The sequence below is a fragment of the Urocampus carinirostris genome, chromosome 4, assembly GCF_059441175.1.
Source record: "Urocampus carinirostris isolate Australia breed hairy pipefish chromosome 4, RoL_Ucar_1.0, whole genome shotgun sequence".
Taxonomy (NCBI): domain Eukaryota; kingdom Metazoa; phylum Chordata; class Actinopteri; order Syngnathiformes; family Syngnathidae; genus Urocampus; species Urocampus carinirostris.
In genome coordinates, this window is record NC_142352.1 from 35832158 (window position 1) to 36090896 (window position 258739).

The 258739-nt window shown below is 39.4% G+C and overlaps 5 protein-coding genes, 1 long non-coding RNA gene and 6 pseudogenes across 10 annotated transcripts; 7 read left to right on the forward strand and 5 right to left on the reverse strand.

Moving 5' to 3' along the window:
• Positions 1 to 480: 480 nt before the first annotated feature.
• Positions 481 to 14466, forward strand: copb1 (COPI coat complex subunit beta 1). 2 transcript variants are annotated; one of them, XM_088334375.1, is made up of 22 exons: positions 481 to 632; positions 1783 to 1928; positions 2059 to 2288; positions 2668 to 2837; positions 6550 to 6664; positions 6757 to 6849; positions 6931 to 7068; positions 7165 to 7284; positions 7732 to 7839; positions 7913 to 8059; positions 8173 to 8318; positions 9321 to 9417; positions 9490 to 9650; positions 9721 to 9841; positions 9909 to 10136; positions 10563 to 10742; positions 10843 to 10987; positions 11053 to 11172; positions 12055 to 12200; positions 12372 to 12461; positions 13991 to 14146; positions 14272 to 14466. In XM_088334375.1, the coding sequence occupies exons 2-22, from the start codon at positions 1838 to 1840 to the stop codon at positions 14329 to 14331; spliced, it is 2862 nt and encodes a 953-aa protein (XP_088190501.1). In that variant the 5' UTR covers positions 481 to 632; positions 1783 to 1837; the 3' UTR covers positions 14332 to 14466. The 2 variants fall into 2 exon arrangements, with proteins under 2 accessions (XP_088190501.1, XP_088190503.1); XM_088334377.1 differs by having other exon boundaries at positions 485 to 632; positions 1831 to 1928.
• On the forward strand, positions 4214 to 4340 carry LOC148367439 (U2 spliceosomal RNA; annotated as a pseudogene).
• A 7960-nt stretch (positions 14467 to 22426) lies between the features above and the next one.
• On the forward strand, positions 22427 to 78076 carry rras2 (RAS related 2). The gene is made up of 6 exons (XM_088334378.1): positions 22427 to 22809; positions 60517 to 60604; positions 60718 to 60820; positions 64161 to 64269; positions 68965 to 69083; positions 76036 to 78076. Exons 1-6 carry the CDS (start codon positions 22708 to 22710, stop codon positions 76121 to 76123), a joined length of 609 nt encoding a protein of 202 aa, XP_088190504.1. The 5' UTR covers positions 22427 to 22707; the 3' UTR covers positions 76124 to 78076.
• Positions 78077 to 84203: 6127 nt separating this feature from the next.
• On the forward strand, positions 84204 to 84349 carry LOC148367441 (U2 spliceosomal RNA; annotated as a pseudogene).
• Positions 84350 to 86185: 1836 nt separating this feature from the next.
• tub (TUB bipartite transcription factor) lies at positions 86186 to 196521 on the forward strand. 4 transcript variants are annotated; one of them, XM_088334380.1, is made up of 12 exons: positions 86186 to 86457; positions 164976 to 165027; positions 170539 to 170701; positions 172666 to 172803; positions 174462 to 174617; positions 175263 to 175384; positions 178640 to 178831; positions 178947 to 179059; positions 188303 to 188417; positions 188814 to 188912; positions 189010 to 189181; positions 194540 to 196521. In XM_088334380.1, the coding sequence occupies exons 1-12, from the start codon at positions 86402 to 86404 to the stop codon at positions 194671 to 194673; spliced, it is 1512 nt and encodes a 503-aa protein (XP_088190506.1). In that variant the 5' UTR covers positions 86186 to 86401; the 3' UTR covers positions 194674 to 196521. The 4 variants fall into 4 exon arrangements, with proteins under 4 accessions (XP_088190506.1, XP_088190507.1, XP_088190508.1 ...); XM_088334381.1 differs by having other exon boundaries at positions 174465 to 174617; XM_088334382.1 differs by lacking the exon at positions 86186 to 86457 and adding an exon at positions 143910 to 144260.
• LOC148367443 (uncharacterized) lies at positions 125626 to 142650 on the forward strand. Its single transcript, XR_015850311.1, has 2 exons — positions 125626 to 125751; positions 142253 to 142650. It is a non-coding gene; the product is annotated as an uncharacterized LOC148367443 (long non-coding RNA).
• Positions 176801 to 176923, reverse strand: LOC148367444 (U2 spliceosomal RNA; annotated as a pseudogene).
• LOC148367445 (U2 spliceosomal RNA) lies at positions 180688 to 180777 on the reverse strand (annotated as a pseudogene).
• On the reverse strand, positions 185137 to 188042 carry LOC148367446 (uncharacterized). The gene is made up of 3 exons (XM_088334384.1): positions 187803 to 188042; positions 187441 to 187493; positions 185137 to 187363 (listed from the first exon to the last, which is right to left on the reverse strand). Exons 2-3 carry the CDS (start codon positions 187478 to 187480, stop codon positions 186405 to 186407), a joined length of 999 nt encoding a protein of 332 aa, XP_088190510.1. The 5' UTR covers positions 187481 to 187493; positions 187803 to 188042; the 3' UTR covers positions 185137 to 186404.
• An 838-nt stretch (positions 196522 to 197359) lies between the features above and the next one.
• Positions 197360 to 197601, reverse strand: LOC148367447 (U2 spliceosomal RNA; annotated as a pseudogene).
• A 3990-nt stretch (positions 197602 to 201591) lies between these two features.
• On the reverse strand, positions 201592 to 212166 carry ric3a (RIC3 acetylcholine receptor chaperone a). Its single transcript, XM_088334379.1, has 6 exons — positions 211933 to 212166; positions 208493 to 208707; positions 208327 to 208396; positions 206867 to 206960; positions 206587 to 206744; positions 201592 to 204820 (listed from the first exon to the last, which is right to left on the reverse strand). The coding sequence occupies exons 1-6, from the start codon at positions 212048 to 212050 to the stop codon at positions 204027 to 204029; spliced, it is 1449 nt and encodes a 482-aa protein (XP_088190505.1). The 5' UTR covers positions 212051 to 212166; the 3' UTR covers positions 201592 to 204026.
• A 42621-nt stretch (positions 212167 to 254787) lies between these two features.
• Positions 254788 to 254903, forward strand: LOC148367449 (U2 spliceosomal RNA; annotated as a pseudogene).
• Positions 254904 to 258739: the final 3836 nt, after the last annotated feature.

Here is a 258739-nt window from a genome sequence, read left to right on the forward strand (position 1 = left end):
CTTGCAACTTAACTACTGTATACCGTTTATTCTGTTGATTTATTTTTTTTATTTCAAGATACATACTATTCCAAAGGGGGGCAGTGCATCGATAACTTTTCGAGGAACGGTACACATGATGTACCGTACATACAACACCCACTACAGCCAAGTCAAGTCACATTTATTTGTCCAGCCCTTAATCTGAAAGAGTGTCAATGGACTATATGGACCACAATTACAAGTTTTAGTCTATCAAATATTGTTTACCGGTTTTTGAAGATAAAATCTTTAAGTAATAGCACTGGTGATTTGCAGTTATGAGAGAAAATAGCCTTTTTGTCCAAATTCAGTGGAAAGCTAAAAATATTAATACACGATTGTAAAGCAAATTCCTTGTAGTTTTTTGTTATCCATTGTAATATTTCTCAAGAATTTTTGTATTTTCTTGATGCGCTTTGTTTACTGTGATTTGACACTCCTGAGACACCGTAGCATTGATGTGGCCCTGTGCCTCTGCAGGCTCCACGTCACGAGGAAGTAGTGGCGACCCGAAAGACATCCATCCAAACGGGCGGACTGGCTTTTTTCAAATGTAAATAAAACACTTTCTCTACGAAGGACGTTTTTCCTGCTGTCGGTGTGAATTTGAGGTACATGCTACACACATTGTTCGTTGATATTGCTAACCGTGTCGGTTCGGATTTTTGGCGTCAAATAGCTTGTTAGCCTTAGCCCTAATGTCCTCCATTTCAATGCATGGCCCAGTAAAAGATGCTACTAGCGAGTGGTTTTAGCCTGGATGCTCTTACTTTCTTAAGCTTATATATGGATTAAGTTACTAGGTGTTGTTAGCGTTTATTGATTAAATATTACGTTGGTGTGGAAATGCGCGAACGGTAGTGCGACTTGACTACGTGTCACTTCCATTTAGTTATGGCAGTAGGTTGCATGTGTGCATTTAAAATCATGTATGTGAAGCGAATGGAATTTAACCATGGATTTTAAACACAAGCAAAATTACACAAATACGACATACAGTATTGCTTTTTGGTTTGCTCATTTCTCAGACGTCAGGTGTTACACGTAAGTATTAACGATGTATTTTTTATTCATTTATTGATTTCCTTTTGCCAATTTTATCTACATACATTACTCACCAGTGTGAACAAAAGCGGTGCATTCTATGTTTGATTATTGCACGTTGTCCACGTTTTGGTTAAGCTCTTTCTCCTCCATCTGGTGCAGACGTAAGCAATGGCTAATTCATTTTCGAGTAAGATTTACTCGGACTTGAAATGGCCAAAGTCACACTGTTCTTCACATGCCCACAATTGATAGATGGTAACAAACTCCCGAAATTTTAACTTAGAAAAACAATAGAATGAACTAGTAATTAAGTAACAATAACGGAATGAAGGGGGAACTTAGATGCACTAGATGTAGGCATAAAATCGATGGACAACAAATGCAAACATTTAATTGAGCTAACATCTAACATATTGTCAACAATCCTTTCAGAAAAGTGATTAACAATCCACCCGATGAACAGATTGTTAATTGAAAATTAACAGTGAACTATTTATCGTTCAGATTTGTTGTATATTAAAGAGGTGTCTTAGTTATTATTATTCGTCTCTTACCTATGGAAGTGAATAATACTATTTGTGTGTAGCCATTAAAGTAGGAACAATGGACATTTCATAGTAATCAACAGATATTATAATTTTCAGTGCTAATCTGTTTACTAAATGTATTCACTTGAGTTTACTGATTTTTGTTTTTGTTTTTTGCTCACTGCAGTTGACAAAGTATTTTTTTTTGGTTTCTTCAACACCATTCCACATCTAGCAGCAAAATGACAGCTGCGGAAAATGTGTGCTACACTCTCATCAATGTCACATCTGACTCCGAGCCGCCCTCTGAAGTCAGCCTCAAGACTGATCTGGGTAACTTATTCTTAGAGCTGTTTCTGATGTCTTATTGGATGTAAACGTATAATTTTTGCTTTTTGCTTATTTGGATCTTTTGTTGATCAGTGAACAATGTTAAGTGTTTATTTGTCCTTCACTTTTGCAGAAAAGGGGGATATCAAAGCTAAAACTGAGGCTTTGAAGAAAGTGATTATCATGATCCTCAATGGGGAGAAGTTGCCTGGTCTGCTGATGACAATAATTCGTTTTGTACTGCCTCTTCAAGACCACACAATTAAAAAACTTTTGCTTGTGTTTTGGGAGATTGTTCCCAAAACCACTCCGGACGGCAAGCTACTTCAGGAGATGATCCTCGTATGCGATGCTTATAGGAAGGTAAATGAAATGATCTGCATTTATATAGCGCTTTTCAAGTCAAGACTTCCCAAAGCGCTTTACAGTGTGCTTCACATTTCCCAATAGCGGCCGTGCAGCCTTGTAAGGCGCTAACTTGCTTATTGGGGGTATTAGGGGTTCAGTGTCTTACCCAAGGACACTTCGACATGTAACACGGAGGAGCGGGATTCAAACTGCGATCTCTTGATCTCAAGACGAGCGCTCCACCTCCTGAGCCACTGCCGCCCATGCTTATTAGTCAGACTAAAGTTGATATGAATTATTAACTCATGTTGGAATGATGTAGAGTATGCACCCATATAACAATTATGTTAAAGTGTTGTGAAAATGTATCTGTCATCTCATCTTTTAATTGTAGGACCTTCAGCATCCCAATGAGTTCATCCGAGGTTCCACGCTACGTTTCCTGTGTAAGTTGAAGGAATCTGAGTTGCTTGAGCCTTTGATGCCTGCAATCCGAGCTTGTTTGGAGCACAGACACAGCTATGTTCGCCGAAATGCTGTCCTGGCAATTTACACAATCTACAGGTAAAACTTCAAACCAATTCATTACTATTGTATTAAAAAAACAACTTTTTTTGTTTTAGTGCCCACCAGGGCTGCTGCAACCAACTACTATTTTAAGAGTTGACTTGTCACAGACCATTGAAACGATTAGTCAAATATAAATGGATAACTGTTTTTGTCTTCTTATATTTGGCAGGAAGTTGGTTTAGTTATTTGACAGATGATAATGACAAAATGGGCACACATCTTTTATTGAACACAGAATTTGGTCAAAAAATAAATACAAATGTTCTATTTAACATCAATTAGGTACAGTGCTCAGTCAGTAGAAACATAAATCCATAGATAAAGATCTTTTTTTTTTTTTAGACACAGGCAAAATAATGGTTCCCAAGTATTTTCCTTTGGAAAGAACTCCTCTTGCACCCCCCTAAAAAGCAGGCATCGCCAATAAATTTGTCTTATGCATCCGCGCTGGCCGATTTACCTTTTTTAAGTGATCACATAATTGGTGGGGACAACACAATCATAGCTCGATATCCATGTCACCTCCGTTCATGCCAAATCGTGGAGCATTTTTCGGCACGCTGAAAAATGTTAATAGCCTGATTGGGGTGTAATGTCTTTTAAGGGACAGCTTCATTTATTTTGCTTCATGCTCTCCGCACCATCATGGTCGCAGGGAAGCTAAGCGCAACATCCCTTTCTTCAACATCCTTGTCTTACTTTTTTTGTTAAGGCTTATTGTTCTATCTTCTTTATTCATTATCCATTATCGATCAGTTCATAATACGCTACAAAGCTTAGGAGCCGGGACTCTTACTCTCGGCCAAAAGGCCAAGCTAAGGTCCTAGCATTAAAGCCTTGCTGCGTCCATTGAGAATGCACCGAAAGATTTAGAGAAACTACGCTGACGGTGATCCATGTTCACCCCCTTGACGTCTCGAGCACAACTGACGTGTGCTCGGCATTCGCGCTGTTTATACGCGGAGAAAGGCGTTTGACCGTCACACGCGTAACACGCTAATTTCACGTAATAACACCGCGATACAGGCGCAGAACATGCTATTACCATGCTCCACCCACGATTACCCGCTGAAATTTCCCGTCCTACCCATGTGTAACCACGCCCTGGCCGCGGCCAGAGCACGTCGTTCCGCGTCATTTCTGCGTCATTACCTCGTGTTGACCACGTGTGCGGCACGCGGTTTAACACGTGCCCAAACTTTTGAGCAGCTCAAAAGTTTTGAGCGCGGCCAACCACGTGAAAATTTCCGACTGAGAGCAGTGCTTTACTCGATCTCGTCTATATGGCGGTCTCAAAACGTCCAACAGCGCCCAACAGCATCTGCTTCGCGGCCAGAAATTTCTGTCCGTGGTTCAGCCTCAATACTTGTTTCTCTTCATTTCGAATAAATCTTTCGCCTTTTGATTTTTGCAATCCGGAGATGGAATAAGAGCTTGCTCTGTCCACTCCACGCATCGGCCCGGTATTGCAGTATCTCCGGGAACGGTGCATTCGCAATGATCGCAGCAAGGCTTTAGGGCTAGGACCTTAGCTTGGCCTTTTGGCTGAGAGTAAGTGTCCCGGCTCCTAGGCTTTGTAGCGTATTATGAACTGACCGATAACGGATAATGGATAATGAATAACGAAGATAGAACAATAACCCTTAACAACCCCAAAACCCCTCAATACGCTCGTGAGAGGCTCGCGAGAGGCTGAGTACCCGCGCTCTGAAGATTTGAGCAGCGCAAAATTTATTCGCGCTGCCACCCGCGCGCGAATTTCCGACCTTGTGTGAAGCACCGCTGTATCTCGTCTGAATGGCGATCTCAATGCGTCCAATAGCGTCCGCCTCAAAGGCAGAAATTTCTGGCCGTGATTCAGCCGCAAATGTCTGTGTGACCGGCCCCTAATATTTCACTGTACTACCTCATAAGCAGATAATTAGTATATATAAAGAAGAATATAATACTTCAAATAAAAAAGAATGATGAGCTTTGTTTTTATTTTTTACAGTGCTATTTTAAGTTAAGTGTACTGTGCTACCTCGAGAGCAGATGATTAGCACATAAAAAGTATATAGAAGTTTACTGCCACCTACTAATATGGATGACTATTACAGTTCTTTGTCTGAAGATAGCAGAAATAATGGCTTGATTTTTTGGAAAGATAAAATTGGGCAAATTCCAGCGGCACACTAGACAAGGTTTCACGGCACTCTAGTGTGCTCCGGCAAACTGGTTGAAAAACACTGGTATAACGGACCAATTTATCTTCCACTATTCTTGTTCATCAATCAACTAAAAAAGGAATGTGAATAACAAGTGGAAAGGCCTGTAGCCATCCATGACTTCAACTTTTTGCCACAAGAATTAACCAGAATCAACCATTCTTCATTAACAATGAACTACAATCAAAAAACAAGTGCTATGGACAGCTACCATACCATTCATCAATGATATCTTGTTGCAGAAAATATCATAACTTGAAATAACAGCAGCAAAGCAGAAGGCATGTGCGCAACTTGAAATAACAGCAGCAAAGCAGAAGGCATGTGCACGCGCATGTGCACACAAGCACACACACACACACATATGCGCCTACACGCGCTTCTTTGCTATGCAGTAAACAATGTGATAGCTTGCTTCAGTGGTGGTGTTATTAGCTGTGACAAAGGTTTTCAGGGTCTGTGTTTGTTTGCCGTATCTGGACACGGCGCATTTTAATGTCTCCGCCTTGATATAATGTTCATGTTTCGTCTTGTTATGACGTTTAACACTTGATGCGCAAGCTACAACGCTCTCGGGGCATAATGCACAAAACAGCACGGTCATTTTTTGCTCAAAGACCAAGTCATCTGTCCACGCTGGCTGGAAAGAACGCGATGTTATCGCGCGCATATGTTTCGTTGGCTGCGTTAAAACGCGGAGCTCTCTTTTGCGAGGCGCGGCGCAGACACACAAAACAGACAAGGACAGGCGCTATCGTAAACGCTGCGCGCAACTGAAAATGTCTAAATTTCTGGTAAAAATGTGCATTTTTAAAGTATAATCATTATTATTTTGCCTGCGCTCGAGTGCCACTGGTTAACCCCTCGCGTGCCACTGCTGGCACGCGTGTTATAGGTTGCCGACCCCTGGTCTACACTATTCACTGCTTAGAGGTGGCTTGTAAACAAAACACTGGGACAAATTATTGAGAGGGCCGCTGCCCCCTAGTGTAGTGCAGGTGCAATTGCATATAACTCTGGGAAAGTAAAAATAAAAAAGTTCCCTTAGGTCAATCTGTGCATGTAGTCATTTTATTGGCCATATGCAGGCTAGAATGCCCTCAAACTTAAGAAGTTTTGGTACGCGCATTTGATGTTGACGCCGTCATTTCCATATGTTATACCTCGAGACACACGCTCTTGCACATGAGGCGCTCTGCAAAGATTATTTTCATGTAGTAAAGGCTCACTCTGTTGGAAAAAACGTATCTGGCGATTATAGTCGACAGTGAAATTCATTTTTGATTTCTATTGTTGATTTTTGCTGACAACGTCGACAATCGTTGCATTCCTACTGCCTGCCTGTAGTTGCTCATATGCATAAGGAAAAAAACAGCTCTGTCTTGAGAAGCTGAAATGCTGGATGGAATTTTTTGAGCGAGTGACACGAATTTGAACAGTTTACATTTGTAGAAAACAGTTTTCTGTGACTTTACTCATTGGGTAATAATTTGGTCCAGGAACTTTGAACATCTTATCCCGGACGCTCCCGAGCTGATCCATGATTTTCTTGTGAATGAAAAAGATGCAAGCTGCAAAAGGAATGCTTTTATGATGCTGATTCATGCAGACCAGGTTGGTGTTACATCTCTATCCTACACAGTTGTTCCAAGTATCTTGACACAACTGGTCACGACAACCCATCTCATTCCAATCATTTCTCCCAGGATCGAGCTCTCGATTACCTCAGCACATGTATTGATCAAGTTCATACGTTTGGAGATATTCTCCAGCTTGTCATTGTGGAGCTTATTTACAAAGTAAGGATTTTTTCCCTCTTTGGTGATAATAAACAAATATGCCACCAAGTACTGTAAAATAATACACCCTCATTTTTTAAGGTGTGTCATGCAAATCCTTCTGAGCGTGCCCGCTTTATCCGTTGCATCTACAACCTTCTTCAATCCTCTAGCTCGGCTGTAAAGTATGAGGCAGCTGGCACACTTGTGACGCTCTCAAGTGCTCCCACAGCTATTAAGGTACACGGTCAAGATTTATGACGAACTTTGGATTTATCTGTAAATTAAAGCGAACTGGCATTTAACAGTTGTAATCGTTATCTTCCTATGGTAAAGGCCGCTGCCCAGTGCTACATCGATCTGATTATAAAGGAGAGTGACAACAATGTTAAGCTCATCGTCCTTGATCGTCTGGTTGAACTAAAGGAGCATCCCTCTCATGAGCGTGTACTACAGGTATTTTGAATTATTAGATGGTTTAAGTCAAATGCTTCTTACTTAATTTTTTCCAGATTCACTCTGTCTATGGGCTCATAACTGGAATAGATTTTACTCTATCGTACTTATATCCACTGTACCATATAGTTGCTTCACTAATCACCTTTTAGCAAACTGTTATGACCTCATTCTTTCATTACCGCGTTCAATAATGATGCAACCAAACATTAAAAAAATATCTTGTGCATGAAAAACACAGTAGCTTTGGTAGCCTACTAGCCAAAAGTACAAACTTACTCGCCATTTCACACAAGTATAACCAAATTCATTTTGTGGCATTGACACACAACCTCAATTATAATAAATTGTAGGAAAAAACAGTTGCTCATTGGTTTGAAACATGCATTGATTGAATGTACAAATGCGTGACCTGTTAATTGACTCAGCCATGCTTGCGATACACAGGACCTTGTGATGGACGTCCTTCGTGTTCTCAGTACTCCTGACCTGGAAGTGAGAAAGAAAACTCTTCAATTGGCCTTGGACCTTGTGTCATCGCGAAATGTGGAAGAGGTTGTTCAGTCAGATGTGTTATGTTTTCATGTCTCTTTCACTTTACTTATATTCGGTTGTTTTTCTTTACTAGTTGGTGATTGTTTTGAAAAAAGAAGTAATAAAGACAAACAATGTGTCTGAACATGAAGACACAGACAAATACAGGCAGCTCCTGGTGCGCACTCTCCACTCTTGTAGTGTACGCTTCCCTGACATGGCAGCCAATGTAATTCCAGTGGTAAGATTTCTTTCAATTTTTCAATCATTCCAATGCTACAATATAATGCCAAGCAAAACAGATTTTTTTTAAAATAAGTGTGACATTTTCAGTTATATTTGATATATTTTCAGCTGATGGAATTCTTAAGTGACAGTAACGAGGAATCTGCCATGGATGTGCTGGAGTTTGTGCAAGAAGCCATTCAACGATTTGACTTATTGAGACCACTGATCATAGAAAAGATGCTGGAAGTCTTTCATTCCATTAAAATAAACACGTAAGTTATTACTTTGTTGAATAAAAAGTCAAATATTATTTTACAAAAATGTAAATGAAAAGTCAACACAGATTAAACTAGCAATTGCGTTTATTCAAATTGTCAATACATTGAGGGGCAGCACGGCAGCGCAGTGGGTAACGTGTGTGCGCCACAGTTCTGAGGGCATGGGATCAAACCTTTCTGTGTGGAGTTTGCATGTTCTTCCCGTGCTTTGGTGGGTTTCCTTCAGGTGCTCCAGTTTCCTCCCACATTCCAAAAACATGTTAACTAGCCGGTCCAAATTGTTCCTCGGTGTGAATGAGCGAGCGAATTGTCTGTCCCTGTGTCTGGCTGGCAAACAGTTCAGGGTTTCCCCTGCCCACTGCCCGAAGATATCTGGGATGGGCTCCAGCACCCCTGCGACCCTACTGAGGATAAGCGGTGCAGATAATGGATGGATGAATACATTGAGCACTCTTATTTTCAACCAGATGAACCAGATGACGTAACGCTACAGTTGCCACTTTAATCTTTTCTCAAAGTCCTTAATATTAGATGGCACTAACTTGATTGCAATGGTGACGTTTCATAAATATTTTTTATGAGTCTCATAATTATGTCATTGAATGTGAGCTACATTTTTAGGAACCGCACTGACGTTACGTTTGACTATGTAAATGGGATTATGTCTTATAATTCACTGGACGCTACCGTGACAGATTCTGGCAGAGGGTTCCCTCTTCTTTTCTACTTGTGTTAACTGTTTCAGCAAGACACATGGAAGACACATGGCAATGCATTATTTTGTTTTCCATCCAAACACGCTTTAGCTTCTATTGTTTAAATGTGTCCCTTTCAAAGTTTAACTGGGTGTGGCAAGTTTAAGAGATTTGTACATTCTCTTTTTAACTACACACACTACTAAAAATAAAAATTAAGCAAGAGTTGACATCAAATGGAATTTTATTTGGAGGTATGTCAGACTAATTTTTGAGACTCTTTACCTACATCACTCCACAGAATTTTCAGAGGGGCGCTTTGGATTCTGGGTGAATACTGCAGCACAAAAGAAGACATCCAAAGTGTGATGACAGAAGTCCGTAGATCGCTGGGAGAGGTGGCTCATAATATTTTGTAACTGTCAGAAAGAAGGTCACAGGTGTCTGACATTTTTATCATAATGGCTCAGATCCCCATCGTAGAAAATGAGATAAAGAAAGAGACCGGGGAGTTGAAGCCAGAGGACGATGTGAGTGCCGCTCCAGCGCAAAAACTGGTGACTGAGATGGGCACTTATGTGACACAGAGCGCCCTCAGCTCCGCCAAGCCTTCCAAAAAAAATGAGGACAGGTAAGAAACATCTCTGAATAACGATCCCCATTATTTATTCCACCCACTTATATGTTTGTTTGTTTTTTAGGCCTCCATTGAGGGGTTTCCTGATGGATGGTAACTTTTATGTGGCGGCTTCGCTATCAACTACCCTGACCAAAGTGGCTTTACACTATGTTTCTCTTGTCCAAGACAAAAAGAAACAAAATGTAATTTTTTTGTCTTCGGTTTTGTTGAGAAAGGGACACATCTGAAAAGCATGCCTTTCCCTTTTAGGCATTTGTTGCAGAGGTCATGTTGATCATGGTCACCATGCTGCACCTGGGCAAGTCTTCACTGCCCAAGAAGCCTATTACAGATGACGACGTGGACCGAATCTCCCTGTGCCTCAAGGTCCTGTCAGAGTGCTCTCCATTGATGAACGACATCTTCACCAAGGAGTGCCGCAAATCCCTTTCGTATATGCTCACTGTCAAACTGGAGGAGGAGAAGCTCTCACAGAAGGTAATGGATGTAGACTTTACCTAATGACATTAAATGAGATGGGTTCCAATAATGTGTCAGGGCTGAACAGTTATTGAAAATATTTAGCTCAAAATTACCATAAGTTATTGTAATCATAGATGTAAACTTTATGTACTTCATTGATTAAAAAAACTAAACTGATTTCCATATTCTAATTTTCAAACATACTATTTTGTTGTTTTTTTCTTCTGCAATTTCCCCTATTTTGTTCAAATAGGCAAAAAAAAATCACGCAAAGGGTTGGCATTTAATTTCAAATCTACTTAAACCACAATGTGTTATGAATGGTTTATTTTTTTACAGTTCTATAATTCTTGATAATGCCCTGTAGTACTCTGAATACCTGTTAATTGGAATACAGTTCAAACACTGAACTAGCTGTTTTTTTTCTTTCCCTAAAATTAGAAAGAGTCTGAGAAGCGCAGTGTGACAGTGCAGGCCGACGATCCGATCTCATTCATGCAACTCACAGCCAAAAATGAGACAACATCTAAGGAGGACCAATTCCAGCTCAGTCTCTTAGCTGCTATGGGCAACACTCAAAGGAAAGAGGCGGCAGATCCCTTGGCTTCAAAGCTAAACAAGGTGCACTTTTTTGCTTTACTGGTATAAAATAGGCATTAACATAATAAGAAACAGCTTTCATAACCAATCGGCAAATAATTTTTTTGCTTGTGCGGTTTAGGTGACCCAGCTGACAGGTTTTTCCGACCCAGTGTACGCTGAAGCCTATGTCCATGTCAACCAGTACGATATTGTGCTGGATGTGCTGGTGGTCAACCAAACTAGCGATACTCTGCAGAACTGCACCCTTGAGCTCGCTACATTAGGTATTTTCAGCTGTCAATCATCTTGTTCTTTGTGGCGATTCTAAGGTAAAAACATGCATCCACAGGTGACCTGAAGCTGGTTGAAAAGCCTTCCCCGCTTACTCTGGCCCCTCATGACTTTGCTAACATCAAGGCCAATGTCAAAGTTGCTTCCACTGAAAATGGAATCATATTTGGTAACATAGGTGAGAAAAGTATACATTTTCCAAAGGAATTGTCGATAAAAATGGTTCTTAAACAATACTCCCATGGAAGGTCAATATATTTTGTGGATATCACGTATTTGCCTCATTTATCTATAGCCTGGTTCACAGTGTGAGATTATAGCATTGTTGGATGACTTCTAAACTTCTAGTGTCTCCACATGAGGTTAAAAAAAAAAGGGTAAATAGTTTTGAATGGAGAATGTGTGCATTGCAGCTACACCACGATCAACACGCCGCACACAAGCAATGATTTTCATGAGTAATTCTTTGTGAGTGACTTGTTAAAGTTTAGTAGACACTCAAAATGAAGAAAGAAGACAGTTAGGGATTTTGAACTTGCAAGGAGAACAGGAAGAGGAGCCAATCTTTGGATAAGAGATTCCAACCTGTTCTAAAGGACCTCTCCTGAGCCCTTTTTAAAAATAAATACATTTACTAGGTTATAAAGGTAGAGCTGCCCTGATTGGTGTGGGATTCAAAGAACAGCAACATGAGTGGCTGATCGTGACAATGATGGAAACCGATCATAATAGTCAAAAGCATCAAACCATGGTGAGGTCAAAATAACAAACTGGGATCATCTGAAATCTTAATTTGCAGGCGTTGTAAATGAAACGGAGCAAACTTATTTTTTAAAAAAAAAGGAAACTGGCTTGTCCGCTCTATACTAAACATGAATTCAATGAATTCAGGGCTATACAATTGGGACGCCAGTGTAGTATTTTTAGCAAGAAAAAAAAACACTTTTAAATGTCAGTGTATCTTGCGTACATCACTTGAGGTAGTTCAAATTCAACTAAAGATACTTTATATATTTATACAAATATAGTTTGATATAAACTTCTTATGTTTTGTTTCCAGTGTATGATGTGTCTGGAGCCGCGAGCGACAGGAACTGTGTTGTTCTCAGTGACATTCACATTGACATCATGGACTATATTCAGCCGGCATCTTGTGCAAACACTGATTTCAGACAGATGTGGACTGAGTTTGAATGGGAAAACAAGGTACAAACATAAACATGCTTGATGGATCGGCCAGGACTATTAGTCCAGTTTTATACTGTTTGGCAATAAGGAAGATTTTTTAAAGATGGGATTCTATTGCAGGACCCAACTTTTACGAAACAAGATTTGCTAATTTATTGATTCAAGCAATTATGTGTGACTCCCGTTTAGGTGACTGTGAACACAAACATCACCGATCTGGATGAGTACCTCGAGCATATCCTCAAGTCGACAAACATGAAATGCCTGACTCCAAAGAGGGTTTGTTATCTTTCAAATAGAATCAAATTTAAAAATGTTGTTTTCTGCTACATTTAGAATATATCCTGATGCCTGTATTTTTGTAGGGCCCATTCAATTTATTAATGTAGATGCCTATTTCTAAATCAGCCTTCGCTTAACAGAAAAAAAGCAATAACATTTGACTGTTTTAGAATACTTAATTTTAGAACACTTAACAAGTGGGAAAAATAAAACACCTAGAAATGGTTACCTACATTAAATATGAATACATTTTTAATTTACCTCTAGATTGTTTTTTTTGTTGATTTGGTCTTAAATTAGATTTCAAAAGGCATTAAAAAGTCTTTACAAGTCACAAATTTAACCTGCCTTAAGCTTTAGGAACCCTGGTGAATAGAAATAGTGTGATGATGAGATCAAATCAAATGCCTTTTCCCATTTTATCTAGATCCCTCGTAGTCTAATGGTAATCGTGACCTATGCCTATTGTTATTATTACTAATATTATTGAGAGAATATTGTCAGACGTTAAACCGGTCAGAGGTACAGAAAAGGTCACCGACCACTGCTCTAGCTTATCCTTTTTTAATTTTTAAATTCTGCTGTAAACTAGGTGTGGGCGATACTGGGGTTTTTGTAACCGATATGTTTGCTTGAAAATCTTATGATCTTATGATCATTGAATAATTGAACCCAGGCCCCTTTGAGTTAGTTTATTATGACTAAAAAGTAGCCTAAAATTGTCTTTTTTTTTAAATTAAATTACTACAATGCAGACTTGAACAGTGTATGTTATAGATAATATTTCCATTACAACCGTTTCAGAACAAAAGCCCAGAGAGTCAAACTATATTAAGCAGCAATGTTACAAAAATACAAATATAGAAAAGACATTTATAATACCTTCCATTGCACAATATTTTGAAAATGAAGTCACTTTGCAAATGGTGTAGACCAAAATGTGCAAACCTATAACAGTATAAAAAAATACTTCAGGACAACAAAAATACTGTATTTTCTGATATAACATAGTACGATGTTCCTTATACATGAAAGAAAATCTATAAAAATGGGATATTTTAGAAGGTCCGTCTTATAATCAGGTACCCTTTGCAGTCCAGAAAAAATGAGTTCTTTCATGGCACAATATTTTTAAATACAATCAGTTGTGCAAATTTCGAGAAATCATAATTTGAAAGTTACGACTCAACATTATCATTGTATTAGTTAGAATGGGAGGAGAATATTGATTTTGAGACAATAATATAGATCTGATCCAAGTACTTGTTCAGTATCGATAATATCGTTATTTGGGTCGATATACCCACCCTCAATGTAAACCTGTTTGCTGCTACGTTCACAGTTGGACTGATGTTGCATCTGTTTAAAGAGTGCTATGAGGGGATTATTATACTCATTAGACAATTTATCGGGCAGGCCCCAATGTTTTTTTTTCTCCTCATTTGTTATTTCAAAAATAACTATTGTGTAAGAACATTGTGAAATTGATTTTTGTAAAATATTTTCCTTTCTCCCCGGTCATCCAGGCATTGTTGGGTTACTGTGGTTTTCTGGCCGCCAACCTTTACGCCCGTTCTATCTTTGGTGAAGATGCCCTGGCAAACGTAAGCATCGAGAAGCCCATCCACCTGGGTCCTGATGCGCCTGTCAACGGACACATACGCATCAGGGCTAAAAGTCAGGTGGGTCATTCGTTATTGCAAGAAAAAATGAATTGGAAACTTATGACAGGTCAAGGCACCGTTCTTATTGAAAATTTAGTTTAGTGAGTATTTTCAAATAATGATCCTTCTCTGTTATTTTTTAGGGGATGGCTTTGAGCCTGGGTGACAAGATCAATCTCTCCCAAAAGAAACCAGGTGTCTGAAAGAATTTAGCACAGGTTGACCCATCAGAATTTAGAAAGGTTAGCCAGTTTTCTATGTATCGTCCCATATTATGCTCCCTTGCATCTACGTTTTTTCATCAACTGTCACCAATAAAAAAATCCACATCACTTTTATTTATTTGTTCTTTCTTTGAAATATTTCCTTAATGATTGTCTAACCCTTTCCTGCTTTTTCACAAGTTAGTTATTTGAAATAACAAACATAGGAGATGTAATATAGTAGCTTAGTCATTTATTCCTCATTCCATGAGGCTCTTTAACTCCACCCGGGTGAGTAAAAGCCCACATTAAACCCCACCCCCACATTTGCATATTAACTATTTTTATTAGTGTGTATTTTCCGTAGCACTATTTAAATCCTCTATCAACACGTTATATTGGGTATTTTTTTATTCTATATCTTTTTATTTTTCAACACAAGGATACTGCTGGAAGTGTGAATTTCCCTACGGGGATGAATAAAGTATCTATCTACCTAATGAATGTTTAAAACTTAGCGAAGGCTTTATTTAAACATTGTTGTTTTTTTTAAGGGCATATGTATTTTCCTCACTATTTTACATTGAGTAAAGTAAGAGCAGTTGAATTTAACGTGACAAATGATAGTGAATACTACTGCTTCTGCCCTAAACTGAAGGAAATGTCTATTCAAATTATTGTTGAAATAGTTTGCCAATTTTCCTTTCAAACAACAGTGGGCAAGTACTACTCATGAAACTCATGAATTGCAGTGGATACACCAATGAAGGAGCAAACTTTTTTGAACTTTATGGTTGCTGTGCTGTGGTGTAGGGTTTGGATTTTATTATTCTTGCTATTGATTAATTAGGGTATTAAAAGCATTTAGAACATTTTTTACATCTTACAACGGATAAACACATCTGTCTTGCTCATCAGAGGTCCTGGGTTCAATTCCAGCGACTAGCCTCCCCGTGCAAATTTTGTATCTTCCCACAATTTCCCCCCAAAAACATGCATGGCAAGTTGATCGTTATTCTAAATTGTCCTTACATGTGGATGTGTGTGTGATTGACTGGCACTGTGTTCACTGCCGATGTCAGCTGGAATGGGTTCCAGCGCCCATTAGTTAGAGTAAACAATTTGGAAAATGAATGAATGGTACATATTTGGAGCCCGGTTTCAAACCACTGTTTGAGACTAAATTCTCTATCTTTATCCAACTATTCCTGGAGAAGACCGTGACTGAATCCCTGGACCAACATAAAGGTATAGTCATTATCTGGGGCAACAATGTCACTAACCTCCATTTTACTTATGATATTGCTGTACTGGCAGGAAAAGAACTGGATTTCAGATCAGGTCAATTGCCTGGAAAAAGCATCAACCCATTATGGGATTAAAATCAGCAGAAACATCACCATCAACCACCAAGAGCTTGAATCTGTCACCAAATTAAAATATCATGGAGCTGTCATATCAGAAAACTGGTCAGAACCAGAAATCATGGCCAGTATAGATAAAACCGTACTTGCCAGGGGCGGCAGTAGCTCAGGAAGTAGAGCGCTGGTCTTGGGATGAAGAGATCGCAGTTCGAATCCCGGCTCCTCCGTGTTACATGTCGAAGTGTCCTTGGGTAAGACACTGAACCCTTAATGCCCCCAATAAGCAGGTTAGCGCCTTACATGGCTGCATGGCCGCTATTGGTAAATGTGAAGAACATTGGGAAGTCTTCATTGACTTGAAAAGCGCTATATAAATGCAGATCATTTCATTTCACTTAAACCTATCTGGAGGGACAATAAGAGAAGTGAAATCTAACATCAGACTCATTCAAGTTATGATTATTTCTATCTTCCTCTGCTTTCGAGACATGGACTCCCACAGCAAAGCTGGAAAGAAAAATTCAGGCCATGGAGATGCGATGCTAGAGGAATATTGGCATCAGCTACATTGCCCAAGTGACAAACGAAATGGTATGCAACACCATCTGGGGGACATAGAGCCCTACGAAGAACTGTTGTCAACTGTGCACGGCTGAAAACAGCAGTGGTACGGTTATGTCACAAGATCATCAGGACTGGTCAAGATCATTCTCCAGAGCACAGTCCAAGGGGGCAGTAGGAGAGGAAGTCAGAAAAGGAACTAAGCCGACAACATCAAGGGATGGACTGGTGCCAACTTTACCGTGACGCAGGCCAGGAACCGTCCACAGTGGGGAAAACTGTCCAAAGTTCCATCCTCAGCGGTGACCCAGACTGTTAAGGGATCTGTGAATTGTGAAGACATTTTGAAACAACAAGAAAACATGCATGTCATAAGACCTAATCTAAGACTTTCAACCAAAGCAAAGTAACTCAAGGGAATGTAGCAAATTTTTTTTCAGGTTCTACGTCCACTGATCACACATAGTTTTAGTGCCTTGTTTATATTTTCTCTTAGTGATGCGTAGGCACAAGATATTGAATTTAAGAATGTTTTTGGTTCTCCATCGACTCCTTACATGTTGCACTTTAAAGTTTAAAGACAGCATGTTGGGTCAATGATCTAAGAGGTCACTTGTTTCATGGTTTGACAGATTTGAGGTTAACTGCCACTGATGACATTCCTGGGGTCACAGGTTCTTCACGTTGGTGTCAATGCTGTCAAAGTTTACTTAGCCTTTACCCAAAGCATGGAGTGTTTATTTTCTCATATGTTTATGTAACTTTTTGTTGTCGCCTCAGTAGCAAACCACTTTATCACACATATTACACCTAGTTGGTCCTTTTCTGTAGTTGAAAAATATCCACAACCCATTGTGCTTCCGGTTTACCTCTGTCATTCATTTCAAGCTCCTGATAAGGTGGGCATATAGATTTGGCACTCTTCTACCTGACAGGCAGGATGCAGGCCTGGTATGGAAAGTTGCTAAATGCGTGCCTGTCAGTCATAACAGCCATAACCTTAGAGAGTGGCAGAGGACGCTGAGTGAAGGAGAGAAGGACTGCGCTATATACATAGAGAAGCGGTGCTTTGAGGAAATTGGTAGAGGAGTTAAGTATCCATCCTAGGACAATAGTACAGTATTGATCTGATCCAATTACTTACTTAGTATCAATATCGATTTTGTCAATACTTAGCGGGTACTTCATTGGATCAATATTATTATCTTAAGATGGGAAGACAGTATCTATTTTAAATACTACTATAATAGTTTTGAAATTGCGTTGAAAGATCATATATACATTATAACTTTCAAATGGGATCCAATTATCGTTTTTATTTCCACTACAAATTTTATTTTCTAAAAAATCTGCATTCAAAGAGACTGTATTTTCTGGACAATAAGGTGCACCGGGTTATGAGATGCACCTTCAAAAACCCCTACTTGTAAATGATTTTTCTCTGTATATAACTATGAGGCACAACAAATGAAAAAAGTTGATGAACAAAAATATTCCATAGAACATAAATATGAGGATATCTGGTTTCACAACCAAAATGAATCGATTCATTTATAAATGGTTACTGTATGTATTAGCATTTTATTGCAGTTATGCATTTCAGAATGTGTTTTCTGGCTCTTTCAAGCCACACTAGATTATTGTCATGGTCGCCTTGGCGACCGGTCTGCCCCGCCCCCTGGGCACCAGCTGAAGCAGTTGAACTAATCGCGTGTCTCCTATTTAAGGCTGGATTGTGGGCTTTGCGGGGGCTGGCTCATTATATACACATTGTCCGTTCTGTTATGCCTTGTCCTGTTTTGTTGAGTTGGAAGAAGCCTGTGTTAGCACGTTTTGTTAAAACCTGTTTGTTCTGTCTTGTCCCTGAGTTATGGACAACTTTTATTTTGGTAAATAAAAGTTTTGGATCGTCACGCAATTGAGTTCTCCCTTCCTGCCTCTGTTCCGGTCCGGTCACCCCTTCCATTCTGTGACAGAATGAGCCAGCCAATATTTGAACTCAGCGAACGATCCCGGCGCGATTTGGGGAGAGCTGGAGGACGCCGTTTGGCAAGCACCCATTGAGGTATCCTTCCCTCCCCGTTCGAACCACGGCCCCGCCCGTCGTGTCCTATGCTGTGCCTCGAATGGGGTCCCGGGAGGATTTGACGCCTGCCAGTCCGACTCCCCTTCCTGCCAGTCCGACTCCCCGTCCTGCCAGTCCGACTCCGCCGCCTGCCAGTCCGACTCCGACGCCTGCCAGTCCGACTCCGACTCCGCCGCCTGCCAGTCCGACTCCGACTCCGCCGCCTGCCACTCCGACTCCGCGGCCTGCCACTCCGACTCCGCGGCCTGCCACTCCGACCCCGACTCCGCGGCCTGCCACTCCGACCCCGACACTGCTGCCTGCCAGTCCGACTCCGACACTGCTGCCTGCCAGTCCGACTCCGACACTGCTGCCTGCCAGTCCGACTCCGACTCTGCTGCCTGCCAGTCCGACTCCGACTCTGCTGCCTGCCGGTCCGACTCCGACTCTGCTGCCTGCCGGTCCGACTCCGCCTGCCTGCCTGTTCGACTCTCCGGCCTGCCTGCCTGTTCGACTCTCCGGCCTGCCTGCCTGTTCGACTCTCCGGCCTGCCTGCAGTCTGCCTGTACTGATGTTGTCCAGTCTTGCCTGTTCTGATACCGCCTGTCCTGTCTTGCCTGTTCTGATTCCGCCTGTCCTGTCTTGCCTGTTCTGATTCCGCCTGTCCTGTCTTGCCTGTCCTGATTCCGCCTGTCCTGTCTTGCCTGTCCTGATTCCGCCTGTCCGGTCTTGCCTGTCCTGATTCCGCCTGTCCGGTCTTGCCTGTCCTGATTCCGCCTGTCCTGTCTTGCCTGTCCTGATTCCGCCTGTCCTGTCTGAATCGCCGCTCCTGATTCTGCCTGTCCTGTCTGAATCGCCGCTCCTGATTCTGCCTGTCCTGAGTCCGACTCTACTGAATCTGCCTGTCCTGAGTCCGACTCTACTGAATCTGCCTGTCTTGAGTCCGACTCTACTGAATCTGCCTGTCCTGAGTCCGACTCCCCTAATTCTGCCTGTCCGACTACCTTGTTTACCTGTCCTGTTCTCGCCGGTTCTGCCTGTCTGTTTTCGCCTGTCCAGTTTGCCCGCCGGACCCCCCCTGCCGAGCGCCGATTCCGATCCGCCCGACGCAGATGGCGCCTGCCTCTCCCCGTTCCTGCGTGTTCGGAGGAGGGAGCGGGGTTGCCCCAATCGTGAGCGTCGAACCATTCCGGGGCGTGAGGTAGTAATTTTTTCTTTTTGGGACCTCGGGAGCTGTCCCTTAAAGGGGGGGCTCTGTCATGGTCGCCTTGGCGACCGGTCTGCCCCGCCCCCTGGGCACCAGCTGAAGCAGTTCAACTAATCGCGTGTCTGCTATTTAAGGCTGGATTGTGGGCTTTGCAGGGGCTGGCTCATTATATACACATTGTCCGTTCTGTTATGCCTTGTCCTGTTTTGTTGAGTTGGAAGAAGCCTGTGTTTGCACGTTTTGTTAAAACCTGTTTGTTCTGTCTTGTCCCTGAGTTATGGACAACTTTTATTTTGGTAAATAAAAGTTTTGGATTGTCACGCAATTGAGTTCTCCCTTCCTGCCTCCTGCCTCCGTTCCGGTCCGGTCACCCCTTCCATTCCGTGACAGATTATAATGTGCACTTTCAAATCTCTGGTAAATTTGAGGTTTTTGGGTGTGCCTTATACTCGGGAAAATACGGTATTTTGGGTTTTTTTGACATTGTTATATCCCGCGACCCTACTGACGATAAGCTTTGCAGATAATAGATGGATAGATAATGTTATACAGCATTTGTATTCTTGGTATATTGCCGCTTTTTTGGTTGGACTCACTTAAAATTGGTTTTGGAGATTTTGTCGTCAGAGTACTTTACTTTTCATTCATTTAAAGGTTTATACATTGTATTGTTTATACTATTTACACTATGACTTCATTTTCGAATAATTGTGAAATGGAAGGAATTACAGTCGTCATGTTAACCTTCAGATACTGATATTTTTGTTACCTTGCTTTTTCTCGTGACCAGGGCTCAGGGTCACCAATGATTCTGATTTCTGAGAGGGGCATAAGGTGAAAAATGAGCCGCTTCAAGTCAAACAGTGACCTGCAGTTTCTAATGTGTCCACTAGTTGTCACCAAAGCATGCAATAAAATAGTTCTGATGTTGCCCTATTGCATTGAGTTTTTCATTGTAAATAATCCAATTTAATGCTTTAAAAAAGGAGATAACACTTTGATATTAATCTTAACGTTTTTATTTTTAAGAATATTCTCCTTTTTGGTATAGTTTGTGTGTTTTCAAAACCAAGTGGATGAAATAGTCCCTTTAAATAAAAAATGAACAACTTGTTCAGGTGAATGCAAACGATAAAAAAATTGAATAGTTTGTTACCTATTTCCCTGGCAGAGTGAATCAAGGAAGCAAGGTTTTGGGTGCTCTGAGGAGAGTGATGAGCAACAAGAGTATGAGTATGGATGTTAAGAGGGGACTGTATGAGAGTGTGATTGTGCCGACTGTGTTGTATGGTGCAAAGACTTGGAGCCTGAATGCAGATTTGAGAAGAAAATTAAATGTTTTTGAGATGAAGTGTTTGAGGAGCATCTCAGGAGTGACAAGATTGGATGGATTGAGAAACGAAATTGTGAGAGACAGAACTAGAGTAGTTGTGGAACTAAGCAAACGTGTGGATAAGAGAGTAGATAGATAGATACTTTATTCATCCCCGCAGGAAAATTCACACTTCCAGCAGCATCCCTGCGCTGAAGAACAAAACAATAATAAAGCAAAAAGAATACAATACACAAATACCCAATGTGACGTGTTAATACCCAATGTAGCGTGTTATATAGAGTATCTAGATAGTGCTACACAGAATACACACTGCAATAAAAATACGGTAATATGCAATGTGGGGGGTGTGGTTTAATGTGGGCTTTTACTGCCCCAGGTGGAGTTAAAGAGCCTCAGGGCACGAGGAAGAAAAGATCTCCTCAGTCTGTCCGTGGTACAAGGCTGTGACAGCAGTCTGTCGCTGAAGCTGCTCTTCTGTATGGAGATACTCTCTTGGTTTGGACACATGGAGAGGATGGATGAGGAGCGAATGATGAAGAGGATTTACAGAGCAGAAGTAAATGGAAGGAGACCAAGAGGAAGGCCGTGATTGACGTGGATGGATGGTGTTATGAATGCACTGCAGGAAAGAGGTCTAAATATAGTGGAAGCTAGAGCCCTTGTTGGTGATAGGAATGAGTGGAGAGGTGTTGTAAAAGGATAGTGGGATGTTTGGACGGGATGAGCAAGGCACCTGTATGATGCGTCAGGGATAAACCAGTGAAAGCTGTCAGGCCCTGCTGTTGAACAAGAGTGTGTTGTGCCACCCTGACCCGAGTGACTTGGCCGCTTTCTTGTGTCCCGTTTTCATCTGGAGGGACGAAAGCATGACCAACTTGGGTGCCGAGGTGCCTAACTTGTTTGGGTGTTTGGGCATTTGGGTTGGCCGTGGTCCAAAAAATTTGGTGTGTGTTTTTTGCTAATTTTTCCCCTTTTTATTTTCTTTGTTTTTGTATGTGTTTGTCTTGCTGTCGGTCACCCCTCTTGAGGGATATGACCAAGGTAGATAGATAGATTTCCCTGATGCATTGCCGAGGAATCGAATTCAAGACTTTCTATTGGCATATACAGAAAATTAAATACATCATTATATAGACTGGAAGGTCGGTGGTTCGCGCCCCGGCCGAGTCATTCCTAAGACTTAAAAAGTGGTCGGCGGCGCCCTCTGTTGGCTGCGGCTGCATCGGCTCGCTACAACGGGTCAGGTGCAATCGACATTTCGTTCTGTGTACATTGTTACACAGAATGACAATACAAGGAAATTATTATTATATTATATTATTATATGTATATTCAGTTAAAGTTTCCATTGTATTAATTTAAGTTTTTTAAAAGAATATTTTAGGCTGTTTTTTCGTCATTGTAAAGTAATTCAAGGGAAAGAGTCGAATTATTTAATGATCATGATATTCCGGAGCAAAAAGTAACAGCAGCGAATCGATTTCACCCGATACTATCGTGTACATACTTACTTGGATCGGATCGATACCAAAATTACTCGTATCGCCCACCCCCTACGAGCGACCACTTCTCCGGTATCTTGTTGAACGTCGGGAGCTAAAAGCGTCGCAGTCGAGTTCGACAGGCGAGCGAGCAGTGTGGTCGATCTTCAATCACGATCACTCACAGACGTATGGAGCGGCGCCCGTAAATATCTCCGGGACTCCTGCGCGCTCCTCCTCGCCACTGACGAGCCCGTTTTGGCGTTCAGCGACAGGCTCTCCTCCCTCTCCTTCTCCAGACTGCGTCAAATCTCCCCGCTGTAAGATTCGAAAGTGGGGCTTGGTTTGGCCAAGTGTCCTCGATGGCAGGCTGGAAGGACGGATCGGTGCAGGAGAAGTACCGCTTGGTCGTGGTCGGAGGCGGCGGCGTGGGCAAATCGGCCCTGACAATCCAGTTTATTCAGGTCAGTGAGGCTGCGCTCCCCCCTTCTTTGGCTGCCCAAAACACGGCGAGAGGCTGGACGTAGCCCGCTAAAGCGGGTATGGGGTGGTGGCGGTGCCGGTGACGGTGAGCGGGTTTGTTTTCTTAGCTCGTACTTTGCAGAGGCCTGTAGCAACTTAGCGAGGACTTGTTTGTTTGGACCCATTTGAAATCTTTTTTTTTAGATCTTAAAAGAGATTTTATGGAAAATCCCGAGACACCTCTGACTAGTTATCACAAAAGGGGAAGTTGAGAACTCCCATACTCTAGCAGTGTTCCCATACTTAAGCAGTGTTGGGCGCATTACATAAGAAAAATAATTAGAGTTATAGTTACTTTATTTGAAAAAGTAATTGCGTTGCCCCCCAGATTACTGACACAAAAAAAGTAGCACGTTTCTTAGAAAGTAACTTACTAGTTAGAAATTACCATACACATATCATACCTGTCATCCTCCACGGCTCCATGACCTTACAAACTGTCTTATTTTCCCATACAAAATAATCTTACACCATTTTTTTTAAACTTTTTTAATGTAGTTTCATATGTTATATTGTACATGTGTTTCGTTATATCATATATATTGTTAAGTAACATTTTGTTGTGAGATATTGAGTTGCTCGACATGAATGAGATATATTATAAAAAAACTTTAAAAAATTAAGTAGCTTGGACATTCACTGTAGAAGGGAAACAATACATGCAAATATAATTAAGTAGAATAATACATTTTCTTATTCAAATTATTAATTCATTTTCTGGATTACATTATTGTTGGTAATATACTGATTAAAGGGATCAGCACAAACTTGTCTTTTTTCATTTTCTCCTTTTATACTTCTTTTAAAAAAAAAAAAACTTCTTTATACAACATAATAATTTGTAATATAATGCATCAAAGCAAGTGAGCCGTTTGAGAGCCGGCTCTCTTTCATGAGTTTAGCTGAAAAAGACGGTTCTCTAAAAAGAGACGGACTTCCTTTCGCTACACAACTCGAACTCGTTTGACTTGATTGATTTGCCGTTTCGTGATAGTCGGCATACACCGGATGGTACCCATAATTGCCAAATTTGCGTTTTTCCGTACAGATTTTCTAGTACGTCGTACACGTTTTGAAATGCATAATAAACGTATTTTGTACGGCAAAAACGTACAGGTTGACAGGTATGACATATTGAAACCGATCACCTAAAACTGTATAAATACAGTCGCATAATATCCTCGAATGGTTGTGCACCATTACACCCATCACCCACCCGTGTTGAGACGTGAAACATTTTTGGTGGTATTTCCCTTTTTGGCAGGGTCATGGGCAAATGAGAATGGAAAACCTAAAGAGTAAGACTGAATCCCTAAGGACACTAACATCCTGAAATAGGTGTATGATAAAAGTGCTGAGTCAGCTTTTGGGAATTTTTTTTTATATCTAGGGCATGGGTGGTGAACAAGTTTGACACAAAGCCGAAATTTTTAACTGCGAGAGTCAAAGAGCCACACCACGCACTGACCTGCCATGACAGACAGACACACACAAACACACCCAATTAAAAACATAGCATTTCCCATAACACACTCCTCTTCTTACAATACAACAAGTATTGTTGTGTTAATTTCAAGGAAAGCGTCCACCCTCAATACACACAAAATAAACCTAAACATGAAACAAGGCAAAGAGCCACACTATATAGAAAATACGATGAAGCAAAGAGCCGCATTCTTATTGGCCAAGAGCCGCATAAGGCTCTAGAGCTGCGTGTTCGCCTGATCTAGGGTAACCTACCTGCCAGTTAGTGAAATATGGTGGTCATATCTTAACTCCTTCCCTCTTGGGTGGACAGACAGACACACACACAGAAAAACAGATGTGTATATACATGCATACTTAGATCCCAAATGAAAACATCACTACCTTTGCTTTACACTCAAATAATAAGTAAATTGATGGGAATGTGTACACCAATCTGTGGAAATGGTGAACCCTTTATTTCTTGGTTTATGCGAACAAACACAGCTCAGACACTCTATATCCATTTTGTCTTTTGTCTTCAAACCACTTGAATTTTTCCTTCTCAATTTTTGGGTAATGTCCAAGATAGTGTATTGCAAAACAATTTTACAAATAAGAATTCCTAACATTCAGCTACTTTTATAAATTATGTGCCCACATTAGCCCCATTGATTCAGTTGTTCCAGAGCCACGCCCCCTCCACACGCGCCGCATACTATTCGCTACTAATGCGAGTGTATGTAAATATAAACTGACCCCCTGATTTCATTATTTTATTTTACAGTTCTAAATAAAGCTTGGATGTGAGTGTATACATTAGAGGGAATATCTAAATACAGGTAGGGAGAAATTTCAAGTCCTCGTATTTTGTACGTACAAATAAACACGCCTTCAAATGTGATCAACATAGTGCTGCTGGCACATTGAGAGGTCGTATTAGATTTCTGTATTTTATTTTACAGTTATAAATAAAGCTTGGATGTGAGCGTATACATTAGAGGGAATATCAAAATACAGGTAGGGAGAAATTTCAAGTCCTCATATTTTGTACGTAAAAATAAACACGCCTTCAAATGTGATCAACATAGTGCTGCTGGCACATTGAGGGGTCACATTTGATTTCTGTATTTTATTTTACAGTTATAAATAAAGCTTGGATGTGAGCGTATACATAAGAGGGAATATCAAAATACAGGTAGGGAGAAATTTCAAGTCCTCGTATTTTGTACGTAAAAATAAACATGCCTTCAAATGTGATCAACATAGTGCTGCTGGCACATTGAGGGGTCGTATTTGATTTCTGTATTTTATTTTACAGTTATAAATAAAGCTTGGATGTGAGCGTATACATTAGAGGGAATATCAAAATACAGGTAGGGAGAAATTTCAAGTCCTCGTATTTTGTACGTAAAAATAAACACGCCTTCAAATGTGATCAACGTAGTGCTGCTGGCACATTGAGGGGTCGTATGCTACTTGCTATAAGACAGGACAAAGGTTGCTACTACGTTGCCTTTTCTATGCAGCTAAATCACATGAGGAATATGCTCATGTGCATTGGAGGAGCATATTTGCCTTGCTTGATTGATTGCAAGTGAGCAGAAAGGAGAAAAAAATCTCAGAAAAAGTTGATGAATTCAGCCACATGCAAGATTGTATGTACCTTAGAAATTTCCACTCACCTCTTCTGTGCAAAATCATATAAAACCTCATGAACTATGTAAAATTTGAACAGTATTGGGAGCGTAACTGAAAAAAAGTAATTAATTACAAGTTACTCCATTTAAAAAATAATTCCGTTACCCTCCCCCCGCACAACTCAAAAATATTCTGAAAGTAACTATTTAGTTCCGAATTACTGTTTAGACTTGGATGGAAGCCATCCCCGTAGATTGCTTAAAAATAGCCACATAACAAATGGAAGAAAACGTGTACCCTAACCTATAGCAGCGATGAAGCCTTCACATTTCTTGTGTAATTTTAAGAACTTGAAATGAACTCTTACCTGAGACATCCATATTCATTTTGTTTCTGGGGTTCAAACCACTTGAACGTTTCCTCCTCCGTTACTGAGTATCGTCTAACGCGTTATCTTCTTCTTCTTTTTTTTTTTTTACAGGCAGGGTGAATTGCAAACATAATTGTACAAATAAAACAACCAAAATTCGGAAGACTTTTGCAGTTAATGTTGTGCTTACATTTGCCCCATTGATAATGATTTCTGGTTGGATGAAATCTTCATGCATAGGCCACATCCCCCTCCCCATGGGCTGCCAATCATTGTGACAGTCAACCAAACTTGTGCATTTAAACTGAGCCCTGATTTCAGTATTTTATCTTATAGTTGTAAATACAGCTCAGATCTGAGTATTAATGGTAAGGAGAATATCAGTCGGGAGAAGTTTTTTCACTCTGTGTTTGAGACGGTTTCACCGTAACTGTATTGAGTTGTACTTTGTAGGGCCATATATACATGCAGACTCCACCTGAATGACGGGAGTAGCAGTGCGATGCTAGTGGACTAAGGGTTCGTTAATTCGTCCTTAGTGAGGGTGAAACAGGTACTGATTTGATGGTGTTGAAATTTGTGAACTCTTTTTAAATAAGTAGCAGAGTTGTTCCATTATGTTGTAGAACCTTTGAGTTCTAATATTTTATCGATAATGCATTACAGTACTTGTTACCGAGAAAAGTAATTGCATCCCAGGAACACATTACTTTGTACCGTTTTACTCGCAACCCTGCATTTGATGCATCGTGATAGTTGCATTCTGATGTTTTTCAGGCCTAAGTGGTCTTGCGTCGACGTTCCTGTCCGTCATCATGGCCGCTTGGTTAGCCCCACTTCCCTCAAAAATATGCACTCAGTAACTAACTTTGCCTTTTGCAGTGTGAAATGTATGTCTTGAGATTGCACTCTACTGCCTTTGCTCATGTTTCCGAGGGAATAGACTGCAGGCAGCTGCATGTCTCCACACACCGTCACACAATGGGGGGCTGGCACACGTTTCAGAGCGGGGGTGAAAGGCTTCTGGTGAATGTGTGTTAGTGTGAAGGGGGAGTTTGTCTAACAAGGGTTCAAAAAGCTCATTAACTGCATACCAAGTAAAAAGGGATCAGATAGCTGTGGCCCAGATTCTTGCCGTAGCCCACTGACACTGCCACCCCTCACATGGGGAGCTTTAAAAAAACAATGCATAAGTTAGCACCGGCTAATTGTAACCACCCAGACTTGTGGTTTATTGCCGGATGCATCGTTTTGGAAACATAATGGGTATATTGACTGAGTGGTGTCCGTCACCTACTTCAACTAGGAGTGGGCAGATCGATTCTGATATCAACATTATTGATACTAAACAAGTATGTGGATCTGATCAATACTATTGTCCTGGAACAATACTTCACTCCTTCACCAATTTCCTCGAAGTACCTGTTGTCTTTGTAAATAGCACTGGCCTTCTTTCCCTCTGCAATTTTATAAGTCTATACCTGAGTGTGTGACTTACGGGCACAATTGGGCACCTTTTGCTATCTGTCCTTATATTGCCCTCAGCCTGCCAGGCAAAACATCAAGCGAAATCTACCACCACTATCATAAGCTAAAAATTACAGAGGCAAATAGGAAGTTCAGCACGGTGTTGACTTTTTTTTTTTTTTAACTAAAGAAAAGGACAATGCCAGGTTTAACTTGTGTAGTAGAGTGGTCTGCAACTGTGGTCACACTGCACATTTACATAAACGCATGAAAAAAAGCTCACCCTGCAGAGAGCAATGACCCTGCAACCAAAAATATGACCATTTTACTGTTCCTGAACAAAAACCTGTAATCCTTTGTCACTGTGGCAAAACTGTGTGCAATGTGATTTACTGTTAAAGTTACAATGCAGTTTTAATTAAAAAAGAAACGTGTTTAGTGCCTGATCTAAAACCTACATGAAGGCAAGGATAAAATCTATAAAATAACAATGATGCCAGAGCCTGTATCCGATATAAATATACCACTTAAAAATGGTCTCCCTCCCGCAGTAACTTAAGAGTGTTGAGGCTCATTTTGATATTTTATCATTTTTGTTTTAAATCATCTTTTCAAAACAAGGTGCAAGCAAAGTTATTTTGTGAAAATGTCACAAATTATTGCAATCAACGATACCAACGTATTTACCTGCAGTGTAGACGGCGCTGGGCAAAGGAGAACGGGTGTGCGTGAGCCACAGCTTTTATAGCCCCCTCAGCGGCATGCAGCTTAGTGGTTACTGCGTCCGCGGCACAGTTGTGAGGTCATCAGTTAAAATCCAGCTATCAACCTTCAAGTGCAGGATTTGCATGTTTTCCCCGTGCTTACGTGGGTTTCCTTCGGACACTCTAGTTTCCCCCCAAATTCCAAAAACATGCTTTTGAGGTTAATTGGCCGTTCTAAGTTGTCCCTGGGCGTGAATGAGCGAATGAGTTGTCTGTCTCTGTGTGCCATGCGACTGGCTGGCAATCAGTTCAGGGTCCCCTGCCCACTGCCCGAAGATAGCTGGGATGCGTTCCAGCACCCCATAACCATACTGAGGATAAGCGGTGCGAATAATGGATGGATATGTTTTGCAGTTTTAAAATCAAATAACTTGGGACTGATATTATTATCCAAAATTTCCCTCATTTTATAGTTTACAAAGTAAACACAGTGAATGGGCCATGAGGTTTGGTGTTTTTTGATCAGTTCATCCGCCCTTGTGCTCTCGTGGCGTAAACGAGGCTGTAAAAGTGAGCGATGAAGAGATGTTGACAGCATGAGGAAGCCTCTTCTGAGCTCTCCAGCCGGGGGAGAAGCCCTAACAGCTGCTTGTGAAAGTCCAGGCTTTCCCCGAGAACTGCAGAGACCGTTTGGGTGGGGAGGTGGGAGGGGTCCGGGGCACTCTGGGTGGGAGGATGTTAATGGTCATGGACCATGTGGAATTTGGCCCTTTGGCAAAGGAAGTCACTCAACTGTTGCTGCACGTACACGTCGGATCTCCTAGATTTGGATGAGACATTATGCCTGCTTCCTGGAACAGAAGAACGTTTGTGTGTTCGGGTTTGCGAATGTGTGTCTAAGTGTTTTTATCGTTTTGTTAAAGATACCGAGTACATAACTGACATTCAGGTTTCATTTGTATGACGTGCAAAAGATAACATGCCTTGTTTTCAGAATTATTATCTAACAAAGAACATGAGAAATATTTTTAAAAATGAGCAAAACTATGAACCATGTGCTATATAAGACAATTTTGCTTTTTTAAAGGAGCTGGACAGAGTTTGGAACTTATTTACTCGTGGCCTTGTTTGTGTCATCATTGTAGCCTATGTCAGCTCATTCATGATGCGCTTGCAAGTACATGCATTTCTTAGACATGCTCGAATAAACTTTTTTTTTCCTCTTTCTTGGGGTTTGGGTTAGCGTTAGGACTGTTCTTGAACCAGTCTTCTTACTTTCACCATTTTTATGCTACTCTAACAAAAAGTTACCCAAAAAACTATAATGACTGTGCGTAGAGCATCACCCGCGTTGAGACACAAAATACTTTTTGGGGTGGCAATTCCTTATTTAGTGGGGTTATTCACAACTAAAGTGACCTGCCTGATTTCTTGTAAAAACTTGGGTCCTGGCCAAACTTGTTATGTCCTGGGAGAGTAGAATGTCTTTCTGGAAAAGTTGCTCAATCAGCAAAATAAAAAATGTCAAATCAGCTTTTTTTGGGTTCACATCTGGCGTAACCTACCTGACTTCTTGTAAAATATGGTTTTGAGATATAATGTCATTCTGGAATATCTTTCTGTAAACTGCCGAGTCAACAAACCCAAAGTGCTGAGCTAGCAGCCCCGAACTATGAAAAAACTGCTACGTATATGGAAATACGTTATATACTTACTTATATACTTAGATCCCAAACAAAAATATGATCAGTATATGAAGATGCGGTTGGGAGAAGATTTTCATATCAGTAGGGAGAAATTACTTGCTGTTGCACTCTGTGCATAAGACAGCGCCACCGTAACTGTATATAGTTGTCTTTTGTAGGTAATTTAAATTCGTACACCCTTCCTAAGAGTTGTGTTCAGTGTTGGTTTTGGTGGCGGATTTAGGGTTGAAGGTTATCGTCAAAGAACAGATGACATTGTGATTCTAAATCTGCTTCTAAAAAGTAGCAAAGTAAAGTACCATGTTGTAACGGCAGTCGAGTTACAAAATTGTATTAACGTGTTACTGGACTCGTTATTGAGAAAAGTAATTGTGTTCCAGGAGCGCGTTCCTTTGTAACGCCTTACTCCCAAACACTTGGTGCTGAGGCAGCGATGTGGCCAAGTCAGTCCATAAAAGATGATGTCGCTGGAAGCTGAAGAATGATGGGTTGGTCCTGTTGGTCACTCAGATGCCAATCAGTCGTTTCAAGCTGAGATGGTAACAAAATGAGTCTCTGGTGAGTCATCTGACAAATGTGGAACACAATGCTGTTTAATGTGATGTCTTAGAGGGAGGAAGCTTCTTTGTACGGGAAAGTGTGACTCATGTTAAAGACGCATGGCGATGTGTGTGTGAGACTGGGTCAGTGTCCCTTCGTTTCTTTTACCCAATAAATGTTTATGGATGTTCTTTGGTTTGGTTCGGGGTTCAGCAACCTGCGGCTCAGGTGCCCCATGTGGCTTTTTGATGCTTCCGAGTGGCTCCCTGGCGCTTTTCCATAAATAAGTGTTTAAAAACTATAAAAGTTGGGAGAGGGAAGTACATTTTTGTTTGAATATAGTTTCTGTGTGAGGACAATAATGACACAAATGCTCAAAGGCTGTAAAAATGTGTAGAATAAATTGTGCATTTCAAATATGAGTGTAGCCATGTAACTATGAGATGAAAGGGAAGATCAGATGGTACGAGTTCACAGGTGGGAAGTAATGGGTTCGACTGCCTCGAATGCGGCAAAGTCGTGTATTGTGACGTGAAGTGGTGACTCTCAGGCTTGAACTACTGCCTTGAGAACTTATCTGCAATGCAAAACTCAGAAGGATTTTTTTCTCCGATTGTTTTTCTCTCTCTATCCCCTGTTACCTTAGTTGAAGCGTTTTGCACGTTGCACTTGTTGTTGTTTTTCTTTTTAATCTTCAAACAAAACTCTTACATCAAAAATGCCTTTCTTCATTGCATTTCTTTAAATCTATTAAAGCAATATATTTACGGTGTTAAACTTGAGACTGTTTACATTAACAGAGTTGTCACATGGTGCATCATTTTCCACATGCTCTGCATTCTACTTAGTAATTTTAATAGAAGGCTTATATAGATACATACATCATGTGTTGTGTTCATTGTAAGGCTTATAGAAGGCTTTTAATCTTTTGCGGCCCAAGACCATTTTTTTTGGTCCAATATGGTGGCTCTTTCAGCATTTTGGGTTGCCAACACCTGGTCTGGTCCATGCACATTTGTTTTCTGCAGTGCCGAGGTGGATATAACCCACATTGACTTTTCTTTCCACAAAATTGTAATAGTTCCAGGTTGTCTGCAATCCCCAGGCTCCTTGCAGAACATCGAAAAATCTCAAACTGTTAATCTTTTGTTTATTTACTAACCACTACATTGTTTGCAAATCACAGTCCAAATAGCAATTCACTAATATTTATTTATGCAGCTTTAAGTGGGGACAAACTTGCAGGTGTCATTAATGCTATACAGAGTTTGCTAGCAACCTGGCTAGCTCCGCTAACATTGTTACTGCTGAACGACTTCTCAGGCTGCTACCTAGCCTTTGCTTCCCTTTTCCCCTAGCTGACTCTAAAACAGGGATGATGGTCCGTTTTGAGTCGAGGGCCGCATTGAGTTAAAACCTTTGGCATGGCAACCAGACCAGGAGAAAAAAATCTTAATCCAGTGCATGAAGAAAAATATCCAATTTTTCTAATTGAAATTTATGATAAAAATTAATGCACACTTCGTATGTATATATGTTTTACTATATTTTATATTTGTCCATCAATATATAATTTCATTAAATTGGGTTTAAAACACCCATAACAAAAGAAAAGTAATATATTAATTGCTAAGTTTTACAATATGCATTCTTTTGCATGATATTCGATAAATATCTTGATTAATAAAACTAATACATGCTAAAACTAGAATGGCTGTGTGCCATTAGAGCTTCACCCACGCTTAAAAGCGAAAGCATTCTTGTGTGGCATTTCCTTTTTAGCCAAGGTCATTTGCACATCAGAATGGAAAAGCAAAACAATAAGACTGAGTCCAAACTGGTTCTGGCCTGGGAGAGTAGAGTGTCTTTCTGTGAAAACTGCCAAGTCAGCAAAACCTAAAATGCCACGATAGCTTTTGTTTTTGGCAGTTTTCACACATAGCGTAACCTACCTAACTGCTTGTGAAAGATGGTGTTGACATTCAATGTCGTTTTGGCTCAGGAGAATGGAATGTCTTTCTGGGAAAACTGCTGAGTCGGCAAAACCCAAAATGAAAACATTATCACCGCCTTTGCTTTGCATGTGACCGATAACTAATTGTAAATACATAAAAATGCACAGTAAAAAATTATAAAAATGACATTTACATGATTTGAATGTACACAATGCAGTAGTCTGCTGCAACCGTTTTTTTTTTATTATCCGACATTTGTTTTGTTAAGGATTATGTTTTTCTTATTTTTTATCACCAGTGACACCTCTGCAGTCACAGTTTAGATAAAGACAGAAATGAAAAGGGGGGGAAAAAACATATCTGATCTGCGGTGAAGTGAGATATCAGAAACTTGTGTAAATGTCACACTAAAATACTTGACTTTTGAGGCCTATATGTCAGCAACTATTTGAAGAAACTCTTAAAGGTGGTCTACCTTCAAAACTATTCTATTTGGTGATGCATCTTCTGGCTGAAATCATTGCAGCCTCTGTCAACCTGCCTTTGAGCCGCATGGACGTTCGTGTCCTTCTCAGACCCACTCGACAAAACACTTCTTTTTCCATCTTTTTTAGGGGTTTGGGCTGGCATGGACTTTATTTGAAACAGTCATTTTCCTTTTTCACACTTTTCATCCTTGATTAAATGAAAACAACCAGAGCACTTGTGAAATCACGCTCCACCAAACCTCTTGCCCTGCCTCCTATCGGTCAGCCTAATGCGCTTCGTGGGCGGAACACTGATGATAAAAGTCAAATTAAAGCAAATAGGCACAGTAAAAAAAAAAAATATAAAGGCTCTTTGAACTTAGTCAGGTAATGTTAACACATACTTAATAGAGAAAGAATTTAAGTATTAACTTGTTAAGGACACCTCAAATTACGCACCTCACTTTTAAATTGAACAGCAAAATAATTTGAATTTTGGAAATCACACTGAATAATATTATGTTTCTTTGGATCCATAAAAATAGCATTTAGGTCCCAGTTAACTCAGTGAACTTGCATTTATTTTTAGAGAAATGACACCTTAGTACGTTGAAGAAGTTCAATAAGAAGCACAGTCCTTTTGGGGCATGTAGAGACAAGGTGAAAGTATGATCCAAACCAAACATTGCATGTAAAAAGCTCCACAGTGGCCCCTTTCAGGAAGAGAGCTTTGTAACCTTTTCTTCTTGCCTAGTGATACTGTCACATGCCATACTGCTGAGTGCTAGAAAGTCCCCTTCTATTAGTAATACGTTCCTCATTCACTGTAAGGTAGTAACATTTCTTTGTTCAAAAAGAGTGTACTAGGACAATACATTTATTGGTGGGAGTGCAGTCTATACCTCTATTATTTTTCCGTACGCTGTTGAAATAAGTGTTGAATTCTGAGTAAGACCCATTATTGATATCTTGGGGCAGGACCGTAAATTCAAATAAGTGGAAATGTTATCTCCCAAAATATAGTGTGATTTCACGTGGCAATAAAAAATACTGTAATTGTGCTTGAAAATGGACCAGGCTTTGGAAAGTTTAACTACAATCTATATTTATTAAGGCCAAGTGTTTATTTTTGTGTTTCCTGCATTTCCAAGATATGGTGATTTGGCCCGTAGTCATGTGTGCGAACAGTACATTAAAAGGGACAAATTATATAATCAACACTTGACTAATGGCTATTGAAAAACTAAGAAAATAGGCAGTCTAAATAAATCAGCCTCTTATTGAGCCGTTTCAAACAACGGACACCATAGTTCATGTTCAATAACCTCAGTTATTTTTGCCATATTGACTGCAAAAGAGTATTTTGCAAAACTGATCGGCGTGCTTTAGGTCTAGTTTATGCATAAAGTTTAAGAACTACTGCTAGAAAGTTCTATGTGCTTCATCTTATGCACAGAGCATTTTCATCAATTACTTTTTTTAGTGCCTGCCAGCCCCAACCCAGTTTGATAGATTATTTACCAAAAATTGTCAGTGTCTTGAATGTTTTAATGCATACTCTTGAATTCTGAAAAGTGATTGGTGACACCTTAGGAGTCCAGCAATACACAAAACATTCTTTTTACTGAGGTAATATGTTAGAACCTGGAAACATGCCATGCAATATACCAAAGGAATGTACTCACTGAAGGGAGTTCAGGATCTGTAAAGACACTCCCACCCATCTGGTAACACTCAAGAGACTAGCTGGTCGCTCTTTTTACTGCAAGATAATGAGAAACTAATGAGTATCCAGGGAGGAATGTTAGTCTGCTCATGCTACAATACAAACACTTGTATTATTCAACATAGAGTTAGCAACAACCACAAGGTACACTTGTACAGTCAAATCAAAAGGGATTGTGTTGTCCTGATTGTGCCAACACCACGCCCTGTTAAGCATTTTCTTTCCTCTAATTGGATGATGGTACTTGTAGGGTTTCACTTGTGCATTACAGAATTTTCAATCATTAGGTATGTTTGAGGCTTAAACTTATGGAGTTTGATTATGTGTTTGTTGTAAAATTTCACAATAGTAGTTTATGAACTTATCAAGCCCTTATTCTAACAAGGACTAGACTATAAGATCCAAACATCTTTATATTTTCTTAGTCTTATTATCTTATCTATTTTAAACAATAAACCTCACCCAACAAACCATTATATAAATAAAGTTTTGATTCAAAAGATACGACCATTCTGAAATTTCAGACAAGAATACCTGATTTTGAATCCGTTTTAACACAAAGTAAGCATTGTCACACCCCGCTGCTCGTCAATGCAGAGGTTAGGCTCATCTCTAAAGAGTAGGATGACTCTTTACACCGAAAAACAACAGACAATATGAAGAAGGCTTCTCCTGTTACTGATAACCATGGCAACCAGTAGTATCTGTTTGATTTGAGGGAGCAAACCCCTATCCCAGATAACGGCCTGTCTGTACTTGCCCAAGACACACCACAGGAAGTTGTGCTCTCATGTCCTGGTAGTTAAGGAATTTGTGAACCGTGAACCACTCATAGCTAATGTGAAAAAGTCTCCAAATAGCTAGTGACTAACTTTCTTTAAAGCCACAAACTTTTAACTATTGAACTAACTGTAACTAACGGTAACTGTTGTTTTTTAATCAGCATCATCTTTTAGTAATACACATTTTATATTTCTAACCTCAATTATACAACTAATAACACATTTAAAAGTTTTAAAAAAAATTCAAAGTGACAAATTAATAGAAATAAGCTGGTTAATTCCACGTGTATGAATTGTCAATAAAAGGTTTTTACAATCATATACTTCCTAATATCAATGCATAGCTTTGCTAACTCTTTAGTTGCTGAGCCTCACTATGCAAGCAGACAGATGAGGCAAAGAGCTACTATGTGTTGTTTTGGCAATTGTTCCCTGTTCACACATCTGCTTGTTTTAGAATAACTGGCAACAGTTTCAGGTCTCACGTCTCTGTCTTTTCACATTGGCAACAACTCTGTCTATGGTAAAATGACATGTTGCTTAATTGAGCTTCTCACCCTAATTTTAAAGTATTTGCACAGTCTTCGCATATGGAAAACCTACTGCATAGTTTATCTGTATTCATATTCAAAGGGGTCTTTCACACCTATGCTTTCTTTCATTATGTAGTCCAGATACATTTCTATTTGGTATGGGTTTTCACACAGCTCAATTCTATTATTTTGGGTATAGTCGGCATACGGGCCAAAGCGAGATCGCAACAATACACCATATACAACACAATTTAGGAATCACATTCACTGTTCACCAATCCCTTAAACTCCTGGTTCGTAGGGGCACCACTTCTTGTGGTTAATCTTGGGCAAGTACAGCCTGGCAACGCCCCTCCATCTCCAGGCTATTTTTTGGGTCTGGGTTTTCTCCCCTACATGAAACATGGTTACCTTCATCATCTGGTCACTTTTTGTTTTTCGGTGTAAAGTTTTACCTTGCTCTTCAGAGATGAGCCGGATCTTGGCATTGACGAGCAGCGGTCTTTGTGTGACAATACTGATAAGTAATGTTAATGTATCTATTTTTACAAATATAACTAGCATTAAATATCATAGTATGGACTGTTTAATGAATTAATTGTACATTTTTAGCAGCACAGCAGATGAGAGATTAGCATGTCCGCAGACCAGTCCTGAGGTCATGGGTTCAAATCCCGCTACCAGCCTTCCAGTGCAGAGCTTGCATGTTCTGCCCGTGCGTGCGTGGGTTTTCTCTGTCACTCCGGTTACCTCCCACATTCCACAAACATGCATGTCAGGTTAATTGGCCGGTCCAAATTGTCCCTAGGTGTGAATGAGCGAGTGAGTTGTCTGACTCTGTGCCATGCGACTGGTTGGCAACCAGTTCAGGGTGTCCCCTGCCCACTGCCTAAAGATTCCTGGGATGGGCTCCAGCACCCTCGCGACCCTACTGAGGATAAGTGGTGCAGATAATGGATGGATGAATTGTGGTGGTATATATGATGAAAAACTGATGGGAAAGTGACTGCATGGATTTTACTCTTTGAATGTGGTCTAACTAAACAAACAAAACTTTTTCTAGTCTTCCTTTCTTTGCACCTCTAGCAACATGAACTTGTGCAGTTGTTGTCCCACTCGAATAGGAACTGTACACTGTATACAGAACTGTCTTTAAGAATTGCAACATTCTTTATTTTCTGTAATGTAAAAAAACAACATACATTCTGGATTTATTACAAATAAGTAGAAATGTTGCAAACCCTTTATTGTTTTAATATTACTGACACAAACTCAACCATTCCATCTCAAAATATTTAAATATCATAAAAAAATGTTAGTTTGCTGTAAGCTATAATCAGCAACGTCATAATAATAAAGGGCCTGCAATTTTGGAATTAATCAAAAATTAAGGACTATTTTCTTTTGAAAATTGGATTACATAAAATATCTTTATCACAATATTCAAATTTTCCGAGACAGGCTTGTATATTTGTTTGACAAAATAACAATATGACAACCACTGTGTCTGTAGGTCCGGGGATAAAAAATGTTACTGGACCGCATCCTTTGTCATAAAATTAATAATATGCGGCCTGCCATTAATGTTGTCCGCAGTATAAAATACATTTTGACCCCCTCCCTCCCCCAAAAACTTATATAACAATTTGACCAGATGATGGCAGTAGGCCTTTGCCCTCCCTGCCCTTGGCTTTCTGTGAGAATTTTAGCCCAACCCGTTTTCGACATGGCGACTGTAATAAAAAAAGGAAAATTGACCGTTTCCAGGACAAGTGGGAATTGGAGGATTTTTTTCACTGAAATCTGAAACAACTGCGTCTGCTTAATTTGACAAAAGACAGTGGCTGTTTACAAATAATATAATATTGAGAGGCACTGCCAGACGAAATATTCCGACTAAAAAGCTAGAAACTAACGCTTTGAAAAAGTGAGGCAACTGGAAGCTGTTTTACCGGCACAGCAGCGCTTTTTCACGAGACCCTGCAGGTAAAATGAAAATGCGACAAAGGTGATCTATAAGGTCGCGATGCTGATCGCCAAGCACAACAAATCTCTCACTGAGGGGGAATTTATTAAAGCCTGCTCAAAGAACGCCAGGCTGAATAGTCGGCCCTCAAACATTTTCAGTGTATCAAATCTGGACATCCCTCTGCTGTAGGTTATGTTTGAAATGGAATATAAATATATATATTTGAAACAAAATCAAAATTCAGGTCACGGGCAAAAATAGAATGATGTCATTGCTTTACCAGAAGTTTACACTTACTAAGCATTCTTCTTCTGTCATTTTCAATACTGCCAGCCTGCTCTGGCCGTTTTGGTATGCATATTTATTAAGCATTGTATGATTGCATGTTAAATAAGGACAGGCCTAATGAGATAGAATCATAAATGAGTTAATTTTGCCTTTGTGCAAATCAAGAAAAGTGGATTGTAATTTAATATTAATATTCTTTTATAAATGATTGAGAATTGCTTCAAATTATTCAGTTCTGAATGACTTTTGGATGTGCCCTTTTATTGGCAAGTAAGCAGTCCAGGGTATCCACTCCGGTTACTTGACTTTAGCTGTTCACCTGTAAGCTGCTACCTTATTATAGACAATAATGAAAAAAAAATCTAATGTCCAAGGAAATATAATCTAACAATACCCTGTTGATTGTTAATGGCAATAATTGTTACCAGTTTAGTTCAATAGTTATTTGTTTGAATGTTATTCGAGCATTATGGTCTCTCCATGGTAGATGGAAACAATAGAATCATTTCAGTTTTGAATGGTTGTTGTTTAGCTTTTCATTTTCATTTTGCGGTGTTAGCTGTCTGCAAGACATGGTGGACATTTGGTGTTGTCTCATGCACAGTGACGAAAGACTAAGGCAGTGGTCCTTTACCATTGGGCCGGGGGTCATTTGGTACCGGGCCACACAGAAAAAAAAAAGTTCCCTTATTTTTGCGTGTACTGAAAATATTCTGGTAAAACACACATATTTTTAATGCACAAAAAGAGCTCTAAGTTTTGGGTGTGTTGTTATTCTAGGTTTTATTGTAGTTTAAATGTGATTATGATTCCTGTAATTTAGCAATTGATTGATCAGTCGAAATCTAGCGCTGACCACGTTTGCATAACTTTGGATGCAACGGGAATCAAACCTACATCGTGGTGTTGAGAAGTCTGAATTTTAGCCACTAGATTACTAGGGATGTGAATGACATCGGAAAAGGCTTTAGATTTTATCTCATCATTACACTATTTTTACTCATGGTACCTTGTTCTTAAATATGATGTGCCATAATTAAAATAATTTATTGACACTGGAAACTCATACCAAAAATAAAATTTACAATGTATCTATTTGTCCTTTAAAGTCCGATTCATCATCAGATACACTATGTGTTTTCTCACGTGCTAATTTACGTTTATATCTTTTAACGACAGTAAACTGAGTATTAAAACAATATAAAACCTAATGCCTTTTCCTTTGTCATCTAAATCCCTAGCAGTCTAGTGATTACACAGTGGATGTAGGCCCTGTTAGAGCTAGTTTACCACACCAGTTTCATATGTTAAGTCACTGAACCCTACTATATGTATCATGAAATATTCTTTTTTTGTGTGTCCTTATATTCCCCATCCTAACCCACTTCTCAAATTGTTCTTTCACTTTTTCTGGTCAGAGGCCAGAGTTGCTTAACTGGGCAAAATCATGCAGATTGGACACTTTTTGCTCAACATAGTATGGATTGAAATATGAAGAAAGTAATTACAATACGTACTGTACTACCATGACATTCGCACGTTGGATCACTCCCGATGTGCAACATTTCACGCAGCACTGATTGGCCAAGCAATGTCACATGATCATTGACCCTCGTGGCAAAAGCTCCAACAAACCCCCGAGACTAACTCACCGAACCCCTAGAGCAGGGGTCGGGAACCTATGGCTCGTGAGCCATATATGGCTCTTTCTATAAGTATCTGTGGCTCAGAGACAAATTTGATTGCATGCAAATTTTCTCCATCTCGTCCAAAACATAAGATACTAATCCTTTTCAGATACACGCAGAGCCAAACCAAAGCTAACAATAGAGCAGTACTTCGCAGTATATATAGGGCACGTTTTTCACTACAATTTACAGTCAAGGTGTCACACAAAAAAAGGGGGAAAAAAAAACTCGTTTTGGCTGTAAAATGCTAAATAATCCTTTATATAAAAGTTCACTATATAATCTGTGTTCAGTGTTCAGATACCTTATGATGAATCCACAGAACTGTAAATATGCCAAAACACCGGAAGAGAACGTAGTCATTTGATTGGGTGAGTGGGAGGGATGGGTGGAGCTATGCAAAAAGTGCAAGCACTCCCTCCCATCTCTCGCCCTACGCCGTCCGCGGCAAAAGTGAGCTCATCAGGCTCCCTGTTTGCAGAATGTTGTGACGTTTTTACACAATAACTGCTTGCATCTGGTTTTGAAACCAATATGTATGAAAAAAAGGGTCAAAAGGAGTTTAACCGATAATGAGTAATTGCAAGAAAGAGAAAAGTTTAAAGTGGTATGTTTGTTGATTTTGGGACAGGGGCTCTGGCATTATTCTCTTTTCATAATTTTTATCAAATCATCAAAAATAAATGTGCTGAAGACTAAGCTTTTGTCTGGGGCGCGGGTTTAGCAATTTAGTAAATTTGTCTCATAATAAATGGTGTGGCTCTTTCCCAAAATAAAATTAATATTTTTTGCTTTTATGGCTCTTAGAGTCAAAAAGGTTCCCGACCCCTGCCCTAGAGGGTGATCAAACCTAGGTGAGGAGACACTGATACAGGCGTGTTATCATTGTTATTATCACTAGTTATTGGGCCAGGCGACAAGTAAATTGTCAGACATTAAACTGGTCTGTGGTACGAAAAAGTTAAGAGACCACTCGGCTGTCCGTCAGAGCGACATGAAGCCAGGCAGCAGGCAGCCCCTCACCAAATCAGCCTGTACAGCATGACTCAATGTCTCAATGTGCAGTTGACTACAACTGTAAGTAAACCACATTATTAAGGAAAGTACAGTAATCCCTTGGTTATCACGGTTAATGGGGACCAAAACCACCCACGAAAAGTGAAAATCCGCGAAGTAGCGACGCCCCTTCAAAAATGCTTTAAATGTTTTTTTTAAAAATTATTATTTTATTTTATTATTTTTTTTTTTTAGACCCGTTTAATGGAGACAAAAACCACCCGCGAAAAGTGAAAATCAGCGAAGTAGCCATGCCCCTTCAAAAAATGCTTAAAAAAATATACAGTGCATCCGGAAAGTATTCACAGCGCTTCACTTTTTCCACATTTTGTTATGTTACAGCCTCATTCCAAATTGTATTAATTTAATCTCATCTCAAAATTCTACACAAAATACTCCATTATGACAATGTGAAAGTTTTTTTTTAACTTTTTTTGAATTTATTAAAAATAGAAAACTAAGAAATCACATTTACATAAGTATTCACAGCCTTTGCTTAATACTTTGTTGATCCACCTTTGGCAGCAAATACAGGCTCAAGTCTTTTTGAATATGATCCCACAAGTTTGTCTGGACTCTGACTGGGCCACTCCAGGACATCCACGGAGTGGTTCTGAAGCCAATCTTTTGAGAACTTGGCTGTGTGCTTTGGGTCGTTGTCCTGCTGAAAAATGAACCTTCGCCCAACCTGAGGTCAAGAGCGCTCTGGAGCAGGTTTTCATCCAGGATATCTCTATATATTGCTGCATTCATTTTTCCTTCTATCCTGACTAGTCTGCCAGTTCCTGCTGCTGAAAAACATCCCCACAGCATGATGCTGCCACCACCATGCTTCACTGTAGGGATGGTATTGGCCTGGTGATGAGCGGTGCCTGGTTTCCTCCAACCAGGCGCCTGGCATTCTCACCAAAGAGTTCAATCTTTGTCTCATCAGACCAGAGAATTTTGTTTCTCATGGTCTGAGAGTCATTCAGGTGCTTTTTGGCAAATTCCAGACGAGCTTCCATGTTCCTTTTACTAAGGAGTGGCTTTCGCCTGGCCGCTCTACCATACAGGCCTGATTGGTGGATTGCTGCAGAGATGGTTGTCCTCCCGGAAGGCTCTCCTCTCTCCACAGATGAACGCTGGAGCTCTGACAGAGTGACCATCGGGTTCTTGGTCACCTCCCTGACTAAGGCCCTTCTTCCTCGATCGCTCAGTTTAGAAGGCCGGCCAGCTCTAGGAAGAGTCTTGGTGGTTCCAAATGTCTTCCGTTTACGAATAATGGAGGCCACTTTGCTCATTGGGACCTTCAAAGCAGCAGAAATTTTTCTGTATCCTTCCCCAGATCTGTGCCTCAAGACAATCCTGTCTCGCAGGTCTACAGACAGTTCTTTTGAATTCATGCTTGGTGTTTGTGCTCTGACATGCACACTCAACTGTGGGACCTTATATAGACAGGTGTGTGCCTTTCTAAATCATGTCCAATCAACTGAATTTACTGCAGGTGGACTCCAATTAAGCTGTAGAAAGATCTCAAGGATGATCAGTGGAAAAAGATGCACCTGAGCTCAATTTTGAGCTTAATGGCAAAGTCTGTGAATACTTATGTAAACGTGATTTTTTTTAGTTTTCTATTTTTAATAAATTCAAAAAAGTAAAAAAAATGTTTTCACATTGTCATAATGGAGTATTTTGAGATAAGAGATTAAATTAATACAATTTGGAATGAGGCTGTAACATAACAAAATGTGGAAAAAGTGAAGCGCTGTGAATACTTTCCGGATGCACTGTATATATATATATTTTTTTTTTTTTTTTTAGACCCGCGAACGTGGAACCGCGAAGTAGCGAGGTCCCACTGTAATCGGAAAACCTTTCAACAAACCAAAACAAAAGAACTGGACACTGCTGGAATTATCTTTCATAGTCACCGTAACCTGTTTTATCCCGCTGACAGGCAACTGCGGGGCACGACTGCAAACTTAAATATTTGAGTTGGCTTGAGTCACTAGATCAGCTGTTACTCTGATCTAAAAGGTGCAGTAACTGTAACACGTGTGTCCCCAGCAACAGCTGGCACCGGAAAACACAAGGTAAAACTGTCGATTGGCATTTGCCACGGCATGGTAACTAAACAGCCGGTTGACTATTTTTCTGGCATGCATAGCCTTCTTCCGGCAGCCAGTTGCTGGGCTCATGGAGACAAACACGCACAGTAATACCTACATACAAAATGGACCTGCAATGCATATGTTTTGGGGGAAAACCAAAGTGCCCAGAGTAAAACCAACTCTAGGACGTGGAGAACATGCAAACTCCACACAGGGAAGCTGGGATTCAACCAGGGACCTCTGAACAGTGGCGCAGACGTGCTAACCAGTCATCTACCGTTCTGCCCTATATGCTTACATTCTGAATGTGGACTTACTCTGATAAATTGTTATGAATAAAAGGATGAATTTCTGGCCTTTAAAATTATATTTAAAGGAAAAATTTGAGATTTTTCTGGCGCGTGCCATGAAGTCCACAACAGGAAGAGCTTGTTTGTGGCTCTTGTGGTTCTAGACTTTTTAATGTTGGAACTTTTCAGAACTCTTACTTTAGTCTGTCGGAAATAACCCAATTTGTGCCTAAGAGGTCTGACCTCATAACATTTTTTGCAAATTCCAAAGGTGGATAACAACCAGAATCAACTCATGTATTTTTGACATCAATGTATCCATACTTGGGGTACTCATTGTGTGTAAAAAAAGAAACCCAAATACCAATTTAAAGAACAGAGTCTATAATCTTCTTCTTTATTTTCTTTGTGTAATTATTTCATTAGATAACATGTTTTGTTTGTATGATATCAATCCATCCATCCATTATCTGCACCACGTATCCTCAGTAGGGTCGCGGGGGTGCTGGAGCCCATCCGAGCTATTTTCGGGCAGGGGACACCCTGAACTGGTTGCCAGCCAGTCCAGGGCACACAGAGACAGATAACTCACTTGCTCATTCACACCTAGGGACAATTTGGACCGGCAAATTAACCTGGCATGCATGTTTTTGGAATGTGGGAGGACACTGGAGTGCCTGGAGAAAAACCCACGCAAGCACGGAGAGAACATGCAAACTCCACACATGCTAACCACTGCGCAGTTACCTACTTCACACAAACCTGATCAAAATGATTATCTGAAGTTTACTGTGCCAAACTCAAAAGACTGGCTTTGGGCGTCTGTTGACTCATTACCTTTTTTTTTTTTTTTTTTAAATCAACAACTAAGAGGCATACTGTAAAGGGACAAAGATCAAAAATGTCCATTAATCGTAAACAATCAGGTGGACAGCAGATAGAGTGAATGAGTATTTTTGTTGTAGGGATCTGAATTAGAAAATCGGAGTATGTTCCAATTGTACCTTGTTTATCATAACCGTTCTTACTAGATTGTTCAAAGAAGACCCACTTTCTTGCGGAGTGGAAATCAAACTGAAGTATTTCCCGAGAAATATTTGTTGCATGGGCCGCCACAAGTCTAAGCGCACCATTTTGCTAATTTTGTGTATGTAGAATATGAGTTAAGAAGCGTAATCTACATGTTTTTACCTTTTTTTCTGGGATGTTTGTGTCAAGTGAAGATGGTATAAAAGTTTCTCACCTGATTTTCTAAGCAAAGCTATGCTTGTTCTTTTATGGAAGCCAGAGCAACATTGATATCATGTTGAGATCGACCGATTATTGGACAAGCCAATTCTATTCGTGAATTTAATGGATATCAGTAGCGGCCTTTTTTTTGCTGATTATCAGTGGCTCAGGAGGTAGAGCGCTCGTCTTGGGATCAAGAGATCGCAGGTTCGAATCCCGGCTCCTCCGTGTTACATGTCGAAGTGTCCTTGGGTAAGACACTGAACCCCTATTACCCCCAACAAGCAGGTTAGCGCCTTACATGGCTGCACGGCCGCTATTGGGAAATGTGAAGCACACTGTAAAGCGCTTTGGGAAGTCTTGACTTGAAAAGCGCTTTATAAATGCAGATCATTTCATTTCATTTATTCACGGATGCAGCCACTTGACTCTTATCTCTTTTGCACCCACAAACCCGCTACCCACCCCGAGCGTTCTGATTGGATCAGCGTCCGGGGCCGGGGACACTAAAGCAGGAACATTAGAGAAATAGTTCTCCTAACGCCCTTACATGCCTGTGTCAGTGATATAAAAGCATGTTTGAGATTAAGTCATGTTAACCCCTTTCAGAGAGAAAACATTTAGGTGGAGACTGATATATTAGCTCTATTTACAACATTAGTTCATTGATCAGGCATATGTGTTTGTGATTGAGAGAGAGCAGGAAAAGCTTGCTAAAGTGAAAGTGATTAGCTCTCTAACCGAAAAATCATTCTAGTCAATATGTGTCTAAAACGGGAGTGCCCACACTTTTCCATTCGCCAGCTTTGTTGAAATTTCCATGGACTTTTAGTTTTAAGTTCATTTAAGTCATGTTGGTTGTATTGACATTATTTATTTATTAAATGTAAAAAATAATAATGAAGGGGCTATTTTAGTTTTTATGTACCTTTTATACACGTTGCTGCTAAGCCTATTACCTGCACTGTTTCTTTTTGATTACAGTGAAAGATTACTAATGTTAGTTGTGTTCAAATTGTGTACTGTACAGTTTCATGGAGCTATTTAAGTTTTATGTACCGCTTATATAAGTTGTTGCTGAAGCTAATTTTAATTGCTGCATGGTTAGTTTTTCGTTGATGTGAAAGATTAGTCATGTTAGCTTGGTTTAAATTCTAAATTATTTATTGTAAAATGTTTCAGAGAGCTATTAAAGTTTTGTTTAAATTTGTAAAAAAACAAGCTTTGCGTCTTTTCCATTGTTAAAAGGCATTTACGCTATTATTTTAGCTTTTACAGCAAACGAATATCGGCTCCAGATATCGATTATCGGCGTCTTCTCTATAGTAATAATTAGTATCTGCCCTGAAAAACCCATATCGGTCGATCACTAATGTTATCACTCGGCAACAATTTTTAAAATGCCTGCCCCCCGAAATGGAAAAACTGGTGAATATTGCCTTTGAACTCATGTTTTACAAACACAAAAAATGCAGTTTATAACACAAGAGCACCATGTATCGATATGTATCGCCAACTTGGTCCTTCAGACCAGGTACCCCCTAAGGACAGCTGAGTAGCCTGCGTAGTAGTTCTGAAAAAATTGCTAGTGCTTGGTCATTGTGATTTTGTAGTAACATGATTTTTGTTTAGTGGTTGACGGGGTCTATTTAACCCTATTTCCAATAAGTAACCTAGTAATCACAAACTAAAAACAGTAATAACATAAGTTGGTATCTCTTTGCGCTTATTAGTAACAAAAAGTAAGTCTTAGCTTAAATAAGGTTGGAAACCTCAATTTTTAGGGAATCTTGTGGGTTGACTTCCTTTTGAAGAGAATATAGAATTGTGTCGGCCATATGGTGTGGTTGATTTTGTACACTCTTGCCTTTTGAAAGAAGATCGATTCCCTATGCTGCTTGGCTGCTAGGATAAAACCAGCCTACATTACGGAAAATGTACATTTGTTTAAAGTACACGGGTGGGCAAAAATCATCAAGAAATGAGCTGGTTGATTGCAGAACAGGGGAACGTCAGTCACTTCACGCGATCACAAGAACAACAGATGTTGCTCAGATACTTTTAGGTCTTTGTGTCATTTTTTTCTAATCAGTCACTAACCCTTTTCTGTATCAACTTTTACTCACATGTAATTCTCCCAAATGTTCCTATGAACTTTAGTTGAATATTTTCATTCATTTATTTACAACGACCAGGAAGCCTGCTGATTTAAGAACAACAACCTGATAGAAAAAGCCTTTAAATGCCACTACTTTGATTTTGCACGTTTGAGGACGTTCAAAAGTCTTTGGAAGGCAGCACAGGCTGATATTTAGCCGAACGATTGAAGTCTTAATGCCAGGGGTCAAAGAGAGTGGGGGGTCAACTTAACCATGGGCTAGCTTACTCAGTGGGATGTTTATCCCGTGCTTTCTTCTCTTCTCTCAAACATCGCATTGACTTCATAGTTTGCATTGTCTCTTTTTACAGTGCATCGACGTAGTAAGATGCGCAAGGTGTCTGAAGAGGTATGTATGTACAGTGCTGTAAGCCCTCATTTTTGCAGGGTTTTGCTTTCTAAAAATGTCCCGCGATAGTCAAAACCGATAAAGTACAAACATTTATTTATTAGATGTCAGTAACATATAATATACACGACTAACAAAATAACAACTGTAGATCTATAAATAAAAACAGAACACAGAATTGTAGATGAATGAATGAATTGTCTTTATCATTATACAATCGTACAACTAAATTGGAGGGCTTGTTCTTTCAGTGTAACAAAGCGATGTATTAAGCAGCCGGCTAACTGCATGCTAGCATCGAGTATCTTCAGGTTGAGCCAGGTCTCCGTGATGATTGAAATAGAAACGTCATGAATGTAGCAGTAGCCTATGAGTCATAGTTCCTGGTCACCCGTTTCATGAGGAATGGATCTGATGTTGGTGAGAAACGGGCTCTACAGAGGTGGCTTGAGTTGTTAGATAGTTTAGCTGGAGAAATTGTCCGGCCCTGCAGCACCGCCTGTGCTTTACCTTCCCACAGGGCCTCTGTCTCTTCCTGGAGCTGTTACATACACGGTGCACCCACTGGTGATCAACATTTCTTTGCGCTCTCCTGACTTTATTCAGAGTCCCACATCGTTGATGATTTTTTTACATTGTAATGAGCCAGTAAAATACTAGCTGTAGCCGTTCCTCGCATATTATTTTGGGTGGGTGGACACATTAATTTGTACACACACACACATACACACACAGCCCTCGGCCCCAGTTATAGCATTTGCTTTGCTGCTTTGCATTGTCTGTTGTAGAACAAATGCAAAGTGAAAATCTGTGAAGTAGCAAAACCGCAATAAGTAAACTGCAATACAGCAAGGAATTACTGTATTGCCAATTTATTTGCCTGTATGGTGTTTGAATGTATGTTAGCAATAATCTGGCATAAGCTTTTATGAATACTTAACTAATGCACAGTTGGCTGGAAAACCTAAAAAAGTCCCATGTGTATTATTTGGGTTTGCTTTTACTCAATGACTTGAGACGAACTGGATCACTTGAGGCATTGCTATTGCTGTGTCTGAGCAAGTATTGCCTTGCCGTCATCAAAGGACAAAACTACGTACAAAGCGAGTGATTGATCTGCACATTAGACGCATGAGAGCCTGTCAGTTAGTTGCTAGAGTTCATAAAGTTGTGCAAAGAGTCAAGGATTAGCATTTCTCCACAGACCTTCTGGATATAGCCAATGAAGTTGGTGTGATGGGCGACCTGCCTCATTACCAGGCCCTCTGAGAGTAGGGGTGTCATTGTGCAGATTTGGCTACTTTGGACTTAAAAAAAGAGTTTTAAGCACACAATCCCCACCATGGCTGACTTTAATACTACCAATTTGATTTGTCTTCTTAAACATGGTTTATACTGACATTTGAGTAATTTTCATAAATAGACGCAAGTCAAGAAATGTGTTTCTTTTACATAGACGACTTCATACCTTGTAGGAGCCTCCATGATTTTTAAGCATCTTGCTGCAACGCTGTGCTCATTTGGCATCATTAGACAATACAGTGTCTAGTGGTCAAATAACACACGATGTACTTTTAAAAAAAGTTAGTGAAGTAAGGAATTGGTTTAACTTAACCAACTTTTCAGCTTATCCTACATGACTTGACTTGACTTGATTTTGTTTTCATGTTGAAGTTTTGAAGCGCTTTTAATGGTGCTAAAAAATGTTTTCTCTAAATTTTGTTTGTGTCATTGCCCACCCTCCCAGTATAAAAGTGATTGTCGACATGTTGAGTGTGCACTTGTGAATCAAACAGCTTTGTTCTGTACCTCATTTGTGCCCAGACTATACTGTAATAAAAACCTCAACGAAACTACTTATCTCAGCGTTATTCCACCTCAGGAGCATTATTTGGCGTTAAACAGATGCAGAACAGGGTCTATAGCTTTCTTTCTGTGTGTTACATAGTAACCTACGAGCAAAGATTTTTGTGAATGGCATTAGTTTGCTAATTGCTACATTTTTGGGTGCCACCAAGGTTTTGTGTGCACCCTTGCTTAGGATTGTTCATCCAGCTTTAGGCACTTTATTTTCTCCTGCAGTGCGAGTTGTCTCCCCTTCTCCTTCCTTGATAACGGAATGTTCCCCAGTGGCCCCTTGAGCCGGCAGACACATTGTGTGCTCCCTTTTTCTCCATGTGTATTAAATAAGTGACCTTTCTATTTAGTATGAGCTCATGGGAAAATGGGCCTTTCCAGCGGAAGTAAAAGCCGATCCCCTCCCCTTCTTGTTCTCTCGCTCTCCCTTTCTTTGTTGGGAATAGCTGTCGACGTCCCAAGTTCCTCTTTTCTCATTCACCAGCAATTTCCAAATCAAGCACTCTAAAAACAACAAATGCTCACACAAATTCATTATTTAGTGGCGTGAAACTCTGAACTTCTTTTAGTTATTTCCTGGTGCAAGCAGCATGTAAATGTTTATTGCTGAAAAATCCAACCCATTTTATCATTAATAGAGTGAAATTATGCATGCATTTCGCTGGGGTTATATTCTGAAAAGAATCAATGGTGGGTATAGTAACCTTTATTTATTTATTTTACAATAATTGTACGATGGAATACTCAACAATATATTGAAACCATATTACAGACCCAATCGTTTGTTTAAAAAAAATAAAACAAGTGAAGTTTTTATGAGATATCAACTTTCTTTAAGCCTGTTTGGCCAATCAAAATGCAAAAGAAAATTCACATTGCAAATTTGTGAATCAGCGAGACAATGCCACCTGACGTGAATGATATTAAGGAAGTACTGTATTGCTATTTGAAATTGTAAGTTTCTATGGGCCACTTTGCAGTGGTAGTTTGAAACTAGAACTGGAATTAGTAGATTTGCTTCTATTACTATTTTAAAGTTGACAGACTTTTTAGATTCCAGCCATGTTTTAGAAACCGGGATCCATCCAGCCATTATCTGCACCGCTTATCCTCAGTAGGGTCGCGGGGGTGCTGGAGCCTATCACAGCAGTCTTCGGGCAGCGGTCAGGGGACACCCTGAACTGGTTGACAGCCAGTCGCACGACACACAGGGACAGACAATTCGCTCGCTCATTCACACCTAGGGACATTTTGGACCGGCCAATAAACCTGAAACGCATGTTTTTGCAATATCAAACACAAATATTTGCCCATCATAGTCATCACATAATGTTTGAGGTCAAAAGCCTCATGTTTTACTAAAGCTATGACTTAAACTGAGTTTTGCTCTCAAAGGGGGTTAGTCCAATGAGTGACATGGGTGTCACCTAATGAGACAGCAAAGTTTTCTGAACGGTTTATTGTGATTGGTAGGCATTAAGGAAAATACACAGTGCAATTAATATTTTTCTTTGTCTGGACGGTGAAATTATTATAACCTTTGGGACTTTGGAGAAGTTGTAATCTCTTGCTATGTACAACTGAATAAAATAATGGTTTTGCCTTTTGCCAAGTTTGTAACCTATAACTATTAGCTGCCACTGGAAATTTTAAATGTGTTGGATGAAAGACGATTTATCAGCCCAAAAAATAAATTGTGACCTTTTCTGTAAAACCTAGCTGTTGCCTGGTGACATTTCCCTTAAAACGATTTTGCAAAAAGCTCAAAACACCCGTAGAGTTGTTTTCTGCTCCCAGCCCCTTTTAGATGGTTTTTGTGCATCTTTTGTATTGCCTCCTTGTTCTCACCATGCACAAAGCAAGTCACATAAATGACCTGCAGGCATGGAGGTCGAGTGATGATGTGCAGGACTTGTGAGCTTCAGAAAGTGGCAATCTGAGAACATCCTTGTTAAGTGCTCACTGCTGACTTACAGTTGCAAGATGTTCTAGCACGTTCTATATTGGGGAGAGAAACTTGTGATGCGTCTTTGGGCATGAATAAATATATTTACACTAGATCATGCTCAGACCATTTTTTAAACTACTTTGTTCTTTACAACTACTAGTTTTAAGGGTTATATCCTTTCTCGCCTCACCTCGCCTTCTTTGGTTTTCCATTATGAAAAAGTACCTGGTTCTCGGTCCCTGGTACGTCCAATTTTTGGAACCACCTCTGTTGAGTTTCCAAAACATGGCCACGGTGACTAAAACGTCACATGGGTGACTGACGACCACTAAATGGTCTCGACATCAATCACTGCCAACCCCTGGTTTGTCAGAAAGGTTCTTCCCCAAGACTTCCACAAAAAATTTGGCGCCATTGTGTTTCCAGGTATTACCTTTACAAAAATACACATTTTTCGACTTGTAGCTACCTTTATTCTGCAGTTGGCGAGGTGTAGTCAATGAACAAATGCAGCAGGAGGTCAACAGAACAAAATTGAAGTGGTTTCAACTGCTGGATATTAAGCCATGGGATAAGCTAACAGCCGTAACTTTATTTGCATATGTAGTTATTCATTATAAACCAATTAAAAAACACATAGCTTGGTATTTCTTTAAGTCTTGAAGTCCCTCTTTGAATGTTTGCCAGATGTTTCATTGATATTTTTAAATGTGTATGTGTTGCGATGCAGTGTTAACTATTTTTCGTGGCCAATAGCAGATTACTGGTCTAACTTCACACATGAAATATATCGATTTAAAATCAGTCCTTTGAATAAAAAAAAAAGGTAGTGTTTGTGATTGCTTATTATAGGATACCATTTGCTAGTGTAACGTGACAATATAGCAGGGTTCTTTAAACTTTTTGAGCCGAAGCATCCTTCTTTGGTAACATTTACAGAGCATTCTGAAAATATTTAAAAGTTCATTCCCGGCACAGCTTTTTTAAACCTTAAATTATATGTTCACTAAAATTAAGCTGTAAAAAATATTATATTTTGAAATGTGCACGCCATATATGTACCACCTTAAAATATTTATGGTCACAAGTTTGGATGGAAAATAAGCCAATTTGATGTAGTGTAGGTTGCGAATTTAACCACAAGAGGGAGTATGTCACCCATGCATGGTGATGACGTCAAGGCACAGTACTATGCTGTACGACAGTAATGGAAAAGGAAACTCAGAAAAGTACTAAACACCCGGGGCGAGTCGAGGCAGGGAAAGCTGGTACCTTATAGTGGAAAACGGGGCTACATTTTGTTACGAATAATACTTCAAACGGACTGCCATTTATTTTTCTGCACATTCTCATCCTATGGCCAGTTGCAATTTTGCTCATTGTTGAAAACTCACCTTTTCACTGTCATGTTCTTCATTATTTGGTGTGGAATTGTTAGTTTTAGCTGCTGGGCTGCACAATATTATGAAGTTATACTTCTAGACCCAACAAGACAAGAAGAAATCGGGATACGTAACAAGATGGAAAAAGATCTATATATAGTGTCTGTAAAGCTGTTTTGATGGCGAGGAAGTGGGTATGTAGTGCAAGCATGATGGTGATTACACGCCTACACATATCACCCAGTCTTGCATTCCCTGAGGCTGGAAACCAACAGTTTGAACAGAGAGGATTTATAACTTCATGGTGTGCAGTCTGTACAAACAAACCCAACCAGCAACAAACAGATCCTGTACATTTGAAAACGCTGCAAGATATTATACGGTTTTGTGGATGTCTTCAACTTTGTAGCTGTCACTAATATTGAGAATGGGAAGCAAATGAGTAGTTTATTATATGTACTATATTTAAATACAGATGCCTAGTTTGTATTTATGTATTTTTGATGAAAACATTTTACTATTATTCACAATACGCATTGCATCGTCTTTGGGTTTTGTTGAATAACAAACTTTGTGGCTGATGTTACGTCCTTTGCTTTTAGACACATTAAAGGATCTTTGTCCAGTGTAGATCTTTGCGTTTCATGTATATTTGTATTTATAGTGGAATACAGAATAACGCTTTACACCGGATGATGAAGGTGCCCTATCTGAGTCAGATGAGGAGGCTCCTCCTGCTACTGGAAACCAGCACTATCAGTTTCATGTGGGAGATCAAACCCAAACCCCCAAAAGTGGCCTGGAGAGGTATGGGCACCACCGGGCTGAACTTGCCCAAGACATAACACAGGAAGTGGTTCCCTGACAACCCCGGTGGTCAAGAGATCTGTGAACCGTGAAGTACACTGGTAAAATTTTTGTTGCTGGGTACCAAGAGTTCGATTTCTAAAGTTTTCATAGTGAATAGAGGCCTATATTGTTTTCCCGGTGAGAGCAGGCATGGCTGTATGTGTGTGTGTGCGGGAGGTGCTGGAGTGCTACAGAAGGAACTGAGTGACAGGATTGGACTTTGGATGGTGGGCGGAGTCCCAGAACATGTCGTCTGTGACATCATCGCCACCCGGCCTGCTGCGGAGGTGGAGTTTCCTTCCTGCAAAGCTGCCACCTTGCAAGTTACTAACGTTGAAACTGCACTGCTGGTTACTGTTCTTCTTGCATCGTTGCCTGACCAGTATGCAAGGGGATATCAATATACATCTGAGGTCTCATGCTGATTCCTGGTCCCAGTACCCCATACTAATAAATACATATATGGATTTTAAATGAACCATTCTTGAGTACTCCTATCACAAAATAACCACACGTGTTGAGATTGATACACTACATACATGCATGGTTGACACCGGTGCAGGAATTCCTTGAAAATGCTTCCATTTTAAGGTTATGTTTTGGGATCGAAAAGTGCTTGCAAATGCCTGAAATTGTTGCCATGTTTCATAATAAGTCTGCTTTAAGATGACTCTGTCGCTGCTCTGTGTTGGCCTGGCATTGTCATTGCATTTCTTCCCTTGTGATTAACTGCAGTTGGCATTAGTTTGTATGGCATTTTCCTATGAAGCATCTTATCCGCCCCCATATAGGTATTGTCAAAGAAGACAAGTGCATGGTACACCTAAACAGATACTATGAAATGTGTAAAAGGGCAAGGATTACATATCAGTTATGGACATTTATATTATGGGCAATGCAAAAAAATATAGTAGGGTTTCCCAGTGGTGAATTGTAATCGGATGAACAACTGAAAATGTGAGCTACATGTTAACGTCATTTCACCCAACACCTATATGGAGATGAATTTGTCGGAAACCTATTTACCCTAAATTCCGGACTACAGAGCGCACCTGATTATAGGCCGCACCCGTAACATTTTAAAAGGCACTTATATAAGCCACACCTAGCTATAAGCCACATGTGACCACATTGAAACATGAGGAGGTATTTACAAAGAAAGATGGTACTCAGAAAGAGTTTTAAAAATGTATGGTACCTTAAGCCCTTAACATCCTGACGGTCTGCTAGTGGGCTTCCATACTTTTTGTAAGCAAATACATGTCTGTACGATTTTCCAGTTACTAAAATAATTCATGCATAATATCATTTGAAGGTTGTGTAGAATATTTACTCCAAAACACATGATAATGCTGACAGATGAATGGGAATCGGCCTAAAACATTTCTGTTTCGTTTGACTTGTAATCTGTTCATTTAACCACATTATTTACAATAAACAGAATTGTAAAATTATTCCTAATATGTTAGTTAGCCTTCCCCTTTCGATTGACACCTTCTCCATGATGAGGGTCTGTCCATGCTAATTTTATTCATGCACAACGTTATATTAAACTTGCGTCTTCCTCGACACATATATTAAACCTGTACTACTCTTACATTTAATGCTCTGGTGTCCCTGGCGGCTGTTAGATGATGGTAAATGATCTGCATTTATATAGCACTTTTCAAGTCAATGAAGACCTCCCAAATCGCTTTACAATGTGCTTCACACTTACCCATTCACACACACACACTCACACACCAATAGCGGCCATGAACACATGGTTATTGGGGGCATTAGGGATTCAGTGTCTTTCCCAAGGACACTTCGACATACAACACGGAGGAGCCAGGAATCAAAGCTGCATCATTGCATAAGCTGCCGGGTTGAAAACTTGTGAAAAAAGTCGTTGCTTATAGTCCGGAAATTACGGTATAAAGGTAAGGTTAAGATCCACAAATATATTTGCGATTTACTTAAGATCTAAAAAGCATATGTCTTGATAAATGTACCAGCAAGTTTTAAAATTGCATATGTAAATCACAAATGTGAAAATTGTTTTTTAAAGTCCTTAAAAGTGCTTGAACTTGGCTATGAAAAAGGTGTACGAACCCTGTATATGAAACAGTGTTTTACAGGCTCTATTGAAGGTAAAGGTTTACAGTTTTAAGACTCACCCACTCTAATCATAATGTAACTTTGGGTGTTTAACATGTATCAACATGCAACAGGACCTTTGCCTATCCTTTCCTATAATGTCCTTGCTGTTACTCTATTATGCTTCCTGCTCCAGGGAGGGCAACCATCCATTGCTATCTGTGTATGTGATTTGCTCTCATGACAACTGTTCAGTGTTTCTATGGAAATCAGAATTCTTGGAATGTATCAGCATCCTTGTGTTTTTATTAACTTTGAAAAATGTCAAGGGGACTTGACTTTAGGAAGTTGTTTGAGGTTCAGTCAAGTTGGTTACATTACAATTAAGTACTTAGAGCATGTGACATTTAACAAATGCTTTCTGGTAATCCATTTTCCTCCACTTCACATATTGGGTGTCACGGATGACTTTAGTAACTTAACATTCAAGCTCACAATGTCAACTTCACAGGCTTGTTTTTTAGATTTAAAATACAAAAAAACTACATAGATATCAAGGCAAAGATTTTAACAAAAAACATTTTGACCAGGACTGTTCCAAACAACATCCAGGTTTTTATTGCAACTAAAAATAATACTACATTCTGGGCTTGTGAGTACAGAACAGAAGCTGCATTGGTTTCACAAGTGAGCTTTCAAAATGTCTGACAATCATTTATATACCAAAGGGCCGGAACACGGCGGTCGATCTATATTTTCTAAAAAATGTATGAATTTCATGTGTTGTAATGATGACATCGTTTTTGTCATGTGACAAGTGTGGCCTGAGGATTAGTGTGGGTTGTGCAATATTAAGCAGGTCACCAGTTCATTTTGCGGCTCTCTCCAAGTCGTTTTACCTTTTTTTTCTTTGGATGTTTCAAAGTATTAATTATCTTTCTTAAGACATCGTAATACTTATATAAGAGTCTGATAGCCACATTACTGTGTTATTTAAGTATGAAAAATAGGCACAATTCCATAGATGTTGATTTTTGATCCATAGGTGTCTTTAGTCCCTAAGGGAGAGCAAGCATGGCTGCTTAGTTTAGGGTAATGGCGATATGGTTGTGTCTCTCAGTCCAGGCAGGGTGTGTCTGGGATGTTTTATTTCTGCTGTATCTGAATGGAAACAAATAAAAGCAAGGTTACAGCTATGCTGAGAGCTTTGTCCTAAATACACACTCTAGGGTGGGCAAGTTTTTGAGTTGCGGACTGCATTGGGTTAGAATATTTTGAAGGAGGAACAAAATGTCTGATTTATTCTTCATAGATCGTCTGACCTCGGCAGTACATGAGAAAGAAAGAAAGATAGATAGATAGATAGATAGATAGATACTTTATTCATCCCCTAAGGGAAATTCACATTTCCAGCAGCAGAAACGTAGCGTACGCAGTTTTCCTTGTTTGTATTTACATGCACATATCATCGTTCATTTTATATCTGTTTATAAATGTACAATCCATTGGGTTCTTAAATAATCGTAATAAAAGCAAAGTAATATAATGTATCCGTTTTTGTAGGCAATAAATTAAAAAATGTTTAAAAATTTTAAAAGGCAATCAGGCTATTCTGATGCGTTTTTTTTTTTTTTTTTTGCTTTTTATCATTATATTTTTACCAATTTTGTTTGGCAGTGTGGGTTAAAATGTCTGATGGGTCAAATGTGGCTCCTGGGCCATAGTATACCCACCCCTGATCTAAACTAACATAAGGTATGTTCTATACATTCCTCATAATTAAATTTGTACTCTCATTCTCTTCTCTCCTTATTCTAATTCATGTACCGGTTATTAATATACAATGGTTGCTATAAATCTTGTTTCTTTTTTTCCGATGTGGAAATGAAATGATCTGCATTTATATAGCGCTTTTCAAGTCAATGACTTCCCAAAGCGCTTTACAGTGTGCTTCACATTTCCCAATAGCGGTCGTGATCTGTGCAGCCATGTAAGGCGCTAACCTGCTTATTGGGGGTAATTGGGGGTTCAATGTCTTACCCAAGGACACTTCGACATGTAACACGGACAAGCCGGGATTCGAACTGGGATCCCTTAATCCTAAGACGATCGCTCTACCTCCTGAGCTACTGCCGCCCCAGCAAAGAGTTTTGTAATATGAACAAGAAATAGTTAAATAATGGCATCCTCGTCTGAATGAGAAGACTGGGACTGGGACGTCGCTGGTTCAAGCCTCGGCCGAGTCATACCTAAGACTTACAAAATTGGTACTCATTGCCTCCCTGCTTGGCGCTCGGCATTAAGGGTTGGAATTGGGGGGGTTTGGTCACCTAATGACCAAAATGGCTGCGCCCTGTTTGGCTGCGGCTGCATCGGCTCGCTACAGTTTAACTGTACGGGTCAGGTGTATCGACATTTCGTTCTGTGTGCATGGTTACAAAGAATGACAATAAAAGTAAATTCTTCTTCTTCTACAGTAATCCCTAGCGGTATCATGGTTTATTTATTGCGTTTTTTCTACTTGATGCATTTTTATTGTGCATAATGTTCTGCATTTTGATATGTTTAACAGTTACCACGCCCCTTTTCTGTTTGTCTGCCTGTGCGTCAATTACGTTGTGGCCTGAGTTGTACATGTACATAAAACAGCTTGACAGACCTACATTACCTACAAAAGCAGCAAAAGGCAGATGGAGATGCTTTCTATCTCCAAAAGGTTGGACTTCTCGACCCGCTAAACTTGCCCTGAAACCACATGTAGGTCTTTGGCGCTCCCTAGTGGCTGTCTGCTGTTTTAAAAAAAAAGTTTGATAATGGAAAAATATATTCTTTGGGACAGAAGCGGAAGGTGTATGTAAATTTCCATAATGTCCAAATGATGGCGGCAAATTATCATATAAAGTGTATCGTGTCCTTAATTTAAACAGTTCTGCAATAAAACGGAAAGATTATTTTAAAAATGTAATTTGACAATGTAGAGGTTATCTGTAAAAAAAAAAGTTTATTAAGTACGTAAGTAGTTTTGTCAAACAAATACTTGAGCCTGTAAATTTTGTTTGTTCATGAATGATAAATGAATCAATAATTTAAAAAAGTTTTACTTAGCAGGACAATTTTGGAACACAACCCTAGCAAAAAAACGAGTTATTACAGTACAACGGTCTGATGAATTTATTTGTACACTAATGTTGGTCTTATTGATAGTGAAAGTTGGCACCGATATACAACACAGAACCTGACATAGCCATTGCTGTCATTATGGGAAGTCTTTCCTGGTTTCATACTTGAATTAGATACTGGTTGCTCCTGATGTCATCTATGAAGGTATTTTTACTGGACATGAGTCAGACCCTGTGTTAGTCAGCAGTTGTTGGTTGATCTTCTGAGTCATGTGGCAGCCACTTCTTGGATTTTACTTTAGAAATCAACTCATGCAAACGGAGTACCTTGGTGTTCCCTGCAGCGTTCTAAGGGTGACAGAACAAGGAATAGGATGTTGATTGTAAGCTGTCGGGGACTCGGGAAGAACAAAACACACATTTTTTTTCTTTGTTTCCCCTCTCTCTCACTGTGGCATTCAGTCAGTTTGAATTCAGACATCTGAAGGCATGCGAGGAGCGCAGGGCAATGAAGCACAGTGTTGGACACAGTAATGCTAATAAATTATTGAAGAACGGTGAATAGACGGAACTCGGGATTTCATACTCTCATGCAGCAGACGGACAAGAAAGTGAGAAAGAGGTGTTGCTTCTTCCGCAAAATCCAAACATGACGACTGAGAAAATTACAGTACATAGATGTAACGTTGAGCTCAACAAAAACAGGATATTATCTACATAAAGTTAACTATGATGATACAATGACTCCAATTTTGACAAGCTCTGTATATGTGTTTGAAAAAGAGAAACATGAGTTTTCCTGCTAATGGCATTTTGATGATAACAGATTCTGTGTTTTAAGGAAAACCAAAAAGCATACCAAGGAATTAGGATTATTCCTGTCTTGATTGGCTGTTTGAAGGACTAGTTGTTCTCTAATTTTAATGAGTACACTGCACATTATAAAGCACTAAAATTGATCATTTGCATTGGAAGACCTAATGCAAGTGGGGCTACTCCATACATTTTTTTTATTGCATGAAATGTACTATTTTGACAGGTACAGCGGCGCAGTGGTTAGCGCGTGTGCGGCACAGTTCTAAGGTCATGAGATCGAACCCCCTGTGTGGAGTTTGCATGTTCTCCCCGTGCTTGTGTGGGTTTCCTCCGGGCACTCACACACTTTCCTCACACATTCTAAAAACATGCATGGCAGGTTAATTGTTCCTAGGTGTGAATGAGCGCGTGAGTTGTCTGTCCCTGTGTGCCCTGCGACTGGCTGGCAACCAGTTCAAGGTGTCTCCTGCCCACTGCCTGAAGATAGCTGGGATGGGCTCCAGCTCCCCCGCAACCCCACTGAGGACAAGGGGTGCAGATAATGGATGGATGGATGGATGGATGTATAATTTTGATAAAATTGATAAAATAAAATAAAAAAGCAAGTACAGAATAATTTAGCAAGCTATTCGAATGTTGACCGTGAGCGCATTGACAAACATAGTTTTTGTGGGGGTACACAAAGGACGCAGACTAAGAAATGCAGGTAATTTTAATCGTGTTGGCTTAAACGGCTCGTCCGTTACTTCTATTTTGAGTCAACAACATTGTGATGGTTAGTTTATTAGTTTATTTACTGTTTATTTTGTAAGTAGCACTTAGCTTTGGGGACATCTAGTGGACATATTCAAACTACAGTTCACTGTCTGACGTGATGCGGCTTTTTTTTCTCTTGTACTTCTCTCAGCTTTGTTTTGGTGGCCCACAGGCCATAGTTTGCCTACCCCTTCCTTTACGTAATTCCCACCACCCCAACCCTATCAGAGATGTTATTCCGAGGGGAAGAGATTAGGAGGCACAAGCAGGGAAAAATGCACAGGGGGTTTTGACTAAATAATGAGTTTTTTTTTTCCTACTTGAGGTTCATGCCTTATATATATTTACTCTCTTTCTTGTTTTGCAGTCTTACTTTGTCACGGATTATGACCCTACAATTGAAGACTCTTACACCAAGCAGTGTGTGATTGACGAGAGGGCAGCCAGGCTAGACAGTAAGTACACCTTTTTACTTTACTTATCTGGATTTACTTGGTGCAATAAACTATTGTTGAGTCTATTGGGATCACATTTTTTGAGTTTTATTTTGATTTTTTTTTCTTTGTAGTTCTAGACACGGCTGGGCAGGAAGAGTTCGGAGCCATGAGAGAACAATACATGAGGACAGGGGAGGGCTTCCTGCTCGTCTTCTCAGTCACTGACAGGGGAAGGTGAGTGGCTGTTCTGTTCACCAACAAGCATGTGCTTGCCTCTTTAAGTTCTTTCCGTGCACACGTCCGTCTACTCCCAACATAGTTATACCTTCTTACCAGCTGAACAGTCTTGTTTAGTTTGTTTGTATTCCCCCCTATAGTTTGTGTATGGGTAATACGGAAGCTAGAAGAAATCAACCACTGCGTAGCATCACTGTAGTGTTTAAACACAGTGAACAGGTACAGTAATCCCTTGCTGTTTTCTGGTTTAGTTTTCTTGGTTTCGATATTTTACGGAATTTCATTGTGCAATGTATTGTGTTCTGGAGCAGACAACACACAGCAAATGGTATCACAGGGGCAGATTGTGGAGGGAGTGTGTGTTGGGTGGCAGTGATTGTGCGCAACTGTAATATACTGGTGTATGCTGTCAGTCAATGAGTAGGGCCTGTGCACAGGTCAATTTGTCCACCAAAGCAAACTGGCAAAGCACAGCGTTACCTTTAAATAAAAACTAATTCATTAAATTGGACTATTGGGAAAGTCAGAAGAGCACAAAGAAATGCTTATCAACAACAGGTGCTCTGTGGATTGTTTTCGGGTGGAGCTACTACTCATGGGAAACCGATACATTCGTGTCCCTTGTAATCTAATCATCACGTAGACCTTCCCCTATGCGTGAATCCACGATACTAGTGTGCGGCTGCGCTCTAAATTGATTTCTTTTACTGAAAAACGAAGTTATTGATTTTGGTTGTCGAGTGTATAATGACAATAAAGACAATCCATTAAACTACAATTCTGTGTTCTGTGTTTCTATTTGTAAATCTATCGTTGTTATTTTGTTACAGTCATAAATATTATATGTGACTGATACAGACGCTCCCCGACTTACAAACGAGATTCGTTCCGGAGGCTTGTTCGTAAGTTGAATTTGTTTGTAAGTCACACAAGTGCTATATTTTGCATGGAATTTATTTTTGAGGCTTATAAAATTATGTTTAAGGTTTATATAAGTATGTTTAAGGCTTGTATAAATATCTGTATGGCTTGTATAAGTACATGTAAGGCTTGTATAAGTAAAAATAAACAAACATACAGTATAACAGTTAATAAAATAATAAAAATTAACTTACTTTTGGAAGATGGGCTTTAATAGTTTCCTTCTCCAAAACGAGAAGATGAGGGTTGCTCTTTATCTCCCTCGGAGGGTGTGGTGGAAGGTGGCCATGGTGAGAAGTTTCTCCATCTGTTCTAAGATCTGCAAGATCTTCTCTTGCAAATAATGGTCGATTGCATCAGCACTGCACCTTTCACGTGCTGCATTATGCGATCTCTGTTTTTGTAGATGGTACCAATGGTCGAACGATTCATAATGAAATCAGGTGCAACGTCCACCATTTTCACTCCCGCATCAATCTTCTTCATTATCGCCACTTTTGTTTCAAACGAAATTGCTTTCCTCTTTTTTCCATTTCTAACCTTACTATCTGAAGGACTCTATCCACTTTACAGTTCAGAGTTCACACTTTAACGCTGTTATGTGTGGTTCTATCATACCGAAACAATCCATTATCAAACATTTTTGAAAAAGCACCACAGAGCCACAAGAGAATGCCGAAGACCGGCATATGGCTGATGAGCAAGTTTAGTGAGTAGATAGGTCTAACTTTGTTGGCGATAGAAAGTATCTTATTGTTTAGCCAACAATCCACGAAGTAGCCTGTCTCAATTTTTTTTACTTTGTATTTTTTTGCGCTGTAGACGGTGCAAAGAGAATACAATATTGATACAAGCCACTAACTGTGTTCTACTCCACAAAGCTGAATACTACCCTCACCCCTTTGTTTATGTTGTAAACAGTCTTGCCCTCCTCCGCTTATACTAGTCAAGTCTTTCCAGATTTGCTAGGTGTGACTTTATGTGGTTTTCTGTGTAGAATGTCACACTTGGTTTTTGGGCTTTTTATGCAGTTATCTTTTTTTTTAATATCAGTGTAAGTATACAATTAAGAGTCATTAACATCAAGAGCTACAGTTCAGACCCAGTACATCATTCACGATGTGGACTTTAAAACACGTTCGCAAACCTACCCGATTATTTTGAGCACCTCAAAAAAAAATTTTGTGCCTACTCACTCTAGCTGTGAACATTTTGGGAAAAGACCTCATCTCCCAGTTCTGAAACTGAGAGGCACAGCATGTAAAAAAAGGTCTGCTGACTATATGCTAACATACTCATTATAACAGGGGCTAGGAAGCTTTTTGACCTGTATAACCATAAAAGCAACACAAAAAACCCAACACATTTTATATATATTTCAAGAAAGAATTCAACAAAGCCGCCAAACCCGCTCTCCAGACAAAAGCTAATTCTTCAGCACATGTTTTCTTTCACTGTATGATGTTTGATGATTTGATAGACTATGAAATGATACAAAGCAAAAGCATGTGGTCCATATCAACGTCCCCCTCGCAGTTGACTGTAATTTTTTTCCCTAAATAATTGTTTAAAACAAGGTGCGAACAAAGGTTTTTTGTAAACATGTCACAAAATACTTCAAACAAATATTTACCTTCACTGCAGACAGCGCTGGGCTAAGGGGTGAACGGGTGCGCGCCCTGTTTTGTAGCTCGACCCATTCCTACTGCTTACCCAGTCAAACGGCTCCGGGTGCTTTGCTAGAGTTTTCGGGTGTTTACAGCTTGTTCATCAAAAAGTGTTTCAACAATGAACATAGATTGTTTAATAAGCTTCCATATATAAAGGATACTTTTGCAATTTACAGCCAAAACGGGGTCTGTTGTTATGACACCTTGACTGTAAACTGTAGTTGACTGTGCCCTAGATTTAATGAACTAAAATCGGTGATTTCTCAGTTTTGCATATGCTTCAATTGGCAATGCATGTAACAGTACAGTAAATAATTGCGCTAGTCATTAAAAGAGTTATACATGGCTCGCGAGCCATAGGTTCCTGACCCAATCTGTTTTGATCGGCGTAAAAGTCTTCTCGGGTCAAATATTTCTCTTATTCTGCAATATTATTAATTACCTGCCGGTAGAACAAGATAATTTTACCAAATAATTTTCTGATAGACAGACAGATAACATAGCTCCTCTCAAGTATTTTTCTTTAATATGTGTATAACTTTATTTCGAATTGAATTGAATTTCCATCATTGTCTTAAAAATAAAATAAAATATTGACAAGGTAGTTCTTGGAGACTGACCAAAGTTTTAACAATAACGCAATGAAAAAATACTGCATTGTAACGCATCGTTATCGTAAAAATACAGTTTTGTGGAATGGCAATGCAGCCTACTGCCTCACTTAACACATGTTGTGTGCTTCACAGCTTTGAAGAAATCTACAAATTCCAAAGACAAATTCTGCGAGTCAAAGACCGAGACGAGTTCCCCATGATCCTTGTTGGGAACAAAGCTGATCTGGAGCTCCAGAGACAAGTAAATCCAACAGATTATTTAGATCTCCTGTGTGATCATTTGACGAGATAATAGGAAGCAATCAGCATCATTCACATGTGCATATTTGAGGTGGGAGCCAACGTCACAGCTGTGACTAGTTGCTAAAAGACAGGATGTGAGCACAAAAAAGCAGCTGGAGAATCCATGATGTAAGGCAGGGGTTTCAAACTCATTTACACCAAGGGCCACATCAGCGTAATGGCTGACAGCAGAGGTCCTGATGTGACTTACAAATGTAACTAAAACTAATTGGTATGTAAAATAAATGTAACAACTCCTTCAAATAAAGTAACTCTGAATGTATCAAATATTCAAGTCTTTAACCATTACAGTTGCATTGTAAAAAATGTCAAAACGCATACATGTTATAAATAAAATACAGTGATACCTCTACATGTGAGCTACTTGAGCTATGAGAAATTTGACATGTGAGATGTCTTTCGAGCAAAAATGTTGCCTGACATGCCAAAGAAAATCCAGGTTAGGAGAAGTTCCAGGCGTTGCCACGAGAGACCGAGGCTTTAAAGTAATTTTTTATCATGTTACAGAGGTACCTTTACTTACAAATGTCTCTACATATGAAAATTTCAGGTTATGAGGCACCTGAACAGGAAAATATTGCCTCTACTTACAAATGTGTTTCGGGATATGAAGTAAAAAATACAGTACAGTACGTGCTGCTATTTTCTGCTCCCAGAGTTTCCTGAATCTAATCAAACTGGCTATTGCTCCAAATCAGCCTGGAAACCCTGTGCACACACACGTGCTCCCAGCATGCTCTTTAACTCACTGTCACATTTCAGAGTTCAGAGGCAAGGAGGAGGGGTTCCGGCAAGATAGTAGGGAGGAGGATGCAGCCATCACCCAAATCAGTCCGCATTAAAGACATTTTAGCATGAACTCAAAAGTCTCAGAATTTGTGCAAAGGAATCACCCGGAAAAAGGGTTGACAAGCTAGGCTATCGCTGCGTCTGCCTCGAGCATTTCCGATGGATTGTCAAAAGCCGGCTAAAGCAGACGTCACTTGATCAGTTTTTCCAGAAACGTGAGGCAAAAAGGGGAAATTAATATTTTCATCATTAACTTTATTTCCTAGTTTATTTAACATTATTTGCCTCTCATTTTATGTGTAATGTGCGGTAATATTATTTTAACATATAGTTGTTCCATGTTCTGATGCTTGTGATTAATTACAAAAAATATCATCCAGTCCTTTTGCCAGGCTTGGCACTGATTAGTGCATTTATATTCAAATTGCGTCTCTACTTAAAAATGTTTCAGGTTACAAAGCTACTCCCAGAACGAAATTAATTCATAAGTAGAGGTACCACTGTATTTATATTACTACTGTATATTTGTGTTCAATTACTATTTGAATATGTTTTAATGCTCCGGATTATGTGTTTTGTACCTATTTAGGGTTAACTTGGATTCTAGGCAGGAGGACTAATTGTTTGGTGGACATTTATTTTGTATTGAAAAATTGATACGAGCAATTCTAGGTATGAGGATGATCCGGAAACAAACTAATGTCGCATGTAGAGGTATCTCTGTACAGGATGTTCCAAAATTATTGGGCACATTGTGACATTGAATATTTCAGAGAAACTATTCAGGATATTAAAACGCATCTCCAAAATTTAGAAAGCTTGTAATCTCAGCTTTTAAATGGAATCTTTAAAGTTGTTCAATGTGAGGACCATTTGTAATATGATACAAATTAAGCCGATAGTCAAATTCTTGCCAAACGCATCCCAGCATTGCATTGTCAATTGTTGCAACCGCTTCTGTTCTCTGTGCCTACAGCTCATCCACCTCTCCCGGAATAGGAGAAATAGTCGCATTATCGCTAAAAACAAGCCTGTTCTCAAATCAAGTATCTTCAATCTTCTGTGGCATTGCAATGAAAAAGTCATGACGTGCTTTTCTACCAGTGTCCTTCAACTGTTGAACTATCTGTAATGAAGGCATTATGTGCAGTTGTCTTCATGAGACACGCCCGTTGTTGTAGGCCATTGAAGTTCCCTACTGGCTTTTCTGATCGATTTATGGTGGCTCCACTGGAAAGCAGTACCGACATGTTCAATCACTTCTTCTACAGTTGAGGGGCATAACATTGTTTTAGCTGGGCATAAGCACCCATTATAATGGACTTCTTCTCTCGTGGCTCATTTGTGAATTTTCTGCAAAATGCTCGTTGGACAATAGTCTATAATTTAGTTTTCGCAAATTCAAGCACATAGAACGCCTTTGCTGTTGAGAGAAGGCCATTAATGGGCTTGAAAATAATTTAAAAAAATCAATAGCCTTAAACTTTAAACTTCTATCTTATTACCAATCATAGATGATGAGACATAAGGACTTCAAATGTGCCAAAAACACCCTTTTTGGAACACCCGGTATAACAAACTAACAAAATCATTTTGGACATTTTTAGGATTATTTATTTTCAATATGGAATGTAGTTGCACTATGAGAATGTTGTATGCGACCATGATTTGGGGAAATGTAGTTTTTTGGTTAAAGCACATTTTTCTCAGACATTTTAAGCTGTCACGGGCCACATAACATCATGTGGTGGTGCATGAGTTCGACACAGTTTTACATTGTAAGCGAAGGGGATCAAAAGTTGCTTGAATCAAGAATTGTCTGGCAATCGCGCTATAACCCCATTGTTTAGTCTACAGCTCCCTCGTATGGTGAAAATGAGCCATACATGTGGCATCCATTTTTGAGGGTTTTTGTTTTTCAAGTTGAAAAAACTGAACTTCAGTCTAAATTCATAATGTATTGTTGAGTGCAGCAAGAAATTTCCCATTTTTTATTGGCGCAAGATTTTCCTTACTAGAAAAAATAAAAAGTGTTATATAGGCTATAGGAGAAAAAACAAGACAAAACAATGGAAAAAAGGATAAACTAATACTGAAGAATAAAAAAAAAACGAGTTACCTCCTGAGACATGCCCATCACAAATTAACTATATTCAAGACATTTTTATTTGAACAATTTCAAATTAGGCAACATTATAACATGCATTGGCAATTGAAACCTTAAATTTTAAACTTGAACCAGGAATACATTTTTTGACACTGTATATGGCTGTTGTATAAAAGGATTTTGAGAAGCAATGGTAATGAAGATAATGGAAGATACTGTAAGGCTAACAAATATATTTTAGTGAGATCAGAAAAATAAAGCAATATTTTCTAATAGCTCTTTTAGAAATCTTTATATTTCAACAGGATGAAAATCCTCAAAATATAAAACACTCATTACTTCAATTGATAAAAAAATAGTGAACATTGTTTGCAAAGAGATAAGACATGAGACTCCAGGATAAATACACAATAAAGACATAAAAGATAAAATGAGGTAATCATATTGTCAGGACAAATATTTACAAGGTAGTACTTGGGGGTTAGTCTTTAAATGCTACAAATGGTGCAATGCAATCCAGCAACAACCCCCCCCCCCAAAAAAAAAAAAAAAAAAAATCGATAAATAACATTGAAATAACCATTTTTTAAATACAATAGACATTATTCTAAACAACTGCCGAGATATACAGGGCAGTTATATAAAAAGAAAAAAAAGCAATCTGCGATAGACTATTACCCAAGATTATGCTTCAGCGTGTTTGAAAGGAGCTGGATTACATACTTGACATATGCCGTGTATCAGGCGGTGCACAGTTTAAATTTTGTGAAATTGTTCACATAATCCACATGCTTTTGAATTTCTCAATCAGATTTGGAAGAATCGATCTTATAATCCTCAACATTGATACTTTTTAATTTATTTTGCCTCAATCATTACTTTATGTGATATTTACATTTCAAAGCTCGGTGGCCTTGGGGTAGGGCGCCCGCCACGAGACTGGAAGGTTGCAGGTTCAAGCCTCGGCCGAGTCATACCCAAGACTTAAAACATTGGAACTCATTGCCTCCCTGCTTGGCGCTCGGCATTAGGGGATGGAATTGGGGGGGTTTGGTCACCTAATGACTCCTAACTCATCAGTTGGGTTGAGCGAGGGGGCTGGGAATCCCCTCCTCTGTATCAATCTCCCAGAAAGAGTCAGAAATGTGAATGTGTTCTTGACTCTAGCCACCTCCCAGTAGGGGGATATGGCTCCGGTATACAATAATATAGTAACATTTCAAAGGATTTTGAATATTCTGAAACACCTTGTATATTTAACATGAACATTGAATGAAATAATATGCTATGATTCGGGCCCCATCAGTAGCCTTAGCGTTTTATTTTAGCAAAAAAGGGCTTTACTTCAAAGAAAAATCAATAGCAATTTGCTGTAATTTACCCAAATGCAATATTTAAAAAGACATAAATTAAATTGAAATACAATCAAATAAGGTGCAAAAATCTACTGACCAAAAAAACCACTTTCTTCAAAGTGAAGAAACATACAGTTCAATGAATACTCAATAATTCCTTTTACAGTATTGAATTAAGATCATCTCAGGGGCCGTAGAAAATCTTCTCCGGGCCTAATCTTGCTCATAGGCTCTAACTTTAAATTATGTGTTTTAAGGTATTAGTCATAAGTATCCTTTGACTTTATACAGACAGCAGAATCATGGTTTGTTTTATTTTGACAATTTCAGATGGTTTGCGTTTTGAGCATGTTGGTTGTTTACGTGTGTCTATCTTCCTCAGGTAACCCAAGAAGAAGGCCAGCAGCTGGCCAGGCAGTTGAAAGTCACTTACATGGAAGCTTCGGCCAAAATACGTATGAACGTCGACCAGGCTTTCCATGAACTGGTCAGGGTAATTAGGTAGGTGCAATTATGAGTAGGTCATATTTTCAAATCATTTTCACAACTCACTCAAAACAGAGTTAGGGCTAATGAGCAATAAGTGATCATGTTATAAACGGTGTGGGTAAAATTGAGGACAAATGTGTGTAAGAATCAATTTATTTGGTAATAGTAATAATGTGAACATACTGACTAATAGTCATTCTGGAATGTTTATATGGGTGAACTTGCTTAGTGTATAGTATAAAAACTAATTTGCAGGGTGTAATTGATTTGCCATCAGTAATCTACCTAAGTGTTAGAAACTATGCTACCAAAGAAATTAAATCGTCAACTATGCTCCAACTACAGTACCATCAGTCTCATCAGCCATGTAATGTTATGCTATGCGTCCTACTGAACAGACTGAAACCACAGGCTTAAAACATCCTTAAATCACGTCTTTGTGGATTTCAAGAAGGTATTTGACAGAGTATGGCAAGCTGCCTTGTGGGCCACTATGGGAAATGCACACTGGGCAGACAATGGAGCAGCTGTAAGTCTATACCAACAGTGTGGTACTAATGTACCGATCAATGGTACCATTTGATCGTGCTTTCAAACCACAGTCTGTGTGAGACAAGGCGACATCTCTCTCCAACCTTATTCAACATCTTTCTGGAGAGGATCAGGACCAAAGCCCTGGAACAACATTAAGGTACAGTCAGGATTGGGGACTTAACATCACTAACCTCTGTTTAACTGATAATATTGCGGTATTTCCAAGAGAAGTCCAGGAACTCAGTGATTTGGTCAATTGCTTGCACAAAGCATCAATCCAGTTTGAGATGAAAATCAGCACAGGAAAAAAAATTACGACCAAAAACCCCCAACAGCTCGAGGCTGTCACCAAATTTAAATATCTTTGAGCTGTCATATCAGAAGAGGGGTCAGAACCAGAAATCATGGCCAGGATAGCTCAAACCACAGACAGACTTAAAGCCATATGGAGGGACAAGAATATTGCAGTGAAATCAAATATGAGATTCATGCAAGCGTTGCTTTCTTCCAACTTCCTTTACACTTTAGAGACATGGACTCTCGCCACAAACCTGCCAATGAAAATCTACGATGTACATGAAACTTCAAGGCATTAGCTACACATCCCATGTGACACACAAAACGGTGTGCAACACTATTCAAGGGCACATTGCACCATACGAAAAACTCCTGTCAACTGTGTGCAGGCGAAAACTGTAGTGGTATGGTCACATCTCAAGATCATCAGGACTCGCCAAGATTATTTTCCAGACCTCAGTCATAGGAGGCAGCAGGAGAGGAAGACCGAAAAAGAACTGGGTTGACAACATTAAGGAACGAACTGGTGAAAATTTAGACATGACCCAAAAAGATAGATAGATAGATAGATAGATAGATACTTTGTTCATCCCCGAAGGGAAATTCACATTTCCAGCAGCATCCCTGAGCTGAGAACAATCGAGAACAATCGAAAATAACACGGGAGCTGCTGGAGTGGCTGCCATTCGTGACGGCGCCGGAAGAAAAGATTCAATTTGAATCATTTACAAACAAACAAACAATTGAATCATGTACAAACAAACAAACAAAATATTCATGTTTCAATAAGTGGAGTGTTAATAAAATATTTCTGATACTGATATAACCAGATAAAACTAATTTTAAGTTACCTGTCCAAATGAATGTTGTGCCATCTCACCTTTCCCACTCTCTCTCCTGCAGTTGACTTGCTGCTGCTCGCTCCTGAAACTAATACTTACCTCTTTGTGTATTGCCTGCATATGGCGACACCCTCTTTCAGCTAGGCCAGGAACCCACAATTAGTGGAGAAAACGATCCAGGGTTGCGTCCGCATAGGTGCCCCGACGACCCAGGCGGTTAAAAATAGGGGTAGTAACTCATGAATCCTAATGGTATCATTCCACTCCGAGTACCTAGAGTTACTTTTCATTTATTAGTAATTTGTTTAAAAAAAGGTGACTGTCCAGTAAAATGTGTTAGCGATAGAATATTATATTTTATAGATTGAGACAGATTCAGTTATAGCACATACCATCACAGAAATTTTACAAATCCATAAACAAAATATACTGTCCCAAAAAATGTTTTGCAAGTTCTTGTTGATGCCACATGATGGCGACAAAGCATCTAAAACAAGACTGACGTGCCATTTCGCTTTCTGCTATACATGACTAAAGTTTGATGCAGAACTAGAGTAAACCGCATAAACTTGACACATCAACACTATCGTGAACCTGGAGCACATAGATTATCCATTATTTAGTTTTATTCTTTTCAACATAATGATCTCATCAATAGTATTAGTAGTAGCCTATTTTTATCCACTATTTATATTTCATATCATTTAATATAAAGTGTGTATTATATACGTTGTGCTCCAGCGTGTAGGAGCTTGAAGATAAAATGTTCCTTATTTTCAACCATTTTAAAACCGTTGTATCCCAATTATGTTGCATTAGACAATACATCCTAGGCTGCTTCTGCTGTTAAAGGGTGAACGTTGTGCCTAAAAGCCAATTTACTGCATTATATTATGTTAGAATCATAAATGTAAAAATTAATAACGTAATAATACTGAATCAAATTATATTACCAATGCTAAGTTCCATTTTACAATGGATCTAAATCCTAGAGCATGATATGTAATTCATGGAGCAAAAAAAATTTTGAAAATTAGAACTATTAATGAATATGCGTATAGATTACTTGTAAAAAGAGTTTTGCACTTAAAATATTTTTTTATACAATTCAGGAGTCCTTATTCATTCATTTACGGCGCTGTACGGAATCTGGAACTTTTTTACTCACTGCCGACCTCTGCTGGTTTTTGTCATCATTGCAGCCTCTGTCAGCTCTTTCGTGATGCGTGTGCATGTACGTGCATTTCTTAGACACATTCGCATGAAATCTTTTTTCAACTTTCTTGGAGTTTGGCTTGGCATTTTAACTTTACTTGAAGCTGGCCTTTTCTTTCACCATTCTAATGCTACAATAAAAAACACAAACAAAGTAAACGACCACTGGGGAGAGCATCCTGTCACTCTCCAGCACTCCCCACCCCCGATTCATCCTAACTAATATGTTCAGCTCCGAACAGCTTTGGTAAAATTAAGATGATAGCAGATAGATGCCGTGGAAAATAAATGAAAAAGGCTCTTTGAACTCAGTTGAGTCAAGTCATGTTTATTTGTAAAGCCCTTAAATCAAAATAAGTCTCAAAGGGCTTCACAGACCAAAAACTATTACAGACCGCAGACTATTATTTTATCATCCCCTGATCTAAAACCTACAGGAGGGCAAGGAAGCATTATGAAAACAAAGAAACCTTACAATACAGTAACTCAGATTAAGCATTGTTAACGCATACTAAATTGAGAAAATATATAACTCCCTACTTTTTTAAGGACACCTCAAATGGTAAATGGTCTGCATTTATATAGCACACCCAAGTCAATGAAGACCTCCCAAAGCGCTTTACAATGTGCTTCACACTTCAAACGACAGCAAATTTAAAGTATTATATTTCTGATATTCTTTGTACTAAAATTCACCCGTAAAACCATGCCTGACCTCGTGTGGAATACTGTGAGAGTCACCATGGCGACAACAAATATTCAACACAGTGCATTTAACACAGCCATGGGCAAACTGCTCATGCTGCATACGTCCCGGCAAAAGAGAATGGTAAGAAAATGATGTTAAAAAAGTACCACTTTTTTTTTTCCTTTATATGCAATGTCTATATTCTCACAATAGGGGGTGCACTCAAACTACATTGAACGTTGTTGGAATTACACCATTCCCAGCTCCACCATTGGTGACCAATAGTACAGTTAGGCTTCTGAGCATTCGAACAGATAGTTTCATAAAAACTTCTCTTTTAAGTTTCAAATTCAATCTTCTTCAAGTTGACACTTGAGCTCTTTCATTGAAAATTAGCATTCAATAGAAAAAGACAAATTCAGAGTTCAGCGACAGTAATTAGCAGCTGCTTTGCATGTAGCTGGAAAAAAAAGTGCTAATTGTTTAATGGCATAAAAGCGCAGTCCTCATCGGTGCGATTCAACAACTCATGAATAAGTTGTGCAAATGTTGAGGAAAAAAACAACACTCTTGATCTCTAGCTTCTTGACTTTTTCACACATTCAATCAAAGAACAGAACAGGTGGAGGACCCAGATGCGTAACATTTCTCAAACAAGCTTTATTTTACGGGAATGGGGCAGTCATGCACGTTAACCCAAACGCCAGTGATTTAGCAATTGCTGGGTGGAAGAAGTAAGGCAGAAGTCTGGCGTGGAACAAAAGGAAGCCAGAGGCCGACGAGATCGATACCACTTACACGAGCAGATACCGGACAGATGGTGTCGATACAGCACAGGTCGGGACAGACAGGATTGATATCAGATGCAGGAGACTGGAGACAGATATCAGACAGGATGAGGCAGACTGGATCGATACCAGACACTGGAGACTGGAGTTCGATATCAAACAGGACGAGATAGATGGGGACGATACCCGATACATGAGATTTTAGCAAGGTATCAGACAGGACGAGATAGATGGGATCGATACCGGACAGGATACACAAGCATGTTACCAGATAGAGTCAAAAACACATGTCTAGCGGGTGCAGAGGTTCGTAGACGGACTGACAAAGGGTCAGTGAGAGCACTGAGCTTAAATAGGAGGGAAGTCAATAAGTCAATGAGCCGCAGATGGCGTGAAACGGGCAGGGCCAATTGGTAACCGTTACATTTAGTGCTCAAAAAAGGGAAATACAGTGGGACCTCGCTGCTTCGCGGTTCCACGTTCGCGGGTTCAGAGCTTCGCGGGTCTAAAAAATAATAATAACAAAATAAAATGATTTCATTTTTTTTCATTTATTTATTTTTTTAAGCATTTTTGAAGGGGCATCGCTATTTCGCGGATTTTCACTTTTCGCGGGTGGTTTTGGTCCCCATTAACCGCGATAACCAAGGGATTACTGTATGTCTTTTTGCTTTTATACTTATTGTTTCAAAACCAGCTTTACTACATGTATTGGATACAGATACTGTATCAGCATATACATCAAATCAAATGAATAGATCATTATTTTTTCCTTGTGAAAAAATGTAGAACCCAATGCAGTTTGGGATTAGACAAGTTTGCCCTGATCTATCATGTACACAATCATGAACTCATGTTACATAAACATGAACAATCTATAAGTTAACATCATCACCTAATGTTCATCAACACACTACTGTGTATTGACGGCAATAGTCCAAACCTGCTATGTAGAAACCTTAATTTATTCTTTTATTGATCAAGTACCTTATTATCCATGTAATTAAAGAACAAACCCAAGTTACATGCTCATTCATTTGTTTAACAAATAAAGGTACCGTATTTTATAACATTTTTTCTTCTTACAGAGTTAAATTCTGTATTGTCTAATTATAACTTTAAATATACTTTTGCTGCTACATTGCACTACTGTATGTTTCAGGACACGATTCATTTTACTTCAGATGATACGTTGTGGCTAACATGAGGATGTGTTGGAATGTCGCAAAACAAAAATGTGGCGTGAAAAGAACATTCCAAACAACAAATAAGTGCTGTAACCCAATTGCGATTTTTCAGATCAGTTTTGCAATTTCGATGCGATTTTCGATATTAAAAGAAAAGTGCATTTTCTGTGCAATTTTTGTTTTGGGGATTACTTAACCCCTTAGATGTACGACCTACCAGCACATACACGCCTCCTCGAGCTGGGTCGAAAATTAGTGGGCAAATAAATACTAGTATTAGAGTATGAAAATGCAAATGGAATCATGTCATAAACATATTTTAAGAGGAATACCTGGAATATGACAATATTACAACTTTTTTATTTTTAAAGATTTTGAAGAATAACAACCCATGGGGTGGATTTTGACCCCACTTAAGCGTCCGAGAGTTAAAAGTAGTGACATGCTTTGTACTTAAGTACTCAATGCCCTTTTCTGGGGAAATTTGTTAGGGTTGCTGTCTGGTCAAACGAGGTTCACATTTAGGGTTGTGGCGTGCAACTTGCAAACTTTGTCCCACCTTTATTGACTAGTGTCTTTGAAACTTGCCTCTTATAGGCTGGTGCTAAAAACTCGTGTTAAACCTGTGTTAAAATCCTAACTGCGGCAATTCTGCTTGGCCAAACACTCCATCAATCAAACAACACATTATACATCTTTGAAAAAACTGCAGTGTTTTGCAATTACACAATCACACTACGTCACATTGCAACATCGATTAGATTTTCGTTAACCGTGCTACCCTAGTAAAGTCAAAAAAATAACTTTTGAACTATACTTCACTATTGATTGGCTGCATGAAATAAGACGACTTTGGCACTTGTGCAGTTAAAGCACCTTTCTATGGGAACCTGGTTTAAACAAAAATCTCAATATTGCCAAAAACATTAAATATGTACTTATAGTATAAGTGTGACAATACATTTTGCCAGTTTTGTTTGGCAGGTTGCATTGAAAATTAAAATTCTGAAATTTGGCGTAAAAATGCTTTTACATTCCTTTACCATGTGAAGAAGTCCAACCTTGTTGGCGATATAAAATATCTTCCTCTGCCTTATGGTGCTTTTGTGTCCAGAGTCGTTTGTTGACATGATGGCTTTTAGGAAAATTTGACATTGAAAAATATTTCCACGAAGGTTGGTCCTGTTTTAGGCACGTGTACAACTTGGATGGCAACATTATTGATGCACAGAAGGAAAAGGGGCGGTGCAACTGTTTCATCATGTATGCCAATCGGAATGAAAAACACAAAGTATAGAAACAGTTAAGAGTATACCGCGATACAGTGAGGGACTTACTGTGTTATAACATGTTCAGTGCAGTGTTCAAGATATAAAATAAACACCTTTGTTTCTGCTATCTCCAAATTCTCAGGAAGTTCCAGGAACAGGAATGTCCACCTTCGCCAGAACCGACGAGAAAAGAGAAAGACAAGAGCGGCTGCCACTGTGTGATCGTCTGAGTCGGCATAATCACTGTTTGATCATGCAGCTACGATTGGGTGGTCCTTATTTTCTAACTGCTGGATTTTTTTGTCAGCAAAGGCCTGAATATGGTGTGAAACCATGAGAAAACGCTTCAAGTAAGGATTCACATCCATCAGAGATATTTAAAAGGTGCCCCCCCCAAACCGTTTAGCTGCAGTAGTCTAATAGGGTGTTTCCTTATATAGGGAGACTTACCAAAATTAATATTTCAACAAGTGAAGGTCTGAAGATAGTGTGACACCACGAGAAAACATGTTTTTTGAAGTTTTAGATGGATCGGACATGTTTAAGAGGTGCCCCAAGGCCAATTTAGCCTGTTAATATAGGAAATCAATTTTTTTAAGTGCATTGGATATTTGGGTTCAAAACACTCACATAGGGTGTAAAACATCGAAAAAATTATGAATGTCACGATTGTGTGGTAAACTGTATTTTAGTATCACATTTTATGTATGGCTAATTTTGTCTATCATGGTTAGCGTTCATAGATCCCTTACCCGCCAGGGTTGTTGGGGTGCCACTTCTTGTGGTGTGTCTTGGGCAAGTACAGCCTGGCGAGGACCGCCGCTCACCGGGCTGTTTTTTAGATAGGTGCTTACTCACCCACATGAGAGAGATAGTACTGTTTTCCATCGTTACCAGTAGCAGGAGAACCTCCTGATATGACTCTGATACAACACCTTCATCATCTGGTCACCGTTGTTTTTCGGTATATAGCTTCATTTTGCTCGTGAGAGATTAGCCAGATTTCAGTATTGACTTACTGCGGCGTTCGACAATACTGATACTAGATCTTTATTCACTGGGAAAAAAACAATTTTATTCCAATCACCTGTGGCTTTTGTGTTTTTGTTGAAAAACAAACTTTATGGTGATGACGTTACGTCCTTTGCTTTTATGACATATTAAAGACTCAGGCTATTTGTCCGGCAAAGGACTTGTTTGTTTCGGATATTTTTTATATTTCTGTGCTTAAGTGAATAAATGACTATATGGATAAAACCTAAAATATTTTCAAAGGTAAAAATAATAAATACATAAAGAGACTTAAAGCTAAGGACATTTCGTATAAAACAATAGTGCTGACACCAAAAGTATCAATCTGGTTACAAAAATGTTAAACATTTGCATGGATGACGACCCCCTAAAACTGCTTAAAAATTGCAACGTAATAAAATAAATAAAAGAACATGCATACACCAACCTGTGTACGCAGTGAGGCCTACGTATTTCTTGGCTTGTGCAATCTTTAGAGCTTGCGATCTAACACAGCTGAGACACTTCATATCCATTTTGTCTTTGTCTTCAAACTACTCAAAAATGTCCTCCCCTATTTCTGAGTAATGTTAAAGATGTTTTCTTTTTTCTGCAGGCATTTTACAAATAAAAAGACCAATACGCCCTCTCTTTACCGTACTTTTTGTGCTTTTGTTTGCCCCGTTGGTTTCATTGTTCCTTTATAAGCCACGCATTTTTCAGAGAGTTTCAGGTGGAATTTGCACCGAGCCAAGAATTGGAGTGAAAAGTATGATGGCTGCAAATGCAACGAAGAAAGGGACGGAGGTCCGGCTCATCGGCAAGCCGAACCCCCAGCCTATAATGGGAAAGCACCTTACCTCCTTGAGAGAAGTGCTGAGTTGGTTATTTAACTTTCACAATCAAGATGAGAAGAATGTCAATGAAGCAGCAAAGTTATTGATGGAGGAGGTGTTTTTTCCTGGGAGAGGGCCAAGATCTCCACGAAGGCCGAAGAGCTAGACATCTGTCACTTTCCTTTTCACTCCAAGGCTTGGCTCTGCTCAAATAACATCCTTAACTGAGTTTAAACAAATATAGTGATAGAGTATGATACTAAATTACTGTTTTTACCACACAATAGTGACATGCATGTTTTTTTTTTTTGCAATGTTTTACACCCTGTGTCAGACCTGGGCACTCCGGTCCTGGAGGGCCGTACGTTCTGCATGATTTTTGAGGTTTCTCTGATCCAATACAGGTGATTCCAATCACCAGTATCGTTAACGAGCACTTGCTAGCTTGCTAACGAGGTTATAATTTGTATCACCTGAGTTAAAGAAGAGCAAACTTCAAAATCTGGCAGGACGTATGGCCCTCCAGGACCAGAGTGCCCAGGTCTGCCCTATGTGATACTTGAACTCAAATTTCAAATGCACTTTTAAAAAAAAAAGTCTTTTTGATTGCATACATTGGTTTGTTGGCTGGATCACCTTAACCACTAGGGTTGTAGGGGCACCATTTCCTGTGGTGTGTCTTGGAGGTGGCACCCAACCCTCTCCAGGCCAGCATATTTTTCCCCCCCGGTCTTGAACTTAGAACCTTTCGCGTGTTAAGTAAATGTGCCAACCACTGGCGAAATTGGCCTTGGGTTTCCTCTGAAATACAGTATGTCTGAACTATCTGTAACTTTACAAGATATGTTAATCATCCGAGGCAAGGCGAGGGTGGTGATGTTTTCGTTTGAGTTCTAACTATCTACTGTATGTATATGTGTATATATATCCATTCATCCATCGATCCATTATCTGCACCGCTTATCCTCAGTAGGGTCGGGGGGGTTGCTGGAGCCCATCCCAGCTAGCGGCGAGCAGTGGGCAGGGGACACCCTGAACTGTTTGCCAGCCAGTAGCAGGGCACACAGGGACAGTCAATTCGCTCGCTCATTCACACCTAGGGGCAATTTGCACCGGCTAATTAACCTAACATGCATGTTTTTGGAATATGGGAGGAAACCCACACAAGCATGGGGAGAACATGCAAACTCCACACAGAAGGTTCGATCTACTGACTTCAGAACTGTGCGGGGGGTTTTTGGGGTTTTTAAGGGTTATTGATCTATCTTCGTTATTCATTATCCATTATCCGTTATCGGTCAGTTCATAATACGCTACAAAGTCTAGGAGCCGGGACACTTACTCTCAGCCAAAAGGCCAAGCTAAGGTCCTAGCCCTAAAGCCTTGCTGCGATTGCGAATGCACCGTTCCCGGAAGTACTGCAATACCGGGCCGATGCGTGGAGTGGACAGAGCAAGCTCATATTCAATCTCCCGTGACATTCACTCTCAGCCAAAAGTAATTTCATAGATAGTATATGAGTGCAGCACACGCGTTAACCAGTGCACCGCCGTGCTGCCCGTACATATATATACACATCCATTATCTGCACTGCTTAACCCCAGTAGGGTCGTGGGAGTGCTGGAGCCCATACCAGCAATCCTCAGGAAAAGGGCAGAGGAAACCCTGAACTAGTTGCCAGCCAGTCGCATATATATATATATATATATATATATATATATATATATATATATATATATATATAAAAAAAATGATATTTGTATATATGTGTGTGTGTATAGCTGGTTGATTGTCTATCTGTGTGTCTTTCCACCCAAGAGAAGGGAGGAGTTTAGATATGACCACTATATTTCACAGGCAGGTTACTTAATTTGTGAAAGATGCCCAAAAGATATTCCACTCTCCAAGGCCAAAACTGTCAGGTTAAAAACAATGTCCGGAGGAAATGAGAAACTCATTTATTAAAGAAAAGCAAGCACATTGAAACAAGACGAGGTCTTTAATTAAAATGAAATACTTCCACAGACTGACGTGTGCCCCTCCTTTTTATACGTCTTGTGGATTCTGATTGGAGGACACAATAAGGTTTCTGATTGGTTCAGAAAGGAATCACATATTTAATGCAGTGTATAACAGTGGTCGCTAGATAGTGTGCGAGTACAATAAATGAGCTGTGAGGAGAAAAGCAAGCTCGAATTTGGGAGTCAGACTCACCCAGAACAGAACATACCCAGTGGCTTTCAAGTTGGCCAGAACGACATTGAATATCAACACCATCTTTTCCAGGCAGTCAAGTAAGTAGGTTAACCCATATATGTAAACTGCCTTAAAACAAGACTCAGCAGCTTTCCTAGAAAGACATTCTACTCTCCCAGGCCGGAACAAATTTGGACTCAGTCTTACTCTTTGGGTTTTCTATTCTCATGTGCCGATGACCCTGCCAAAGAGGAAAATGCCACCCAAAAATGGTTTCGGGTCTCAACGCATGTGAGGGTCTTATGGCGCACAGCTTTCTAGTTCCTCATGGTGTCACACCATATTCAGGCCTCCGCTCAACATAATATTTACCAGTATTTGGGAATTTCTGCCTATGTCTGAGGACCACCCTAAGCTACTCTCTGTTGCCCCGCAAACTTCGCTTAACATCACATCCTATTTGTGGGTGACTAACCGCTGCCTTTTCCACACCACACGCTTGACTCCAGACAGCCCCGAAAACTTCAATATTCTAGAACTCTCCGTCGCAGTGAGGACTTCACTGAATGGACGAGTGGCGATGCCAAAATTGAAAAACGACTCGGTCAGCAATGGCCAGAGACACGTAACTTAATATTGCCTTGGAAATCAGCCTGACCAATTCATATTTTGTACTCTGAAGAACACTTCTTGCCTTGATTGGATTTGTATTTGCTGCCGAGATTGAATGAAACAAAACCGAAATCTATATATCCTGAATGTTCCTTTCAAGTGTCTGACAGAGCAGAGATTATTTTATGAAGTTTTGTGTATGGTGTGCCATCTTTTCTCCCATGTGCTAATCTGCTACTGTACAGAAGTGAGATTTGTCGTGATTTTTAAAGTGTATTTCTAATGATTATGAAATCACCAACGTGCAGTGCGTCAGGTTAGTTTTGCATATATGAAAATTATGAAATAATGATGTATATAAATGATGCCTGGACAAGCCCTTAGTTACATGACACATTTACATTTGTTTTTAGTTTTGTGTGTGAACGTGTGTGTATTGTGTGTCTTTTTCATTCATCTCAATTGCCAAATGTATAATGTTGGAAGTGTGTTGGCTTTTTTTTTTTTTTTAAAATCTTTTAGAATGTGAGGTCCTGCCACAATGTTCTTATTTAGGTTATTAAATTTAAATGAAAGGCTATGTGTTGTTTTTGGAATCAGAAACCAATAATTAATATGAACACACTTTTTGGAAGGGACGCTGTGTATTTTTTAGCGCCTCCTAATTGTATTAGCATTGTCACACACCGCTGGCTGCCAATGCTGAGGTTCGATTCATCTCGGAAGAGCGGAATGATGCCTTACACTGAAAAACAACAGCGACCAGATGATGGCGATGTATCTGAGTGAGATAAGGAGGCTTTTCCTAGTACAGGTAACCATGGAAATCTGTTTAAACATGGAACCCCGTACTGTTTCATGTGGTGTAGCAAACCTGGAAAACATGCAGTAAGCAGCCAGGCTACCCGGGAATCAAACAGCAATAGGCACAGCAGGCTAGCCAACTGCTAACAGGGCTAACCTAGACCAACCAAAACTGGAAGCCTAGATGCTAACGGGGAGCTATCTGCACAATATTATACCGATTGCAAGACACGTGGCGAAAAACTTAAAGGAAAGGTCAGAATCACCTACCTAAACGGTGGCTAAGGGAAGAAAAGGAACAGACACTGAAACGGCAGCAGGTAAACTTAACTCACGCAGCTTTTGATGATGGAAGCACACAGCTCTGACAAAACAATCACAAGTCACCCCAATGACATGGTAAGCAAAGTTCCAATTTCTCGAAGCAGAAGTGAGCACTATGCAATCGCTGTTTACTACAATCGCTGTTTTTTAATGGGATCAGCCATTCTTATGAGTCTTTGTTTTCATCCAGTTACAACACAGCTCTGGAGGATGTAAGCCTAATCAGTCAACATTTAGACTGCATTCCTCGAGTGCCCTGACACGTGGAACATTTTGCAACAAATTGTTGGGGGAAAAAACTATCACAAAGGTACCGTTTACCAAATTGTTCGAATGAGTTATCTGACCTGGGCATGCTGACTCCTCCCCTGAGGCGGGTAAGGTGCCAGCTTCACCTCCTCCTCGCCGAAAGGCGCCGTCATGTCTAAGAAACCCACAACAAGAAAACGTATCAGAACACTTGTCTCCTTTTCCCGCGTCAGCCCTTGTCCCTGTTCTTGTTGTTTTTCTGTAAACATCATTCTTGTCTAGGCCACACTTACCCCAAGCCTTCCCTGAGGAAAATCCCCACTGCATTCAACAAATGTAATTTGTATTATATTAAATCCCTTATAGTCAAATAAATAAAATAAAAAATCCTTCAATATCTGCACGATTGTGGGGAGGAAATTTACACGTTTTGTGCCTTATTGAAAAAAAAGTCGTTTTATAATTCCTTTGGGGGTTCTGGGAATTGTGAGTGGTAAAAAAGAAAAAAACTTCCCTCAATAAAGAAAAAAAGTGGTTAAATAATCCACAAAAAAAGAATAACTATCATATTAGCAGGCATTTTTCAAAAACTAAAGAAATTGTAATTTATTTTGCATTATATGAAGCTCGATAATTTAATTGTCTGCCATCTTGCTGCTACGAGTAACTAAATGCCCCCAAAAGACTGGGCAAAAAAGTTAAATGAAGCCTTTTGGTCACTCTGCATCTCTGTACTTTGTATTTTTCCTTGTGCTCTTTAGCTCTCATTTTCAGTTCGACTACACATTACAGCTATATCTAGTGCTCAAATAGTACTCACTGTCCCGTTAAAGTGAAAATGCTTACTTAAAATCAGGAAACTTATAAAATAAAGTTTGTGGCTCATGAATTCGGCAAAAGCATCCTCAGCTTACAATTATGTAGCATTCTTCTAATACCTCTACATAACTTCATTTGCAGGGTTGGGTAGGGTTACTTTAACTGGATTACTTTCAATTACTTTTGGATTACTCCAATACCAAATATGCTACTAAAAGACAAAATAAACTAAATATGAATACAATTACTAAATTTTGTGCAGGCTTGGGGAGTAACGGAATACATGGAACGGCAAAAATGATGTTGGCAAGCTGTTTGGATTTATTTTCATTTTGTTTCTGTCGCATTTTATGTTAGTTTTGCCGGAGATCAAAGAGATCAAAGCCAGGAGAGAAAGCTTACCACGCGTTGTGAGTCATAATTTTATTCATATTTAGTTTCTTTTGTCTTTTATTAGCATATTTGTTATTGGAGTAATCCAAAAGTAATTGAAAGTAATCCAGTTAAAGTAACCCTACCCAACCCTGTTCATTTGAGACAAAAATTCACCTACCACAAGTGTTTGGCACCTAAACTTTTTCTTTGTTGTGACAATGAGGCACTCTAAAGCTCATACAGTACCTGCATTCACTTACAGCTGAAACCAAGCAGTTTCACATAACTGATATTTATTTAAAGACAAATTTCTGATTCCACTCCACAGGCCCTTTGTGTTTTCCATTTTTATCTGAAATGACATCGAATCAACTTTTGGTCAACAATACGGATGATTCATTCCAGTAAGGTGGCTGATTGCTTTTATAACCTCGGGTAAACACACAGATTTATAATTGTTTTGCCTCTCGTCACCTTCCATAGGAAAAAAAACAGGACTAATGTGTTCCTGCAGTGGCACATGAACTCAATGGACCTGCCAGCTCTGGCGTCATGTTCAGAACACACTCACAATGAAACGTTCTTACCTTCTCTACAGTTCTCGTATCATCTTGTATTTGCAGATGAAGAACATTTAATGAGCTTATCATGCAAGAAACTTGATTGTTGTGTGTGTGTGTTACTTAAAATATCATGTTCAAAGATCTTTTTTCTTCAGTTTCAGACAGATTAGATTTTTTGTCAACACATTTGATCTTCTGTTCTTCTTTCATGTTAGAGAATGAATGTCAGGTACATTGGCTGCTAGATGGGCTACCACATCTTTTTTATTATCTTTCTGTAGGGACCCGTCAAAAAACAATTGCTATTTACTTTGCAGTCATGCAGACTTTTGATTTTGATTTTTTAGCGGTACCTTGCCGTGTAATGAGCTTTTTCCCGCTAGAAATAAAGTTTGTCCCATTCGAGCCAGAAGGAGTATGTTTGTTTAAATGTAGCCAATTATGAGAAATTGAGATGGCATGAAAACAACAGTCTAGTACATAGGATGTGGTGCTCCTCGGCATCTGCTTCACGGCCAGAAATTTCTGGCCTTGCTTGGCCTTTTGATGCTAGGTCCTTAGCTTGGCCTCTTTGATTTTTGCATTTCGGAGATGGAATATGAGCTTGCTCTGTCCACTCCACGCATCGGCCCGGTATTGCAGTACCTCCGGGAACGGTGCATTCGCAATGATCGCAGCAAGGCTATAGGGCTAGGACCTTAGCTTGGCCTTTTGGCTGAGAGTAAGTGTCCCGGCTCCTAGGCTTTGTAGCGTATTATGAACTGACCGATAACGGATAATGGATAATGAATAACGAAGATAGATCAATAACCCTTAAAAACCCCCCCTTTTTTCAATGATCGTAGCAAGGCTTTAGGGCTAGGACCTTAGCTTGGTCTTTTGGCTGAGAGTAAGTGTCCCGGCTCCTAGGCTTTGTTGCGTATTATGAACTGACCGATAACGGATAATGGCTAATGAATAACGAAGATAGAACAATAACCCTTAAAACTTGGCTTAAAACACTCAAAACCTTTTCAACTAGTTAAAATATAAACCAATAGGTTGACTGGCATGCTGGGGTGCTTGTGTGCTTCATTTGACGTCATAGTTCAGGAAGTAAAAGACGAGACGGACTGTCTTTGAAATGCATTCTTGGAAAATAAGTGGAATATACCAAAGACATATATAGAGATATTGTGCAAAAAAAACAGTTACTATTTTCTCACATTTTGTATGTTTTTTAATTTGGTTATTCTTTTAAAGATAAAGTTTGTAAAAAAAAAATTGAATAATAAATCATTTAGTATTGTGTAAGATTTACAGATAAGTGTATTTTCATTTATAGCAGAACAAACTAACAAAGTACATACTGTGGTTTAGCCTATTTGTTTTAAAAATATTTTTTGATATAAAATGAGTATTATAAAATTCATCTAGGAGTACGTAAAATCTATGTAACTATTGTAGCATTTTTTTTTTATTAACAGAACCTTAAAGTCAAATCTTAAACTGACAGGGAGCCAGTGCAGGTCAGCTAAGATTGGGGTAATGTAAACTCTCTTGTCCTAATCAAAAGCCTTCTCGCAGCATTGCAGTAGAATGCCTTTCTGGGAAAGCTGCTGAGTCAGCAAAATCCAAAAATGCCAAGGAAGCTTTTCGGGTAGTTTTCACCTCCCTGACAGCCTACTTGACAGTCAGTAAAATACGGTGTTGTTTTTTATTTTTGTTCTTACCTGGGAGGATGTCATTGTGGGGAAAAATGCTGAGTAAAAAAAAAAAAAAAAACACAAGTGCCGAGACAGTTTTATGGCACTTCTCACATCTAGGGTAACCTACCTGACAGCCTGAAAGATGGTGGTCGGAGCTAAACTACTCCCCCCTTTTCTTGGGTCGTCAGATGCACACAACACAAACAAACAGTACTTAGATCCCAAACGAAAACATCGTCACCACCCTTGCTTTGACACCGACCAAAGGTAAGCAGAGATGAAATTAAAATAAATGTGATTTTATTCACTTTTTTGTTTTTCCCACGTATGCGTTTTTGTTTGAACTATTTTTATTGCCTGGATAAGGGGCATGTTATGTACCTTTCATTTTATTGTTGTATTTCTGAATCCTCAAAATAAAAATTACATTCAAAATTGGATTTATTTCATTTCATAAAACAAATGGAACCCACTGTAATTTGATAAGATTGTAAAAAAGTTAAACTTGAGGCGGTATCCTATAACAGAGTCGTCACGTGGTGCATTGTCCTCCACAAGATGCGCTGGATCCACTTTAGTCATTTTGATAGTGGTCAATACAGTAGACGGTAAATACATACAGCCATCTGTTGCATTCAATGGAGGGTTTATTTAGGGCTTTATTTGCAACTCCAGACAAATGTCTTGTTTTTTTGGTCCAATATGGCCCTTTCAACATTTTGGCGTGCCGACACTAAAACTAAAGAATACACATTGTCCCTTTAAGCGCCTCCCCTTTAATCAGGAGGGAGCAAACGCGTGTTGACAAATCATCATCGATCCGCGTGGAGCCCAAGAAAACGCGCATGCACGCCGACTGACAGTCAGGTCGCGCTCCTTCGCCTTCCGCTCCAAGCACAGGAGACGCTGCCGGACGCGTACCGTCTGTGATCGCACCATTTCCGGGCTGCCTGGAGCTACACTCGGGCGAATTCCACCCAACGACCACCACCGACCGCGGCGTCTCCCATTGCACTACTTCAGCCGCAGCCATGGAGGCAGTTAGCAGCAACAGGACCATGTCGTACAGTCGATGGAGCTATGACAGGTACAGTTGTTGGAGATATTACCAGTGTTTTTCAACCTTTATTGAGCCAGGGCAAGATTTCTACATTGGACAATTTTGCGGCACACCACTAACCAAATTTGTTATAAAATGACACTGAACCATATTTCGTTTTTGCCGTACAAAGTACGTTTATTACGCATTTTAAGACGTGTATGACGTACAAGAAAATATATTCGGAAAAACGCAAGATTAACAATTATGGGTACCATCCGGTATACACCGACTATCACGAAACGGCAAATCAATCAAGTCAAACGAGTTCGCCGCGGTAGCCTATATCTCGGTATCGGTTTTTTTTCGTTGCAAACGAAGAGAGCGGTTTGATGCTACTGTGCGCATGAGTCTGCCGCCTGGGGATTTCCCATCAGGCATCATTCTGTGGTAGTTGTATAGTGAAAGGAAGTCCGTCTCTTTTTAGAGAACCGGCTTTTTCGGCTCAACTCACTAAAGAGAGCCGGCTCTCAAACGGCTCACTTGCTTTGAGGCATTATATTACGAATTATTATGTTGTATAAAGAAGTTAAGAAAAGTATAAAAGGAGAACATGAAAAAAGACAGGATTGTGATTATCCCTTTCATCAGTATATTACCAACAATAATTTAATGCAGAAAATGAATTAATAATTTGAATAAGAAAATTATTCTTAATTATATTTGCATGTATTTTTTCCTTCTACAGTGAATGTCCAAGCTACTTAATTTTTGAACTTTTTTATAATAAACTTTATTCATGTCGAGCAACTCAGTATCTCACACCAAAATGTTAATTAACAGTATATATGATACAACAAAGCACATGTACAATATAACATATTAAACTACATGAATAAACCCGTTTGAAAAAAAAATATGGTGTAAGATTATTTTGTATTTTGTAAGGGAAAATACGACAGTTTGTAAGGGCATGGAGCCGTGGAGGTTGACAAGTATGCTGAACAGCATGTTTAATTATGATATAATTTATAATACACACAGTGTTTACAGCACAGACACTTCACAATGACATATTTGCAGAAAATGATTCATAAAGGTTTTTTTTACATTTTAAGATTTAAAAAGTGACATTGGATAATTTCTCACGGCACACCTGACGATCTCTCACGGCACACTAGTGTGTCGTGGCACAGTGGTTGAAAATCACTGATCTAGAAATCCAGACATCTATCTATCCAGACATCTATAAATCTTTCTATACATTCATCTATACATCTATTGAGCCATCTATCTAGACATCCATACATATTTCTAGACATCAATCTAGACATCTATACATCTATCTAGACATCTAAACATCTAACTATCTCATTCTTAATGCAAACAAGGCTTTTTATTTCCTGTCTGAAATATAACATGATAACGAAACCAGAATGTTAGGAATAATAAACACACCACTTCAACAAACAGAAAACGCGGGATAAAAGCAAGTATACTATCTGTTCCACTGAATATGACATGTAATGTAATAGAATATTTATATTTTATTAACGTTACAAACAAACCAACATAATACACACAAAACAACACTAAAAAGAGACACAAATAAATAAGAAAACAAAACAGAAAAGCTACAGCTCTTTGACAAACCCATAAAGAGCAAGAAAGCAAATAGAGTCAATTGACCTGCTGCAGTGGGTCGGTCCGTCTGTCCGTCTGTTTGTATCCATCTATTTATCATGTCTATGAGGTTATCTAATCTATCTGTCTAAAGTACTTTATAAATCCCGATTAGTGTGTGTGTGTGTTTGTATGTGACTTGTTGGCTTCAAAGCGACTGAACCAATTTTTGTGAACTCTACACAGTAGTACTTCAGGCCTCAGCAAGTGTCTTTAGCTAGGTTTCGTGCCAAGGCACCCCCTTTAAATTCTAACAAAATCGATAAACATCTGCTTTTGTATATAATCGGTTCTAGAACGGCATGTGGCGCTCCCTAGTGGCTCCCTGGTGCCTTTTCAACAAACCACGGCCCTAACAATCTTACCGGATGCCCGGCAACCCTATTATGCTTGATCAAAATGAATAGAAGTTATCTTATTCTATTACAACCTCCTTCAACAACTATTCATGAACAGGACCTTAAACTTTAGTTCACTATGTCGTCCTACCTAAACTAAGATTTTGTTTTCTTTGTTTTTCTGCTTCTTTATATAAGTGCTATTTTACAAAGCCACATAGTTTTAATTTGAATACCGTTCAAAAAAAAAAAAAACAACTTTCATTTTAAGACTGGCATGTATTGTACACACTGTGCCAGGACCCGTCTTAAAAATAAAGGTACCTTTTAAGAGTGAATATGTCATGAAAATACTACATCAGTGATTAAAAAAACTATACAGCAAAAAACTGTATAGTCTGCCTGTCTAGCTATCGAGCTAAAAGAGCTGGCTAATATAGATAACATCCATCCATCCACTATCTGCACCGCTCATCCTCAGTAGGGTTGCGGGGGTGCTGGAGCCCATCCCAGCTATCTTCGGGCAGTGGGCAGGGGACACCCTGAACTGGTTGCCAGCCAGTCACAGGGCACACAGAGACAACTCACTCGCTCATTCACACCGAGGGAAAATTTGGACCGGCCAATTAACTTGACATGCATGTTTTTTGGAATGTGGGAGGAAACCGGAGTGCCTGGAGGAAACCCACACAAAGCACAGGGAGAAAATGCAAACTCCTCACAGGAAAGTTCGTATAGATAACATATCTTTGGTAATTATCTTGGTGGCTACCAATTTGTACATACCGATGTAAAAATTGCACAACAGTTCAGAATGAGTGTTGTCAAATTTTGGAAATCATGAATCTCTGAAAAGACATGTGTTAGGTGACATTAACTTTTTCAATGGCAGACATTTTTTCTTAAATTGGGAGAGCCAGTGCCAGACATTGTCTTTACCGTTTTGGCTCATTTTTGAAGGACCGATAATTGAGTTTTGAAGCTTTAGGACGTTGGACATATCAAAAGAAAGATTCATCCCTCATCTTTAAAAAATATATGTTTCTAGCATTTACCATCCTTTAGTAAACAACCGTTGAAAAAAGTCTTTTGAAAATGAGTTTCCAAAACTTGTGAGAAGAACAGCTCTTTATGAAATAATTTATTTCAAGCAGAACTTTCACTACAGTGCATTTTTTTTGCATTTTCGGTAACTCCAATATCTAAACAATGCTTTCTATAAACACAAGGGTGATTTGTTTGCAAAATAAAAGTTCATTGCAAGAACACTGAACTGATGCATGAACTTTGCAAAAACATTTCAGCGTCCGATGTTTTATCTTACGATTTCTGCCACCATAACAATCGCGGTCCTGCAGACATGCATGAAACGTAGTCCCCCTCTGACAGGACAATGACAATTGGCCATCTTTTTTTGAAAGGAATAAGCTTTGTTGAAGAGTTACCTGCCTATTACTATTTGTCTATATCTCGTGACTCTCACCACACTGCTTCACTGCGCCTACTCGTCATATGATGTCGCCTACACACACTCTTGCCTCGGATACAGGAAGCAACACTAGGAAGTTGGGCTTCCTCTGTGTGTGGACAAAGATCTAATCAAAGCCACTCCTGCCATTTAATAGTGATTTATCATACTTAAATCATTCCCAGAGGCTCAATACCAATGAGCAGCCCAAACCCTTTATGATATTTATTTTGAAATAAAACATGGTTAACGTATTCTTACGTTTTGGGAAACCGGGAAAATGCTTCTGAAAAGGCATTTATACGTTATGGCATTCAATGAGTTAAAGGTATATTCCCAAATAATCTCTCATGTACAAGTTTGTACTAGCTAACAGTCCAAATTTTGTTTTTTGTTTTGTTTTCATCTGTGAACTTGTCAGACCGCAGAACACCATTTCACTATGTGTCAGTAAAATTCAGAGTAGCTTAGCTGTTTGCCAAGTGTTGCTGTCTGTAAACCGATCCTCATTTCAATCGAGACAATAACTTGGGTTTTTAACCAATTATGACACTTGCTTTCTTCAAATGACCTTGCTTTCCTGTTCAATGTTCTAAAATTGCTTATTGAATATTCTTCACCTTTTTTAGTCTATTGCTTCATAGCAATCAAATTCGAAATGCGAATGCAGTTTGAAGAGTGAATGTATTTTAATTATACAATTGTTGTCTTTTACATTTCACATCTCCCAAATAACATGAATCTTTGTTGTATACAAATGTATTCCAAGCTTAACTAAATAACCTCTTACGATGGCAGCATCCAGTGTGACCCGAGCAGTCTAGTGAACATCCTTCATTTTATGATAAAACCACATCAGTAACACACAGTCAGGGTTGGATAGGGTTACTTTAACTGGATTACTTTCAATTACTTTTGAATTACTCCAATACCAAATATGCTAATAAAAGACAAAATAAACTAAATATGAATAAAATTACTTAATTTTGTGCAGGCTTGGGGAGTAACGGAATACATGGAACGGCAAAAATGATGTTGACAAGCTGTTTGGATTTATTTTCATTTTGTTTCTGTCGCATTTTATGTTAGTTTTGCCGGAGATCAAATAGATCAAAGCCAGGAGAGAAAGCTTAACACGTGTTGTGAGTCATAATTGTATTCATATTTAGTTTCTTTTGTCTTTTATTAGCATATTTGGTATTGGAGTAATCCAAAAGTAATTGAAAGTTATCCAATTAAAGTAACCCTACCCAGCCCTGCACACAGTATATATGTCATGGAAGTTTTTCCCACCATAGTCATCATGATGATGACCCATTCTTAATGTAAAGAATAGCCAAACCTTATGGCACTTCCTCCTTCTTGCATTGATTTTTTTTTTTTCGGTTTGGCGAACAAATAATTGGTATTCCAAATCTGTTCTTGGGTATCCCTGGAGACTGCAGGTGGAGCTGTTGATCTCTTGCCCTACATTTTTCATAAAGTGAGCAGCAAACCGTATGCGGACCCTTGTACACTGTAGGAGGATCAATAGCAATAAAGGGCTGTTTTTTTTTTGGTCACTGGTAACAAAACAAATAAGGTAGTAATTCCCCACAAAAGAGGTGATTCATGTGATTAAGTGAAAGCAAATCAGAGTGGTTACACAAAAACAATCACGGTGGGTAGTAATACATATTCAAATTAATGATTTTAAAAGCCCATTTCCTTTAAATGCATCAATAATGAATTAGTGATTTTGTAAAAATTATTTATATGAAGACATTAGCAGCAGCATTTTTGGGAGGTCTACTTTTCAGATGACTATTTGGTCGTAAGTAAAAACGGCAAACAATGCACCCTACAATGGAGTCTTGACGGTTCAAATACTGCACACCTGGGAAATTTGGAGCTGCTTTTAGTAGCTTTATTCAATTATCGACCTTTTCTAGGCATACTGCTGCTAGGTTTGCTCCCGACGGCACACTCACGTCTTCAAGATAAGTTGTACTCTATTATATTGGGCTGCATTTTACCAGTGGCAGCACGGTGGATGACTGGTTAGCACATCCGCCTAATCGTTCGGTGTTGTTCATTGTTTCGACCATTGCAGCATTATCGCTATCAGCCAATCGTGTTGCTGTTCTTTGAATTCAACAACCCTTAGGACTGATATGTTATTTGTAACCTTGTAGATTGAATACAAAGAGGGGAATCGGAGAAGGGCTTGAATTTGGGATGGCATTCTCTTATCTGAAAGCTTCTCTCTCAGTCCTCTTTGCAAGCTCAAAATCCATTGATGTCTTCTCGCCTTATTTTAAGTGTCTACTAAAATTTAAACCTAACAATAAGCATGCCTTTAAAACAGGGGTCGGGAACCTTTTTGACTCAAAGAGCCATAAAAGCAAAATATATTAATTTTATTTTGGGAAAGAGCCACACCATATATTATGAGACAAATTTACTACATTGCTAAACCCGCACCCCAGACAAAAGCTTAGTCTTCAGCACATTTATTTTTGATCATTTGATAAAAATTATGAAAATGGAATAATGCCCAAAATCAGCAAACATACCACTTTAAACTTGTCTCTTTTTTGCAATTACTCAAGATCGGTTAAACTCATTTTAACCCTTTTTTTAAGATGCAAGCAGTTATTTTGTAAAAACGTCACAACATTCTGCAAACAGGGAGCCTGATGTGCTTACCTGTGGCGCAGATGGCGTTGGGCGAGAGATGGGAGGGAGTGCTTGCACTTTTTGCATAGCTCCACCCATCCCTCCCACTCACCCAATCAAATAACTTTAAGTTCTCTTTCCGGTGTTTTGGCGTATTTAATAATAATAATAATAATTTCCTTTGTATTGTCATTCTTTGTAACAATGTACACAGAACACAGTTTGTTCTGTGGATTCATCATAAGGTATCTGAGAACACTGAACACAGATTATATAGTGAGCTTTTATATAAAGGGTTCTTTAGCGTTGTTTTCAATTTGAACCACTTTGCTGCAAAGAGCCGGTATAAGCCGGTATCGAGGTATAAAGATCGGACGAGTCAACATTACCTTGAGTAAAGGTTAGAAATGCAATATATTTTAAGATTCTCCAACTAAAAATGAACATAAGGTTTGAGCGTTTGGAAAAGATGATCAGCAGCAGGGCTAGCGATGAGTTACGATGCTGTTGACGTGTATCTCCGTTTACAAGCTCCTGTGCTCTGGCCCATTGTAATTCATAGCGTATCTGCCAGTGCTTAGACATACAGTGCGTGGAGTCTAACAATGTTTTGGCACCCACTTGGCAAACACTGCAGCCTGGAGATGGAGGCACAAGGTGGGCTAACAAGATAATATCCACAAAGCTCTGCAGTTGCATGTTCATGCTTTTATACTTTAAGGTGGGAGTGAGTATTTGATTGTTTGGGTTTTTGGATTGTTTCTGTTTGTTTTCAAGCAAGGTTTTGTTACTTGCTCTTCTAACCCAGTTTACCAATCATTTGGAACTATATTTTAGAAATTTTGGGAATACACAGTAAACATCAATACAATTGCAATGAGCTCAAGGAGAGAACTGCTGAACTGTAAAGCAGACAGTGTTAGCCTACTGTACCCTTCAAATATCCATCTTGATAATAAGGGAAACTGTGTCATATTTGACTACTAGATGTCTCTTTATTGTGTAGTGAAACCAAAAACGGGTGGTACAAAGTCTCAAAGTGACAAAAATTCCCCAGTTTTATAATCATTTTTATGCTCAGCCTTTAACAAAGTTTTTGGCTTTTGGGTGTACCTTTAAGGCCGACACTTGGCGCCGTGCAAATCCGAAGGCGTTTTCAACTGCACCCTGTTAAGATCAACTCCTGGCTGTTTACGTCGCATGTTTTTGGATCATGTGACTTTCAAAATGGCGACCACCATAGAGGTGTCAGATTGCCCATTGCCCTCACATGTGCCAGCTCGTTTGGCGCCAGCTGCTTCTCGTTGATTGGCTCTACTATTTAAACTCAGTGCAGTCATTCACTCCTGGTCTGTCCGTCAACGAACCTCTACACTTGCGAGGCAAGCATTTTGACTCTGTCGGTATACTGCTCGTATATCCGGTATCGATCCCGTCTGTCCCGTCCTGCCCGGTATCTTCCTCGTGCATCCTGTATCCGGTATTGATCCTGTCTGTCCTTTCCTGTCCGGTATCCTGCTCGTGTATTCAGTCTCCAGCATCGATCCCATCTGTCCCGTCCTTTTCCGGTATCTTGCTCGTGCATCGAGTATCCGGTATTGGTCCCGTCCTGTCCGGTATCCCTGCCCGTGTATCCTGTATCCGGTCTCGACCCCATCTGTCCTGTCCTGTTCGGTATCTTGCTTGAGTTTCCTGTATCTGGTATCTGTCCCGTCCTGTCCCGTATCCTGCTCGTGTATCCTGTATCTGGTATCGATCTCGTCTGCCCCTGGTTTCCTGTTTTCCCGCGCCTGGCTTCTCTGCCCAGCGATCGCTGAATAGCTCGCGTTTATGTTCCTGCGCATGACTGCCCCGTTTCCGTAAAATAAAGCTTCCTGCGAAAACGTTCCGCATTAGGGTCCACTGTCTGTTCAGGTTCTGACATAGAGCTTGATTACAAAGACAAGTGAAGAAAACGTGAATGAGGGCAACGTTGCGCAAAACGTGAGCCTTATATTTCTAGATGACAGCGTGAGGGCTATCATACTGTGGAGAATAGTGCAAAATTGCAACACAAACGTGAGAAGTCCTATTTTTATGTTGTTGTCATTGGGTTTTGCCATAGTAATGGAGAAAATTGCATTCACTTGTCCTTGTTCCTTGAGGATCAGAGCAAACTCTAGCGACCTGACAATGACTCTGATGTTACGGAAAGAGAACTGTTTTTGAAATATGACTTCCACTGCTGTTCAATTCAGATGTATAAAGTGAAGACTTGATTTATGGTTGAAAAAGTTGAAATATTGTGAGTACGTTGTAAAACTGAATAAAATATTGCAAACTTCCATTTTACTCCTGTTACCTATTGTATGAATAATGTTGGCAAAACGTTGACAAATCTTTCCTCTAGACGGGCATCTTAAAACTTTTCAGATGGCACAGACGGTGTTTTGTATTTAGACCTCATGCCCTGTGGAAAATAGCAGCTCGCTGTTTTTCTCTGTGCCCCTAACACTTTTTTGTGAAATGGCCAAAATAATCGAACTTATTTAATACTTGACGCCATTAGCGCCATGCTGTTGTTCTCCAAAAAGCGGGGCTTTAGCAGCAAGATGGCAGACAATCATGTCAGCCCCATATAAGTGAGCCTCATGAGTAAAATAAAAACAAATATCTTGGCCTAGGATTATTTTAAAAATGCCTGTTGAAATGATAGTTCATGCATTTTCAAATCGATAATGTTATTTTATTTGAACAAATTGTATTTACCACTAGGAGGCGCTCAATAATCCACAATTTCTTTTTAAATAGGAACACATTTAGTGAGTCAGCTCATCTGCATGAGGACAGTTGCTTTATTGGCTCTTGGCCTTAACTGAGATAGATGCCGCAAAAGTAAAGTACCTTGTGCTATCTTGACAAGCGGCCAGTATCTTTTTGCCCATGTCAGTCCCAAGGAAAACTCCTTCTCATCAAGAAAAGTGTTCTTTGGTCTTCTTTTAATAATGTACCTTTGATCAGCCCTGATAAGACTACTACTAATGTCTTCAGGAGACATTTACAAGACATTAAAACTGCCAGTAGTTGCCACCTGAATGTAAATCAAAGACAATTTGAGAAAGATCCTTCGTAATTGTACTTTTCCTTTTGTTTAAAAGAACCAGAATTGGTCTGTCTTTATCAGAGTTGGGTAGAGTAGCCAAAAATGTTACTCAAGTAAAAGTACTGTTACTCTAAAACAATATGACTCAAGTAGTAGCAAAAAGTAGTCATCCAAATGATTACTTGAGTAAAAGTAAAAAAGCTCTTGGTGAAAAAACTACTCAAGTATTGAGTAACTGTAGCAACATCATTGATTTTTCTGTTTAAATGATTCAATCTGAACATCAAATCTTGAAAATGTATCCAATAAACAATAAATTACATTTAATTAAAAAAAGTTGATCAAAGTGTGGTTAAACCCAAGTACTTATACAAACAATACAATTAGTATAAAAAAGCACAAGTAGCACATTCAACGCCTGAGTCCTTTTTAAATTTTGTACCTAAGCAATGTTTAAAATGTAGTACAAAGACACCTCCCTACTTACGAACAAGATTTTGTTCTGTTTAAGGCTTGTATAAGTAACCTGTGTTGTTTTGTACTAAAAAAATAATCATTTCATGAAATAATATGCTTCATAAAGATAAATAAAGTTAAGTTTAACTTACTTTTGGAAGATGAGCTCCAAGAGTTAGGCGACTCCCTCCTCTGTGGTAAAAAGTGGCCGAAAAAAAGGGATCCACCCATTTTCTCAACCGCATCAAGCTTTCTTATTTCACTTTCATTTCAAAGTAAACGGCTCACCTCTTCTTTACACTTTGAACCAACCATATTGAATGGATGCATGAGATATTAAACAATAAAAATGTCAAAGTTCTTAGCGCACTGGAGATACAGTACAGTATGTTTACACATGAACTCGGAAGAGGAAGTGTATTTCTTCTTTGGGTTGGATGCTAGGTGAGCTCTCACAGCGCCACACGCCGTTAGCGACGGAAAGACGCACTACAGTAATGTCCTTTACTCGGAAAAAGGTGCACACAATACAAAATCTAACTTGCAGCGCTGTCCGGATATTTTTCGACATCCCGGATAAAATGTTTGCAACTACCGTTTATTGTAACTCAAATGTTCGTTAGTAGGGGAGCGTCTGTGTATATAAAAAATTTAACATACAGTGCATCCGGAAAGTATTCACAGCGCTTCACTTTTTCCACATTTTGTTATGTTACAGCCTCATTCCAAATTGTATTGATTTAATCTCTTAGCTCAAAATTTTACACAAAATACTCCATTATGACAATGTGAAAAAGTTTTTTTTTTTTTTTTTTTTTTTTTTTAAACTTTTTTTGAATTCATTAAAAATAGAAAATTAAGAAATCACATTTACATAAGTATTCACAGCCTTTGCCATGAAGCTCAAAATTGAGCTCAGGTGCACCTCTTTTCCCCTGATCATCCTTGAGATCTTTCTACAGCTTAATTGGAGTCCACCTGCAGTAAATTCAGTGAATTGGACATGATTTGGAAAGGCACACACCTGTCCATATAAGGTCCCACAGTTGAGTGTGCATGTCAGAGCACAAACGCCAGGCATGAAGTCAAAAGTACTGTCTGTAAACCTGCGAGACAGGATTGTCTTGAGGCACAAATCTGGGGAAGGATACAGAAAAAATTCTGCTGCTTTGAAGGTCCCAATGAGCACAGTGGCCTCCATTATTCATAAATGGAAGACAATTGGAACCACCAGGACTCTTCCTAGAGCTGGCCGGCCTTCTAAACTGAGTGATCGGGGAAGAAAGGCCTTAGTCAGGGAGGTGACCAAGAACCCGATGGTCACTCTGTCAGAGCTCCAGCGTTCATCTGTGGAGAGAGGAGAGCCTTCCGGAAGGACAACCATCTCTGCAGCAATCCACCAATCAGGCCTGTATGGTAGAGTGGCCAGGCGAAAGCCACTCCTTAGTAAAAGGAACATGGAAGCTCGTCTGGAATTTGCCAAAAAGCACCTGAATGACTCTCAGACCAATGAGAAACAAAATTCTTTGGTCTGATGAGACAAAGATTGAACTCTTTGGTGTGAATGCCAGGCGCCATGTTTGGAGGAAACCAGGCACCGCTCATCACCAGGCCAATACCATCCCTACAGTGAAGCATGGTGGTGGCAGCATCACGCTGTGGGGATGTTTTTCAGCTGCAGGAACTGGCAGACTAGTCAGGATAGAAGGAAAAATGAATGCAGCAATATATAGAGATATCCTGGATGAAAACCTGCTTCAGAGCGCTCTTGAGCTCAGGCTGGGGCGAAGGTTCATTTTTCAGCAGGACAACGACCCAAAGCACACAGCCAAGATCTCAAAAGATTGGCTTCAGAACCACTCCGTAAATGTCCTGGAGTGGCCCAGCCAGAGTCCAGACTTGAATCCGATCGAACATCTCTGAAAATGGCTGTGCACAAACGACTCCCATCCAACCTGATTGAGCTTGAGACTTATTGCAAAGAAGAATGGGCAAAACTGCCTAAAGATTAGGTGTGCTAAACTTGTGGGATCATATCCAAAAAGACTTGAGGCTGTATTTGCTGCCAAAGGTGGATCAACAAAGTATTAAGCAAAGGCTGTGAATACTTATGTAAATGTGATTTCTTAGTTTTCTATTTTTGATAAATTAAAAAAAGTAAAAACAAAACTTTTTCACATTGTCATAATGGAGTATTTTGTGTAGAATTTTGAGATAAAAGATTAAATTAATACAATTTGGAATGAGGCTGTAACATAACAAAATGTGGAAAAAGTGAAGCGCTGTGAATACTTTCCGGATGCACTGTAGCTCTTTTATAAAAACTGTCTTGGTGCCCTCTCCTGGACCAAAGCAGTACTACATTGGGGCGGCAGTAGCTCAGGAGGTAAAGCGCTCGTCTTGGGATCAAAAGGTGGCAGGTGCGATTCCCAACTCCTCGTGTTGTATGTCGAAGTGTCCTTGGGCAAGGCACTAAATCCCTAATGCCCCCGATAGGCAAGTAGTTGCCTGGAATGGCTGATGCTGCTATCAGTGGTGTGTGAGTGTGTGTGAAGCACATTGTAAAGCGCTTTGGGAGGTCTTCATTGACTTGAAAAGCGCTATATGAATGCAGACCATTTACATTTAAAAGGCAGAAACACAAGCTAGCTTAGGGGTTTGTCAACCCAAAATGTTGAAGGAGTCATAATGGACCAAAAAACAAATTTGTCAGGAGCTGCAAATAATTAAAAGCCTTATATAAGCCTTATAATGAACGCAGCACGTGCTTTACGTATCAATATTAGCCTACTACCAAAATAACTAAGTTGGATGCAGCACATCCTATGGAAAATGACTTGACCACTCTGTTGAAACATAACACCTTAAATGTAATCATGGTTAAATGCTTTGACAAAATGAAAAAAAAAATCAATTAAGAAATCCAATTTTAGATTTCATTTATATTTTGAGAAATGAAAAACCAACATATTTTGCCCTTTTATCTGGCCAACAATAAGTTGCAATAGAACATCGCATGCATTTATAGAAATGATGTAGCAATCTTTTGAAAAGGTACAGTAGATCAAATTACGGTAATACAGTTTAAGTTTGATCTCTGTGGAGTTATTATTATTATTTTTTTTACCTTTGAACGTCATGGCCAAGCGCATCCACCCACCAGTTTGCTTTCAAACAGCCACCTTAGTAGAGTATGTGACTCTGCCCCTTGAAAAGGGGCAAGGCTTTGGCAGCACAATGGCTCTTGCTTGAATGTGTGTACTGCATTTACGTGAAGGGAATTTAGGTTACTTAGTAAAAGGTTCAATATAGGCTAATGTAGCAGAGTAAGGTTTCTTCACAAATTTACTCAAGTAAAAGTCAAAAGTGTAGTGATTTAAAAAATACTCCCAAAAAGTACAAAATCTCTCAAAATTTGCTAAGACAAATGTAATTGAGTAAATGTAACACGTTACTGCCCACCTCTAGTCCTCTATACATTTTTTTGCAGCACAGGATGCGAGTACCATATGTGTTTGAAGTCTCTTAACTTTGAGGCTCCAATGGCCCGAGACAGGTTCTTGGGTTTCCTTTGCATCAAAGTGTTACATGACCCTTTCAGTGGCAGGTGTGGCCCCAGAAATGCATAAGGGAGCAGGTTGAAAAAACTGCAGTGGCCTTGTCTCAAACATTGAAAGAAATGAAATAATGTCCTACCTCATTGGCACAAAGTGTGGCCTCTATTCAGTATGCAGTATTTGTTTTATTTGATTGCATTTTATAAACGTTTTTCTCGTAAAATTTAAATTGTTTCCCAAAATGTCGTATAATATAGTATTATCGTAACATTTTTGATGGATTAACAGTGTTCATTTTATCTCTGAAAAGTGATGGGTCCCAGGGACTCGCATGCTCAAAAATCTATGGGTCCCAACAGAGATCTATGGGTCCCCAAAATTTAGTGTTATCGAGGTTGAAATGGTAAATCTGCGACAAATATATAATATAAATCTATATATTCATTCAGTTTTAATAATCACAATTATTGGGAACACAAATCAGTTATCACTTCAAGATTTTTCAGTTCACAACAATATTTTACATTATACAAATTAATATTGCTGAAATAAGTATATTAATCTATATTTTCATTCAGTTTTAATCATCACAGTTAATTGGTAATACAAAGCAGTTATATCTTCAGATTTTTTAGTTCACAAAAATATTGTACATTATACAAAATAATATTGCTGAAATATTAGTCTATATATTCATAGACTTTTAATCATCACAGTTAAATGGTAATACAAAGCAGTTATCATATTCTTCGTGGTTTGCTGTCCCGCCACAGTTGTAATGCCTTCTCAAGGTCCATTCCATTATTATCCTCCTCATAGCGTCACCAAGATTATAATTTAGTCCATTTTGGCTGAAAAGTCCTTTTCTTGCTAGGAGTATTCTTTTGTTTATTATCTTTCGTCGAATCGTTCGCTTCAACACAAGTGTTTTCCTTGCCTCCGCGATCTTCCGAAGAAATTCTCCGCCGTTTTTTCGGGCTGGAATTATTGTTGTCGTTATCACTTTCTGCATTATGTTTCGACTTATTAATGACACTGAAGAAATGACCAATTTTGTGTTGATTTTCACCTAATGCTAACTGTCTTGCTCGACGTGAATGAGGTTTATTTTAAAAAAAAGTTAAAAAATTAAGTAGCTTGCACGTTCACTGTAGAAGGAAAAAATACACGCAAATATAATTAAGTAGAATAATACATTTTCTTATTCAAATTATGAATTCATTTTGTGCATTAAATTGTTTTGGTAATATACTGATTAAAGGGATAACCACAAACCTGTCTTTTTTTCATTTTCTCCTTTTATACTTTTTTTTAACTTCTCTATACAACATAATAATACGTAATATAATGCATCAAAGCAAGTGAGCCGTTTGAGAGCCGGCTCTCTTTAATGAGTTGAGCCGAAAAAGACGGTTCTCTAAAAAGAGACGGACTTTCACTACACAACTCGAACTCGTATGACTTGATTGATTTGCCGTTTCGTGATAGTCGGTGTATACCGGATGGTAGCCATAATTGACAAATTTGCGTTTTTCCGTACAGATTTTCTTGTAAGGTCGTACACGTCTTAAAATGCATAATAAATGTACTTTGTACGGCAAAAACGTATCGAGTGCTTCGAGGTCCTAAGATTACCCACAATGCATTGCTGGCAGGCATTTTGGAAGTCCACAAAGCTTTTCACTTCATTGTTATTGTTCAGCGAACCAGTTAGATTCTACATTGTAATGCCAAATACGTGCGTTAATGTTGGCTGTTGTAGCCGAGGGGAAAAGGGTGGGAAGGGCTTCTTTGGACTTCCGAAGTGTGTTTACGATCAGGGGATTGAAGCTCAGGAGAAAAGTGACTGGCGAAGACGAATGTGGCTGGCAGCTATCAACCGGTCGAATTTGCCAAAGCTTGACTGTGTTCGTGTTTGTTCTGACCACTTTCTGACAGGTAAATTGAATTATTTATGATGTAGAAATAAATTTTAAAAAGGTTATGGGACACGTGTACTTCATGTACATCTGTCGACACCATTCAAGTATGGCTAGGTTAAATACTGTAGGTGTTGCTTCTTGAGTAACATTTCTGAAAAAATATTCTTAAAAGATCTAGATGTTGAACAAGTATATACCAAGAATACATAGTAAATGTGCATTTCATCCACTTTGATGAGATATTTCTTCTCTCTCAGTGGATAACATTATTAAATAACTACTTCACCATACACATGTATCAAACAAACATGAAGTATGCGCTGTTTGCAATTGTATTTATTTTCAATCTTTGTTTGGATGAAAGGCTCATAATTAACACCTTTAATTTACAATGGCTGAGGGGGGCGGGATAGCGTTTTGAGTTTCAGTGTAGTATCATCCAATGTTCGCATGTTTTCGCCACATCACAAACCTTGACAAACACAGTAAGAGGATTCCTCAACAAATCAGTCGTAGGCTTCCATACTCTCAGTAGCCTAGATGGTAAGGCGCCCGCTTTGAGACTGGGAGGTCGGTGGTTCGCGCCCCGGCCGAGTCATTCCTAAGACTTAAAAGTGGTCGGCGGCGCCCTCTGTTGGCTGCGGCTGCATCGGCTCGCTACAACGGGTCAGGTGCAATCGACATTTCGTTCTGTGTACATTGTTACACAGAATGACAATACAAGGAAATTATTATTATTATTATTATTATTTTGTAATTTTGAAAATCCTTCAGTTCACAAAAGGGACTTGGGTGGAAAATAAGATAGTTAACAAGTTCGATGTAAGTCACACACGGCAACAAATCGGGATCAGACTTCCAGTCCTTGTTTTTAATTTTGTAGGGATCCAATTTTCCAATAAAATGCAACTTCGCAGCGTACCGCTCGAGTGCTTGCTTGTCTAAACTCTCCACGTAGTTTTCCATAGTGTTGATGGACAAAATCCGTACACAAACGAAGCTAGTTGAGTAAATAAATAGACAAACTGAGTAAATATTTGCTCCTCTCGCTATCACCGCTTGTAATCGACAGACTTCCAAGATGGCGGCACGAAGCCGTGTTACTATTTTTAGCACAAAGCGCGGAGCCCTCTATAGGTTGACAGGTATGCATACTTAACCTTCACTCAACGACAACCACCACAACAATGACGTAATCTTGAAGCAACGAGATCTCGTTTGCCGAGATGCGGTAAATCTTTGTTTAAAAAAATGTAATTGGGTAATAATGACAATCTTGTGTCAAAAAAAGTTGCGTCCCGGGACGCACGTTGATTTGACACGATGCGTCCCCAGCAAAAATGATGCGTCTCGGACGCAGGGACGCGGGCAAACGAGAACACTGGATTAAAGCAGAAGCCAACCCATTATTTTTCTATGTATTCTAAACTGCAACTAGACAGTAATCCCTTGTTTTTTGCAGAGGTTGCGTTCCAAAATGTCCCCCGATAGTCAAAACCCACAAAGAGACAATAGATATCGGCAACATGTAATACAAACGACTGTAACAAAATAACAACTATAGATATACAAGTAAAAAAAAAACTGAACACAAAATTTTAGCTGACTAAATGGTCTTTATTGTTATTATATTATAGCTAAAAAAATGTAGGGCTTCTCCTTTCGGTGTAAGAAAGCACAATAGTGAGATACAAGCTGGGCAGGGATGGCCTGTGACAGTTGTTACATACTCTAGCTGTCGTAGTAGGCCGGACCTGAAGCCTCGCTATTACTTTCTCTCCCGACGCCGTCTCAGTCCCTTCCCGGACCCGCTAACAATCCACAGAGGAATGAAATGGATACTACTAAATAAACACATACATATCTAAAGTAATGGATGTGAAATGAAGGCATACTCAACAAGCGACTGGACCATAAAAAGTGCTTCTCTGATCCTAAATCACTGGGGGAAAAACACATTTTGTTCTCACATTTTATAACGATTGTAATATAAATGTCTCAATAATGAAGCAAATTTGGGACAATATTGTTTCATATCTCTCTCACATTATTCTTGACAAACAGGTCATTTATAATTAAAATAAAAATCAATTATTAATTTAGTATTATTCTCTGAGAGATGGGTCAGGAATGTTTTTGACTCAAAAGGCCATAAAAGCAAAATACAGTATGTCGATTTTATTTTGGGAAAGAGCCACACAATGTATTTTGAAATAAAATTCATAAAAACTACTAAACCTGCTCTCCAGACACAAGCTTATTTAACAGCACGTTTTATTTCACTCTGTGACATTTGATGATTTGATAGAATAAGAAATATGCCAGAGCCTGTGTCCCAAATGTCAACACATATGACTTTAAACTTGTCTCTCTCCCACAATTACCGTTTTTTCACGACTAAAAGGAGCATTGGGTTATAAGGCGCACCCCAAAAAAACATTTTTTTTGTCATATATTCTGCATACATAAGGCGCACCAGACTATTAGGTGCTAACGTGGCAATGTCAACAAAACAGTCAGATAGTTTAGTCAAACTTATTAACCCATGAACATTCCAACAGCTCGCAAAGAAGCAAATACGTGTCCCAGACACGTAAGGACACGGTGTTTGCACGACGTAACCAATCACTCGAATGCGTCATTCCACATATCATTAGGAAGGTTAAACTCTTGGGATTCAAGAAATGCAAAACCATTTCTTAGTTTCCATTTTCTTTTTCGCTGACATCTGTATGGACAGCAAAGTAAAACTTTCATTTTGCAGAAAACGTGGTTCTTTACTGTGCATAATAATAATAATAATAATAATTTCCTTTGTATTGTCATTCTTTGTAACAATGTACACAGAACGAAATGTCGATACACCTGACCCGTTGTAGCGAGTCGGTGCAGCCGCAGCCAGAGGGCGCCGCCATTATACCAATTAGGTATGTGTCGGTCGAGGCGCGAACCAGCGACCTCCCAGTCTCAAAGCCGGCACACTACCATCTAGGCTACTGAGCTGGTATGATAATAAACACTTTGAATTGAATCGAAATGAATTTAAAAATAGACTCATAACAGAAACATTAAGATCAATCTGAAACAAGATACTTGGAAAATATAAAGCCGGGGTAGATCACCAAAGTCATCTTGCAGCCATCACGTTCAATAATAATACGCAACTGTGGTCCTCTTACATTCGTGAGTGTAGTAAATCCAACCTTGTAAAATATTCACATACTCCAAAACATGCAATAATGCCGACAAATTCCAAACAAAAATTCTGCAGAGAACCATCTGCATCGATTGACGTTGCTTGTTGCCAGTTGTCTGTTTAGCCCCATAATTCCTGTTAACAAATACAGATTCAGATTCAGATATACTTTATTGTCATTCTAGTACACATGTATACAGAACGATATGTTGATACATCTGACCCGCACAGTTTCCTTGAATGTACAGATATAAATAAAATGTTGTATTGAGTTGGAGTATTGAAGTACTAATAATATACTAAATAAGTATGGCTATGTAGAGTATTATACAGTAGTGCAAAGAGTGCAAGATTAGCAGCTAACCAGATGTGCAAAATGGGCAGTCAGGTAAACAAGTCACTGTACAGTAACAATAACACTGTAGTACGATAGTGCAGAGGAGAACAGATGTGCAAAGGAGTGGCTAGGTATAAAGAACTCCTAGTAGTGCAAAAAAACAAAACAGACAAACAGATGTACAGATTAGCAGCAGTGTAGACGTACTATGTGTGTGATTGACCATTTAACAGTCTAATGGCCAGGGGGACAAAACTATTGCAGAACCTGGTGGTCCTGCACCGCACACTGCAGTACCTCTTCCCAGAGGCTAACAGAGTGAACAGTCCATGATGGGGGTGAGAGGGGTCCCTAATGATGTTCTTGGCTCGGGATAGGCAGCGCTTCTGGCCAATGTCCTGAATGGAGGGGAGAGAAGTCCCGATGATTTTCTCTGCTGTCCTCATCACCCTCCTCACACTACCTCAGTCCGAGGCACTGCAGCCTCCACACCACACAGAGATACAGCTGGTCAGGATGCTCTCTATGGTGCCCCTGTAGAATGTGATGAGGGTGGATGGGGGCAGGCGGGCTCTCCTCATCCTCCGCAGGAAGTACAGGCGCTGCTGTGCCCTCTTCACCAGTGATGCAGTGTTCACGGTCCAGGTGAGTTTGTTTGTGATGTGCACCCCTAGGAACTTAGTGCTGCTGACAACCTCCACAGCCTTGTTGTTGATGAGAAGTCGGGCATGGTTGGGCTGGTTTTTCCTGAAGTCGATAATGATCTCTTTAGTTTTGTCAACATTCAGGACCAGGCTGTTGTCTCTGCACCAGCCCACCAACTGCTCCACCTCCTCTCTGTAGGCCAGGTCGTTGTCGTCCCTGATGTGGCTCACAACTGTTGTGTCGTCCGCAAACTTCACAATGTGGTTTGTGGCTGACCTAGGGACGCAGTCGTGTGTCATCAGGGTGAACAGCAGGGGGCTCAGGACACAGCCTTGGGGGTAGCCCGTGCTGAGGGTGATGACATCGGAGATGTTCTGACCAATCCGCACTGACTGGGGTCTCTCAGTGAGGAAGTCCAGCAGCCAATTCCACAGGGGGGTGTTGAAGCCCAGGAGTCTCAGTTTGTCTACCAGGTGTTGTGGAATGATGGTGTTGAATGCTGAACTGAAGTCCAGGAACAGCATTCGCACATGGGTGTTCTTCTCCTCTAGGTGTGTCAGGCTCAGGTGAAGCGCAGAGGAGATGGCATCCCCGGAGGAGCGGTTTGTCCGGTAGGCAAACTGAAAGGGGTCGAGTGAGGAGGGGAGACTGGAGGTGATATGCTCTTTAACCAGTCTCTCAAAGCACTTCATTATGATGGGAGTCAGTGCAACGGGCCGGTAATCGTTCAATAATGAGATCTGGGGATTCTTTGGCACTGGGATGATGGTGGCAATCTTGAAGCATGATGGTACCGTGGCTTGGTCTAGCGAGGTGTTGAAAATGTCTGTTAGGACACAAGCCAGCTGATCGGCGCACTCCCTAAGGACCCGCCCTGGAATGTTGTCAGGGCCTGGAGCCATCCGTGTGTTGACCCTTCTCAGGGTCTTCCTCACGTCAGTTGAGTCCAGAAGGAGTGCTCTTTCGTCCTGATGTGGAACCGCTTTCGCTGCAGGGGTGCCATTTTGTGCCTCGAACCTCCCAGAGAAGTTTTTGAGGTCATTCAGGAAGTCCATGCTAGTGTCCCCCACTGGGGCAGTTGTTGGCTTGTATCTGGTGATGGCCTGAATGCCTTTCCACATATCCCTGGTGTTGGTTGTGCTGAAGAAAAGGTCCTGGATTTTTTGACTGTGCGATCGCTTTGCTAATCTGATAGCACGGTTCAGGTTGGCCCTCGCTGATCTCAGTGCCTCCTCATCACCAAATTTAAAGGCAAGGTTCCGTGCCTTTAGCAATTTGCGTATCTCAGCAGTCATCCAGAGCTTCTGATTGGCACGGGTGCAGATGGTTTTGATGTTGCTGACGTCCTCTGCGCATTTACTAATGTAGGCTGACACAGACTCATCCATGTTTATTTTGTTGTTGTAAGTGGCAGCCGATTTAAACATGTCCCAATCTGTGCATTCAGACTACAGTAGTAAAAACATGTTTTCTCCAGGCCATAGAGCAACCTAAAAGTGATTCACCTCTTTTTTGGCCAATTGCAGGCTTTGTTTAGCCCCGCTTAAGCCCATGCAAGACTGTAAATCCTAAAAAGGACACGCGTCCTTTACCCCCGAATAACTTTAGCCAATAGTGACCGATTCAAATGATGATCGACGCATTGGTTAGGAAATGAAACACCGGTATATAAATCTAGTCTGCATCTGCTTTCCTTAGACCTTGCGACTGAATATTGATCCATATATAAGGCGCACCCTATTATAAGGCGAATGGTCAGCTTTTGGAAAAAATAAAGGCTTTTAGGTGCGCCTTATAGTCGTGAAAATACGGTACTTAAGATCGATGAGGCTAATCTTGACCTCCATTTTTTTCATACTTAGTGGTTTCAACACAAAGTGCAAGCAGTTATTTCATATAAAAACGTCACACAATTCTGCAAATGAGGATCCTGACGTATTTACATTCAGCGCAGATGTCGCAGGGCGAGAGACAGGAGGGAGTGCTTGCGCTCTTTTCATAACTCCAACCATCCCTACAACTCTCTAAATTACTTTGGGTGCTCTTCTGGTGTTTTGGTGTATTTACAGTTTGTGGATTTCCATCATAAGGTGTCCAATCAGTGAACAAGGATTAAACAATGAGCTTTCATACAAAGGATTCCTTAGTAAGGTACACTCAAAACAAGTTTTTTTTGGTCCAATACCTTGACTGTAAACTGTGGATAGTACCATTAAGTATTTCAGCTTTGATTGGGCTTCTTGTGCATTACTGGAGCAACACGGACAACATTTGCATAGAATCAATTTTGTCTCCAGGGCATGCATACTTATGAAAAGAGCCGTAAATCCCTTGCGAGCCACGGGTTCCTGACCCCTGCTCGAAGATTACTTTTCTTCAAACACCCAATGTGTTATATTTGACCACTGGATGGCACTCTGTTTTGTGATATGAGCGAGGGCCGGTGATACACGGAACAGCGTGAAGGCATGGTGGCCTACTTAGGTGGGGAATCCACGGTGTAAAAGAAAAAGAAATGTTTCGACAGTTGATTTTTTTTTAAGTTAACTTTTTATTGTACCTCTAGGAGGCACTAAATATTACACACTATCCCTTTAGATCTTTTTGAAGTGGTTCGTATTCTAACATATAGGGCATTGCCTTACCTCATGTTTTGTTCAGTGCTATGTGGTTTGTGTTCCAAGACTTATTAGCTAAACAGTAAATATCATGATTTATAGATTAAGCATTGCTTAAAGGTGGTGTCCTTAACTTCAAAATATTCTACATGCTGACAGAGTTTTCTGGCAGAAATCATCATTGCAGTCTTTGTCAAGCTGCTTGTATGGCCGGTGCATGTACGTGTCCCTCTTAGATGCACTCGAATAAACATTGTTTGGGGATTTGGGTTGGCAATTGGACTCTATTTGAAACAGTCCTTTTCTTACTTTTACCATTTTCATCCTTAGATTAAACATTGAGCACACGTGTAAATCACTAACTAATCACTAACGAATCACTTTTGCAGAGCAATGCAATACCAGCCTCATTGGGGCAGCAGTCAGTGGTTTGTTGGCAAAATTATTACCATCAGTATTATTATAATTATATTTGGACTATGACGCCACTCAACAAAATATTTTACTCTGGATAAAATGGACTCAATGGCACTAAAGAGAAAAATACAAAAATACGGGGGAAGTCATTGAAATACACCAGGTTAATGATAAATCAAAGATGATCAATTTTAATTGTCTGTATCTCCAAATAATGTACATAGCATGCTTTGTGTACATTATATGGTTGGCTCTTAAATGCAATTACATAAATCATAGCACAATGCCATTTTTAACATCCCCATGTTCTCACAACCTGTGTTTCCTTTTCAATGTTCTCTCTTTGATTGGAAATACAAAAAGCATGGAAATGTATATTGTATGTACCTGCATCCAAAGAGGATTTACATAAACTTAATCAAGAAAATATTTTTTATGAAACTTTCTAAGGACACCTCAAACTTCTTTAAATAATGAACGCTAATACAAAGTGTTACCCTGACAGTGTACGAGATGACCAATATTAGTTGTGCGTCACGTTCTTCTCTACATGAGTTTTCATTCACTCAAGGAGCCGGTTGACGTGCGTCCATGACAACAGAAGCACCTTTCGATGAAGTGGTGCATAAGTCGTTCCTACACTCCATCTGTCACATGCATTCTATCTATCTACCTATCCACCCTGGTCATATCCATCGAGAGGGCTGACCAACAGCAGGACAAACGCATACAAAAAAAAAGAAAACAAAAAAAGGGAAAAAGTAGCAAAAAACACACACAAAATCTTTTGGGGACCATGGCCAACCCAAATGCCAAAACACCCCAAACAAGTTAATCACCTCGGCGCCCAAGTTGGTCATGCTTTTGTCCCTCCAGATAAAATGGGACACAAGAAAGTGGCCATGTCACTCGGGTCAGTGTGACACGACACACTCTTCTGGTCAACAGCAGGGCCCGACAGCTTTACCTGGTTTACCCCTGCCGCATCATACGGGTGCCCTGCCCATCCCTTAGAACACGTCTAGACATCCCACTATATGCATTCTGATTCGAGAAAAAAAAAAAAAAAAGAATCCACTCCCTCGAGAGACACTTAAAAATGTGAACTTTGTGACAGGAGGTTTGCACGAGAGCACATGTTCAAAAACACGATCTTGGAGAGAACAAGCTCTGTACACCCGGATGTTTTGCTGCTCTCCCTTCTTGACGATATTTAATTGAATTGAATTGTCTTTTTTGTCATTGATATCAACATTGTGAACATTGTATGCAATGAGATTAGACACAGCACCCTATGGTAAACATGTAATAAAGACTTTAAGTCGGAAAACTGAAATAAGAATGTCAGGATAAATAGGCAAGAGATATCAACAACGCATTGCTTGGACTGGTCTAAGTAATAAAAATTTTGCAATGTTTGTCAGTAAAAAAAAATAGTGCATTGTAACAATATTCCAATGAAAAGACGTGCAAAACATCTAGCAGCAACAAAAAAAAAGAAACACAAATAAGTCGCAAGATATGTTTTCATGTTTGCCTGCTCGTTTAGGGTGGTCATGGCCCTGCGGAAGAAGCTTTCTCCGAGTCTGTTTGTCCTTGATTTGAGGGACCTGTAGCACCTGCCAGAAGGCAAAGGGTGAAAAAGGTAGTGGCTGGGGTGGCAAGAGCCCTTATAATATTGATGCTTCTGTTGCGGTATCGCAAGCTTGCAAATATACATGAATGTCTTTAGAATAGAATTAGAATATTGTGATGAATCTTAAGTATCTGAAAATTTAGTTAAAAAACAAACAAACATGTCATACATTCTAGATTAAAAATCCGTCGAAATGTATTTATCGTTGTAACATTGCTGATTATGGTGAAAACCAGGGCAGCACGGCGGCTGAGTGGCCAGCGCGTCCGCGGCACAGTTCTGAGGTCATGAGATTTGCATGTTCTCCCCGTGCTTGTGTGTGTTCACATCGGGCTCCTCGTTTTTAAAACATGCCTGTCAGGTGAATTTGCCGGTCCAAATTGTCCCTTTGTGTGAATGAGCAAGTGAGTTGTCTGTCCCTGCGTGCCCTGCGACTGGCTAGCAACCAGTTCAGGGAGTCCCCTGCCTACTGCCCGAAGATGGCTGGGATTCGCTCCAGCACCCCCATGACCCTACTGAGGATAAGTGGTGCAGATAATGGAGGGATGGATGGTGAAAACCCAAATATCCCATCTCAAAATATTAGAATATGAGGAAAACATAACCTGTTCAAGTATCTTGACACACACAAACTAATGCATGCAGGGTGGCATTAACTCAGGAGGTAGATCAAGAGATCACAGGTTCGATTCCCGGCTCCTCCGTGTTATATGTCCTTGGGCAAGACACTGAATCCCTAATGCCCGATCGCATGTAGTTGCCTTCCATGGCTGACGCTATCGGTTAGTAAGGGTGTAAAAGCGAAAGGCACATTGTAAAGCGCTTTGGGAGGTCTTCATTGACTTGAAAAGCGCTATAAAAATGCAGACCATAATGCATGATCCCAGAGTACACCAGAATAGGAGAAACATGCCCAGACCATGATACTTGCACCACCATGCTTCAATGTGTACTGAGGTTTGAATTCAGAGTTTGGGGCTCGTTTCACACACGTTCTGTGGCCCCTGGACCTCAAAAGGACAATTTTACTTTAATCAGTCCACAAAATGTTCCTCCATTTTTCCTTAGGTCAATTGAAATTCTATTTGTATTTGTGTTCAATTGGAACCTCTTCTGCAGATGCCTTTTTTTTAACAGAGGGACTTTGCGTGAGATTCTTGGAAATAAATTTGCTTCACACGGTCATCTTCTAACAGCACTTACCGGTAACTGCAGACTGTGTTTGACTGTCCTTGAGCTGATTATTGACAGAGATTTTGCCATTCTATTTAATCTCCGGTCCATTTTAATACAGTGGAACCTCGGTTCTCGACAATAATCCGTTCCAGAACCCTGTTGGAAAACCGATTTGTTCGATCACCGAAATCATTTTTCCTATTAAAAATAATTTAAATCGTTTCAATCCGTTCCAACACCCTGAATGTTTACCTTGAATGTTTAACGTAAAGCTAACCCAGGCTAATCGTACGTTCGCATTATTGTAATCTTCCGTACGAAAGATTACGCTAACATGAATGTGTAAAAATAGAAAAAAGGATAAAGAAAATAATTATGAATAGGATTTCTTACCTTTGTGGTGGTCAGCAGAAGGCGCAGGTGGACGGTGGGGAGAGGAAAATCCTCAAAAGTTTTTCAACCTCTTCCAAAACTTTCGGGCCTTGCTTGCTTATAGCACTCACTCCCTTAGCCACATCACTAGATTTCACAGCCTCCTTATTCTTTAGTATCGTACTGATCGTAGATTTAGCCATGCTGTATTGCCTAGCAAGATCAGACACTCGCACACCTCCTTCATATTTTGCTATAATTTATTTCTTAAATGCAATAGTTGTACGCACTACTTTTCTTTTTTCACCTGTAGCTTTGCTGCTTGCACTGACTTTCTTCGGAGGCATAATAAGGGGCTAAAACACCCGTACGCCGCTCAGCATCGCACCTTAGCGTACGCACTCATGCATTACCGGCGTTTGAACTCCGATTTTTTGACCGACCAGCGAAGCAAGAATTTCTCTAAATTTTTGGTCGGACTCCGATTTGTTCGAACTGAGAGGCGTTCGAAAACCGAGGTTCCACTGTAGTTGTCTACTATTTCCTTCCACGTGTCTCTGGTTTTTCTACCCGAATTAAGGCATTTGAGATCATTTTAGCTGAGCAGCCAACTATTTTTGCACCTCTTTATAGATTCTTACCTCTCCAATCAACTTTTAAATAAAAGAATGCCGTTCTTCAGAGCAGTGTCTTGACCGACCCATTATTCTAAATTGCATGTTCAACCTGTGCTGGCATCATCACCCTAAATAGGTGCCTCTTGATTCACACCTGTTTTTGTTTTTTTTCTTTCCCCAAAATTGAGAAACTCAGAGATGGGTTACCACATAGCTATTTTTTAACACACCCTTTTGAGCTATTTGCCCAATTGCACAGCCTTCAGAGCATTATAAATGCTGGGTCTTGTTGGTTTTCTAAGAATATACTGCACCTACTGGTAACGTGTTTTTGCATGTAAAAATATAAATATCCTAAAATCCAGGGATATTCTGGTTAGTCACATTACACTGCTATTATTTTTTTAACATCACTTATATATATATATATATCCATCCATCCATTATCTGTACCGCTTATCCTCAGTAGGGTCGTGGGGGTGCTGTAGCCTATCCCAGCCATCTCCGGGCAGTGGGCAGGGGACACCCTGAACTGGTTGCCAGCCAGTCGCAGATATATACAGTATATGCAGTGCAGCTGCTCAGTGGTTAGCACATCTGCGGCACAGTTCTGAGGTCATGGGTTCAAAACCAGCTACCAGCCTTCCTGTGCGGGGTTTGCATGTTCTCCCCGTGCTTGCGTGGGTTTCCTTCGGGCACTCCAGTTTGCTCCCACATTCCAAAAACATACATTTCAGGTTAATTGGGCAGTAGTAAAAGTAACCTTCCAGTTGAGGAGCAAATCTATAAACTAGAGGATTAGCAAGATGTAAGCAGATTCACAAGGCCCCATAGAGCTTATTTTTACCTTTTTGATTTTTACTCTTAACAGTTCCTAACTATAGAATTAAATAGCGTAACATTTAAAAATAGTTTGCAAAAGAAACTACTCATTTAAGCATTTTAGTAAAAGAGACTGCAATGACAATTACAATTTGTTGGCCTTTGATATTGTGCTCTTATCGTGTGTGTTCGCTTTGCCTCCTCAAGTAAGTATTGTACACAAAAAAAGTTGCACGTAGAGGTGACTCTGTAAACTGAATCAGTGTTTGTTTTTAGAGAGGATAACATGTATAGGATATGTACATTCTCTTGTTCATTCTCTTGAAAGCTTTGTGAGTTATCCAGTGACCCTTTGTGTTAACATTCCAGTCGGCATTGTTATGTATTTTTTTTAATGTTGTGGCTTAAACCAGAGGCTAACTTAAAATGCTACACTATGTTTTTACCCCAACTGGTCTTAATACAGCATTTTGGTGTTCTAATGAAATGCGAGTAAAATAAGCAATAACCTGTTGAATGAAAATGTTGTTTATGGATGCATTAATTTCCTCATGCCAATGTTATAAGCTCTCCAGCGGGTACTTCGAGACTTTATATTCAGCAATTTAACATCGTTTGACAAGTGAGTGTGACCTCCAGGCCTGTATGCCCTGCTTTCAATAGATCTGATTTCATGTGGGATACACATTCTTGCCCCTTGTCCCTATTGGACATCCAGGATTCCTTCTGTCTTTGATTTGTATGATAATTTTCTTGTCTCGACTATTCTTTGAATACGCTCTGCTCCAGAGCTCTGCAGCAGCGTTGAGCTTGAGATATTCCTCTGGAGCTGGTTGCTATGGTGAACGATGGCAGTGTAAAACCTAGAGGTGGCACTACATGATTTTTAGAAATAGGATAGTGAGTCTGGAGAGTGCAATTATCAGAAAGATGACGTCAATGTAGGGAAATTCTGCTTCTTAAATTCAACCTTTGAGAACGCATAAGACTATTCACTCATCTATAGGGTGAGGGAAATATCAAGCAGAAATCCATTCATCAATTATGTTGTAACATGTCACATGTATTGAGGGGGTGGGGGTGGGGGTGGGTGTCCTAACCTCAGATAGGAAAGGCCAACCTATTCTAAAGGCCGTACCTTTAATTCTTACTTTACATATTCTAGGTTGCAAAAGCAGATCCACCCATGAGGTTAAATCAAAGCAACAAGATTGGCCAATAGTGCCATTGGTGTGAACAGTTTATAAATATTATTGATAAACAAACATAAGAACAATGCGCAAAAATTGTCATAATAAAGAACTGGCATCCTAAGCAATCTCCTTTGCAGTTGTGCAGTTGTGGGCCGTCAGGGCATGCAAGGGCTTCTCTAATGGCCTAGTATCACAGTCTTATGAGGTTAATTAGATTTTGTCCATCAATGCTTGTTAAATAATTCCAAATTGTCTGTCAGCTTCCTCTTATTGTTTTTCCCTGGTTGTGCTGCTTCCAGTTCTGGGCTTTCATATTTCAGCATTTAACCTATCCCATTTCAGCCAGTAGTAACTGCATGGCTCAGAAATCTACCCAGAGGCCTTCACAAAAAATTCTGAAGGCCGTTTACCGTAAAATCAGTCTTTGAGATAGGCGTTGGTTTAGGCAATCAGATTCTAAGTTGGCGTCTAAGCGCCTAGAAGCGGGTATTTAGCAATGTCACTGGTTTCATTAACTATGATTGGCTAGAGAACGGTAATTGACCATAGCGATAGTGCCAATCAAAGTTAAGCTTGAAGAGACCGAGCTGCTCAAAGAAAGCAACCACAATATGCCCTCTTTAGGTTGCTTTAATTGTGTTGATTTAATTGTGAAAGGTCGTAGACCTCTGAAGCAAGCAAGCCTTTCGCAGGCAGCTTCACTCTTGCTGCCTTTTTAAAAAAAAGAAAATTATCCACCCGTCATTCTTCTTCTTTGACTCTGTTTATACAGCCTTGTGTAACTTAGATTTCTTTACAAAAACCAGGCTTTAAGTGTTGCACGGCACGGGGCCCCCTTCTCTCTTGCCTATCCCGCGTTGCTAGCACACTAAGCACACCGCGGTCGATGGCGGCGTCTTGTGGCATCTGGCGCCATCAAACCCAAAAATCCTGGTGTGCAAATCACCTTTCCTTCACCCGAGTCCTCACAAATAAAATAGGAAATTTCCCTCCCAAGAGCCGCTCATAGAGCCGGTTCCTTCACCAACGTCTCATCACTAAGTCAGACTGGAGCTCAAGGTCTAAGTTTAAAAGGCACGGCGTGGCAGACAATATTAAAACAGAATAAACGTATCAGGTATCTAGCCGACATGTTTATTAGTGTGTTTAAATGATGATGTACCACTTGAAACACTGTTATTGCATTACTTATTATTCAACTCTTTTCTGTGACATTCTCTAAGGCAGGGTTTTTCAACCAGTGTTCTGGGGCACACTTGCCATGAATCCTAGTGTTCCGCAGGAAATTGCCACTTTTTAGCTTTGAAAAAAGTATGTTTATTGTTCATTGTTCAGTAGGTTTTCTTTTTTATAGTGATTAATGGAGTAACTATAAGATTCGTCCATATCAGTAAGTGGCAGCAGATTATATATTTTTTTCTTTTTATACACGAATTATCCGTTCAGGTAGTACAGGGAAATATTTATACTTTTTGGCTTGATGAAGCTGTTTGAGATTGCATTTCAAACATAATTAAATACATTGAATCCGGTAAAACACTTGCCAATAATTTTGCTGAATTATTATTTTCTGTCTCTGTGTGCCCTGCGACTGGCTGGCAACCAGTTCAGGGTTTCCCCTGCCCACTGCCCGAGGATAGCTGGGATGGGCTCCAGCACCCCTGCGACCCTACTGAGGATAAGCGGTGCGGATAATGGATGGATGGATATTATTTTCTTATTATTTTAAAAATAATGAATATTAAAAAAAAACAAAAATGAAAATAAATTAGACTATAGCAAACATATTTTTTCACGAGCAGATAATCTTTACTTATTCTGAGTATTATTTTTGCTATTCTTCTAGAAAAACAAGATAGAATTATAGTACATTTTGGAAAGTATAGGAAAAACTGAAATTGCATCAAAACTTATTAACCTAAATGATTAACATGTATTACCCCAGTGACTACAAGCAGCCTTGCATGGCTGTCGCTGCTATCGGTGTGTGTGGGTGTAGGTGTGTGTATGGGTAAGTGTGAAGCACACTGTAAAGCGCTTTGGGAGGTCTAAGCAGTATACAAATGTTGACCATTTACCAAATGATCAGAAATACTTTATTCTGTGAATGTAGGCAACCTGATAGTTAATGTCAAACAAAACAGACTCGTGTCTGGAATTGTTTGTTAATCACTTTGGACGGACAGTGTAGCTCGAGATTTTTATTGAAAAAAAAAAATCAGCATTTTACTGAGAGGCCGTCCCCATGTAGATCTCGCTCTTTGTTTTATACTGCCCTCTGCTGGCTAAAACACGGTAAGTCATAGTCCATTGATTGGAGGAAAAATCATACACATTAATGCGTTTGTTCTTTTAAATATCTTGCTGACCCCAATTTTGAAGGAATCAAATCAATCATTTTGCTGCCACCCCCGGAGCCAGGCACACTAAAACGTCTTGCCGAATATAGTGCGTTATTCGCCGGCGGAAACGAGTCTCAGAGATTACCTTATTTCAACCCTAACCTCTACAGTGTAGACCAGGGGTGTCAAAGTCATTTTAACTCGGGGGCCACACGATAGAACAAACATTCCGTCGGGGGCCGGACTAGTAGATTCAAGAGAAAGAAAAAGAGAGATAAAGAAATGAGAGAAAGAAGGAGGGAAAAGGAGAGAGGGCAGGACAAAGAAAGAAAAAGAGAGAGAGGGAGAGAGCATGAGAAACCAAGGATAAAAAGGCGTGAGAGAGGGGGAAAAGAAAGGGAGAGGAAGAAAGAAATCCAAAGAGAAATAGAAAGACAGAAGGAGAGAAACGAGAAAAGAAAGCGTGAAGGGTATGAAGAGAGAAAGAGAAAAGAGAAAAAAGGAAAAAAGGAAGTCAGAGCAAATGAAGTTAAAAAGACACAAAGAGAGAAAGAGACCAAGAGCAACAAAGGAAGAGAAAAAGAGAGACACAGAGAGTGAAAGAAAAGGGTGGAAGAGAGAGAGAGAGAGAGAGAGAGAGATCGAGAGAGAGAGAGAGAGAGAGAGAGAGAGAGAGAGAGAGAGAGAGAGAGAGAGAGAGAGAGAGAGAGAGAGAATACAAGTACAGTGTCTTTGTTCGAGGCAGCTGGCTTTGGCAACATCAAGTGGACATATTTCAACCTGCAGCTCGTTTTTCTCTTGCGCTTCTCTAACTGTTGACTGGCGGGCCGGATTCAATCCCTTAGTGGGCCTGATTTGGCCTGCGGGCCGCCTGTTTGACACCTGTGGTGTAGACTGTAGAGTCTACACTCTGCGCTCTCCTCTTGCACATATTGGTCTTGTTTGAACATAAGTGAACATTTGCTGTCGGAGCTTGGAACGTTTAATGACAGCTAAACTAGAGCTTTGATGTACATATTTTGAATACCAATCACAATAATATGAGTTAAATTTACACCCATCCATGACGGCCGCCTTACTCGAGTTGCTCTTTTATAGATTACGTAATAGGAACTATTAATGCTACATAGCCTGTCTCTATGAGTAAACAGGTGCCACATTGTTTTGTAAGGTTTATTATTGTGTAAACAACAATCCTGTAAAATTTGCCTGGAATCCCAATCCAAGGCCGGTCCTTGAACCTTTGGAGAATATCTAAGGTTTTGGTCTCTTATGAAAGGCAACACTGAAAATTTGTCCCAAACTGAAAGAATCACTGCAAGTACTACTACCATTAAGTAATCTATTGTAACATTGTAACACATAGAAATAGGGTTTTATTCTCGCCTGATTATTTTTCTTCTTTTTTTTTTTTTTTTTTTTTTTTTTCAATCTCATGCCTGCAGAAGACTGGCAGGGGCTTCTTGGCTGGAAAACATCTCGCACAGTAGCATGAAGCATTACCTGGTCCTAAATCAACATTGTAATTTACCCATTTTCCTAAAAGTGGACAATTAGTGGTGACCAGTTTACAGCTCTAAAACCTCTGCAACAGTTCATTTTACTTTGGCCGATTTGTAGACATTGTGAAAGAGTTGCAAATGTTTGACTTCTCTTTCCAAAAGTCAATCACTGATTGTGCACACTTGCACCTGTATCCTGGATCTTGAGTTCCGTTACGTATTATTTTATTATTATTATTATTGTTTGTCATTTAAAAAAAACATCAGAAAAACATTTTAAACAACATATATATTGGTAAATCATGGTTTTGCAACAAAAAAAAAAGATTAATAATAAATGGTTACCGTTGAAGCAATTAATAAAGGGAATTGCAAAAACAAATCAAGCAATTGGCTGAGGTTAACATGTATGATACTTTCATAAAAGAGTTGATGCTGCTATTTTGGTGTACAGTAATCCCTGGTTTTTCGCTGCTGTTGCATCCCAAAAAGTCCCGCGTTAGTCATAACCCGCAAAGTAGAAACATTTGGTTTATTAAGAGATATCAATAACATATAAGATATAACTGTAACAAAATAACAGTTCTAGATCTACAAATGAAAACAGAGCAAATGACTGAATTAATGATATTTATTCTAGCTATGCAAAGGTGCAATGTAATCGGAGTGTTGGCCTTTCAGTATAAGAAAGTGATGTTAGAGAGCAGCAGGCAAAGCTGCACCCTAGTTGGAGTAACTGGGCGGTTTCCTATGAGTTGAAGCTCCAGGCCATCAGGTTCATGGGTGATGGATCTGGTGTTGGTGAGATACAAGCTCGGCACGGGTGACTTGATATGTAGCCGGGGCAGGCCGGACCTGCAGTCTCACTATTGCTTTCTCCCCGTACGCCGCCTCCATCTCTTGGGAGTGAGACTTAAACTGTTCAACAGCGCCGCTTTGTGGCTTTCGGTCGCCCTAACAACATCCAAATGCTGCTGTTGAGCTTTTAGTTGCCCTCGTACCAATACTACCAATAGAATTACGACTCTTGGCTGTTGCCATGGTTACAAAGAGCAGTGTGCTCTCATCGGACTCTACATGAAAGGGATGAGAGTTAGGCTTGCAAGCGATGCACTCAAATTTCGTGATGGACGTGCCCTTGTGGCAACATTTTGCTGGCCTTAAATGAACATTGTCTAATATTTGACAAATAGATGTCGCTGTATTGTGTAATGCAGTGATCCCTCATTTTTTTGTAAGGTTTGTGCGGTGGTAGTCTAAACCCGCAAAGTATAAACCTTTATTTGTTTATTTCATTTTTTTACTCAAGAACAACCCTAAATCACAGGCTCAAGTATTTAGTCAACCATAAAAGTGCTGGAATAATAATAGTCTTTACAGCCCTTTGTGACTTCTTGTGATTAAAGGCTATACAAATGACTTGACTGTACCCTATAACCTTTTAAAAAAAAAACGCACGGTGGCGCAGTGGTTAGCGGCACAGTTCTAAGGTCTTGGGAATCTCCTGTGTGGGTTCAAATCCAGCTACCGGACTTCTTGTGCGGAGTTTGTTTGTTCTCCCCGGGCACTCCGGTTTCCTCCCACATTCCAAAGACATGCATTTCAGGTGGATTGGCCGGTCCAAATTGTCCCTAGGTGTGAATGAGCGAGCGAGTTGTCTGTCCCTGTGTGCCCTGCGATTGGCTGGCAACCAGTTCAGGGTGTCCCCTGCCCACTGCCCGATGATTGCTGGGATGGGCTCCGGCACCCCCGCAACCCTACTGAGGATAAGCGGTGCAGCTAATGAGATGAGATGAGAATTTACAGGCTAAAATACTTGACAAATAAAAGAACTTAACTTTATAATATTTCTTACAAATATTTTTTGTGCCGTCAAATTATGACTGTAAATATAATCTAGTCGTTTAATTGCACAACTGGATGGATTAAGGACACAATCGAAGTTGCATGATATTTTGCTGTCCTCATGTGGACATTATGGAAAACTGCCTCAACCTTCCGGTTCCTCCTACAGAAACCATATATTTTTCCATTGTCAATCATTTTTGAAAAAGAGAGCCACTAGGGAATGCCAAAGACCCGCATGTGGCTCCAGAGCAAGTTTAGTGGGTTGAGAGGTTTAACTTTATTGCCAATAAGAGAGATGGTACTTTTATGGCGTTTTGTTGACATGATGACTTTTACCGAAACTTGAAAATGAAAAAGATTTGCGCTTACAAAATGTAGGTTCGTCGAGCTGTTTTACGTATGCGAACGACTCAGACCACCATATCATTGGCGCGCAGGCTGACAAGCAGAAAAGGGGCGGGCCACTTTTTAGCAAATCAGAATGCAGAACACAATGCACAATAAAAATCCATGAAGTCGGTAAACCGGGATAAGTAAACCGCAAAACAGCAAATGTTTACCCTACTAAAAAGCACAAGGAAGATTACAAGCTCCGGAGACTCAGGTGACCAACCTGCATCATTTTTCTTCCTTTCCCTACCCTCTCAAAAGTTGTTTTCTTCGAGTACCCTTAGAAGCAAGATGGTCGACAATCATCTAAGCTCCCTGTAGGTTAGCCTCATGTCCTGTAAAATTAATTAAAAGTACTTGACCAATGCATATTTAAAAATGCTCGTGTAGTAATGGAGTTTTCTTTTTAGCCAGTAGGTTCAAATAATCACCCCTACCCCAACTCCCACTCATAGCACATTTGAGCATTTTGACAACAGACCTTCTAACTGATTTGCTGCAGATGTGCTCTGCGTTAAAGGAGAGAACACAGCCCACCACGTGGCTCCTTTAAAGCGGTTGACATTTTCCTGTTATTGATTAGATAAGTGTTAAACAAATCAGACACAGAGAAGACAAGAAAGCTACCGATGGAGTGCCAGTCATGTGAATCCTTTGTGTATACAGACAAAACAGTCAGTCAGTTATTTTTTCCATTACTTGAGAATTGGATTTTTAAAAACATGTTATTCAAATATTGAAGTTTTGGATACATAGAACATCCAATCATTGTCTGCACCACTTATCCTCAGTACGTGGGATGAAACCGGAGTGCCCGGAGGAAACCCACGCAAGCACGGGGAGAACATGCAAACTCCACACAGGAGGTTTGATCTTACGACCTCAGAACTGTGTTGCACACGCGCTAACCACTGCCCCGCTGTGCTGCCCCGTAGATAGAACAACTAAAGGAAATCATATAATCTAAAACAATAACAAAACCCAAATGTTTGTCAAATAGCGTAACAATAAACACTAATACATACAAATGTATACCATACTCCTGCAAATATGTAACATACTCTTTTTATAAAGTGCGAAAAAAGAGATGTCTGAGGAGAATGCAAGTGATGTATCAATCATGAGGACCTCGTGCATCAATACACGGTCTCGAGGCGCACTCTGCCGGACCAAAGTGCTACTACAAGTTTGTCACCGAATCAAGTCAGGTAGGAGCTCAGGAGGTAGAGCGCTCGTCTTGGGATCAAGAGATCGCAGTTCGAATCCCGGCTCCTCCGTGTTACATGTCGAAGTGTCCTTGGGTAAGACACTGAACCCCTAATGCCCCAGGTTTGCGCCTTACATGGCTGCACTGCCGCTATTGGGAAATGTGAAGCACACGTTTTGGGAAGTCTTCATTGACTGTCTCTTCACTATTTCACCAACAAATGTTAAAGAATGGAAAAAAACAGGAAGTTTTGCAATAAAATACTATATAAGCTCTTTTACGCACGCAATTCATGTCAAACATAGATGTGGAGAAACTTTTTAACATAGGCATGTCAAACATACCGCCCGCAGGCCGGATCCGGCCCATTGGGCATATAAGCCAGCCACCCATACATTTCTGAGTATGTCAAAGCAAGAAGCGAGTCTATAGGTCCAAAGTTTTGATTTTTGCAATAAATGTAAACTAAATGCTCTCTCTGGCTGCGGTAGGGCAATGTTGTGTTTATATAGCATAGTAAGTTGGTTCAGGTGTAAAATGGCATTCACTAGACAGTTAAAGTAAAGTAAACCAGTTTCATATTTATTCGTATAGCCCTTAATCTCAAAGGGCTGCACTGAACAAAGACTATTGCAAACTACAGACTTTTATTACACGATCCAGGGGATGTTGTGCAACAAAATTATAAAAGATTCTTCTCACTCTTCGCCACCACCTCTTTGACCTGTTCTTGTCTGGTAGACACTACAGGTCACTTAAAACTTACGACTAACAGGCTCAGAGACAGTTTCTTCCCGAAGGCATTCACCACCGTGAACAAGCGTGCAAAACTGTGAAAATATTTTTCTTTTGACTTATTTGAATTTTTTTGTTGTTGCTGCTAAATGTTATTGTGCTACTTTTCATTGCAGTATTGTTAAGATGCACTATTCTCTTCGTTGCACTATGATTATAGCTTAGCGCTACTTTTTAATTATTTTTTGTTATTTATCCTGACCCTCTTATTTTCTCTTTAAAGTCTTTATCACTTATTTACCCTCGAATTCCATGTAATACTTTCATACACTGTTTCATAACGTTGATATCAAATGACAAGACAATTAAATTTAATTCAATTCAAAATGTGGTCTTGAGTTGCCCTCAGCTGGATCAAAGGGGTACTGCAATCATGTCCTCATGACGAAATTCAATCCCCATTGATTTAACATGCTAAGTGGAGTATAAATCTTGCGACACATGGAATCGAGGATGAAATCCGTTGCCAAAGCTTGTAATTATAAATTTTAATCAATTTCATCGATTCCTTGTTGCAGCCCGTACATTTTTTTTTTAACATTTCACATTAAGACCACTCATGGTAAGTCGGTCAATTTGACTCATCCACTGAGTCACCACTTATAATACTCTACCGTCTGTTGCCTATGGATACGAGCAATGTCCTAATAGAAAATGAAGGAATATTTGTGTCCACATTGCATCATCTTTTTTTCTTATGGAATACAGCAAGTTATTAAAAAAAAGATGAATGTCCTTTTTATGTTTACCATGTTTTAAAATTTATTGAATCACATAAAAAAAAAAAAAAATATGTTTTAGCACTAATTTGAAATTTGTGAAATTGGAAGATTACACTAATTAAATGCAATGTTTTCTAATCCAGACAATTACAAGCAATACACTGGATAATTGTTCAAACCCCAAGGCAACAATTTTTGTTTTAGCTGAATTTTTCAAACAGGGACTGGTCATAGTTCCTTGTTTAAAGACACTGTTCGGAATTTGCAAATATGTTGCCTTCTGGCGCCATCCCTTGGCTCAAACTCATAAATGCAGCTTCAGCTTCAGTCAGTTCATGCATATTTTAGATCCGCTCAAATAAACTCTCTTTTGCGGAGTTTGTCTTGGCGTTTGGACTGTATTTGAAACACGCCTTTTCTTACTTTTACCATTTTCTTGCTACTCTAAAAAAATTTGGTGACAATCATAAAGTCATTCTACAACCTCCCCCCTTGTCCTCCTCTTTCCTCCAACCTAATATGTTGCGAGTCCCGGAACAGCATTGGTAAAAGTAACATAAAAGCCAATAGGCGCTGTGGACTTTTTTTTTTATGAAGGCTGTTTGAACTCAGTTGGGCATTGTTAACACATACTTAATCCAGAAAATATTCTACTTTCCACTTTTGAGGAAAACATCAAATGACGTAAACTACCATGTAGCAATAATTGGGAGGTAAATAAATTATTTGAACAAATAATGGATTGATCTATTAAAATAAGGAGAGATTTTATTATTTTCAAAACTCGTCTCACCTTTTTGGAGCACCATATTTGTTTTGCAGATAGTTGTAACAGTGAAACAGTCACACAATTTGAAGGATTGGCTACATAGCAATTTTAAGTGAATTTCTTTTACTGTTCTTGATAGTTCAATACACTTTAATGAAGACACACACCTTGGATTTATGGAGTTTTATTTTACCAATCTACAGAAGAAACTTAAACAACACACAAACAAAGAGAACACAATGAAAAAATTACTCCAAAACATTGATTTGCAGTCAATGATGATTATCGTTTGATCAGTCGAAAGGAAAAATTTATAGGCAACAAATGAATCAAAAACTCAGTGTTAAAACAATCAACTTGATTGGAAAACCGGTAATTCTTTAATAGCATGTCAAAAGTTAAATGTTTTTTGCCCCTGCACCAAAAACAGTTTGTTGTGAAATCTTTGCTTGGTTTACCTTTGAGGACATTTGGCGTGCCCTGGAATTTGGCCGCATGGAGTCTCGGCCTTCTCTGATTCTTCTTTCCGCAAAGAAAACATATACCACCCCATAAAGCCCTTGTATGAATTGCTGAAAATATGTATGTAAAAAGAAATTGCCTTATGGGCAACATCGTTATTGTTATTATTATTATTTTTTTTTACACGTTTCACAATTTGGATGTCACAACCTGGATGTTAAAAGAACACCCTGAGGTAGAAAAGTCATCCCTTGTTCGATTATTTACTCTTCATTAACTCAACTCAGACAACTCACATTGTATATTCAATGTAGGGCTCATGTATAAAGATTTCTGACACGTGATGGACAAAAAAAAAAAATCCAAGTTTTAAGATGCAGAGGAGGCAGCAATCTGATAAGGAGCACACAGTAGAATTCTGTTCTATTCAGGGAGTCAATCTCAAAGCTTGAGTGGGACTCTGGGACATTGGAACAATGTTTCAGCCAGTGTGACATTTGCTTATCCGAATCATGTTTTATGGATGATCTCTATTGGACTGACACTTGGACTTATATTATTTCATAGCATATTGTGTAAGTGTGTGTGAGTGTGTGTGTGAGAGAAACTATATCAATGGTGGGCCGTCGAGCCCAGCAATTCCTTCTCTGCTGGCCTAAAATAACCAGCCATCATTATCATAGTTGTAACAAATGTCAATTCCATTTTAAATAATAATAATAATAATAATAATTTCCTTTGTATTGTCATTCTGTGTAACAATGTACACAGAACGAAATGTCGATACACCTGACCCGTTGTAGCGAGCCGATGCAGCCGCAGCCAACAGAGGGCGCCGCCATTTTACCAATGTTATAAGTCTTAGGTATGACTCGGCCGAGGCGCGTCTTTTCCTACGTGTATACATGTTTACATTTATTCTCCATATGTCGTACTTTTCATGATATATTTTATCTATTTGTTTACACTCCTACCAGTGTTTTTAGGTCAGAGTTTGAATCCAAACAGAATTTAGCTAGCCTGTGGGGTCAGCCTGTATGAAATCTGCCCAAGGACTTCATAATGAACAGCAATTTGATTGGGTGAGCGTTAGGATGGGCAGAGCTATGCAAGTAAGTGCACGCACTTCCTTTTCTCTATATTGATATCCTTGTTTGCAGTATTTTCTGTCATTTTTACAAAAGAACTTAGCTCGCACCTTACTTATTTATGACAAAAACGTTGGTCAAAATGACTTGTACCTGGAGGCAAATGCAGTTTTCCCTAACGCCTACATGTTGGCGTCAAAGTACCATAAAAAAAGTAAAGTGGGTAGTACACCAGTGTTTATGAGTGAAGGTTCTAAACAGGCCCATACAAAATCACAGCCTAAATACTACAAACATACCACAGCTATACTACAAAAAATCTTCTGTGGAAATACACAAAAAATACTACAAAAATCATATGAAGATCCTACAAAAATACTACAAAATACTGAAATATAAAACTACAGTAATACTGTTGGGTTGGTTGGTTGGGTCTGAACTCTTAACTACTTGGGTCATAGGGGCACCATTTCCTGTGTTGTGTCCTGGGACAGTACAGCCTGGTGGCGCCCATTCTTCTCCAGGCCAACATATGTCTCCACCCGGTCTCGACTTAAAAATCTAAATGTCAAATACAGTGATTAAAACAGGGACCTAATTCATTATTTTGCTTTGATTGTGAGAATTTAAAAACAAATCTATTCAACACATCTATTTAAAAACAAATATAAAGAAATATAACTGCATGTATATTTATTCCTAAATGAAAAATTGGATAGGTCTCCTGGATCGGCCCCTTGGTCTAATTTGTTGACCCAATGCATCCCTCAACTCCAAATAGTTGCCAAACGCTGCTCTCAATATTTGTTAAAGGCAAATGTGAGCAATTGCTCTCGTGCGATCCTAACTGGAACTATTGTAGTCATAAATGAAAGGATAAAGACATGTACAGTGGTTTGATTTGTATGATTAAACAAGTGAACATTTATAGCGCTTTTTAAATTCATCATCTCAAGATAATGCCATAGGGGCTTAATTAGCTTTCATCTGTGTGTTGCCTACATCAACTCGCCTCCAGTCTCTTGTGTAAATTGCGACATCACCAAGCAATTTTGTATTGACCGTGGCGCTGCAGGAATACATTTCATCTCCTGTTGTTGGGCAGAGAGCAAACATGTGGAAAAGTCTTAGATTTTCCTTTCAAGGCTCCCACTCTCAATCACAATGGTTTTGGTGCTGTGGTAATACAACATTTGTCCTTACAGCCAGTTTTCAATCATGAAGCTAGAGTACAATGACAAAAAGAGAGAATAGCAACGTCATTTGGTAAATATTTGAGCAAATGGGATTTTTCCCATGATGCAATGAAGTAACGACACAATCACACAAATGCAAGTCAGTAAACGTCCCTTACATATGAGGAAATTGGAAATTAGGGATAGGTGACTACAGATACCAGACTTTTTTAAGGTATTGGGTACCGGTATTTGTGATAGTGGCCAATATATACTGGCATCTGCTGCCTTTTATTTGAATGATCTGGAAAATATTTTGTTGTAATTTGAAGGTATTTCTGTAAAAAAAAAATTAAAAAAAAAAAAAATTGGTGTAATAATGTTATCAGCGTCTGACATAGGTATTGATTAAACTCAAGATTTAGGTAAAATGTGATGTCAAATGTCCTTTGTATTATTTATATATATATATATACACGAATAAATAAATGAATAAATCAATATATCCATCCATCCATTATCTGCACCACTTATCCTCAGTAGGGTCGCTGGGGTGCTGGAGCCCATCCCAGCTATTTTCGGGCAGTGGGCAGGGGACACCCAGAACTGGTTGCCAGCCAGTCACAGGGCACACAGAGACAGACAACTCACTCGCTCATTCACACCTAGGGACAATTTGGACCGACCAATTAACCTAACATGCATGTTTTTGGAATGTCATCTCATGACCTCAGAACTGTGCCGCACACGCACTAACCACTGCACCGCCGTGCTGCCCTGAATAAATATATATATATATATTTATATATTCATAAAGGTTCAAAAGACACAGTGTAAACAAAAATTTCATTGTCTGTCGTCTGTCTGTCTGACAGATTAGTTTTTGTCTATGGAAATTTTAATAAATATTTGTAAACAAAATACTTGCTGTAGAACAGCATTGAAGGTGCTGCAAGTTCCATTATGTAAAATAGTCTTTCAAGGACTGCAAGGCGCTTTTACTCTTCCTGCCATTTCAATAAATTTACTCCATTTCTCAAGATACTTGTTTTACAATTAGCAGACCTACTATTTTTCTTTTTTTTTTAGTCTGTGATTCTGCAATATTTACACTGCGTCCAAATCTAGGCCTAAACTAATCTCGGGTACAAACCAATGCGTATGAGCGATATTTTGTTAACAATGGCAGATAAAATTATGTTTAATTGAATTAAATTATTTTTATATAAGGTAGGCAAAAAGTTGTTTATTAATTGAACATTGTATTTTTTTGATTCATATGATCATATTGAAGTATTTTAGCAAAATATTGTATAAAGTACGATAAAATCGTACACGTTGACAACTGTGTGTACTGTAGTTCGTAACTTGCAGTATGTCACAAAAGTGAGTACAAACCTTACATTACTGCAGAGATTTTAATAGAATGCTTAATGTAACATCACTGAAGAAACATCACTTTGACACAGTGAAAAGAGTATGTCAACAAAGACCATGCCTCACTGGAAAGACTGTATATATCTGGTCTGATGATTATTTTTTCCTGGCTCAGATGGTGTAAAACATGTGTGGCGGAAACCAGGCGAGAAGTACAAACATGTTTTTGTCGTGCTTTAAGTCAAGCATGGTGTTGGGAATGTCATGGTTTGGGGTTGCATGAGTGCAACTGGAATTGGGGAGTGTCATTGCACTAAGGGAAACACAAACTCAATAATCTACTATGGAATCCTGGAGCAGATAATGACACCCTTCCTCCAGAAACTGTGTGGCAGGGCAATGTTCCTGCCTGACAATCACTTCAAATACACTTTTTTAGATGACCGAGGCTTTTCAAAAGGGGCTAAGGGTAAACCGTATGAACCGGGCAAGTATGTCTCCAGATCTAAATCCACGGGACATTGTCAAGCGGAAAATGGGGAAGCACAGGATCTTGAATATCCCCCAGCTAAGTCATGTTGTCATGGAGGGGTGGAAGAGCATCCCAGTGGCAATTTGTGAGGCTCTGGTGAAATCAATGGCCAGGAGGTTTAAGGTGGTTTTACAATATCATATTGGACACACAACATATTGAACATCAAGAACATTTACTTTAGGGTGTAATCACTTTTGTTACCAGGGTTTAGCTACTAATGGCTATATTATGAGTTTTTTAAGGGGGGAAATACATTTACACTGTCATTGCTTCAAACAGACTACCTTTCATTGCATCAAAGGGATATCTCTTCAGTGTTGTTCAATTAAACATTATGATTAAATATCGGCAGAAATGTGATGGTGTAATCAGTTTTGTGGAATACTGTATATCTTAGGTAGTTGTATTTGTTTTCTACTGGTGTGAAAAGGATACAAAAATAATTTGGATAGATATTTAAGTCAGTCAAGCATCACAATCAAATTCTGGGAATTGAGGCCACCATAAAAAACATTACAGAATGTTCTGCTCTAATTATAGTTTAAAAATGATTGCTAAAAACATTAAATTTGCATGCATTACATGTTGTAAGGTTAATAATCATTTGGTAATGTACTGCTGATTTCTTTTGTGTTTTCTTTAGCAACTTTTAGATGGGTTGAGACAGGCAGACAAAAGCCAGAGATCCATTTTCACATTGCATGCATACAGTGAATGGATCATTTTTACAGATACCATCGCTCTGTTGTTACTAACAATACAAGCGCCTGAGGGTACCTAATATAAGAATTCTGGACTGGATACATGTAATTGATCATAAAAGATCGTATAATTGCCTGTTAGTGGCTACACTTAATGTAAGGCCAATGGGCCAAGTACTGTTCAATGAAAAGGGAGTACAGTAGGAAGGAAGCAAGGAACAAAATATCTTATTGCTTAAGTCCCTCCTGACTAAAACATGGCCCTCAAAGTCAAACTTCAAAGTCTGCTCTTAAGCATTAAATATTCAGCGGGGTTCTTTTACTCATGAGTATTCCAGAACCCATGTGGCTTGTTCCATTTAGCTCCACTTTCATCCTAGCACGTCGTACCAAAAATGCAAAATCCCCCCTTTTGGATTTGGTCATTTTAGGACTCTTGCAGATCTGTCCTAAAAGTTTGCACATCTGTTGAGGATGTAAAAAGCAATTTTGTTTAGTAAAATCTGAACAAGTGTCTTGTGATGTTTAATTGCTTTTTTCTTTCCTTTTTCTACTTTTCACTGAGAGCAGAGCTGTGTAAGATGAGCATCCCACTCTGCTAACCAGTATCTATTCAAGTACATAACGTTTGTATTACTGCAGTATAAACTGCATGACTCAGACATCTTGGCATGGCAATTGTATTCTAGTGCGGGTTACAATATAGACTCACTCAAGGGTCTAGATTTGTCATGGAATGAGTTGACGTGTACCCACCAATATCGAACAATCATTGTTTTGTCTTCATCAATATTATGTGATAAATTGATCAACTTCTCGTTCATATAGTAGTGCAGAAAGGATTAAACCACGCTCACTGCTGAAGCGCTGATGCATAGGACCAACATGTTTGCCTCTGCCTTTCCCCTATTTTTCAAAAGATTTATGTGTGTTTGGTTGTGATTTGGTTTCAAACTAATGACAAAACCAAACCTACATCTCAAGATACTCTCACTGCGATCTCTTGATCCCAAGACGAGCGCTCTACCTCTTGAGCTACTGCCGCCCCATGAAACAATAAAAATTCATTCATGTAATTTTCTTTACTCTTCTAGGTAGATGTAAGATTCAGGGTTAATGCAGTTGCTTGAAATCTTTGAAATGCTGGAATTTTATTGTTGTGTTTTTGAAGTTTGGAAAGTGCTTGAATTTTGGGTGACGTGCTTGTAAATGCTCGAAATTGTCTGCATTTTTCTCAGCAGTCTGACTCAATATACCTTGCATTAAATGAATAAAAATAAAACAAGTCTGCCTAAAAATGACACCAACATAGCTCTCTGGCTTCACTTTGTCATTGTGTTTTCCCTCGTGATTATCGGCAGCTGGTATTAGGTTTTATGGCGTTGTTCTATGACGCGCCATTGCACCATACAGGTCACGCCCAAGAGGACAGGTGCATACTACACCTTAAGAGCATTATGGAATGTGTATCTGTGCAATGATTACGTATCAATTATGGACATTCATTGTAGTCCATGCAAAAAATCGTAGCGTTTCTAAGTTTTAAATTGCATGTGTTAAAAGCTTCCTGCAGATGAAAATGCAAACTAAATAATTTCCAACACCTTCTGTATGTGGGGAGAGATTCATCTAAAAAAATTGCAGACATGTTGTCCAGATCCACAAATGTATTTGCGATTTACTCAAGATCTAAAAATGTTGATAAATGCACATGTAAAATTAAAAAATGCATATGTAAATTACAAACATATTTGTGAATCTGCATAATACATCATTCGCACCGGTTTTCTACTTCTTAGGGTCCTGGAGAAATTGGAGGTTTGTCTTTCAACGTCCTTAAAAAGTGCTTGAATTTGGCCAGTTCAACTAACAAATTGCATTAATGTGGCAGTGATATGTGAAAAGGATATTTCCGCACAAATGTTTCATCTTCAGTGTTTGTGAAACTAAAATGATAGTATTATATCCTTCTGGTGTACCTAACAATGTGGATTTTGTAAAGACGAATACACTTACAGTATGGTTAGCCTGCAAATTGTAATTTCATGCCCAAGTTTATCCTTAAATCCTTGCTGCCATGTGTGCCAAATCCGCTCATCTTCTTCCTTTGCCTCTTTGACCTTTCTCTTAAAGCACCAAATTCCAATCTGTTTATCCTCAAACCCTAGTGGATTTTGTGTACCAAATCTAAAAAGAATTACGAGAAATTGCTTTTTAACTGTATATTTGTTTTTGATTTTTAAAGTTTTAAAAGGACAAAACCCTATTTCAGAGAAATTTGGGAAATTTTGTTCAACTTAATATAACAGAATAGACCTATTTGTACAAAATCGAAAATGAATCACGAGAATTTGCTTTTTAACTGTAGATTTGTTTAAAAAAACAGGTTAAAATTTAGAAACCTATTTAAAATAAAGTTTGGAATTTCTGTTCAAACGAGTATAACAAAATGGATTTATTTGCAAGTCAAGTCGCGTTTATTTATATAGCCCTTTGTCACAAGGAGTTTCAAAGGGCTGTTTTTTTTTTTAATTTACATTGACAAATATGTATAATTTTATGACTTCACTCTATACTAAAGAAAACAGAGAAAGTAGATAATTGCCCGTTAACACCTCTTTGAAAATAATTTCTTGAGGGAGGGGTAGCTGCCATTATTATTCATAGAGAATCATTGGTGTGAAGTTCTATGGATAAGACTTTTTTTCGTGCCAATGTTGTTCAGCCAAACCAATCCAATTGTAAGGATTATTTGCTTAAAAACAAGTTGTGTGTTTTTTAGGTTAAACATGGTCTGCAAATCTTTTAGTTCTTAATTTCTATTATTATTATTTTTTATTTGTTTTCAGGTCAACATGCCTACTTTATTGGTGTTACTTTTGCATTGCAAATACAGTCTAGCCCAGGGTTGTCAAACTCATTTTAACTCGGGGGCCACACGGTAGAACAAACATTCTGTCGGGGGCCGGACTAGTAGATTAAAGAGGAAGAAAAAGAGAGATAAAGAAATAAGAGAAAGAGGGAGGGAAAAGGAGAGAGGGCGAGACAAAGAAAGAGAAAGAGGGAGGGAAAAGGAGAGAGGGCGAGACAAAGAAAGAGAAAGAGAGAGAGAGAGAGAGAGAGAGAGCGTGAGAAACAAAAGAGATAAAAAGAGAAGTCATGAGAGAGGGGGAAAGAAAGGGAGAGGAAGAAAGAAATCCAAAGAGAAATAGAAAAAAAGAAGAAGAGAAGAGAAAAGAAAGCGCAGAGGGTGGGAAGAGAGAAAGAGAAAAGAGAGAAAAGGAATAAAAGGAAATTAGAGCAAAATACGTTAAAAAGACACAGAGAGAGAAAGAGACAAAGAGCAACAAAGGAAGAGAAAAAGAGAGACATGGAGAGTGAAAGAGACAGAGACAGAGAGTGGAAGAATAGGGGTGGAAGAGAGAGAGAGAGAGAGAGCGTGAGAGAGAGAGAGAGAGAGAGAGAGAGAGAGAGAGAGAGAGAGAGAGAGAGAGAGAGAGAGAGAGAGAGAGAGAGAGAGAGAGAGAGATAACTACAAGAACAGTGTCTTTGTTTGAGGCACCTGGCTTTGGCAACATCAAGTGCAGCTTGTTTTTTTCTTGCGCTTCTCTGGTTGTTATCTCGCGGGCCGGATTCAATCCCTTAGCGGGCCTGATTTGGCCCGCGGGCCGCCTGTTTGACACCTGTGGTCTAGCCCCAGGGGTTGGGAACCTTTTTGACCCAAAGAGCCATAAAAGCAAAAATATTTTTGAAAAAAATCAACAAAACCACCAAACCTGCTCTCCAGACAAAAGCTAGGGTTTCAGCACTTTATTTTTCACTGTGTGACGTTTTAATATTTGATCGAATCTATGAAATAATAATAATAATGCCAGAACCTGTGTCCCATATGTGTCATGATTACTCATGCACTCACCTGTGCCCATTAGTTTGGCGCCAGCTGCTGCTGGTTGGCTGATTGATCCCCCTCCTATTCATACACAGTACTCCAGTCACTCCTGGTCAGTCCGTCAGCGAACCTCTGCATATGCAAGGCAAGCACTTAGACTCTTTGGCTTCCGTCGGTCCCGTTTTCATCTGTATCTTACTCGTCTGTTCCTGATTTCCCGTTTGTCTCCGGCTATTTACCCGTTTTTGACCACCGACCATGTTATAATCTCCCGCTCCGGCTATCGACCCGTTTTGCCCGTTCGACCATGCTCCGATCTCACGCCCCAGCAAATCCACTTCCGCATTCCGATCACGCTCCGATCCCTTGAGCTGCTTGTTTCCCCTGTCCAGCGAGCACCAGATCGCTGGTGTTTGTTTCCACGATATCCCAATAAACCTTTGTGTGAAACGTTATGCGATTGGGTCTACCATTTGTTCTGGTTCTAGCTCTAATTCCTTCTGCTCACCCAATTGAATTGCTCTTGGTGCTCTGCTGATGTTTCAGGGTGTTTACAGTTTGTTGTGTGGGTTTTCATCATAAAGTGTATCAACAGGTTGCTTTGGGGGTTTTGATCATCTAAGTAAAAATCAGGGAACCTTCCCCCCCCAAAAAAAAACATACGATCGTGAATTTGTTTTTAAGTTGCCTCAGTTCTATATGTTGTATGAAATGTATGTTTAAGGTTTATATAAGTATGTTTAAGGCTTGTATAAATAACCTGTATTGTTTTGAAACAGAAAAATGTTTAATAAAATGTCCTTTATATCGTTACATAGCAGACTTAATGATAAAGCATAGTACTGAAAAACAAAGATACACATTAGGCATTGACATTCTGTGGTCTGTGAAGCCCTTTGAGACTCCTTGTGATTAAGGGTGTCACAAATAAACATAACTTGACTTGACTGTAAAGATAAATAAAGTTAAGTTTTACTTACTTTTGGAAGATTTAAGCGACACCCTCTTCTGTGGTAAAAAGTGGACGAAAAAAGCGATACAACCATTTTCGCAACTGCATCAAGCTTCCATATTGTGGATTCTGGGTGACCTCTCACAGTGCCACACAGCGGAAGGAAGCACTACAGTACTGTCCTCTACTCGGAAAAGGTGCACACAATACAAAATCTAACTTACAGCAATGTCTGGATACTTTGCGACATCCCGAAAAATGTTCATACGTACCGTTGTTCGTAACTCCAATGATTGTAAGTAGGGCAGCGTCTGTAATATAAGTTGTTACTCAAGTAAAAGTTCTGTTACTTCAGAAAAATATTACTGAAGTAGAAGTAAAAATAAGTCATTTAAATAATGGCTTGAGTAAAAGTAAATCCATGGTGTGCAGATCATCTACAAAGAAAACAAACAAACCACCAAAAAGCAGTGAGATAGAATTCCGGCCCACCCCAACTTAATGCTTGACATTTTAGCCCGAATCCAGGTCCGGTTTGGGACTGCGCCCAAAATCTTACCTCTAATGCAGAACAATTGATCTCCCCGCTAGAGGGAGTGGTGAGTGGTTCAAGTGTAAAACTGCATTCACTCAACTGTTAAAATACCAGTTGACACATTCAATGCCAAAGATGCAAACCATGTTTCCCCATTGTTTGTGAATACAGTACATGTGTTGATCCCTTGTCCTCTGGGATTATAATATGTAGGGTAGGTTACTAATGTTGGCTGAATTGTCTTGCAGCAAATTACTTAAGCCACATAATGTTGTTTTGTTGGGCTCCACTTTGCAAAACTGGCAACGGCAGCAAGTCAAGTCATGTTTATTTTTATAGCCCTTAATCACAAGGAGTCTCAAAGGACTGTACAGATAATACAGAGACATCATCAGCATGAAATATAGGAAAAACACAATGTTCAGTTGACAGCTTCCTGAGGTCAACATCAGCCATAAGCTATTGAATAAAAGTATGTTTTAAGCCTTGATTTACTTCCACTGAGGTTGCAGATCGAATTTCACCAAATGTGTGGCATTGACGGTCCATCGCCTATAATTGTGGATGACGCAACACGGCTGAATCACATTTTATGGATGATTTTCCCGATTGAATCAACATTAGTTCTTTGGGCCCCTTTCCCTGGGGTGTTTTAGATATTTCCCTCCTCCAACTTAAATCATAGTTTTCATGGCAAATTTTCACTAGGCCCATTCTACATTCTTCAAACTAATAATTTATTATTTAGTACCTCTTCAAAACAGCCCCACATGTATCAATACGTTATTTATTATAAAATCCTTTAAAATAATTCATCAAATCATTATGTTCAATGTTTTATAATCTCTTGAGGTTATATAATTTAATTTCATATTTTGCAATATCACTGAAATAATACAATCAATGCATTGTACATATTTTTTTACCAATATCATTGGCATGATTGTAGTTTGCTCCAATGTATTTTAACCATTGCATATTATTCCATTTAATTCCTGAGAATTGTGTACCATAATTCGTATCACATTTAAACTGATAAATACCCGTCAACCTCGGCCAACCCTTCCTCTCCCTTTATTTTATGATTAAAGTTCCCTTATTATGCGATAGTAAACCTTACAAACACAATGCGGCACCCATTTTCTCACAACAAGACTGACTATGTAGAATTCAGATTCAGATTCAGATCTACTTTATTGTCATTCTAGTACACGTGTATACAGAACGAAATGTCGATACATCTGACCCGCACAGTTTCCTCGAATGTACAGATATAAGTAAAAGTTGTATTGTATTATGGCTACGTATAGTATTTTACCATAGTGCCGATAGTGCAAGAGGAGTAGCTAACCAGATGTGCAAAATGGGCATTCAGGTTAACAAGTCAGGTAAACAGTAACATTAACACTGTAACAATAACGCTGTAAGTACAATAGTGCAGAGAGCAAATGTGCAAGGAGTGGCAAGCTATAAAGAACTGCCAGTAGTGCAAAAAGTCAGATTAGCAGCCGTTAAGATTTAGGTTAACTATATGTTAGATTGACCATTTAACAGTCTAATGGCCAGGGGGACTAGACTACTGCGGAACCTGGTGGTCCTGCACCGCACACTGCAGTACCTCTTCCCAGAGGCTAGCAGAGTGAACAGTCCATGATGGGGGTGAGAGGGGTCCCCGATAATGTTCTTAGCATGGGATAGGCAGCGCTTCTGGCCAATGTCCTGAATGGAGGGAAGTGTAGTCCCGATTATTTTCTCTGCTGTCCTCGTTACCCTCCTCACACTACCCCAGTCGGTAGCGCTGCAGCCTCCACACCACACAGAGATACAGCTGGTCAGGATACTCTCTATGGTGCCCCTGTAGAATGTGATGAGGGAGGGTGGGGGCAGGTGGGCTCTCCTCATCCTCCGCAGGAAGTACAGGCGCTGCTGTGCCCTCTTAACCAGTGATGCAGTGTTCACGGACCAGGTGAGTTTGTTTGTAATGTGCACCCCTAGGAACTTGATACTGCTGACAACCTCCACAGCCTTGTTGTTGATGCAAAGTGGGGCATGTTTGGGCTGGTTTTTCCTAAAGTCGACAATGATCTCTTTAGTTTTGTCAACATTCAGGACCAGGCTGTTGTCCCTGCACTAGGCCACCAACTGCTCCACCTCCTCTCTGTAGGCCAGGTCGTTGTCGTCCCTGATGAGGCCCACCACTGTTGTGTCGTCAGCATACTTCACGATGTGGTTTGTGGCGGACCTAGGGACGCAGTCGTGTGTCATCAAGGTGAACAGCAAGGGGCTCAGGACACAGCCTTGGGGGGAGCCCGTGCTGAGGTAGATGACATCTGAGATGTTCTGACCTATCCGCACTGATTGGGGTCTGTCACTGAGGAAGTCCAGCAGCCAGTTCCGCAGGGGGTGTTGAAACCCAGGAGTCTCATTTTGTCTACCAGATGTTGTGGGATGATGGTGTTGAATGCTGAACTGAAGTCCAGGAACAGCATCCGCACATGGGTGTTCTTCTCCTCTAGGTGTGTCAGGCTCAGGTGAAGCGCAGAGGAGATGGCATCCCTGGTGGAGCGGTTTGTCCGGTAGGCAAACTGAAAGGGGTCGAATGAGGAGGGGAGACTGGAGGTGATGTGCTCTTTAACCAGTCTCTCAAAGCACTTCATTATGATAGGAGTCAGTGCAACGGGCCGGTAATCGTTGAATGATAAGATCTGGGTTTTTTTTGGCACAGGGATGATGTTGGCAATTTTGAAGCATGATGGTACTTTGGCTTGGTCTAGCGAGGTGTTGAAAATGTCTGTTAGTACACAAGCCAGCTGATCGGCGCACTCCCTAAGTACCCGCCCCGGAATGTTGTCCGGGCCTGGAGCCTTCCTTGTGTTGACCCCTCTCAGGGTCTTTCTCACGTCGGTTGAGTCCAGGTGGAGTGCTCTTTCGTCCTGATTTGGAACCGCTTTCGCTGCAGCGGTGCCGTTTTGTGCCTCGAACCTTCCAAAGAATTTGTTGAGGTCATTCAGAAAGTCCATGCTAGTGTCCTGCACTGGGGCGGTGGTTGGCTTGTATTTGGTAATGGCCTGAATGCAATACCACAACAACAATCACGTTGTCATCTGCTAGCAGTGACTGAGACGATTCGGATTACAGCCGAAATGACAAAGACAAGATCAGTCTACCCCAAAAAATAAAATTCCTGTACGAAAATTGTAAAATGTGAAAGTACCGTAAAGCCGCTACTTTTTTCCCAAACGTTCAACCCTGCGGCTTATTCAGTGATGCGGCCAATTTATGTAATTTTTCTAACGGCCGCCAGCGGCGTTCGAGTACAAAAGGTAAGATTTAGACCGGTGGAATATATGTGCCGAAGAAGACTGCAACTTCTTGGCTTGTGCACGAAATAAATTAGCGTAAACATACCCTCATCATGCAAAATGCAAAAAGAAAGGCACATCAAAAAATCCACCATCACCAACGGGTTCCGAAAAGCTGGTCTGCTGCATGACTGAGAGGAGGGCACAGAATCAGGAGTGGATTAGAGTTCAAGCGACAGTGACAGCGCGAGTCCGGCTGCGGGAGCGTAGGACGACGTCTATATGACAAAGTTTCTTTCCGACACTGAGGAAGACGACTTTGATGGCTTCAGTTCTAAGGAGGAAGATAAGGACGGTTTACGGTGATTTTTACAAGTACTCTGTTTTTTTAACAGACCCGTTTACTGTGTTGCGAGCGTGTTGCTAGTGTGTTGCTACCTGTCACAGGCACCGTTTGGGATGAAAGTTATATTATTATTATTAAAGCTTTAAAAACTCCCTCGGTGTACCGTCTTTCTTTGTAAATATGTGTAACCATGTATAATATGTATTTGCAAATGTATATTTTTGTAATTTATTTATTTTAGAGACTTATTCTGATATGTTTTGCATGGGCGAATAAAAAAGAAGGGGCAGAACAACGGGGGCTGACGGGAAGTGGAGTAAAGGTGAGACGTGTTTGTGTACGCAGCGGACAATAGTGGATATATATTTTTCCGACCCTTACCTTTAGAAATATACACTTTTTTCCCTTGGATTACTTTCAACGGGACCCGGACTCTGCAGGTCTGCATCAAACCCTAAGTACCGGTATAATTTTCTGTTCATTTTACCGGCTGTGAATTTTGCACTGTGTACTTTAATGAAGGACATTCAGTTTCAATCGCGGGACTTAAAGTCGGGTTTGGGTTAATTTTGTGTTTGTGTTACATTTTTTAATGTGGTCGCATGCGGCTTATATACAGGTGCGGCTTGTGTAAGTAATTATGCCACCATTCCACATATTCATTTTTTTCATTCAACTTAAGCGTACAATTAAAAAAAATATCTGCTGATAAATGTAAATGGTCTGCATTTATATAGCGCTTTTCAAGTCAATGAAGACCTCCCAAAGCGCTTTACAATGAGCTTCACACTTTTCCCTTTAATACACTAACTAACCGATAGCAGGCAACTACCTGCTATCGGGGGCATTAGAGAGTCAGTGTTATGCCCAAGGACACATATTACTCAGAGGAGCCGGAAATCGAACCTGTGACCTCTTGATCCCAAGACGAGCGCTCTACCTCCTGAGCTAATATCAAAGCAGCAGCTTTGAAAATACAAAACAATGTTGACATTTGTCGTTTTGAAGTTAAATGCATTTTATGATTTGTTTACTTATTGTGTATCTCGCAATAAGTGACACAGTCTATCTATACCATCTTTTTTTACAATTATATTTTGCTGTATTTTTATATTTCTTCCTGGGGGAACTTGGTACGTTTTACTATGCATTGTAATAGGATAGGATTTTTTTAAAAGCTTTTGTATAGTACAATGAAAAAAAGCATTTAAAATTAGTAACATTTATTGAAGTGGATACTTCTGCACGTAAGTATTAGTTTTCTTATTTTACTAGAAATAAGTCTTAATATTAGTGACAAACCCAAATGGTACATTCATCCATCACAGTTATCCCTTGCTATAATGCGCTTTAATTTTCATGGTTTTGCTACTTCATGTATACTCAGGGTTGGGTAGGGTTACTTTAACTGGATTATTTTCAATTACTTTTGGATTACTCCAATACCAAATATGCTAATAAAAGACAAAATAAACTAAATATGAAAAAATTACTAAATTTTGTGCAGGCTCGGGGAGTAACGGAATACATGGAACGGCAAAAATGATGTTGGCAAGCTGTTTGGATTTATTTTCATTTTGTTTCTGTCGCAATTCATGTTAGTTTTGCCGGAGATCAAAGAGATCAAAGCCAGGAGAGAAAGCTTACCACGTGTTGCAAGTCATAATTTTATTGATATTTAGTTTCTTTTGTCTTTTATTAGCATATTTGGTATTGGAGTAATCCAAAAGTAATTGAAAGTAATCCAGTTAAAGTAACCCTACCCAACCCTGTGTATACTGTATGTATTGTGCATTGTGCTTTGCATTTTGATTGGCTAAACAGTCTCCCCGTTTATTTTTATTTGACAGTACTGTAGTTATTTGTAAAAACAAAAAACAAAAACATTAATACGCCACTTTGTTAAAGAGGGGTTTTTTTTGGGTTTGAGTGTATGATATAGTTCTCGGTCCTTCCTGTGGTGTGTCTTGGGCAAGTACAAGCTTGGCGGTGCTCATCCCTCTCCAGTTTTTTTGAGTAGGGGTTTGCTCCTCGTGAAACAGATGGTACTGATTTGCATGGTCTTCAGCGATAAGCCGTGTCCTGGCCTTGACGGGCTGTGGCGTGTAACAGTACTGATACTGGATCCTAAATCACTGGTGAAGTCTTTAATTGTATAAAATTGGTAAAAAAAAAAAAGTTGAAAAGTGGTTTTGGTTTTTTAAAATAGTACGTCAGCCTCCTTCATTATCATTGTGTTGCGATAACAAAATAAATTTGCACGGCATTTGGCAAAATTTACAAATATATATAATACAATAAATAGAAAAATCCAAAGTGTTCACATCTAAAATAAAAAACTACACAAACGGGATATTGCATTTAAAACTGTGTTCCACGTGTGCTGTGTGCTTGTGGTTTAGTGTGTTGATAGCTGTGGGAAATAAGCCATCTCTCAGTCTGATCATTCGGGCCGTGTGGAACCTGAACAGGCGGCCTGAAGGTAACAGTTCAAAAAAGCGGTTGCTGGGGTGTAAGGCGTCCTTCAGGATGTGTTTGGCTCTGCTGAGGTAGTGAGAGCTGGCAAAGTCCTCCAGGCTGGGCAGGGGTTTGTTCTTTTGGACCACGTTTATAATCCTGTCTAGGGCTTTTCCGTTCACTGCAGAGTATCCTGCGTGCCACGCCTTGATGCAAAACGTTATGATGCTCTCTCTGGTGGCGCTGTAGAATTTGACTTGCAGCTTCTCCTTCAGGTTGTTCCTCCTGATCACTCTTAGGTAGTGGAGTTGTTGCTGGGCTTTCTTTAACACTGCCCCGGTGTTGAGGTCCTCGGAGATCTGCGTTCCGAGGAATTGGACCCTTTCCACACTGTCCCCGTTGAGAAATCTGCCCGATTGCAGATCACCTGAGTGTGGCGAGGATCACTTTGTGAATCCACATGAGATAGGCATTAGTCAACAAGGTTGCCTTGAATTGGACCCCTTGTGGGGCACCAGGGATCCTGAGGGAGCCCCTAGCGCGTTCACCGTCAATAGACGACCTCGGCCGTTGGCCGGGGAACGGACGGAAGGCGGAAGCAGATGTGCGTTAGCTGCGGCCGCTATCACTGGGTGCTTTTGTCTGGCTGAGGAGAAGCTTGAAATGAAGTCTGCTGCCGCTAGTCGCTGTAGTCATATGCTAATGCCTCAGAATTTAGTAGTGCAATTATAGTGTCCTGCAAAATTATTTGCTCCCCAAGAAACCTTTTGACAGATCGCCTTATTTCAGGCTTCAAACATATATAAAAAACTCAAAACATTTTCTAAGGATCAACAACATGAGAGACACAATTGTTAAAACAATTAATTCAACATTTGATGGTGTGATAACAGATACAAATATAAAAAGTAGGTGTTGGAAAAATATTGGCCCCCTTTGAGTTAATACTTTGTACAGCCTCCTTTTGCTATGATTAAAGCTACAAGTCTTTGGGTATGTTTGTATAAGTTTTAAATACATTGAAACTTAAATATGTGGTCATTTTTCATTACAAAACAGCTTAATATCCTTAAGGTTTGATGGTAATTGATAGTACACAGCATTTTTCAGATCTACCACAAAGGACTTTGGCTTGGCCATTTAAAACATCTTCATATTGTTAGCTTTAAACCATTATATTGTAGATTTTGCTTCATGTTTAGGGTCGTTGTCTTGTTGAAAAGTAAACCGACACCACATTCTCATGTCTCTTGCAGACTCCAACAGGTTTTCAGAATCACCCTGTATTTGGCTCCATCCATCTTTCCATCATCTCTAAAGATCTTACCTGGGCAGATTTGTGCAGAGTTCGACTAAGAGTTGTCTTATATACGTATTGTCACACCTCCATCTGTGTATGCCTTTTGGATCATCCATTGTTATCATACAACTCTTGTTTACTTCTCGGTTTAGTTGTGTCCTTGTGTGGGCCAAAGGTTTTGAGGGATGGCCTGCTTTCTCCATTTTGATATGAATTGAATTTGATGATTGATGGGAACTTATGAAGTAAATTGGCTGAGCTGAGAGAGCAGGGGCCAATGTTTTTGCAACGCCTACCTTTCAGTTTTTTTTTCATTGTAAATATAATATGAAATATTAAATGCATTTGCTTCCACTTCATGAGTGTGTCTCTAGTGCTGTTGCTCTTTAGAACATATTTTCTGTTTTTTAGTGTAAGTTTGACATCATCGGAGAAACATCAGCCCCCCAGTGAGGTAGTTGCGATAAAGTTTAAAGTGTTAATTAGTCGAAGATGTTAAAAGTGTATTAGGCTAAGATTTGGTAGTTTTTTATGTGGAAAATGCCTAGGTGTTGTGATGAGGTGGATGTAGTAATGGTAGAACTAAGGGCGAGCCGGAAAAAAGGGGCTAAATGGCAAAAATAACACACCGAGAGCCGCCAACGGGGAGCTAACAGATACTTATCGATGAAACGTAGCCGTAGCCTCCGCGGGAAGACACGACTCTGGCCGACCAAAAAACATGCAGTACGCAGCCAGGCTAGCCGGGTAATCAACAACGAAAAGCGGCAACTGAGACAACGACGTTAAACACAAAGTCGGCCGGGAATAAATCAAGGGACACAGCAAAACGGACCCAAACGCCTGGCTAGGGCCAAACACGAGCGCCACGAGCGTACAAAACAGGAAAGCTCTCTGCAGCCCCAAAGCTAACGGGGAGCTATTTGGATAAAATGATATCAGCTACGACACACGCAACAAAAACCCAAATTAAAGGCCACAATCACCTACCAATAAGAACGCAAAGGCACGCAAGGAACGCACACCGTAACAGTGGCAGGTAAGCTCAGCCCAGGTAGCTTTTGCAGTAGATGCATGCAACTTGGACCAACAGTCACAAGGCACACAGCGACAGGGGTAGGCAAAGTTACAATTTCTTCGAGCAGAAGTGAGCGGTATCCTATTTCGGAGCTGCCTCGCATGTGGTGTTAATGGAAGTATTGTGTTCCATCAATGACGTCACAGCTCTATAAGGGAACAAGCCAGATGGATCAACTTTGAGAATACATTTCCCCTGAGCGCGTGGACTATCTTGCAACATATTTGCATCATTGTGGGGAAGAACACTTCATGTTCTGTTCATAATTTGAAAGAAAAACATTATGTTTGGGATTATCTTTAAAGAAGCTGCATCAGAGTTCCCCTGATCCCTTGATGAATTGGATGGAAAAAAAATATGGAGGTTGCTAATAAAGGGATTCTCCATTGCTGTTTTTTTTTTTCTCACTGCAAGCCGAGACTCGAAATGCTGCTGTTGGTGATGCTGCACAGGAGATGGCGAGAAAGAGGAAGGGAGGGTGTGGGGATTTAAAGGGCAAGAAACGGAGGGAGATTTAGATCCTGTCAAGAGCAAAGGCAGTGGATGTGAGCAGAGAAGAGGAGAGGCATTGACTGAGCGCACACACACGCAGGAGCAAAAGAAAACGGCTAATTTCATGTGCACAGCGCGCAACACTTGATGCGAACGGCTGGATTGGTAGTCATCCGACGTCCCTCGCCTAGAAGACGCACCAGCGAAGACTCGAGGAGGGTGTTGAGAAAGGGGAGGAGGGGAAGTTGGGAGAAGCAGTGATGATCGGGCTTTGTGGGTTTCAAACCTGCTCTCAGACCACTTAGCCACGTCGCCACGTTGCCGTTGCAGGCCGCCAGCTTTGCGGTGGAGACAGAATGAGCTCCAAGCACACTTCCGACTGGATTCCCTACAGGTAACCCGAAAATGCTGGGCTCAGGCTGCATCCTGTGTGTTTAAAAGGGTGCTGGTAGGTGTAGTCAGAATTTTACAGCTGTGATGAATGTAACTACAGTACCTGCTTTGGGTTACTAGAGAGAGGTGAGAATCTTTTCACCTGCACAAGGTTTAATTCACCTTGGGAAAAAAATCTTGGTTTGTTCTTGAGCAGAGTGCTTTTCTTGTAAACATTTTTAGGGCTGAGGCTTGAGTACTTAACATTTTTAGTGTGTGCAAATCCTTTGGACTGAGGTTTACAGGTTCCAGTCATAGTTGGGCTTACTCCATTGTAACAAAAGAAATGTTCAATTTGATGATATCTGGAATGAGTAGTGTGCTTGCAGTTGAATCTTTTAAGAAAATACTTGTTCTCAAAATAATGTTTTTCCAAGTAAAGTTAAGCTGATTTTTACAGATTAAGATGTGATTCAAATCAACTTTCAATAATTGTGTAGGTCTGATACTCTGAATTAATCATATCCATTAATACAGATCTAATATTTCATGATAATGTAATAATTGAATTATTATTAATCACTGTTTCAGGAAAAAAAGCTTAGAGACGAAACCCCAAAAACAACAATGTAACGAAAATACAAATAGTGTTTAACAGTGTCAATTAGAGAACTTAAACAACCTCTCATTGGACGATATTTTGAAAATAAAGTCAGTAATGCAAGTGTTTATTGTATTTCATTGACTCAGTTGCCATGGTGACAACAGATTTAAAGGTTTTTGAACATGAACAGTATCATGTTTATATTTATTGTTGCAACAGGTTGCTACCTGCAATATGAGCTTTTTCATGTGTTTATTTAAAGTTGTGTAATTGCTGCAGTAGCAGACCACTTTACCATACAAATGACACCTGCTATTGTACATTTTTTTAGGTGGTTAAAAAAAAGTCAATACCCGGCTGTGTTTCCTTTTTGACTCTGACCATGAATTGTCTATTTGTGGTTACATGGCAATCACTCCAACAAATCTTGTTTAAAGAAATTCACAATTTAGTACACTGCAAATGTCTTTTTATCCTAAATTCCCTTCCAAGTACTTTTCCATGCATTGCGAATATATAAAGAAAATCCTTCAAACCGTTTTCTTCTTTTCATCTGCTAATTTGCTGCTGAATCACAGGCAAGCAGGAATTTCACACCTTTTAAAAAGTGGAAAAAGTTTTCGAAAAGTGTTAAGTGACCGATATAGTTTGTCAAAATGATAGAGAAAATATATTTCCATTCACAAATGGTTCCAAAAGAACAATGGTGATTTGCAGAGTAAAAATAGAATCAGAAAAGGAAGTGGACAACTAATGATTCAGTTTGTAAATATACTTTAACTATAACTATAAGGCAGGCAAGTAAAACTCCGCAAGAGCTTTCCATTGGCCAAAATTTGCCTTATAGTTGTCACAGAGGACTCTACTCAGAAGCTCGTTTACCTGTCCGGTAAGTGAACGCAGCTGATGCAGAATCCAAACACTGGCAGCGTTTTTACTTACTTGACTTTAATTTCTCATGTCTGCTATTAATTCAACACAATACGGCAAACATGTCAAAGAGAGAGGAATTTTATTTCTCTGTGTGTTCGTTTAATATCAGGGTTGTAAAGCGGGTAAACCAAATGTTGGTGTTGAGCAGCTGAGTTAAGATTTTGATTAACCTATTAAACAGAATATTCCCGACATGTGAGTACAGAACAAGGCTGCATGGTTTGACAAAATGCGCTGACAAAATGGCTGACAATCACTTTATAAAAACGTAACTTTAGGGGTAGTGGAAAAATCCCTGCTTAACCTCAGTCCTCTGTCTAGACCAGGGGTGGCGAACAACTTTGACACAAAGACCTGAAATTTTTAACTGTGAGAGTCAAAGAGCCACACCATGCCCTGATCTGCCATGACAGACAGACACACACAAACACACACAATTAAAAACACATTATTTCCCATACCACACTCCTCTCCTTACAATACAACAAGTATTGTTCTTTTGTTGATTTTGAGGAGTGAGTGAGGAGAAGTGTCAACCCTCAATAAACACAAAAAAACTAAAGATGAAACAAGGTAAAGAGCCACAGTATATGGAAAATACGATGAGGCAAAGAGCAGCATTCTTATTGGCCAAGAGCCACATGCAGCTCTAGAGCCACGTGTTCGCTACCCCTGGTCAAGATTGTGTCTGGAAAGTACTGGTAATATCCAATGACTTCTCCCGACTGCAAACCAAAAGCACCATGTGAAACAATGTAGAGATTGAATAACAACTGAACAAATGGATATATAAAGAAGCTAAGAGATTATATTACAATGTAAATAAGTACACTAGAATACAGAAATTCCTCTCTGTATCGCAGTTTACTTTTAGTAAGTTCGCTACTTTACAGGTTTTCGCCGTGCACCCTGTTCTACATTCTGATTGGCTAAACAGTCGCCCTTCCCTTTTTCAGCCTGTGTCTGCCTTTGCAACAATAACTTTATGGTCTAAGTTGTAAACGTGCGTAAAACAGCCTAACAATTCTACAATCCATATGTACAATATTTTTTTCAATTTCAAGTTTATCTAAAAGCCATCATGTCAACAAAACACTTTGGACTGACAAAAGCACCTACAGGTGGGCCCAAAGGGCGAAGAAAGTTGCTTTCTCTTGCCCACAACGTTGGACCTCTCCACATGGTAAAGGAATGTAAATGCATATTCACGCCAAATTTTGTTTCCCAATAACCTTCTCACAATGGTAAAGAGGATAGTTTTAGTTTCTTTCACAAAGAAAACTGCTTTGTCTGCACAAGTGCCCAAGTCGGTCAACCAATCATATTTCAAACAATCAATCAATAGCGCAATATAGTAACAACGTTATTTTTAAATCACAATTTGACAATACAGAAATAACAACTTAAATTTTTATGAAGTACAGTACTTTTATTTGTCGTTCGGAATATTATTTTCAGTCCACATTTTTGTTTTCCAATAACTTTCACAAAAGTGGATCGTGTCCTGAATGGATTGTGCAATATTGCTGCAAGATTCATTCATTCTTTCATTCATTAGCTGCAACGCTTATCCTCAGTAGGGTCGTGGGGGTGCTGGAGCCCATCCCACCTTTCATTGGGCAGTGGGCAGGCGACACCCTGAACTGGTTGCCAGCCAGTCACAGGGCACACAGAGACAGAGATCTCACTCGCTCATCCACACCTAGGGACAATTTGGACCAGCCAATTAACCTGACATGCATGTTTTTGGAATGTAAGAGGAAACCGGAGTACCTGGAGGAAACCCACGCAAGCACGGGGAGAACATGCAAACTCCTCACAGGAAGGTTTGATCTCATGACCTCATAACTGTGCTGCGGACGCGCTAACCACTGCGCCGCTGTGCAGCTGCTGCAAAATTAGTTTTACAATTATAATTTGACAGTACAGAAATCATTTGTGAAAAAAGTGTGTAATATAGTGGAAATCCATCTCGTCTCTCAACCCTACTTACAATTGTTTTCGTTCTGGGAATAGCTTCGTAACCCGAAAACTTTGTATGTAGAGATTCATTTTGTATGCAAATGCACTAATCTGTTCCAAGACCTGCACTAGTACTGTATGGTATGTTTTTTCAAAAATCCTAAAAGAGCATTCGAACATGAAACCAATGCATGTTAAAATTAAATTACCACACAATAAACATAAAACAAGAGGAACATTATGTATAGGCAGGGTAAAGGATATGATAAAAATATTCATTTATATTTTTGCATCACATTTATTGAAAAACTGATCTATTGATGTCTGCTTTTGTTGGAAATGTGCCAGGCAGATGTAGCCATAGCCCGACTTGCCAACACTTTTTCCAGGTGATTCCTTTCCAAAGATTACGAGAATTCATGGAATTCTGCTTAAATTTCTTTAATTTGGGCTAATTAAATGATGGCTGTGTCCTCCCCCCCGCCATCTGGCCGGAAATCCATCTCGTCTCTCAACCCTGAACTATGACGGTGACATGAAGAGCAAGCTAGAAGCATGCATGCGCACTGGGTTGCCATGTCGATTTGAAGTGATAACCAGTTTGTTTACATTGCGCAAAGTTTGGGAGCGGTGAATAGCAGCACATATTGTACTATATTTTTGACTTCATAACTCGCGTCAATATTTTCCGGTTCAGGTACTTTTTAACCTGAAACTTTCGTATGCAGAGACATTTGTAAATAGAGGTACCACTGGACAGTACTTGTATTTGTTAAACAAATGCTTGAGCCTGTACATTGGGTTTGTTTTTTGGTTTCAATGTATAAAAGCGCATTGATTAAATAAATAACTGTAGTCAAACTTCACAAAACAATAAAATAAAACAAAATATTAGAATGTTTCTAAACGCTAAACATGATCACTTGTGGTTTGTACACGTCAGAAAAAAAAAAACAATGACTAAATTTACTGCTAATCGTGGATTTTTGACTCGACTTACAGTGTACAGTACTACCTTGCTCTACCGCGATTTATTCATCACTTATTCATTATTCATTTACTTAGCGGACTAAAGACAAGCATTGTTTGCTACTTTCTGACTAGCTAAACAGTTTCCCTGCCCCTTTTATGCTAGTCTGCCTAAGTGTCAATGACATTGTGGTCTCAGTTGTACAGATATGTAAAACAGCTTGACGAAACTACATTATGTATGCACAAATCTTTTATTTTCAAGTTCCTCTAAAAGTCATCATGTCAACAAAATTCCCTGGACCCACAAAAGTAGCAAAAGGCAGAGGAAGAGGCTTTCTACCGCCAACAAAGTTGAACTTCTTGACCCACTGAACCTGCTCTAGAGCCTCATGCGGGTCTTTGGCACTCCCTAGTAGAGGTAAGATCGGGCCCAAAAAAAGCACCCGAGCCCGACGCAGGCCCGAGGGGTAATAAACCCGACCCGGACCAAGCCCGACTAATTAACTGGATTTGCTGGCCCGGCCCGAGGGGCCCGAAATTACATATTTTATTTATAAGGAGGGGTGATTTATGATAACAAATTAAACTCTGCCTTTTGTTACAACATCTAGGCCTAAGTTAAATAAAACTGTATAAACATTTACATCTTTTATATTTCTGTGTCTGCACTGCAGATGTCACATTAAGCGACAATCTGTCATTGACGGTTTTTTTTTCGAGGTAGCGAAAACATTTAAGGGCGTCCGTCATTTTGACGACTTGATCATTGGGCCATAATCCACAGCAGCAGTAGTAGTACGTCCTTAAGATTTTAGCGCACTTTCATTGAGGGGGTGTTGACGACGTGTTGTGCCCTTTTCCGACTCCTATGAAAATCCCCCCCCCCCCCCCCCGATCGTATTCTATATAAAACGCTTATTAAAACAATAAAGCGAGCTAATTATAATAACTGTCTTTGGGACGAATGATAATATAGATGTCTGACGTTCATTACTTTTGCCAGGACAGCTTTTTAAATGTCTGATCAGCGTCGAGGTCCCAGTCTTTTTGCTATCGTATGCGAGCAAATTGCCACATTGACACTCAGCGAAGCCAACGCAAGTCTGTGTATCATTTTCTACTATCAATTTGAAATTGCTCCACACTTAACTCTTACCAGAGTGCGTTTTCCTCGTCAGTTCTCCTCTTTTGAGTTTATCCTTAACTTCTTGTTGGTCCGACTCCATATCGGGGATACCAGGCCAAAATCACGCGAATTTGCGGAGGGGAAGATTATTAAGAGGACAGCATTCACGTCACGTCACGTGCACAGAGCATGCTCTGGCTCCGTTAAAAGCAATTACAGCTCCTTCTCCGTTTTATCCAAATTATTTATTTTATAACAAGTATTCCTTGGTCTAGTATCCATACATAGTTTAAGTATATATATTTTAATGAACATTTAACACATTATTAATTAATTAAAAAAAATAAATAAAAAAAAAAAATAAAGCAGGACCGAACCCGACCCGACCCGACCGTATGACTGACATTTCAGGCCCGACCCGGCCCGAAATTGCCTCGGGTTCGGGTTCGGGCTCGGGCCATAAATCTTAGCTCTACTCCCTAGTGGCTCTGTGGTGCTTTTTTTGCAAATGTTTGATAATGAAAAAATATATAGTTTCTGTAGGACAGAACCTTGAAGGTAAATGCAGTTTCCCATAACACTAACGCCGCGGCAGTGTCATGTAAAATGGATCGTCTCCTGATTCCATACAGTTGTGCAGAAAACCCTGAGATTATTTTGGGAATTAGAATTTAACAGGACATAAGTTATTTGAAGATAACAAAGTTTATAGAGTACATTTTTTGTTAAATAAATGCTTGAAGCTGTAAATTGGGTTAATGAATATCGACGTTTTTTGGAACCAATTCCCCACAGAAACGGATTACTGTAACTCCGCTATAAGCACAAAAACAAACTGTTTACAATTACAGCAATAATGGGAGGATTCCTCTAAATATATTTTTGAGACAAAGATTAGAGGTAGAAGTTATGATGTTGATCATATTTAATTAAAGTGTTGGATAAATTGTAAACTACGACGACTGTGGAGCGTAATTCACAAAAAGTAGACTACAAGCAGCTCGGCATATGTGGGTTGGAGTACACGACTCTCTATCTGCGTAATTAGTTGTTGGCCCTCCATGGGAAGAGCTCTTTTGAGTCGTTATCTTCCTGTTTAATGCCTATTTATGTACTTAATAACTAAATTCTAACATGGAGGATTTTGTTTTCCTGTACGCTGAGTGGGCGGTAAATACTATTTCTACGGTGTGCATGTCGGTTTCCCTCGTGGCTAAAGAGAGTTTTCCCGTTCTTCCCTGCTCGACAATCTGTCGCCATTTTTAACATCTCGACCTGGCTGAGGTATAATTTGAATATGATTGTTTGTTGACTATGTGAAAAACAGGCTTTTCAGTTCCATTGCTATTTTCGGCTTACAACCAGCTTGTAATAGAAGTAGCTCAGATTGAATTGAACATGTAATTTTAGATTTGCTGAAAACAAGCATCGATTCAATCGTGGATAACGGTGGCGTCTTATTGGTAAAATGTTTTTTTCACTGTTTTATTCGTATTTGGTCATGCACTCTGGATATTAGAACCCAGTGGTGGGCTGTGCATTTCACACCTAAGACTTCAGTATTACTACGTGTAATTACACACAAATAAAAACCATCAATAACAACCTCAAAAAATTGCACTATTATTCAGGAATAAAGCCACATTTTACTCACACCCCATTTTTTTTTATTTGTGCTTAAAATCCATCTTTTATTTTTTCCTCAAGAATAGTTCAAATACTCTGCTGTGCAATTATCGCAATCAAAGCTAATGCTGAAAGTCGAGCCTGTCCCGTAGTATTTCTTGTATAAGTTTTTATTTTATTAAGGGCTGAAAAGTGTGACGGAAGCAGTGAACTTGCGGATTTTTTTTCTTCACTTTTTCATTGTGATACTTCCGTTATCGCCTTCGAGAAGGCCCTTCTCCGCTAACTGGACAACTGATTGGCTAGTCAGACCAACAGCTTTGTCGACACTGATGTCATGCCTCAGGGCTTACATAATCGATTCTGAAAGCCTTCAGGTAGATTTAAAGTAACGACGGAAATGTGATTGGTTAAATTGCTTGAACATGGAAGCACACATCTGGAAGCAGCACAACTTGAGTGAAAGCATTGAAAAGAAACTGACAAAAATTGGAATTATTAAGTGTTCATGAACAAAAAATAATTAAATCCCATGGTACATATATTTTTTAAGGCCAGGAGAGAAGGCTTTGAAGGCCATGACAGCCTACCACTGTAATGCGTAAATTTTGGGGTGTGTTTTATACACATGGTTTTACGGTAGAATATTCCCATTGTTCAGCAATGATTGATCAGTCAAAATATATCACTGATCACATTTGCACAACATTGGATGTAACGGGAATCAGATCCGGGTTGTAGCGCTTCGGGTGCCAAATCTAAACTACTTGTCCTCCAGGAATGTAGATGAAAAATGTAAAAATATTAGATTTGACCTCATCATAACACATTTTTACTCGTAGTACCAACTAGATAGATAGATAGATAGATAGATAGATAGATAGATAGATACTATATTCATCCCCGGAGGGAAATTCACATTTCCAGCAGCATCCCTGAGCTGAGAACAATACAATAATAAAGCAAATACAATATACAAATACCCAGTGTGACGTGCAAATGCCCACTGTAGCGTGTTATATAAAATATCTAAATAGTGCTACACAGAATACATACTGCAATAAAATTCGGTAATATGCAATGTAGGTGGTGTGGTTTAATGTGGGCTTTTGCTCTGCCGGGTAGATGCCGGGTCATGGCATGACCAAAATAAAATGTACAATGTATTTATTTAATTTACTTCACAGTCTGATTTAAAATCAGATACACCAAATAATTGTTTGCTTCGGCTTACTTTTTTGCTTTTTTTTATGTATTTCTGGACGACTTTCCGTTTTCTCCATTGTCCATCATTCGCCTCTGGTACCTTGAGTAAAAATACCGTTACTAAGGTTATTATTAGGACAAGAACATTATAAAATATAAAACTGGTGGGGATCACTGCTTTAGAGTACATCATTGTTGTCCTGAGTGTGCACAGTCCATTTTACTAAAAGGAATTAACATCTACTCCCATTGTATGTCACCATCAGCGAATGGTAGGCAGCACGTGGGGAGGGGGTGGGGTTTATACTGGAACAAAGTACCAATTAAATCAATGGGGAAAACTTAAGCACATAATTTACAGTAAAAGTGCAGTGAATTTTGGTCTTTTTATTTGTTCAATTTGTTCAATTATTATCAATCATTACACTATGCTTGGAGAAAAACATAAAACGTCCTGTACAGTACCGATAAATGGAGGAGCTCTTCAAGTGTCAAGAAGCCCAGAGACAAATTGGATATGGGGTGTCTCTGCAAAGTGTTCGTTTGCAGACTCTCATGATTGCACATGCCCAGAAATATGAACTGTTCACTGCTTCTACACGTTGGTGTACACAATTTTGTATTTACTTAATTTATTATGTAGCGATTTTAATGCAATTTATGGTATTTTTTTCTATGCCAGTATGTAACATCACTTGTAACTAGATACTTTGCAAGTAATGTACTCCTTTTTTGTGCCAATCAGCGGAGTAACTGAATCATGGTTACTAGTTATTTCATATCAAATTTAACTACTTTCTGTTGTTCAGAAACGTGCGCAACACTGGTCAAATCCTTGTTGGCATGGTTACTGAGGCCAGACACACTTGGTTTAATCGGTTTGTTAATGGAGTGGCACTAAATGTAACAAGAAGTGGATTCTTAAAAAGACCCCATTTGTTTGATATCGTGGTGGATCAAATGTCCTTATTTTAACATTAGATAGAATTACAAATCTTGCCCTATGCCTCCTTGACCACATCGTAGGTTTGATTGTCCGTCTTCCTATAGAGCTCTCGTGGAGCAAACCACGTTGGGCTCTAATTGGAAGCCATTGATGTTCTCTCTCAGATACGAGGCTTCGTGAATTCAACAATCAGTGAGTCTGTCGTGGTTGATTTTCAAAGCTCAGGAAATTTCAAGTGGGGCTTGGCGGGGAACAACAACAAAAATCAGCCACACTGAAAGGCCACTTGCCGTCTTTAGTCTCTACAAATACAGTAAGAAATAAAATTGTCAGTGTTGGAAAAAGGCAATACATATACCATATTTTACGGACTAAAAGGCACACCTGAAAACCTCAAATTTGCAAGAAATTTAAAATTGCACCTTTTCTTGCGGTGTGCCTTATATACCCGAAAATATGATGGAGAAAAATGCAAGTGCATAGTCACAATTTAATAATACTGCATATGGTAACAGTTCTTTCTTTGAGAAACATACAGAGTAATCTGGGAGTGTCCTCTTCAGGTTAAGATGTTAATTGTACAAACATGCTTGTAAGGGGTTTCATATATGTATATATACATATATCAAATACATGTTTAATCAAATGTATATAATTATTGTTTGGTTTACAATCATTTGTGCCTATGCGAGGTCACCGTTCTCGTAGTTTTATTTCCATGTACTTTATATTAAGAGCAGTGCGCCTTCCATCCATCTATCAATCCATCCATTATCTGTACCGCTGGTCCTCTGTAAGGCCGTGGAGGCTGCTGGAGTCGATCCCACCCATCTTCAGGCGGTGGGCAGGGGAGACCCTGAACTGGTTGCCAGCCTGTCGCAGGGCACATAGAGACAGACAACTCACTCACACTTAGGGACAATTTGCACCAGCCAATTAACCTTATATGCATGTTTTTAGAATGTGTGAGAAATCTGGAGCCTGGGAGAACATGCAAACTCTGCACAGGAAGGCTGGTAGCTGGATTTAAACCCATGACCTCAGAACTCTTCCGTGGACTACTCAGCTGCCGTGCTGCCTCCAGTGTGCCATGTATTAGAAAAATATATCACAATAGACTATTTTCGGGGTGTACCTTATAGTTTGGAAATACCGTATGTTTACTATTTAGCCAAGTCAAGTCATGTTTATTTGGATAGCCCTTAATCACAGTTAGTAGCAAAGGGCTGTACAGATTACAGACTACCGTTACACCATCCCCTGATTTGAACCCTACATGAGGGCAAGGAAAAACTCAAAAACCTCAACATGAGGAAAATGAAAAAACCTGGAGGAGGGGCCGCACTTTAGGTAATCCCCGTTCTAAGATGACAAGGGTGCAATGGATATTGCAATAACAAATAATGCACATATCTTGTCAACATGAAATATAGGTATTGACAGAATGTTGGGTTGACTGTTCCAAAATCTTGACCGATGCAGCAGGTTTTAGATGGCGTACGTCAGGTCCTAGTGCCCGGACAAAATGCATGCGCTAACAGTGATGTGTTAATTAAAATTAATTAATAAAATAATGATGAATTGTTAAAAACCTACATTTTTTTTTTCTGACTTTTTTTTTTACAAAGATTTTACAAATGTAAACATTTTTCTTTCCGCCCACTATGAAATCATTCAGAGTGTCATTTTATCCTCATTGCTTGCACTTCTCTGACCTTTAAACGTTTGCCTGCACCAACGACATTAAGTCAGAGTACAGAGCACAATCAAGTCCGATAAGGTTTAAGTCAATACGGCTGTTTGCAGAGATGGCGACGTTGTGGAGAGGGCTGTTCTTGGCCAGAGACAGATCACAAAATGCATTTACAGACAGCAAATCAGATAGCCGCTCAATGTCATGCAGCCGTTTGTGTGCCGAGCTTCTCTAAGTCAACGTCACAATAACAGCAGCGAGGCAAGTCATGAGGGCGTGCATATTCAATCTTGGAACCCCCCTTAAAAGCTGTACACCAGGGGTCTCAAACTCAATTTACTTGAGGGCCATAGGAGCTTGGGTCTGTGTGAAGTCGGGCCGAAACGGGTCTTCCAAAGGAAAACCACTGATAAAAACAATTCACTGTTCTCGAATATTTTTTGATAAATGCTGCACAAAATTAAATCTAAAAATCATCAAGATATATATGAAAATAAATACATTGTTGCTTAAAATCCTTGAGAGATAGAGAGAGAGAGAGAGATAGACAGATAGACAGATAGACAGATAGACAGAGAGATAGACAAAGAGAGAGAGAGAGAGAGAATAAGTCTTCTTAAAATGATGCAGACACTGCTCTCAGTTGGCTTCACTTTGCTATAGCATTTTTTCTTCCCCTGTGACTAACGGCAGATGGCATTTGTTTTTACGCCATTGTCCAATGAAGTGCCATTGCCCAAGTGCATGCTACTCCTTAACGGGGCACTCTGAAATATGTAATAGTGCAAGGATTACAGATTAATTATAGACATTTTGATGGGCCCTGGAAAAAATTAGGCTAGTGTTTCCCAGTGGTAAATTGTAATGGAGAGAACTTCCCGTAACTGAAAATGTAAGCTACATATCGCTATCATTTTTACCCAAACCCTATATCACAATTTACTCCATATCCAAAAATCATATGTCTTGACAAATGCACACGCAGTACAGTATTAAAAATTGCATATATAAATCACTGCTATAATTGTGGCTATGCAAAATAAATGATTCACACAGAATTTTTCTACTAATGTTACTGGAGAAATTGGAAAATTGTCTTTAAAAGCCTTAAGAAGTGCTTGAGTTTGTCCATAAAAAGGTATACAAACCCTGTCAATGAATCCATCAGTAATAAATGAATCCATAATTCGATTCATTTAATGATGACTCTTAAGACTGATACCATTACTTCCCCTTTCCCCTTGTTTACCTGACTCCTTCCTATAACACATCATTGGAAATTGGGAACATACTTCCTGCTTACCCTAGGTAAACTGAGAAAATGAAATGAAATGAAATGATCTGCATTTATATAGCGCTTTTCAAGTCAATGACTTCCCAAAGCGCTTTACATTTGTGCTTCACATTTCCCAATAGCGGTCGTGATCTGTGCAGCCATGTAAGGCGCTAACCTGCTTATTGGGGGTATTGGGGGTTCAGTGTCTTACCCAAGGACACTTCGGCATGTAACACGGACAAGCCGGGATTCGAACTGGGATCCCTTAATCCTAAAACGATCGCTCTACCTCCTGAGCTACTGCCGCCCGCTCACTTGTAACATAACATAGTCGTCTTTGATCATTTTTCTTCGATTTATGTTTTTAAATCGCGTTAAAAATGTTTTTAAAGTGACAGCGTGTATTATTTGACCACACTCACTGTATTGCGTAATGCAACCGAAAACGAGTGCTATAAAGCACACGGAAGAATATAAACTACGTAGACTCAAACACAGTGAAGTTTTACCTAATTTAAAGTTTCAAGTTGTTTATACAAAGCAATTGAAATATTTACTTTTCAGCGCAAAAACAAATGCAGTATAAAATACAAGAATACACCATTATTTTTTACACATAATAAAGTGAAAGGGATATAAAAGATACTTGAAAAACAAAACATGGCGACGTGATGTCGCCAAATCCAGGCATTATTACCAAAGCAACTAACTGTGAATTTCCCTGTGGGGATGAATAAAGTATCTATCTATCTATCTATCTATCTATCTATCTATCTGTAACTGTAGCTTCCTTTCTCCTTCTCACTTTCTTTCTTTCTTTTTCCCTCCCACATTCCAAAAACATGCATATAAGGTTAATTGGCCGATCCAAATTGTCCCTAGGTGTGAAGAGCGAGGGAGTTGTCTGTCTCTGTGTGCCCTGCGACTGGCCGGCAACCAGTTCAGGGTGTCCCCTGCCCATTGCCCGAAGATAGCTGGGATGGGCTTCAGCACCCCCGCAACCCTACTGAGGATAAGAACAGAACAATAGAATAGAACAGTGAGGCAAAATAATAACCAACTGTGTGCAAAAAGTCAAATTAACGAACCCTGGGATCCTCAGCAAAGCTATTTGAAGGTGCCCGATAGTAAAAACAGAACAAATTATTCACCCATTATTACCCCTTCTTATAGCACAGAAACAAAGAAATTATAAGTAGATTTTGTTCTCTGAAAAACAGAATAACAAACATTAAATGAATTACTTAACAATACCCAAAGTAAGAAAAAATCCTTAGACTAAAAAAATGAAGATATAAAATAGAGATGAATTTGTTTTAAATGATAATGGTTGGCAGGCAACCAGTTCAGGGTGTCCCCTGCCCACTGCCTGAAGATAGCTGGGATGGGCTCCAGCACCCCCACGACCCTACTGAGGATAAGCGGTGCAGATAATTGATTTATAAAGAAATATGATTGCATTATTTTAATTCGTCAATGAAAAAAATTGTATAGGTCTCTAAGATCAGCCCCTTGTCCATTTTTTAACACAATGCTCTTGAAAATACTGTGTTTTCAACTACCGTATTTTCCGCACTATATGGCGCACCATGTTATAAGGCGCACCTTCAATGAATGATATATTTTAAAACTTATGCCATACATAAGACGCACCCCATTATAAGGCGCTATAAATGCATGCTGGTTTAAGATCAGGTAATTGTGCAATTTTGTAATTGTAATCCTGTGCAGTCCTTCGAGACATTTTTGGGATTAAGGGCTATTTACGGTAAATAAATGTGACGACTTGACTACAGTAGAGAATGTAGTTACTTTATGCAACCTCTAGATGTTGCCACGCTCAAGGGAATGTCAACAAAATATTCAAAAAGGTCAAACTTTATTAACAAACAAGCTTTCCACAACTCCATTCACTCCCAAAATAAATAAACAGCCGTTTTATTATTTTCTCTGAGGTAAAGCATTTTCGTGACACATCTTTGACATCTTTGAACAACATCGACATATCATTTTATTTTTTGTCCATTTAGTCAACACGCAAAGAAAAAAACGTCTGATACTGTTATTTTAAATGAAACGTTAGTGCAATCGCAATAAAGTGACACTCGTAATGTGCAAAAACAACGAGTGCAAAGCAATAACATAATAACTGTAAAATGTAAAACGTAAACACACAAAAGAAAAACATAGATCACTCTATAAGCTCCTCATCGACGAATCCCTCGAATTCTTCTTCTGCTGTGTTCGAATTGACCATATCTCAGTGAATGGGCCATCCAACACGTCCGGTGTTTTTGTGCCAGCGCTGTTGCCTTCATACGTATAGTTATCGTACTGACACTTCTGCTTGCCGCTCTTTGTTGAACAACCCACTGTTCAAGTGTCTCCTCTAACTCTGGCCATCTTGCTTTATTGCCACGGAAACTTTGTTGAGTTTTCCTTACTTGGCGGAGCTTATCTTCATCCTTTCTCCACTTCCGTACCATCGATTCATTTAAGTTTAACTCTCTCGCTGCCGCTCTATTGCCGTGTTGTGCTGCGTGACTGATCGCTTTGAGTTTAAACTCGGCGTTGTACGCGTGCCTCTTAACAGGAGCCATTTTCTTATACAAATGCACGTATGAAAGAGAATCTCGCTCTCTCTCTCTCTCTCGCTCTCTCTCTCTCTCAAACGTGACATTCTGAATAATTCTGCGTTTGTTTAAGGTAAATTGTGCTTTACATCTTCACCAGTCATAGCCCTGGATTCAGACAAATACTGTATTTGTTGAATATGAATTAAGCAGTTTAATGGGGTAGCCATTTTGCCACTTAGTAAACAAATACAACACGAGCCCCGGCAACTACCAATCGTTTAATATTTCCCAGTATGCACAGCGCGAAAAATGGAGTCGGCGGCTGTTTCTCGTAGTTGCGAGACCTTGCAAATTTAATATTGAGCCATATATAAGGCGCACTGTGTTATAAGGCGCATGGTCAGCTTTTGAAAAAAAACAAGACTTTTAGGTGCGCCTTATAGTGCGGAAAATACGGTACATTTGTCTAGGAGTTGGGTTTTTTAATATTGTCAACAGTATGCTTTGAATGTTATGCTTTTACTGCGCCGATACTGAACAAATATTATTTTGACTCAATTGTCACATTTGAAAACATTCATTACATTGGAAATAAAAGGCCATAGGAAAGGTAAACACTACAACTAGGATTTTAACTAAAACTGTACAAGTTGTGCGGGCAAGTAAAATAAGATGGTACTTTAAATTGTTAATTACGTATCAAATTTCAAATCGATTTGAATTGTATGATTCACTTGTTAGTGTTGTGTATGTAGTCGGGTTGCGGTCGGATTCAGAGACAGGCACGGACGGTACAGTCATAGAGTGTTTACTCAACTTCTCTTCGGTAGTTCTCTAGCACAAGTACAAGGCTGCGCATAAGTATACAGTGACACCGCAGGAAGGGGAGTGTATTACACGACACCACATATTCCCTTTTTGTTAGCATAGGACACAACAGTAGCATTAATCTAAAATACGCAATAACTCTTCGGTAAGTATGAGCTTGTAGAAAACATACATTTCAATATTCATTACCAGATTAGAGGTAAATATTTATCAGAGGTAAGCAATAACGTAAGGAACTATACTGTCAATATCGGTAAGCAAAAGTGTGTAAACCTTGTAAACTTAAGCAGACTGTATGAAGATCACATCATAAACAAACATGACAATTTTTTTAACAATGAACATTCATCATGTCTTTTTTTTTTTTTTTTTTTTTTTTTACATCATCACATCTTTTCTGTATTTTTTTTTTTTTTTTTTTTTTTTTTTAAGTCACATAATCTTGAAGCCATGCAGGAGCATGTCGTATTCTCGGTGCACTAGGAGAGGGATGTGTTGAGGGCACAGTTTCAGTTTCGGGTGGCTCAGCAACTTGGTCGCTTGGCAGGGGGCAAGCATCATTATCAGGAGGCTGTGGCGCTGAAACAGCAGCACAGGTGGAAGAATGGGCAAGGTGGAAAGCATTCCACACCTTTCCATCAGACAGCAGATAAGTGGCTGGACCCTTTTGAGCTACCACTGTCAGTGGCTTGGTGAACCTTGAGTGTCCTTTCGCAATGATTCCAGGTTTGCGGATGCGAACCGCAGAGCCAATCTGGAAGCTGGGTGATTTTGCACCGCGACGTTTGTCGGTGTATCGTTTGGACTTCCGTTGTTTGTTTTGTATGTTTTGTAGCATGTTGCCTTTGTCAGCAGTGGGGCGCATGGAGTGAAGACCTGTGATGTGAAGCTTTGTATTCAGTGGTCTACCATGCAACAGTTCAGCGGGGGATACTGAAGTCACAGCATGTGGTGTGGCTCTGTAAGTCTGTAAAGACTCAGTGAAGAAGGCTTTCAGTGGTTTACCTTCGATGTTGGCTGTTTGTAGACAGTCCTTGAAGACTCTGTTGAAACGCTCAATTTCACCGTTGGCTTGGGGGTAGTACACAGAGCTGCGACGGTGTGTGATGTTCCTGTCACTAAGGAATGCTTCAAACTCGGTCGACACGAACTGAGGGCCATTGTCAGTAACAATTTCCTGTGGATTACCTTCTCTGCTAAACACAATGGAAAGAAAAGTCATAACAGAGGCAGAAGTAACATTTGAGCAGAAGGCAATCTCAGGCCATCGGCTGTAATAGTCAATGAGGGTGATGGCGAAGCGGCAATCAGCAGGCGCAGAGTGAATAGGACCAACAATGTCCACAGCAACTTTTTCCCAGGCAGCAGTTGGGGTAGGCACAGGCTGTAATGGTGCAGTACGCGTGGTTGCGGTTTTGTCATGCTGCAAGCAGGTGGTGCATGATTTGATGGCGAGCTCAACGTGAGAATCCATTCCAGGCCACCAGTACAAGTCTCTCAGTCTTTGTTTTGTGCGAACTATCCCTTGGTGTGTAGCATGAGCAAGTTGGATCATTTTTCCCTGTAGCTGTTGTGGTATCACAACACGATGAGTGCCACGCACAATGACACTGTTCTGCAAGGCAAGCTCATTTTGCACACGGAAGTATGGCACGATGAGGGGGTCAAGGCCTTTTGCAGTACGAGGCCATCCCTTCTGCATGTAGTGTCGCACCTTCTGTAGCACTGGACATTCCTCACATGCACTGGAGAGCTCATCAGCAGTGAATGCAGCAAAATCAGGAGACACAGCAGCCACCATCTCCATGATGCCATCATTTTCCAGTTTCGTCAGCTCCTCCGACACCTTGTCATGCACGGCATATGGGAGTCTGCGTAGCTTTTGCTGGACTGGAGGGACGTCTGCACTCACTTTAAATTTGTGTAGAAAACCTGTAGCAACGCCTAGAGCATTTGTAGTGTTGACAGAGTGACTCATCTCCGATGCAGCAGGTGTTGTAATCTGCCCATCTTGTATCTGGAGGCGAAGTGCAGTGAACAGGTCCATTCCCAGTAGTGGAGTACCGTCAGGAACTATGTAGAAGTCAGTATGTGCACTCTGGTTGCAGTATGTAGCAGTAAGTTGAAGACAGCCCAACACTGGAATTGGCTTCTTCATGTAGGTCACCAGACGCACAGTAGGCTTTGAGAGAGGCAAGTGCATGAATGACTGTCTGTAAATTCTCTCTGGCAGAATTGAAACTGCTGAACCAGTGTCCACAAGCAGGTCAGTAGTAATTGACTGTTCATCATTCGCATGGAGAGCAACTGTACACGTAAGGCGCTTTGGGACTGCAGCTGTAGGGGCTACATGACACACAGTAAGTTCTGGGACAGTAACTTCTCTTACTGATCGAGTAGGAATTGCGCTGCGGCACACTTTACTAAAATGTCCAATTTTCCCACATTGGTTGCATTTTGCATTTTTAGCAGGGCATTTGGGGTCATTTGCTAGATGAGAGTTGGATCCACAACGGTAGCAGGTTTTGTGTTGATTCCTTTTATCTCTCGAGCGCTGTGTATGTGTACTGCTCTGATTCCTTTTATCTCTTTGTTGCACAAACTTCACAGGAGTGTCGGACACGTGCACATGAGTAATAGCATTAGCTTCTGAAATAGCAGATTCGACTTGTGTAGCAATAGCGATCGCTTTGTCAAGCTTTAAGTCCGTTTCCAGCAGCAAGCGCTCTCTGATTCTCGAAGAGGACATCTTCTCAATGAATTGATCCCTGATCATATCATCAGCAAACGTGCCAAAGTCACAGTTAGCGATTAATTCCCTCAATGCGGCAATGAACTGAGCAGTGGTCTCGCCCGGTCTCTGAGCACGCTGACGGAACTTGGTACGCTGAGCAACGACATTAATCTTCGGTACAAAGAAAATTTCTAGCGCATCACAGGCGGATTTGTAAGAAGTGCCAGTGTCAGGAAGGGAAAGAAAAATTCTCTGCCCTTCTGTGCCTAAACAGTGCAGCAGTAGTGCGCGCTTTCGTTTGTCCGGCATTTCGTTAGCAGTCAATGCTAGCAGGTAATTTTCGAACATCTGAATCCACGTGGAGTACAACATCGTAGGCTCACCCGGGGTTTCAAGCAAAGCAGGGGGTTGTGAAATTCCGATCCAAGTCATCCTCGTCGCCAATATGTTGTGTATGTAGTCGGGTTGCGGTCGGATTCAGAGACAGGCACGGACGGTACAGTCATAGAGTGTTTACTCAACTTCTCTTCGGTAGTTCTCTAGCACAAGTACAAGGCTGCGCATAAGTATACAGTGACACCGCAGGAAGGGGAGTGTATTACACGACACCACAGTTAGGTATTAATCTTCAAACATATTCAGAACTTTGTCCAAAGACATTCGAGCATTTGATCAAAATTACTTTTTAACAAAATTTAACATCAAACTTTAGAACTCGTTGGTTGTACGTATGATTTCCTTAGTGACATGACATACGCACATCTTGTGAAAATATCAAACCATTTCCACAGTATGTAGAATTTTTCTGGTGCTTTTAGCACAAAAATGTTTTGATGCCAAAACCACAGGGTATACAAATGAACTGGCATGAAAATAATCCTTAAAATTCTATTCACCACACTGCTATGTGATATGAATTTATGAGCATGAAACCTATGCTCTTAAGTTTGCATACAGCACTCCTAGAACATGTAAATGAATTAGTGCTACTGTTGTGCTCATAAATTTACATGTATTAACTGTGTATGTAAGCCTTTGAGCATGACAGTTGTACTCGTTAGTTTTAATATCCGACCCATAAAGGAGCTGTATGAAGCGTAGACATTTTTGACTCGCTGCTGCCATCTCCACTTAAAGCAGGCCTTTTACTCTCACCTTTACCATGCTACATAACACATAAAAACAAAAATAAGTGGAGACGAGCATGATGTCACTCTCCAGCATTGCCCTCATCCCTATTCTTCATACCTAACGTGTTCCGCCCCAAACAGCTTTCCTTAATTTAAGAAAAGCAGATTGGAAAATAAAGCACAAGGGCTTTTTCAACTCAGTTGGGCATTACTTAATAGAGAAGGCTACCTCAAACAACGCACCCAACCTCTAAAGTCAGTGTCATCCAATATAATACTGTATATGATTGGTATACTATATGCCAGGGGTCTTTTTCAAGCCAAGAGCTACTTTTTGTCCCCACATAGCACAAAGGGCACCCAGTTTGAGATGCGTTTCCAAACTAACGTATCATGTTATTACTATGTTATTACCAAGTTGATTATTGGAAGTAGGGTTGACCAAATATAAAATAGTTTACCAGAAAATCACAATGACTCAGCACTGGTGAGCTCAGCTGTCACCATGTTGGAGACCCCTGCAATAGGCTGCATTCATGACTAACCGTTATGCAGGGGCAGCCCTTGTTGTGACGCACTTAACAAATGACGTGCTTCGTTAAGGTGGATATGCGGATTTCCCAGTCCAACCAATTTGTCTTCGTATCTCACTCTTCAGTGTGACCTTTGTATGTTTTTGTACTCAAGCTTAAGACAGTTTTTTTTTACTCTGCATCCGCCCACACTTCAAGAAGTACAGAAATAGAATAAATACGCTGGTTCAAAAATTAAGAAGAAAAGATCTTCTCCAATCACAATGTCACGATTGTAGTTGATCATTTGTCTCACTGGTCAGCAGTCTCCCTATTAATAGGGTTTCATGTCATTCTCTGAACTTATTCTGCTGCAGCACTTGTTGCCATGGTGACCCGGTGTAGGTAATGAGCAGAGATTTTACATCACAGCAGAACAAGGCAATGCGTTTGCCAATACTGGATATGGAGTAGTTCAATTTATCGACAATGCTGATGCTCCTGTTATATATGGAAGTACCGAGGTCAAATGCAATACAATACAATCAAATGCTGTTTTTAAGTCAAAAAGGAATATATTTGACTCTGATGCTTTCGATTTTGCTTCTTGCAGCACCTTAGACGACGAGGGCAGCAACCTTCGACAGCAGAAGCTTGATCGGCAGGTAAGTTCTTTTTTTATTTTTCTAAACATACAGCAATGTTTCACCCATTTCCCTTTACATGACACTCTTTCTATAAAAAATTACTATCACCCCAGTTTACTTTTAGATGAACTCACCGAGTGTAACATCAGAGCTGTTTAATTGAACATAATTCCTTAATCCGTGACTAATTCCATTTGTCCATGAATAGCAACAGGTGGCTTTAGTGTACCTTCTGCCATCTAGTGGAAGAATAACACGTCTGTTCTTTCCTTTACCTTGAAAGGGCGAGAATGGCCACCTGTCTTTTAAAATGATGCAAGCCACACTATCTCATTAGTTCTACATTGAACCATACACTTACCAGAGTTATTAAAATAATCAGAACACAAAGACAAAAAGTGTGCATCACATTAAAAAAAAATGTTTTGCTTCATACCTGATACGTTTTCTAGTTTCGTAGACACTCAAAATAAGAAGTGAAAACATCTATGGATTTTGAACTTACAAGGAGAACAGGAGAGCACTATTAGAAACCCTTGATGAGAAACTCCAAACCTATAATAAAAGGTCCTCCCTGAGCCAATTATTTCTTTTAAATCACCTGAGTTACAGAAGGCAGATTGGCCCTAAGTAATGTGGGGATCAAATAACAGCAACATGAATGTCGGATAGAGACAATGTGTTAACAACGTATAACAGTCAGAAGAACAGTGAGCCAAAATAATAACCAACTGTGTGCAATAAGTCAAATTAACGAACCCTGGCATCCGCAGCAAAGCTATTTGAAGGTGCCCGATAGTAAAAACAGAATAAATTATTCACCAATTATTACCACTTTTTATATCACAGAAACAAAGAAATTATAGGTAGATTTTGCTGTCTGAAAAACAGAATAACAAACATTAAATTATTTACTTAACAATACCCCAAGTAAGAAAAAGTCCTTGGACTAAAAAATGAAGATATAAAATAGAGATGAATTTGTTTCAAACAATAAAGTTGTCTCACCATTGTTGTCACACCATTTTGTTTTAAGTGACCTAAAACCTTGTTGTTGTAACATCCTAATAAAATGGGTTATGCTTTCAACACCAAAGGCTTTAGCGATTAAAAAAAAGTACATGTGAACTTTATTTTATTTTATAGAATTGTGCAGAACCAAGTATTTTGTCAAGTCATGTTTATTTGTATAGCCCTTTATCACAAAGTCTCAAAGGGCTGCACAGATCAAAGACTATTGCAAACTACAGACTATTATGACACCATCCCCTGATCTAAAACCTACATGAGGGATAATAATACACAGATATAGTCAACATAAAATATAGGTTATTCATATGCTATAGAATAGAAGTGTGTTTTAAGCTTAGATTTAATAGAATAGAATAGAATAGGATATACATTAATTGTCATTATTACAAAATGGGTTGAACATATTGTGACAACGAAATTGGACGTGGCACTCCAGGTTCACATTTTACTGTGCGGATAAAATAAAACAAAGAAGATAAAGGAACAAAGAAGATAAAGGTTATAATTTACCCAATATTTACATAAGAAAGTGTGGGCATGTAGGATGTTACATACAGTTTTGGGATCGTATTAGTGCGATATGCGGTAGTGCAAAATGGGCAACGTTGTGCAAAGTGAGCATAGGCATGAATACAATTTTACATCTGTATGAGGTAGTGTGTTTGCAAGAATTTCAGTTTTTCTTGCGGTGTGTGTTAGGGGGGTTGTGATGGCTCTGGGGAAGAAACTATCTATGAGTCTGTTTGTTTTTGTTTTGTGCGACCTGTAGCCTCAACTGAGGTTGCATGGGTACAAAAATAAATAAATGTCCCTGGTCAGTCATACATTAACTCATTCAGTGCCTTAACATATCAATACATGTTAAGAAGTATTATCCCTGAGTTCCAAAACGTATTTGGAGTTTTTTGTTTTAAAACTACTATCAATTGTTTGGCACTACTTATCAGTAAGTATCTAGCCTCTGGGTATGATTTCAGCAGGGTAAATCACTATTAGATGGCAGGGGTGGTTTTGATCAGATCTTGTTCCACACATCTAGAAAGCCTAGTGTTGCTTCCTGTATCCAGCGATTGAAGTGTGGATGCGGCCCCGTATGGCAAGTATAGGCGCAGTGAAGCAGTGTGGTCAGTGTAGCGAATATATAGATAAGTACAGATAGATAATGCTTCGAGACTTTTTGTTTCTTAAATAATGACTAATTCCCTTCGACATTGTCGGGGCAGAGAGGGATGACTTTCCGTGCATTGCCACTGTGACTGAAATCATGTGGTTATGTCACTGGATACATTGAGTGCTGAACAGTTCTTGCAAAGTTGATGCATCGTTAATGCATAAGTTCACTGTTCTTTTAATAAAAAGTTGTGGTTATGGAAGGCATTGTTTAGGTATTGGAGGTTTCACAACTTTTCACAGCGCAAGTGAAAGGTTCTGCTCGAAATAAATTCATTCACAAAAAGACATTTTTCTCAGACATTTTCTTGGAAAGGGGTATTTTCAAAAAAACTAGCAATGTTCAACTGTTGTTTACTGAACAATGGTAAAAGCTAGAAACATATTTGGTCCAAGCTTTCTTTCAATGTCATACAGCTACAGAACTACATTTTCTTAAGGCCTTCAAAATGAGGTGAGTCAAAATGGCAAAAATTGGCTGGCACTGGCATTTACCGTTCGAAAGAAACATCTTGCATTGAATGGGTTAAATTAAATACTAATTAGCTGACACTATAATTGAAAGTACTGTAGCTACTTTTCCATGGCCCACATTATCTTGATCTTTTACGGCACACAAGTTAATGCAATGGAAGCACGGGTTGACATCATTCGCTAAAACAGCTCTTTCATTCTGACAGCACCCCCTGCAATGCCGGCGTGGGGCTACAAAAGGTCAGCTTGGTTCCAGTGAGGAATGAAAACTCCTTGTTGATCCCTTTCGTACTCTCAGTACCGAACAAAGTATATGATCACTGGTTATATTTTTTTAATGACCTCTATAGACAGCATGTCTATTAGTACTTTCAAAGCGTTTAGAGTGAATTCATTAAGACAACTCAGAACATTGCATTATTAATAGATCACATGCTCTCTATAAATCTTTTCATACTTGTGCAAACCTAATGTGATAACTTCTAGTTCTTCTGTAGCTTTGAAAGGCTTTCAATACATTCACTTCATTTGTATTCATTATATATAGAGTTATTTACCTGTGTGGACTTTAAATACGGTGTATACTTTAGTAGTCAATAGAAATTGTGTTTTTTATTTCTTCTATGATTCTTAACTTATGCAAGTCAAGTAGGGCAGCACAATGGTTTAGACCAGAATTTCTGGTGGGTCGGACCCAAAAATCTGTCGCTTACTTTGTTTTCAGTGCGCCGCAGGCCTTTACCCGGGAATGTTGATGCTAAGAAGAAGAAAAAACAGAGGGTCAATTACACAGTAGATGGCAGTAACTCCCTGCTCGATCTCTTCAGTCAATCGACACCGTCTCAATTGTGTTTGAGAGGGACCACGTCTCATTTTATCGTGATTTTGTTTGTTTTTATTTCCCTTTTCTAATGGGTCTAACGACCTTTTTTTGATAAGTGGACGGATAGTGTCAAACAGTGACAATGTCAAAGACGGAAATGATTGCAAAATACAAAAAATATTGTATCAGTGTCTGCCTTTAAAGCACTGCTTGGAGGTGCAGTAAATGGTTTTAAAATGTTAAATTTCTAGCTTTTAAACAGTAACTTAATGTTTCTTATCTACACAATTAAGTAATCATCATCATTGTTTAGGTACATGGGAGTATATACAAAACTTGAAGTCATTTTTATTTTGCTGGCCATTTTTTAAAATGTATTTATTTATTTATTTTCGGGAAAAAAAGGTGAATATATTCTACCATATCTGTTTTAAACTGCACCATTCTTTTTTTCAATTAATTTGAGAGGTGGAATGTTCTCCTTGTTTTGGGTCAAAACTTGTTATTACGCCCACAATGAGACCACTTGAGAACTACTGGTTTAGACCAGTCTTTTTCAACTAGTGTGCCAGGGCGCATCAGTGACTATTGTGCCGTAAGAAATTCCCCAATTTTATCATTATTATTAATAAAAAAACATGCAAATGCTTTATTTCAGGGATCAGTCAATAAGTGTAAAATATATCAATGTCAGTAGGTGGCAGCATATTACTTTATTTTTCTAAATAAATTATCTGCTCATGAATTAGTAATGTGACATGTATTTAATAACGTATTATGTTTCATGAAGCTGTTGTAGATTGCTCAACAAAATATAATAATATCAATGGAGTTAAGTTAAAATTGTATCTCACAAAAAAATTGCAAATTGAAATCGAAGTAAAAAGAGAATGATACACAAGAAGATCATTTTTGCGTCGTAAAATCATTCATATTTTACGAAATATGACATAATAATATAGTAAAAGAAAAAAAATGGTTAAAAATGAAATAAAATACAAAATTACAGCAAAATAATCAACCAAAATGAATAACATGAGTTAGCTCCTTAACTTAAAAAAAACTATGTCTTGCTTTCGTCATTTGAGCTGCGAAGTCATGGGAGGAACACCAGCACCCTAGCAAGCCACTCACCATGTTGTTTTACGTGTTAATTAGTACAAGTACAAGTTTTTCAAGAGAAGTTTTTGTTGTTTTTGTGGAGAATGCCTTGGCGTTGTTTAGCAGGTGAATGCGGTAATGGTAAAAAAAAGATTGAGACTCTCTCTCAACAGTCCTTCTGAGATATTTCCTGTTCCTCCTGAACACTTTGCCTCTGTACGAATGTTATTGCTTATGGTTCTTCAGAACTAGAGCAGGCTTCTTGATGAATTCCTTCTTCAATTCACCAATCTTGTCTCACTTTTTCAGAGAAAAGTAGGACTGACTTTAATCGCTTCTTCCCCCTGTCACATAGAGGAATATTGCTCACTGCACGGCTTCAGACTTCAGCGCTGCAGCCATAACCTGCAATTTTCTGCCAGTTCCTCTTTTAGTCTCAGATTTGGTGGTGGTTTGAAGCATACCATACTTGCAGCTTTTTTTCAGTTTTGTTCTGACACCATGTAATGTTTTGTCTTGTATTAGAAATTACTTGACACAGGGCAGACCTCAGAGGTATAGTGCATTAGCTTCTAGCAGGCAGCAGATCACAACACAGTTTTTGACATGCAGTATCACGTGAGTCTTATCTCGAGTGTCTGACACGCAATTACATATTGCAATCACTGTTTTAGAGCTGGCGTCAAATGTTGTGTTAATGGGATTTACCATTTTTATAGTGTTGTGTTCATTCAATAACGTCACAGCTCTACAGCAAACAAGCCAGATGGGTCAATTTTAAAACTAAATTTCTCGAGTCCCCGGGGGTGTGGAATATTTTGCAAAATATTTGCATAATTGTGGGGAGGAACACAAGACATTGTGTGTCTGATTGAAAAAGGGTATTTTAGGAATATCTTTAATTGTTGTTCTCTTGCCACCGTATAAAGCGAGTTCTGCTTGAGCAAAAGCAGAAGAAGAAGCGTCAAGAGCCCCTGATGGTCCAGTCCAACGTGGACAGCCGATCTCGCGCCCGCCGTACTAAACAGAGTGAGGAGCAGGCTCCTTTGGTGGAATCCTACCTTAACAGCAACAGCAGCACCATCTACCATGGTCAGTTACATCAAAAGTTTTTTTTTTGTCCTCTACGGAAATAACAGCTATCTTTTGTGATGAACATGCTGCTATATATGCAGTAGTAGTCCTTTTTTTAATTCAAATTTGTAAATATTCAGAATAATCTTATTTGTTTAAAAAGTTGTATGTATTACCTGCATCGGTAGCCACTGATAGCTGTGCAATGCTTGAAAAATTATTACCGGGTAATTGGTCTATGGCGCGGTCGAGTTTTTCAGATGTCTTACACACAATTTCCTCTTTATTAATTTCTTCACTTGTCAGAGAAGTGATAGAAAAAAATGATCCACCAAAATTCATTTCGATCATAATAAGTTAACCGTATGTCCTACAATAGTATAACTCATTGGAGTTAGTGTGCCCAGAAACATACATGTGTAGTTTAAGTCTCTTCCAATTGTATGCATTTTTAAATCGGCACCAATTTCCGGTTATAACCTCATCATATTGGAAAACGGTGGGTTTGTTTTATGCGTCTTCTTAAAAGTCAATAAGCCTAAAATGGGACACATCACTCTACATTTGCTAATTGAAGGGGTCTTGTACGATGCTGCTAAAACCCGCATAGTATGAAATTGAAAGTGAAACCGTAGATTTAAAAATATGTATGTCTGATTATACTGTTACAAATAACCAAAACTGTTAACAATAAATAACAGTATCTTCAACTTACATCAAGGAGCATTATGGAAAAAAAGACAATTGAGAACAATCAACGTCGCTAATCATGTAATTATTGAGGAAAGTTAGAAGTATTCTCAGTTCTTACCAGTACCTGCTTGAGAGTGCTATCCTTTCCTCCTCCCCATAGGATTTTTTTTGTTTCTAATTTTCATTTGAGAATGAAAATGGTGAAAGTAAGAAGATGCCTGCTTCAATTACTGTCCAAATCCAAACCCCCAAAAAGATGAAAAAAGGAGAGTTCATTCAAGTGCAAAAATGAACATACTTGCATGTGCATTATGAACAAGCTGATAAAGGCTGCAATGATGAAACAAGCCAGTAGATGGCTACTGCGAGTAAACAGTTCCAAATTAGATAGATAGATAGATAGATAGATAGATAGATACTTTGTTCATCCCCGAAGGGAAATTCACATTTCCAGCAGCATCCCTGAGCTGAGAACAATCGAGAACAATCGAAAATAACACGGGAGCTGCTGGAGTGGCTGCCATTCGTGACGGCGCCGGAAGAAAAGATTCAATTTGAATCATGTACAAACAAACAAACAATTGAATCATGTACAAACAAACAAACAAACAAACAAAATATTCATGTTTCAATAAGTGGAGTGTTAATAAAATGGGGGGAAAATAATTTCTGATACTGATATAACCAGGTAAAACTAATTTTAAGTTACCTGTTATGTCCAGTTCCTTCAAAATATAGGTCTAGTAAAACTTTAACTTCAGTGTTTTTATTGAAAGTTTTAATAATATCTTAAGAGGTCACTCCGCATAATATTTTTTACTCTACGAGACCAAGCTGTTCCTTTTGTTAGTGTTCCCAAAGTGTAAGTGCGTGTGCCCGCACATTAAGATCAGGGCACAATCCAATTTCCACCTCTGTGCTCAGGTTCATGAGCTGTCATTCTTTTTGGAAAGGTACATTGGCCAAATGTCACGCTTCAGGTTTCTATGCTGCAGAGAAAGGGAACAATAACCTTATCTGAACAGCGCAACGTCATGAACATCAGACATCTATTCCCCTTTCTATTTTAATCCTTTTATTGGTATGCTTTTTTCTTTTGATACAAAAAGCATATTTGGGGAAAGTATTTGCATAAAGGTTTTCAGTACAACCTTAATGAGTGCCAAACATTGGTTTGGATGTAGTTATATTGTACCCGAGGCTGCTAAATCTTTCTTTTTCACTTACACGTTTTTTTATTTGCTTGATACCCGAGGAATCTGAGTTTCTTTGGCTGCTTATGTGTTCAGTGCAAGAAGCTAAGCAGGAGGAGGTGAAGGCGAAAGGAGACTCGCAGCCGCCGCGCTCAGTGAAAAAGGGCAGAGCCTCTGCCAGCTCCACTCCTCAGGCAGGCAGCGACAAGAAAGAGAGGAGAGGCAAGAACAAAGGTCAGCCTCAAGACACAAAATGAGATGAAGAGTCCACCAATTGTCTTGTTGACAGAGGGGGCAAAAGTCCAAGTGGGGTAGTGATCTACTAGGGTGAGAGAAGGACACTGGGGAAAACTTCCATAACACCATCAAATGTATTAAAATGAAAAGTATTATACACAGTAGGATGGTCCTTATATATGGCCGAATGACAAAAAAGCAGCTGCCCTCCTTGAAAGAAGTGCTGAGTTGGTTCTTTTACTTCCACAAACAAGAAAAATGGTCAAGTAGACAGCGAGCCTAGTGGTGGAGAAGGTGTTCTGATTTTTGGAGAGGGCTAAGATCTCCAAGAAGGCCGGTAAGCCTGACCTCCATCGCTTTCCTCATTGCATTTGCAGTTGCCATATTTTCAGTCCGATACTTGGCTCCGTCATCATAAGATCTAAAACTGAGTTGGATCAAAATATGATACTAAAAAGCAGTTGACCACACAAATCTGCCACACATATTTTTTCAATGTTTTGCACACAATGTGAGTGTTTTGATCCCAAATTTCACACGCACTTTAAAAAAAATCGTTTTTCAAATCACAGCTCTGATTTATTTTATTGCCTTTGGCCACCTCTTAGATATGTCCAATCCATCTGAAACTTCAAAATGTGTGCTCTCATAGCCACCTCTTAGATATGTCCAATCCATCTGAAACTTCAAAATGTGTGCTCTCATAGTTTAAAATCATATTAAGGCCTTCGCTTTTTGAAATATTTATTTTTTTAAAAAGGATCACCCTAATAGACTACTGTACCATATTTGGCTTACCTTTTAAATATGTCAGATTAATCAATGAATGAAACTTCACTGCAAGCATGTTCTCATGGTTTCAGACCTAATTCGTCCAAACACGGAGGGTGTCAGTCCAAGAATTTGTTTTGCAGTATTCGTGATCCGGAAGGCAACGTTTCGGTATACTGACATTAACAAGACGCTGAGACAAGAGTGCTTGTGACATGACATGGAAGACAATGTACTTGTTAGGGTCTAGTAAACATAGAGCCAAGGAGACAGATTGTTTAAATAGTGATGAGGAAGAGTTTTGATAGGGAGGAAATCAAGACGAGTGACAGCAGCTGTGAGGAGAAAAACTAAACCTGGAAAGGAGGGAACAAATAAGGTGAGACAGAGAGCGGAAGAGAGAAAATATACTTAGGAACAGGAACCTGAGTGCAGGATTGTGACAGGAAAAAGGCCGGAATGCAATATGACCTTTTCATCGAATTTAATAAAAAGCCAAAACACTTAATAAGGTAAAAGTGTGTTTGGATTGCCACAGTGGTGCGGATTAGATACCTGGAAGTTGCTTTTAGTTTCAGGACCAAACAAAACAAATACAATTGGAAAAATATATTATACTTTCAGAAATATGGTAATTTTTCAGGACAGTGACCAGAAAATACAGAATCAAAAGCACCAAAAGCAAACAAGCCACAAGAAAAAAAACATCACCTCAATTATTTAGTCAACAATTCTAACAATAGGATTGGACATTTCTTCAAATTCTTGTTCTGCATCAGTCCCAAGTGATCAAAGTAAACTTGTGTTATTGCAGTCTTGCTCTACATTTTTTTCAGTTTTAACAGCTGTGTTCGGTTGCCCTTTGTCGCGTGTTGGTGGCTCAGCAGGTCTGGACAGCTTGGCGGGCCAGTCAGAGGATGGCCAGATTCAAATCCTAACAGTCGGTCACCCCTCGTCAGAGGATGGCGAGGGCGAGCTGGCTATAAGCCGTACTCCATCGCAGAGCAAGCAGGACCTAAGGGTGACCATGCTAAAAAAGGGTAAGAATAGTTTCTTATGCATGCCATCAGTTTGACGTTGCCAGCAAACTCACGTGTAAAAAGCTTTCGTGAAAATTAACATTTGCAGAAGTTAAACTAATTTCAGCTTAGGGGCCACATGGGAAAAAATAAAATAAGTAATGGAGCCAGCACAAGTAAACTATATCTATATATATTATATTATATTATATTATATTATATTATATTATATTATATTATATTATATTATATTATATTATATTATATTATATTATATTATATTATATTATATTGAGAAAGGGATAAAGAAAGAGAGAAATAAAAAGAGAGAGGGAGAAGTGAGAAGAAAGGGAGGGATAGAGACAGAACAAGAGAAGAAAGAGAGAAAAAGAGAGAGAAAGAAAAAAAGAGAGACAGGGAAAAGAAAAAGATAGAAAGAAACAAAGTGAGTGGGAGGAAGAAAGCTACAGTTACTTTGGTAGTTATGCCTGGATTTAGCGACATCACGTGGCCATGTTTAGAAATGCCTCTCATTTTTTTCTTGTACTTTTCATTTACTTTATATTGTCTTGTGATGCAATCTGTTGCCAGACCTTATCTGGCTCACAGACTGCATGTTCGACACCCCCTGACTAATTATTTACTCAATTTCTGTTTTCCATTAAGGCATATCCAGCAGCATGAATTTTGATGAGGAAGAAGATGATGACGATGAAATTAGTTCCACTTCCTCGCAGCTCAACAACAACACAAGACCGGGCTCAGCCACCAGCAAGAAATCAAGCAAGGTACAACCCGAAAGTCTTACTAATATGTGTTTTTTCCCTTCACGATCTTCTGTAGTTTGGACTGTAAGCCGCTAACAAGGATAAACGGGCTTAGAGACAGCTTCTTCCCTCAGGGCCATCACCATCCTAAACGAGGGTCTAAAACATATTTTGTGACTTACTTTGGGTTTCTTCTTTTTTGTTGCTGCTAAATGCACTCCTTTTCATTGCACTATTATTATAACTGAGGCCAGTCTCTAAGTACTACGTTCTAAATATGTTTTGCCTATTTATCCTGACAGTCTTTTTTCTCTTTAAAGTATTTTTAATATGTTTACCTTGGAGGGCCATGTCTAATCTCGTTGCATTCAATGTTGGACAAGGTCGCTGCTTCCTGGATTTTCATCATGCAAATCTGCATTTTGATTCTCTTAACATTCCTTAAAATAGTAGGTATTGGTAATTAGAAGAATTAGAATTAGAATATACCTTTATTGTCATTCTTACAAAATGGGTTGGACATATTGTGACAACGAAATTGGACGTGGCACTCCAGTTTTAACAGTGAGAAAGCAAAGAAGATAAAGGTTATAATTTACACAATATTTACACAAGAACGTGTGGGCATGTAGGATGTTGCATACAGTTTTGGGATCGTATTAGTGCAATATGCGGTGGTGCAAAAATAAGCAACATTGTGCAAAGTGAGCATAGGCATTAATACAATTTTACATCTTTAGGAGGTAGTGCGTTTGCAAGAGTGTCAGTTTTTTGTGAGGTGTGTGATAAGGGTGGTGATGGCTCTGGGGAGGAAACTATCTCTGAGTCTGTTTGTTTTTGTTTTGTGTGACCTGTAGCGTCTGCCGGAAGGCAGCAGGTCAAAGAGGTGGTGGCCGGGATGAGAAAAGTCCTTGATGATGTTTTCTGCTCTGCTGAGGTAGCGAGAGCAGGCAATGTCCTCCAGACTGAGTAGAGAGCAACCAAAGATTCTCTGGGCTATGTTGATGACCCTCTGAAGTGTTTCCATAATAAATAATAAATCCATAGATACATAAAAGCATATTTTTAGGTACAAAATAAAGTAATTGTATGTATTAAACAAATTGATGTGCCTGTGAAAAGTGTTTGTTTATTGGTTTGAATGTTTAAAAAGTTTTTAATGGAATGATACTTAAAATAAATGGAAGATTTTTCTCTCTTACGGGTTCTTTTTTTAAAGTAACCTCCTCATTAATCGAGGGTTCATTGTATTGTAAGTAATCACCGAATCTCGCAGGTGGGGGGTTTTTAAGGGTTATTGATCTATCTTCGTTATTCATTATCCATTATCCGTTATCGGTCAGTTCATAATACGCTACAAAGCCTAGGAGCCGGGACACTTACTCTCAGCCAAAAGGCCAAGCTAAAGTCCTAGCCCTAAAGCCTTGCTGCGATCATTGCGAATGCACCGCTCCCGGAGGTACTGCAATACCGGGCCGATGCGTGGAGTGGACAGAACAAGCTCTTATTCCATCTCCGGATTGCAAAAGAGTTTAAAGGCTAGTTTGAGGATAAAACAATACAAATTGTGATGATAAACAGACATCTTTACTAGGGGTCAGGTACCCTTTGGACTCAAAGAGCCATCAAAGCAAAAAAAAGTTATGTATTTTTAAGAAGGCCATTCAATATATTTTAAGACAAAAAAACAACAGAACTGCTAAACACACTCTCCAGACAAAGCTAATTCTACAACACATTTTATTTCACTGTGTGATGTTTGATAATTGGATAAACTAAATAAAATATTAATAATACTAGAGCCTGTGTCCCATACTATTATAAACACCAATTCATATTTGTTTCCCTCCCGCAGTTATTTTTGTGGCTCGCGAGCCATAAATTCCCGACCCCTGATCTATACCATGCTAACTGTCAAGGTTAAAACTTGAGATTGTGTTAAAATTAAGAAACTCATTCAGTAAAGAAAGAAACACACTCTGAGTCGGGGATTGAGTTGAGTAGCCCTTTCATCCGAGGCGCATCCCAACTGAGCTGTCCCTTAGATCTGCTTCCAAGATCGGGTCAGAGAGAAATTACACAGATAACTACTGGCCCATTTATTCAAAACGCAGGCGTAAAACAACACACCTGATTGGCCTAAACAAGATCACATGATTACATGAAACAATATAATGCTGGTCGCTAGGTGTCGCACTATCATTATAAATAAGAAACAAAAATTAAAGCTGCCTGACTGACCTTGGAAGATAAAGATTAGCCCTCCTGAAGACAGAGGAGCTAATTCTTTACGGTAATCTTAAACAATGATGCAATGTATTTCTAAGGAAGCATAGATAGGGAGGAAAGGCACATTTTAGGGAGGTGAGACAGCCAGGCGTCATCTCTGAAGGACGCCATCTCCGTACGGGTCTGAAGGGGAAAATTAACTACCTAAGCTGATACAATTGTAACAAAAGACAAACAACGCCTGGATATAATCTTTGGCTTTGTTCAGGTTCTTCTGGGAATAAAATCATACAAAAGCACATTCGAACTATAATCAAACTATCATTTTCTCCCACTGACCATAAACAAATACAGTATTCCAAACAATCCTTGGCAATACATGAGAGTTAAACACACAAAACAGTTGCCTGCATAAATTCTTAAAATTCTAGAAAGAATTCTACGTTTAATAGGTAATAGTCTAAAGGACATCTCCGGATTGTGATACCACCATCAACATTATAAGAGGCTATTACCACCTCGGCCACCACCTCTTTTACCTGTTGCTCTCAGGCGCTATAGGTCACCCAAAACAAGGACAAACAGTATCAGGGACAGCTTCATCCACATGGGCCATCACATATCATATATCTTGTGACTTTTTTTTTTGTTTCATTTTTTGTTGCTGCTAAATTGTATTGCTCAAAGCTGTGAAAATATGTACCTTGTGACTTATTAAGAGATTTTGTTGCTGCAAAGTGTTTCTGCTCTTCTTTTCAATGCACTTTTGTTACGTCGCATTATTATTTGGCCAAACTTCTACTGCACTACTATTTTAAATTCTGCCAGTCTTTAAACACTATGTTGTAAAATGTTTGTCTATTTATTCCGGCAGTCCATCTATTTTTCTTTAAAGTCTTTGTTACATGTTTACCCTACCATGTCTAATCTCGTTGCATACAATGTTTCAAGAACGTTGATATCAATGACGATAAAGACGATTCAATTCAATTTGATTAAATAAATATTTACAAATTTGTCACTGATATTTTATGGTTACTTCCACAGGAGGTTGCCTCAGCTCCGACTCCACCAGTTGCTGAACCCTCCATTGACGTTGAAGACCTTGAGGAGTTTTCCCTGAGGCCTGCACCGCAGGGAGTCAGAGTCAAGTGCAGAATCACCAGAGATAAGAAAGGCATGGACAGAGGCATGTATCCCACCTACTATCTTCACCTGGAGCGAGAGGATGGCAAGAAGGTGAGGCTGAGTGCACCACATTAACACATTAACTGGGACACCTTAAAACAGTATAAAAATGTTTTATGTCAAAATATTATTTTATAATGTGTTTCCGTACTTTGTTTCGTCACAGGTGTTTCTTTTAGCAGGAAGGAAGAGAAAAAAGAGTAAAACCTCCAACTATCTGATTTCCATTGATCCTACTGATCTCTCCAGGGGTGGAGAAAGCTTCATTGGTAAATTGAGGTAAATTTGGTGTGTTTTATGTAATTTGATAACGATGCTTAAATGACCTGGACAATGTCATTGTAACCTCAAACCAGTGACGGGCCATGCATTTCACACCTAGGCCCCAGTTAGAATTAGTGATCTGTCATTGGTGAACAAACCGGCTCTTGGAATGAACAATAGGAGCCGGCTCCCGAACCGATCAAAAGCCGGTTTCCTTTAAGACGTGTTTTTTCTCTTGTGATTGGTCAACAAGCAAGTTTTTTTCCCAAGGATTCTGTGTTGTCTACCCAAAAGTCGTTGAGTATTAAAATAGGTTAACATTGTTTTGTATTTGATCATTTTCTTGTACATCTGTAGAGTTTACATAATAATTGGTAACACGTTGATTAAACTAAGCAACAGAAAAACAACCTGAAAAGCTGTTTCGTACGAGAAAGAGCCGTGTCTTTTTCTATATTGATCTGAGACGAAAGAGTCTGGTTACTAAAAAAGCCAGAATTTCCATAACAGGTCTGAATTAATTCAACTCTCAACAACTATTTTATGGCTATAAAACTTCTTTCTGCAGCCATAGCTGAACATATACAGGTAGAAAGGCACCAATAATAACTTCATAAAATTGCAATGTTATTTAGGAATAAGGCCACACTTTACTCACCAAAAATGTATTCTTGAATAGGTGTTCATGTAAATTTGTGTCTCTCTCAGCAATTAGAGAAATAAGCCCCACATAAATCCCTTTGATTTGGGATCCAGCGCTTTCAGGTTGTCCTCTAAATGAAAGTTATTGTTCCAGTTTCTTGTGCAGTTGCTCACATAACGGTAAATCCAATCCGGCTTCCCGAAAAAAATTTTGGAGAGCACCGTTGCTTGTGAATGTCCAGCAGTCTTTTGGTGTCTCTATTGAAAATCAGTTGTTGCTCAAAACACCATGTTGATCTGTGGCAAATAACAAGCACTCCCAGCAATATAATTTGCAGGGTTTCTCGAGCCAGGGAGCCAGCTTAGGCTGAAAGTGGCGGTCAAAACCTTTTTGCAAAAAGACTTGCAAGCTTCAGAGTTGTCCGACCTTTTCCTAACAATGTTGATTTTCCTCTCAAAAGTTCTGTCTTGAAAATAGCTTCGACAGTGAATCTGAACCAAATCAAAATTTTCTCCTCATTCAGCCATTATGGATTTACAAAACACCATTAAATCCACACAACCATATATTTACTTCTAATTACCATCACACGATTTAGATATTTTTTAGCCAAGCAGAGAAGGCTCTGCAGGCCCTGACGGCCCACCACTGCCTTATACATTTCAAATCCTTTTCACTGAGAAGAGCAAGAAGTGTACAACGGGGATAAGGTGGATGCTCAAGCATAGACGTGGCTCAGTAGAGAGTCAAACCAATCACAATTAAACTCATTCTGTATTGTATGTATACATAAAAAATGCAGCAGTCATCCAAGCTGCACAGAATGTAAGTGGGGGGGATTTTTTAAGGGTTATTTTTCTATCTTCTTTATTCATTATTCATTATCCGTTGTCGGTCAGTTCATAATACGCTACAAAGCCTAGGAGCCGGGACTCTTACACTCAGCCTAAAGGCCAAGCTAAGGTCCTAGCCTTAAAGCCTTGCTGCGATCATTGCGGATGCACCGTTCCCGGAGGTACCGCAATACCAGGTCGATGCGTGGAGTGGACAGAGCAAGCTCTTATTCCATCTCCGGATTGCAAAAATCCTTCATTACAGCCACAAACTTCATAGTGGACAGAGCAAGCTCTTATTCCATCAATTGTTAGTGTCGTTACGTTTCAAGGCATGACTCAAACGTAAGATGTCACTGAACGTGCTATGATCTAAAAACTCATTCTTCATCTACTCTCTTCATTTCTTAACTGTCGGAATGTCGATAAAAAAAGTTACGTCTTCACATTGTCACCAATCACGTGAATAAGTAATGCCACATCATTGGAAAGCCTCCTGGGATTCAAGAGATGATGAGTATCCCAAAATATACTTATCACAGAAACATCACTATCAGTCTGACACCCGAAAACTAAAAGACACTATAGCTCACCCAAAAGTTTTGGGAACATCCACTCATGACTAGAATCCACGCACATATGGTGTGGTTACATTCATGAAAGTCCAGTGAATCCAACCTTGAAAATAATTACTCCAAAACACAATATAATGCCGAGAGATTGAAAAAAAAAACCCGCCTTAAAGCATCCCTGCATTGTTTAACAATCTTTGTTGTAATCTGTCTGTTTGGCTCCTTTTTTCTCCTTCAAAAATAAACAGACTCGTTTCCTTTTTTCCTGGCCCTTAGCCTGTGACAACTTATATCGTAAAACGCCTGTATTGAAAAAAGAAAAAAACCTCATGACCAATTTGGCTTCAAAGATCTTTAGTGACCGATTCAAATTTGACTTGACTCGTTGGTTAGCCAATAAAATTCCCCAAATAAATATGTACATATGTATGTTGTGTATTCAAATCAGAGCCAAAAGTGAATGTGTGCAAAGCCAATTGTTATTCCTTTTTACGCACCATTATTATGCGCACATGTGAACAATCGTTTATTGACATCTGAAAAGAGACGTCAAACATTTACAACTCTTTCACTATGTCTAAACATTGACCAAAGTAAGATAAAGGATTGCAAAGTTTTTAGAGGTGTGAACTGATTGACTCCAGAAGGCCACTTTTGGAAACGCCCAGACCTACCAGTAGAAAAATGTGTAAAATACAATGTTTAGTTTTTCAGATCATGATCAAACCTGACATGGTACTAGGTAAGGCTTCAAGCTATTGTTTCACCAGCGCCGATACCTATTCTACATTCTTTTGCAGGCATTTGATTGCAGAACAAAATACAGGCGAGAATAATTGTTTCTGTGTAGCACTTGCAGTATTTTTCTCAGATTGTGACAAAACTTCAGAGTGTTACCTTTCAAAAGAGACCACAACCGTCCATAATCTCCAAACGGCTCAAGAACAGTATTCAATTTTTTATGGGTACGTCTTGGATTTTGTATTTTAGGCAAATTTTACAGAAACGGTAAGGGGTAAACACTCTATCTTGTGTAGCATCTCATTTACCTGCACTGTTGTTCTCATGTTTATTTCCAAAATGTAACTCATCTCCATAAACTGTCGATGTGGATGCAGTGTTACCTTTTGTTTACCAGCTTGATTTATTCCAGGATCATGCCCATAGCTCAAATTGTGTAACAAGGGAATTTTCCTTATATGAAACATTAAAAACGAATTGATCTGTTCGTGTTTTTCCAAAAGCTTCCAGCTAAACAGCCAGAAAACACATCTTCCTGTTCACTAAAAACCTTCTAAGAGGAGTCACGAAATTGCATATTTGTCACATACTGTATGTTTTCCCCATATTTTTTAGGTTTTCTAAAAATGTTACATTGTGTATATAAAACGTTTTATCAGTGATTTATTTTCTTTTTTAAGACAAATCTCGTCTTGCCCATTTTGGGAAAAAAACAAATCGTCAGTCACTTGGAGCCGACGACAACATCTTTGTAGATTGCAGAAATTGTTGCATATTCTACAGTCCATCCTGCTGTGATTAGGTGCCGCATTGTGTTTGTAAGGTTTATTACTTCTTAATTAAGGAGGATTTTTGAACCATAAGGGGAGCAATTGGCAAAGGTTGTCAGGTTTGATGTTAAAAGACTATCGATGATATGTAAGCACTGTGCACATCAAATTAAAGTGACTGTAACTTTAAATGAAAGTACAAACACAATTCTTTAGAGCACTGTAGTAGTTTGCATGAGCAAACTAGATGAGCTGACATAAGTGGTCTTGAGCAGTCTCGAGCAGTAGACTCTGGGTCCGCTTGTGAACTGGATTTTCCTTCACACAGTAAACAAAGTTCTCTTTTTAGAGGTGCTTGTATAAAGAAGCACCATTGTACTATTTATTACTCAACCTCCATACCGTTGGCATTTGGCAAAATCATTATACCTCCAAAGTAAGCACCTAGTTGTGGAAGCCCAAGTGTCTGGATCTGGCATGCCACCTTCCCCTAGGGGGCGCCAACCAGTTGTGGAACCGGACTCACCTGTGCCCAATCCCTGCGCACCTGGTTGTAATCACCCTGCCCCTTAATAAGGACTGCCTAGGCAGCATATTGGGTCGAGTCATTGCCATTGTCATGCTTCCCATTTCCACCCTGTTTACCAGATTTGCAGGGTGCTTACACATTTTTTGTTGCCGAATTCACACACTTTTTAATGACTTGCAAAGCCAATTTAGCAACTTCCCCACTACCAATAAAAGAAGAAAACCAGTTAAAATGGATCCATAGCCTTATTATTTTAAGTCACTGAGTGGCAATCTCGTTTGGATTTACTTGAATGCCGATTGCCTTTGTAAGAGTGAATAGAATAAGTGTCAGGGAATTGTGTGTGCTAACAATGCCTATTATAGGCTGTACATTTTCTACCACTAGTACAAGCTAAAAGAGCTTTCATAATAATCATTATCAAAAAAATAATTAACATTATTCCATCCATCCATTATCTGAACCGCTTATCCTCAGTAGGGTCGCGGGGGTGCTGGAGCCCATCCCAGCTATCTTCGGGCAGTGGGCAGGGGACACCCTTAACTGGTTGCCAGCCAATCGTAGGGCACACAGGGACAGACAATTTGCTCGCTCATTCACACCTAGGGACAATTTGGACCGGCCAATTAACCTGACATGCATGTTTTTGGAATGTAGGAGGAAACCGGAGTGCCCGGAGGAAACCCACGCAAGCACGGGGAGAACATGCAAACTCCACACAGGAGGTTCGATCTCATGACCTCAGACTGCCCCGCCGTGATGCTAATTAACATTATTATTAATGTATATTTCATAAAACATCTATTAAATAATAATACAGTATTACATTGTCAATAATATGTATTGATTCGTTTTTGTTATTATTATTATTGATCCCACAAAAAATAACGATGTATTTAAGGTGGGTACAATTCTTCTAAAGTTCAACTTATATGTGACGAAGTGAATGTAAATATGGACTAGTCATCTGAGACACTATTTTCGCCCTTTTAATCTGCTGGCACGGAAAGGGATTTTACTTGTTACTTACCCGACATGGACTAGCGTTGTCTGTGAGGCAAGAAGTCACACACAAAAGGGCCACAAAGTGGCTTGTCAATCTATGAGTAGCAGTGTAGCACCAAACAAAAGCTTGGGTATTTTTGGTTGACTTTGATCACTGACAAAAAAGTGGCTATCTGACTGCCAGGGTATAATTTGTGCTTATTTTAGATGTTACTATCGACAATGAACGATCTTTTTCTGCCAATCAACTGGCATTAACTGACATGAATTTTCCTAAACAATGTGCGCACAGCTAGGCTATAAGACTGCGTACAAATGAATGCCAGCTGCCATTAATCACAAAGGAAGAAAAAAATGCAATAGTTGAGCAAAGCTCAATGTTTTGGCCCCTGACATAATCAATGTGGAAAGACCGATGTAAATAAGCATTTGAGAATCAAAATTCTCACTTACACAGTGAAAAGGGCGTTTCTCTTTATGTCACACCAGCAACTGATCAACGTCCTTTGACCGCTCTTAATTCAGAAATAGTCTTCAAGTTACACTTTGTTCTCAAAAACAAAATGAATTAATGCTAACAGCAAAGATAAACCAACTTAACAGTAAGCAGCTAAAATCAGAAGTGACTGGACTAGAATGTTCTATTTATTGATCGATTTCTTTAGTAAAATAATCCCTTGCTGTATCAAGGTTTATTTTGTCGATTTTAACCGTGCATTATGCTTTGCATTGTTATTGGCTAAACAGTGGCCCTGCCCCTTTTTTCTGTTTTCTGTCTGCCTGCACGTCAATACGTAAAACGGCTTGACGAACTTACGTTGTATATGCGCAAATCTTTTTCAGCTAAGTTTTTTTTAAAAGCCGTCATGTCAAATAACGTCTGGACCAAAAATGCTGAGGAAGATGCTTTCTATCACTAACAAAGTTGGACTTCTTCACCCAATGAACTTGCACTGGAGCCGTGGCTCCCTGACCCTTTTTAAGAAATGTTTGATAATGGAAAAATAAATGGTTTTTATAGGACAAAACAGTACACATTCTTAATGTTTTCCATCGATTATAGAATACAGTGTGTGTTTCATTTCTTTTCAGGCTTACATAAGGCATCTCATTGATTTTGGTAAAAGTGACACAACGGTGATGCCTTACCGTTTGGTTATCCAGCAGATGTGACAGGCAGTGACTCACTACACTACTCAGTTGAATGAAATGCTTCTCATCACTGAAAATGATTAACATAATTGCTTCACATTGATCTTGTGATTAACAAACCAGTATCATGACTCACCACACTATTTCATGTCACATGTTGCAGAACACTGAACCATTTCATCACAATTTCTGTTAAAAATAGCTATACTTAAAACATTACAGTTTTTAAAATGATCCTTTTTATAGCTTATTTTACATCATTGTGTTTTTTATGTTAATTGAAAACTTTGAGATATGTCCTAATTAACAGATGTCAATGACTGCAATAACAACAATAAATTACCAGTAATATGAGGCTGGCAATGAATGTGTTCAAATACAACCATGATTCTTCACTGAAATATATCTGTTTAAGTGTACAGGATTCATTTTGAACATTGACTCCTTTAACAAATATAGTTTACTGCCCGATAAAGGGCTACAGTTGAAATCACAAAAATATGTGCGTAACCATTTTCAACAATATTTTTTTTCAAACATGACAGACACATAAAACATGCATTGACAATGGCTTTAGATCTCGAGCTGAGTACGACTGTCTACATTGACTGTGAGTCATGGCCTGACACTTAACTGTGCAGAACTGAGTCTGGCCTGTAACTGTAATCACTAAAATGATTCCAGCCCTAGTCTGAAATGATTTCTTATCATAGCACCATCCTGTTGTATGGGCCACATCCTTGAATCAGGTCCAAAAGGATTCTTATTTGACAAATCATTTTGAGTCAGGTCTAGCAGTCTAAAATTGCTGTCAAATAAGTACAATCAAGGAATGGAAAAACTCATTAACTTCTGTTTTACTTGGCAATGTCTTTCCGTCCTCGTTGTTGATTGTAGATAATCCATCGCATTGTGCTTACACAACCTTTAACTACTATGCTCCTCCTTTGGGCATGATGATTTCCTCGTTCTGAGAGCTACAGCCACTTAGTTGTAATTTACAGTACATTATGTACCATTTGAATTCCCCGAGCTTTTTTAAGATCCAGTGGAAATTTAAAGAAAATCGAAGTCACTGCTTCTAATATGAAGCCTGTTTGACAAATTGTCCAACCTCACCTGATCTTTGATGGTCCAGGATGTTCATCTGTAACTTGTGTACTACAACTTCCATTTTCCATGGAAGCTCGTCCCTCCTCAGTCAAATCAGTATTTCTCCTGGTCCGGTCCAGTTCATGAACACAATTAGGTATTAGTGAAATGTTGTCCTGCTGTCTTAAACCTTCCTCTTTTTGAGCTGGTTCTGACTCAGAATCATCTTTTGACTCAGTCTCAAAACCACCAGGCAAATGATTTTCTTCAATGACCATGTCATTTTCACTGTCCGAGCTGTTATCTTCAACTCCCTGCCACCATTGGAAATATTTCTTGCCTTTTGTACTCGGATGGTGCCCCGTTTTATCTGTTAAGTCCATCCCAGAAGTGTCAGGCAGAGAGTTTTTCTTTGTTTCTTGTCTATTGAAATTTTGGTCCTTTGTGGACCCCACTTCTTCATCGTTCATATTGCTACAATTTTTAGCAAGTTCATGAACACCTTTAAGTGATTCTGTATCTTCAGAATCAAAATGATCTGTTAACCTCCCTTCAATTCTCTCGAGTAGAGGTTCCTCATCATGATCCAGATCCGCGCTGCTGTCAGAAGTGTTGTCAAACTCGTACCACCTGGAATGTTTACGATTTCTTGCTTCCTCTTCCTGCTCATTGTCAACTTCACAAAGTTCTCTCGACGGTCCCGGCTGAGGTTCTTCTTCTGCTTCTTCTGGATGCTCTTCTTCCTGGGGGACCAGCATCTGAATTTCCTCATTTTCATCATTCTCTTCAATGATATGGTTCATTGGATCAGCATGAATTTCAAGCTGGACATCCATACCGTTTTCATTGACGAAACCAATCTGGTTTTGTCTAAAGACCCTCATATGGTGATTTATGATGAACTGCAAGAGGAAAATAAACTCCATATCATTATTGTCTCCATTTGGTGGATGATCTTCAGTTGGGATGTGGATATGTTGTCCTATAAAATAGTTATCGGCTGTGAGTGACAACACATTTCAAACAGGTAACAGAAGTCATATTTGTTCTTGTACTTACGATTCGGACCGTTGTGGTCTCCATCTCCTTGTCCATCCATTTGGTTGAAGTAACTAAAACATGCAAGCATTTACTTAATTTTACCTTTGCCTGTTGCTGACATTTTTAGGGGCCTATGCAAATTCCTTGTGACCTTTCAATGTGCATTTAATGTAAACTAAGTAATTTTTCAAGAGTTAACACAGATAAGGGAAGGTTTTTGCTGTGTAAAGAGTGTCAAAGACGTAGGCTCTTCCTCCAAAACTGTGTGATATCACATTCATGTCATTCCCTTCCTTCATTATGACATTTAATTTGTAGAGTATTTTTATGCTGACACATGAACTGTTTGATGCATGTGCAGTACATAATCACAAACTTACCTTAAGCTGGAGGAACCGGTCCTTTCAAAAGACTGTTACAAAGCCATCAGACATTGGAGGCAGAAGTTATTTTGCTGGATCTGCATTATCCCAGTCACAATAATGCTTGTCCAGGACAAACTCGGTGAAAGGTTATTCCATTTTTTTTTCTTTCTACATTGTGTTCTTTCAGAACAAGCTCGTCAAAGCTTCAGTTATAGCAACTAACGCTTAACTCCAGCATTGCAAACAAAAACACAGACTTCTTTGTAGTCATTAAATCAGAACGCTTTGAATAAAGCACTTTATTTCATCATGGATGATGTCATCATTATGATGAGAATTTATTTTTTTTGTTCGCAGTAGCCTGTCAAATTTTGTTGCTAGGAATTTGATTCCAAGTCCATGGTTTAATGAATGAAGTTATAAGCTAATCTTTGGCCCTATGGTTAAAATGACGCAAATTTATTTTAAAAAAATTGATCATATCGACCTGATTTTCTCAATTTTCTGAATTGCAGGTCCAATCTCATGGGCACAAAGTTTACTGTATATGACAGTGGCGTGAACCCGATGAAAACCACGACCAGCCTTGAGGACAGTAGCATGCGCCAAGAGCTTGCAGCTATTTGCTATGTAAGCACCTTGTGATATTTTTTTTTTTACTTTTAAGACGAGGGCATAAGAGAAGGCAGAAGGGTCAAACAGGTCCAGGTTCAGAGTCAGAAGCGCAAACAGGTTCCGGATGTAGGCTTGGCAGACGATCTGACAGATTCAATTGTACCTCAGTATTTTAGTTAAGAATATTTGACAATAAAATAGTAAGCAGCAAAGCACAGAACTCTACCAATTATAACCTGTTTACATATGCGTCATACCTGTTTGTCCATTTCCTAATCTGAATTATGTGGATAGTAGTTCTGACTACAGCAGGTTTCTATAAATCCCCAAATTTTGCAGCTCTTCCCTACAAAGCTCAAGTTTAGTTTACATTTCAACCAATGCCTAATCTTTTTCATGTTTCAAACCTAGGAAACCAATGTCCTGGGATTCAAGGGACCTCGTAAAATGAGTGTTATCATCCCAGGAATGAACATGGACCATGAGAGAGTGTCAATTCGTCCACGAAATGTATGTGACCAGCACAACCTCAAAATTGTACGCATTGGTATAATGAGACCATTTTTTTGGACTGATTCTGTTGCGTTGTTTTCTTTCTCCATGGCAGGACCACGAGTCATTGCTGGCCAAGTGGCAGAACAAGAATACAGAAAGTGTGATTGAACTTCATAACAAAACTCCAGTGTGGAATGATGATACACAATCGTATGTGCTTAACTTCCATGGCAGAGTCACTCAGGCCTCTGTCAAAAATTTTCAAATCATACACGACAATGACCGTGAGTTTTAAGTACTTCTTCTATCAGACGTAATTATGTCAAAGTTAACCCTGGAAAACCTAGGAACTGTTTGCTTCCTTGGAAAATTATGACCGATGGGCTCTCCAATGTTAAAAAAAAATGTGTGTTCCCTCACTTTTGCAGGTGATACATTCCATGTCCCTTTTCTACAAGTAGAGTTTGACTTTTTCTCACCCAAAAATTAAAAGCTTTGGTTTGTATTTGGGCAAATGTTTTACAAGGTCTATATCAGGGGTCAACAACATTTTTGGTGTGGAGTGCCGCTTTCAAATTTCTTTGTAAATCAGTGTGTCACACCAAAACTAATGACTCGCACATTTTTTAATATCCAACAGAGCTGTCATTTTACACCAGTCCAAATTACAACATGGATATACATTTTAATCGTATAACACAGTGTTTTTGAACCAAGGTACACTTTTATTAATAAAAAAGTTCCGAGGCACACCACCCGTCAAAAATGTTTGAAGTGAAGTTATGTCAAATATTTCACTGTACTACCCCATAAGCAGATAATTAGTATATAAAAAGAAGAAAATAATATTTACAGTAAAAAAAGATTTCTATGCTTAATGTTTTTATTTTTTACAGTGCAATCTTAAACCGCTTTGTTAAACAAATTAAGTTATTCAATGTACTGTGCTACCCCAATAGCAGATAATTAGTACAAAAAAAGTATCTAAAAATCTACTGCCACCTACTGATATGGATGAGTGACAGTTCCTCGTCTAAAGATTGCAAAAATACTGAATAATGGCCTGAATTTTTTGGAAAGATAAAATTGGGCAAATTCCAGCGGCACACTAGACAAGGTCTCACAGTACACTAGTGTGCCCTGGCACACTGGTTGAAAAACACTGGTATAATTGACCAATTTATCTTCCACTATTCTTGTTCATCAATCAACTAAAAAATGAAAGGGGACAACAAGTGGAAAGGCCTGTAGCCATCCATGACTTGCCTCAAGAATTAACCGGAATCAACTATTCTTCATAAACAATGAACTACAATCAAAAACAATTGATATGGACAGCTACCATACCATTCATCAATGATATCTTGTTGCAGAAAATATAAAAACTTGAAATAACAGCAGCAAAGCAGAAGGCACGCGCGCACATGCACACACATGCACACACACACACGCTTCTTTAAAATAATCGCCATCAGTAAATGGTTTTCTGTGCTTTGCTATTCAGTGAACAATGTGATAACTTGTGTTTTCAGCAGTGACAAAGGTTTTCAGGGTCTGTGTTTGTTTGCCGTACCTGGACACAGCGCGTTTTAATGTCTCCGCCTTGAATTGATGTTCATGTTTCGTCTCGTAATGACGTTTAACACTTGATGCGTGAGGTACAACGCTCTCGGGGCTTAATGCACAAAACAGCACGGTCATTTTTTGCAAAAAGCCCCAGTCATCTGTCCACGCTGGCTGGAAAGAATGCAATGTTTTCGCTTGAGGAGCCGTCATGATTCGTTCATTTGTCGCGCGCGTGTGTTTTGTTGGCTGGGTTAAAACACGGATCTCTCCTCTGCGAGGCACTGCGCAAACACACACTGACACAAAACCCACATAAAGCCTTTAAAACACACGGCGCGCAACTGAAAATGTCTAAATTTCAGGTAAAAATGCGCATTTTTAAAGTATAATCATTATTATTTTGCCACTGCTGACACGCGTGTAATAGGTTCCCGACCCCTGGTCTATTTTCTTAATGTCAAGTCATTTTTATTTCTATAGCCCTTAATCACAAGGAGTCTCAAAGGGCTGCACAGACCACAGACTATTGCAAACTACAGGCTATTATTACACCATCCCCCGATCTAAAACTTACATGAGGGCAAGGAAAAAACGCTAAACGCTCAGCATGAGGAAACTGAAGAAACTTTGAGAAGGGACCTCATTACTTGAGGTAATCCCTACTTCCAGGATGACCAAGCTGCAACAGATGTTGCAATGCCAAACAATAACATTAAAAACAAAGTATAAAATAAGCAAAACAATATAAAATAAAAATAAAAAATAAAACAAAAAGGATGACCAATAACCAATGACTATTTCACAGAGCTCCTAGTTAGGGACCTGTAAGCTGTTTATTACTCAAACTAGTGACTAATGTGCTTGTCGTTTTGCTTAGTTTTGCCTCCCACTTCTCTTGCTTAACTGTATTTTTGATTTAATCCAATTTGCATCAGTTCAGTCTTTGAAAAAATTTAACAGACTTAAAATGCACAAACATGAAATTAAAGTGCAACTACTGAGATATACTGTATATGTATTGCACAAAAAACACTGCGTTTGTTGTCTTCTTTGGGCTTCAAGATAATGATATCCATATCTCATACGATATTAGCTGTATCTGCGTGTTGAAATGCCCAACATGTCGAAACAAACTATCAGTCTTTATCCGTGGAGTGTAATAGCGTGTCAGGTTGTCACGAATCAGACAGACGAGGACCACACTTGCATCACGTTAAGAAAGTTTATTTAGGGATGGGGAAATGGGAGAGAATGTCCGTGTGTGTGTGTGTTCCCCAGTGGCTGAGTGGGGTTGGGGGTCGTAGGAGGAGATGGGTCCGGGCTCACTCACCACGAGTCTGGAAGACCGGTGCAGAAGAGAAGGCAGAAGGGTCAAACAGGTCCAGGTTCAGGTTCAGTGTCAAAAGCGCAGACACACAGGTTCCGGGTGTAGGCTTTGCAGACGATCTGACAAAGGTAGGTTGTAAGGCAGGGCTTTAAATACAGAGCTTGATTGGCAGGGAATTTAAAACAGCTGGTGGCAAACAAAAACAGACAGGTGGAACAAATCAGGGTGCAGTGACAGAGCAAGGAGATTATTGGTGCTGGTTACCGTTAGAGAGAGAGCTCATGACACAAGTCACATTTGTAGGGCATTATTGCTTGCTACTGTTAATGAGTCTAGTTAACCCTCTGACCCCCGAGACCCACTGATCAATCGTCCACGACCCACCTTTTAGTCGCTATCCACCAGTTGAGAAACACTTCTCTATTATACACTGAAACCAAAGACCAAACCCTTTATACAGGCTCAAACATTTTTTAACAAATAAAAAAGCCGTGTAAACGTTCTTAATTTACTTTATGTATTTATTTATTTGCTATATCGTCAAATAATAATAAGTGGGGAGACTGTTTAACCAATCAGAATGCAGAACACAATGCATGATGCAAATCTGTGAAGTAGCGAAACAGTGAAAGGTAAACCGTGTTATAGAGAGAGATTACAGTAAAGTAACGGTTGAGTGGGGTACTTCAAAAGTGTAATTTGATACAGCTACTATTGAAAAATGTAAAATGTAATCAGTAGCGTTATCCGAATACCACAATATTGCAGTCGTGTAAGTTGATTTTTTTTCACTTATTTTTAGATTACTCCGATGCATGATATAAATAAATGTAACTGTTTCTTGAAAGTGAAGTCTTAAAGTTACAGAGCTTAAAGGCATAACTTGCACTTTGTGGTAATGTTGTTCCCCTTTTCAGCTGGATGTACAAAATTGTAAAGATATTTCCACCCAGTAAAACATTTTCATTGGAAGCTATGCCAGCAACTACTCTTTACGAAGTGTCATTGTGGTGCGTGCACGTCTATGGAGTTTGCCATCATGTATGAACATAAAGTAAAACATTCTCACAATATAACAATACAGTGATCGCATAGTGCATTTTATGTAATAATGGACCAAAAAGAAATCCATAAAGAAGACAATCAATAACATTTACTAAATGAAACTGCCCTGCAATATGCACGCAAATAATCAGCCTTATGGAACTGCAGGCTCGCACCACTTTGACAAAATGAGTGCTCCGTAGAATGAGAAAGAAAATACAGAGAAAAGTTATTTTACCTGACAAACGTGCAGTGGTAGATGTGTTTTGCAATCTGCATAACCGAAACGGATGTCACTACGATGCACGCATGCATGTTGTGTGTGAACCTCATCTCTCTCTGTTTCTCAGGTGTATAGGTAAGATCTTAAGTCCGGGACAGGCCCCGTCTCATAATTCGGGTCAGGCCTAAAATATCAATCATTACATTCAGTTTCGGGCTTCTCGCTCACTGCCTTTTATTTCTAATCCACCTGTCAGTGTTCTTTGTTTCTTTTTCTTTGCCTTAAGGACGTACTTCTGTTGTGGTTTATGGTCTGAAAAACACTCCTGAGTCCTCACAAATAAAAGGTGGAAAGTTGGATTTGCTTCGGGCTTGGTCCCTCAAATCAAGTTAATTGGTCGAGCTCGGGCTGCGTCGGGCTTTAATGCCCGCGGGCTGGGTCGGGCTGGGTCGGGCTGGGTCGGGCTGGATCTTGTTAGGCCGGATTATACCACTACTCTAGTGTCAGTGATTGAATTTATGATAAACACACTTTGTCTCACGGCACATTATGTATATGAAAATATATTTTGAAATAAAACTAATCCTGCAAAGTCATTTTTATTTCAACTAACTATAACTGATTTTGATTAAGTGTTTTCTGTAACCGTAACAGAATACTATTAATTTTTTTGTATTGTAATCACGCAACGCCGTTACATGTATTCTGTTACTCCCCAAGACTCAGTAATGCTGAATTTCAGTAAAAATAACTACTGTATTTTTCGGATCATAAAACGCTCCAGGATTATATGTCGACCTAGCCAAAAAAAATGCTTGATTAAGTAGGAAAAATATATGTAAATTGCACTGGAGTAAAAGCCGCATTTTGTGGGGGTCTTATTTGATCAAATAAAACACTAAAAACATACATCTCGTCTTGAAAGACAATTTAAAATTAAAATAGAATAGATAACAACAGGCTGAATGAGTTTACATTACATTACATTACATTACTTACATTACTTACATTACATGACTGACATGCCTGATCAGTAATGACAAAAATGATGTAACATATTAAGAGTTATTCAGATAACGTGAGCATAAGGAACATGCTACCAAGTTAACCAAACTATCAGAATTGTTCCAGATCACCAGTTCCAATGAAATCTTCATCCTCTGTGTCACTTTTAAACAACTTCCCCAACTCGTCAATGTTAAAATCAGCAACACATGTCTAGAGCCTCCTCTTGTGGTTTAGGGTGTAAATAACATGTGAAATTATATTGTAAAGTGATACCAATCTGAAACACAAGGTTTAGTGGGAAAATAACATGTGAAATGATAAAATAATGTGTAATAATTTTACACATAAGTCGCACCAGAGCATAATTTGCACTTCCGGCCAAAATATTGAAAAACTGCATTTATAATCAATTAAAAATACGGTACTAAAAATGGTCACGTTGATGATATTTGTTGTTGTTGTCTTTTTTTTCAGCCGACTACATCGTGATGCAGTTTGGCCGCGTGGCAGAGGACGTGTTCACCATGGACTATAACTACCCAATGTGTGCCCTTCAAGCCTTTGCCATTGCCCTCTCCAGCTTTGACAGCAAGTTAGCGTGCGAGTAAACGCCAACCTAAAGAGTTGTTCGCCCTATGTGTGGTCTCAACAAGGGCTGTTCATGTATCACCTGGGCTGATCCAAATTCCTAAACACTAAGAACCTGGACATCTGGCATATCACAAAATATTTTGTGGGCCTCAAGATCTGCGCGGATGTGTATGCGTGGCAGGAAAGATACTCAAAGATACTCAGCAAAGGGCATCAAGCACAAAGAGTAATCCACTTTTTAAAAGAATTATTTGCTATGTAAACGTGTCGGGGTGTGTGTACATTCGACAGAAGCACTGTTCCTTTTATGTACTAGCTAGAGCGTTAAACATGGTGACTAATGTGACTAATTGCATATTTGTACATTTTGGGAGATGGCTACATTTTATGTACCTGACAAGAGAATAACACCCCAAGGTTAAAGAAAAAACATTCCAAAGCATGAAAACTTATACAGTCCTCAGACTCAAAATAACATGCATGTCAAAAGCTATTTATTTTATTATTTATGTATTTATTACACATTTTGTTCTTCTCTGGACAGCGTTGGCTCTGTGGAACTGCCAGCACATGACGACCAAGCATCACAAAACAATGGGACTGGATCAGGGCGAGGGCATTTTACGTTGTGCTGCTGTGTACCGTACAATATCCTGTCACTGGGTCACATACGTGAATGTATAGAATGGTGCACTTTAATTTCAAGCCAGTCATGGATGATATGAAGCTGTAAATGGTTTCTTGTGCCTTGGAACGCCAAACTGCAGTGTGGATTTTTTGGCTGTAAAGTAAGCCCTTGGCAGTTCTCTTAAAGTGCATGTGCACCGGGAAAAAAAGTGAAAGGATTATTTTTTGTATGAAGCGATAAATTTTACTCAGACATGACATGGTGAGTGACGTGCACTGACATTTGAGGGGCAAGTGCTTGATTTCCTTAGTAAACAGTCGATAAACAGTAATCCCTTGCTGTATTGCGGTTTATTTGCTTCGCAGATTTTCATCGTGCATTGTGTCCTGCATTCTGATTGGCTAAATGGCTGCCCTACCCCTTTTCTCCAAGTCTGCCCGTGGGTCAATGATATTGCGGTCTGAGTTGTACACATACACAAAACTGCTTGACGTGCCTAAATTGTATGCACAAATATTTTCAATTGTCAACTTTCTCGATGAGACATCATTTCAAAATGCTCTGGACCCACAAAATCACTAACAGGCAGAAGCAAATGCCGTCTAAACATGTTCTGGAGCCACCTGCAAGTCATTGGCACTCCCTAGTGACTTCCTGGCACCTTTCCAAAAATGTTTGATAATGGAAAAATATGTAGTTTATGTATGGCAAACCAGGACACTTTCTTAACATTTTCCAATGAATATAGATCAATAAATTGTGTGTTTTCTAATCAGGCTTATTCATAGGGCTTTTATTGTGGCGGCTCCAGACATACTTTTTTAAAAACTATTATTATTTTTATGTTCAATATGTAATTTTCTGTAACGTCCACGTTTCGACATAGCAGTATAATATATAGTGGATCACCATTATCTTAAAATTATGTGACAGTTAAATAAAAACGTTTATAAAGTACTTTTGTTTAACAAATACTTGAGAAAATGGGTTTGTTCTGGAGTATTTAATAAATACAAAAATAAATTAACTAATAAATAAAGGCTTTGACTATCGCGGGTGTTTTTGGAACCCAACCTCTGCGAAAAAAAAGATTATTGTGTAAAGCATTTCATATGGACACGTTGACTTTATTTGTAAATTCAGTCATGTTTTTTTCGACATTTTACACATTGTGATTACAGATAAACATTTTTGAATTAAAATGTGTGAGTATCTTAATAAATCTTAAAACTTGGAACAGGATGGTGTCATTTTAAACATCAGAACCTTTTGCACAATCATGGAAAAGTTTGTTTATCTTTTTTCTTTGAAAATATTGACAAAAAAGTAGACATTATGCACAATTTTGCAACTTTTCCAAAAGACCTTACTCGTCCTGTTTCATTTCACTAAAATGTTCTAACAACTGTAAAAACAAAACTTTTCAAAATAGCACTTTAATTGAGAGCGGGCAAGGTGCAGAAACGCTAGCACCACCTAGTATCTACCTGTGCACGCCACTGAACATTGATCTAGATTTGAAAGAGCAGTGTGTATTATTTGTCCACTAGATGTCACTGTATTGTATCGTGCATTCAAAAAAGGAGTGCTAAAAGCACAAGCAAGATTACATACTATGGAGACTCAAAGTGACCACACTATTTTTCTTCTGATTATTTTGTCAAGCCTTTCTTTAGGTTTTTTGTCTTTGGGTACCTGTAGTAGCAAGATGATAAAGTGAGGCTCATGTCAAATTAATACAAATTTCTCGATCTACAAGTATTTAGAAAATATAAATGTGTTTGATAGTTCATGTCTTTTAATTTTCATTTACCATAAATTCCGGACTATAGAGCGCACCTGATTATAAGCCGCACCCACCATTTTCTAGGTGATCTGGCACTTTTGTACTTACACAAGCCGCACCCATGTACCACAAGTTTAACCCAAACCAGGCTGTAAGTTCCACGTTTGTAACTTTATCCTTGATCAATTATCCGTTATCGGCCAAATCATATTACGGTACAAAGCCAAGGGGCCGAGACACTTGCTCTCAGCCAAGGGGCTGAGTCAAGGTACTAGCCACAGGGCCAAGTAGCGAATGCACCGTTCCCGGAGGTACTACAATACCGGGCCGATGCGTGGAGTGGACAGAGCAAGCTCTTATTCCATCTCCCAATTGCAAAAATCAAACTTATAGTTCCGAAACAGGGTTAACCGACACATGCCGTTAAAGTTGGAATCCCACAGTCCGCACAATCCACTCGTGCCGAAACCGTTAGTCTATAACTACACAGATAGTACACAATTCTAGAACCACAGATGGCATCACAAATAGAAAATGATACCCGTAATTAACGTATGATGCAGACTTGTAACGTCCGGGTCCCGTCGAAAGTAATCCAAGGAAACAAAATGTATATTTCCAAAGTTAAGGGTGGGAAAAATATACTGGACTGTCTCAGAAAATTAGAATATTGTGATAAAGTTCTTTATTTTCTGTAATGCAATTAAAAAAACAAAAATGTCATACATTCTGGATTCATTACACATCAACTGAACTATTTCAAGCCTTTTATGATTTGAATATTGCTGATTTTGGCTTACAGCTGAAAAAAACTCAAAAATCCTATCTCAAAATATTAGAATACTTCCTCAGACCAAGTAAAAAAAATAATTTCATAACAGCAAAACTAAATCAAACATTTGAAAATGTCCATTGATGCACTCAGTACTTGGTTGGGAATCCTTTTGCATGGATTACTGCATCAATCCGGCGTGGCATGGAGGCAATCAGCCTGTGGCATTGCTGAGGTGTTATTGATGCCCAGGATGCTTCGATAGCAGCCTTCAGCTCATTTGTATTTGTAGGTCTGGTGTCTTTCATCTTCTTCTTAACTATACCCCACAAATTCTCGATGGGGTTCAGGTCAGGGGAATTAGCAGGCCAATCAAGGACAGTGATGCCATGGTCAGTGCACCAGTTACTGGTGGTTTTGGCACTGTGGGCAGGTGCCAGATCATGCTGGAAAATGAAATCCTCATCTCCATAGAGCTTTTCAGCAGATGGAAGCATGTAGTGCTCTAAAATCTCTTGGTACACAGTTGCATTTACTCTGGACTTGATGAAACACAGTGGACCAACACCAGCAGCTGACATGGCTCCCCAAACCATTGCTGACTGTGGGAACTTCACACTGGATTTCAAGCAACTTGGATTTTGCTCCTCTCCAGCCTTTCTCCAGACTCTGGCGCCTTGACTTCCAAATGAAATGCAAAACTTGCTTTCGTCTGAAAAGAGGACTTTGGACCACTCTGCAACTGTCCAGTGCTTCTTCTCCATAGCCCAAGTCAGACGCTTCTTCCGTTGTCTTGAGTTCAGAAGTGGCTTGACCATGGGAATACGGCTATTGTAGCCCATTTCCCGGACACGTCTGTGAACTGTGGCTTTTGATACCTGGACTCCAGCTTCAGCCCACTGTCTTTGAAGCTCCCTCAAATTCTGGAAGCGGCTCTTCTTCACAATTTTGTTAAGGCTGCGGTCATCTCTCTTGGTTGTGCAGCGTTTCCGGCCACATTTTTCCCTTCCAACAGACTTTTTGTGGATATGCTTTGAAACTGCACTCTGTGAACAGCCTGCTCTTTGAGAAATTTCTTTTTGTGTCTTACCCTCCTGATGGAGGGTATCAATGATGGTCCTCTGGACAGCAGTCAGATCAGCAGTGATTTAGTTTACTGAACCAAGCTGAGTGTTTTTAAGGCTCAGGAAACCCTCGCAAGGTGTTTCGAGTTAATTAGATGATTCAGGTGATTAGTTGAATAGCCTACTTGTATACTTTTTCATGATATTCTAATATTTTGAGATAGGATTTTTGAGTTTTCTTAAGCTGTAAGCCAAATTCAGCAATATTAAAATAATAAAAGGCTTGAAATAGTTCAGTTGATGTGTAATGAATCCAGAATGTATGACATTTTTGTTTTTTTAATTGCATTACAGAAAATAAAGAACTTTATCACAATATTCTAATTTTCTGAGACAGTCCAGTATATCCACTATTGTCCGCTGCACAACAGACAGATCTACCGGTAACTCAGCTTTACCCCAATTCCCATCAGCCCGCGTTTGCTCCGCTCCTTCCTTCTGATTAGAACACATAACAGAATAAATCCCTAAAATAAATACACTACAAAAATATACAGTTGCAAATACATATTATACATGGTTACACATATTTATGAAGAAAGACGGTACACCGAGAGAGTTTTCAAAGCTTTAATAATAATAATATAACTTTCATCCCAAGCTGTGCCTTTGAAAGGTACCAACACGCTAGTAGGATCACGCTCGCAATGTATCAAACGTGCCTGTTAAAAATAAGCATCCCGTAAATGTGAAATTCACGGATGATCGTCCTCAACTTCCTCCTAATAATTATCCCATCAATGGCGTCTTCCTCATTATCGGAGTGTACCTTGATTTTACAGACAATGAATTCTTAAACTTAGAGGTTGCAGTCTTTCTTGGCGCACATATTCTACTGGTCTTAATCTTACCTTTTATACTCCAGCGCCGCTGGTGGCCGTTAGAAAAATTCCTTAAATTGGCCGCTTTACTGAATAAGCCGCAGGGTTGAACATTTGGGAAAAAAGTAGCGGCTTATAGTCCGGAATTTACGGTAAATCGATATTGATTTTTTAATGGAGTATTTTTACCACTACGAGACACTAAATAATACACACTGTCTCTTTAATGTTTGATGTCTGAAACATGGCCTCAAAACTTCTATTTAAGTCTCAAAAATTTTCTATTTTCATGTGACAGTTGGCTATATTCCTCATCCAAAAACGACTCTGTTTCTATAGAAACCTTTAGAGCAGATGCTTGTTGATGGGTGAGACTTCTTTTTCCCGAGTTTTGTACAGTAAGAAAAAAAGTCAATGAAGGCAAAGAACAATCTCCGCTACCACGATTGTTAGTGTAGTTTACGGGGAAATTTATCAGATGTGCTATTCTTGTACTTGATTTTGGATTTCTACTGCAAAAATGTTGATACTTGCTGTGAAGTATGCTTTTCGGTATGTGTTCAGTACGCCCCGCTTCTCTCACTTTTGTTTGTAGTACTTGTGATGATGTACTGTGAATGCCATATGTATGACTTTTGTTATGGTATAGACATTTTGATTATTCGTGGTAAAAAAGGAAAACAAATAAAACTTCAGTATAATAATTTTTTATTTCATCTTCTTTTTTAAGCTCTTAAAAAAACACAAGTACAGTGGTGCTTTTAAGTTTACATATCCTGGGGATGGGTTGATGAAGACGAATATTATCAAGCTTATAAAGAGCGTATTCAAGTGACAGGCAGTCAGGGGAGGCAGGGGAGGCTCTGCCTCATGAAAATATAATAATTAAGATACCGGTATATTAAATTGGAGGACTGTGTGCCCCGTGTAAGGGGATGATATTAAGACCACGACCATTGATTTTGATTTGACGCCCTTGCTCGGGGCCAATATATGTAGAAAAGAGTATTACTATTAAGCTCACAGCAATTTAAGTGCACCAACCTGGAAATGTTTGTCACATTGGTTGGCCTTTGTCTAGAAAAATGAAAGATTAGGCTTTAAAATTGAAGGAGTCTTCCAAACTAGACTTTAAATCAAAGCAGGAGACAAGCAAGTTTTGAATCTTTTCATTCGTAAGAAGCGACCCATGGTCTACACTTAGCAGTGGCGGGCTACGGATTTTACACCTGGGACTTTAGCTTCAGTCTAGATTAGTGATGTGTGGTTGGCAAACAAATTGGCTCCATAAGCCAGCTCTTGAAAGTGAAATTGCATAATTTATTTGTGAGAACTTGGGTAGAGGAGCAGTGACTCTACAACCCTGGCCTCTGGCGCGAGCCAGCAGTCCGCTCGGAGAGGCAGCAACGCGGACCGTGCGAGAGGGGAACAGGGGGTGCGTGAAGCCTGTCTTTTGTAACGAAATCAAAGTGTAAAAAAAAGACTATAAAAGAGACAAAGAGCAATGCCAGATGGATAATAAAAGGAAAAAAGGCAACGAGATAGAAGGCCCAACTCCAACGTACCAACCGGGCCCAAAATTGGGATATGGGTTGGCTTGGGCTAGGTCTTATGATCTTACCTCTTGGCTGAAAGTTGCCTTTCCCGCTTGTAAAAGGCTTGCTCGCTGCAGAGTCACACATTTTATATTCCATGTACAGCTAGGTCTCTTTGAGTTTAATGGTTGTTGGCGCAATCACTTTGGTGTATTACTGCCCCCTATTTAATAAGTATTAATGGACAAAACACAATCAACACCAATTGATTCAGATACTTTTTAGGCCAGTAGAGAAGGCCTTGCAGGCCTTCACAGCTCACTACCTTTATTTATAAATACAAGTCAGATAATACATTTTAAAAGTATTTTTTTCTATGCTGCTGTTTCCTTTACCATTGTCAATTTATAAGCACAATCATATGGTGAGCTAAAGACTTACTGCACATAAAACAGACAACAAACAATTTAGAGCATCTTGGCATTATTTAAACTAATTCGGGGTTACTACAAAATGATACAACTCAGGTAAAAGTAAAAGTATTTAATAAAAAGATTATCTCAAGAATGAGTATGGTAGCTGAATATAATACTCAAGTACTGCACAATTACTAGAGCAGTCAGATTTATTTCAAACAGTATGATGAGTTGAATGAAAGATGTGCAAATTCTGGCTTTTAGTTTAAGGGGTGTGTGAGCCACTGAACTTGTATTTTAACGAGTTTTACATAATAAAGTTATTAAATAATGTAGTGGATTTCTGATTTATTAAATCTCAAAGAAAATGTCATCATAGGCAGAAAAAACACATACAGAATCCTTCATTTTTTATATGCTAACATTGTTAAATTTAATCAAACAGTTAATAATTGTAATATATAGCTGGAATGAGTATCTAAATATTGTTTCACTAGCCAAAGATAACTCATTTACAGGCTGCATTTAATTTATGATAAACGACAGGAAAATTAACTGCTCTAGTTTGGACCAATCTTTTGAAGTAAGCAATGTACACAAAACCTACGAGTTTATTATGTTTAAATAAAATGTGCATATGCGGTTTTGGGACCATAAAGAAGAAGGATGTTGGCCGACCCTGGCAAAAGACAGCCTCCATGCAGCACTAATTAAAGCGCAAAACTATATTGTTTTAATAAACAAACATAGCAAGTAATTGCGCCAGGGTCGGCAAAAGTCACTCCTCCTGCACCCGAGTCCTCAACGAGTCCCATAAATACGTAAATCCTCAAACTACAACTACTCGGCTAAGTTTTTTTATTAATAAAAAAAAAGTTGTTTCAGCTTTAATTAGTGCTGTCTAGAGCTAAAGCTTTAATGCTATCATTTAGAGTTAAAGATTACATTTAAAATTGTCTTTATAGTCATTAATAACAATGTAGTTAAGATTGTTTGCAACAAGATTAGAGATGGTGCTCTAGCATTAACATAAAATAAAGACTTAAAAGAGAAACATAAGGTAAAAGAATTCCATGGATAAATAGGCAAAATGTATAACAAGGTAATGCTTGGAGTTACAATAGTGTGATGATAAATAGTGCATCATAACAGTAGTGCAATAACATTAAGCATCTACAAAAAATCACCCAAAAGTAGAAAATAGACATGAGAACCCATTTTTTAATGCAACTGACAAGATACATATTTTTCACAGTCCTGTGCGATTTTTTTTAGAGTTGTATTGGCCACGAGGATGGAACCTGTTTCTGAGCCTGTAAGTACTTGTTTTAAAGGACCTGTACCGGTTAGCAGAGGGCAACAGGTCAAAAAGGTGGTAGGGTGAGAAGAGTATTTTATAATGTCGTTCAAAGTGCTTTAAACTTGATTTAACTCAAGATTTCATTCCGCTGTTTAACTCCAAGAGTGCTTCAAATGTAAGTGATCTTAAGCTTGAAGTCACCTTTAAATCTTTACCACTAGTAAAGTTTTCTCTCTTAACAGTACAAACACTCCGGTACAAAAATGTCATTTATTTTAACCATGTCTTTGAAGGCTAAGGGTATGCGTCTAATATCTCCTATCCCTCTAAGAGTAATGTATTTTACAGGGTGTTCCAAAAGTCTTGGGAACCTTCTGACATTGAATATCTCAGAAACTATTGAGGATATAAAAACAGATCTGGTAAATTGAGAATGATTGTACTCTCAATTTGAATTTCTCAATGTTTAATGTGAACAGTATTGGTCGCACGACATACATTAAGCCAATAGTCAAATTCTTGCCAAATGCATGCCAGCATTTCATTGCCAATTGTTGCAACAACTTCTGTTATGTGTACTTTACTGTCTTGTGCTTTGCTGAATAGAGCTGTCTTCGGACCATTCTTGCAACGGTCAATGGTGAGGCAATGCAATGCTGGGATGCATTTGGCAGGTTTTTGATGTGTGTTGTGTGACCAATGGTGCTTATATTGAACATCTTTGAAAATTGAGATTACAAGGGTGCAGAATTTACCAGATGTGTTTTTGGATCTTCAATGGTTACTGAGATAATCAAAGTCAAAATATGCCCAATTCTTTGGGAACCGTGTACAGTACGTGTAAGTCTCCTGAGACAACTCTCTCTGTTGGAGCCCACACATCATACAATTGGCATCACTCTTTGAAGTTTGAAAACATGTGTTATGATAATCAGATGACGCAATTGTCCTTCAACTCCAGAGCATTACTGAATACCTGCACATTCACTTAAAATTCCAAGTGCTCTGTGGGACTTGAAGGGTAAGACTTTGTCTCCCTCCTGTTCCGCATCCGCAGCCCACTGACCTCGTTTGGAATGTCAAGGCGGACATCTCTGTCCCTCTCTGCAATCGCCAACATAGCCAAATATTCGTTTCCTTCGTACTCCACCTCTTCCTCTGGGTTAAGACAACCCACACCACTAAACTGAAGCCTTTCCGCCTCGGTTACAGGATCTTCCTCATCGGCTTCGTCCTCCTCTTCCACCTCTGTGCCATCGTCTTCCTCCACACCTTCCTCCTTTTGCTCCTCCTTCTCTTCAAAAGTATCCTCTTTTGGGTAGTGAAATATATCTCTGTGGTCATTAAAACTAATATGCTTCTTTCCTGCTAACTGACCTTGTATCGTGTTGAATACCTGCAGACCTAACCTTTCGTGCTGTGTGTTTGTTGATGCTCGGGATGTGAGTTGATCCAGCAAAAGTCTTTTCTCAGCTTCAGCTTCCTCCTCCACTTCTTCTTCTGCCATTTCCTCTTTCTCAGCCACCTCTTGCTCTTCTTCCTTTCCCTCCTTCTCCATATCATCCACTACATTTTCCATATCCTCACCCTCTTCTTCTTCGTCTTCATCCTCTTCTTCCACGACAGAAAGTTTGCGTGCGACGATCTCTTCCACCTCCTGATCCATTTGCTCCGCCAGGGCCTCCGCGGTGGGCTGCCGGACGGGCACATTAGGGGGCATATGTTCAGGTTCGCATATGTTATCAGGTTCTTCATACTCTGGGTAGGTTTCCTCTGGATAGCCTGTGAAAATACAGTTTGATTCCTATGTAAAGTGTTCCTCCCAACAGTGCATGTATCACACTGCTTATCGTTATAATGTATTTGAAGTCTTTGCCAGGGTTTGTAGGGCACACATAATTTATATGCTGTCAAATTATTGTCAAATTGTAAAACTCTATAGAACAGAGGTGGGCACTCTGGTCCTCGAGGGCCTCGTGTTTCACTTCTACAAATGAGTTGATACGAATGATCAGCTCATCAGCAAGCTGGCAGAAGTTTCATATCATCTCATTAGCTGCACCGCTTATCCTCAGTAGGGTCGCGGGGGTGCTGGAGCCCATCCCAGCAATCATCAGGCAGTGGGCAGGGGACACCCTGAACTGGTTGCCAGCCAATCGCAAGGCACACGGGGCAGACAACTCACTCGCTCAGTCCCACCTAGGTACAATTTCCTGAAATCCATGTCTTTGGAATGTGGGAGGAAACCGGAGTGCCCGGAGGAAACCCACACAAGCACGGGGAGAACATAAAAACTCCGCACAGTAAGGCCGGTAGCTGGATTTGAATCCACGCAGGAGGTTCCCACGACCTCAGAACTGTGCCGCACGCGCACTAACCACTGCCCCGCCGTGCTGCCTGGAAGAAGTTTGTTAAAGGGAATCAAAAAGACTATTTTTTTTTTTCAATTAGGCACAGAACGTGTAATGATTTCTCCTCAGTTATGCAGGTATGTTGCAAAATATTCAAAATGCTTAAAAAATGTTTTTGGCTCATTTCTTCTAGAGCTGTGACATAATAGGATGAACACAAAACGTTTTAACTGGCAAAATCCATTAACACAACATATGAGGTAGCTCTTGAAACAGACTTCGATTGTAGTGATGAGCGATTGCATACTGTACATCTAATTTCTACTTGGAGAAATTGCAAATTTGCTTACCCTGTCGTTAGAGGACTTGTAACTGTTTTGTCTTAGTTGCGTGCTTTGAATATATATATAATATATATATATATATATATATATATATATATATATATATATATATATGCCCTGCGATTGGCTGGCAACCAGTTCGGGGTGTCCCCTGCCCACTGCCCGATGATTGCTGGGATGGGCTCCAGCACCCCCGCGACCCTACTGAGGATAAGCGGTGCAGCTGATGAGATGAGATGAGATGAGATGAGATGAGATATATATATATATATATATATATATATATATATATATATATATATATATATATATATATATGTATAGTCGTTAGCATGTGGCCCAGCTCTGAGGTCATAGGATCAAATCTACCTGTGTGGAGTTTGCATGTTTTCCCTGTGCTTGCATGGGTTTCCTCCGGGCACTCCGGTTTCCTCCCACATTCCGAAAACATGCATGTCAGGTTAATTGGCTGGTCCAAATTGTCCCTAGGTGTGAATGAGCGAGTGAGTTGTCTGTCCCTGTGTGCCCCGCGACTAGCTGGCTACCAGTAGCTGCCCAAAAATAGCAGATATTTGTGTGTATTTTCTGCATGTTTTAGAATTTTGATAAACCTTTGATCTTGGTGATAGGTAAGAGAAACTGCCAGAAATATGCAGGACATGCGGCCATTGAATACCAGGTGGCCCAATATTAAGAAAAATGGTTTATATTTTTCTATTGATACACATTAACTTCACCCAACATGTTGTTCTGTCCTGAAGAAATCTATCAGAACATGCACTCAGGGTACACAAAGATAGAAGTCCTTGGAAATTGGAAGACGGTAAAGCTAGGCCGAGGGACTTGTATGTACCTTCCCAGTCTTCTGTGTAAGGGACTTCCTCTGCTTCCATCTCCGGGGAGGCTCCTTCCACTCGGCCCTCTTGCATCACCTCGGCGATTTGCCTCAGCTGCCTGAGGAGTTTCTCTTCCTTTTTCGTTGGAGTCGACTTACTCTTTTTGCGTCTGCCACTGTGGGGCAGCAAAGGAGCAAATCAAAGTCCGCACACTAAGGAGCAATTTGACTGAAAATTGCATTAGATGGCTTCAAACCTTTACTGTTGCACATTGCTTGGCTATATAGTTTCTTATACCTCCCAGAGTTGCAGGTGTTTCTTGAGACAATCCCCGCCATGATCCTTTCTGACTGAAGAATTTGCTCTTGGAGTCTGGCAAGCTCGTCAGTTCCTTAAGGCAACACACGTTTACCATAAATTCTGTGTTCAGGTTTGCATGTTTAAATCTAAGCTTAAAAATCACTTCTACTCTATAGCATATGAATAACCTACTCTTCTCTTCGGCTCCAGAGCAGGGGAATGTATAATAATATTCTGAAAAATAGTCTGTGTAATATAGTGTAATAATCTGTGAAGGCCTTTGAGACTCTTCGTGATTTAGGGCTATACAAATAAAAATGACTTGACTTGACTCCATTGAGTTAGTGTATGTTGTTCCTATAGAAGCTACGATTGTGCAATAAATGTGTTTAGTTTGCAATAGTCTGTGATGATTAAGGGCTATACAAATAAACAAGACTTGACAAGCGCTTAAGACAGTGCTTCTCAATTATTTTGTGTCACATGAATGCTTAATATTATTTATATTTGAAGCTTAATAAGTAAAATGAAAAGTGGTTACATGTCACTATTTGACATGGTTTCCTGTGTCTGAACATTTTGTTTATCAATACATTTGGAATAAAAAGCAGTTTTGTCTCAAAAATGCATCCAGAATCTAATTGTAGACTCGGAAATCTCCATCTTGTCTTTTTTTTTAAATATGAATTTTGTGATGAATAAAGGGCTAAAACATTTCCTCACATGCGATGTGTGTGATTTTTGCAAGACATTAATTGTAACCAGTGGCCGGCCGCTTATTTTACACATAGGCCTTCAGAACCAATCTGAATTACTGAAGTATCATTCGCGAACGAACTAGCTTCATGAGCTGGCTCCTGGAAGTAAAACTTATTTTATTTGTAATGACTCAGGTGGTGATTTGGGCCGACCCCACTTCTGCAGCACGCCCCGTTTGCTGGCGAGCACTTGGGGAGCAGGTAACAGACTGCGTGAGAAGGGGTCTTTGAAGGGCCCCATGCTGTGTGTAAGTGACGTACCTGAAGCCTAAGTTAAACGAGACTGTTCAAACAGAGACAAAAAAGAACAATGACGGGTGGATAAAAAAACTAGAAAATAAAAAATGTCAGTGAGAGAGAAGCTCAGGCTGACCTGAACGGACATCCCTGATTGGCTAAACCAACGGCTTTTTTGAAGTACACTGCCTTCAGGCCTCTGGGTAGATTTCTGAGCTTAGCAACAACTAATGGCTGAAATATGATTGGTTAAATGCTCAAAATATGGAAGTACACACCTGGAAGCAGGCAACCCGAGAGAAGCAATAAAAGGAACAATTTGGATTTAATCAGTATTTATGGAAAAATATAATCAACATCACATGATCCCGATTATTTTAGGCCAGAAGAGAAGGCTTTACACTTTTTGCAACACGTTTTTGTACAGCCCCTCACACACATGAGTAACTCATACCAACTTACCCATATACTTCCCCATGTTGATAGTCGAAATGTACTTTCCTGATTTTACGTTCTTGTCCTTGCAAGTCAACTGTCAACAGAAACGCTAATTATACTCAAGGCCCCATTGTCGTGGAAAATCAAAAACAATCATCATATTATTGTTAATAACAACACCATTACAAACCTTGTGGATGATATACAGGATATAAAGAAGAATCCCGAATCCATAAATGGGTATGACTTGCGCCATCAGGTTGTTCTTTTTCGCACGTCCAATACTTCGTACTTTGGCATTGGCCTCAGCATTGTACGCCAAGGAGTGTAACGGGTTTACACCCCACTGCTCAGGGTCCTCGTAGGACACCTGATGCAAACCCGGAGGGTGGAACCCTGGTCCAACTACACGAAAACAACATGTGGACAAAAAAAAAATCCAATATATTAGTGTTTCTCCACCTTTTTGAGACAGGTCACACTTTTTTTTTTCATTGTAAAATCTTGGGGCCAAACATCCGTCCAAAATGTTTAAAATTTAATTTCTGGCACCAGATCTATGTTGTTGTTTTTGAAACTTTACATTTTCATGTCGCCTTAATTAACAGTAAAACGTTTTTCTCATCCTATGAGGTAACTGTGGCTCTCGAGGTAATACTGTACATGCTGTTCATTTTTTCTATAAAGATTTAGCTGTAATTTTGGATTCTTCTTAATATTTAAAATGTTTTTGAAGTTTTGCCAAAAGTTTAGCTTGTTTTTTTTCCTGGAAAGATAACAAAAATAATAATTGAAATGAGAAAACTTATCTGCCAGTTAACCAATTTTATTTCATTCAAACTTTTTTTTTTTCAGTAAAAATGAGATAATTGAAATGAGTGGCATTGTGATTCAGGTTTTTACTTAGTTTGATTTATCTTTTGTTTTTTGCACTGAAATATTTAACAACTTCATCAAAAAAATAAGTTATTGAATATAAAGTAATCCCTTGCAAGAGAAATTTGAGCGCAAAGAAATGCTGATCACCACCAGGTGCTCCATGAATTGTTATCGGGTTCGGGAAGAGACTGAGGCGGCACAGAGAGAGAAAGCAATAGCAGGGCTGCAGGTCTGGCCTACTGTTGCGGCTACGTAACAAGTCACCGCTGCCAAGCCAGTATCTCACCAACGCCAGATCCATGTTTTTATTTCTAGCTTTATAGTTGTTATTTTGTCGGTTGGGTTGACTGCTTGGATCCTTTAACAACTAACCAATCCAACTAACAAAATAACAACTATAGAACTACATAGTTGTTACATGGTTGTTATTTTGTTACAGTCATTTATGTTGTATGTTACTAATACCTGATTAATTAATTAATGTTTCTACCTTACAGGTTTTGACTATCGCTGGACTTTTTTGTAACACAACCCCAAGAAAAACAAGGGATTACAGTGGGACCTCGCTACTTCGCGGTTCCACGTTCGCGGGTTCAGAGCTTTGTAGGTCTAAAAAATAATAATAATAATAAAATGAAATAATTAAAAAAAAAAGAACAACTTTTTTTTTTTTTTTTAAGCATTTTTGAAGGGGCGTCGCTACTTCGTGGTTCCACGTTCACAGGTTCAGAGCTATGCAGGTCCAAAAAATAATAATTAAAAAAAAAAAAAAAAAAACTTAAAAAAAAAAAAAAAAAAAAAGCATTTTTGAAGGGGCGTCGCTACTTCGCAGATTCTCACTTTTCGCGGGTGGTTTTGGTCCCCATTAACCGTGATAACCGTAATTTTACTGTACTGTATTTCTCTATAATACATAATGAACAGACAATTAGTAAAACAAATCTTGTGCCACCAGCCGATATGGATGAATGTTACAGGTACTTGTATAATTACTGGAAGAAGGCAAAGATAATGGATGAAGGACCGTTTCTTTCATGCGGCACACTAGACAAGGTCTCATGGAACATTAGTTTGCCCTGGCACACTGGTTGAAAAACACCGAAATAGATAAGTAGTACTGACAATAAAACATGTTTTATTAAAACACAAAATATGTGTCTACTGTAAATTAATGCATAGACTAGAATAATTTTGGGGTCATTATATTTATTTAGCTTTTACACTGATCTGGTATTGCTACAGGACTCAAAGACTACAGTGGTACTTACATTGACTATTTATTGCAAAAACCAAAAAGGAACACTTGAACACAGTAAAATTTACATTCAGGGGTATGGATATATACAGTGCTTTACAACAGTATTGCCCCCCCCAAGAACTTTTTGACATATTGCCACATTTCAGGCTTAAACTTATGGATAAAAACACTCAAAATATTTTCTATGAATGTGAGACACAATCATGAGAAGAAACCAATTTTATTGATCAATTCATCCTGTGCTAACAAATACAAATGTGAAAAGTAGGAATTGCAAAAATATTGCCCCCTGTTCTGTCACGTGTGCTTTTCCATTGTCAAACACTTTTGCTCCAGAGCAGGTTCATTGGCTGCTTTATTGAGTGCGAAGTCCAATTTGTTGGCAATAGAAAGCATCTTTCTCTGCATTTTGTCACGGTTGCTATGGCGCCCCACTGGCGCCAGCTGCGGCTCGTTTACAGATTGGCATCCCTTCTATTTAAGCTCAGTGCTCTCACTCACCCTTTGTCAGTCCGTCAACAAAGCTCTGCACCCGCTAGACGTGGGTTTTGACTCCGCCTGGTTTCCCGTTTGTGTATCCTGTCCGGTTTTGATCCCGTCTGTTTCGTCCTGTTTTGATTTCAGTCTCCAGTGTCTGGTATCGTGCCCGTCATTCTCGACCTGTCTGATATCTGTCTCTAGTCTCCTGTATTTGTTATCAATCCTTTCAATCCCGCCTGTCCGGTATCGACATCATCTGTCCGGTATCGGCTCGTGTAACTGTTATCGATCTCGTCGGTCTCTTGCTTTCTGTTGTTCCATGCCAGACTTCTGTCTTTCCTCTTTCGCCCAGCGATCACCGAATCACTGGTGTTTTGTGTTAACATGCATGACTGCCACATTTCCCGTAAAATAAAAGCTTGTGTGAGAAACGTCACACATTTGGATTCTCCTCCTATTCTGGATCTTAACACTTTTTGGTACTTTTGCGGCCATTTATTGACATGATGGGTTTTAGAGAGAGTTCATTTGCGCATACAAAATGTAAGTTCTTCAAGCTCTATTTACTTATGTGTACAACTCATATCGCAACATTGTTGATGCGCTGTCTAACAAGTAGGGAGACTGTTTGGCTAATCAGAGTGCAGAACACAATGCATGATGAACAAAAAAACGCTATACTTAATCCGTGATACAGCAAGGGATTAGTGTACTGTACTCTGTTTTTTACCCCTAATGTACTGTATGTGGGTCATAAGTGTTATATAATAATTATTACAAATGTATGGGAAAAAAAGCATTGAGACACAAAGATTACACAAACATAAAGGACAAAAAAGGAAGACATATTTGTCAGTTGGTGGCATTATTTGAAATCATTAAAAATATCACCAAAGTAAATATTCACATATTTTACCATATCAGTCTCTTTTTGTTTAGCTCAAAAAAATGATCCGCTCAAGTGGAATTTACCATTTGGCGTCAACAACAACAAATATGAGGAATCTCCTTACCCTGTGGCAGCCCCGTTTCCTTTTTGCTTCTTGGTAAAAGCATCCTGGGCAAGAATAGAGACATGCACAGGACAGAACATGATATCAGAGTCACTTTCTGACAGGTCGTGATGGACATGCTGCCAAACGCCGTGACAGCCGCTCGTTGACTTCCCTGAATCAGTCAATCCCGTGTTCTCTGATGTCCTTGCTTATCTGGGGATGTCCTGCTCTGATTAAAGCAGATTATAAAAGCAGCCTTCTATGCTTGTATGAAATATTATCAACTAATCCCCAGAGAGGGACACAACTGTTCATCTTCAGGACCGTGTTGCCCTTTTTTTGTGGAGCCGTTTGACAATGACTTACAAAGACACCCTCAAATAAAAAACATTAAAATGAATAAAGAAAACGTTCATGTTTATTTTTTTCTTTATTTATAAATATATTGTATATCTTGTGTTGTGTTGTACACAAACATTAGTTGGTTATTTTTGAGTGGTATATTTGAATATGTAAATCAGTTTGTTTTTATTCTACTCATCGGTTGCGTACTGTACTTTATTTTCCTAGTGTTTATAACATGACGCATGTATGTAGCGCGTGACCTGTAAAAGCTCCCTGAAATGTGCTTGTAGATTTTAACCAGCAGAGGGCAGTATAGGCTTGTGTGAAAAAAATACTCCCGCTTTTTGAGGTGCATTTATTCAATCCATTTTTGAATGCTTTGCGACTGATCCTTTTCGGATTTATATATATATATATATATATATATATATATATATATATATATATATATATATATATATATATATATATATATATATATATATATATATATATATATATATATATATATATATATATATATATATATATATATATATATATATAAATAAAATTACATTTGGGGCCCCCTATTACTTGATATTTTCTACACCAACTAGAACTCATCCCATGTTCTCCTCCAGGGGTGGGCAACTATTTGGAGTCAGGGGCCACATGTGACATGTTATACCTCTTTTTAAATAGATTAGTTTCATTAAATTGGTTTTAAAACGACCACAATTAGAGCAAAATAGTATATTAGAACCCTGTTTTAATCACCTGATTTGTAATTTAGTTTTGAAGTATTACTGGAGGGTTTTTTAGGTTTTTATTTAGTATTTCTGAAGTCAGATTTTTATTGAATTTCTGTAGTTTTTTTGTAGTGTTACTGTAGTTTTATTTTTGTTCTTTTTTTGTACTATTTCTGAAGTAATTTTTTTCTAGTATTTCCATAGTCGTATTTTTTTTGTATTTCTGTAGTACATCTTGTGATTTAAGACACAATATAGAGATGATTTAAGACATTGATCGTCACCGACCTGCTAACATGGGTCTTTTACCTTAAGACGAATACAAGAATAGGGTTAAACTATTTTGCAAAAGGTTAGACAATTTGTATGTGGTTTTTTATCCTCTCGTAGTGAAAGAAAGCAACAACACCTAAATAGTTTCCTCCTATATTGTTTTTGTCTGTTTGACTACTATTACTACGATTAGATGTTTTTACTCATCTTTTATTAGTGGCCGCATTATGGAATTACAGTGATCTCATTTAACAGTGGTGGGATGTCATTACGTGCAAGGCCTTATATTGCTGGTCTAAAGCTATCTGAATAATGTAATGTAATTACATTTTATCTTATCAAACAATTCTAAACTGTCCGAAAGCTTCCGTTCATTGCCGTTTCTCTGGTTGCGCCGCTTCCAGGTGTGTACTTTCATATTTTAGTATTTAACCAATCACATTTCAGCCATTAGTTGTTGACAGGCTCAGAAATCTGCCCGGACGCCTTCACAAACGATTTTGAAGGTGGCCGTGTAGCATAACATAGGTGTGGTTTACGCTGTTGGTTTAGCCAATCTGATTTCAAGTTGGCAAAGTGAGGGCCATCTGGAAGTTGCAGTCCATTATTCTACATTTACAATTATTTTTTCTTTCTACAGTGAACTTTTAACTCATTTATACTTTGAACTTTTCTATATTAAAAAACTTTAATGTCAAGCAACTCAGAATTTTTGAAAAGCACACAACAAAATGTTGATCACAATCTTGACTTTTCAGTGCAACAACAAAAAAATTATAAAATCAAGAATAAACTTTACGTGTTTTATGTAAAACACAGTATCCCTGAAAAACACAGGAAACATAAGTTATAAAAATATTTATTGTATAGTATGATTGATGTAAAAAAAGATAATATCAAAAAAATAATTTGAACCTTTTCTATAGTCAACAATTTTAAAGTCAACAAAAACAAATCCTTGGGAATAAAAAAAACATGCGTTTTGAACCAATCAAAAGAGAAAAAAAGCATCTCGAAGTGAACCAGCTCTTGATTAGTAGGGACCCAGCTACTGGTGTTCACCTTCAAGAGCTGGTTCGTTCACAAATGACACATCACTCAAGGTATTCACTGAAGTCCTAGATGTTAAATGTACAGCCCGCCACTGTAATTTATACAACATTGTACAGTGAACTGGAGTTATCCTAATATTTGTTGTTGGACAGACTTTGAAGAGGAGAAATTCCTACTTGGCCAAACAAAAATACCCCCCAAAATAAACGCAAGCTCACCAAATTGGCTAATCTCATCTCATTTTACTCACAAATGAAGGGGAACGTTCTCACAAGCCTGGTGACATTTTTCAAGCATTCTGGCCATTTTCCCAATGATGGACATTTTAAAGCAATGTCAGCGCTGGTGAGGCCTTTCATTTAAGGTCAAACGCCCAAAGGTCAAGTAAGTTGGACCCTGGGGACTCATTAGCAAAAACCAAGGCAGAAGAAATAACTCCCACGTGTATATTTCAAAGAATACTTATCAAGGGGCTAAATGTGTTTGGAATTCTGATAGGGGGAAGACAATTGGAAGTTCGACCGGTACCCCATTGATATTGCATTCACTGTTCCAGATTTGTCATCTTTGCTGTTTTTCACATTATGCCAACTCCTCGGTTTATTGCAATTTACTTTTCACGGTTTTGATACTTTATGGATTTTGTCTTTACAGTATTGCCATTGATATCAAAGTATTGTGCATTGGGTCTCTACTGCTGACAGCACACAGCAAACACTAACACAGGTCGGGCAGGTTGGGGAGGGTTTTTGTGCGTTTAATGGGGGGGTGTGACTGTGTGCGCGACTGTGATATGTTGGTGTATGCTGTCAATAAAACAGGTAGGCAGGCGCAGTTGTCAATGTGTCAACCGAAACAAACTACGAAGCACGGTGACAGCTATCATTTTAGGGGCTAGTTTCATTGAAACTCATCAATAATATTGGCCTCCGAGGTCAGAAGAGCGCACAGAAATGTTCATTACAACTGGGTGCACCATGGATGGTTACCGGGTCTGGGAAGAGACTGAGGTGGCGTCGGGGGAGAAAACAATAACAGTGCCGCAGGTCCGGCCTACTGTGGCTAAGCCACATAAAAACTTTCACACGCCAGCACTGCTGAGCCTGTATCACAGCAACGCCAGATACATTACTTATAAAACGGGTGACCTGAAGCTACAACTGGTAGAAAACTGCTACATTTGTTACTCTTGTAAATCACTTTTTTACACTGAAAGGAGAAGCCCTCCATTTTTTGTCTTATTGTATAATGACAATAAAGACCATTCATTCAACTGCAATTCTTTGTTTTGTGTGTGTGTTTTTTTTTGTAGAGCTATAGTTGTTATTTTGTTACAGTCGTATATATTATATGTTACTGGTTACTATGTTACTATCTAATAAATTAATACATGTTTATTCTATACAGTTTTTGACTTTCACTATACTTTTTTTGAGTGCAACACTTGTTAAAACAAAAGATTACTATAGTACCTTTTTTGCAGTTTCTACATTAATGTAATGCCAGACTTTATACAGAAACAACATTAGCAATACAAAACCATACACACACACGCACACAAATGAAAAAAAAATAGGAACAAACACTTACTTATGTACTTATATGTTTATTCAATTTTTAAATAAACTCTGAATCACAATCCATGCTGTACTCAAGGTGGCTCATCGTGACACTGTCAGCCTATTATAGTCAAGAGTGGTTGCAAGAAGGACACTCAACTCGATTGGCTTCTTATTTCTGCAGCAAAGCCAGATTTCAATTCGCTGGAGCAATGCCTGCTGACCATTTTAATCTCGGACCGTGAACTGGTGACCTTCGGGTGACAGCTTCATTTGCTGACCACAAGGCGGAAGGGTAGGCTGCAGCTCCACACAAACTCATTTATAATCAGCGAAAAAAACAGAACAATGATTAAAAGTTATCAATGTCAGGTCCTTTCTCGGATTTCAAAAGATGTTTTTTGTGCTTCAAGGTGCTGTCCGTAATTTTGAAATACTCTACTCACTGACACCATCTTCTGGCTGAAGTCATCATTGTAGCCTCTGTCAAGCTCATTTTGTGGATAATGCAAGTATGTTCATCTCCAAGACGCGCTCGACTAAATGCTTATTTCTTCATCTTCTTTTCTTTCTCTCACCATTTTCATGTTACAGCAGGGATCGAGTGACGAGCCAGATTTGGCTCAGAGATAAAATTTTGCCTATGCAAATTTACTCTGTTGTTTCAATACTGATGTGCTCCAAGCAGTGTTTGGCAAAGCCGATGTAACGACGGGATAAAAAATGGTTCGGTCCAGTATATAAAGGGCACAGTTTTAAATATGGTTTACAGTCAAGTGTCACCAACAGACTTTCTGTACGTCTCCAAGGAATCTATTATATATATAAGCTCATTAGATAATGTATGTTAATTGTTGAGAAAGTTTATGATAAAAACCCACAGAATAAAGTGTAAACACCCCAAAAAGAACCAAGAGAAATTTGATTGGTTGAATGGTAGGGGTGGGCGGATTTCCCTACATACATACTTCCCTCTATCTCACTCGCACCCACTGCACTGAAGGAAATCTGTAAACTGGTCATGCACAGTTTTTTGGGGACATTTTTATGAAATAACTCTGCTTGCAACTGGTTTTGAAACGATTTTAAAAGAAAAAGAAATTAAGGTCAAAATGAGCATCAATGATCTTAAGTAACTAGAGGAGGGACACAATTTTAAAGTGGTATATTTGTTGCGATGGTACACAGGCTCAGGCGTTCTTATTATTATTTAACAAATATTATCAAATCATCTGACTTCACACAGTGAAATAAGGGTTTCCGTGGATCCTTTACAAGTCTTAAACGGTATTAATTTCATTATTCTAAAAAATAAGGCCTTAATTGGTTTAAATGTCTTCAATTTAATTTAGGAAAGTCCTAACATTTGAAGACATGATTAAGATTTATATTTAACCGAACTAAAAATATTTCGCAATTTAGTGTTGTCTTTTTTTAATAATTCACTGATTTACTTTTGTAGCAACATCACGTGACCACGGGGCAGCACGGCGGCACAGTGGTTAGCGCTTGTGCGGCACAGTTCATGTCATGGGAACCTGTCGTGGGTTCAAATCCAGCTCCAGACTTCCTGTGCGGAGTTTGTATGTTCTCCCCGTGCTTGTGTGGGTTTCATCCGGGCACTCCTCCCACGTTCCAAAAACGTGCATTTCAGGTGAATTGGCCGGTCCAAATTGTCCCTAGGTGTGAATGAGCGAATGAGTTGTCTGTCCCTGTGTGCCCTGCTGGCACTGGCTGGCAACCAGTTCAGGGTGTCCCCTGCCCACTGCCCGGAGATGGCTGGGATGGGCTCCAGCCCCCCCGCGACCCTAATGAGGATAAGCGGTACGGCTAATGAGATGAGATGAGATCGCGTGACCACAATAACCGAACTGTCAAAGCGGTGACGTGGTTTCATTCGGGCCTTTTGGACAAATGTCTTGGATCTACCCATAATACACATAGCAACTTGGGACCTAAGTTGTTTATTTTGGACTATGGGAAAGTGACATTTCAATGAGAAGTGGAAGTTCGACGAACGTTTTTCGCCATGGCTAAAAGCTGTGCCAGGTAATCTAAATGAGGCACGAAATGTTGTGTGCAAGAAATATTTGTCTTATTTTGTTTTGTTTATTTGTTTTGATTTGTTTTGTTTAGTTTTGTTTGTCAACTTGATCTTGAATTTGATTTCAAAAGGAATTAAAACGTCTTGAATTCTACTTGGAAATAAAATGGACTAAAAAATTTGCTTTTGTCTATAGAACAGCTTTGGTGGTTTTCTTGAATGTTATCCTCAAACATCTAAATATTGTGCTATTATGGCACTCTGGGTCATAAAGGTTCCGGAACACAAACAAAAATCCGTGTTGATGAGCATAAAGTCACTTTCCATTTCCTGGCTGGTCAATATATTATTTGCCCCTATTTAAACCTAATGTCAAGCCAACGCATTCAAACGATTAGTATTTTTAGTTTCAAGCTAGCCATCTCTGCTGCAGTTGCATTGGGACACAAAATCAGGAATAGTGAAAAAAAAATCAGTTATAGCTGGCATGGATAAAATATTATTATTGGCTACGCCATACTGTCGTTATAAGCTTTTAATCCGACGAAACAAATATGCATTTGTGTGCCCTCTCTGGGTGAATGGATTATAGATTATCGCTGCCAGGCAGCATATGATGCCAACAGCGATTATTGCTCTATGTTGAGTAAAGCAGATATCGCTGTTTGGCAACATTTGGCACCAGGAACAAGTCCAAAGTTGGTCATGCTGCAACATTTGAGACCTGATTTTTCCCGTTTATTTTTACTGTCTGTTGGGGAAAATCAGAGTTGAGTTGTTTGAGTTTTTACTTCTGCTGTTGTAAGACTAGTCTTTCCATCGAAATACTTTAAAGAGATATTGAGTAATATTTAGCTTCAATAACAAGCAAAATGAATTCAAGTCAAGTCAAATTTATTTATATAGCCCTTAATCACAAAAATGTCTCAAAGGACTGCACAGGATTTACAGTTACAAAATTACACAATTACCTGATCTTAAACCAGCATGCGGGCAAGGAAAACTCAAAAACCTCAGTGTGAGGAGAAAAGAGAAACCTTGAGAAAGGACCTCACATGTGGTAATCCCCCTTCCAGGATTGACCAGGGTGAATTACAATTGAACTATTATATTTTAAATAGTCGTAGGTCAAGGTATCTGTCTTTATTTTACATAACATGAACCTCACCTGGAGGGAACTGACACGATTGTCGGCCATTTTGCTGCTACGGGTACACCAAAAACCTTGTGTCACTTTAACAAACAACATCAAAGTATGTATGTATGTATGATGTATATATGTATGCATGCATGTATGCATGTATGTATGTGAAGAGCAGTGAATATGTAACAATATTAAACTGCTTTCTCATGGTCAAGACGGGAACTTTTAAATTATATTGATTTAATCCAGAATTAATTTTGGTGGTCACCGATTTGGCCAGCATGTAGTGCTCATGGTTTCCCGTAATTCGACATAGCCTTATATTGTCTCTTGCATGTATTATGAAGAAAGCAACACTATAACCATATTTTAATTCAAGCTTTGAATTATCGATTTTTCAGTACGTTGAGATGGATAATGATTGATCAGTCCAGAGGGAAAATAATAGAGACACACAAATCAATAGTGCACGTGTTTGATACTAACAAACTTATTTACATGACAAAGGGAATTGAATCACACAGACGAATAAAAGAACATTGTTGACACAAACCCTCGCAGTCTTGAAAAACGATAACGGGAATAGAAATGATGTTGAAATAATAAAATTATTGATGCATTAACCAAGTTAAAATAATCAACTCATTCAAACGATCAGGAAATATTTTCATTACATGTCCGAAATGAAATATTATTTGCCCCTGCACTAAAACATTCCGTTGTGAAAGTCTTTCTTGGTTTACTTCATGGGAACAAAGAGGTCTAAAGAAACAAAGCCTAGTCTGTGCCCTCCAATTTTAATGCTACACTAACAAAAGGTAACAGAAAACCCTGCAGAGACGAGCATGACGTCACTCCCCAGCACTTCACCCATCTACAAATACTTTGTGTACTGTCAAGTTATAATTAAAAAAAATCCTTCACATCCTGTTGCACAACTGTATGGACTGAAGACACCATTCACTTAGTCAATCATGATTACTTTTTACCATCACAGTTGCATTTTCCTTCCGGTTCTGTGCTACATTTTTCCATTATCAAACATTTATGGAAAAAGCTCTAGGGAGCCATGAGGGAGAGCTACAGAACAAATATAGGATACGGAGAAGTCCAACTTTGTTGGAGATAGAACGTATTTACCTCTGTTTATCCGATCAAAATGCAGCAGACAATGCATGATAAAAATCCACGAAGTAGCAAAACTTTGATAAGAAAACCGCGATTCAGAAAGGGATAACTGTATATTGTTCTCTTCATTGTTTTGTCCCGTGCAATATCATGTGATCATTTAAAAAATACATGTGCCCACCAAAGCCAAAACCAAACTTACGGGGCGGCAGTAGCTCAGGAGGTAGAGCGCTCGTCTTGGGATCAAGGGATCCCAGTTCGAATCCCGACTTGTCCGTGTTACATGTCGAAGTGTCCTTGGGTAAGACACTGAACCCCTAATACCCCCAATAAGCAGGTTAGCGTCTTACATGGCTGCAATACAAGGCCGCTATTGGGAAATCTGAAGCACACTGTAAAGCGCTTTGGGAAGTCATTGACTTGAAAAGCGCTATTTAAGTGTAGATCATTTCATTTCATTGTTTGTCTCGTCTCAGCAGCGATCGTTGTGCAGGTAAACTACCTCCACTCAGCATCCTGTGTTGCCCCTACAGCCATTTAACATGGCTCTCTTCAATCAAGGCTTTAATTACTTGATTATTCTTCATTGGGCTCATTTGAAACATATTAGACCCCCTGCTTAAAATAAAAATCAACTATCACTGCTGCAAAACAAACTACAGAAGAGCCAATGTAACTACATTGCTCTCCATCATCTCCTTAGAGTAAATTATCTTCTGTTATTCAAGGGATCAAAGTCTGGTTATTATGCTAAGAGAAAAATAAAAAAATGACTTTTGAAGCGCGGCAGAAGCGGACTGATGAGATTCACATATGTGGCAATCAGTGTGCTGAGCCCACCTTCCCCAAACAAAATGACATTTTAGAAAAACAAAATAGTTTTATTTCTTTTTTAGTGTGGTGATTTGTTGTGCAATGTCACCTCACTCGACAGTAGCGGATCAGGTTTACATCATTACACACAGCCCACGCCTTGCCATCTCTCTATCTAAATCAGTCAATTTATTTCCAAATTGCATGTCGAGTGTCGGTGCAAGGTCTTGTGGAACTATATTAAATCAATATACTCCCGCGGTGTATATTTTGAGGAGCCTTTAATTTTTTCCCCTCATTTGATGATATTGAGAGTCGTGAAGGACACGATGTCACAAATATGAACCCACTATATTGATGGGAAAAAGATGGTAGCAAAAAGTGAATGAGGTGGATTTATGGGCTAAAGAAATGCTTTATAGTATCCAGACCTTGGCATTATATATATATATATATATATATATATATATATATATATATATATATATATATATATATATATATATATATATATATATATATATATATATATATATATATACACACATAACAGTAGACCCCCTAAATAAACCTTAAGTACCGGTTTCATTTTCCATTTATTTTGCCGGCTGTGATTTTTAGACTGTGTCGGGTATGGGTTAATTTTGTGTTTGTGTTGCATTTTTTTCAATGTGGGCGCATGCGGCTAATATACAGGTGCCGCTTGTGTATGTACAAAATTGGTTTTCCCCCCGAAATGTGGCGGGTGCGGCTTAAAATCAGGTGCGCTCTATAGTCCGGAATTTACGGTAACCTCTTTTGGAGTCAAGGTAAATCTACTATTGGCACTTTTAAATGTAAAATTTCCCCACGATGACTTTGACAGGTCATTTCAAAAACTTGGAAACATTCAATCATGTTTAATTCCTCATTCATAAAATGTCCAAAATAGGGCAATGTTTTGAATAAGGTCGTATTAAAATATTTCAAAAATAATTAAAACTTATCCTTCTTGTCTGAAGCATTTTGTTTTGTTTCTTGAAAATGTTGCAGTGCGTTTGAATAAAACTTTAAACGTTATGCTTTATTTTACAACATTTATTATGTATGCTGTATCTTTATAGCTACTGTTATATTGATAATAAGTTTTTAAAGCATTGCTTTTTAAAACAAATCTTTGGCAACACACAAAGGCAAACTAAATAAAATATGCTGATATGTATGACTACCATTACTACAGCGGAGTCACAGTAATAGTGATATTCCTCTTTGCCTGAGTCGGCGTGCCTGTGTTATGCTGCCCTCTGGTGACCTAAATGTGGACGTCACAGGAAAAACAAAGGATGACTTTCTTCCATTTATATAAGAGAACATTATGTATTATTTTGTGCTTCCTATCGGTAAAATACTTCATTTATTAAAAATAAAACAACATTGATTTCAATAATAAGCCAAACCAAATGAACTATCATATAAACGAGTGCTGCAGCCAATATTAATATCAATAATCGATGAATCAGTTGATTATTTTTTTTCAATAATCGATACATCCGATCTATAAGTCAAGTCAAGTCAAGTCATTTTTATTTGTATAGCCCTAAATCACGAAGAGTCTCAAAGGGCTTCACAGATTATCACACTATATTACACAGACTATTTTTCAGCCGACGAGAAGAGCAGGTTATTCATATGCTATGGAGTAGAAGTGAGTTTTAAGTTTAGATTTAAACATTTCCACTGAGGTTGCAGATCGGATCTCAGGGGGAAGAGCATTCCACAGCACCGGTGCCTGGATGGAGAACGCTCTCGAACCAACAGAACACTTCTTTGCTCTTGGGATCACCAGAAGACCGGCACTCTCAGATCGTAGGCTTGGGACCAGGACATAGGGGCAAATCAGATCTGAAAGATAAGAGGGAGCAAGTCCATGTATGATTTTGTATAATACTAAGAGAACCTTGAAATCACATCTAAGGCTAACTGGGAGCCAGTGCAGGTTAGCCAAAATCGGTGTTATGTGATCGTACTTTTTTGTCCTAGTTAAAAGCCTCGCTGCAGCATTTTGTACCAGCTGAAGCGACTTCATTCTAGACTTCGGGAGACCAGAGAGTAGTGCATTACAGTAATCGAGACGGAGGTAACAAATGCATGAGAACACATAAGAACACATTTCTAAGTGCCTCCTCTTAATATTATAAAACAATCAAATGGGCAGCACGGCATCTGGATGGTTGGCGCGCAGCCCCACGGTGCGGAGGTTCAAGTTCAGCACCGCAGCCTCCTCGTGTGGAGTTTGCATGTTCCCCCCGTGCCTGCGTTGGTTTCCTCCGGGCACTACGGTTTCCTCCCACATTCCCAAAAACATGCATGTCTGTTTAATTGAAACCCTTTACGGTTCGGAAAATTGTCCCTAGGTGTGAATGAGTGAGTTGTCTGTATTTGTGTGCCCTGCGACTGGCTGAATTAACATAAGTTAAACATAAATTGTGTGACACAACAAATTGATGACAACACTTTTAATCATCGTTTTTAATCGATTTATTCGATTTGTTGTTGGAGGCATAATATAAACATGAGATAAATATTCGTAGGTCGTGAAATTTGTATTTATTCTGCAAAACATGGGTCTGACCTAGAGCGAGCTGACATCATTATCTGCCATCTTGCTGTTACGGGTACACCCACAAACAAAAATCCTTGAGAAAGGCTGGGCAAGAAAGTTAGGAAAAAATGGTCCTTTGGGTCTCTGTTGCTTGTATTCTTCCTTTGCTGTGTGGCACTCATTTTCAGTTACAATACTCAATACAGTGACATCTAGTGGTCAAATATTACACAGTGTCCTTTTAAGCCTGGGGTGGGTGAACGACAGCCAGTGGGCCACATGCAGCCCCCAGGCATTTTAATACTGCCCGCTGAACAAAAATGGTAAAAACACCATAACACTATATATAGAAAATTAGATAAAATAATAGTGGTATAAAAAGTGTTTTTTTCTTGTGCTTTGTCCCAACTGTCTTATTGTGAGTCTAAAACAAAAATGCTACGACAGAAACACTAATAAAATACTAAATGAATCTTACAAAAACACTGAAATACTACAGAAGCACTGCAGAAATACAACTATGGAAATAATGTAAAAATACTTTTACATAAATATTCAAAAATACCAATACAGTAATAATACGATACAAAAATAACACAGCAAAAATATTATAACAGAAAGACTACAAAAATACTACTACAGCGATAATATGACAAAAATACTACAGAAATACAAATACAGTAATAGTACACAAATACTACATAAATGGCTGTATATATAATAATTAATAAAAATTTAATAGGTCTCTTCTTTGTTAAAAACACAACATTAACATCTCCAGCGAGCAAATCCAGTTCGATAATCTAGCATAGCCCAAATTGCGCAACTGTATACTCATGATTATGACTACGTATGTTTACCGTTTACAATCATGTTTGCGATTTGACAAAACAGACGCTCTATATGTTATCATTATTGTTACCGAGGTAACTGAGAGAACCAATGAGGAAGTATTTTGTAAAAAAGCCGTACTGGGTCATATCTGTTGCCGCAGCTTTCGGTTTTTAGTGTTCTTACACGTATTTGACCCTTCGGAAACCAGCAGCCCAAAATATTCGGATTCATTTGTTCTTTTTTTCCCCTTTTGAGTAATTGTCCTCCATCTTAAAGCGCAACATGTTTACCCAGTGTGTTTGCGGCACCTTGAATGTCCTCAACCAGCACTAACACGAGATAATGATGGTGCTCAACAAAAAAAAAGAGAGAGGGATTGGTTTTGAATTATTAACAAGTTAACTTTGTAGTGGCGCCACTTTATCCCAGAGGACAAACAACCCCGAATGTTTGCAAAATATAATTAAGCCGAGGCATCTTTAAATGTCATTGCTGCCTGTGCCATGTTTCAAATTGTTCTGCATCAACAGAATTTAACGAGATGGCGAAGGAATCCATTTCCTGCAAGCATGTGATAAGCCGCACATACAGTGGAGCACTTTCATTGATTGCCAAAATAAAGCATTTTGTATGCAAATGGGGGAATGGAGTGGCTAAGCTGATTCAGCCTCACGGACACCGAATAATGGTCTTTACAATTAATACTTTTACATGCTATCCATTGAAGAATTCATCTTTCATTTAATGGCTGGGAAACATTTACACGTGCCTAGAATAGGAGGGCAAAACGGGCGACACTCCGATAGATTAATAAGTGCGCCAACAAACAAATAAAGCCGTGCACGGCTGTCTCCCCTGGAGCGCGCTCCCTCCGTTGCGGTCTCGTGCCCCTGCACATTTTGGATTAACAGATAATCTTTGAACGTGGAGGAAGGTCTGCTAACCCCGAGGGGGCGCCGCGTCCTGAGAGAAAGGGAGCACGGGATTGGAGGCAGTCTAGCATTGTTTGAGCGTAATGTGCTTGTCTTGCGCTTGTAAACACGCGGCGCATTTTGTGGGAGCGACACGACCTTAAATAGCCCCTCTCCGCCTTGAGTCGCCGGAATGAGCAGATAAAGGACGGCGGGTCAGGAATGGCCGCCTTTAGCCGCTCCCGGCAGGGATTCGAAGAGTTGACCGATTTATTAAACGGCGATGCTAATGACTCTTTTCTCCTCTACATCCTTTCACCTTCTAAAAGCCCAATAGTGCAAACCATACAGCTAGGCAGCTACCTTTGCACTTCAGAGGGCTTGAATTGATCAATTGAATGGCATTTAAGTACGTGAAAACAGCCCTTAGCACAAAAATAACTGATATCATTGTGATAACTACAATATTATACCATTGTTATGATTCTGGGTGGACCCAAATGCAGATAAGCATGAGGCAAGGGTGCTCGAAAAAGGATTACGCTTAATTGGTCATTATAAAAAAAAAACGTTTATCTGAAAATGTGCTAAATCTGGAAATTGAGGAAAATAATTTATTCACTGAAATCTTGTGCAAAACATAAACAATAGTCAAGCCATTTAGGAGTGTATGTGTCTTTTGCACTCTTAACCAAATAAATGTTCACATTATTCACACGATGTAATCATGTTCAATCAAAGAAGCTTTCTTTAATACATTTGTATCCTATTCCAGAGGTCACCAGCCTCCCAGCCACGCCAGGTCTCAAATCGTCAATCCTCAAATTCGTCACGATAAATTCACACTGGCTTTGGCTAGAGCCAGTAGCTTACCCGGGAAAAGTTAGTCTCGTCACAATAGATTCAACCAACCTCAAAACCTGGCCCCCGATATGTTTGCCTTGTAATGTAAATTACGCAGTTGCTTTAGCAAACCTGACAATACCCTTGTTAATCTAGCCACTGGTGCCTTTTTTCGCCTTGACGGTACTGGCAATCTTGTTCACGTTTAAGGTACATTCTGTAATATTTGACCACTAGGTGTCACTCCGTTGTATAGTGTGACCGGAAAGGAGTCCTACACAGCAGAAGGAAGAAGAACCGACTACCGAGAGTCTAGTGATTGAAAGTAGCCTATTCCTTTAATGTATTAGGCCAGCCTTGTCGGGATGCTTTCCACCATGCTAGCCTAATGTCATTGCACATGCCTTCTAGTATTCCCTCAAATATTGAAGTAAGTCTATTATATTTGTTGCACATTTATTCGGTGCTGATTCGTGATATACCTTAAGACCAGTTTCATTTTTTTAGAGAAATATATATTTCGTCCATCAATACTGTCTAAATAATTCCAAATTGTCTGTCTGATTCCGTTCATTTGCTTATTCGTTTGTGCTATCATATTTAAGCATTCAACCCATCACATTTCAACTACTTCTTACTGCTAGGCTCAGCAATCTACTCAAAGGCTTTCAGAAAAAATCCTGAAGGCCGTGTACTGTAAAATCAGTCTTTGAGAAAGCTGTTGATTTCCCCAATCAGATTCTGAGTTGGCCTTTGAGCACCTGCTAATGTCACCTGTTTCACACACTATGATTGGCTAGTGGGGCTGTAAAACGATCGCTCCTACATCTGTTAACTTAAAAAGACCGAAGTGCTCATGAAATTACACTTGTGTTGATTTCATAGCGTAAGGTCGGACAACTCATACTTTCGCAAGTAGTAAGAGGTTTTGTCTGCCATTTTCAGCTTAGGGGCCGGTCACACAGCCGTTTGCGGCTGAATCACGGCTAAAATTTTGCGGGTTTTTTTTTGCCCGTGGTTGCCCGGGATGGAAAATGTGCAAAATTGGCCAACCCGCTGTTCATCGGTGGTATGCCCGCAAAACAGACGCCGGCGACTGTTCCGCTTCCTCATCGCGTCATTTCTGCGTCATTTTCTCGTGTGGACCACGTGTATAAAAGCTCCCGAGCCGGTGTTGTGCCCAAATCCGACTCCTACGCAACACCACCACCCCCTCACCCCCTTTTGTTGTAAGCGTGCATTGACGTTGGTGACTTTTTCATCCGCGTTAACAAACGCATTTTGTAGAATACGATCACACTTTATTGTTTAAATAAACGCGTTATATAGACTAGGATCTTCCAATTGTTATAATTAGCTCGCTTTATAGTTTTAATAAGCGTTTTATATAGAATACGATCGCTTTCGTTGGAAGCGCAGCAGAATGCGCGTTCACGCGAGGGGGGGAGGATTTACCGTTCGATTACGTTCACAACAAAAACAAAGACGGAATGGTTTAAGTTGTATTACATTTCCAACAAATGCAAGACGAAGTGGTTTTGGTTATATGTTCGCCATTACATTCCCTAAAAGTGAGATAAAACGAGGTAAAAGTGGTTGTAGTAGCGAGGGGATGCAAATCTCGGCACCGGGCTGTAGAAATCATAACCGCACAAGACACAGTCCCGTGAAGATCAAGATTTCAAGCTATGGCATCATTTTTATTTTATTATCTTGAAAAGAAATGTCAAGAAATAAAAATGGATTAAGACGAGGTCACTACGCTGACGGGGATCCATGTTCACCCCCTTGACGTCTCGAGCACAACTGACTGCTGGGCATTCGCGCTGTTTATACGCGGAGAAAGGCGTTTGACCGTCACACGCGTAACACGCTAATTTCACGTAATAACACCGCGATACAGGCGCAGAACATGCTATTACCATGCTCCACCCACGATTACCCGCTGAAATTTCCCGTCCTACCCATGTGTAACCACGCCCTGGCCGCGGCCAGAGCACGTCGTTCCGCGTCATTTCCGCGTCATTACCTCGTGTTGACCACGTGTGCGGCACGCAGTTTAACACGTGCTCAAACTTTTGAGCAGCTCAAAAGTTTTGAGCGCGGCCAACCACGTGAAAATTTCCGACCGCGAGTAAAGCACTGCTCTATCTCGTCTATATGGCGGTCTCAAAACGTCCAACAGTGCCCAACAGCATCTGCTTCACGGCCAGAAATTTCCGGCCGTGGTTCAGCCTCAATACACTCGTGAAAGGCTGTGTACCCGCGCTCTGAAGAATTGAGCAGCGCAAAACTTTATCGCGCTGCCACCCGCGCGCGAATTTCCGACCTCGTGTTAAGCACCGCTGTATCTCGTCTGAAAGGCGATCTCGATGCGTCCAATAGCGTCCGCCTCAAAGGCAAGATTTTCTGGCCGTGATTCAGCCGCAAATGTCTGTGTGACCGGCCCCTTAAAGGTAAGATTTTAGGCACCAGCCGAAGACCTGATCTTAATTTTGGGCAAGTCGAGGTCATATCAATCACTACGTTCTGGTTGGGCAGAACTTCTCTCTTGCTGCATTTTTAAACATATTTCCCACCCGTCATTGTTATTTTTTGTCTCTGTCTATACTGTCTTCAATTTAGGCTCTGTTACAAAAAACAGGCTTTACTTGTCGCACGGCGCAGGGCACTTCTGGTCCTCCCTCCCCTTCTCCTTTAGTCCGCTTTTCCGGCTCCCCGAGCTGACAGCGCCGTTGGCCCAAATCACTACTTCACCTTAGTCCTCACAGATAAAATGGCCAGTTCGTTTGGGAACAACGTATTACTAATTCGGACCGGAGCTGAATGCCTAGGTGTAAACTGCACGGCCTGCCACTGCAGTATAAGGAGTTCACAATTGAAATTCACTTCTTGATATTAATGCATTTCATGGAAGCTCAAGTAACTACCGTATTTTCCGCACTATAAGGCGCACCTAAAAGCCTTTATTTTTTATTTATGGATCAATATTAATTCGCAGTCTTGCAACTAACTTGCAACCGCCAACTAGATTTTCCCCCGAACGCCAAGTAGTCCGTGGTGTTTGCTGGGATTTATTTACCGGCGTTTCATTGGCTAACCAATGTGTCAATCATCATTTGAATCGATCACTATTGGCTAAAGTTATTCGGAGGTCAAGAGGCGGATCCTTTTTATCATTTACAGGCTGGCATTGGCTTGAACGGCAAAACAAAGCCTGCAATTGGTCAAAAAAGATGTGTCAATCATCAGTTGAATCGATCACTATTGGCTAAAGTTATTTGGAGGTCAAGAGGCGGATCCTTTTTATCATTTACAGGCTGGCATTGGCTTAAACGGCAAAACAAAGCCTGCAATTGGCCGAAAAAGATGAATGTGTATAGCACGTGGCTGACGGCATACAGAAAGCATTTTTCACTATACTGTATTTGTAAATATTTTATTCTCCTGGATTTACTACACTCACGGATATAAGAGGACCACAGCTGCACATTTTTATGAACACAACGACTTCGGTGAGCTACTCCGGCTATATATCTTGTTTCAGACTGAACTCGATGTTTCTGTGATAAGCAGTGCAGATAATGGATGGAATGGAGAGTCTATTTTTAAATTAAACTCAATTCCAAGTGTTTATTGTCATATGCACAGTAAAGTTGCGAGCGAAAAAGAAAATAGAAACTAAGGAATGGTTGGCATTTATTGAATCCCAAGACTTTAACCTTTCGAATGATGGAACGATGCATTTGAGTGACATCGTACGGACACCGTATCCGCACGTGTTCTCGACACGTATTTGCGTCTTTGCAAGCTTTGGGAATATTAAGGGGGTAATAAGTTGGACTGAACTATCTGACTGTTTTGTCCACGTTCCCATTGTAGCGCCTTATAATCCGGTGAGTCTTATGTATGTCAAAAATAGGACCAAAAACTATTTTTTCGGGGTGCGCCCTATAACCCGGTGCGCCTTATAGTGCGGAAAATACGGTAATTAAAAAAAAAATACTAAGTTTGATTTTTACTTACTAACACTGTGAGAACCCCAAAAAATCTTATTTCAAGATTTAGTGGAAGGCAATCACTGAGTTGATTGTGCAGAACATGACCAATCGGAGAGCGCAAACAAACTCATTTATCAAAATGTGACATGTTTATTTGATTTAACACAATCGCATAAAACTTTCAAATGGCTTATAGCTACAGCAAAGGCGGAGTTATCATTTAAGTTAGTATTTTATATACATTCCACATATGCATGTCCAAGATCAGTAATGGAAAAAAAAAGAATACTAAATTTATACTAAAAGTATTAATTGATTAATAAATTGATAGTAAAATATATTTTAATTTTAAATGAATCATTATTATTTTAGAGAAAAATGCCCACATATTTATTACTTTGATTATAATAGTAATTTTTCTTTAAATAATAATTAATCTTTAAGCAATATTTTTCCAATATATCACCATTATTATTCTATGGAAAAACACCCACTAATCAATTTCAACAATAATACTAATGACATTATTCAAATGACTTATTAAATAATACTCTATTACAATTTCTATCACTTTGGAAAAAATGCAGACAGATTTTATTATAACGTTTTTATAATAGAAACTATTTTTTTTTATTAATTCAATTTAATTTTACTATATATATATATATATATATATATATATATATATATATATATATATATATATATATATATATATATATATATATACAGAGAGAGAGAGAGAGAGAGAGAGAGAGAGAGAGAGAGAGAGAGAGAGAGAGAGAGAGAGAGAGAGAGAGTGAGGCAGAGAGAGAGACAGAGGCAGAAAGAAAGCAAAGTTTTGAATGGCGAAATGGTGTTTGTGGCACTTTTTGATTGCGTAGTTTTGTATCTCTCATATTCCAATTCCTTCCAGCAACTCTCCGAATGTGAATGATTCCTCCATCTGAACTCGAGCTAACAAAGCTGAGTCGAAGGCACCAATGATGATGTTGAAGATGATGATGGGGCTGACCTTCTGATTAGATGAGTGTGAGGATTGGGGTGAGGACAAAATCCCCACTCTGCTGCCATGGCTGGAATTTTGTGCTTGAGAGGTGTTTAACTTTGTCAAATCCCAGTTGGCCCTCGGTGGGGAGTCTGGTGCAACCCCATTGGCCAAAGGTTTGCAGAGTTGTCCTGCCAAGTGTGTGTTTGGTGTGTTACCTTTTGAAGAAGTAGTAGAGGATCAATAGGATCACAGTAGGCCTGTTAGAAGAAGGAAAATCTAAAATAGCGGGAGCGAGTGGGTTGAAACATCGAGCGTTGGAATTATAGTTCACACTGAGGGTTCTATAGCCACAACCTTTGAGCACATGATTTGGGATCAGCTCTATTGCACGACAGCACATTCAGCACATTCAATTTCTGGTACAGTAATTCCCTCCGTTATCGCTGTTAATGGGGACCAAAAATCCCTGCAAATGCAAAAAGTGAAAATCTCACCTTCACAAACACCCCCAAAGGTCACACTTGCTTTGAGATGATCCAAACCGACAAAGAGTATAAAACTGTGACAAAATGACACTATAGATCTACAAAAAATAACACAGAAATGATAATTACAGATGGAGTAATGGTCTTTAGTGTCATTATACAAAAGTGCCACAAAATTGATGGACTTCGCCTTTTAGTGTTAGAAAGCGATTTAGAGAGCGGCTGGCTAGCTGCAGGCTTTTGAGCCAAGTATCCAAGATAATTGAAATACAATTGTCCCGAATGTAGCTGTTTCCCAATAGTTGTAACTCCAGGTCATCTGTTTCATGAGTAATGTTGCAGTTGGCCAGACCTACAAGCTCCCGATGCCGCTTCAGTCGCTTTCCAAACCGATAATAAATAATAGAGAACCTGCTGGTGATCACAATTTCTCTGCGCTCCTATAAATTTCAAATTTGATTGATGATTTTCTTTTAAATGTGTCGACCCGTTAAGAGCAATCTGGTGCCATGCTTCCCATTTGTTTTGGTAGGCAGCACCCTCCCAATGTTTGAATGACAGCATACACCAGCCTATCACAATCACTCTGGCAGACAGTCACGCCCACCAAACACACAAGGCCCTCCTTAACCTGCCCCGTAATAGCATTTGCCATGTGTTGTCTGCTCACAGTGCAAAACAATGTATGCTATGTTGATATCAATGACAATGAAGTCAATTTAAAATTTGCGAAGCAGTGAACCAACAATAACTAAAGCGAGAAGTAGCAATGGTTCTCTGTATTTTGCTATTTGCTTTACCACCTTAAAAAAATCCTTGTTATTTGTTTCGAAGGGCTGTCATAGTTAAATCTGCACGCTTAGATTGTTCCAGCCAAGTGAATTCAATTTTGTTTTGTTCCATCTTAAGTTTCACTTAGTTGTCAAAGAGACAAGGGAAATAAATCTCCACTTAGTCATTGAGTCAAGCCAATGTGTTTTTCTGCACCAATGATTTGAAAAATGCTCCTCCTTTCAGCCGATAACGAATAATATCAAATAATCTCCTTTTGCAGGTGGAGGGGTGTCAATAAAATAAATACAGCCAAGAACAAATGCGCCGTCTTTTATCTCTTTCCAATCGGCTGCTCCAAACTGACAAACAGCCTCCATTTTGCCAGCGAAATCCAGGCTGAGATGAACATGTTGGCTCACAAAAGGTTAGCAATTATTTATTGTAGATGTAATGATTAATATCAGAGTTGCAGCATGTTGTTGGGGAATAACGATGTCACGCGTTATCTTGCGAAGGGAGGCCCATTAATCCAGTGTTATGGGAAAATGCTGATAAAAACCCTACGGAACATTTGCTAACAAGTGGCATCCATTTGCACTTTGACAGTCAGGGAAGAATACATTTTATTAGAGATCGCTTTCTTTACCTCCAATCAAAGAGCAGTTTGTCACTTCCTCAAAAGGCTTGTGGATCATCTTGCTCTTGTGTTTCAAGCTAGGAGAAACTTTGACGCTCTCATTTCTCGCACAGTTGGCTCTGCATGAATGATTATGTCGTTGATGATGGGCTCGTGCAGGAAGTCTGTTAAAGAAGCTCTTGCGGGAGAAATCCAAACATGTTTTGAAACTTTTGTGACAACTGACAAGGTGTGGGGATTGATCATCTTTGCTTGTTTTGCTGTAAGGATCCTCATTAGCTGAACACCAATTTAAAAGAGTGCTAACAATATCAACAATACTATTAATACAAATAGTACTACTACTACTACTACTACTACTACTACTACTACTACTACTACTAATAATAATAGTGATGATAATAATAATAATAACAACAACAATACTGAAGTGCCCTATGATTGGCTGGCAACCAGGTCAGGTCAGGGTGTCCCCTGCCCACTGCCCGAAGATAGCTGGGATGGGACCCTCGCAACCCTATTAAGATGGGATGGTAAATTCACAACGGATGGGTGCTTATTCCCCGCTGAAATATTGGGATGCCTCTCAACTTCAGAGGAACTGCTTTCTAGCAGAGCCCCTCTAAATCGATCAGAAGAGCTTGTAAGGAACTTCAGTTTCCTACACCAACTTTTCGGCATTTCTTAAAAAGTTGACGGCCCATTACATCTTACAAACTACAGTAAGTCCAAGAGTTGAAGGACACTACCTCATTATGACTTTGGCATTGCAATGAAACAGAAGATGGATTTGAATATCAGCTTGTTTTTACAGTGAGAGGACTTTCCACGTCAATGGCAAAGTTAACACGCATAACACTGACATATGGGGTGGTTGGAACCATCATGAACTTCTTGATCTTTAGTGAGATTCCCCAAAGGTGACTATGTTTTGTGCTTTGTCAAGAATAACTGTCCAGGGACCATTCTTCCTTGTAAGAGCAACAGTTAATGGTGAGATGTACTTCCAATAGTGGAAAACTGGTTAATTAACAAATTGAGTGAGAAACAGTATGCTGACTTTGTTTTCCATCCGGATGGGGCAACACCACACTGGAGTGTCAGGGTTAAAGAGTTCTGAACACAACACTGCCATACGAATGGATTCGATGGTCTGGGCAGAATGATCACAATCTCATGTCCTTGCTACCCAGATCTCTGGATCTCACACCATGTGATTTCGGGGGATTTCTGGAAGGATTGGTCAATGTGCCCCCTATAAGAGCCGTGAATGAGCTGAAGGGCCAAATAACAGAAGCTGTTTCAACCATTGGCAATGCAATGCTAGGATGCGTTTGGCAAGAGTTATGACTATTGGCTTAATGTGTGCCATGTGGCCAATGGCGTTCACATAGAATATCTTTGAATATCCGTTGTCAAAACTGAGACTAGAAGCTTTCTGACCTTACATAATGGGTATGTATATCCTTAATAGTTTCCAAAATATCAAAAATGTGCACAAGACCTTTGGAACTTGTACATTGCAACGTATGCCCAGCACTACTAAATTGGAAATTAGATATAGCACAGAAGCATCATGATGAGTTGTTCGACCTTTTTCAAAGGCAAATGAGAAGTGCGGTTTGTTACAAACAACATCTTCTTTTTTTTCTATACAAGGAAGCAAAAATTGACTCAAGAAGGCTTCGCTCGGACATCCCTCTATCGCACGGACTTGTTGAATAAAACATCCATCTCACAGAACAAGCTAAGAGCAACAAGAGGTTCGTTTCCAAAGATGAAGGCCCCCCACCCCCCCTGCCTCTCTTTCGCTCCGCCAACCCCACTGACGCCCGGGAGAATTTAGCCTTGATGCATTTAACACCGTCCCCCAAAACCTGCGTTGACAAGTTATCTGTGACCTGCGGTGAGAGCAGAAATAGCTGCGGTGAAAATCAATCTTTGCCTCTCCCCTCGCCTTGAACACCAGCAGAGCAAACAAACAGGCCTAAACAATACAATATATAGCATATATCAATTACACTAAATGCCTCAGTATCTATACTTCACTGTCCCAGGCACACAGCGGCTACAAGGCGCCCTCGCTGCTGTAAGACGATAATGGCACCGCATTGTTCCTCGCCATCTGGTGCGCCGATAAGGCCTGCCTGCGCATACTTGATAATGAGAACAGGCAAAGGAGAAAGTGTGTGTTAAACATTTCCCTGGCCCATGAAAAAGGTTCCATCAAGTCCACTGACCCCAATTGAATATTAATGAGCTAATTAACGGATTTATTGTTGTGCACAAATCCTTGAGGGGAATTTTTTTTTCGAGTGCCATTATTTTTTTTCTAATTATTTTCTGTACTTTTTTTATAATTGAATTCCTGTAGCTGCCAGCATCCTGTTTGTGCCTTGGCGACAAAGAGAGGAAATTCAAATCCCAGGTATCTTATTTTAGCTTACTTTAATGGTGCAACATAGACTTTTTTTCCCAAATGTGTTGCCGTACAGAAAGTGCACAACAGAATGAGGGTGTTGGATTACAAAAGCGCAATGTCTTGGGTTAGCATGGGCTGCATTATATGCAGGGACGGACAAAGGTTTAAGCGGACGTAGGCAGCTGCTGCTGGTAGATAGCATAATCAGCTGATTTAAAGGATGCACCAAAGCGGTCCTCAGTGGACAGCTGGGGGGTGTGGCCATCCAGCTCCAACCTTGCTGTGTTATAAGATCTGCACTTCAAAAGACAACACTCCAAAGTGTTATTTTCATCATGCAACCTGATTTGTTTGAATTATTATTTGATTGAATGAAAAGATGAAATGACGTGTCACAGAGTGAGAGAGACGGATTGATTAACCAACACTGGGGAAGAAGGTATAACCAATAGGAGTGGACGACACTGGGAACTGTAGTTTGGAACTGAATACACAGTAGTATCTATTGATGTCGATCTGATACTGATACTTTTTGCTTGGAAATGTCATCATCATTGAATAATTGAACCCTCTTCAGTGCTGTTCAAAATAATAGCAGTGGAATTTGACAAACCAGAATATCTCAGGTTTGAGTATACTTTTTATTGTTACATGCCAAACAAGTTACCAGGAGGTGCAGACGATTCTCAGAAAACGAACGAATAGTTCAAAAGGGTGTGGTAAAAAAAAAACAGTGTCTGCTGTTGACTGTACTAACTCAAAACTATTTTGTTTTTCCCCCCAAAAATGTCAGATTTAGCAATCCTGATATTAAGTTTCATGGCCACAGTTTTTTTTTAATGAAAACTGTGGGGCAAAGAGTCAACCAACTTTAGGTTGTTATTTCACTCCGTGATTGCTCAACAACAATCTACAATTCATTTACATTTCTTTGTATTGCTCCATTGACAGCATTTTTTTATAAAACCCCACAAGTTCTCGATTGGAAAGAGTTTTGGGAATTGGGTTGGCCACTCCAAAACATGACTTTAATTGGGTTGGAACTAACACTTTGCTCATCGACTGGTGTGTTTGGGATCACTGTCTTGTTGAAGCACCCATTTCAAGGGCATGCCCTCTATAATGTAAGGCAACATAACCTCTTCATATAACGACATAAACCAACTGATTCATGATGCCTGGTATGCGATAATTGGATCAGACAACAGAGTAGGAGAGACATGCCCAGAACATGATACTTGCACCACCATGCTTTACTGTATTCAATGTGTACTGAGGTTTGAATTCAGTTTCAGTTTCTGGGTCGTCTCACACACGGTCTGTGGCCCCTGGACCCAAAAAAGACAATTTTACTGTCATCAGTCTACAAATGTTCCACCATTTTTCTTCATGCCAGTTGATGTGTTATGTGGAAAATTGTAACCTCTTCTGCACATCTGTTTTTAACGGAGGGACTTTGCGTGGGATTTTTTTTCACACATAAGAATTGTCACAGCACAGGTATCTGCGGACTGTGTTTGATCGTCCTGGAGCTGATCATTGGCTGAGATTGGCTGATTATTCTCTGGTACATTTTAATAATTGCCTTCCATTTTCTTCCAAGTGTCTCTGTTTTTTCCTAACCATTTTAAGGCATTGGAGATCATTTTAACGGACAAAAATGTATTTTTAGGTTCTTCCCTCTCAAACCAACTTTTTAATCAAATCAGTGTCTAAAACGACCCATTTTCCTCAAATGCATGTTCAACCTGTACTGGCTTTACCATCCCTAAATAGGCGCCACCCGACTTACATCTGATTCATTTTTGTTGTTTTTTTCCCCCCAAAAATGTATAAACTCAGAGATTGGTTGCCGCACTGCTAATTTTTTGAACTATTTGCCCAATTGCACAGCCATCGAAGCGTGCCTATTATGAATGCTGGGTCTTGTTTGTTTTTCAGAATCTACAGCACCTACCAGTAACTTGTCTTGCATGTAACAATCAAAAAAATACTGAAAACAAGGGACATTCTGGTTGGTCACGTTGCACTGCTATTATTTTGAGCAGCACAGTAGATCGTATTCACGATAAACACAGCAGATAGACATTAGGCACGAACAATGTTTCATATTTAATTAAATAACTACAATTCAAACTTCAAATAGTATATAGAAAAAGTGTGTTTATTTTTTTACTGTTTTACAACAAAAGCCAAGAGAGTCAAATGAAAAAGCTGCAAAGTAACGAAAATACAAATATAACAATGTCAACATATCAACTATACCTCCCATTGCACAATATTTTGAAAATGAAGTTGAAAACTGCATATTTTGTAAACAATACAAACTAAAAACCTTTACCAGTATATTAAAAATAGAATATAAAACGGTTACAGAGCAAAAATTAAAAGATTTGAACAAAAAAACATCAGCAATGTAACGCACAAACCTTTTTTCCTCTGTTGCCATAGTGACAATAGATTCACAGGTTTGTTTTAGTAACAGTAACATGTTTTTATTTTAGGTTTTAGCTTGTTTCTCTCTTTTCTCACGTGTTTATGTAAATTATTGGTGTTGCCACTGTAGCATACCACTTCACTCCACTTTACTTCAAATAGTTAAAAATTGAATCCACACCACATTGTGCCTCCTGTTTATCTTTGTAATTTTATAGCATCTGTTAAAAGTGGGATCATAGATTTGTCCTGGCAAGAGGGATGCAGCAGTAGGCCAGTCAGGTAGAGGTGCTAAAAGTGTGCCTATCAGTCACACAATCAAGTATGCACTTGGAGAATGGCCAACGACATAGTATGACACCCTCTTTGTGTTCGGTAAGCGCATTGTAAGAAAGGCGGAAAGGTTATCGGGATCCCCCTTATTTTCTCTTTGACATCTACAACTCTCGCCTCACCCACGAAGCCACCAGGATTGCAGGTGACCAAACCCACCCATCTCACAGCCTTTTCAACCTGCTGCCGACAGGGAAAAGACTACAGAGTCTCAGGGTCAGGACCAGCAGGTTCAAGGACAGCTTCTTCCATCAGGCTATCATGACTTTCTCCCTGCCCTACCCTCTACAGACCTGGGCACTCCGGTCCTGGAGGGCCGTATGTTCTGCATGATTTTTGAGGTTTCTCTGATCCAATACAGGTGATTCCAATCACCAGTATCGTTAACGAGCACTTGCTAGCTTGCTAACGAGGTTATAATTTGTATCACCTGAGTTAAAGAAGAGCAAACTTCAAAATCTGGCAGGACGTATGGCCCTCCAGGACCAGAGTGCCCAGGTCTTCTCTACACCCTTATGCCTTTTGACTAATCGATGCAAAACTGTTCTATTTAGAATCCGGCTATACTTTGCACATGTTTTATTCGATACCTTATATAATTTTATATGCATACTTTTCATTCTTCCTATTGTGTCTTATTTTTTGCATGTTTGCGAACGGGGTAAAGGAAGTAATTTTATCAGTGATGTATGTTGTGCATATAGCATATGACAGGGGTGGCCAACCCGCGGCTCTCGAGCCGCATGTGGCTCTTGAACTAGTTTCATGCGGCTCTTTAGGAGCTGTTATAAACTGGTTTAATGCGGCTCTTTCGAAGCTGTAACATGACATGCATCAAGAATGTTTAGGCACTGTAATTTGCCTTCCCTACAGCTAGATGGCACTCCGACAATGAATGTCTGTTTTAGTGACGTAAAACGAGCGACGAGAAAATATTTGTTTGACAAAATGTATTGTAGTCAATTTATGTGAAATTACCTCTTGAAATGGCAGGTAAAAAGGCACAGCCAAACTAAAATATGAAGAAGAACACAGGACGTTTTTGCCAGAATAGGAGAGTTTATATTATTTTATTGAACGTAATGGCAAGCCTATCTGCCTTATACGTAACGCGGCATTAGCACATTTCAAAGCTTCAAATCTTCAGCGTCAATTCAGCGCACTCCACCCTAACATCGAACAGGAATTTCCAAAAGGGACTGAACTTAGTAAGAAAAAGTTGTTGACTACGAAAAGCAAAGCAGAAAAACAGTTGCATTTCTTTCAAAAAAAATATGAAACACTCTGAGACCGTAACGCTTGCTTCTTATCAGTTAGCTTGGAACATAGCACGGGCTAAAAAGCTATACAACGAAAGAGAATTCATTAAAAATGCGTCATTGACGCCTTTGAAATCTTGGCTCCTGTAGACAACAAACTAAAACAGAGCAAATCAGATGCTCAACTGTCTCGCCACAGTATGGAACGAAGAATATCCGATATTAATGCAGCTGTTGAATAACAGTTGCACACTGACCTGCAAACAAACTAACTGCAAGAGCTACGGATGGAGCGCCAGCCATCATCGGATCAATGAACAGGCTTGTGGGACTGTACAAAGCTGATCAAACATTTCCAGACTTTTGGGATTTCCACTGCATCATCCACAGGGAGCAACTCGTGTCTAAATCACTCAAATTTGACAACGTCATGAAACCTGTGATGGAAATCGTCAACTTCATCTGCACACATAGAATAGAATAGAATATGCCTTTATTGTCATTGTTACAACATGGGATATGCTGTGACATGCGCTTAACCGGAGGATATTCAGGAATATCATCGCTGAACTGGACCAAGGACTTCCAGGTGACCTGCCGCTGCACTGCACTGTGAGGTGGCTGTCAAAAAGCCAGGTACAATCTCGCTTCTTTGAGCTTTTGGATCCAGTGAAACTTCATGGAAGAGAAGGACAAGGACTATCCCAAGCTCTCAGACCTCAAGTCGATAATGGATCTGGAACAGTGCTCACTCACAATGTTAACTGTTGAAAATTATTGATATTATCATGTTGGTGTGGTTATTTTCATCAGATCTAGTCGAGTAGAGATTTGTGTATGCGTGCGTACATGATTAAAAGATGTTTATGTGTATAATGTGGCTTTTTAGTAACAAAGAAAAAAAATAATCAACTCGCCCCCGTTAACAACTATGATGTGGCTCTTTGTAGTAACACAGACGAAAAATTGGCTCTTAGTTGCTGAATGGTTGGCCACCCCTGGCATATGACAATAAAGTTGAAGGTTGTTGGGTGAGAGAGAGGCCTGCGCCATCGACATATAGATGTAGCGCTTTGAGGAAATTGGTTCATCCCTGAACAATAGTATTGATCAAATCCAAGTGCTTGCTTAATTTTAGTAATATTGGTTTAGAACTGCTTTTAAAAGATTAGTTACAGACCTAATTTAAGAACTACAATTTTTTTCCAGACCTCCAACTGTTGACTGTTTTAATAATTTAGAAGATTTAGATAACAAAAAAACTGATGAAATGAATCATTTTTTATAGCGATACAGTGGCCCCTCTTCATATGAACTACTTTAGTTATGACTAGTCTGAGATATGAGATGTCTTTCAAGCAAAAATCTTGCCTGACATAAAGAGAATACTCAAGTTCCAGAAGGTACCACTAGAATGCTGAGTGCCTGAGACCACTCACTGCCAACATCAGCTCATTCAAGTTTGCACGCACATTTTCGGCCATAAAGACCCGATTTCACATTCTTATGTTGCGTTTTTAATTTTTTTTATCATGCTCTCTCACACCTCCACCACCTAACTTACCCACTCCCCCACCGCGCATACACCTCTGTTAGCGAATTCTATGGTAAGCGCTTACAATAAACTCACATTTATTCCGTTAATATCCTCTTCCTTAACTTTTGACAGTATTTTTAAGTTCAACTACTCTTAATGTAACGAGTGTAGTAATAACTTTTGTTTTATTGAAATTCCTGCTGAAATATGTGTATAGTTTTTGGTAAATGTCCTGCAATGATGAGTCCAACAGTGCCATCTGCTGGTATGGGGTGGGGTTTGGTTTTGGCTTCTGACATGTGACCGGGAGGCGGGGTTTGTTGGCAGTCTTGACAGAGAGAACTGCAATGGTAAGACACATCTTTTGGTTCTCCACAAAAGAAGTTAATTTTAAACATTATAACCCCAGCTGACAAATCTCTCAACATGCACAGTAATGTGATTGATATTGTCAAGCTGTTTAGGTTTATTTTTGTTTTGTTTCTGTTTTACTAAATTATGAATTCCCCTTGTAGAGATCAAAGAGATCAAAACCAGCAGAAAAGTTAATGTTGTGACTCATCCATTTGCAGGTAACTTGTACCCGTTTTTATACTCATTATTGTTTTTATTTCTATTTTCTCATATACATTAAAAAAGGATGATGTTGGTTAAAATTCAGACGAAAGAAAAATATGTTGAATCCATTGTAAACGTTAAAAATCCACTATACGATCTATCTTGTTAAAATGTAAAGATGTAAAAATGTATTGTGATATTCTGAAATGTATTTTATGTAAAGTGAAAAGAAAGCTCTTTGATATGCTTTGTTGGCAGTCTTGACAGAGAGAACTGCAATGAGATCAAAGAGATCAAAACCAGCAGAAAAGCTAATGTTGTGACTCATCCATTTGCAGAAACTGTAATAATAAAAACCTCATCATCCAGTCCAGCGTGAATGTGGATCTTTGGTGGGACACGTACACCGCGGTTACATTTAAATATTTTTTAGTGATCAGGAAGGTTGTATAGCTGTTAAGTGTTGACTTCGATGATTTGGGGAGGCTAAGAATGGATTAATTGCTCTTCAGTTATTTCTTATGAGAACATTTGGAATTTTTTAAAATTGACTGGGTATGAAAATGTCCATACATTCAAATGAATATGGTTACGAGATAGAGTACATTGTGCGAATAAAATACAGACCAAAGTGAAAAGAACATGCAAGATGCGTTTAGCAGGGCCTGTTACTTTGAGGAATTGGAGGAAGTTGGGGTCAAAGATCAATACGAATTCCTACCAGGCGACTGGATTGACAATGTGGAAGGCTAGCCGTACATACATACCCCAGTTCAGCGATCTCACGATGTACAGCAGCATGTGCTCTGTAGCAAGTGGAATGGCAACTCAAATACAACCTCCTTTGAGGTAGGTTTACAAATCCACTCCTTCATAATAATATAATGATAAATAGTTCTCTGGCATTTTAGCTTTCATTAGACGGGAAGGTGTAACGGGAGACTAAGTATAATAATGATGAAGAAGTTGAGCCTCCACAGAGCGGTTTAAGAAATTAACGAGTAACGTTCACATTTTCGCCAAAGCAATGAATACATAAACACAATCTCTCCGCACATACCTCAGCGATATCTAACTGACCCCAGGGACGGACGAACTATACCTTATACAAGTGTTTGAAATAACATCTGTCTGGACGCCCGGGGCGTGCATCTTTTAGTCGGGCATACAACTTACAAAACGTCTCCACCCTGGTGGCCGACAACTTTTTCAAGAAAAAAAAAAAAAAACGAAAAACGAAAGTTTTTTTTGTTTGTTTTTGTTTTTTTAAATCAAACGTTTGCTTCATTGCGATTTAGAAATCTTCGTTCGGTTTGTCAATTTCGGAATTTTGGTTTATTTATCAATTTGCATACTCAGCCAATCAGAACCCCGCGTCGAATAATTTTGTGCTTCCGGACTTTCCCGAGCGTTATAAAATCGTGCATTTGCATATCTTTTTTCAAAGTAGACGCACAGAGAACACAAGAAAAATTGAGAAGTTAGGAAATTAGGAATCAAGCCAAAACCTCAGTCCCAGAAGAAACATTCAAAGCAACATTTATGACGCTACAAAACGTAAACGTACATTATAAGCATTATAAGAGTTATTGTGGCTTGTAGCAGACGACGCAATGCAAACATTGCATGAATGAAGATGAGTAAACACAGGTACATAGTGATGGCAGATGGAAAACAGCGATGTCATATCCATGCAATGAATGTTATAAGTATATTTATAATAAACTTAATTTTAAAGTGCTGTTCTGTTATATATTCTGATTAACAATCCTTAATACTTTGCAACAATTTTTTTTTTTTGCGATTAGTCGTCATATTGTGTTTCAAGTTGTGAAAAATGGGGCATGCAGCTTTATGGTGTCCGGTAACTTTTTGTCACGAGTTTCAGACACTGCTTATACACAATGTATGTGTTTCTGAATCGAAAATGTGTTATGTAGTGTTAGCATGTAAATAAATGCAATATCAGGTTATTGGCTACCAAAAACATGTCATATTGTACTCAAAAATATTAGCCTACATCTAAGCCAGGGGTCCACCCATCATCTGCACCGCTTATCCTGAGTAGGGCCGCGCGGCGCTGGGCAGTGGGCAGGGGACACCCTTAACTGGTTGCCAGCCAGTCGCAGGGCACACAGGGACAGACAACTCATGCGCTCATTTACACCTAGGTTCAATTTGGAGAGGCGGATCAACCTGACATGCATGTTTTCAGAATGTGGGAGGAAACACGAGTACCCAGAGGAAACCCACGCAAGCACAGGTAGAACATGCAAACTCCACACAGGAGAATTCAATCCTATGACCTCAGAACTGTGTTGCGGACACGCCGACCACTCGTCCGCCGTGCCACTATGCCACGAGTCAACAACAGTTTGCTCCATTGCTTTGATAAAATTAAAGAATTGAAGAATTTAATTTTTTAACCTAACTTTCATTTTAAGGAATACAATCACAATAATACAGTTTATATTTGATTTCTGTGCAGTTAGTTGTCTATTTTTGCTTTTGGTGTCCATGGCCAACACACAACTACCGGTTTGATTAAAAGGGGCAGTGTTTGGGCCTGCACAGGGAGGAAAACAAGTGGAGGAGCGTTTCACTGGAGTTTTGCACTGCATATAAGTTCTCCAGGCAGGATTTCAAGCCTAAGAGACATGACTTTACCTGACATTACAATATGAGTTTGATGCTTTTGTGCCGACAACCCGATTCCAATGAGAGAGCGGCAGTCAAACCCGTCACTTCCCACTCTTTACTTGTGCCAGCTGACCTTCCCTCTTGTCTCATAGTAAGATAGTTACTCCGCTAGTTGAAATGTAATATAAATTTTACGCATTTTTACAGCATTCGAAAATGTTAATAGTGTTTTTGTTATGTTTGTCCCCCTACAAAAACAATATCAAAACAAACAAACAAACAAACAAACAGACAAACAAAAATATTACTCACCCCAATTTTTTTCAATTTGTAAACATGTTTGGAAAAACGCCAGTCAGCCACTCAATAGCGCCAAAGAGCCGCATGTGTCCCCTGCGCCGCGGGTTGTTGACCTCTGTTATAAGCCTAAAAAATGCATAATTTAAATCACTGCTTTTTACAAAATGATCCAGAAAAATGTCGTAATGTCACTTTGTTTGATCAGAATCAAATCCACTGTGCCTGATCCTCGACATTTACATGTTCCTATCCCTCCAGAGCATCTCTGTTTTATAATGACCGTTGGAATGTTAAAAAACTTGGTTCATCCACAAGTTTTAGAGTAAGTATAGCCCCAAACTACTCAGCAGGTTATATTCATGGACTGAAGGGGCATCTTTTTTAAATGGCTTCAGTGCTCTACTTGCTTCTGCCATACAAAACGTCACAAGGGGGCTTGAAAGGCCCGGTCACACAGCCTTTCGCGTCTGTATCACGGTTAAAATTTTGCAATTTTTCTTTTTGCCCGTGGTTGCCCGCGGTGGAAAATGTGCAAAATTGGCCGGCGACTGTTCCGCGTCCTTATCGCCGTTAACCGCGGCTGCATCGCTGTGCCGCCCGCGGTTACCCGTGGTCTAAATTTTTGAGCAGCGCAAAACTTTTTCGCGCCGCGAACCGCGTGTGAATTTCTTACCGCGTGTAAAGCACGGCTGTATCGCGTCTGTATCGCGATCTCAAAGCGTCCAACAGCGTCTGCTTCACGGGCAGAAATTTCTGGCCGTGATTCAGCCGCGATACGCCCGTGAAAGGCTGTGTGACCGGGCCTTAAGGCTGTGGTGACGTCAACCCATTCATACAAAACCCAGTAGCAAGTAATTTTAGTATGCAGAATATTTTTTATTGTATTTCTGATTCCCCATTTCTTAATTACCAATGTATCCGTCTTAAACCTAAAGCACTCATCAATGTATCAATTTCCAATGATTAATTTACCGGCGCAACTAAAAGTAATGAAGCAATTTCTCCACTGTATGGAAATGTAGTCTCATTACAATAATTTTGCCAGATCTCTATGCCGGCTGATATTAAGAGCAAGACCCCACAGACATAGTCTGGCTTATTGTGCTATACATCACAAAATGCATTAAGCTAATAAAAGCTGTCACTGAGGCCAGATAGTTTGCTCTGCTGCCCTGCCAGGTTCCTACATCCTATCAACCAGACCAATTTTCTCCTTCTTCGATAGCCCAACAAGAGAGGAGATATTGCACCTATTTGTAATAGACACTGAACATATTCGTGCGGTCAATTCTGTAAGAGTTGAACTATTTATGAAGCGTAACTGCCGATCTAGATCCATTGAGGAATTAGGCAAACCTCACCAGCACGAATGAGCAGTAAACGGAGATGGCAACGAAAATATACATAAATGGAATTAAATCCAATCAGCTCCAGGCTCCAGAGTCCTTTATCTTCATAACGTCCTCTATCATCTCAATGTAATCAAACCAAATATGTTTTACCAGCCAGACTTTGCAGAACCTCAACTTTGAACAGCCCGTTTATACCCTGACCACTTTTTGACATATGGATTTTGTTTTCCAGCAACTTGAATTGATAGAGACAAAAAGCGGAGCCATATGGCCGGGAAACGGATTGTCCTCCTTGCTCTGAAGAACAAATTCAGAACAGACCCCGATGACAGGAGGGCAAACTGCATGCCTGAAAGCGCAATATGGAGCTCTCGAGATGTCTCAATGGCTCCGGGAACAATCAATTACAATACATTCATTCCACAGCCCATTTTAGCACTAATAGCTCCAGTCTACGCACACGGAGAACATGCCCAGTAAATATACACTGTTTTCCTTTTAAATGTCTTATAATATGCATGGGCAACGCAGACACACATGCAAGGAGAGCTTGAGCATCAAAAGCCCTAGAAGCGATTCCGTCTAGTTTCAGAGTCAAAGAAATGAGAATGGAGCCATTTGTGGCTTTCCTCCCATTAGCCAGATTGAATTACTGTGTTTTACTTTTAAGAGCCATCTGTTCCGCTTTAAGTCATATTTCTAAATCTGTCATGTTGTGTGTAAAGAGCTTTTCTTGATGCGTGGCAACAGCTCAGGCTTAAGATAAAAGGGCTGTGATGGGGAATCTAATTGTTTGATGTGTGAATGACCAATTGTGATTCAAATTTAAAAAAACTGCTCTAATTTTTAAGAAAACTGCAAATTTGGTGTGCTACAATATTAGTTGTTTGACTTCCAAGTCTCTTTCTGTTTCATAGAGAAGTTCCATGTGCACTGTACATTAGAAGCACATGACAGGTCACCATTTAAAGACCATATCCTTTGAGAAGAGATACCTCCATCCATTATCTGCACTGCTTATCCTCAGTAGGGTCGCGGGGGTGCTGGAGCCCATCCCAGCCATCCTCGGGCGGTGGGCAGGGGACACCCTGAACTGGTTGCCAGCCAGTTGCAGGGCACACAGGTACAGACAATTCGCTCGCTTTTCCACACCTAGGGACAATTTGGACTAACCAATTAACCTGTCATGCATGTTTTTGGAATGGCGGAGGAAACCCACAAAAGCATGGGTAAACCATACAAACTCCACACAGGATGTTCGATCTCATGACCTCAGAACTGTGCCGCACACGCGCTAACTATTGCGCCGCCGTGGTGCCCTGATAAGAGATCTTTTTGCTTTAAAAATGATTTCCCAAACAAAAATGCCTGCATTTATGAATGAAACAGTATTAATATTTCTCAACACCGTTGATTGTTCTAACAATTTATAACTTAATTTTTGTACGGTTGGCTGGCAGTGCATGCGTTTCAAAAATCATGTCTAAATGCTACGGGGGCATACAATAATCTATTATAGGGACATTTTTGACTTTAACAATTTAATTCAAAAGGTAAATACTGCTACACTGGTATTCCAAGTTAAAATGTACTTCAAAATACAGCATAGTAATACATAATAGTCATTCGTTTTGTTTGACCGATGCTTTATTTAGGCACAACACAAAAACACACACAAAAAAACCCATCAACTAATTACCAAAAGGAAACCACAAAACATTGAAACAATATTCAGATTTACAATACTTTAATACATAAACATGAGCCCCAAAGGGAGTAGGCTAAAGCTGAAATTTTAAATGCCTATCCCTATTCCAGTTTTGTAATTAATCAATGAAAAGGACTACTTTTATCAGAAGACATCCTGCTTTTTGTTAAAGGAGATTGTTTTCAGTAAAGAAAAACAATGCTGGTTCTAGGCACAATCAAAGTACAATGTAGCGCTATACATGCAAATGTAAAATATTTAATATTTCATACGTCACTATCCTAAATGAGTATAATCTGTAAATGGTAAATGGTCTGCATTTATATAGCGCTTTTCAAGTCAATGAAGACTTCCCAAAGCGCTTTACAATGTGCTTCACACTTACCCATTCACACACACACTCGCACACTAATAGCGGCCATGCAGCCATGCAAGGCGCCGACCTGCTTATTGGCGGCATTAGGGATTCAGTGTCTTGCCCAAGGACACTTCGACAAATAACACGGAGGAGCCTGCGATCTCTAGAAAGGAAATCCAGCTGCTGTGCGAATGTTTGAAACAAAAAAATGTTCATTGTCAGGCAGGACGGAAGGAAAACTGAGATCACTTGCACTTGTTTCTTGGTTTTCATTGGAAGAAAGGAATGACAAGGCGTGATTCTTCGATCCGTCTATGACGGATTGACGAAGCTTGACAGGCGGGCGAAGGCTTGGCGGGAATGGTCGCGGACAGGCGGAATCGTCGTGTTGTTGGTCGGGGCTGGAGAAGAAGGGCGTCTTCGTGTTCGGAAATGTGATCAGGAATCAGACGGGCAGGGCAGGTCGTAGGCAAATTCGGAAACGGGTCGGCAATGGAGATCAAGTAGAAAAACAGGAGGCAGGCAAAGAGTCGGAAGTACGGGCTTTCTGAGCAGATGGCAACAGGTAGCATAGTATAATCAGACAGCTTGTTTCCGGAAGCTGAGGATTTAAACGGACAGGGTGCGCCAATCAGCTGTCCAGGCTGTTGGCGCCAAATCCTGAGCACAGGTGTTCCAGATTCGGGTGATTGTGACATTCATAAATAATATCTTAAAAAAATCCCGTAGTTTATGCTATCTTTTATTATAAGAGAAAATCTTATATTTTCAAAATGCAAACAAATCCACAGGAGCTGCCAATTCAAATCGTTATTGGTCGAGGATGTTGAAAAAAGAGGACTTCCCCTAACAAATTCATGTATTCTTTATGAAGCCATGATATTAAATGGACCCCTTGCTTGGCCGAACCTTTAGATGGCAAGCTAGTCCTTCACCAAATACAAAACGTTTGTGTACCTGTTTTTTTTATTTGTCACCTGCGGTTTTGTCACTTGACAAATGTCTGCGATATATTCCTTAAGAAAAGTGGGAATCATTTTGACGTGGCACGGCCTGCCTGTTGTTCTTGTCCGCAAATGAAATAGCAGAATTTGACGCAATTCAAACATAAAGATTGATAATTACATTTTCCTAGCTTCAACAATGATGTAGTGATTATGCCAGGCCATTCCTTTTAGTGCCATTCCATCTGACGGAAGCTTGCTCCTTTTTTGTTCAAATACTGCATTGATGTGTAGATAGCAGGAGATGAACGGGACGAACTAGAATAGCGAGAGAAAAAAAATGAGAGATGCAATTGCCTCAAATGATGAATGACAGTATCTATTCATTTAGGTCTCACAGAAATGCTGTCTGAAACGATTAGTATTTCAAATGCACTTTTAATTTAATTACTTTGTTTCATCATGTACTAGGACCATATCTAAGACCTTTTAAGTATTAATCAGACAATTGTCAGCTTGTTGAAGCAGGATTCATGAAGAGGTTTCAGAGTCTTCTGTGATTGTACAAATGTGGATCCTCTACCCCGTACAAAAAGATTTTCAGATGTGTTTATTCATTATTTGCCATTCTGGAGAACATTTACATAGCTTACTGTATGTTAAAACACAATACTTTACTGTATTGACGTTATAGTTATGTTTATGTTAATTTATCACTTTTTCAGCTGTTCACGTCCATTCCAAGACCAACATAGTCACTTCACTCAGGATATTTGTTCAAATATTTTCCACATCTCCTACTTTTCCAGCAGATGATTTTTCTGATTATAACCAATTCATTTTTTGAAATGGTCAAAATCTACATAGTAACACCTATGTGAATTCCAATGCATTCCAACTTTTTTCAGTAACCCTTACACAGTTTTGACACACATTTAATTGCTTCCTTGTTTCGGGAATTGGCATTCTGTCTCTGTGTATCTTTTTTTAATTTTTCAATATTCTATTATAAGTTTACGAACAGCACGGCGGCGCAATGGTTAGCGCATGTGCGGCACAGTTCATGTCTTGGGAACCTCCTGCGTGGGTTCAAATCCAGCTCCAGACTTCCTGTGCGGAGTTTGTATGTTCTCCCCGTGCTTGCGTGGGTTTCCTCCGGGCACTCCAGTTTCCTCCCACATTCCAAAAACATGCATTTCAGGTGAATTGGCCGGTCCAAATTGTCCCTAGGTTTGAATGAGCGAGCGAGTTGTCTGTCCTTGTGTGCCCTGCGATTGGCTGGCAACCAGTTCAGGGTGTCCCCTGCCCACTGCCCGATGATTGCCGGGATGGGCTCCAGCACCCCCGCGACCCTACTGAGGATAAGTGGTGTAGCTAATGAGATGAGATATTATAAGTTTACATAATTGTGTAAAAATAAATAATTAGAACATTTGGTTTTAGAGCACATCATTGTTGAATAATTATTACAATTTAGCAGCCATTGCTAAACCTAACTTGTACCAATGCTAGATTACAACTTTAAGGCAAATGTTTTTTTTTGTTTATTGCAAAATTAAATCTAATTATTTTGAGTAATAATTTTGTCCATCTTAGGTCTATTTTAGGTACATATATCAGGCACATTTTTGACATTATTTAACTGGACAAAGTTTAAAATATTTTGAAATTTGTGTTTAGTTTTCCGATAAAACAAAAAAGAAAAATACATTAAAGGAACACCATTATTCGCCATTTTAACAATTGTTTTCCCTTTTTTTTTGTAGTATTGTGCAGGGGTCTCAAACCTTTTTTTTCCAGCTGAGAGTTTTTCTTACTAGTTGGCGCAAAGTTTGATATGCATACCTAAAATAACAACTCATCATTTTATTGCTATGCTGTTACTATGTTAATACCAAGTTCATTATTGGAAGTAGAGTCAAATAGACTTGGTAAACCACGAACAATTATATTTGACTAGAAAATCAGAAAGAACGAGCACTCCTGAGCTGCTTACAGATACTGCCAGCTGGGACCTCAGCTATCCTTAGGAGGGCAGTTTGAGACACCTGGTATAGTACAAAATAGTATAGTGAAACATTTTTCTTCTTATATCACATGGTAGAAAATATGATAAAGGAAGAAATGGAAAACCTAAAAGTAAGCAAATTTATCTGCCTGCAGACCAAGAACTTTTTCCTCGAAAAGGAGACTGCACACTGATTGCTTTCCGAACTTCTGAGAAAATCCAGGTGAGGAGGCACAGGTTAGATGCAAATTACATTTAGCCCTCAAAAAATATGAATTCCCGTCCTCTCGAAAGCATCTAAGACGAAGTGAACCCTAAATAGCCATAAAACACTCCTCCTGATTACTATAATGCATTAAAATAGTAATTAAATACAAAACAAATAAAATCTCAGTTTATTATGAGCACTTACCATGGTTGAGTCGCCGTAACGAATGTGTGTGGTGCGGAGGAAGAAAGGTGGCAAGGAAGAGTCACAGAGATCGCACACCTGCAACTTATATGGTCGTCGTATTTTATTTGGTTTTTCTTATTTTATAATTTCGTACGCCATATAACATTTCTTCTATCGATTTCTTTTTTTCAAAATACAAATCTAGCCTCTTTCGGCTCTAATCTAGATCGTCTCAATCACTGGTAGCAGATGACAACGCCATTTTATATTGCTAATATTGTTGCGGTTTTCTACATAGTCTGTGCCTTTTTTGTTTGTAAGGTTTCTTATCGCTTAATAAGGAGGATTTGCAATCATTAATAAGAGAAGCAATTGGCAGAAGTTGACAAGTATGCTGTTGATGATACGTAAGCCCTTACCCGACATTTAAAATCAAAGTTACTGTAACTTTAAATGAACAAACACACAAAGGCCTTTTGAAGCCAGATTTTTAATGATTTTTCCTTTAGTAGTTTGCGTGCATTAACTGGACCAGCTGATGCTGGCGGTAAGCACGGGCAGGGAACGGTCTCTAGTGGTAGCCTCTAGGACAGCCCGTGAACTGGATTATCCTCCGTAAAGCGAGCAGGATTTTTGTTGAAAATAAAACTTGTATACCAAAATAATCGTGTTTAGAAATGCTCGTAGAGAGCAGTACTAATCTAAAGGTGAACAGCATTTACATGACAATGACGTCATCGACCAATACTGGAGTGAGGACCAAACTTTTTAGTTGCCACCTAATCTTCTAGATACGAATTATAAATCCTTTCTTCCCTCCAAGCCAGGTGTACATATTCATCTAAATCACCAAAAAAGGCTTTTAATTTAATCACTGCTTTCAGGCATCCATTTCTGAGATGTCGTGTTCTTCCTACTTTTCAATTTCAGGATATGAGACGGAGGCCGGAAGAGTGTCGCAAAGTTGGAGGCGGACGTTTTTGCGAGACAAACGCGCTTCCCCGCCGGCACAAAGAATCCCGAACAACCTTCCTGAGCCCAGCAGGCCTTGCACTGTCACAGAGTCACGCAGATGAAATGAATGGTCCGCAGACTACTCCATTATTTCTATATACCAGCCTTCCATGGCAGACTAAAGGCCTATTATTTGAAGGACCGCGGCCGTAGGAACTTATTACACGTGTGACCTTTTAAAGCCTTTCACCGTGATGGATCTCAGGTGAGAAATTACTGGAATCAATTTTTATCTGAAAGCTTGATGCTTGCTTACTGGCCCAGCCTTGTGTGAAAGCGGAAAATGAGAGAGCGAGAGGCAGAGAAAGAGAGATAAAGGGAGAGAGAAAGGAAGAAAGACACCCCCTTGACTACTAGAAACAGGCAACATTTGATGGTGGCCCAAATGCCTTTGTATCCTTTGGTCCCAAATTAAAAGCGACTTTGAAATAGATGGCTGGGGCACACGCTGAATTGTATTGCACTTCATCAAGGTAAAATGCAAGACAAATGCTCACATTAAACGATACATCCTGCCTAGCACGCAATTGAAATTGTTAAAAACCCAGATGGCTGGCACCCACAATAGCAATGACCTACAGAATGAGAGGCAGTGTCACAAGCTAAAATATATATTACAGCAGTTGTGACCCGCTGTTACAGTATTAGCTTTGTTTCAACTGTGATTCTCTTTTCTTTTAACATCCTTTTTTATTGAAGAGAGGGGGTATAAACTTCATCCATCCGCAGCCGCCCAAGCAAGAGCTGAGTCAACTCATGAAAATAAGTATATTTTTATTATTTTAAATTTTCAAATAAAGTGATGTAATTACTGCCATTCAGATGTACGGTTGGGTTTTTTGTTACAGATTTTTACAATTAAATTTCCAGTTTCTAATACGTCACTTACAGTAAGTACTGCATGTGACATGGAATGTAGATAACGCCAGTGTTCATCATCCCAATATTAATGCCTCCATTCAATTAACAAATTGAAGTCCAAAATTGAACAAAAGAAAAAAAAATACAACAAGAATAGGAGAAATTAGTTATAATATTGTCCGGCTAACTCTCTGTTAGGGTCAGGGCCGCAGAAGGCTTCCAGGTTAGCCCCCATCAACAGCCGGCTAGTTGGCAAGCATTCTGTGACCATTGGTTTATTCCTTGAATTATTTTTGTTGGTTCTTGGTCAGCCTGGCAGCTTACTGCGTATATTTGGTCACCCAGCCTTGCCTGTTTTTGCTGAGGCTGCAGCCGCCTTTCATAGATCAGTTCTGGTTGGTTAGCCAGTTAGCCCCATTTTGGCTGTTTGCCCTTTGTTGTACGATTACTGCATCCTCCTATGACAAAACATCTAGGCAGTCTCCGCCCAAAAACTACTGAAACATATTTGATTAATTAAAACGTATACCAATATGGCGACTGGCTTGGGTGCTGGTGTTCTTCAAATGATGTCACAGCTCCGAAAGTCAAATTCGATACAGGCAGTCATGGATCAGCTTGGAAAATAGTTGAAATATACCAATGAAATATAAAAAGAATTTTTGCAAAAACCATGTACTATTTTCTCTCATTTTGCATGTTGTAGAATTTGGCAATACCTTTGGAAAATTAACCAATCACATATTAGCTGTTACTGGTTGTCAGAGTCAGAAATCGGCCTGTAGGCCTTCACAATATTTTCTGCAAGCCTTAAGGCACTACATCAGTATGGTTAAAGCTGTTACTTTAGCCAATCATATTTGGATTTGGCGAAGCAGGGACCTCAGAAGGCGGCAAGGAAATGCCACTGAACTTCACCCACAAATCAAATCCTCATTTTGTAAAAATATCAAAACGCTAAACTTTCGTATCATCGCATCATTGTCAAGTAGTTGAAGTTTCCTTTAATCCAAGAGTAAAATAGAATAGAATAGAACAGAATAGAATAGAAAACCTTTATTCTCATTACACAAAGTGTGAACTAATCTCAAAGCTGCCCCATATAGTGCACATATACACAGATAATTTAAAGTGACATAGAATTTAAAAAGAAACATTGAATTTAAAAAGTAACTGATAATTTAAAAGTAGTGCAATTGCCAATATGATTTGAAAAATAATAATAAAATCAGTGGTTTAGATGGCTTGCAAATAGGCAGTAAATTTTATCATCACACTATTTTTGGTTGCAACACTAGAGACGAATGTTCATTTTGTTGCGTGTTTCACATATTACAATGACAATTGGGTGACAATGTATTATTTTGGAGCATAATTATTGTCATTGTAACAGGCAAAATGCACAACAAAGTTAACATGTGTGTCTGGCACCATGACTAAAGATAGTGTGATAATGAGATAATACCCAATGCCTTTTAATATGTAATCTGTATCACTCGTAGACTAGTGGTAAGAGGTTGGTGCTCTTACTGCCGATAACGGATAATGGATAATGAATAACGAAGATAGATCAATTACCCTTAAAAACCCCAAAACCCCCCTCTTACTGCCGCGAGTTCAGTCTGATTTTTGCAATCCGGAGATGGAATAAGAGCTTGCTCTGTCCACTCCACGCATCGGCCCGGTATTGCAGTACCTCCGGGAACGTTGCATTCGCAATGATCGCAACAAGGCTATAGGGCTAGGACCTTAGCTTAGCCTTTTGGCTGAGAGTAAGTGTCCCGGCTCCTAGGCTTTGTAGCGTATAATGAACTGACCGATAACGGATAATGGATAATGAATAACGAAGATAGATCAATAACCCTTAAAAACCCCAAAACCCCTACTGCCGCGACCTAGGTCCAAAACCTCATCTCATCTCATCTCATTAGCTGTACCGCTTATCCTCATTAGGGTTGCGGGGGGGCTGGAGCCCATCCCAGTCATCTCCAAGCAGTGGGCAGGGGATACCCTGAACTGGTTGCCAGCCAATCGCAGGGCACACGGGGACAGACAACTCACTCGCTCATTCACACCTAGGGACAATTTGGACCGGCCAATTCAACCAAAAAAGGTCATAAAAAATGTGGACTTTAATCAAAATGTTCTCTCCTTATAGTTCAGGGAGTTAGACTAAATGTGGAGGTGGAGTATATCTGCCTTGAGAGCCGTAGTTTGGGGACCCCTGACGTAAACAGATGAAATCAAAACAAGAAAGTGTAATAATGTAGGCAAGCTTGGGCATGGTTTAGAGCAGGCGCCGGGAACCTTGATGATGTGTGTGTGTTTGTGTGTCCGTGTGTGTGTGACTTTTTTTGCAACTGTGATAGAATGGCTTATGTTGTCAATCAAAGAGCAGAGCAGGCGCACAAGTCACTGGGTCCACCCAAAAAGAACTTCAAAGATTGGCGACAGCTAATATTTTAGCGGACCGTTACATTGAAAAGAAATTGCTCAATTAAATTGGACTATAAGGAAAGTCAGGAGAGCACAAAGAAATGCTGCTCGGTGGGAAATAAAGCAACAGAAAGGCTGCGGGTCCAGCCTATTGCATATAAGCTATGTAACACCTCTCACAAGCTACCTCTGCAGAACCTGTATCTCCCCAATGCCAGATCTATTACACATAACGTGGATGACCTGGAGCTTCAACTCAGAGGGAAACCGTTACTTTAATGAGGGTTGTATTCTAATTGTCACGGAAACCTGGCCAAGGTCTAGGATCCATGATTGATGCATGCAGCTATCGGGCCACTCTACACCGCTTCCCTAAACTGAAAGGAGAGGCCCTTTTTCTGTTCTACTAATGGTAATGACAATCAAAAACATTTGTGGATCTTTAGTTGTTATATTGTTACAGTTGTATAAATTACATGTTACTGATATGAAATAAATAAATGAATGTTTTTACTTTTTGACTATTGTAGGACTTTAGGGTTAGGGACTTTTTGTTTGGGTAGATGTATAAAATGTGTAAAATGTGGTTGGACAAAACCATTCCACTGTTCAATAAATGCAGGTGTATTGACAGATCTCAGAAAAAGCTGAGATACATGAATGTAAATGTGGTGGTGTCGACAGCTTAGGTGAAATTACGTCACAGGAAATAGAACGAGAGACCTTTGCCATTTTGATGAGTACTGTCCTTTGAAGCATGGTGCATTACAACTCAAACTGTAATTATGGATTGTCAAACTGAGCTTTGAAACGATTTCTCAAAATGGAAAAAAGTCTACATTTTAATTTTGAGACCAGTAGTTTTTTTTTTACTAAAACAGTAAAGTAGCTCACATTTATGACTCCTGTAAAACTACTGAAATGAGGCATTAAATGAACATGGCAGAACAATTAAGTCAACTCTCTGAAAACTTTTTAGTTTATGATTGTTCAACATTGTTTATTTTATTTTGGCTTTTCGTGGAAGTTACTGTATGTACCCTTTTCAACATTTTTTCTTCATTTTTAGGTGTTGTTCAGGATAAGTCCATTTAAAAACAGAATCTTCTTCGCCAGACCTTTCTTTTTGTTCCGCTGGTGCTTGGCAAATGTCAAAGCCATACAGGAAAGCACTTTATAGAGCAAGAGGCACTTTCTGAACTGCTTTTGGGAGCTTTCAGTGGCCTTTAAAGTTTTACCTGTGACTTTCTCCTTGAACTGATATATCTTTTCATCACATCCTTTACAATTTGGAGTATTCCGGTTGGTATGCATATTGAAAATTTCAAAGCGCAGTCATAACGGAGGAATCATTCTTTCTACTCTACACATTTTATTCAAAAATAATGAAGACGTTCCTTATTGTTTTCAAATATGAGCACATTATATTTACGTTAACATAGAAATGTCCTAAAGTCAGAACACCAACCCAACAATAGGCCAACAGCCAAAATTAGAATTATACAAGCTCCTCCCAGAATTTTCAATTATTTGAAATCAAATTCAAATTTGAGAGTAATTGTGCATTACCTCGAACGACATAGCTATACCATACCTGTCAACCTCCACGGCTCTATGCCCGTACAAACTGTCGTATTTTCCCGTACAAAATAATCGTACACATTGTGTATATTTTTTCCGGAATGATGGATAATGGGAAATCCCCAGGTGGCAGACACATGCGATTGACAAATTTGCGTTTTTCTGTACAGATTTCCTTGTACGTCGTACTCGTCTTAAAATGCATAAAAAACGTACTTTGTACGGCAAAACCGTACCGGTTGACAGGTATGTTACACAGAGGGCTGGCTCTTTGCTTATGCCAAGCATCGGCAACCTGTGGCTCAGAGCCGCATGAGGCTCTTTAGTGTTGCCCAGCCCTGGTACTTTTCCAAAAATGTTAACAGATTGAAAAAGATGGAGGAGGGATATAAAATGTTGTTTTACGCGGTGTAGAAAATGGATAGATGGTTTCTATAGGACAAATGCATCAAAAATTTCCAACGCTGCAAAAACTCGTAGAATAAATTTTACTTTTTAACTAGAGGTGTATCTATGAGACGAGATGGAAGATCAGCTGGTATGAGTTTATTGGTAGGACGTGACGTGTTCGGCTGTCACTGGTATTGTATTGAAATAACAGGATACAGGTTTTCGCCTTGAATGCAGCATAGTCATATTTTGGGACGTAAAGTCGTGGTCCCCAGACTTAAATTCCTGGCTGGAGAACCTACTGCAATGCAAAACTCTGTGAAAGCTTTTTTGCTTGTTTACCTCTCTCTCCTCTTTTAAAGGCGCAGCAACACAAGCCAGGCAGGTGGCTGATTCTAACAAAAAGATTAAAAATAACTGCACAGAAATCAAACTTCAACTTTAGCCTAGATGGTAGGGTGCTCGCAACGAGACTGGGAGGTCGCTGGTTCAAGCCTCGGCCGAGTCATACCTAAGACTTACAACATTGGCGCTCGGCATTAAGGGTTGGAATTGGGGAGTTCGGTCACCTAATGACTAAAACGGCTGCGCCCTGTTTGGGTGCAGCTGCATCGGCTCGCTACAGTTTAACTGTACGGGTCAGGTGTATCGACATTTTGTTCGGTGTGTATGATTACAAAGAGTGACAATAAAAGTAAATTCTATTCTATTCTATTCTGTAAATGTGTCTAAAAGGCTGATATTTTATTTCTATAATTGCATTCTGATTTTTGTTTCACTCTTTTTTTATAACAAGGGGCATGTTATACACGTTTCATTTTGGTGTTGTTATTTCGAATCCTCAAAATAAAAATGACATGAAAAAGTTGCATTTCTTTAATTTTTTCAATGTAATGAAACATATTGTAATTCATTAATATTGTAAATTAAGTTAAAATTGGGCGGTATCCTACAACAAAGTCATGTAGTGCATCATTTCCCACAGGATGTGTTGCATCCAACACAGTCATTTTCATAGTAGGCTAATAACGCAAAAATAGATAGATACAGTATGTGTTGCATTTTTCATAAGGCTATATAAGCCAGCTCCAAACAAATTTGTTTTTGTTTTTGTTTTTCTTCATCCAATATGGCTACCGGCCTTTGG

What these genes read in the sequence shown, in the direction of transcription:
- ric3a (XM_088334379.1), bottom strand. Translation starts at nt 212,050, where the DNA reads ATGTCCATCACGACCTGTCAGAAAGTGACTCTGATATCATGTTCTGTC. An exon ending in CAACATGGGGAAGTATATGG is followed by an intron (nt 206,961 to 208,326) that starts GTAAGTTGGTAT and finishes TGTTGCCTTAAG; the next exon opens with GAACTGACGAGCTTGCCAGA. An exon ending in AACACCTGCAACTCTGGGAG is followed by an intron (nt 206,745 to 206,866) that starts GTATAAGAAACT and finishes GCTGCCCCACAG; the next exon opens with TGGCAGACGCAAAAAGAGTA.
- LOC148367446 (XM_088334384.1), bottom strand. Translation starts at nt 187,480, where the DNA reads ATGGATGGACAAGGAGATGGAGACCACAACGGTCCGAATC. An exon ending in AGACCACAACGGTCCGAATC is followed by an intron (nt 187,364 to 187,440) that starts GTAAGTACAAGA and finishes ACTATTTTATAG; the next exon opens with GACAACATATCCACATCCCA.
- copb1 (XM_088334375.1), top strand. Translation starts at nt 1,838, where the DNA reads ATGACAGCTGCGGAAAATGTGTGCTACACTCTCATCAATGTCACATCT. An exon ending in TGCTGATTCATGCAGACCAG is followed by an intron (nt 6,665 to 6,756) that starts GTTGGTGTTACA and finishes CATTTCTCCCAG; the next exon opens with GATCGAGCTCTCGATTACCT. An exon ending in AGTTTGAATGGGAAAACAAG is followed by an intron (nt 12,201 to 12,371) that starts GTACAAACATAA and finishes ACTCCCGTTTAG; the next exon opens with GTGACTGTGAACACAAACAT.
- tub (XM_088334380.1), top strand. Translation starts at nt 86,402, where the DNA reads ATGGAGGCAGTTAGCAGCAACAGGACCATGTCGTACAGTCGATGGAGC. An exon ending in CCAGCAAGAAATCAAGCAAG is followed by an intron (nt 175,385 to 178,639) that starts GTACAACCCGAA and finishes TTACTTCCACAG; the next exon opens with GAGGTTGCCTCAGCTCCGAC. An exon ending in AATCATACACGACAATGACC is followed by an intron (nt 189,182 to 194,539) that starts GTGAGTTTTAAG and finishes CTTTTTTTTCAG; the next exon opens with CCGACTACATCGTGATGCAG.
- rras2 (XM_088334378.1), top strand. Translation starts at nt 22,708, where the DNA reads ATGGCAGGCTGGAAGGACGGATCGGTGCAGGAGAAGTACCGCTTGGTC. An exon ending in TCAGTCACTGACAGGGGAAG is followed by an intron (nt 60,821 to 64,160) that starts GTGAGTGGCTGT and finishes TGTGCTTCACAG; the next exon opens with CTTTGAAGAAATCTACAAAT. An exon ending in GAACTGGTCAGGGTAATTAG is followed by an intron (nt 69,084 to 76,035) that starts GTAGGTGCAATT and finishes CCAAATTCTCAG; the next exon opens with GAAGTTCCAGGAACAGGAAT.